Raw genomic sequence first — 268,967 nt, 5'->3', positions numbered from 1 at the left:
ACGCGCATGCACACGCGCACACATGCACATGCACATTGCACAGACACAGCTGGAAGGTAAATTATAGAATGGGTATGTACATGTCTGGATTGTCTGCTAGACTGCAGTCTACCTGAGACTCAACTAATCTAGCTGACACTAATAGTGTAACAGATATGGGACCTTTTAAAACATCCGTTTTTAAAGTGTATTCTGGGGCATATTGTAGCTATTGTAGCCTACAAATAAAATGCTCTATAAAATTGGCCCAAAAGCGAAAACAAAAACGCAACTCAGGTGACATACATTTTCCCACAAATGATGCGCACAGAATACGAGCTATTGCAGCCCTAGTTCAGCCCGAGTTCAGTGCCCACATAACCCACAACACATGCACGCGCGAGTGCATGTGTTGTGGGTTATGCAACCCTGACGGTGTCAAACAGCTGACCAGACTTGGCGGGTTATTTAAGCTTGTCTCTTTCTCCCCACTTCATGTTGTTTCCGTTCCTCTTGCACATGCCGCTGCACGTCGGTATGCACTTCCTCACACCCCAGCCAGCCCACACACCCACATGTACTCTCTCTGCTTCCCCTGTGGGGTTTGTTTCCCCTTGGGGGTTAGTATTGTTTGGATTTTCTTTATTCTTTTTTTCGTTTTCTTTTTTTCACTTTTTTGTTTTTCGATTTCAGTTAGTTAGTTAATTTATTTATAAGGCGGGTTTACTAGTTTTTTTTTTTATGGCTTCATTTTTGTTTTTATTGGTTTTCGTTTTTAATTGTGATATGGGCTAGTCTGGCGAGGGGTGAAAACCTCAGAAACCTCAGAAAAATAGCGTTTTTACATTTAGTTTTGTTTCAGTTAACGATATTAAATGTCTGTCTTTGAATGGTGCCGAGCATGGGGTGTGATATATAGTAGCTGATGATGAGTTGGTGAAATGGGAAAGGTTGCTGTTTCCACCCTCCTCTCGCCCAGTCTGTGGGTCAAAGTGTCCCTGAGCAATATACACTGATTGCAGTGATTGCCAACAGCCAAGTATTTGTTGGTCTACAATTTAAAATGGGTGAAAGATCACACCCGTGTGAAGTGAGGGGCGCCCACTGTATCGGCCACATGACGTTCTTACGTCATTATTTAGTGCCCCTAAACAAACATCAAAGTCCATAGACTTTACGCCATAAGTGCTCTAAACAAACCCCATAGACCTTGGCTGCCATATGATGTAATCTTCAAAAGCCTGCATGCAAATGTATAAATATACAAAACAAAAGGACATAATATGCATAATATACAGTAGGCCTATATAAAGGTCTATTGAGTTTGAGAAGCTATATGGTGTGAGTTTTGTCCACACACGCATGAACAGTGCACGAGCCAACCATGAGTTTTTGGTAGCCATGATTCATGACTCTCGTATTCATACGAGAGTCATGACGCAACTTCACCCTGGTTTTTGCGAACGCTACATTTACAAAGAATTAAAAAATATAAACATTCGCATTTCAAATATAAAGTACTCACAAAGTGTCCCACGGGTGTTAGTTAGTAGCAGCGCCAGCGATTAGAATTTCTGCATCCCGCGTTGTTTAATAAAAAGCATTTTTATCCGAGGTGTTATTTTGCCATTGGCTTTCAACTACGCGCCCCTATCGGTCGGGAGGAGGGTGGCACTCGGTGTGTTCGATATAGGTTCGCTGACCGCCCTGCCAATACAGACTAATAGGCAAGTGCGCTCCCGGTGTGCAACTGTGGATTTCCCAAACGAACCACGTTTGAAAAAAGTAGCCGGGGAGCTCGGACAAAAATGCTTTTTATTAAACAACGCGGGACGCAGCAATTCTAATCGCTGGCGCTGCTACTAACTAACACCCGTGGGACACTTTGTGAGTACTTTATATTTGAAATCTGAATGTTTATATATACGGAAATCTTGTAAATGCAGCGAGCGCAAAAAACAGGGCAAAGTTACTGCATGACTGTCATGATAATCATCATGGCAGTCATGTTCCAGGGCTAAGTTTTTGGATGCCCCGGCCTCATCCGAACATTTGGGGAATGAGAATAATGCAATGACTTTGTGGCTCTTATAGATGGTGGGTTGTTTGTCCCATATAGCATGAGAGGAGAGGATTAAAAAAAAGGAAGAAGAAAAAAAAGGCAGTGTTCTTCGCGCAGTCATAAAAATGCAGCTGTGTGGTTTCCATATGTCTCTGAGCGTGGCAGGGAAAGAAACGGAGAACGGCATGTACTCGTATACTGTACAGGACACACACGCACGCGCACGCACGCGCACACACTCACGCACACACACACACGGTCCTATCTATTGCTGCATGCCTCTGAGACGTAGATGGGGAAACCGAGAGGAAGGGAGGTCGAGAGAGAGAGAGAAAGGGAGGCAGTGGGAGGGGAAAAGACAGATTATCATTATGTGTTGGCTTGGAGTGGACCCAACCCAACACATTACGTCCTCCTCCTCCATTTCATTCATAATGCACAGTGTGCACTGCATGGCCCAATGTTCTCTCCGCAAAGCACGATGAAGAACAGGCCTAGGCAAGCCCCTTGTTCCCATAGCCCTCCTCCCATACACACAAATAAGGCGCGCACACACACACACACACACACACACACACATGCTGCTGCACCACACTGCTTTCTCACGCAAGAGCCTCGGGATTCCCCCCCCCCCCCCCCACTGGCCGCAGCCAGCGCCCCCCCAAGCTGTCACTCCCGGGAATTTCTGTCCTATTTTTTTCTCTCTCTGGGTCTGCGGAGGAAGGAATAAGGAATGAGTCAGGGTCACCTTGCAGGAGGGAGGACTATAGGCACAGGAGGAGGATGGAGAAGGAACAGCATTCATATTGGGTTTCAGTGCCCGACATTGAATAGCTTCTCGAGTCCTATATGCATGTTACAGCCGCACCTATACGTTTACATTGCAAACCCACTCACCCCCCATTTAGGAGTGATTTATGGTCACGCTTTTACTGACAGGGAGTTTTGGAGGTGTGTTGGTTTTAAATAGATGCTACTATAGCAGGCGTCGAGGTCCCAAGGGGTTGTGATGGTGGTGGCGGTGGGGTACTTAACCTTGTTATAGATGCATGCCAGGATTGGACCAACTTTTAAATTGCATGCTTATTCTTCTACTCATTTATGATACGCACAATAAAGTGAGAAGCGCGTCCTCGCGCTTCTCACTTCACACCGCGGACCGCCGCACACAATGTCCCTCATGTCCCTCACGCGAGGATATCATGCTCCACGTCCTGCCGACTACGCCAGATTGTAGCATTACTGGTGGCGGGGATTGAACCCGGGCCTCCCACTCGCCAGACCTGTCGTGCCAATAGGGCTGAGCCCGATTGGCAGGGCTGTTGCGGGCTGGGTCTTGGCTACAAGTGCATGCACGTGGTGAGAGGAGGGAGGCATACTATCATCCGACAGAGCATTGCTCCTTCGGAGCAATGCTCCGAGGTGCGCTGTGGGTCGGGAGAGGGTTGCGGTTAGGTTTAGGTGTCTGCCCCGGGGGAGGTTAGGGTTAGGGTGAGGGAGGAGGTAGGTTGTCGTTCGGACCAATGCTCCGTCGGATGAAAGTACTGCACTCGTGAGAGGATATAGAAATGTGAAATAAAAAAGTCTTGTTTATGCTACATGTCAACCGAAGCACTGCTAGAACACCCACTAATGGCTTTGTTTACATATAGCATGTATATGTAGTAATTTATGGGATAAAATAGCATTTTTGTCTCCCACTCTGACATGTAGGCTGTTGTCTGTAGTGTGCGACAGTTAAACATGAGCTTTGCGTGTGTTTTTTAAAAGGTTTAGCTTAGATTTGTAACTCCTGTAAACATTGTGACTAAGAAGACCTGTACGCAGGTGATATATTTGCATATGAGCAAAGGACACCCTAGGGAGAATGATGTAGCCACTTATCTAATCAGGTCAAAGTCTTCAAGAGCGTTATGTGACCATGTTTGAGAATGTAATCGTCCTGGGAAACATCCTGGCGCTGCATGTATAGCTTGTACTCTTCGGAGCACAATGGTAAATATTCTCTGGAATATGTCAGTGATCTACAGGGATTTCTGGAACACTGCATGGCCATCTAGAGTAGACCTCGTAATGGGAGTCCATGGATCATTCGCACAAACGCGCATCACTCCATGAATGCTCTCTGGCTGTATACGGTACTGTATATAGAGCCCTCGTTAGCTTACATAAAGCCCATCACATGCACAGTGGATATAGTCTAACCCCTAATTGGTTGCGTGCCAACCTTAAAGTGGTATTTCACTTTATAGAACACTTCTGGGGTGATTTTCACATGCCTTTTGAGTGCATCCCAGACAGTTTTTTAAGTTGCTTGATTAAATATTTAAGTATATTTTAATATTTATATATTTTTCACCCCCCAAGGTTTGCACGATCTTTCACGATTTTTCAAAAGATAGCTGATCTACCAGCTCATAGAGCTGAGCATAAAAGGACACAGATGTGTTCCTGGTTGTCATGGGTTAAGTGTTGGAGAGCGTATTATTGTTCTATACGTGAACAGGAATTTGAGAACCGGACTGTGGGTTTCCCTCCATTATGTGACTGTGTGGCTGACTCGATACAAAAACCGTGCGTGGCTGTACACATACATACAGTACATACACACACGCATACACACGCGCGCGCGCGCGCGCGCGTGTGTATGCACAGCCCGCCTTTTAACAGCCACAGAGAACAGGACAGGACGTTCAGTCCAGCATCGGACCAGGAACAGCTGCAATACATATTTAATACGCAAAAAGACAACACTAAGCTCACTCAACCAGCTGTCTGTGCACACTCACACACACACACACACACACACACACACACACACACAACGTACACACAACCAGGGCCGGGCAGGCTGCCCCCATACTGCAGTGCATGATGGGATATTAAGCTGGCAAACCTGGCACACTCCGCGGAACAGCCGGGCCAGGCAGAAATGGCACCTGCACACTGTGAGATAATTGCCGTCAGCATCGGCGTCAGCATCATCACCATCATCCTCTGCTGTTCCCTGCTGCCTGTCACCCTAGGTCTATCTCCTCCCCTTTCTGAGGTCATTCAGGCACATTTTAGCGCAGAGGGAGAGAGAGAGAGAGAGAGAGAAAAAGAGGGATAGAGAGAGATAGAGCCGCAATTTCACCGGGGCTCCTCACAATTGCAGTTTTTAAATCGGCCAGAGCTTGCAGTTTTCCCCCCTCCTCTCAGAGTTAAAGTTGTTAGAGAAAGCTTCCTAAGCAATGTTCTCTGGCTGAATCTCCGCGACAAATTGAGTTTTGGAGACACAGCGGAGTCGAGTGTGCCAACAATAGGGTAGCATTGATCAATTGTAAAAGCCTTCGGGCGGCCGCTCGTCATTATATCCCCCCATGGCTATAAACTCCTGCGATTATCGATGAATCGACGCTGCAGGACAATACAGCTGACAAAGTGTTAATCAGATGTGGATAAATCCTATTAACAAATGATGGAGGTGGATAGGTCTATTGCTGTGTGTGTGTGTGTGTGTGTTCAATATAAAGATAAAGGGAACAGTAGGCACACGCCTACTAATGGGCTTCTACATAATTAGATCGCTATAGCGTCTGTGGGCGGGTGTGAGTGTGTGTGTGTGTGGGCGGGTGTGAGTGCACGCGCGTATTCGTGATTCAGATGTGCCAACAAAGTGGTGGGCAGCTTTGGCGGATAGATTGAATCCACGACCTCCATCATCCGTCATATCTGCGTGACCTACATCATTTATATAACCATCGCGCCGCACGCTAAACTGGCCACATTATCTATGATTTGTGTTAATGTGTTCTTGAGTGTGCAAATCTGTCTCCGTGTCCGTGTGTTTGTTTTAGTTGCACACAGCTAGGGCGGGGCTCGGAGGTTTAGGGTGCATGGTTGGGAGTTTCGCTTTAAACTGGATCTATTTTGGGTTTGTCTGTGTTTCTCTCCTGCAGGGGTAAGTGGGTTTGGATGACCTTGCCAAAAGCTTTACTCCACGTCTCCTCCTTTCAGTTTGACTGTCACGCACTCCATGCAGCGTGGCATTCACTTCTAGTCATTTCTACTAGTTGACTAGTTTACTAGTCGACTAGTTGTTTAACCAGGTATAGTCTGGTGACCACCAGAGAGACGGGTGACAGCCGGAATGTAGACGGCACCCGGGTGAGCAGTATGGGTTAGCGCCCCAGCCTGTGTCCTCCGTGAGGAGGAAGCCCAACAACCCTCGGTGAGGCCTTTGGGAGGGCCATGCAAGCAGCAAGCGGAACCGCAGCACCATGACCCTGCGGAACCATTGCCCACCACTCCTGAATGAACGGTCTGGTGCTGGGACTCTGGTGCAACGCACAGGTCCTCACTCTACTCCTGGTGAGAGCAGGAGTGGACCTGGTGAGACGTAGGAGGGGCCCGGAGAGGAGACAACCCACAGAGCCTAGTCCCTCCATGTGCCAGAAGTGTACCTCCCACCTCTGGCAGAGTAGTTCTGGAGTAGTTCCAACGGATTGTGTGCCCCTAGTTTTTCCCTAGTGGGACTGATTGAGGGTAGCTACTGGGACGTAAGTCGGGACTTGATCACTCCCGGCTGGGTCGCCTGAGTGAGGGGTATGATGTTGAGAGACCCAAAACCCCGTTGACCTCAGGATACATCACTGAGGATACGTCCCAGGTGCATCCATGCGATGTTTTTTAGTTATTTAACTACCTATTATCTAAATAAATATTTATACATTTAAAAACTGTGTACATTGGTGACTATAATATAACTATAATCTACCTGATCTTGAGCAAAATCGAAAAAACTAGTTAACTAGTACCAACAAGGTCGACTAGTGGATTTACTAGTCGACTAGTTGAATAATCGACTAGTAGTTGCTTAATGCCCTACTATATGCACAGTAAAATATATCTTGAGTGTTCATTTCAACTCAGAGAGTGTGTACAAATCATGTATTTCATTTGTAAACTTTCATAAGCGTGTAACCAGAAATCGACCCGTCCATTGCAGAGCCATTTGGTTATTTGGTAGTTTGTGGGGGCCTTTCAAATGTCAGCAGAGTGGACCCTTTTTGTTGGTAAAGTGGGACTACTGTAAGCATGGCGCTTTATTGTTTGGTCTAACAAGAGCAATTAAGGCCGGCAGAGTCACGGTGGTTTCCCCTGTGTGTGTGTGTGTGTGTGTGTGTGTGTGTGTGGCCCGAACCCTATGCTCTCCTCTGACACCACAAGCCACCCAAAGCACAGCCCCATGATGTTGTCTAAACAGTTTACGCTGTCACAGTCGATCCTGTGAGTGCTATACTGTACGGAGACTAGAGCTCCCTTCTACTCATGCAATAGTTGCTTCCCCTTTTGTGTGTTCTGAAACATTGTTTACACTGCACTGCAGTCTCAGACAGTACAGCCCACAGGCATGGCTGGTGGTCGACACAATCTACACACACACACACACACACACACACACACACACACACACACACACACACACACACACACACGCGCTCAAGCACACACGCACTCCAGTGCTCATTACAATCAAACCATCCATATTCTCTACTGTTTACTCTACTCTGCTTACTCAAATGTTCAATGGATTTGTCAGACAAATATCTAAATATTGTTATTTTTAAAATAAAAACATTTGATAACAAAAAAAATATATATATCTAAATATTGGTGATCATCAAGCCACAGTTGCTTTAAACCAAGATGGATGCTAAATAGCCTTTTGGCATCGCATAACCTTGTAATTAAACTCCCTCTGTGGTCTCTTGAGATGAATCCTCAAACTGACAGTAGTAGGCGGAAGGAAGGCAAGAAATACTAATCCTTCAAGTAGGATAAATAATTAATTTTCCTTTCTGCGATGAAGGGCAACCAAATCATCTGCTACTGCCCAACAACCCTGGTGTTCGTGTGTGTGTGTGTGTGTGTGTTCAGGGTCTTGCCGTAGGGCCCTAAATCAGAGGAGGGGGGGATTTCAGGTAATGGGGTGAAGTGTCCTGTTTCTCTGAAATCTACTGTGTGTTTTTATGGTCACGGGAACTTCTGACGTCACTGTGGGGGTTGAAAAGACCAAAAAAAAAGGCGGAGCAGCAGAGAAGCTGTGTGTTTATTTACATCACTGCTCAGCTGGCTATTATTATGCTAAGGCCCATGGCAGCTGTGGGATAGGTGCCATGCAGGGCCTGGGGCCGCGAGGGAGGGTCCGGAACCGGAGAAGAGGTGTCGGTGTCCTGAGATGAGGGTCAGAGGGGAGCGAGGGAATGCTGGGACGAGGCTGGGGAAGAGGTGGTGAGGTGGTTAACGGTTTTATCTGTAGAGTGGTGCTTGGGAACGAGGAAAGGTTTCGGCCCGGGTCCCGATTCCATCCCAGACTCACTGGGTTAGCCGTCAAAGTGTCCTTGAGCAACACACCTACCCAAAGTATTCCCAACGAGCAGGTTATAGGTGCCTTGCATGTTTTTTGTTTTGTATACGTTTTTGGTTTCAAATGAAGAAGATTCTTAATTACAAATGCATGGCCTCTAGAGGGGAAAGGGGCTCAAATCAATAAACGCAATAAGTGCGTGTATTTGTGTGTGAATGGGTGACTGTAAAGTGATCTGGATAAAGGAGCTATTTAAAATGCACCGTTTAGCATTGATCCTTCTGTCCATCTGTCCAGCTACTGTATCTATACCTCCACACCGGGCTGCCCCCGACACTCAACCCCCCCACCCACCAGTGACGGAGCAGTGGACCAATTAAGGTGCTGTAAAAACAAAAAAAACAACAACTAAACTATGTCTTCCCCTTTGAATGGAACACATTTCTAATCGCCTTGTTGTTCAGACATATGGGACATTCCTCTATAAGTCACAGACAGCGTTCAATATTCCTGTGATAGGCGGACACTGCGATGGTACACAGTGTTTCTCGAGAAGGCGTGTCGCGTGTCAGTGTGGAATGCCGATTTCATCCACTCTCTTCGGATGACAGACGCCACTTGGAAGGGGTCGTAATGTCTTTTCACGGTTGTCAAATGCGTAAGTGGATGTACTTGGAACGCTATAATATAATGGACTGCACTGTGAAGTAAAAATGCATGTCTGCGAGCATGTGCACAAACACAAGTGCATGTGCAATATGCACGCACAGAGGTGCATTCCACACCGACATAACACATAATCACGTCGCACCCTCATAGCAGTGAGAGCAAACAGGACTTTCAACTACTTTCAACAGCACGACAGTAAATGCTTCTGAAAAACATTTGAGAACAGCAGATGACTATTTTGTCCGGACGTGTCGCCGGACAAAATAGTCATTGTGCAGAATGTCTCATTTCAAGTTTTTCAAAATATATATATATTTGGAAAATAGCAGATCTACAAGCTCACAATGCGTCGCACATAATTCAAGCTTTCCGTACAGCTGCAATGTTGGTGAGTTTGACGTTGTTTAATACAATCAGATTCAGATAGGAGTCATATGACTTTTCTGTTTGGATGAATGGGCTGCCAATGGAAGTTGCACCTATAGCACCTTGCCATTATGGTAAGATGGTTGCGGACTGCATATGGAGAATAGGCTGAGTTGGCCTAGCCTGCCAAAAGGCTAGAGGCGCGGTTGGAACTCCCTTCTAGTAACTAAAGTTTTCAAATAATTGTAGTGGGGTAAAAGTACAATATTTGCCTCTGAGATGTAGTGGAGTAGAAGTGAAAGTATTGGTAATTGGAACTACTCAAGTAAAGTACAAATACCTCAACATTTTACTTTTGAAAGAAAGAAAAAAGCACATGTAAATGTACTTAGATACTTTCCACCACTGAAATACACCTGCATCACATACAGTGAGAGAGGATATGGCAGAAATGCATGATGCCACAGTAGCCAAAAGATGGATGATGCAACTCTGACAGGCAGGAGGGACATACTGTAACAATAACAGCCTTCTATCACTGCAGGCCCTGGGTCTCTGTGTGTACGCAACATGCAAACGCTCCTGCGTTCACACTTACAGCTGTCTGTGCCGGCAGACGACATGATATACAGTACACTGGCAGGCAGCCAGCGGTAACAAAAGGGAGGAGACAAATAACCATCAATGTGTCTATCAAAGGTTTCCGACAGTAGTCACAGCAGGCTTTTCTTGGAGCATGTGCTGAGACATGAGGCGCAGTCTAAAACAAACAACTCTGCTATATTGCAACGTCAAATTATAGGTTGTCATGTTCTGTTTTGCTCTAGCTGTTTGCACATTCGCTACCAGAAGTGTTTTATGTGCAACTGAGCAACTCAATGTTTTATCAAAAGCTTGTGCTGGTGTGTGTGTGTGTGTGTGTGTGCATGTGGCGCAAACAGGAGTGAATAGGTATATTCTAGGGATGTGCCAATGAGACATTTTGGCCGATATGGATATCCGATATAATGAATTGCTGTTATGGCCGATAACCGATATTACCGATGTCGATATGAGATTTTATAGTTTGATAATTATTGGGGTTCATGTGTTCACAGGGCTGCAGACAACAGGGCTAGCACATATGAACTGTGTACTATTATGACGTGTAGGTGTTCTAACATGATGAGTCAGAATGCTTACGGCACTTTTTGGAAACAAAACCAAACAAGAGAAACAAAACAAGATTTATGAGAGCTATTGTTCTGGACTTCTAAAGCATTTTAAATGCACGGTGATCATGCTTGCCAGAGAAGAGTTTACACAGGGTGACAGGTTTGGCAACAGCTCGCTTTTCTTCTTCCAGCAAGAGTTTACAAGAAGATCTTGTGAACTTTTACCTTAAATAATCAATGAGATTCCCAGGAGCAAGAAATAGAAGGCATGTTAACCTCAATCTCACAATTTGTCGTGATGTGATACATGTTGTGAGCTACAATTTATTTTATTTTTCTACACCTCAATGACATGCCCAAAATACAATAGGGATAGATGACTAATTCCCCCCTGCTCACTTGGCCCAAGACAGAGTGTAACATCTCTCAATGTGTCTGGTCTCAAACTACTTCTCTAGAGTGAGTGATGCCCATGGGCACAACACCAGAAAGCGATCATCTGACCTCGTTCCTCCCAAATTCGCCTCAAACATCCTACTATAAATGCGCCACGTCTCTGTCTGTCTGCGTGCGTGTGTGTGTGTACGGTTGTAATGCACGTAACTCGAGAACCGTTTGCCCCACCGACTTCACATTCGACACACACGTTCCACACCCCCCCCGCAGAGGGAGTGCAGTGCCCGGTATCGAGTCGGTCAGACCCACCCCAAAAGGCTCTGGTCAGCTCTGCCAGTGGGCCTAATCAGCTTAAATCCCCTCACCTGTGCAATTTCCAGCCTCTGCCTCAGCCAAATGATTGCCATGGCAACCCCACACCTGCACATTGATTACTTAACCACTCCACATTCAGTTTGCACTCTTCACACACAGGCAGACAGACAAATACAGAGATCTCCATGTGGGACACAGACAGATAGTTAAAACGGGTGCTATGACAAGTTGACAGCAGGTATTAATAGGTTCCCAAGTTGCATCGCTCTCAAGGGTAAAATGCATTCCACTATGCTGTAACCAAACCGTGGAATGACCTACCAAAGAACATGAAGGTTCTCGACTCCCTGCCTACCCAAACCCAGAACTAACGTAAAAGTACTATACTTAAATTATAGGTAAATGGTGCAATTAGTGCCTTTCTCCAAAGCTTCGTCATTTTGTCATCCCATTCCCACACAGATGGCAGCTAGGGAAATCATGCAAGTCACCAAGCTGCTCATCAGGAACAGGTAGGAGTTCAGTGTCTTTCTCAAGGACACTCTGGGTGACATGTAGCCAGAGGAGCCGGGGTTTGAACAGGATCCTTCCGATAACCGCTCTACCTTTAACCTCTTGAACCACTGGCCCCACTGTGTACTGTACTGTACTGTACCAATGTGTTTGGCTCTCCTGTCTAGCAAGAAGCTATGTGTTGTATATTTGCACAGAATGTCTGAACGTGTGGACAAATACTATACTATCTTTTGTTTTTATTTTATATATTTTTATGGAGGGACAGACAGTAGCCTGACAGGAAATGGGGAGAGAGATGGGGGGGAAGACATGCAGTAAAGGCCGTCGGGATCGGGAGTCGAACCCGCATCACACTGCCAGACTGGATTACCAGCCAAGGTGCCTGGACCACTGAGCCATGGCCCAGGCCGACAAATACTATACTTAACTGTGTTTATTGAGAATCTTTGTCCTGAAGGGTTTGTGCAGGGTTACAATTGAATGTGTGTGTGTGTGTGTGTGTGTGGTGGCCACACACGTGTTGTGTACACGTGCATTTTGCATGATGCATGGCTTGGATGCATGTACCGTCCACTACATGTGTGTGTTGTGGTGGACAGGTTGAACAGAAGAGGCCTGGGGCTAGTTATGAGAACAGCATTGAAGAGGCAGCTGGGAGGTTAAACTGGGAGCATGCTAATGAGGCTAGCAATGCAGCACATGCAGCACATTGTGGAACTGACTGACTGACTGACTGACTGACTGAGAATGGCTAGCCTGGTAACTCTCCTGGATAATTAACACATTAATACCGGGAAAGTGTCATTCTACATTTTTATCACTTTAACCATTATTTTATACTTTGGCTATTCCAAAATAGCCGATATCACTTCTTGCCGCACTATGAGGTTGTAGACCTGCTTTTTGATTGAAAAATCTTGAAAATGTGTGCAAATCTTTCAATATGTATATATTTTTATAGCGAACATTTTTAACTCATATCTTTGCTTCTGGGGGTCCCTGGAATGAAATATGCTGAGACAGGGATCCGTGACCAAATACATATAATTTTGGGCGTCCTTATACTGAGAACCACTGATAATAGCAACATAGGTTTTTCAGAAAACTGTATTTACTGTGGATTTAGAAGACATTTGTAGGCTAATCACAATACTTCAGGCCATAGGCTCTGACTGAAATATAACAAATATAACATTACGTTATACTTTAGCTATTGAAAAATAGCAGATCTACAAGCTCATAGTGCATTGTAGGTCTGCTATTTTTGAAAAATCATGAAAATGTGGCGCAAATTTGGAATATATATATTTTGTCAGAACGAACGTTTTTAACTCAAATCTTTGCTTCTGGGTGGTCCCTGGAACAACATATTTTCAGATGGGGGTCGGAGGCCAATTACACAGAATTTTTGGGGTCGTTGACATGAAATATTGAGCACCACTGATACAGAAACATAGGAATTTCAGCAAACTGTTAATTGAAGAATTCCCCATGGCACACTTCCAGGTGAACTCCCCTGGTGAACTTGATACTAGTGTACAGTATGTCTATGGGTTTCCTGCATGTGTTTCCCAATGAAACTCCCTGACCTTTTCATTATCATCATTATCAGTAAACCTTTTGCACACAAGTGTTCTGTAGGAAAGCAGGTGCGTGGGAGAAAGAAATGGGTTGACGAACTTGACGACAAACTTGCAATAAACCCTTTTCAATTAAACACCAACTAAAATGATTTTCTTATCTTACAAAATCTTATAGTAAATCTTTAAAGTGCTTTTTTAACATAACCTGAATGTCCTTGTGTGGGCGGGGGCATTATTGTTTTGTGATACATTGTGACGTGCTGTGAGATTACATATCGGCTACTTTCAAGATTTGTAGTTCTCTCACTTTTTCGTGCCAAGGACCCCAAATTGATATATTTGGCTGCACAGACTCATATCTGAAAATATTTTTGTCAGGAAACCCCAGAAGAGAAGGTTTGTGTTAAAAAATAATAAGAAATATATAAAATAAAACGCTATTTCTGTGCTTGTGCTTGGATACCAGCCAGGTATGCAGGATTTTTTAGGATTTTTCAATATTTATATCACTAAAATTACACAGATGGGATGTTACCCACACATACTTCGTTGACAGGCGTCCCCCACGGCTTGGCCCACTCCTTTCTTCCCTCTTATCAAATCTCTATGCGGAACACAGCTTAGGTGCTTAAGAAAGCCAAGTCCATTTGTACGGACAACTCTCTTCCCCTCAGCTCTGAGTTCAGGCTGCTTCCTTCTGGCCTTCGGGGGCCACAAGCAATAGGTGTAAGTTCTCCTTCGTGCCTGTTCTCTATCCAGGCTTTAAATGCCAATAGGAGGAGGTAACCTGTCGTCTTGACTCGCTTGTTGTATGAATTATTATACAACTGAAAATGTTATGAATTTCAATGCTACATTGATACCCTGAGTCCTGAACTGCCATCCTGTTTTATTGTTTCTATGTGTACCATGTTCTTTTTTTACTGTGTTTTATGTGATTCATGTTATCTGCCTTATGCCTTTGCTGTACACCAAATCGCACCTTTGGGGACAAAGACAAACAAACAAATAAATTAACCTGAGATCAGAATGGTTGCCTATTATGACATGCCCAGAATAGGGACTTTAGGGTTTAAGCAGTGGTGGAAAGTAATTAAGTACTTTTACTTAAGTAATGCACTTAAGTACAATTTTGAGTTATTTGTACTTTACTTGAGTATTTCCAATTTCCAGTACTTTTACTTCTACATCCACTACATCTCAGAACCAACATTTGTACTTTTACTCCACTACAATTATTTGAAAACTAAATACTTTGGTGATTTTTTGATTAGAAAACATACATTAACCACTTCAACCAATGCGTCGCAACGCGACTCATTGAGAGCTTGTACAGGTACATTTTGAACTTGTGATATGGGATATTCTGCAACATAAATACTTTAACATTTAGTACTTTAAGTACATTTTGATGGCGATACTTTTGTACATTTCCAATTCCATACTTTTACTTGTAACGAAGTAGTTCTAAATGGCAGTATTGGTACTTTTACCTAAGTAAAACAATTGAGTACCAAAATCCACTTAAGACCATGTCTTGAACTATTGACCCATAGGAGAAAACACAATTCCCTGTCTTCCATGTCTCTCTGTAGAGATTACATTCGTAAATTATTTTTATCCTCGAGTATATAAGGAAGCAAGAAACCGCCAGGCACTGCCGAAGACAAGAGACTGCCTCTACGCATTATCAGAGATGACCACTTTCTGGCTCAAGCAGTCGAGAAAGTGCGGTTGATGAGAAAGCGCCGCCCTTTCCGTTAGTTACGGGTGGAGGGGCATACAGTCGTGCCCTTGTGTAACCGACAGAGGGACTGTCGCCTCGGATCCACTCAGCTGAAGCCAGTGGAGCTGAAGCCTGGAACAGCATGTACCAAACGGCATCAACTGCTGCGACTGCAGCTACTGTCACAGGGACACACTTGGGCTTTGTTCAGGATGGGGGCGGTTATTTGTTGCAGTGTTTGATTTTGACAGCACATTTTGATTTCAGTTTTAGTCGGTCTCTTGAATGGTTTTCATTCAGTTTTAGTCACCTGGAATGTTTTTGTGTCAGTCTAGTTTTTGTCCAGTCGACTAAATATCATAAGACTTTAGTCGACAACATCTAGTTGATTTAATCGACTTAATTTTATTTTGGAGGGCCTTGATGCCGTCGCAATGACTGATTTTACACTTGCTGAAAATTGCCGATCTACAAGCTCATTGTAGATCTGCCATTTTCAGCATGCAACCAAGTGTTAAATGACTGAATCAACTAGTCCCTTCCTAACAATTTAGTCTAGTTTGTATTTATTGACGGAAAATATGTCAAAACAGATTTAGTCTTAGTTTCAGTGGTCATAGGCTATGATAGCTTAGTTTTCATTTAGTTTTCCTCAGTGAAAAAAGGTAGTCAACGAACATTTCTTGTCATAGTATTAGTCGACGAAATCAACACGGGGTTAAGGGGACACCAGAGGGATGAAAGCCCTGTCCCTCAACCATTTACCAAAGATGTCCCTGGTGCTGTTTTAAAGTGTGACCACTGAGTAAAGCAGGACTCAATCACACCATGGATAGTTTAATGATACCACTTGTTGAATAAAGATACACTTTACAGTACAGTAGAAAAATACAGTGGTGAACAATATGTTTATGTCTAACTAAAGGCAAATACATTGAAGAGAATTGTTTAAAGCAGGCTGAAGCTCTAAGAACAGCAGTCCGAGATGCTGAACAAAATGTGAGCTCAACTGCTCATCATGTCTTAAACCTACATTTAGTTGACACTACTGCCCCCAACTGCTTGATTGCAGTAACTTCTGCCAGAACCCTCGGAATGGAACTTGTAATTCAGCAGACAAAATTGAACCCAAATATGCAAGGGCAAAACCACTGTCCAAACAACACTTTACAGTACAGTAGAAAAATACAGTGGTGAACAATATGTTTAATTGTTTATGTCTAACTAAAGGCAAATACATTGAAGAGAATTGTTTACAGCAGGCTGAAGCTCTAAGAACAGCAGTCCGAGATGCAGAACAAAATGTGAGCTCAACTGCTCATCATGTCTTAAACCTACATTTAGTTGACACTACTGCCCCCAACTGCTTGATTGCAGTAACTGCTGCCAGAACCCTCGGAATGGAACTTGTAATTCAGCAGACAAAATTTTACCCAAATATGCAAGGGCAAAACCACTGTCCAAACAACACTGATATAAATAAAGTCATTGCCGACGACAGCAAAACAAGGTTGATGACTGGCTCTGACTTACAATGGCTTCAGCAGGCTGTGGAGCTCTGCGATCTGTCTCTTCATGTGGTGGATGTCCTCAGACGTCTGCCTGAGGGAAGGACACAAAATGGGAAATCATCAACAGCAGTCCCTAGGGATGGAGCTCGATAACTGATACCCGAAAACATCCTATAACAAGCGTATTGAGTACCCGTTATCAATAAGCTTTAATCAATCGAGACAAGAGGCGATCAAGAAATAAATCTAATCATCCATGCTGGTAAAAACATGTCGGCCCGAAAGTGTATTGATACCTGCCAACCAGCGCTGTCCGGGTAAACAAAATTACGCTTCTAAAGTGGTTTCTTTAATATTATTTTATTGGTAAAACAAAAAAGGTAAATTGCCTTCTGTCTATTAGAACAGTTCTGTATTTGAAGGCCCTAGTAAAAGATACTGGTTTCGTTCAGAATTTAATGTCTCCCGTCTTTCCACAAAATAATAGAAAATGCTCGATAGTGGGCTCGATAAGAAACCGGCTCGATAAGCCTGATCGATAAGGTGCTTGTTATCAATAAAAATGTACGAGCTCCATCCCTAGCAGTCCCACATCTATGGCAGCGGCACGAACATAAAGGGCTCCATTTTCGTCACCGCTAAACCCCTTGGCCTGTATTTTGTGTGTCTTAAGTACCAGGTCTTATTCCCTAACTTGAGTAAACTAAAGACCTGGAGGCGTGATCAATACCATTTGGCTATTCTGAGTGGCCAAAGAGCATTGATCACGCCTCCAGGTCTTTAGGGAATAGTTAGGGAATAAGACCTGGTACTTAAGACACGCAAAATACAGCCCAAGCTTATCCCTAAACTTCTTTGCCTTTTTTTTTTTTTTTTTTTTTACTATTTTGCAAAACATTGTTGAATAGTTAAAATGACCAGTCTACAAGCTCACAACGTATCAATGTAGATTGGCAAAAAAGTGGCAAACCTGAAAATATATATTTGTTTCCGGTCGCTTCGATCGCTTCACTTTAGTCGCGCAGGTGGTAAAAATAAAAGTCCCTTCGCTAGCGTCATGCCATCAAGCCGATTGGCTGTAGTGTAGACACAATAATTTAACTTTGGGAGAGTAACCTTCTTCACCCAAGAGACGTTCAATATATTTAACCTAAAATTCCTGCTACTATATCATTTATGAGCAGCAAAATGTCTTAACATGATGTTTTCTTTCCACCGTTGCCGAGTCCCGGCGGTCAGTTCAGTTCAATTTCTGGGGTACGTACCGGACAACATCAACGCTGATTCTGTCTAAATGTCATACGATTTTAGTCGACTAAATCTACAGTTGATTTAGGCGACTAAAATGTGTTTTGGTGGGCCTTGATGCCGTCGTAATGACTGTTTTTACACTTGCTGAAAATAGCAGATCTACAAGCACACAACGCGTCGCAGCGCGACGTGTTGTAGATTGGCTATTTTCAGCATGCAACCAAGTGTAAAATGACTTATACTGGATCTCTTGTCCACTAGTCCCTTCTTAACATTTTAGTCTAGTTTTTATTTGTTGATGAAATTGTCAGTATATTTAGTTTTAGTCATCATAGCTTAGTTTTCATTTAGTTTCCATTTAGTATTAGTCTGTGAAAAAAGGTAGTCGACAAACATTTTTCATATTAGTTTTAGTTGATGAAAACAACACTGGAACGCACCTTTAGAAGTGTCTTTGGCATGTTAGCCAACCTTTTTTGTTTTGTAGGACTTTCTGTTCTATAAAATGTGAAGGATATGGCAGCCATTTTAACCATGCAGCAAACAAGATATTTTTTTGCCCAGTAAACATAAAATGGAGCATTAAACGTATGGATGCGTAATGCATATCAACCAACATATACAGTATGTAACATTAATAATACCTGTCGATGGCCTGGGCTCTGTTCACCTGACAGTGGAGGCGCTTTACAATGGCCTCGTGACGTCTGTTCTGGATCTTACCGAGAGGAAAGAGGAAGAAAGAAAAAACATTTTATTTGAAAGGTTTAAACCAGTGGTTCCCAAACTTTTTCATGTCAAGGACCCCCAAATTGACACTCATTAGCCCGCGCCCCGCGGACCCCCATTTGAAAAGATATGCCAGGGACCCCCATAAGAGAAGATTTTTACGGCTCTAGCAGTGATTCTCAACCCGTTTAATTTCAAGGACCCCCAGTTTGACATGCATTAGTCTACGGACCCCCATTTAATAGCATTTCTGTCTCTGGGACCCCCAATTAATATTGTAAAATCAATGTTATTTTAACTCTGAGAGTGTACAAATGGAACCAAATGGAACCATTTGTACACTCTGAGTTACAGACCCATAAGGGTCCATTTGGTTCCAAACGATCATTTAGCTGGGGACCCCCTGGAACTTCCTCAGGTACTCCTGGGAGTCCCCGGACCCGACTTTGGGAACCACTGGTTTAAACTACAAAAACGTTAGGATGTTAATATGCTATATATATATATATATATATATATCTACTTTAGTCACTGTTTGGGGAACAACATAAAAATACATCTAAAGCAGGAGAATCACAGCATGCTTTGAAGTCGGGATGAAAATAAATTGTTAACTCATTGCAACACATACTATGTCAAACTCTTCTAATCTGATAGTGGTAGGCTAAGTCTAAATCTTGAATTCTGTGCAGCATGTCCAGATTCCTTCTGGACAGTAATCAGTGCTGGATTAGCTGTCTAGAATGAAAACCAGGGCTTCGTTGACATTAAGGAAGTTTTAGACAAGATACCCATTACCCATGTACCTGTCTAAATACTTCCTTAATGTCAACAAAGTCCACACCCACAACACCAGAGGGAGTTCAACAAACCATGTGCAACCCAGATTCGGAACTAACAAGGGACTAAATGAATTTCGCTCCTATGCCACCAAAATGTGGAACGCCCTACCAACAGTCATTAAGACATGCAAATCCCTTGACTCCTTCAAAACTGCTCTCAAAGGGCACCTACGGACGGCCCCCGTAAAATCTGAATCCCCCACCCACCCCTTTCCCCCCTCACTGTATATGTATTTTTTCTCCCTTTTTACCTCCTATGATGATTTCCTTTTTTTTGGCTATAAGTGTATATTCGTACGTCTCTAAATGTTTTGATGAATTCAAAATGGTGGGCCCTATTGTAAACAAGTGTAATGCTTTATGGTGTCATCCACTCAGTTAACAGTTTTTGTATTGAGTTGTGCTTGAAATGTACTGTAATTCTGCAAACTGTTAATCAATCAATCAATCAATCACCTTCGATATCCCAGGAGCACAGCACAGAACCAGTGTCACAAAGGATGCTGGTGGTCAGTATTAAGGTTATTTTCTCCAGGATCAACATATAAAGCATTTATTAAGTTTAACAAAGCTCTCTCGTTTTTACATACCTCAATGTCTTTCTTGATCGGGTTCTGAGTCTCAAACTCTTTGAGCAGAAGGTCTCGCATCTCGGCCACAGTATTCCTCAGGACTGAGATCTCCCTCTTTCGATCATTCACCTCTTTCTGTCAAAGTATGCACGCACGCACGCACGCACACGTGCATACATACAGTATATAGTATAACATATATGTGTACACAGTATATACCCTGACTGAGTAAATGCCAAAACTATCTTTGTGTTGATAGTCCTAGTTCCTAAATAAATAAAATGAATTAAGCGTAATTGAACACAGGAAATGACCAAGGACCCGATCAAACAGAACTAATAAATCAAGTGTTAATGAGCCAGGCCATTGGTCACACACCTTCGCCTGCGCCTGCTGTGTAGCGCTTCCATTTTCCAAATCCGCTCTCAGCTCCTCCTTTCTCCTCGCGAGCGTCCGCACCAGGTCTCTCTTCTCCTCCAGCACCTTCTGGGCCACCGTCTGGCCCTCTGCGTGTGCGACCGCCGCCCTGTGGCCCTCCATCTTGTTGCGGTAGGTGTTGTACCCAGCCAGCGTGATGGAGGCCTCCTCCTCCTCTTCCCGGTTGCGGAGGAGCATCTTGGCGTTGCGGTCGTGGATGTCGGTGATGCGCTGCCCGAGGGCCTTCAGGCGGCACTGCCGGTCCTCCATCTCCCCTTCCAGCAAGAGGAACTGCCTCGTCTTTGACCTGAGGTCCCGCTGCGCCTCCTCGCCCGTCCTCTCAATGTCTGACAGGACGGCCTGGAAGTGAAACAAGGAAAGGGTAGTGGCCACTAAACCCACTGGATTTAACCCATTTTGACCTGAGGACGATTTGTAGCGTCTTCTAAATCCTGAGTTTCCTGAAAAACCCATGTAATTGGCCGCCGACCCCCATCTGAAAATATGTTGTTCCAGGCACCCCCCCCCCAGAAGCAAAGATTTGAGTTAAAAACTTTGGCTCTGAAAGAATATATATTCAAAGATTGATTTTTTTTTAGCAGAACTACAAGCTCGTAGCGCGACACTCTGTACCACGCTATGAGCTGCGTGTTTGTTCGACAGCTACAATAAATTGTTCTCTAATCAAAATGAGATGTTTGTTTTGTTTCGTGTTTGTTTTTAATACGATATGCTACTACTATTGTATTACTAATGTTGTAGGTCTGTTTGTTCGACAGCTAAAAAATGTGTTCTATAATCAAAGATTCAAAATGAAATGTTTTGTTTTGTGTTTGTTTTTAAGATGGAGGAGGTGGTCATGCATTGTGAAGATAGTGTTATAGTGCTGTATAGCTGAACCTGCAGAGAGCCGAGTTCCTGTTGACTCTCATGCAGGGCCTGGTCCTGGAAACGGCCTTTATCACTGGCATCTTTCAGGGCCTTAGTCAGTGGGTACACTGTATGGTCACCTGCCTCTGGAATGACAACAAGGAGTTGTCACTGCACGTTAATGATAATAACGTGAAGACACAGCTGTCACCTGCTTCTCTGATGATAATAATGTGAAGACATGATAACGTGAAAACACAGTTAATCACAGGTCTCAAGCATGAAAACGTTAACACAACACAGAGTTAATAATTTAATTGGGCTATAATTTGGGACCCAGACTAGAGGGGGATGAATACTTGAAAGGAGTCCGCTGTGGCCTCTTATCGTGAATAACAACGTGGAACAATCTTTTCTCGATCTTAAGAGATGAGTCGACAATGTGAGAGGTTTTCCTTTTTTTTTTAAGTTTGACAACTAAAAATCTTTTTAGCTAACGCTAACTTTAACTTAAGCTAGCACCGTGAAGACAGCAACTAGCAAGACAATTTAGCAATTAGCGTCAGTTTACTGTCATGAATAAAACGATGTTACTGTCAAATTCAATTGTGTGCTATAATATGATCTTACCATTTCCCAAAGGATTGGCGTCTGCCATAGCCCTTTATTTGCTTTGGCTAAACAGCTATCACTTTCCAACACAAAAATAACAATATAATAAGAACACTAAACCAAATGGTCTTTACTCTTTAACAACAATAAAACAGCTCTTCTCTTTTTGTGAGTTTTTGACAAATCTAAACTAGCAAATATAAGACTTCCGGTAGACGATCTCTTCAAATAAAAGTACCCTCTTAGAGTATTGAAAAAAAGATTAATTTGCACATTAAAACTATAAATTAAGCATTTAAAAGACGGAGCCCTACACCGATCATGATCATCTACCGACTACCGATGAGTACTGTGTAGTGCGAAATGCGACCAGGAGAGGGCGCTGCTTTCTGTTTTTGGCAAACCCTAAGCCTATAGTCTAGTATCCAGAATGGACATGTTGAGTACACCAACGTTTAATGTTAGAAATGTTTAGTATGTGTCCCCACTGCATGTAGAAACTGAAGGATGCTAACTTGCATAATGTTGAGCAATTTTCATAATTGGCATATGTGACCATACCATTAACAACATATAGAAAGCAAAATAAGTCAAAATGTCATCATGCTTTATAAAGAATGTGAATGTCAATCTAGGGTGTTTTCATGATGCTGAATCCATTCCAAGCATTCGTTTTGCACAAATAACACTCCTTTGGCTAAAACGGCCATAGCCGTCATCACAAATGTGATGATGTCAGCACATTTGGTGTCTATGGCCGTTTTAGCCCAATGAGTGTTTTTTTTTGTGTCATCTGTATGATTATTATCATAATGTGACTTATTGGACCCCATCCTTTATTTGTCTGTGTTGGATGGTGGTCGTCATGGCTGCCAGTTCCCACCTGATGTTGTGTTAGTCGTCATGGCTGCCATTTCCCACCTGATGTTGTGTTAAGGCCTATTCATAGTCTGGATTTTCGGTCCAATAACGTTGAGCGGTGGTGAGTAAAAATAGAGAGAAGGGCTGGAGCGGTGGCGGTGGTTTGCTCTTCACCGTGGCTCGTGACGTCATGTTGTAGTTCGGTGGTCACCTAACCACCGGAAATCCAGACTATGTATGAGCCTTTAGTCGTCATGGCTGCCAGTTCCCACCTGATGTTGTGTTGGTCGTCATGGCTGCCAGTTCCCACCTGATGTTGTGTTGGTTGTCTGGCTGCCAGTTCCCACCTGAGTCCAGACTGCTCCAGACCGTACTGAATAACTGTTGTGTTGGTTGTCATGGCTGCCAGTTCCCACCTGAGTCCAGACTGCTCCAGACCGTACTGAATAACTGCTAGCTTACATAAAGTCTTCAGGCTAGGACTTAAGTCTAAGATGTACAGGTCATCAGGTTTGTTTTCTTCTCCAAAGAGAATGATACGATCTCCCACCATGCAACAGCACATCCTAGACGTCTCACTGGGGCCTTCCCCCTTGGGCTCAAGCTTCTTCCAGGAAGGGGTCTCTGGGTTGAATTTCCACAGATCATTTAAGTACTGACCCATTTTGTAGCCGCCAAATATGTACAGCTCTCCATTGTAGGCAAAGGCTGTGTGATGGTAACGTCTTTCTGGAAGAAACTGTGCTGAAGAGATGTTTGTGCAGGCAGCTGTGAAATCATCTGGTGGTGTTTGGCTGGAAACTGAAATGTACTTGTGTGCCATGGTTTATGGTCGTACGGCTGACACAGGACCAGAGAATCACAGACAGAACTGGCAGACATCTATCATTCATACATTTATCTACAGCAAACATCTACATCATTGTAAAACAAAACAAACATAAAAGTTTTACTGCTGGAAGGACAAACTTGCAATAAAGTAGACTTCTGTGTTGTAACTTGTCAGACTAGTAACCCTCTGGTGTTTGTACTGTTACTACTGTATGTAAACCTGCGCTTTGGGAAGTTTCACATCGCAAAAGTGACGACACAAAAGTGTTGTCACCTCCATTTACCTCCATTTGTGTTTCTGTCTACTTCTCTCCCTTGACTTTTCTCCATCGCCCCGACTCCTCGTCCCCTTCCCTCCTTTCCCTCTGTCTCCTACATGTATGAACACTCAGACCCAGTTCCACCTGTGCCACTACGTGGCCAGTCACGATGTGGAAGAGTTCCCCAACGCAGGGAGCTTCATCCCAGAGCGCTGGCTACGTGACGGGGGGCCCGGTGGCTTCCAGCACCACCCCTACAGCTTCATTCCCTTCGGGGTCAGATCGTCAGTGTGCATGCCTGTGTGGGAAAGAGGGTGGCCGAGATGGAGATGTTGGCCTACTTTGCTCTCTCCAGGGTGAGTCGGTGACCGGACTGGAGGGGAAACACACACACACACACACACACACACACACACACACACACACACACACACACACACACACACACACACACACACACACACACACACACACACAGTGTTGGCAAAAACGGTAACTGCGGTCACACCATGAGAAACAGAGGGAGGTTGAGAGAGAGTGATGGACGAAGAAAGTGATCAGATGAAAGGGAAGATAAATAAAGAGGAGAGGGGAAAGGAAAATTAGTTAACAGTATGGCCCAAGTTCATATAATTGTGAGTCTCAATTCAGCGAAACATCTCAAGGCAGTTTATTTATCTAGACTTCAGGTGCTCCACATAAGTAGCAATCACTTATAAGTGCTATAGCGTTCTGATCATTCTTCTTCTTCTTCTTCTTCAGCTGATGCAGCTACTATGAGGTTCATCCAGAGGAGGGCGCTCCTAGTGTAGAGGCCAAGACCAGGACCCTGCTCATCCCAGCACAACCCATCAACCTGCGTTTCATACCCAGAGGATGAACCAGTCAACCTACACACATGGTAACTACTATAGGCCACGTCATAGTATAGATTAGTATAGATTACAATGTTTTTGTTCTTGCTTACTGTAAATTGCTCTGGATTAAATGCTTAAATTGTAATTAAAGTTCTCGGTCGCGATGACTGAGAACTGAGAAGCCATGGCAGCATGTCTTATGAAAGCATGTTGTGCAGCGAAAATAGCCGATGTACAAGCTCTCAGCGTTCAAACTAGCAAAATGTGCTTTCATAAAATCTTAATAGTCTCACATATGTCATATAAAAACAAAGGTTAAAGCCTCAAACTGTGTTTTCTGCACCTTGTAGAACAGCAGGTACAATATTAGGCTAAAAAAAACATAAATAAATGTAAATTGTTTAGGAATCAGCACTAGTGTGAGCCTGTGAGGGGCTCCTTTCACACTGTGTCACAAATCACACATTAGGACTTGGTCATACAAACATTTTCAGTCGGGATATTTAATTTAGCTTTAATCCACGCCGTTATCTATTTCTAACCGGATCACAATCAAGAGTCACTTCCATTAAGCAGCATTAATGCTGCAATCTGTAACTTATTTTAGTGAATAAAAGGATCTGTATTGTAGAGCATGTTAATACAACATACTGTAACTCAGGCCAAGTGGGTATTCTATCCTGGCTGAACAATAGATGTTTGGGCTCTCACGTTTGGGTTTGAATCTTGTGTAGGACATACAATGTACAGATTTCAGTTTAAATCATTTTACACATATCTTAGTGATGCAAACAACACACATAGGACATTAATTATATAAAAAGGCCAAATGATTGAACATTTTATTCTCTTTTATGTAAAAGGATAATCAAAAGTGTTATGTGTACCAGGAAAGATCTTTGGCCAAGATTTTCTATCTGTGAAGTTTCTGAAAACTTGTCTTGTCATGAGAGTAATCAATTTCATTTTTACATTCTATACTTTTTGCAGGCTCTGCCTCATCAGCTGTCAAAACCTGTAGAACAAGAAGACACGAAGGGTATTTGTTTTAGAAATCAAATGAAATCAACTTGTTGTCGCCGACACCACGGAAGTTCACTTTATACTTTAAGTGGAGTGGTGCACACAAGAAACTACCCCTGCACTGTAAATGTGTAAAATTTGTGTTTTTTTGCTAGCCAGCTGCACAACACAGTAAAATCATCAGTGTTAATTTTTTCTGTTCATAAGTTAATGAACACTCTGGTTGAGCTTTACGTATACGTATACGTTCCACCTGATATCAACATCAAACAACCATCATGAAACCATAGGCTGATTTCGTAGTTGGGTTAAAAACTTCAGAAGGCTGAAAACACAACAGGCTGCATGAGACTGACCTTATAGTACACTGTGATGGAAGCAACACACAGCTGCAGCTAATAAAATGAACAATGGGTATTTTAGATTTAGGCTGACTACTGTCAACCTACTATGTACTATGCTTGCACATTGGCACACCCGTGGCACTGGGCACACAGGTCAAACATCTGCGCCAGAAAGCATTGTAGACAATTAACGCATGCCGACGAGGCGTCGGATGCATGGCAGTGCCGTTTTTTTTCTGGTGTGTAGTTTGTTGGACTGACATTGGCGCGTTTGCTTCAATGTCAGAAAACAACAAGCTAAATGTCTACCAACCATGGTGCTGTGCTCCTGACACATAATGGTTAACACCTGGTCAAATGTTATCGATGTTGAAATCCACACTTCAGACCCGTTGAAAGCATCGCAGCCGGATGCTCTACCCCAGGTCCTAAAAGTATTTTTTTACTCATGGCACCCTGTAAATAACTTTTTCATCCACGGCACCCCTGAATGACATAATCTTTAGAATCTTATGTCATATTACGGTACGTAAATATGCAAATCTTTCCCCCCAAGATACAGTATATCACGGAGGAAAAAACTTGAGAGAATATCAGTTTCCATTTATAGGGACAGATTGAAAATAATTTATATTTGACCACTTGAACCCCAGCATCCCTATTCTGGGATGCTGGGGTTAACTTCACAATTGGACTTTGTGTGTGTGTGTGTGTGTGTGTGTGTGTGTGTGTGTGTGTGTGTGTGTGTGTGTGTGTGTGTGTGTGTGTGTGTGTGTGTGTGTGTTGCTCTCTATTTGCGTGTCTTAAGTACCAGGTCTTATTCCCTAACTTGAGTAAACTAAAGACCTGGAGGCGTGAGCAATGCCATTTGGCTATTCTGAGTGGCCAAAGAGCATTGATCACGCCTCCAGGTCTTTAGTTTACTCAAGTTAGGGAATAAGACCTGGTACTTAAGACACGCAAAATACAGCCCTAAGTCTCAATGCAATAGTAAATTGCACTTTGTCTTTGTGGTGTTTGTGTAAAGTTAGCCCTTTCTGTATGTTTGTTTGAGTGAAATCAAGTGCACTTTGACATATCAAGGTATTAATTAACTCACGTCTCTGTATTAATGTGTGATGACTGTTGTATGGCACATTGTGTTGAATAAAGTTGTCAGAAGTTTTGTTTTTGTATGTGAAAACAAACTGAGTTAACGTTCTTTCAGCGCCACCTGGTGGTCACCAGTTTAGGCTTTGAGTGCCAATTCTCCCATTATAAAAGAAATAATTTGTAATTCTATTATGTATGTAATGTGCATGTCATCAACTGTACACCAGATTAGAGGAATTTTCAAAATATGGATAAAAAAGAAATTAGGAAAAGAAAGAAAAAGACGTCTTGTCGTCCGTGGCATCTGGTACATAATTGGCAATTGGACGTCTTGACGTTTATGGCTCTTAGAGAAGGGCAGAGACCATTCTGTGGGTACTGAAATAACATACACACTGGTATAGAAAGTCAGGTACAGTTTTAATCCTAAATTAATCTCAAATTGGTGTATACTGCCACCTACTGACGTTTTGGTGAAACATCCTATGCTAACCATTCTAAATTAAGCCCTTTGCAGGCCTGATTCAGTTACAATAATTGACAATCTTAAATCCTTAATTATAAGTTTAACTAAAGGTTAACCTAAGATCATAGGTTCAAACCTCAAACAAAACTAAAATGCCAACTAAAAACAAAAACCCTCAAACCTAAAAAAGAAAAAATCGCCAACACTCAAATAATAATAATGATAATTATAATAGGGAGAATTTTAATGTAAGGTAGCCTATAAAAGGTATGCCTATAAAAATATTTGACAATGTGGTCTAATATTTCTGCAATTGCTTAAAAATTTAATGGAATCCCTGTGAAACCCTGTACTCACTGAAAGCAATACAGACAACATGATCAGTATGAATACAATTTGTGCTCAAATGTAAAGAGTGTGGGGAAAAAGAGATCAGAGTAAATTCTCTGTTATACTAAAAGTAGTTTAGCAAAAATCTGATTGGGTGCCATAAGGCGGTTGCTATGATTTAACTGGTAATGATAATGAATTTATAGCACATTTCAAGACACATTTCACAAAGTGCTTTACATAACAGGGTAAAAAAACAACAACGTGGTTGTTAACAACAGCTACAACAAGATACCAATAAATGACAGCAAGGTCAACATAAAAGCATACACACAAAAATAGAATACGGTATGCAAAAGGAAATTAAGAGAAAGCCTTAAAGGAGAATTCCATACTAAAAGGCTTTCTTACCTTTCTTTGTAGTTGTTACGTCCCCACCAAAGAGGTCCAGGTGTTATTTCGTGCAAAAGCTCCTTATTGGCTATTTCCCCTACCATAAGCCCTAAATTAATTGCATTGAATTGAATGGGAATTGAATGGGGCTATGGGGTGTTGTGCTAATTTGCTTATTTCCATCGCTCAAAATTATAATTTCTTTGTATATATCCTCTCTTCATAATGTAAATAATATCCCAAGTGTCACACTTTACTACTTCTTTAGATGGAAATAAGCAAACTAGCATAACACCCCATAGCCCCATTCAATTCCCATTCAATGCAATGCAATTCATTGAGGGCTTATGGTAGGGAAAATAGCCAATAAGGAGTTTTTGCACAAAAAAACACCTGGACCTCTTTGGTGGGGACGTAACGACTACAAAGAAAGGTAAGAAAGATAAGAAAGCATTCTAGCATGGAATTCTCCTTTAACGTAAAGGTGCATGGTTTTTAGAAGGGATTTAAAACATGACAACAGATTTTGCAAGTCTTAAGGTAGGGCGTTCCATAGGTTGGGAGCCCGGATTGCAAATGCCCTGCCACCTTTTGTGATAAGATGGGTTGTGGCCGGAGGTCTCAGGGCTTTGTCTGAGGACCTGAGATGTGTAGATGTGTTCTATTCAATAGAGGGGGCAAGGAGAGGGAGAGCAAGACAGACTTTGTTGTAATTATATACGTAATTAAAAAAAAAAAACAGTATCAAGCATAGCCATGGGTCTTATAGGAACTGACTTCAAGCATAGCCATGGGTCTTATAGGAACTGACTGCAATTTGTCTGAGCGCAACTGAATCAACTTTGTGTCTGTGTTGTTCCCAGAATGCACAGCTGTGACAGAACCCCTGTATGGCATCGAGATGCACAGGACTGGGATTCATCGTGCCGTCTGCCAAGTGCAAATGGAGCTGGAAGAGGACAAAGTGAAGAAGGAGCAGGTAGAGAATATCATTGACTTACTTTAAAACAATAAAATACATTGCATTCTTGTGTCTCAAAAGGGGGGGGTAACTAGCTGTCAGTGGGGGGTGTTGGCTGGGAGGAGTAGGACTGAGGCTTCCAAACTCCAACACTTAGACTTAGGACAGGGTGGTCCCAAGTTCAAATATGTCAATCACTGAAAAAGATAAATACTCCCACCACACACAGACACAGTACTTTTGCGTTAAATGGGAAACAAGGTTTCGGTCTGTAGACCTTCATCAGGTTATCTTAGAGAAGAGTAGCCTACAGTACATTGATTGAAGTGGTTAACCTGGAGTGATGTTGATGAATTCCAAATATCAAAGTATTCTGTGGCACCCTGGCCCTGTGTGAAGTTGAACCCACTTTGAGAAACCCTGCCCTAGAAGGTAATTCATTAATCAGTTAATTAAACACACCTTAGGAAGCGGGGCGAGCTATATAGAGTCACACTGTTTTGTGTTTACATTAAGCTCTGCTTAGTAAAATGAGTGTAAAACAACCTGGAGCAGAGCTGACCAAAGTTCACAAACACAACACAACGCAACACTGACACCTGTTGGACACAACGGAAAACAACATGTATTACGCATAGTGCAGATGGTTCCCAAACAAAGCAATGTCATTGGGCAATGGCCACACAGGACAGCTGTCAATCAACTCTAGTCAACATTTTGCAGGTTTGACAGGGGGTGGGACTAAAAAAAGATAACAGGAAGGAAAACAGTCTGAGAGAGTGAGAGATCTGTGGAACTGGAAACAGCTCTGTTTATAAATTAAATTATCTGGTAAATGTTGTCACCAAATGAAGAGCCAGCGATTAATATCAGTGCGTTTGAAGCTGGGTTTTCACTGAGTATTTCTACCAAAACCAGCTGGCATTAACAAGATGGACTGTGGCTGGTGAACTTGTGAGAGACATTTCAACAAGTTTCTGAGTGAGTATGGATGCTATCTGAGAAGTGTAATAGGACATTTAGTTAATGTACTGTCTGTCTAGGACCTTTATAGCCCTAGAATGCTGTCATATTGCATACACTTCACCAACTTCACCAACACAGGATCGAGGGCATGTGTTAGTATGTAATATCTGAGCCATTCTAGGGCTAGAACCTTTAATAGTGTTCCATGTGCAGGATAGGATCCAGGTGCACACTAGCCCCTTTCGGGACCCTCAGTTACTGTATCTTTGTGTCCAAAATTCAGAAAAGGTAACCGAGGGTGCCGAAAGGGGCACACAGACAATGATTTAGAAACAAAAGCAGAGGGATTCACTGTTTTCTTCTCTTTTTCATCTGTGACGCAGGCACGCAGCTTTAATCTTAAATTAATCTTAAAATTAGACCACTCTTTCAGGCCGTGACCACACACTCTGACAAGCAAATGTAGGCGTTAACTAGTAGGCTACGCCTATTACATTTTGTTTGACTCAGTTCCATAGATAGAAAATAGCTGCTGATCTACAAGATCACAACGCCTCGTGTTGCGAGCTGTTGGGAGCTTGTAGATCAGCTATTTTCTACATGTTTGACCTCTTTCTTCTATTTAATTATTTGACCATTTACAAATAATTAAACCGTTTTTTTTAATACTACCGGTATATTGTTTGTTGATTACTTCTGATGCAATAATAAGTTATTAAAAGTCCTTAAATTGTCACTTTACTGTCATCTGGGGACCCCCTAAAAGCATGTGGGGACCCCTCTGGGGGTCCCGAACCACATGTTGAGAACCTCTGAGTTAGATGTTAGTTTTGTTACTATTGATTGATTGACATGTCACTGATAGGCCTGTCTGTCACAATTATGACATACTGTAATCGCCATCATAATCGTTTCCATGTCGCAAAAATGTTTCCAAAAATAGTGGAAATGGTTGATCTCCAGCAGAGCCTAGGTGACCAGACTTTTTTGACTTGAGAGCTACTTTCAAAATGACCAAAAAAACATGATCTCATTGCTGAAAATAGTTAGAGGGGCTTTGGAATAGCGGCTCTGGCGTTACACAACATGAGAAACATACTTGGAATGGGAAATAAAAGGGGGATAGTTTGTGTAACTTTGTAATGCTACTGATGTTTGTGCAAAACAATATTTTAAACAAAGTATTCCATTGTGGCTTAACAGGCCATTTTTTATGTCAATCAATCAAGTCACCTTAATTCAAGTGTCAGATGCCAAATGAATAAATTATATATATTTCTTATTTAAATTATATATGTTTTAGAGACATCATATGTCATGCGATCCACCTGCACAGACTTTGTGATCTACTGTACTGGTAGATCGCAATCTACCTTTTGGGCACCCCTGATACAGGCTCACAATTCATCGCAATGTGACACATTGTAAGCTTGTTGATCAGCTATTTCCTCTACTTTGTTATTTTTTTTAAATTTTAGATATATTTCTCCATGATTTTTTTAATAAAAGCTAGACAGATATTCAATTTATGTATTCCAATGTTCAAAGGAAGAATGCAATTAAATTGTTAATCGCAATAATTATTAATCACTATGAATTGACAATTAATTGTCAAGTGAAATGTCATGATGGTGATCTAGGATCTGATCCTTATATACTCCTACCTATTGGTTGATTGTAACAATTAAACATTCAACTGCGCATCGACATATTCTAGCTGTTGCCAGACTTGAGCGTGTAGGTGTGGCCGTTTTCCGCTCAGAGCCTCTCTCAGTCTTTTCCGGGTTTTTAGACAGCTGGTGGATGGAAATTAAGCTCCACCCATGCGGCTGAATGCCGCAATGACCAGAACCACAACCCGTGTTGGATTTAGTATGTCGCAGCAGAGCAAGAGGTCTTCTTCCCATGTAAGTCCTGCCTCCACGCAGGATTTCACTGTTGGCAAACGATGTACGTCATAACTCAAAACAAGCATTACAAAGTCCATAGACTTGACTGACACATGAAGTAATCTCCAAAAGCCATGCATTGGGGGGCTAGCCAAATAATTAATGGATTACCGGTATGTTAAAAATGTAATTTAGATATCATGCTACTTATGTTATTTCAATATACAGATAATACTTCGACATGATCATTGGTGTTTAGTTTAACTGGTATTTCAATGTACAATTGTGTCGCACTCGCAGATCAAACTTCTGCATAGATTTCATAGATGCTCCACAGACTTTTTTGACAGTTGTGTTGGATTCATGTTAATGTGTATTTTCTAAATGTTACCACGGACAAATGTGTCCATGGCAAGACTTGGTCTTGTCCGTGGCAAATGTTAGATTTTCTCTTTTACACACCATTATAATGTTCTTATTTTGATTTTAAGACCCAATTACTGAATGTCAGTATCCAGCATTTCTTCAGAACAAGTTTGAGTGTGTACAAATGGAACCCTTAATTATGGGTCCATTTGGTTCCATTGTCCGCTCATTTGTATGTCTGTGGCAAAAATGGAATTTTGACAAAAATGTCCACCACAAGCCTGACATGGCGATGACCCCTGAATGTTACAACATGTTAACTCGAGGACTTATTTAACTTCTTTTCTTTTGATCTCCCAGACTGCCAACAACGCCATTAACGCCTTTTTAACACGTGTTTAACGTTGGACAAAAACAAACAAACAATCTAATCTAAACCAAATCGTTGCACCGCATTGTGAGCTTGTAGATCGGCTATTTTCAGCGAATGTTCCAACCAGAATAAGGATGGTTAGTTGGTCCTTAACCCCCTGTTGAAGACCTGTGGTTTAGACTAGAGAACTTTAGACTGATGTTATGTTATTGGTTTACCTTTGATCCTAGCTAGTTAACTGAGACAATACACTGTCTCTATGTGATCCTAGTTAACGGAGGCACTACAGTACTGTGTCTCTATGTGATCCCCCTCCCCCCATACAACAAAAATGTTGTGTCAAACCATGTGACTCCCATTGGAAATGAATTGCGAGCTTGCATCAGTCAATAACACCAGACATACAACAATCTGTTGTGCAGTCAGGTCTAATACCCCTTCCTATTGGTTGATTGTTAAAACAGTTTTGCTCTCTCCACTTCTCTGCCACTCAGGTTGAACAGCCCATCACTGCACATCTGGCTGACATCTCACACTGGAGAAGAGTCACTGCACATCTGGCTGACATCTCACACTGGAGAAGAGTCACTGCACATCTGGCTGACATCTCACACTGGAGAAGAGTCACTGCACATCTGGCTGACATCTCACACTGGAGAAGACTGTCTTGTCTTCTCACCACCTCAAGCTGAACCCAGACCAAGACTGAGCTTCTCTTCTTCATGGTAAGTCGTGGATCACACTGTTGGCAAACGATGTACGTTTGCCAACATTAAAGTTCATAGAGTTGGCTGGCAAATGATTTACGTTATAAACTAACATTAAAAGGTCCATAGACTTGGCTGCCACTTGTGACATGACTAATCTTCAAAAGCCATGCATTAATTGGGGGGGCTAGCCACATAATGAATGGATTATGTTAAAAATTGAATTTAGATATCTTGCCAAGTTGCTACTTAAGGTTCATTGATTACCTGGTATATCAATGTACAGATACAATTGTGTCGCAGATCAAACTTCTGCCAAGATTTCATAGATGGCTCCACAGAAAGTTGTTGGATTTATTTTAATGTGTATTTTCTAAATGTTACCAGAGGTCATCATCAATATGTCCATACACGGACAAATTGTATGGCAAAATGTTAGATTTTCTGTTTTACACACCATTATAATGTTCTTATTTTGATCTAAGACCCAATTACTGAATGTCAGTCTCCAGGATTTCTTCATAATATGTTTTGACGCTGATTTACTACGACACTACGGCACATTATGAGTCCACTAGGACAGTGGTTGTCTAACTTTTTTATTTTCAAGGACCCCCATACATCTGAGTGTGTACAAATGGTACCAAATGGACTCGTAAGGGTACATTTGTTTCCATTCGTGCATGATGAACCATAATCTTTTCCAGAGCTTTCATGATAACAGATGGTAACAGATGGCAGCAAAACACTGATTATAATTGAATGTGAGTTGTTAGCTTCTTTGAACACAGGCATACTTTAGAGGTGCAATCTGAATCACCCACAAAGGGCGCTCTTGACCCAACAGACCCAACATGGGCGCTAAATTATAATAATAACAACGTTGCCCACCATCCCCAGGCCCCAGTGTGAGCGCTCTGGCTGCTCTGTCTATATCTATAGGATGTGGTCATTCTTCTACTGTTGAACTGAATGGATTATAAATATAACTGTGTGCTTCGCTTTGTGACCTATGACCTTTGTGTTTGACCTCAGTGGATCCATTGATGAGGGAGTGGATCAGGATCCTGATGCAGAGGATCCACCTTCTATAGTGTTACCAGAGGGTAAGAATGTAACCTTAAGAAAAACACCACACCCTGCCTGAGGGTAATAATTTAACCATAACACCACAATCTGTGTGTCTGAGTGCAAAGGACAAGACACTAACACCACAAAATGACACTATTCAGGATTAAAAACTGGTTCTATACACGCAATTGTTATTTTAGTTGTATGGTTAATTGGAAATTGTATTAGGCCTAATAAATGTATTTTTTATTTAGTTTTTCTGTAATAATTATATCTGCTCTCCTCCCAACGGACGCACGCACGCACGCACAATGGAAATCGTTATGCATTTGTGTCAATAAAGATGTTTTTAAATCAAAACCCATCTTTTCATGGTTTTTGACAACATAAGTGTTTTTTACAGTATTATATTACAGGATGTTTTCATGGGATACTGAGGGCCCTATCTTGTGCCACACCTTACCCGTTATCCCTAAACGTATTTGTTTTTGTTTTACTATTTTGAAAAACCTTTTCAAATAATTTAACTTTAGCCGATAAACAGCGACACGTTGTGAGCTTGTAGATCGGCTAGTTGAACTATTTTAAAAGTTTTTTTTTTTTTATGGTAAAAACTGGAAAATATGTTTCGAGATAAGGGGTATGGGCAAGATATAGCCCCTAGTGTCCTATTACATGAAACGGAAGTGGTTGGAATCAATTCAATGTACATTTCAGATCAAACAGGCAGAGTGCTGTCTAAAATCTGTTAAAAAACAGAATGCAGTTGATGTGGCTCAGCTTATTTTAATGTAAAGACTTAAATGTAAAAGGAAATAAATACAAATAAACAGCTAATGTGTTAGATGGTCTAAAACTAATAATGTAATTTCTTAAATATGATGAAAAACATCACATTTAACACCACAAATATGCTATAATACTTAAATATTGAATATTTGTATATTTTGACTTGAGCTTTTCCTTCAACCTCAAATATGACCGAAAATGTGGATTTAATGTGAAAGGCCTGGTGGCATTAAGGTAAAGCACAGGATTCATGTGCAGAAGTTTGGGGGTTTGAATCCTGGCTGTAGCAATTTTAGTTTTTTGGTTCATAAGGGTGTTTTTTAGCCCGCATTCCTCAAGTTTTACATTTTTATTTAAAAAAAATATTTAAAATGCTTTTTACCCGTTTTCTTATTGAACTCTGTGCCTCCTCTCATCTCGGACCCTCTGCCTCCTCTCATCTCATCTCGGACCCTCTGCCTCCTCGCATTGCTCCAGGCTGTCCCTTCCACCATCTTCCAACTCTCTCTTTCATTTCTGCCACTGCCTTCGTTCCGAGCAGTCTATGTTTCCATATTTTGGAATGTTCCCTTTTATCATCTTTCGCTGTCATCATCTCTCGCTTTTATTTGTTCCCTTTTACCGTCTTTTGCTTTTATTTATTCCCTTTTATCATCTTTCGCTTTTATTTATTCCCTTTTATCATCTTTCGCTTTTATTTGTTCCTTTTTGCCATCTTTCGCTTTGCCACTGCCTCCGTGCCAAGGAGTTTTCTTTTCCATCTGTGAGGTTTGAACTCACAGTCTTTGCGTAACGGTCTGCTTACCTTAACCACTGTACCACAGTGGTTCATACTTAACCTGTTCTTTTGCGCACTGTAAGGTTAGAGATACAGGTACAAGAGTACAAACTTGGAAAAAGGTCATCACTGTATTTGAACCAGGAACCTTCTGGTTGCAAGGCCAGTGTCTTAACCAGTGCACCACCATGACTCATGCAGAGTTGATGCTATTGCACACTCTACAGTGAAAGATTGGATAAAGATGCAAAGAGAAAAATGCCCGTGCTGGACTTGAACCCAGAACCTTCTGTTTGCAAGGTCTGAATTTTAACCATTGCACCACCATAGCTCATGCAGAAATGATGCTATTGCATGCTCTACAGTGAAATATTGGACAAAGATGCAAGACAAGATAATAATTGGAAAAATGCCCATGCTGTATTTGAACCAGGAACCTTCTGGTTGAAGGGCCAGTGTCTTAACCAGTGCACCACCATGACTGATGCAAAGTTGATGCTATTGCACACTCTACAGTGAAAGATTGGATAAAGATGCAAATAGGAAAATGCGTCAACTTGAACCCAGAACCTTCTGTTTGCATGGCCTGCATTTTAACCATTGCACCACCATAGCTCATGCAGAGTTGATGCTATTGCATGCTCTACAGTGAAAGATTGGACAAAGATGCAAGACAAGATAATAATTGGAAAAATGTCATCACTGTATTTGAAGCAGGAACCTTCTGGTTGCAGGGCCAGTGTCCTAACCAGTTCACCACCATGACTCATACAGAATTGATGCTATTGCACACTCTACAGTGAAAGATTGGATAAAGAGGCAAAGAGGAAAATTCCCGTGCTGGACTTGAACCCAGAACCTTCTATTTGCAAGGCCTGAATTGTAACCATTGCACCACCATAGCTCATGCAGATTTGATGCTATTGCATGCTCTGCAGTGATAGATTGGATGAAGATGCAAAGAAAAATGCTCATGTTGGGTTTGAACCTCAGTGTCTTGCTCAAGGACACTTTGACACCAACTCTGGGGAAGCCAGGGTTTGAACTGGCAACCTTGCGGTTTCCATCCAGCCACTCTACCCCTGAGCCACCGCTACCCGGTTATTTATGCTGTACATTGAATTGTATTTCTGTGGTTGGTTTAGGTTCAAATAAAGTCCAAAATCACAGCCGGTCACATGACAACTCCAGAAAGAGCAGGATGTAATTAGGTTGATTGAGAACATGCAGGCTCAGAAATGTTTGTTTCAAGCACAGATGCATTTTAGTGACATTATGAAGGTCACTAAACACTGCTCATTGAAATATTAAATGTGAGTACAGAATAAAGTAGTTCCAAGCTAAATCTCATTTGTTGTCATAATGAACCCTAATGATTAGAGGTTGTATGATATAAGTTTGCTTTGTGTTTTGGTTAGGTATTTTGATTGTTTTGGTTGATGATGTTTTCTGCATATTTCTTTTGTTTTGTTATTTGACATGTTTAGTTTGATTTGTTGTTTCAGTTTTTATATTGACTCATTTTTTAAAACTACAACGTTCGGTTTATAAATCCTTGTCTTTATTTTTATGGCATTATTTTTATGGCATGTGAGATGCATGGTGCAGAGTTCTGTCTCCATGCCCCCAATTACCCAGGTGTAAGTAGTCACTGATTAGCCCCTCCCCTATAAAGCCTGGTGGACATGCTAGCTTTCCTGTTTGGTCTTTGTTTGCACTGACTGAGCAAAGTAGGAAACTGCTTGTAATTGCTTTAGCACTTTTTGAGTTTAGGCCATTGATTTTTTTGGACTTGGTGGTCCTAATGTATGTTTCGCAGGCATCCCTTCTCTACACATCAGTGTTGATGACCAAATGTGCAGAAATGTTGCCTGTGGTTCTAACAGAGTTCTACTTATAGACTTGTCTACTCTCGCCATTGTGGTTCTAACAGAGTTCTACTTATAGGCTTGTCTACTCTTGCCATTGTGGAACACATCAACAGTGTGGTCACCTTAGCACTTTTAATGGATTCCCAAGATGGAATACCATCAAGTTGAATTTACTGAGCTGTTCTTACTCTGCCATGGTCACATGTATACAATTTCCATAGTCCTGTTCTTACCCCAAATTGTTGTTTGTTTTTGTATTTAATTGTTTGGTGTTTGTTGCAATAAATACATGAAATGGAATTTGTTGGATTCAATTAAAAAAAGGTATCCTTGAGTCACTAGCTCAAAACAGAATGCAGTTCACAAGTATGGAGCTCAGCCTATAATTGATTTGATTGACATGCTGCATGCCATGAGTGTATAAAGTGGTATTTCTTTTAAAATGAAATAAGCTATTCTAAGATGAGCTGTGGTCATAACAGCACTGTTTGAGTTGAAAACTTTAAAGACGTTTAACAGTCTAAAGTGAGAACAGCAAATGTTCTTTAACAAAAATGTGTACTAAGTGTAAAAAAATATATACTAATCACAAAACACTTTAGGTTTTGATAAACAGGCTATAGTGCATTTGTTCTCACTTTAAAGTAGTTTTTTTTTTTTTTTTCAGCTTATCAAAGGTCACAGCACTGTTTGAGAAACTAGTTGAAAACTTTATATCCAACTTAATTGTTTAAATAAAGTCTGGAGTGAGAACAGCAAAAGTAATGTATTAAACAAAACAATTATATTTCTGGTTGATTAAAAGTGCAAAAGTTTTTGTCATCTAAAACTAAGACTAAGAGTAAGAGATGACAATAACTGGTATGCAATGTAATTACATTATGGCAAACTAAACATCTTGTTTGCTCAATGAAAGAGTAAATGTGGGAAACAGAGTAAAAATGTTCCCACAGATGGTTTTAAACAATAACCTAAATCTCAGTTGAGTCGTCATGAACCCTGATCATCACCTTTAGATTAAATCATTCTGGCAAGGGGTAGAGGTGTCTGAAAAGGATTTTCATCCCTTGACCTGTCACCTCTGCCTTCAACCTTAAATACAACCTCCAAATTCTTATTAGTGTGAAATGCCTAGTGGCGCAAGAGGAAAGCATAGGTCTCCCAAGCTGAAGGTGGTGGGTTTGAATCTTGCTCAGAGCAAACCTTCATTTTCTGGCTTTTTAAGGCCAAAGTGCCGAGGCAGGCCGCCTCCCTCCTCACGCCCTCTTTTGGCTCCGGTGGGAGGGGGAGGATCTTTTTTGGGAACCCGCCTCTGGGGCGGGATTTTCTTTATGAGACTGCCTCCTGGGGGCGGAGCTTAAGAAATGTACATATTAAGCAAAGTGATTTTTGTACTTTTCACATTAATTTGATTGAACCAGTTTATTTTTAGTTTTTATTGAGATATTTGAGTTTTTTTATGACACTTTATTTCAGCTGGTTTTTTTTTTGGTTTTTTTGTTTGGTTTTTTTTTTTTTGACCTTTTGGTTGAGTATTGGTTTTCTTTGAGGTTTGAACCTATGACGTTTGGTTTGTGAAGCCTAGTTTTTATCTATTGAGCCACTCTGGCATGTAAGGTATAATCGGGAACTTATATTTAACCAGCCTTTCAGAATAAAGAATGGACAGTGAAAATGGTCTTCAGGGGACTTGAACCCAGAATGTTCTTTTTATAAACCCCAGGCTTATCACATGCGCCACACTGGCATGTAAGGTACAATCGGGAACTTATATTTAACCAGCCTGTCAGAATAAAGAATGGACAGTGAAAATGTCCTGTGGCAGGTTCGAACTCGCAACCTTTGGTGTACAAACACTGGATTTTACTCATGAGCCACACAGGCATAAGTGTTGCAGTTGAGAATGTCTGACTTAACCCACCTTTCAGAATATAGAGGTTCTTTAGGAGTTTCATTAGGAGGTTAAAAAACAATGCACACTTTAGGAGGTTCAAACACTGCACCTTTCAGAAGGACAGTGAAAATTATTCAAGAGGCTTGAACCTCTAATTGTTTGATTTGTTGTTTCAGGTTTTATATTGAATATTTTTTGAGTTTTTTGTTGATTGTTAGTTTTGTTTGAGTATTAGTTTTGATTGAGTTTCTTTTAGTTTTGTTTGAGTTTTTGAATGAGTTTATTTTTAGTTTTTTATTGAGATATTTGAGTTTTTTTATGACACTTTATTTCAGCTGTTTTGTTTCAGTTGATTTCTTCTTTTTTTGGTTTTTGTTTTTGTTTGACTTTTTGGTTGAGTATTAGTTTTCTTTGAGGTTTGAACCTATGACGTTTGGTTTATGAAGCCTAGTTTTTATCTATTGAGCCACTCTGGCATGTAAGGTATAATCGGGAACTTATATTTAACCAGCCTTTCAGAATAAAGAATGGACAGTGAAAATGTTCTTCAGGGGACTTGAACCCAGAATGTTCTGTTTATAAACCCCAGGCTTATCACATGCGCCACACTGGCATGTAAGGTACAATCGGGAACTTATATTTAACCAGCCTGTCAGAATAAAGAATGGACAGTGAAAATGTCCTGTGGCAGGTTCGAACTCGCAACCTTTGGTGTACAAACACTGGATTTTACTCATGAGCCACACAGGCATAAGTGTTGCAGTTGAGAATGTCTGACTTAACCCACCTTTCAGAATATAGAGGTTCTTTAGGAGTTTCATTAGGAGGTTAAAAAACAATGCACACTTTAGGAGGTTCAAACACTGCACCTTTCAGAAGGACAGTGAAAATTATTCAAGAGGCTTGAACCTCTCATTGTTTGATTTGTTGTTTCAGTTTTTATATTGAATATTTTTTGAGTTTTTTGTTGATTGTTAGTTTTGTTTGAGTATTAGTTTTGATTGAGTTTCTTTTAGTTTTGTTTGAGTTTTTGAACGAGTTTATTTTTAGTTTTTTATTGAGATATTTGAGTTTTTTTAGGACACTTTATTTCAGCTGTTTTGTTTCAGTTGATTTCTTCTTTTTTTTGGTTTTTGTTTTTGTTTGACTTTTTGGTTGAGTATTAGTTATCTTTGAGGTTTGAACCTATGACGTTTGGTTTATGAAGCCTAGTTTTTATCTATTGAGCCACTCTGGCATGTAAGGTATAATCGGGAACTTATATTTAACCAGCCTTTCAGAATAAAGAATGGACAGTGAAAATGTTCTTCAGGGGACTTGAACCCAGAATGTTCTGTTTATAAACCCCAGGCTTATCACATGCGCCACACTGGCATGTAAGGTACAATCGGGAACTTATATTTAACCAGCCTGTCAGAATAAAGAATGGACAGTGAAAATGTCCTGTGGCAGGTTCGAACTCGCAACCTTTGGTGTACAAACACTGGATTTTACTCATGAGCCACACAGGCATAAGTGTTGCAGTTGAGAATGTCTGACTTAACCCACCTTTCAGAATATAGAGGTTCTTTAGGAGTTTCATTAGGAGGTTAAAAAACAATGCACACTTTAGGAGGTTCAAACACTGCACCTTTCAGAAGGACAGTGAAAATTATTCAAGAGGCTTGAACCTCTAATTGTTTGATTTGTTGTTTCAGTTTTTATATTGAATATTTTTTGAGTTTTTTGTTGATTGTTAGTTTTGTTTGAGTTTCTTTTAGTTTTGTTTGAGTATTAGTTTTGATTGAGTTTCTTTTAGTTTTGTTTGAGTTTTTTGTTGATTATTAGTTTTGTTTGAGTTTCTTTTTGTTTTGTTTGAGTTTTTTGTTGATTATTAGTTTTGTTTGAGTTTCTTTTAGTGTAGTTTGAGTTTTTTGTTGATTATTAGTTTTGTTTGAGTTTTGTTTGAGTTTTTTGTTGATTATTAGTTTTGTTTGAGTTTTGAACCAGCAACCTTTGGGTTGTAAACCTCAGATTTATCTTTTGAGCCATGCTTGGCTGTAAGGTACAATCTGGGACTTATATTTAACCCACCTTTTAGAATTTAGATGGACAGTGAAAATGTTCTGTTGCAGGATTGAACTCTGGATTTTACTCTTGAGCCACATATGCATGAGTAATGCAGTTGAGAACATATTACATAACTGACCTTTCAGAATTAAGAATGGACAGTGAAAATGTCTTGAACCCGGAATGTTCTGTTTAAGACAAGGATTTATAAACCAAACGTCGTAGGTTCAAAAATGAGTCAATATACAAACTGAAACAACAAATCAAACTAAACATGTCAAATAACAAAACAAAAGCAACATGCAGAAAACAAAAATCATCAACCAAAACAATCCAAATGCCTAACCAAAAAGCCTAAATGCTTTTCAAAGCAAACTTATATCATACAACCTCTAATCATTAGGGTTCATTATGACAACAAATGAGATTTAGGTTGGAACTACTTTATTCTGCACTCACATTTAATATTTCAATGAGCAGTGTTTAGTGGTAAATGGTAAATGGTAAATGGTGCATTTATATAGCGCCTTTATCCAAGGCGCTTTACAGAGATTGTGCATTACATTCACCCATTCACACACACATTCATACACCGATGGCAGCGGAAACCATGCAAGGCACCAACTAGCACATCAGGAGCAATTAGGGGTTCAGTGTCTTGCTCAAGGACACTTCGACAGTAACTCTGGGGGAGCCCGGGTTCGAACTGGCAACCTTACGGTTACCATCCAGGCACTCTACCCCTGAGCCACCGCCGCCTTCATAATGTCACTAAAATGCATCCCGATTACAAAACTGTAAATCTAAAAGGTCATCTAAACTCAGAGTAAAGATCCAGGAAGACTTGAACCCACAACCTTCTGAACATGTAGACAGTGTGCTATCACACTGAGCCACCATGCTGGCTGTTCAGTCACAGTTCTTCTAGCAACTAGGCACAAAATACACATCAAGATAGTTTTAATGTTTTGAGAACAAAAAAAACAAAAAACAAAAATAAATGTCTGTGGTTTGTTGTGGTGTTGCTTGTCTTAAATGAATGTTTATGAACGAAGGATTTGGCTTTTAATAAATATTAAACAAAAGCTCAATGGCTCACTGAGATAATAGCCTACCTATGAAACAAGAGGTTGCAGGTTCAATCCTTGCTCCTCTGACTTCCAATTTGGGGGTCCTTCACATGAAAATGTTTGAGAACCTCAGTGTATAAGTAAACTACTGCAGGTGAATGGATAGAGTGGCTGCCTGGTGAGCAGAAGGTCACAGGTTCAAGACCCTGCATTGTGTCTGGGTGTAAGCTGAGGGATACATTTAACTCACTGTTTTACAGACATAAACCTGTCCAAACCATCTCACTATCCCTCCTCTGTACATGCACTCGTTTCTTCACCTCTTTTCCACACTCTCCATTGCTCTGAAATGTTGACCCTAAAGGCCTATACAGATAGTCCAGTTTTCGTTGAAGAAGTGACCACCGAATCGGTGGTTAAAACAGAGTAAAAACAGAGAGAACTGTTGTGTGAGCACAGTGACCACCATGGCGTGACGTGACTCATGTTGTAGTTTTCGGTGGTCACCTCTTCACCGAAAACTGGACTAGGCCTTTAGTACTTAAAAGTCCTCCACCATCTTTACGTCTTACTCCCTGTAACCTCACTGTTCCACTCTCATTCACACACATATATTCTGTATTGCTGTGGCTAACCTTCATGGTTTACATTGTGATTACAGTATATCATAATTGTGACAGACAGGCCTATCAGTGAGATGTCAATCAACCAAAACAAGACTAACATCTAACTCAGTGGTTCTCAGCCTGTGGGTCGGGGACCCCCAGAGGGGTCACCACATGCTTTTAAGGGGGTCCCCAGATTAAAGTAAAGCGACAATTTAAGGACTTTTAATAACTTTTTAATAACTTTAAAAGAAAATAAATTTAATTAAAACTTACCATTGTTGCACGAAAGCTTGTCAAACATTGGCCAAATTGTCAAATATTATAAGAAAGAGGCAAATTATTTGAAAATAGCTGATCTACAAGCTCAAACCGGCTCACAACACAAGGCGTTGTAAACTTGTAGATCAGCAGCAGGGGGGAGTTCAAATATGATTGTTTTGGGAGGGTTTACAGCCTGTTGAGAACCACTGGTCTAACCGACTGATTTAAGATGATTAAAGCAGCGCCAGTCATTTTCGGTGTGCACCTGGATCCTATCCTGCACCTGGAATAGATCCTAGTCCTGGAATGGCTGTGATATTACATACAGTGCATGTATTTCATATACAGTACACTGCACACTACAATTACATTCTTCAACCATCTGCATGCAATAAATGTTGTGTCCCATTGTGTCCAGCAGGTGTCAGTGTTGTGCTGAGTTCAGTACCCGTTTGTGAATTTGGGTCAGCTCTGCACCAGGGGCCTGTTTCACAAAACTTGGATTAACTAATCCAGCATTTAAACCAAAAACAGGCTTGTTAAATCCTGGTCTGTACAGCCTGGTTTATTCTGTTCCACTAAAGCCAAGTGAGGCTGATTTGGGGCGGATTTGGTGAGCCAAGATCATCAGCTTGTGAGCTTGTAAATCTGCTACTTTCAAATGGCCAAAATGTATATCGTTGAAGTGGTTAATGTATGTTTTCTAATCAATAAAAAGCAAGGCTTTTGCACACCTACAGGCGACAGGTGCGTAGGAGGGTACGGTGGCCCAAAAATGAAAAAGGAACAAACACCCGCACACTGTCTTCAAATGCAGTGACCAACTTTTCGTTTTCGGCCTATGCAGCCTTCATCAGGCCATCTTTGATAAAGATAGCCTGATGAGTGATGAAGGCTGCATAGGCTGTTGCTGTTTCCCTGAATAAAAGTTGGTCACTGCATTTGAAGACAGCGGATGTTTGTTCCTTTTGAATGTTTTCTAATCAAAATGAAAATCTCCAAAGTAACTAAAGTTTTCAAATAATTGTAGTGGAGTAAAAGTAAAAATTCTGGCTCTGAGATGTAGTGGAGAGAAGTAAAAGTATTAGAAATTGGAAATACCGGAACCTCAAAACTGTACAGTATAAGTAAATGTACTTAGTTACTTTACACCACTGCGTATGACGCATATATGTCATACATAAGTCAAGTATTTTGGGTGTATATATCTACTGTATCTTGCATTTTTACCCTCCTATGCACAGCTTTGTGTGCATTTGTGTTTGTAGCACGGAATGTCATTATTTGAATGGCTGATGTCTGATGATAAGAGCGCCCCTCAATTCACACAAGTGTGATTTTCTTTTCTCTTTTTTCTTAAAATCTCGCCCCTTTGTTTATGTATTATCCTGACATCTTTATCTGGTGTGGAATTCCCTTTAACCCATTCTGGGCGGGAACCCCTTTTGGTGTTTTAAGCATTATGTTATGCTTTAGCTGTTGAAAAATAGCAGATCTACAAGCTCATAGGGTGGCACCGAGTGCCGCGCTATGAACTTGTAGGTCTGCTATTTTAGAAAAATCGTGAAAATGTGGCGCAAATGTGGCCAATTATCATTTTTGGGGTCCTTGACATGAAATATGGAGCACCACTGATACAGAAACATGAGGTATTTCAGAAAACTGTCAGAAACGGACAGACAATTTTTTAATTTTGACTCTCAATGTGTGGTGAGGTCCAACTCCACCTCTTTGCTGACCAGCACTACTGACCATTGTACAGGAGGAGCTCCTCTGTTTCAAAGCTTTACACTCGGCTGAGTATTTCCACTCGTTTGGAATGGCGCTAGCTAGGGCTGGGTGCAATAACCGCAATATCGCCATACCGCCGGTATGTAACGCATACCGCGGTATCGGGTTCATTACCGCGGTTAATTTTTTTTAAATGAAAAGTGTATCATAATAAACAGTGACGCTCAGTCAGTCTAATCATGCCAGCAACACAACAACACCAGAGGGAGTTCAAAAACTTGACTCCACCCACCCCCATCCACCTCTTTCCCCCCTCACTGTATACGTTTTTCCCCCTTTTTACTTCCTTTATGATCATTTCCTGTTTTTGGCTTTATAGAAGTGCATAGTGTACAAAATAATATGATGAATTAATTGAAAATGGTGGACCTTCTTGTAAACAAGTCTAATGCTTTATGGCAGGGGTATTCAATTAGATTAGGCCGAGGGCCACAACTGTAGAATGATTGTGTGTGTGGGGGGCCGCACAGTGTGCGCGCAAAGCACGGAAATTTGTGGGTTCTCAAAATGCTTTTTGTGCTCAAACACGAAGATTTATGTATATTTCCGCACAGTAATGAGCAGGATAATATGTCTATACAGGTATATGCTACCTTAGAATAGATGTAGGCCTAGACCTATTTGACAGTGCATAAACGGCATTGCTTTGACATTAACGACCATCAGCTGGACACACACACACACACACACACACACACACACACACACACACACACACACACACACACACACACACACACACACACACACACACACACACACACACACACACACACACACACACACACACACACACACAGAGCTGTGGGCAGTTCAGAAACCCGTCCACGACCACCAGTGACATCGTTAGGCAGATTGTTTTTTAAACAAGATTTATTTACGTGAGAATAGTTTATCAGACTATAAAGATCAGATTACATAGAGCAGTGATTCCCAAAGTGGGGTTCGGGGTCCCCCAGGGTCCTTGAGGCAGTTCCAGGGGTCCCCAGGGAAATGATGGTTTGGAACCAAATGGACCCTTATGGGTTTGTAACTCTGAGAGTGTACAAATGGAACCAAATGGACCCTAACAGGGTTTATTATCGTGAGAATGATGGCTTCCATTTTCGCATTGCAACTTTTCAGGACTAGAAAGCCTGCAGTTTCTATTAGCTTGGATTCTCCATTGATGTCACTGTTGGGTGGGTTTCTGAACTGCCCACAGCCCTCCTATGTGACACAGACCGAGTAGGAAAAAAAACGTGCCATTTTATCATGATTATTAGTGAGGACCTATTATATGAAGATAGGTTGAAAAGTGGTCCTTTAATGATTACCGTCATTATAGCCTGAGCTAACGTGTTAGGTTTCTGGTCTAGAGGGGCGGGTCGCGGCTGAGATTTGCGCACGCCCTGATTGGATCTCATCGATCTGTCCGTCACCCCCGGCCCCTCCTCTCCCCCTAGTGCAGCGCTACGTCACATCATTTGGAGCGACGCCCACCCGGAAGGGTTGACTCCCACTTTTAGACCAGAGCGGCCAATGCGTTCCTCCAGGCTTTCAATTTTTGCACCAACAAAAATGAAAGCCTGGTACCGAGGCTACCGTCATTATGGTTGTAACTGTCCCAGCAAATGGAATTTTGTAATTTTCTATTTCTATTTTCTATTCTATTTTTTTGCTAATGTGAACATTAGAGGTACATTTCTTGGGTACATTGTATTTACATGCCGTGGGTGGTGCCTGGTTAATTATGACGTGTTGAGGGCGTGCAGGAAGAGCCTGTGAGTAGCATTAATGGCACCGGTCTGAGCTGGCTCAGGCAGTTCAAGCTGAGTTGCAGGGGGAGAGGATCTCTGCTCACGCCAAGAAAGAGCGTCCTCAAATATAAATATAAGAGAATTGAAGAGTAGCTCCTAAAAGAATCGGCAGAAGGCGCACACGGTACGTTACATGTTGTTGGTTTCTGTGTTTGTAAATAGTGTTGTAGTTCCGTCGATTGTTTGTTTGTTTGTTTACGTTTCATTGTGTTTGTTTACCCATAATCCGGAAGTCATGATTGACCAACAAGTTACAACAAGGACATTCACATTGCATACTTCATGGTGGTTTAAAAGAATATTTGTATGTTTTGTGTTACAGTTTTCACGGTGTCTAATGGGAAGAAATAAAACGACCTTAAAGACATCTGTTGGAGCGTTGTCATATTTCTGCTGGCTAGGAGCCGCTACAATGGTAATCTCACAATGGGGGGGGGGGGGCAATAACCGCAGTAATAAAAATCCCATACCGCCCGTCGTCATACGTCATACGGCAGCCAAGTCTATGGGATTTTTAATGTTTATTTAGAGCACTTACGTCAATCTTTTGCCAGCCAAGTCTATGGACTGTTTGTTTAGGGCAGTAATATACGATATAAATACACTTCACACGAGTGATTTTTTTTAAATGTTTGAAAGTATATAAAAACGCGATTATCTGAAATAATTGCGACTAGGCGACTACTTAATTGTGAATCAAATTTTAGTCTTGAATTAATTTAGCTTTGTTGGGAACGTGTGAATGGGCCCTTACACCTCAGCCATCCCAAACAATTTGAAGTATAAAAAACGACATTAAATCAACACTGAAACGATAATGACATGCAAATCAACAACAACTTTATTCTTCTGAATATACTTTTTTTTTTCTTTCCCAGAACGAAACAAGACTCCTTCAGAGTTAACAGTAAAGAGCAATTAACAAAAAGTTATTAACAAGAGCTTATAAACACTACATTGGTTCCATTGGAAAATATTTCCTGAAATGTTACGGTTTTGGAGTTGAACATACAAGGACTTCCACAAGACAGCAACGAGATTATAAACAGTCCAACAAGACACATTCCAGCCCTTTCTATCTTTTTTTACACAAAGTCATTACAGTCACTAAATAAAACCTATCAAAGTGAACATTGTGCTTTAACCTTTATTTACATAAACACTGGCACGGTGACACCACACCATGGCCTAATTCTTGTCTCTAAATCAACTTGTACAAATTAGGAATTGGAACCCATCTCCGACCCAGCGGCTCTTTCCACATGCAGGAACCAAGCGAACCGTGGCGGTGAAACGCGGTTATTCCCCAGTTTCCGGGTCCTATTAACAGAATGTAATGCCCTGCGTATTCACATTCACTTATTCTAGGCTGGTAATGAGGTTAGTCCAGTCGATGTGTTTAAAAGGGTAGTTACCCCAAAACATGTCCTATGTACTATTATATACACACCCCAATAAGGATGTTTTTTGTTTTATCATTTTGATGACCGAGACCGAATTGAGTCTCCTATTGAGTTTTTCCTTTTCTTAATGGAGATGAAGGCAGGTCAGTGGTCAACAGCTACAACATAGTGACAAATATTGTCATAATTGAGGGTGAAAACCTGCTCTTCATAGCTGTCTAGTTGTACCATGGCTTTGCATCGGTCTCTGTCACGCTGCAGAATAGTGTACCTAGTGACCTGGTCATCAAAATATTGTCTCAGGCATGTACAAAAACAAATAAATCCCCATTAATTCAAGGCTTCATTGGGGCATGTTCATCAATAGAAAATAAGTCATTTGTTGGGTGAAGAATTTCTTAAAATATTTGGAATGTTACCCGAGATACAATCTGCTTACGTTAGCAGGTAGGTCTGTTTGGAATAAGAGCTTTCTCTTACGAAAAGACGTTGGGTGCGAGACACAACCAAGTGCAACTCAGGCGGTAGTGTGTGGCTGTAAACAGTAGGGAATGTGTCGAAGGAGTAATATCATTGGTTAAATCACTGGTTATCAACATGGGGTTGGGGGAGAACCACAGGGTCCAAATGGACCGTTATGGGCCTGTAACTCTCTAAGAGTGTACAAATGGAACCGAATGGACACTTATGGGCATGCAAGTCTGAGAGTGTATGAATGAAACCAAATTGACCCTTACGGGTATGCAAGTCTGAGAATGAAATGAACACTGAGAATGTTACACTGTAAGATTGTGGTCCTATTGATTAAAACATAGTCCCATTTGTACACTCAAGAGTAAAGGTGGCTGCATGCAAAAAGGTGATTTTGATTCTTGGCGCTCAAAATCACAATTTAGGCGACCACCCTTTCACCTAAAAGGTGAGTACCGGTAGGTTATGACCTAAATTGGTAGCATGCAGCCACCCTAAGGGTCCATTTCGGGCCCCTGAGAGAGGCTTAAATGATAATAACCAATGACTAGGCTGGCTGGAAACCCAATTAGCGTTCCCTGGCCTGCAGGCAGGAGGGCAGACAGGCTGAGAGACGGTACCTCCTAGCGGTCGACCGCTCCGGACCAGACCGGAATGGACTGGTCACACCAGACACACAGACAGCCTCATTGGCACCAGAAGTGGGCGTGGCCTGTACAGGGACGATGTGCCTACCATTGGCTCGCTGGAGGCCGGCTACCACTTCCTGGTCCTGGGCCAGGCGCGACATGCGACCGCCACTCACTGGTTGGCTGCTTTCGGCGGTGTGACGATCGGATTGGTGGGGAGTCCAGTGGCTGCCGGCACTAGAGAGGGAAGTTCAGTGAATGTGCTTAATCACAGCGATGGAAATGCAACACACAGTAGAGCTGAGCAATTCACCCAAAATGTATTGAGACCAACATTTAGAACCAGTGGTTCTCAAAGAATAAATAAAAAGAAATTTGCGAAACTCTGCAACATGGTAGAGGGCCATGCCAAACGGTGATAATGCGAAGCCCATGACCATTGGCCAAAGGGTGGCCAATTGAAAATGCATAGCTCATGAACCGTTTGACTGTCGGCAATGAAACTTCGATACACATATGTGTCTCCTCATGCCGAAGAACTTGGCATTCAGTAATTGGGTATTATGATCAAAATAAGAACATTATAATGTTGTGTAAAACAGAAAATCAAACATTTGCAAGACCCAGTCTTTGCCACAGACACATTTTGATGAGCCCTGCAGGGGCGACCCGAGGCTAAGAGTTCTAAGACCTACTTGGAAAAGAGCGCCATGGGGGAAGAGTGAGGCGTCAGCGGGCTTTTCATGGGGACGTAGGCGTCATCGGAGGACTGCGAGAGGCGACGGCCATCTTGTAGCCGCATCATCACGTACACCTCCCCCCCGCCGGCGGCAGCAGCAGCTCGAGCGGAGAAAGGGTGGCGTTGTTCTTTGGCCGAGACGAACTCGCGTAGCTTTCCCGGTGACATCACCATGTAGCCACCGCCTCCTCCAGCCTGACCGTAGATGTACAGATGTGAATTAGCTTATAGCTAACTCTGGCGCATTTACATGGATGTGAAAACTGACGTGTTGATTAATGAGCATTGTCCCTGTCAAATATATATATATATATATATATATATATAATTATATATTTTTTTTTTAAGAAAGCAGCTTAATGTTTTTTTGTAGTATAATAAAAGATAAGTAACAATCTGTTTGTATTATGGATCATATAATAGAAAGCACTTTGTTTATTACTCACACAGTGTATTGGAATCGAGATGCATCGGTAATCAATTTATAATCGAATCGTAGCCCTCTGAATCAGAATCGAATCATTAGGTACCTAGAGATTTCCGCCCCTACCGTAGGGCTGTCAAAACATTTTTAAGTTGACAATAAATTGTCACACTAATACCGTAATTGCGATTAATTGATTTCTGTTTGCCTCGTAATGAAAAAAATTCACAGGACAGATAAGACAAATACCTGAAATATAAACTGACATAAGATATTATTATTATTATTATTATTATTATACTACTATAAAAAAGGGTCACACAAAGTGATGAAGTGAGCTTGTAGATCTTCTTTTTTATGTGTGAACATTTCTTTGGAACATCATTTCCAAAAATACAATTAATGGTAAATTAATTTACATTTTATAGCACTTTTATCCACACACACACAGTGCAAATAAATAAATAAATAAATTGAGCTACGCAATGCATGGGTAGTGCAGAAATCTCAGAACTGGTAGGAATCTGACCAAAAATGTCACGGGTCCACCCGGGTTTGTTTTCGGAACGGGGCGGTACCGGATCATATTTCACAGATCCATTTCGAGCTCTAGTTCAGAGTCTTGCTCAAGGACACTTGGACACTAACTCTGGGAGAGCCCGGGGCCGAACTGGGAACCTTCCGGCCGCTCTACAGGCCACTCTACCCCTGAGCCACTGCCGCCCCATTAGATTAGACGATCATGTCATGATTGTGTGACACAGCCTACCTGTCCGGGTCTATCGTGCGGGCTGAAACCGTCCGGCGTCGTGCACGGGCTGCTGCCACAGGCCGGGCTCCCCGGTGGGCAGCGGAACGGCGGGGACACAGGAGAGGACAGCATCGTCATATAACCAGACTCGTCTCTGCTCCAGTTGGGGCCCGGCTGGTAATAATAAACAATACTACATTTTATTTTATTTAATGCAGCGCAAAGGCGCTTTACAGGGCGAAAAAAGAGACAAACTGAAAAGTAAAATAGCATTTAAAACAATAGTAAAGAACATAAAATGGCAGAAAATCAGGCAGAGTACACGAGTGAAGAGGTGGGTCCTGAGCTGTACTTTAAAAATGTCTACAGAGGGGTGCCTGTCTAAACTGTAGTGGGAGTATTATTCCAGGCCCCGTCTTTTTTATTTGCCATTATTTTAGGCACTTTGAGCAGGCCAGCAGTGGAAGTGGAACCTTCCGGCCAGTAGCCGGACCATTGGCTGTCACGATTACAAATTTAGGTTGACGCTAAATTTTCACACAAATAATTGCAATTAACAATTTAATTGTGTTTTTTTGTTTGGCATCGAACTTTGGAACATCATGAATGGAATTTGAATTTGAACAAAGAAATGACTGACAAATGTAATAATTGTATGCTTGTGTAAACGTGTTGTAAGCTTGTTGATCAACTATTCCGGCAATTTGGGGAAAATGCCTGAAAATGTGTATGGACATCTTTCAACATGGAAACGATTGACGATAATGCAAGAATAATTGCGATTACCACAAATAACTGCGATTAGACTAGACGATTATGTAATTATTGCGAGCGGCCTACCGGCTGGCCCCTCGTCTGGCCCAGTGGCTGCTGGCTTCTCGGCCGGCTCAGTTGTTGGCCGTGGCCGGAGGAGGTGGTGGGGGGCGACAGGCTGAAGTCTGGAAGGAGTCGCAACGCACGCATTGTCTCTCGGACGGCCTCGTGCATGTGCTGGGCCTGCACCGGATCGCCTGCCAGGGGGGAAAACAGAACAGTCGGAGTTGGAGATAATATCACAGAGATATGGCTAGTAGAGCCCGACTGGTGCCAGATATTTTGTAAATATAAACATGTAGGGGCAAAATCTCTAAATGAATTTGAACGACTTAGATTTGAATAATGTTTCTAATTTGAGAATAATTTAACTTTAAACTTTAACTCTTTTTCCCCACAGGTCCGTATATATACAGTACGTACCCCAATGTATACTCCGTCTAGATAATGGTTGAGGTCTACGGAAGCCTTTAACATTGGTCCGGTTCCTATAGCAACGCCCCACTGTTCCAACTATGGGATTGCAAATATAATCTCAGTGAAAACCAGTTGAAAGGAGGATTTTCAAACCTCTATAAATCGGACTCCAGAATCACTGTCCTTGGTGGATTTTCTGCCATCCACATTTCGGATTTAATTTGTGCCTTTGTACCGCGACGCTGCCGCGATGTAAAAGCTTCTGACGAAAGGTGTGTGCTTGTTCCAATGATACTAGAGTGTGTGTGGGGGGAGTGTGTGTGGTGAGTGTGTGAACTTTTGTATATTGAAGTTATATATGTATACACACACACACACACACACACACACACACACACACTGCAATGCATTATGAGCTTGGAGATCACACAAAAAAGTGAGGGATTCAGCAGAATTCAAATAAGTATAATAATGGCCTCATCTCATATGGCTTCTATTAGCTTTGCTGTAAATATGTTAATTGGGAGCAAGGGAGCAATATCCCCCTTTCCAGAGCAGAGGGAGGCGGAAACTGGGGACAGAGTGGCATTCCGACGCACCGCCATTCCGACTACGTGGCTTCCGTGTGCGGTTAGGGTTAGTGACGGGGTTAGTAATGCGGCGAGCCGGAAAGGAAACCGTCTCGTCTTTTGATTGATTGATTGAATACTTAATTAGACAGAAATGCAAACAGCAACAGAGTACAGTCAAACACTTTGTCTAAAAGCATAGCACAAAAAAGGGTTAGGTTAGGTATTATGCATTCAAGTCATAAACATGACATGAAAAGATAACTCTCGCCACGTTACCTCGCTCTCTGGCTTCCAGCCAGATCTTGCCGGGTCCGACCGGCGCCAAGCTGCCCACCTCCAGGAAGAAGAAGCTGCCGTTGTGTCCCAAGTTCCGCACGCTTCTCAGAGGGAAGGTCAGCGATGGCAAGCCACCGCCACCGCCGCCGCCGCCCGCAGTGTCGGCCGCCAACAGGACGAGGGAGGTGGCAGAGAGGCAGAGGCAGGCGTCACTCGCCATGGACATGGACAGACCCAGACTGCACGGCTTCACACTGACTGACCACACCTTCAAAGAGAGACCCAGACTGCACCTTTTCTTGATGTAGCATTGAATAACCCATTCTGACCTGCCGGACACACACTGGTCTGATGAACCCATTCTGACCTGAGATCAGATTCTAAAAATGTCAGTCGCTCTTCGATTAAAAAAAAATAGCAGACCTACAAGCTAAAGCATAACATGATGCTGACACCAAAATGGGTGCCCGGTCAGAATGGGATAAACATACATGTACATTTAGCTGTATCCGGCATGTAAATATGTACATCGAGTACATATTGGATCTCATATTGAATGAGAATAAAAACTGTAAACGTGCAGCAATGGGAATCCATCAATCCAACAATTTAAAGAGAGACCCAGACCGCACGTCTTCACACCTCTTAAACAGAGAAACGGCAATTTTTTGGATTTAAATATTCCTTTCAGATGAAGCAAAATATATATATTTTTGGATTGAAATATCCCTTTAAGATGAAGAGAAACAATTATTCCCGTGATGCCACCAAAATTGTGGCTCTTTCATGGAGAATTGTGTCTTTCCACATGAGAACTCAACTTGAAAACAATTTCACTTTTCTTTGTGAAGATGTCTGCAACAACTCTGGGTGAGTGGATGAGGTTCAACGTACTGTACACACCACCAACTGCAGACGGAGAGAGACGAGACCCATACCTCTTTGAAGAAGGTGTTGGAGGTGAGGGTGCAATACCCATCATCCTCTCTGTCAAAGGACTCGCCCTGACCACTGGGCGCGTCCTCGCCATCTCCGCTGTCCTGACGCCCGCCTCTAGGTCTGTCACAATTATTATAAAATAAAAAGAACAGAAATAGTTTATCGACAAGCTTGCAGATGAACTATCTCCGCTATTTTTTATTTTTTACACAAATAATGTGTATATTCAAGTCATCTGCCCTGTGCCATTTGTGATGAACGAAGCCTTAAAGCCAAACAGAATTAAAATTTGTATTCATAATGTTCCAATGGTCGATGCCAACAATCACAATTAAATCACAAATCGCAATTATTTGTGTGTCCGGTTACATCTGTAACAGTGACAGCCCTACCCGCCCCTCCTCTCCTCATCCACCAGTCTCTTGACGTCCAGGTACCACTTGCACTGGTCGTCTTGGTCGTCGGCCACCAGCACCACCGTCTGACCCCTGGCGTATAGCGCCACCGTGTGGCCATTCAGGCAACTGTCGCTCTTGGTCACTCCGAGACAACAGCACAAGTAAACGACCACCCTGTGTGGAACATGAAAGATAGCTCCTTAAAGGGACACTTCACCCTTTTTGCAAAAAAATATATGTTAATGACGTTTAGAAGCTTTAGAACACTTTCCTGGAGATCTTTATGTGTGTAATATGTGGTTTTAGATATTTTAGATTGTAGCAGTGAGCCTGTTGTCTCTGATGTCATGGACACTGGGCTCACTTCCTTCCTGGACTACATGTTGTCTCAGTAAGACAGCTCTCCCCCTATCCACAAGGAGGAGCAGTGCACCAAAGAATTATGGGAATTGTAGTCCAGGAAGGTAGTGAGACCAGTGTCCATGACATCAGAGACAACAGGCTCACTGCTACAATCTAAAATAACTAAAACCACATATTACACACATAAATACCCCCAGGAAAGTGATCTAAAGCTTCTAAACGTCATTAACATATATTCTTTAGCAAAAAGGGTGAAGTGTCCCTTTAAGTCAGTGGTTCTCAACCAGTGGTCCGCTTGGCCACCAGTGGGCCTTTGGGGGGGTGCCAGGTGGTCTCTAGCTAAATGACGGAGAGTTGGAAACCAAATGGACCCTTATAAATCGTTAACTTAATGAAACCAAATTTACCCTTACGGTTTATTTGGTTTTTAATTACGGCCTCAGGACTGAGAATTACCCTCAGGGGTAGAGTGCCTGGATGGTAACCGTAAGGTTGCCAGTTCAAACCCGGGCTCCCCCAGAGTTACTGTCGAAGTGTCCTTGAGCAAGACACTGAACCCCTAATTGCTCCTGATGTGCTAGTTGGTGCCTTGCATGGTTTCCGCTGCCATCGGTGTATGAATGGGTGAATGTAATGCACAATCTCTGTAAAGCGCCTTGGATAAAGGCGCTATATAAATGCACCATTTACCATTTACCATTTTTGCTAAATCCGGTGAGTTTACATTGCATTTATATAATGTCCATTTTAATATGCATTGTCCGCATGTCAATTGAATTCCCATTCATTAAGGTTCTAGACCCACCTTTTGCTACCGCATCCACACGGCAGAGTCCGCTCCACCACAAACTCCTCTTCGCTGGCGTAACTCTCCAGCCTGCCGGGACCGCTCTGACTCCCCTCTCGCAGCACAAAATAGGCCCTGGCGGGCTGTTCCCACCTCCTCAGATAGCCTCGTCTCACCACATCCCTCTCCACCTCCGCTGGGAGCGCCGAGGACACCAGGTTTGCCGTGGCCGGAGCAGGGGGTGCCTCGCCGGCGGCGAGGGTGGGCAGGGTGAAGTAAAGCCCCCCGTATGAGGTGCTGAAAGAGGGGCAGAGGCTGGCTCGCATGCCATGGCCGTGGTTCCCACCAGTAGTAGGGCTGTCACACAAATGTTTTTGGCATTGAACTTTTAATATGAATCAAAATGCAAATTCAGATTGCCTTTGAGGCTTCGTAATAAAAAATTGCAAAGGGCTGATATGACGAGTAACTTAAATATACAAAGAAAGTAATGACATGTAATCATTGTATATGTCCACCACTATACAAGCTTGTAGATCTGCTATTTCTGCTTTAAAAAAAATGATGATTATGACGATTATGAAAAACTTAATTGCGATTATCTCAAATAATTAATAATAATAATAATAATAATACATTTTATTTATAAGGCGCCTTTCAGGGCACTCAAGGTCGCCGTACAGATTAAAAGCAGTACAAGAACACAGTTAAAAGCAGGAAAAAATAAAACTAGGGCACAGCTTGCAGCAGAAGACACACAGAGTCATAGGCCTGCCTAAACAGGTGGGTTTTGAGGTGAGTTTGAAATATGGTGATAGAGTCCATGTTTCTGATGTCAGGGGGGAGGGAGTTCCAGAGGCGAGGGGCAGAGCGGCTGAAGGCTCTTGAGCCCATGGTGGAGAGACGGGCTGGGAGGACTTTCAGGGTGAGGGAGGAGGCAGACCTGAGAGACCGGGTGGGGATGTTGACATGGACAAGGTCAGACAGGTATGGGGGGGCGAGGTTATGGATGGCCTTGAATGTGTGGAGAAGGATTTTGAAGTCGATACGGTATTTTATGGGGAGCCAGTGGAGTTCGTGTAAAACAGGGGTGATGTGACTGATGACAGGGGTTCTGGTGACAATACGGGCAGCAACATTCTGGACTAGTTGGAGTTTATGGAGGAGTTTGTGGGGGAGACCAAAGAGAAGGGAATTACAGTAGTCCAGGCGGGAAGTGAACCAGGATAGCGGCACTGTGGGGAGTTAGGGAGGGGCGGAGGCCTTGCGATTAGACGATTATTATGAAATAATTGTGAAAGGCCTACCCGCCAGTTGCGTCCGACTCTGGGCGATCGCTTGCCACCGCTCGATCCATCTTCCACCGCTGTAGATTGCTGCTGGAGAGCAGAGAAAACATTAGATTAGGGCACCAGTTAAGGGACTAAATTAATTTAGCTCCCACAATGTGGAACGCCCTACCAACAGCCATTAAGACATGTGAATGCCTTGACTCCTTCAAAACCGCTCTCAAAGGGCACCTATGGACGGCTGCAATTTGAAACTGGCTCCCGTAAACTCTTTTTCCCTTTTTACCTCCTTATGATGATTTCCTATCTTAGCTATAGTATATATTTTCGTCTTACACAAACATTAAATTCCCATTGACAATGGAGGGAGAATTGACATCATATGTAGACGAGCAAATCTGCTATTTTTGTCCAACATAAATATTAAATTCCCATTGACAATGAATGGATGATGTACATAAGATAAGATAAGAGTTTCTAAGATAAGATATTATTTTTATATATAAGTATATATTTGTACGTCTCTAAATGTTCTGATGAATTGAAAATGGTGGACCCTGTTCCACAGTAACAGTTTGTGTATTGAGTTGTGTTTTCGTTTGAAATGTACCCATTCCGCATACTGTATATATTTCAATCATATCAAATTGTATGTAAATATTTCAATCAATCAATATTTCAATATGTATGTAAATATTTAAATCAATCAAACAATTTCAAGGGTTATCATCAACTAAATAAATTCTTAATCAACTAATAGTTGCAATAATCAGGTTGATTAATTGTTTAGTTGATTTAATCAACAATTCTGCAAACAGGTAAGATGTTTTCTACAACATATGCAGAGTCTAAAAGCCTTTTCAGGGTGGCTATTAGGTTTAGAACTGAACATGTTGATTTCACAATGGCTACTGGCCTGTAGACTGGTAGAATTAAAGAGATCAAGAACTAATTAAGTCAACAATAGGCCTGGGAGGAAAGGCAAAACAAAGGACTAAGCAACTAAGGTCTTTCAAGTATTTACTCCAGTCATAAAGATGTCCACCTGAACACTGGCATCCATATTAGTTGATACAAATCCTCTCAAATGTGCATCATGTGGTCTAATGCATGTTGTATATTTTGGAAGTCATTTTGTGTACACAAACATCTTGAGGACAAAACGACCTGCAATTGATCACCTGTTGCAGCTCTCCAGCAGACAGTAGTGGGTGTGTGACGTCTACAAATGATTATGAACACAATCGGTGTATAAACTTGTTGTTTTGCCGTTTGTTTTTACTAGACAATATGTGCGGACAGACAAACGGACACGCAGGTGATTCTCTCTCCTCCTCTTCAAAACTTCAGCCACGTGACCACAAACGTCACATCAACCCATCAACACGATCAACACTCTGCATCCTATAGCCGGGAGAAGAAGAATAACCTATAGCCGGAAGAGACGCTCGCGCTGTGATTGGCTCATCGGTTGTCAGGGGCAACATGACCTAAACTATAAAATAAAAAAAAGATAGACAGTCAATGTAAGATATTTGAATGCATTCCACCAACACTTAGGCCTATATAGTAAATAAACAGTATGAATGAATATAATATAATAAATAATATTACAGTATGAATGAATATATTACATTATATACATTGTCATTCGTCACTGACACACAACTGATGAAGACAGTATGAGACTCAGGGTAGAACCTGGTTTATCTTTGTTGCTGCTTGTGTTGTATTGTTGTCCTATTGTGTTGTATTGTTCGTTGTCATATTGTTGTCATATATTGTTTGTAGGCCTATACTTTACAGTATTTCCAATTTCCAAAACATTTACTTCTACTCCACAGTCTCCAGTACATCTCGTATCAAAATATTGCAGGCCTACTTCAGCCAACATTTGCACAAGCTCATGCGACTTGAAATGGGACATGCTGCATAATGAATTGTTTTACTTTGTGGTAGCCTACTTCAAGTACATTTTGATGCCAATACTTTTGTACTTTTTCTCAAGTACATTTAGAATTTGTCACGATCCGAGTTGGCTTTATTCGAGGCTTACAGATCTTCAAATGAATACTTTTTTAAATGTCTATGGGAAAAATGCATGGGGAATTATTTCCTGGGCCTGTCGTCGTCATGAAAGGTCATAGACCAGTTTCACCTGAAGTTGGATAGATTCCATCTCCATGACAATGCTTCATATCGACAGACTACTGGCTGACCCATGCACCCATACTTGCTCAAGTGGTCTCATTTCGTGCATAGCACGGCCTCTCCCCCCCCCCCTCATCCCTCCCTCCCTCCATTCATTTCTGTTTTCTTTTTGTTGCCCCACTTTGTTTATTGTGTTGTAGTGCTGCCAGAATTGGCCAAAAATGACATGCGAATATTCCTTTTAAAACACCACATGTTGAATGTATATGATTTTAATATGAATATGATATGAATATTGCAGCCTAATATGCTGTAAAACGTTCTCTTTCTTCATCTATATATGGTCCGGTCCTGTATGGGCCTGAGAAATGTGCTCTCTTGAGTCTTAATAGCCTAATTTTTGTATGTTTTAGTTTACGTGGCACAGTCTCGCCAGAACTCACAGCAATTGTAGTTTTTATTTATTTATCTTAATTTAATAAATTTGATTATTCTTTTCTTTTTACATTCGAATATTCATTCGAATATGGAATATTCGTTGGCAGCAGTATTGTGTTGCTGTATCTGTGCTTCCTTATTGTTATTTGTGTCGTTTGTGTCAGAAAACCCAATACAAATATTAACCGCAAAAAAGATACATAGGCTACATACTGTATGATGATAGTTATAGAGTTTTTAATTACATTTTGATACATGCATTTGGGAGGCCCATTGAATTGATCTGAGACAGAGAGAACTATCAGAGAACCCTTTGATCAAGCCAATTGTCAGAAAACTGTAAATGATCGACTGAATCAGCTGAAAAGGTAATTGATCAGGCTGTATATCACAGCACTGTAAATGATTGAATCAGAGAGAGAGAAAGACAGAGAGAGCAGCACATCGTTCACACATTTTGAGGCTTGAGGTTTTGACGAATGGATGAGCTGTTGTAATGACCTCAAACTTACATTTGAGAAGATGTCTTTCTTTCTTCTATACCCAGCCAGCCATTGTCGGATATCATACTGAATATAAGTCAAGTAAGTAAGAATAATTATATTGGGTTTATATATTTGCATTGTGTGTTACAATCATAGACTGTAAAAGGTTACAATGTAGTGAATGAATGGCAACATTGTATGCTCAGTGAACTTTTTAAAATTGAACGTATAAAGTAAATGTAGAGCTTCCCCGCAGTTTTGTTTTTTAAATACAAACTACACATTGTCGCCAGTGTCTATAGGATAATACAGCTCACACAGTCGACATGTCTCTTGTGTGTGTCTCATATGCTACAGAATACATATTTAAAAGTGACTTTGTAGATTTAGATTCATTGTTACAGATCTTCAAGCTCACAAGACCCCACGATGTCACACATTGTGAGCTTGCTACATTGGGAAGATTTCCGCCAACTGTTAAAACTTTTGAAAAAAAGTATATATTGATGGCAATGCGTACAATTTGGACTACAAGACTTTGACTTGTAACAGCGTATTTCAACTACTTGTGGTTTTGCTACTTTTACTCAAGTAAACATCAGAGTATCCTACTTCCATTGAAACCAACAAACGTATCTGTCCACATTAGCCACATTGCTTTCTGCCTCCAATGTTCGGTTTATATACTCGGGGCTATATTTTCGTCCATGCTAAACCCTATCCCTAAACTTCTTAGCCTTTTTTATACTATTTTGAAAAACATTTTGAATAGTTCAACTTGCCAATCTACATCGACACACTGTGATCTTGTAGATTGGCTATTTTAACTATTCAAAAAGGCAAAAAAGTTTAGGGATAAGGGGTTTAGCATGGACGAAAATAGAGCCCTTAATTCCCATTGTTCTATGTTTGTGGGGGTGAATTCTAGCAAGATATTACAGAGTGCTTATTGCTGAATAATTGTGGTATGTATTTAAAAGCTATTATTTAAGTAATAACCATAACAACCATTCAGGACTGCAATGGAAATAAGCCATCAGGCTTTTCATCCTCGGTGATGCATTGACCGTATGTCGGAATGTGCTCCGTGTTCTTATTATTGATTTTTAAATAAATAAATACCAACAACTGCAATATTATCTAGAGTTGGGTTTTGCCTCAACCTACATCAGAATTGTATAAAAGTGGTCCGGGCGGCACTGTCGATCCAGATTGACAGCATGTTGCTGACCTTTGCTGCGTGTCACGCCCCCATCTCTCTCCCCATTTCCTGTCAGTCTACTGAAAAATAATTGTATAAAAGTGACTCTTCCTATTAAGCTTTTTAAACGTGGCGTCCCTATTTGTAGAGGGAAACATTCAATCACTTTCAACTGACCAAAATGTTCGAAAATATTTAGATTGACGTGGTCTTCGTGGTGTGAAACGTTGTGAGCATTAAGCTTGGCTATATTCGCTATTCACTGTACACTGAGAATGAAACGTCACATGTGCGATTCTTGTGATGTGTGCAGGTTGGGGCATAAAGGACAGCAACAACGACTAGACTTTGAAGCAGGCGACAGAGGAGTATTTCGCTACCGCAGAGCCCTGCCTGCACCGCCCTCCCTCTGAAGGAAGCACCAATGGCACAGTACCAATTAGATAACTCCTCCTCGCCGCCGGCCTCCATCGAAGGCCCAGTCAGATACGGGGAGCTCACAGTCCTGGGGTATGAAACATAACATTATTAATATTCATTAAATAGGCTCTAGGCTACAGTATATGGTCAGCAGACACATTGGAAAGAAATTGGGCCTCCTCCTTACTTCCTTCATAGGTCTTATCAATTATACTAATTCAAGTTCTGTTCTGGCCAAACAGGGTGCTGATATTGTGCATGTTGGCTTATTGGAAACACTGCTACACCAATGGGTCTCAACGTTGTCGTACAAAAGAGTCACACAGAAGAAGAGAAAATATCCAATCGGCTTGTGATGAACTTGTTGATAGTCTGTTTTCGCAAATGTTTGAAAGTTTGTTATTGGCAAGAGCTTAAACAAAAAGCCTAATTTTATAATTTATGTACATCATATAATCTGACCAGGTTGATCATACAGTATGACTCTCCGCCATGAAGCTCCATATTACCATATTACTTGCTGTTCCAAAGATCTGAACCGAAACTAAACGTGTCACAAGCTTGCTTTATTAATCACAGCTCTCCCACCACCGTTTCATCTTCTCTTCACAGATGCAATGGCTTCCTTCCCAACGGAGACGAGGCCAGGACAGAAAGCCACTTCACGTTGTGCCAGAGAGCCACGGCCAACGGTTTGAAACCAAGCACTGTACACAAGGACTGCAATCCACAGGAAGCTAGGGTAAAATCACTGGTGGAAGAAGTACTCAGATTTAGGACTTTAGTAAAAGTAACAATACAAATAGTGTAAAAAAAAAAGTTCAAATGTATTACCATCAAAACAATACTTTTTAAGTGTCAAAATGCAGAATGGCCACTTCAGACTCATAGGACCATAATTGTCATTATGGTAATTAAACACTAAACTAAAAAAATCATTTTCATTGTCTATTCAGTCTTATGTGAACACCCCAGACAGTTTTTAAGTTGCTTCATTCAGTATTTAGATATTTGATACCCCCTTCCTATAAACCCATTGTAACTTCAAACTCCATTTTAACCATGTTAGATTCATCATAAACCTTAGTTCTGGTGACTGATAGTCTTTGTAATACGTGAGGAGACTGGGATTGATGGGGCGACAGTGGCTCAGGGGTAGAGTGACCGGATGGGAACCGCAAGGTTCGAACCCGGGCTCCCCCAGAGTTAGTGTCAAAGTGTCCTTGAGCAAGACACTGAACCCCTAATTGCTCCTGGTGAGCAGGTTGGTGCCTTGCGTGGTTTCCTCCGGCATCGGTGTGTGAATGTGTAATGCACAATCTCTGTAAAGCGCCTTAGATAAAGACGCTATATAAATGCACCATTTACCATATGGGCTTGTTTAACTACTATTGACTTTTTAAGTTCTGGAAAACATTCCAATTGTTGCTGCAATACAGCAATGTCCTGAAAATGTGATTATTTTCTTTATACATATATTTTGTGTCCCAGGCCATTACTCTAACTGGAGTTGAGTAATGATTGAGGAGGAGAGGAGAATCCATTCCATGCTTTGACTCGGATACTGAGGTTGAGTCCTTTGTTTCTAACAGTGAACTTCTGTGTTTCATAGGCCATCAGCAAGAGCAACCAGCACAGCGTATCCTACACTCATTCCGTCGTCTCCACGACCGTGGTGAAATACGACCCTGACAACGATACAGACATGTTTCAGGTCTGTATCATCCGTTTAGCAAAATTGCACAATGGGCTCTATTTTCATCCAAGCCTTCGAAAGCCACTATTTGGGGATTTAGCATTGGGGAAGGGGCGAAATAAGAATTATTTTTAATAACTGTAATGACATATGACACAAGGGTGAAAGTTGTTAATAGTGTATGTAAACAAGCTGTGAGTAATTTACAACCCCTTGTATGTTTGTCTATGACAGATCGGTCGGTCCACAAAGACCCCCAATGACTTTATGGTGACGCAGACAGTGGCCGAAGGCCAGACGTCACCCATCTCGCGCTTCGCCTGCCGTATCGTCTGCCAGAGGATCCCGCCCTACACCGCGCGCATCTACGCCGCCGGCTTCGACTGCTCCAAGAACATCATCCTGGGTGTAGGTTATGAAATGTCGCCTACATAATTGTGTCACTAAATGAGAAAAAGAGGTTGCGCATCAGCAATGGCTTTCAGTGGAGTGCCAGACCCAAATCAAGTATACATCAAAACGCGTTTCGGCTATGCAGCCTTCATCAGAGCATGCTCTGATGAAGGCTGCATAGCCGAAACGCGTCAGCGTAACTTATTTGGTGTTTGCCAATAAATAAATGGAAATGTGAGTACCTTGTCCCCCGCTTGTTTAATTTTTGGATGTGCTACCTTTTTGGAATTTTTTATTCCTATTTTTTGATGTATAATTGTGTCACTGTCTGTGTCACTGCTGTGCAGGTATTCATTAGAATAACTAGGATTCTTGGACCCCACAGGTGAGCGCACTTAAATGGGCGACGCGTGATGGACAGATGGACGGACTGAGCACCAACGGCGTGCTGGTGCTGCACCCGCCCCATACCTCCACTGGCCTGTGGAGGGAGATCTCGGTGTGCGGCAGCGTCTTCTCCTTCCGGAACACCTGGTCGGAGCGGGGGGAGATGGTGCGTACTACACAGTCAGTATACTGTACATGTTCACCTGGTCGGAATGGGGGGAGATGGTGCGTACTACACAGTCAGTATACATGTTCACCTGGTCGGAACGGGGGGAGATGGTGCGTACTACACAGTCAGTATACATGTTCACCTGGTCGGAACGGGGGGAGATGGTGCGTACTACACAGTCAGTATACATGTTCACCTGGTCGGAACGGGGGGAGATGGTGCGTACTACACAGTCAGTATACATGTTCACCTGGTCGGAACGGGGGGAGATGGAGCTTACTACACAGTCAGTATACATGTTCACCAGAAACGTACACGTGCACGGACAAATGATCCAAACTAAATCAACCCTAGACTATAGTTGTCAGTGCACATCATTGTGCAAAATCAAACTGTGAAATACGCTATCATGATGGAAATCAGAGGGTCACGCAAACCACAGTGCACCACATTTCTCCTTTTGTTTCATATAAACAAAGAATAAAGCACGCACATCCACTCACTAATAATAACCAGGTGCCGGTCTGAGTTCAGAATTCGAAGCAATAAAGTCTTATTTGGAGCATGACCCAATGTGCAGACTTTATTCTCATACATAAATACACATGATCCTGGTAGAAGATCACATAATAATAAGTGTTGATATTCTTTGACTGCAGCACTGATGTAAATACAATACAACTAGGATTGTTGATTCATTAAATTGACATCAATGACATGAAACACTTGATGTTGTCTGAACGTAGCCTGTACTGCAGATTATAGCCGTTTACAAATGCGCAAATTATCAAAATTATATTTATTATTATTATTAGATTATTATCATATGAATCGTGTGACTTGTAAAATGAAAAGACGCCAAGCGTGTTTGGTCGAATCACTGTTTCATTGAAAATTATTAATAGCAGCTAGTTAACAGCTATAGGCCTCAGCATCAATTTGTTGAGTTGTAACCCATGTACCCATGTTTGGGTTTGACATTTAGCTGTATGTTTTATAAATGTATATTGTTGATTTATTTATTTATACTTTTTCATGAACATCTTTGACCTCCACAAACACATACCACAAAATGGTATAAGCTCCCAAGCTTTAGTATTTTCCTTTTGACAAATGATGTACGAATCTATGTTCACATCGCATTCTTGTCTTATGTGTTCTCATGTATTCCGTCCAGGTGGACAGTGAGTCTCAGGAGCTGGTGGACGGCTCACTGATTGACCTGTGTGGTGTAACCCTCCAGTGGCGCACGGCCGAGGGCCTGGCGCACACGGCCATCGCGGCCACCATGCAACAACTGGAGGTCCAGCGAGGTCTGGAGCTTTACCCTGGGCGGCCCTGTTTTGTTTTCAAAGTCCTAATAGGTAAGCATGTAGTGAACCGGTCCGTGGTCCCCTATTGCTTTTGTTGGTTTTATTCATTTCATATGAAAGCAGGGAATCATAGCTTCAAAGTGACATATTGGTTGTTCAGTTTGACCCACCAGTTTTGAAGATATGGCTTATAGAGTAATGTCTTGCAAAAAACAGCGAGTTGAGAAAACATGCTTGAAAGGTTCACTTCTGTGGAGTCTAACAACGTGGACAGAGGCACGATGGCCTGGTCATCGCTGCGTGCAGCTTTAACTGAATTTGAATCCTGAAAAGTAACAGTTCCCGACGGAGACGAAATTGTAAGGTCTTTGCTGAAAACGTAACAAAGTGTGTCTTTCTCTTAGACCGTATTTACGCTGGTCTCCTTGGCGACCTGACATCGGATGCAAAGGTTCCGGATTCCTGGTCTCGGGCGGTGGAACCCGGGTTCAGTAAGAAACTGGACACACGAGAGGTCGAACGACAGAACGTCATCTATGGTGAGACATGATACTGTGATGGAAATGAACCACAGCCAGGATCCTTTACCCACAATGTTGTGTAGAGATGTGCTTCTCAAACTTCTTTTGGCTCAGGTCACCCCTGAAAATAACTTTATCATCCACGGGACCCTGAATGACAATAAGGACTTTAAGCAACGGCGGCTATGGCAGGCAACCGGAAGTGGATCAGGGCTCGATAGATAAACCTGCTTGCCGTCGCGGCCCTTCCTACCACGGCAGAAACTACCCTTCCATGTAGTGACGTCAGTGATTTTAGTATTTCGGACGTGTTGTTTGTATAGCTCTGCTAATTACACTTCAGTCTAAACTAATTCACTGAACAGTTCACAAACTATCCAAATTACCAGATCATGTTGAATGCAAGCTCTGCCGCAAGCTCTTCAGAGAAGCGACAACTGATAGACGTGTCACCATGGGAACCAAAAAGGGGTTCCTTTTTTGACTGCTAGGGCGATTGCATCATCGCAGCTGTACTTCCGCCTAGCGGAGCCGTCCTGAAAACCCTCATTGCTTAAAGTCCCTATTGTTCCCTACTTGGAATTATAAAAGGCAAACAGAAATTAACCTCTTATTCATGATTATGTATTATTATTATCAGGATAGAGAGCCAAAAACGAAACCTAAGGTTTTTTGACCCCCAGGGGTTAACTGGGGACAGGGAGGAACTCCTTATATGGTCAGCACACTCTATAGTAGAGAGGATTATCACAACAAAACAAAAAAATAAGTGATATTTGAATTAAGTGAAATCACTGAATATACCTTTAAGACTCATTTGTAGCCTAATCGTGACAGCCTTAGGGCCGATTCATACTCCTATTTTAGAGCTGAATAAAAGTCGGTTCGGCTCTGTTAAGCCTACAATGTGACGTCATTTGACGTCTTCGGTGCTACTGAAAATGTCTGACGAGCCGAAATCATTTCGGCACTACAGCGCCGAAACAGCGGTAAAATAGGAGTATGAATCGGCCCCTTACTATTGTTGTGCTTACAGAGCTGATGCAGACAGAGCGGAATCACCTGGAGAGGTTGCTTGTGATGGCCACCGTGTTCCGCGGCGGCCTGAGGGACGAGGTGCAGCTGGACGCCGAGGCTCTGGAGCGGCTGTTCCCCTGTCTGGACCAGCTGGTCCTCCTCCACCACGCCTTCTTCAGGGCCATGACGGAACGATGCCACAGCTCCACCCAGACTCCAGGACACTCCTCCGCCCAACCTCCAGGACACTCAAACTACCTCGTCCAACAGATAGGAGACGTCCTGCTGAAACAGGTGGGCTTTTCTTTTCTTTTGCTTGTTGATCTGCTATTATTATTATTTTTTAATCCTGAAAAGTTAGTTTTTGACATAATGATGCGCATGCATAAAGTGAGTGGCAAATCGAGCGCTAAAGTGAGTGGCAAAGTGAGTTTAACATTGTTTAATGCAATCAGACAGGACTTTTCTGTTTGGATGTATGGGCTGTCAAGGCCAGAAAGTAGTTTTTTGCCACTCAGTGTTCGGTGTTCCTGTGTAACTTCCGGGTATGACGATGATATGTCACACTGCATGCCCTCTATACTCGGTGCCCGTCGGGAACGATGCAAGTTTGAAATGAATGCCACACACCCGTTGTCAGAGCACCCGTTGGACCCGCTCACGGCATGCAATGGACTAATGTACGTACGTTACATACTGTAGATACTATGTTTTTGTTTTTGTTTGTGCAGTTTTCAGACGAGAAAGCACAGAGAATGAAGCAGGCATATGGAGAGTTCTGCAGTCATCACAAGGAAGCGCTCAACTTCTTCAGAGAACTCAAGCTCAATAACAAGGACTTCCAGGACTTCATCAAGGTACTAACTTAAAGCTGCTCTATGGAACTTTCCTCTTCTACCCTGGATTTGAACCCGGTTTCCCTACATAATGAGGCTTTGACTCAAGATGGTTCATTTAGATGAAAGTGCATCGGTTATACCTAGGGGTCATCAATATGTCCGTACATAGACCAATGTGTCTGTGACATTTCTTTACACACCATCATGATATTCTTATTTTGATCATAAGACCCAATTAACTGAGTCTTCAGAATATGTTTGACAGTTACTTACTTTCAGTGGTTCTCAAATGTTTTATTTGCAAGGACCCCCATAACTGTACTGAGAGTACACAGTGGAACCAAATGGATCCGTAACAGTATGTTTTAACAGTGGCCGACACATCGCGCAATTGCCCGTCATCGCCCGAAAAGATGAATTATTTTTATCTTTTCGGGTGACGTTGCCCCGCCCACTTTTCGACCATCGCCCGTTCGTCCTGCTATCGCCAGGTCCCATAGACAAATAATGCACTTCCGAAAAATTAATCTGGCTGTTAAAACGTACTGTAAGAGTCCATTTGCTTCCATTTGTACCGGTTATGGTCATTCATGGCTATGTGTTTCTGGTACCCTAATATTACGGGGACTGCCCATAAGTCAGACCTGCGTGGCCGGTTAAGACACACCCGTGCTGCAGGTTAAAAATCACCTGTGGCTCCGGAAAATGCGTGGTTTGGGCTTTAGACCACTCATTTGTCCCAATGGCGTATCCAGGAATTACGTTTTGGGCAGGCTGTGTTCATTGTCGTCTCCCTGCGCAATCGTAGCACTAAAGGTTTTCAAAGAGATATACCTGCCAGACGAGTAGGATACAAAGGCTGAAAGGCATGCGTTTACATTCCAATGGGTGATTGAGGGTCGCACTCTACCGCAACGGCCAATCAGCTGTCCATTAATAGTTCTCAGGTCTTGTTTTTGTCCTCTTTTTTTCTCATTTCTGGCCAGGCCAGGATTTGGACACCTTATTGTAGATAAGCCTCTGCTTTGTCCATGGCAAAAATGTAGTTTTGACAAGAATGTCCACCACAAGCCAACATGGTGATGACCCCGGTCAAACCTGTCAACCAGATTTTTTGTTTTATGTCACCATTTCAGAAAACAGAAAAGAAACAAAGAGACTCAGACAACTCCTTGGTCCAACGGCTGGAGATCCCAGCCTTCCTCTTGCTGGTGACCCAAAGGATCACCAAGTATCCAGTGCTGTTGGAGAGGATTCTACAGCAAACCCAGGGTGAGTCCTTTGCTACCCTCTGATGGCTAAATAGAGGAATAACAATTTTAACATGGAAGTTGATGAGAAACCACATGGCTTCAGCAACAGTTCTTAAACGTTTATGTCTCAGTGTCGGGACACCCCTGTAGATAATTATTTTCCATCCACGGTGTCCCACATACATTTAGCAGAAGCTCTTAATCCAGAGCGATTTACATGTACACTATTACTCAGCATGAACAACACAAGGTAGCAGATTAGTGTACCTTTAACAGAGCACTCAGAGTTACACACCGGTACAGGGCCATTTGGAGCCCACTCAAGTACACATTGAGACCCACTGGTGTAGCAGAGTGTTTCCAGTGAACCAACATGCACAATAGCAGCACCATGACTCCGTTTGACCAGAATGGAACAGAGCCTTCATTAGTAACTTCATCAGTAACACCTGTGAAGGAAGTAGGGAAGTGGCCCGAGTTCTTTCCAAAATGGTGTGTGTGCCTATTGATACTTTCACATAAGTAAAACATGGGAGTACTTCATCCACCACTGTCATCTCCCGTGCAGAGGACACAGAGGAGCATGTAGACACGGTGAGTGCGCTGGTCCACATGCGGGAGGCGATTGCGGCCGTGGACCTGAGGGTCAGCGAGTACGAACAGGACCAGCCGCTACGGGACGTGTTGAACCGCATGGAGAAATCCAGCTCAGCCAAGCTGAAGAACGGACTGGCCTTCCGGAAGCAGGACCTCGCGGGTCAGAGACACAAGCACCAAGGCCGGCTTCAGTTGAAGACTGCCAACGGAAGACTTAAAGGTTGGCTAAAGAAAAGCATGTTATAATGTTTGTGAATAATGTGAATTCCTTCGTCCCTTCTGCCATTATGTGGTGGGCACAAGCACGGGAGCGGCGCATGTTCGCCAACCTGCAGCGCATGTTCGGCACCCCGCAGCGCATGTTCGACAACCTTAGCGCATGTTCGAACTAACGGGACTTCGGATCTATGGGCAGTCCGAATTCAGGTCAAACCAGGGCCCTTGAAATTAAATGAAAATCACTGCCAGAGCCGCGAAAATCTAATCTTATGAGGGTCCTTGGCATATATTTTCAAATGGGGGTCCGCAGGCTAAAGACTATCATTTTGGGGGTCCTTGACATGAAACAATTTGGGAACCAATGTAATAAACTATTCAATCAATTGCTTGGCGATCTGCTGATATTTTCTTGCTTCCCTTTTCAAAACACAGATATCTTGGTGCTCCTGCTCTCTGACACGCTCATATTCCTCCAGCAGGAGAAGAACCAGAAGTATACATTTGCTATTGTGGTGAGTAGCAGCTTTCCTCTTCAGTAAGTCATGATGTCGTCATGTGGCTTGCTGGGTGAAGTCAGAATAACTACATGTTTCTACGCTCTCTCTCCTTGAAGGACGAGAAGCCTCCGGTGATCTCTCTGCAGGAGCTGAGGGTTACAAAAGTGGCCAATGAGGAGAGAGGGATGAATCTGATCAGCGAATCGAGCGCCGGAGCCCAGGTGTACGAGGTTCTCACCTCTGCCCGGGACGAACGGAACACCTGGATGAGGCTCATTACAGAGGCAATGTAGGTGTGTGTGTGTGTGTGTGTGTGTGTTTTTGATTGATTGATTGATTGACTGACTTAACAGATTGGAGAATTACAGTACATTTCAAGCACAACTCAATACAAAACTGTTAACTGTGGACGACACCATAAAGCATTACACTTGTTTACAATAGGGTCCACCATGTTAAATTCATCATAACATTTAGAGACGTACAAATATACACTTTTATATAGCCAAAAACAGGAAATCATCATAGAGGAGGAGGTGTGTGTGTGCGTGTGCGTGCGTGTGTGTGGGGGGGAGGAGGTGCGAGAGTGTGCATGGCTGGTGTTTTATAGTCGGACAGAATCTGACCTCTCCCTTGCGTATACTGTAATATGAACATACTAATTTATGGACTAGTTTATGGATGCGAAGAGTGTCTTACAAAAAGACAGGTTAAACCTACTGACACAAGTACATGTACTTGTTTGCATTGCAGTATACTCTCCCATGGGGACGGACTTCGAGAACATAATACAATAAATGTTGGCATACTAGTAAATACAGATCCACAACAGTTAGGCAATGTCTTCAAAGATACCCCAAAGGTGGCACGTGAACGTCCTTCTAATTTAAGAAATGTATTGGTGATATCAGATTTACCTACTTTTCTAGATGTCCCAGATGGGAATTATATGTGACTCTTTTTGATACAGAGTCATGGCGGTAAGACTAAAACTGTTCAGGAGAGAAGAAAAGCATATTTTCTTTTAGATTTCTTTTGTTTTTAAATCCAAAATGAGTTAATAGCACAGGCAGACTCTTCACATAACATGTCTGAAATAAATGTCAAAGCTGAAATCGAAATAAATGCTTAAACATAATTATGTAGCAAGGTCTAATGATAGAGTCAACAGAAGTGAACCTTTCAAGCTTGTTTTCTCAACTCGCTGTTTGCTGCAAGACATTACTCATAAGTCATACTGTATCTCCAAAACATTTGGTTCAAAACGAACAACCAATGTCAATTTGAAGTTATGATTCCCTGCTTACATATGACATGACAAAAAACTAAAATAAAATGTCAATGACTTAACCTCAGTCAGAAACGGTCACATATTATGCCTTTATAGTGATGTAGCGGGGATTGAACCCCAGTCTCTCACTCGCTAGACCGACGCACATAACCTGTCGTGCCATATAGGGCTGAGTCCTGAGGGCTGTTGTGGGCCGGGTCTTGGTTGCATGCACACAGTGCAATTTCACTACAAAGTGCAACACTCTACAACCATCAACATACAGGGAAGCAAATACAAATAAGAGGGTTTCTTACCTGTATTAAAAATAATGTTGTGTATCCAATTTTCTGTCCCCTGTGGTCTTGCTCATGTAGGAAAGACCACCAGAGCTCTCAAGACCAGGAATCGGATTGCTGAGCACCGGAGCAACATACGCACCATATGCATCTCCATGGCCATACACTTGGTAAATGGTAAATGGTGCATTTATATAGCGCCTTTATCCAAGGCGCTTTACATAGATTGTGCATTACATTCACCCATTCATACACCGATTGCGGCGGAAGCCATGCAAGGTACCAACCAGCACATCGGGAGCAATTGGGGGTTCAGTGTCTTGCCCAAGGACACTTCGACATGTAGACAGGAGGAGCCGGGATTCGAACCGCCGACCCATGGATCATTGGACGACCTGCTCTACCTCTTGAGCCACAGTCGCTTTACAGAAGCACAACGTACTGTAGTCGTAGTGTCTCCTATATCTGAAACCCTTCACTGTACTTTTTTGTAGTAAAAGTGGGTAGAACATGTTAAAACTCAGAGAAGGTAACATTGACAATCTTGTATTGAGAAGAGAAAGGTAGCTACTACATACATACTGTACTATGACACAGAGGGGCTTGAACCAGGGAGATGAAATCAGGCACTTTCTGAAGAAGCATCCTCGGGTCATGTTTTGGAGTGAAGTACTGCTTTTCCCACGCTGGGAAAGACCTACGCTGTAGACGGTATCATTTTTGGACAGAAGATGCGGGATTTCGGCGGAAGTACCCCTCAAGGAAATGACATTGACGCTTTACAAATCAGTTTACATTCTCCGTGTATGAAACAAGTGTTGCGATTGGTCGAAGGAATATCGTATCCGTGGGAAATGCATCTGACGGATGTTCCGGCCGACACTTCTGCCGATAGCGTCTCTGCCTTAGGTTGTGACCAGGCTTTTCTCTTCGCAGATCAGTAAGCCTAGGACCGATGCTAGCTTTTCCTGTTTTTTCATTTTTGCTCTTTAAAGTAGGCCTACTTTGTGCTGCATTTGTCATGCAATGTGCTATATAAATAAAGTTTATTATTATTATTATTATTATTATTATTACATTTTTAAATGTTTTAACTGGTTTGTACTAGAATATTTAATGTAATCTTGGTGAATAGAGTCAACAGGTTCCCATTTAAATTAGGGGTGATGTGTCACACCTGCAGTGACTGTGGGTGTGGCACCAAGTGTGGATGACAGACCCAATTGGGCACTTAAAAAAGAAAAAAAAACTGGTGTGCATTTTCACATGGCCTAAATGGTCATGTGAAAGGAATATCGTATCCGTGGGAAATACATCGGACGGATGTTCTGGCCGACACTTCCGCCGATAGTCTCTACCTTAGGTTATGACCAGGCTTTTCTCTTCGCAGATGAGCAAGCCTGGAACCGAGGCTAGCTTTTCCTATGTTTAAATTTTTTTAGTTTCCGAACTTTTGTTGCCGAGTTTGCATACATACATACATACATACATACATACATACTTACTTCCTTAACTGCCAGCATTTTTCGATGTGTGTTGTGACAGACACTTGTCTGTTCTTCCGTCCGGAGAAGACATTTTGTGGCTGCGATCGTCGGTTCATTGGAGTCCGAGCACCACTGTCATAGAAACATAGGTTTGTCAGAAAACGTAGGATTTAGAAGACTTTAAAAAAATAATAATTAGAAGTTCTAAATGGGATCATGTAAACAACTACATGTGGACAGGCGTGGCCATCTTTAATTTCCTGTTTACTCGATTGCCTAGCAAACCAGAGCTAATGTGTGTATAGACTGCGATGTATCATAAACCACTATAAAGAGCATTTGACATAGATCTACATCAATGGTGTTAACCGCTGGATGACATTTACATTATGGCGGTGAACGTGTAAATTGTTTAAAAAATAGCCCCGAAAAAAGAAAAAGGGAAAAAAAGGCTGAAATATATTCAGTAGATAGAAATATTATTTTGGAATCTCTCCTTAATAATATTTGCACAAGTTGAGAAATGCCTCTCTGTGGAATCTGCGTAGACTTCTCATATTCCAATGTAAGCGTTTTCTGTTCGTGGCTTAATGTTGGGAGTCTAAACGTTTGGGGTCGCAGGGCAGGGTCATCGCCTCTGCAGAATCAAGCAGTGCATTCGTACATTGCAGAAGCACTTCAGGCATGTTTTCCACAGTGAGCAGAAAACCACCCACTCACCCCAACCTGTCAGCAATGGGAACCGAAATGATTGCTTGCAGAGTTAGTTCAGTCAGATATAGCCTAGCCATGGTTCATGACTCTCGTATTCATACGAGAGTCATGAAGAAACTTCACCCTGTTTTTTGCGCTCGCTGCATTTACAAGATTTCCGTATATATAAACATTCAGATTTCAAATATAAAGTACTCACAATTTGTCCCACGGGTGTTAGTTAGTTGCAGCTCCAGCGATTAGAATTTCTGCATCCCGCGTTGTTTAATAAAAAGCATTTTTATCCGAGGTGTTATTTTGCCATTGGCTTTCAACTACGCGCCCCTATCGGTCGGGAGGAGGGTGGCACTCGGGTGTGTTCGATATAGGTACGCTGACCGCCCTGCCAATACAGACTAATAGGCGAGTGCGCTCCCGGTGTGCAACTGTGGATTTCCCAAACGAACCCTGTTTGAAAAAAGTAGCCGGGGAGCTCGGACAAAAATGCTTTTTATTAAACAACGCGGGACGCAGCAATTCTAATCGCTGGCGCTGCTACTAACTAACACCCGTGGGTCACTTTGTGAGTACTTTATATTTGAAATCTGAATGTTTATATATATGGAAATCTTGTAAATGCAGCGAGCGCAAAAAACAGGGCAAAGTTTCTGCATGACTGTCATGATAATCATCATGGCAGTCATGTTCCAGGGCTAGATATAGCCTATATACTTGAGCGGCTTCATGCTATGCTCATGGGCGCATACATGCATCGTATTACAATGGTACACGCAGTCTTTCTTTTATATTTCTTTGACCAAGACTATGACAAAAATAATGTTCGTCCACTACCTTTTTTCACTGAAAAAAAACGAAATAAAAACAAACCTATGACTAATCTATGACTAAATATATTGACAATTTCGTCAACAAATATAAACTAGACTAAAATGTTATCGAGGGACTAGCACAGAAGAGAACTAAAAGACAAGTTTGGTCGCTCTTAAAACAGCAGCAGAAAAAAATATATTTTCAGCATTCAACATCAACAAAGGGTAAAATCAACCATTATGACGCCCGCCAACATACATTTTAGTCGACAAAATCAACTCTAGACCTAGTCGACTAAACTCTTATGATATTTAGTCAAGTATACAACTAGACCAAAACACTAACACATTTCAGATGACTAAAATATAATTACAGCTCAATTAAAATGTACTCAAAAGACTATAAAACTAAATTTGCGGTCAAAATCAACACTAAACTGAATTCACTCCTTAAATCCTGATTATAACATTTGACGGTGGGTTCTTTTTCAAAATGGCTTAAGTTGTCCTTTAATAATTTATTCATAGCTTTTATACAACTATGGCACAGAACACACACACACACACACACACACACACACACACACACACACACACACACACACACACACAGTGTAATTTGTTTTAACCTAATTTTGGGAAGTTAATCTAGGAGAAACCCGAATGCCAGAGGATATTCAAACATTGCATTACCAAAGAGCCAAAAGCCAAGGAGGACGACACAGAATAACAATGAATGAATGAATCAGCTGTCTCCCATATATTGTCTGTGGGGTGGAACCCTCATAATCTCCAAAACCGCTTCAAAAGTTATCAAAAATTGCAGATCTACAACCTCAAAACTCGTTACTTTAGCCTTCTGAGCTTGTGGATCTCCTACTTTTGATGCTTTTGTGTGACTCTGTAGTATGATCAAGTCGGACGTTAATTTACGAAAATGTTAGAACATGTCAGTATAAAAGGTACAGTAGGCGTGATGAATATATAAAATACATTACATCATTTAGGGGTGCATGATTATGAAGTTATGACCGATATCCGATCTCCGATTATTTGCAGGGTCATATCTGCCGATACCGATTCTGACCAATTCCGATATTATGCGGATTATGCTGCTTTCAAAACATTAGAAATACACAAAACAAAAGCGACATTGACGGTCACATTTGTATTGCATCATCAATATCTCCGAAAATAATCTGGATTATTTTGAGACTGATCCGATACAGATATGGCGTTTTTTGGCCGATATCGATATGCTACCGATTATATCGTGCATCAACAGAAAGCATGCGGGGGGTCCTACCTGTGACAAGTGCAAGAGCGGAGATGCAACTCTGTTCCATCAGTATTGGATGTGTCCAAAATTACAACCATTTTGGGGGAATGTGTTCAAGACTCTGTCCAACATTTTACACCAAAATCTAGACCCAGATCCCTTAATGGCTCTCCTTGGCACTGCTGGAAGGGATGACCTTCCTCTAACACGCATAGAGTGTCGTATGGTTGACTTTGCCTTATTGCTCGCTAGGCGTGCCATTCTGTTCAAATGGAAGGATGCTGCCCCGCCCGTGCTCTGTCAGTGGCTTCGTGATATAATGTCCTGTCTCGAGATGTTAAGGTTTTCAATTGCCGGCTCTGAAAAAAAGTTCTACAAAACCTGGGGTCCGTTTATGACATTTTACCACAACACACAAACGGTATAGTGTGCCGTGCCTATGCCTCGGCCACGCCAACCACAACTGAAACAAATTCTGCTCTGCTAGTAAAATCTGCTTTATTATTTTTATTTACATTACATTAATTATGTATGCATGTATTTCGTATATAGATATATGTATTTTCCAACTATCCTTGGGATTGTGGGTGGGGGGTGGGTGGGATAGGGGATGGAGCTTTATTTTTATTTTATTTATTTTTCATATTTGATATGTCTCTGTCTAATGCTTGCCCCTGGGTTTGTTTGTAAAAAAGAAAAAACTTCAATAAAAAGATTTTGAAAAGAAAGAAAGCATGCGGGGGGAAAAAATAAACATAACTCCGACGTTAACAAGGAAGTGGAATGTGACGATCGTGCTTCCTCCCAACCAACCAGGGTACGAGACCTTTCATTTAATGGGGTGAAACGACCACATGAGGCGTTTAAATTAAATGAAACGGCCCGATCACCATGCAGCATGATGCTTCCACCTGCACGTTGGCGCCGGGATCCGTGCACTCGTCACTCGTTACCATGGTGTCCTGCTGCCATAGATGGACCGACCGCATGCGTCCCTCAATACCGGAATGTTTGACGGAGATATTGTTCTGTACAGATGATTCACCCATGAGTCTGCCTGTTTGTACAGTGTGTGTGTGTGTGTATGTGTGTGTGTATGTGTGCGTGCGTGTTTGTATTACTATACTTGTGGGGACCAAATGTCTAGTAGAATTTAGTATAGTAGAATTTCAGAAATAGACGTTGTGAGAAACCGTTTTCCTGTCCTCACAAGATTATTATTATATTTGTTTTAAGGTTAAAGATTATATGTTTTTAGAGATAGCTTTACACATGGAAAACGTTTCAGGTTGAGGTCAAGATTAGACACTTAGAGGTTGGGGTTAGGGGTTGGAAATGGATTTAAACTTTTCTTTTTTTTTAATGATTAATGTAGTTGGGTGCCAGTGGCATGCTCTGAACAAAAAAGATGACCTATAAGCTCACAGCGGTTGTCTGCTATTTTCATGGCTCTAGGCTTACACTTAAAAATGCCCCAAAATTGAAAGAATGGCATTGTGTGTGAGTGCGCGCATGTGTGCGTGCGCGCGGGTGCGTGTGGAATGTGTATGTGCGTGCGTAGTTGCGTACGTGTGCATGCGCATGACTTGCTCGCTCCATCAAGGGAAAGTAGAAATATTACATGTTGACTGTCAGTCAGGCTTCAATAAAACAGGATTAGGAGAGGTGTATGTGTTCTGTACCGAGCCTCAATATCTTCCCATTGCACTGCGCTTAAATAACCATCATACTAATGTAATACTTAAAGTAGCACTAGTACTGTGGTCAGTACTACTTTATAAACTCTTGTATATTGTATAAACAATATAAAAATCAATTTGCACATTAACTGTTATGGCCTTGTTGAACTAGAAAGAGTTACACAGTACTGCTAGCATGCAGAAACTATTTTGATACTAAATACAAATACTGGGTCAAAAATGGATCACAATAGAAAATATACATACATAAACGCAATGCTTTAAAAGTATTAGCATCATTATAATATAGAAACATGCAAAAGATTCACTTTATCTTTGGGTCATATGGAATATAGGTAAACATCTCCCACTATAGCCTAATTACAACTATATCACACAAATAAGTTATCTTTAGCTTCATCTGAAGCTACAACCAATTAATTGGCCAAATATCACAATATCACCCAAACTAGCCAACTTTTATTTTGCAGGTCCAGTTGATTGGTTCCATTGGCTATGAATGTGAATGAAAGTGGACTATGAAAGAAGCCGTCTGTTACACTTGACTTTCAGTGCAGATGGATAATGGAACAACGGAACACAGCTTCAGTGTTCTGATGATTTGAAAATGGTGGACCCTGTTGTAAACAAGTGTATTATGGCGTCGTCGACAGTAACAGTTTTTATATTGAGTTGTGCTTTCGATTGAAATGTATACCATTCTGCATACTGTTAATAAATCAATCTGTTTTCTTGATTTGGTTTTTGAGGGAGAAAATATAAAAATGACACCAAACAGGTGCCGTTTTTCGACTTTGTTCTACTTGATTTTCAATGTTTACAGACAATTAGAAAATTGGACCCTTTTAAAAAAAAAAAACACTTTTAATTTGAAGAGAAAAACAAAGGATCGCTTTCTTCCATTTTATAATTGTTTTGATTATCTCTTTTAGGGATCTATACAGCCTTTAGAACAACTTCTCTACTTGGGTTGAGGGGCACATAATGGGACTGAGCTGAGCGAGGAATATTGGGCTGATGTGCTGTCTAGGATTAACAATTCATGACGTGCCTGCGCTCATATGTGCCTTATTCAAAAGTGGTTCATAGGATTCATTACACTAAAGCTAAGCTTAGCAGACTATTCCCAGAAACAAATGACTCATGTAACAGGTGCCTTCAATCCCCTGCAAACCCCAAACACTGTTCAAAGCTCACCTCTTTTTGGAAATTATTTTTTGATACACTCAGTTTGGTTCTGGGATTCTTTGTATCACCCTGTCCTTTTATAGCTATCTTTGGTGTGTCCCCTGTAGGAGGCAGATTTAATAGATTCCAGGCCGATGCGGTTGCTTTTTCCTCCCTGATACTAGCCAGGCTATAATGGAGCTATATTTCTCCACTGGAAGAGCCCTAATCCTCCTGATGTGTCATTATTGCTAAAAGATTTGTCATCTTTTCTCCATTTGGAAAAAAACAAATACGCGGTTAGAGGTTCGTCAAATAACTTCTACAGAACCTGGGACCCATTCCTCACATACATCAATTCGTTAAACACAATTTAAGTCCAATATTCCCCCTCTACTGTGAGTATACTATGAGTATGCGTATGTGTGTACATGCATGTATGTATATGTGTGTACGGGCATGCGAATGTGTGTGCATATGTATGAATGTGCATGTACACACACACACACACACACACACACACACACACACACACACACACACACACACACACACACACACACACACACAATATATATATATATATATATATATATATATATATATATATATATATAAATAAATAGTTCAATTTGTTTATTTTATTTTCTCTACATTGCTTCCACTATTGCTAGCATTAACTTATTAACTTAATTACTTTAATGCATCAAACTCAAACTCAGTAACTTTTTCTGTTTCCCCCGGGGCATGGGTGGGTGAGGGTGGGTGGATACTTGTGAGGGTCTGTTTTGTTGTCTGTTCTGTTTTGTTTCCGCTTGTTCTGTTTACTGTTTTGTTTTGTCTCTTGTTTTATTTCCTATGTTTTGTTTGTGGTCATGTATGTCTTGTATTTTAAAATGGAAAAAACCTAATAAAACAATATAAAAAACATTAGAAAGAACAATGCATTATCAAATTTTTTTGCCTTTTTTGCCAAGTTGATTTTGAAAAACAACTGAACGAAAAAGGTACACGGATTGAGGAGGCTATTGAAAACCCTTTAATTGCATTTGATTTCTCCTCTTTCCATGTTTATGCTGTCCACATGCACTCCCACACGTGTAAACTGTATTACTCTATGCATCATTTTTTTTTACAAAACAGCCGGCATCCTGTCCTATCATTGTTGCCATGGTGAATATACTGAATATACTGAATCCAGGAATTATCCTGAACTGCATGACCTTCATCCCCTATAAAGAAACAGAGATTGAGAAATAATCCTCTTTATAGGAAGCTCTGTGCTACACAGTAACAATAGCAGTGTTAATGTATTCACGTGCCACTCAGAGAGTGCACAAACGTAACAAATAGAACCAGTTGCGTTACTATTATTCCAGAATTGGATTAAAGGACCACTTCACCAGTTTTGAAAAGTCCTCATTAAAAAAAAAAGTTCATTATAAAATGACACCATTTCCGTGGACAGTTCTCCGAAACCTGTCCACAATGGCATCATCGGTCAACTTTTTTATTAATGCAAGAACAATGGCTTCCATTTCAGCATGCTAACTTTCCAGCAAGGTTGAGGCTTAGCGTGGAATCTCCCATACATAATATCGATGATGGAAATTTTGCCATGTTATAATAAGTATTAGTGAGGACCAATTATATGAAGGTAATGTTGAAAATGAGTTTTATGGTGCTGCTACTATTACCGTCCATGGCCGGAATGAATGGAATCTTCTGGAATATTTTGATGAGTGCATCTTCTTCTGGAGCTTTGACGACCTCATTGACCTGACACACTCACACACACACACACGCACGCACGGAATCAGAGGTCAGAGGTGGTATACAAACATCTGACTGTTTCTGTAGCTCATATTAATTTGGTCTGTCTATTTATTGCACATACTGTACTGTACAGTACACTTTCAGGCTAAACAAAATAAGATGCATGTCTAGAACAATAAGTCTACGGTAATGTAACTAATGGTCTTCCCCCGCCCCCAGTTAAAAAGTGCGATAGAAACGATAGAAAGCGATACATGAAAATGTTTAACACTCATCATTTATCATTACACACCAATTAAAATAACCCTTGTTGTAATGTTCAAACCACAACATCATTATTGCATTTCTTCAATAAACTGGGCTTGAGCAGTCAAAGCTTTGATCAAAGCAACAACATTCATGAATTTGATGACTATGAATACTTGAGTACATACCCCAGGACAATGAGCTCCCCATATCTGACTGGGCCTGCGATGGAGATATTTTCTTGGTACTGTGCCATTGGTGCTTCCTTCAGAGGGAGGGGCTGTGTAGGGCTCTGTCGCATGCTTCAAAGTCTAGTGGTTATTGCTGTCCTTAACCTGCACACATCACAAGAACAACACATTATTGTTAAAACATGAGGCATTATCCCTTTAAGCACTCTGTATGTTATTCAGTGTACCACAAAAATAGACAATTCTTCACGGTTACAACTCTTTGAAGCTTGTGAGCTTTTCAATGTAAACATTTTTGAACATTTTTTGAAAATGTTTGAACATTTTCCTCCATGACATGTCCGAAATAGAGACCATTCAGGACGGGAACCCCGGGTTTTGGGGTTCTTGTTGCCATCTACAGTACACAGCAGTCGGCCTCAGTCCTAGGTTAAAGTAACACAAGTATCACGTTTATCAAAGTATGGTGTAGCGCCTCGAGGGACACCCAACTGTAATTAACCCATTCTGACCTGAGATCAGATTCATACGAGGTTTCCGCCGGACACACACTGGTCTGATGAACCCATTCTGACCTGAGATCAGATTCTAAAAATGTCAGTCGTTCTTCGATTTTTCAAAAAATAGCAGACCTACAAGCTCGTATCGCGCCACTCGGTGGCGCGATATGAGCTTGTAGATCTGCTATTTTTCAATAGCTAAAGCATAACATGATGCTGACACCAAAATGGGTGCCCGTTCAGAATGGGTTAATAATGGTTGTTACTTGCATCATTTCAAATGACATACCATAATTCTACAATAAGCACTCTGCAACTTCATGTATGCCGCGCACGCACGCACGCACGCACGCACGCGCACACACACACACACACACACACACACACACACACACACACACACACACACACACACACACACACACACACACACAGTGTTTGAATAAATAACAAAATCTAAATCCAAAAAGTTACTTTTAATTTAAGCTTCCAAATGATTAGTAAATAGTACAATATTGCCAAAGGCATGACACAAGAGACCCATCGAGCAACTAATGTCTGGTTCTTATCAGACAATAAATAAATAAATAATAATAATCTGATATGAAGCTTTGCATTTTTTAAGGTATCATTCACTAAAGTGTGTGTGTGTGTACAGTGAGTACATACAGTATTTAAGAAAACAGTTCAGTTAAATGGAAAGGCAAAAGCTTCAATGACCTGAGGTTCATGGCGTGCTGTTTATGTGTTGCTGTTCAATAATTTTTCTACTTCTTTTGATATACAGCCTGTCAGGCTATATTGATCAATAACCTTTTCAGATTATTCAATCATTTACATTTCCCTGACAAACAGCTTGATGAATGAGTGTTCTCTCTCTCTCTCATCGCCCTGTTAGCTTGGGATAAACTTTTGAAACAATTGCCATCAATATTTCAATGTTTTGCATTCACTTCATATAGAAGCCTGAACAAATATAGCACATCACTCAGTGTGGGGTGTGGATATGATGAAATAGACACCGGCTGCGCTTACATACACAAACTTTATTCAGAATGAATGTTGTGCATGTAAAAGCAGCCATTGTATACATCACACAGCTTTTGGATTAAATCGGAGAGCAGACCCGTGCAAACATGGGGATGTAATAAAGATATCCGTAGTGTACAAAATTGCGAAAACATGGGTCATGTCCTCTCTCCCCGGTAGAAAACCCCACTGGAAAAGCATTGGATGCTCTAAAAAGACAAATTATTTATTATTTTATATTAACAATAAAACTATGTCTGTCCGTCTGTCTGTCTGTCGATCCATTTAATCAGTTTTGTAGAGGTCCTATGGATGCACGTGGACCCCTCCTACGGCCTTATACTATATTATTTATCTGGCCTCTATTTTTGTTTTTAAAGTTATTTTGTACGGCAATATATGCATACAGAGAGAGACAGGAGCGCTCGTTTCCCTCACCCTCGGAAAAGGTGACCAGCGTTGCCAGATTTTGCAAGAGAAACAAGCGGCCAAACAATCCCAAAAGGAAGCAGCTATAGGCTAGTTAGCAAAAAAGTATGTGGCGTACAACCTGGATTTCTACACGAATTCTTTCAATGCAAAATTCTGCGTTCAAGTTCATAAGAAAAGGCAATTCTCCTGAGTGCTGATATGGAATGGCACCATAGAAAATACTGCATTCAAGGTCTGGCTGGAGAGGGCAGTTTTTTTTACAGGATGGGTTAAAGCCAAGGGCAGGGGTTGAAGCCCCCTTTGATGTCTATGTGTGCACGTGCCTGGCCATGTTAACAGTAACGTAACGTTAATGTTACAGTAAATTGGGCATACATAAATAATTACTGCCAAATTGTATGAATACCGCCGCATGATGATTATGTAACTGCAGAATGTGGCTGACTGTAAGAGGTCATTTCGTCATGTCTCAGATAGAAAATGTTACATTTCTCGCCTTTGTTAGAAGATGGAAATGCTCTCTGCCAGAATATACTCCCACACACCCCCTGTGCTGTGTTCTCTTTTCTGACACCAATGATTCTCTCTCTCTCTCTCTCAAACACACACAAGCATGCATGTGCGCACACACACCATGTGCAGTGTTCTCTGCTCTCATGCACGCTTGTGCCACACACACACACACACACACACACACACACACACACACACACACACACACACACACACACACACACACACACACACACACACACACACACACACACACAGAGTAATTGACCTTCAGCACAAATCTTTGAATATATATTCTTTCAGAGCGTTTTTTTTACGTTTAACTCAAATCGTTGCTTCTGGGGAGTGCCATGAACAACATATTTTCAGATCGGCGGCCAATTACATATAGTTTTTGACATGAAAACGTTTGAGCACCACAGTTATAGAAACATAGGGTTTTTCTGAAAACTGTCATGATTTAGAAGACATTTGTAGAATCTGGTCTCAGGTCTAAATGGGTTAAATAGGTCATGAACTTGACAGTTTGTTGTCATTACACCGAGGCCCCATCTTGGATTCTTGGAACCTTGGCGCTTTCACAGAACTGGCAGCCATTTTTTTTTATTCCAGTTCCGAACCAACTTTTAGTTTACTGAACCAATACATTTTCAGTGGAAACACTCAATATTAGGCCTCAGAAAAAATAACCGAACCGATTCAACCCCCGGTGGAAAAAAGGGGCCACAGACGTTCGCTTTCCACGACCTGTCCGCCGCCCGCCGCTGCGGGCATCGCAAACCCTGCGTGCTGCCCTGGCAAACGTTGTAGGTCATGCATGGGCAACTGGCGGCCCAGAAGCCAAATGCGGCCCCGACCTTCACTTAACGTGGCCCTCGGGTTCATATCAGAATACTGATATATTGATTTCGGCTGTTACAATTCCAAACATGCAAACATGACCTGCATTACTTACTTCGGTCGCAATTAGTAGCGTTAATGTTATTGTCTTTTTTTTCTTTTTTGTAAGTTAACAAGAACGTCTTCATTCTACACACACAGTGTGTAGAATGAAGACGTCTCTGTCGTCTCTGTCTCTCTCTCTCTGCACATTCTGCTGGAGAATTGCGTTTCCTCCCCCGCACCGTAATTTTTGGAGTGCTTATATCTCCACCATTACCTACTGTATGTAAATTGGCAGCGATAGGCACTCTCCGGGGCAGATTACAAAGCGACGTCTTTTTACAACCGTGTCGGAATTACTGGCTCCACACTGCTCAGTACACCATGCCCCAGTTAAAGTCTCCTTTCGACAGGTTGCATTAAAATGGTTGGTGGAAAATAACTGAGGCGGTGCACACGCTTATCCGACACACCAACGGTCCGACATGCGGAAATCATGACCGTCGCTCCCGACATGTGTCCGACATGCGTTGGTCCGATATGCGTTGGTCCGACATGCGTCCGACATGCGTTGGTCCGATATGCGTTGCGTCGTACTTGCAGTTAGGTTTCTGGTTGAAGGACTTCAGGGTTTTGTACCATACATGTATGTATAAGCACAGAACAAAGAATGTTTGCTTTCACCGCATCTTTGTTGAAGAAGAGTCTGGGTAATTATGTTTTAGTTCCTTTTATGCCCGTTTATTTTTGGTTGGCTAAAACTAGACTAAAGCTAAATAGCTCAAGGTTCCTCAGGCTCAGACAGAGTTTGGCAAGACAGCTTTTTCTGTCAATGGCCCAACCTCGTGGAATGAACTTCAAAACTCCTTAAAACTGAGCTCCCTGCCATCCTTCGGTCAGTTCAAAGAAATGCTCCAGAAGAAATGTCAACGTGATTGCTCCTGCTTCAATTGATTTATTTTACTGGTTGTTCTGCATTTAAGTTCCTTTGTAATTTATCCTGATTTATAATGTTGTTTTGAAGTATTGTTTTGACTGTATTTGTGAATTGTAACCTCGGCTACATTGAAAATGAGGGCTTGCCCTCAATTGTATTTCCGAGTATAAATAAAGGTGATAATGATGATGATTAAGCAAATTGCTATTTGAGAAAAGCCCCAGACCACAGAAAAGAGAAAACCCACAGAATGTTCAAAGAAAAACGGAAAACAGAAGAAAATAAATATATAGTGAAAATTAATGCATGAAAGCTTTATCTGCAAAAAAAGAAAAATCACACCCGTGTGAAGTGAGGGGTGCTCTAATCATCATCAAGCATGGTAGTCCCTTATTGGCTTCGCACCGACATATGCCAATTTGCACAGACACATGACGTAAATTCTCCGTCCATCGTCAATTGTTGTTGTTTGTTTGTTGACAACACAAACATTAAAGCTGTATATAGGAGCCGGCAGCGCATGTTAGCCAACCTTAATGCATGTTCGCCAACCTTAATGCATGTTTGGACTAACGATACTTAGGATCTATGGCCAGACACCGGGGCTAGCGCCCCTCAAAAAATGTGACGCTACTGTAGACATTTTGTCTTACAAGGGTTATCCAAAATGGGGACAACATTTTATTTTGGCGGTGCCAAATTATGTCGTAATGGCCGATTCCACGCTAGGTCGCGTGCTGAAAATAGCAGATCTACAAGCTCACAATGTGTCGCAGCGCAACACCCGGGCGCAACCAAACACAAAATGGCTTGTCTTTTCTAGTTTTTTATTTGACTAAATTGTCAACATCATTCAATTATTAATCTTAGTCATCAAAAAGGTAGTCGAGAATTTTTTTCAAATAAAGAAAAAAAGAGATCCTTAAGTTTACCTCGTACAGCTTGAATCAATTCCTAGTAGGCCTAACGCCTATTCTTTATGAAACCATAATTAAACCATAATATATCTGCTGTCGGGGAGAGACAACTTAACTCCAAAATAGCAGATCTACAAGCTTAGATCTGCTTGTAGATCTTCTATTTTGTTATTAAATGTGGCGCAAATCTTTGAATATATTCTATTTCTTTCAGAGCAAACGTTTTTAACTCAAATCTTTGCTTGGGGGCATCCCTGGAACAACATATTTTCAGATGGGGGTCGGTGGCCAATTACATATATTTTTGAGTGTCCTTGACATGAAAATGTTTGAGAACCACCGACACAGAAACATGGGGTTTTTCAGAAAACTGTCAGGATTTAGAAGACATTTGTAGAATCGTCCTCAGGTCTAAATGGGAAGGAAGAAAATGTAGTACTTTTTCCACCACTATTTCTCAAACTAATATACTTGCAGGGACATTTGAACATTCACAAATGTAGTCAATGCACGCACGAGGAGGTGGAGGCTGCTAGTCCATCGATCAGTGCGGAGGTTTGTCAGACTTCAGGGATGAGAATAACTACATCCCCCTCCTCCCCCCCACACCCATCCTGTAGGAGTGAAAAACAGCCAATAACAGAAGAGGAAAGAAGAGATGGACAGAGGGAGAGAGAAAGAGAGAGGGAGAGAGATACAGACTCAACGGTGATGTGTGCTGCAGTTGCTTTGCAGAGAGAAGTTGAGGTAGGCAGAGAGTGGAGAGAGAGAGAGAGAGAGAGAGAGAGAGAGAGAGAGAGAGAGAGAGAGAGAGAGAGAGAATGCACATAGCTGAAGGTTGAGGGAACAGGTAGGAGTGAGAGATAGACTCAGTTGTTGGAGGGAGAGAGTGACAGACAGACAGAAGAGAGGGAGACAGATCACGCAACCTGGGCTGCCCTAGGCTAAAAGTGCCTATACCTGGACCAAGCCAACTGGTAAGCACTTGACGTGTGTGTGTGTGTGTGTGCATGATTGTGTGTAGCCCATGCATGTGTGTATGTGCTCATGTGTGCGATCTGTTGGCGAGTGTGTGTATATATATATATGTGCGCATGTGTGTGCATGCGCATGTGGTTGTGCCCATGCTTTTTGGTTTGCAGCCACTGCAGAGCGAGCATGCCAGGCAAGCAGGCAGCTGTGTACACGTTGCCGCATGCACGGCGATGTGCATATAGTGCACGTTGCAGCAGGCAGGATGGCAGAAACATGGGGCTTCCACTGCAGATGACACACGCGCACGCACATGCACTCTTATCTCCCCCAAGACAGCAAGGATGCTGCGCTTCAAAGCACACACACACACACACGCGCACTCTTATCTCCCCCAAGACAGCAAGCCTGCTCCGCTTCAAAGCGCGCACGCACACACGCACACGCACACATGCACACACACGCAGTTTCCAGCCTGATTCGCTTCGTTCCGTGATTTGTTTTTGTCGCGTCGCTACTCAGTCTGGCCAGCCTCCTGTTTGACTGGCATTTCAGAACGTTGCGTAGCATGAACACAGAAAGGTAGACTCCTCTTCCGGCTCGGGGAGCGGATATGCTCTCAACACAGCGGGGTGAAATCGGCCCTCAGCAGCTTCTCACAGAAATACCAGGGGCGAGGCTCCCCTGACTCGGAGTGGCACCGAACGAACGTGGAAGCAACGGGTGTCTTTCTGACAGAATGACCAAACTGCCTTTCTGACAGAATTATGATCTGATGAATGCATTTCTGATAGAAATACATTGCGATACATGCATTTCTGACAGAATTACTTTCTGGTTAGGTCTAAAACTTTACTTTATCGCCAAAAATAAGTCGTTTGCGGTTGGCACAAAAATAGTGGCGCAAGTAGGATTGGAACACAGGAGGTGTGGATTGAAAGTCGAGTCACTAGGCTATTGAGAAATTATGAACTGAAATTAAGAGACCTTTTGTAAGATTTGTGTATCATTGTTGTCTCTATAGTGGCTCCAGTTGGGATGGCGGATCTTCATAAATTAACCATCTTTGCTAAAGTGTTTTCCTCCAGGTTTGCGTTGCCAGGTATAAAATGACAGAAATCCTAGAATCCAGGAGATTAGAAAGAGAAATCACTCCAGGAGAACAGCAGCATAAAAGGGTTGAAAAGCGGGACACTCCTGCTAAATCCATAGCGCTGGCAGATACTGTATACCCAAAGGGACAACAGGTTGGAAGAGCTGCTACATCATAGTAAGTTGTGATTTTGTGCAACATGTGGACAACCTCCAAACAGATGCTGTGATCTTTGGGACCCCAAGTTTGGAAACATGGGGGTCGGTTGGTCTGTCTGTATGTCTGTCTGTCAATGTTAGTATGTATGTAAGTACAGAGCTCATGATTATAGGCCCACAGCCATCTATCTCTCTCTCTCTCTCTCTCTACTATATGCCAAACGATATGCTGCGTTTCCATGGCAATGCTACAGCACCTTGACTTTTTCTACTACGTAGAAAAGTCTAAGCGAAAAACTTAACGGGGAATTATTTCCTGGTGCCCTCGTCGTTCTGAAAGGGGGCTGGACTGCGACGCTCCCTAGACAGCAGTTTAGGTATGTATATAGGTAGGTAGGTAGGTACTGTAGGTAGTGTGTGTGAGAGAGAGAGAGAGCAAGCGTGCCTGCGTGCGTGCCATTTGTGTGTGTGTGAGCAAGCATGCATGCGTTTGTGCATGTGTGTGTTAGCAAGTGTGTGTGTGTGTGTGTGTGTGTGTGTGTGTGTGTGTGTGTGAACAGCATGCACACTCACTGACCCCAGCTTTTATGAATGGGCAGCAGGATGCTCTGTCATTTGCTCAGAGCACGAGCCAATTAGGTAAAAGGTCAGTTAAAGGACCACTTCACCACTTTTCAACCCATCTTCATATAATTGGTTGGTCCTCACTAATAATTACGGTGAATAGAACAATTGTTTCCTACTCAGTCGGTGTCTCATAGGAGGGCTGTGGGCAGTTCAGAAACCCGTCCACATGTCGGTCCGTTGGTGTGTCTAATCTGCCAATCATCCCAAAAGTCATAGCAAGAGGCACATGCAGTGGACTCATGGTGTAACTAATCCAATTGTTGATATTGCTTAAAAGTGGATGGTCCGAAAGATTCGGAATCTGCCCATGAAACATTATTCTATACACTTATATTTTAAATATTTATAGAGGTTAAATAAAATCTTGTGTTATTTCATTTTAATGGTCTTTTAATGGTTAACCACTTAAAAGTCCTGTCTCTAATCAGCATGCAAGAGTAAAAATGAAATGCAGCTTCATCCATATTCTGATGTTCCGATTCCCTTTTTTCTACCAGGTTCACCTAGGATGTGGTATCCGAGCAAATGACCAGTCAGAGAGAGAGAGAGAGACAGACACACATGTATCCATCTCCCCTCCCAAATGGATGCTGGACGAGACTCACGTCAAAAGAGAAGCACCACATTTGTCTTTTCAGCTGGGCCCATTAGCTGAATCAAAGCGGGCGTGTTTAATTAACCCATTAAGAGGCCGCCTCTTCTAAACTCTAATCATACCCGTCCATACCCGGTATGTCCCGCGGAACTCGTACTCGGATCCGTACTACTGTGTGACCGTGTGTACGGCGCGATCGCAATTAATTGCTGTTTAACTTGTGCAACATTTTAGGCTGGGTTAGGATAAAATTACTGCAGCGCAACAACAACAAAAGCTGAGCTACACAATGCATGCTTAGCGCAGGCTACAATCTAGGCATTTAGCAGACGCTCTTAATCCAGAGCGATTTACATTTACCATACTGCAAGGCTGCCACTGCCTGCCAGGCTGATTTGAATTGAATCCAATCCAATCCAATCCACTTTATTTATATAGCACATTTCACAACTCAAGGTTTACAAAGTGTTGCACAGAAAGTTAAAAGCTAAATACACTGTAAAGCTAAAACATAAAACCACACAGTAGAAAAGAACAGCGGGCCTGGGTCGTGGCTCAGCGGTCCAGGCACCTTGGCTGGTAATCCAGTCTGGCAGTGTGCCGCGCGGGCTCCACTCCCAATCCCGACGGCCTTGTGGCGAGAGCCACAAAAAAAAAAAAAACACCATCGTACAATCACTGCCTCCTCGTCAGGTCTCTTATAATCTCGGCAATAATCGGACCTCGAACCAAATTGTCACAGGTCCACTCGGGCAGAAATGTCAGAATGGGGTCGGAAATCGGACCAAATTGTCATGGGTGCATCTGGGTTGTTTTTTTCTTATATGAAAATGGTTTCGGAACGGGTCGGAATCCATTTTTCACAAATCCATTTTGGGTTCGGGACCATTCTTTTGGACCCACTGAGGAGCCATTGTGTGCCTAGCAGTTGCTCAGTAGTCAGTGTAGATCCTATGAAGCAGAAAGCAGCTACATCTGGCTACTGGGTCTCTGCAGGCAGCCATCTTGTTCACATGACATGAGTTGGAATGATGTGCGCAACATGCTGCACAGTAACATTTTTAGAGATAGATATGCCATTAAATGGGGGTCCGTAGACTAACGCATGTCAAACTGGGGGTCCTTGAAATTAAATCCCTGTCATATCTTTTCAAATAGGAACGACTTTGTAGCATGCTTCACACCAACAAACAAATGAAAGTCTATTCTACAGGCTGGGAATCCTCTCAGGACTCTGTATAATGTACTTTTGGGCCTTAAAATGAAATAAAATGGTCAATGGGTAATTTATATTGGCCAGATCTGTAGAGAGAGCTCTACATAAAAGTAGGCTATTTTACAGAAAAAGGTGGGGTTTCAACAACACAAAACAGTCTTTGTTTCGGTGAGTAGAAAAGCAGTTGTTTATCAAAATAAACAAACGCGTTGTGAGCTTGTAGATCTGCCATTTTCAGCATGCAACCAAGTGTAAAATCACTTATACTGGACCTCTTGTCCACTAGTCCCTTCCTAACATTTTAGTCTAGTCTTTTATCTGTTGACCGAATTGTCAATATATTTAGTCTTAGTCATCATATAGCTTAGTTCTCATTTAGTTTGTCAGTGAAAAAAGGTAGTCGACAAACATTTTTTTGCGTTAGTCGACGAAAACAACACTGGTGGGTTGTGGACCTGGCATACAGTGTAGGTTCTGTGTGGCTTGTGGTTCTACAGCTACATTGTCTGCTGGGTTCCTGGACCCACTGTAACGCATCAACATCAGTCTGTGGCTCTTATGCCTGACGACATTTTAAAAATGTCTTCTAAATTATGACAGTTTTCTGAAATACATATGTATCTGAATCAGTGGTGCTGTCAATACTTCATGTCAAGGACCCCAAAAATTTAATGTAATAGCCCCCCCCCCCCCCCCCCCATCTAAAAATATGTTGTTCCACAAACAATACGACTGTCATGTTTCATCGCAATGAACACGTCATAGGGGATGTCACAATAGGCGAGGAAAAATAGGAAATGCATGATTCTCACATCCATCTCACATCACAGAATAGTTTCACATGGCTATGCACACGCCACGCATTATCCAGTTTCTCTGTAGCGGTCCACAATTAACGTATTATTATTATTATTATTCAAGCTTCGCCCTCTGCACCAATAAAACATCTGGTGGTCAACGTGGACTGGACTAGTAGGCTGATATTATTTATTATTGGAAGCAGCATGCAGAGCCTTTACTTGCTGGTGACATGGTGCGGTTGATGCAACAACGCTAAGTTATTAACACAGCGATATAAAAATATGATCAATCGGACAGATATCTGTGTAGTTTCCAGGCACAAGCTACATTTCTCACTTATATTATATATATAAAAATGCTATGCGCTTAATGAGCGGTGACGTCATCGTTTCTCATGACTACACAGATCCACTGCTCTGGATATTTTGGAAAATCCTCACTTATTTATCAGTTTCCAAAAACCTCCGTTTGAGTGGCCGAAAACGCCGTCTGCGTGTGGCTGAACGCACAAAATGTGTGTTTTGAAAAAGATCCCTATAGGTGTAGCCCAGGCCTAAGACATGCAAATCCCTTGACTCCTTCAAAACCTCTCTCAAAGGGCACCTACAGACGGCTGAAATTCAATACTGGTAAAATCTCAACCTCCCCCCCACCCCTTTTCAATGTATTTGTCTCTCTTTTTACCTCCTTTATGATGATTTCCTGTTTTTGGCTATGTAGTGTATATGTCTCTAAATGTTATGAATTGAAAATGATGGACCCTATTGTAAACAAGTGTAATGCTTTATGGTGTCGTCCACAGTTAAGTTTTTGTATTGAGTTGTGCTTGAAATGTACTGTAATTCTGCAAACTGTTAATAAATACTTCAATCAAAACAGTGACATAACAGTCCTATGTGGAGTCACGCTGCCCCCTACTGGTAATATTGGTGTATTGCAGTGGTTTTCAACCAGTGGTCTGGTCGAGGCTAGTGGTCCGGCCGGGGACCACCAGTGGTCCTTGGGGGGGTTCCACCTCCAGCTCAGGTGGTCCCCAACTAAATGATAGTGAGTTGGTAACTAATTGGACCCTTATAGATCTATATGGTTTCATTTTACGCTCTCAAGAGTTAAATTATTGTTAAAACATCTCTATTACTTAATTTACAAGAAGTCTACATGATCAGTGAATGTAGAAGAATTGTTATTTTGATCGTTTGCCTGTTATCTCTCCTAATGGTAGCCTACCAACATCAATGGAATTGCTAGGACAGATTCAACAACAATAACGACAGTGAGTGACACAGAGGTAATGCCAAGTGTGGACACACATGCACACCGCACAGGTAACCCTGTGTCCACACACACACACACACACACACACACACACACACACACACACACACACACACACACACACACACACACCTATTTTTTGTTTTGAGAGGAAGTTCTGTTTATATGTCGATATCGCTGAAATCTAAAATAAAAGGCTTGAGTGAGAATTCTGTCAAACAATAATTCAATCAGTGGTTTTGACCATCAACAAAAATATAAAAACTATAACTATTAAAGAAATGATTCAAGGCACATGCAGTGCGCAGTTGCACTGTGCAACACTTGCACACGGTCAAAATGTCAAGTTCAAGTGTCGCAGAGGGGATACTTACTTGAAAAGAGGGGCTAGTTGAAACTTGGCACTCCCCTGCCGAGTTTGTTTGGCTTCCCCTTCTTTCACCGTCTGCCCACCTCGGTGGAGAAACGTGCACGTCGTCGCCCGGACCGCCGATCCACTCCACAACCATGGCCGTCCAAACTGGCTGCTTGACTACTCCTTTGGGACGTGCTAGTGTTGTTCGGCTGTCCGCTTCTCCGACGTTGTAGCTGCTTAAGCTCTGGTGGCACCTGTATGCTTCACCGGCGCACAGCCGCCGCTGGTACCAATTCATTTCCTCGTTGATTGATCCGCCCGTGTTGCCATGGGAACTGATCTCGGGGCAGTAGGAGAGCATGGTGCACGGAAAACACTGTCACACCAAACACATGCACTTAACTGACGCGGGGACAAAAACTGACCCCATCACACATACCGGTCACCTGTGTGGCTGTGGGCGATGCCATTCACCCACGTGTAGCTACATACAGTAGCCTACATACCTGTGTACCTACCTGAGAGTGATGCCATTCACCCACGTCACTATAGACACAGGATCTGATAAAAAAATTGACCTGATGGTTAAGATTCAATTTATCCCAGGCTAAGCAGGCAAAACAAAACAATCTGACTTTAGGCCCCATCATTCAACACATAACTGCCCACGTCAAGGGTAATTTGACAACTTTTGTGTTTATTGACTCATAAAACATTCTTCAAACAATAAAACAAGTTTTAAATGTCCGTTTCTGTACAATGCTCGCTAAGCAGTTTTTATTCATATATAGAAAATGTAAGAGGAGTCGTGTTAAAATTACAAAACTCCTTCAAATTTTAATGGCAGGTACTCTGGAAAAAATAACAGCATTCCATTCAACAAATATTTTCAAGCAATAAATATGTATTTATAAATAGTGTAAATTTACATCAAGATTAGAAACATAACAAAACAAAATCACAAATTAAACTTTTATTCCATAAGTCCGTGTGCAACCCATTTTTCTTTGTGACTTGGCTAGTACATAATGTTTTCTAAAAAAAATCCTTTTTTTACCTAAGAAACAAAAACCAAAAACTCAACATCGTAGTTGCAAAAAGAACGAGACAAGGATAAAACAAACCTGTAAAAAAAGAAAAAATAAAGAAAATAAAGAAAAAGAAAATAATGACCTAAACTCTTCACATTACGTTTAAATAAAATGTTACTGTCCAAAGAGTCTTTAAAGTTCTATCTACCATAGAAGACTAGTGCTCCTTATCTACCATAGAAGACGACCAGGGCCCTTAAAGCCTAATTTATAGTGACAATAGGTGACCTATAAGCTCACAACACGTCACGGATGCGAGCGGATGTGAGCTTGTAGGTTGCCTATTTTCGACGTGCGACACCGCTGTGCGATGAAGTACAAATCGGGCTTCAGGAGGACAAAAATAAAAGGAAACTAGGGAGAAAATCTTGGTAGAATCCAATGAAAGAAAACAAAAAAATGTGGAAGTTGATATTTTATCCCTTTTAACCACTTAAAGCCCTGTTTTAACCCATTTAGACCTGAGGACGATTCTACAAATGTCTTTAATTCAAGAGTTTTCTGGAAAAAACCTGTTTCTATGTCAGTGGTTCTCAAAATATTTCATGTCAAGGAAAATGATATGCATTTGGCCGCCGACCCCCATCTGAAAACATGTTTTAGGGACCCCCCCCCCCCCCAAGAAGCAAAGATTCGAGTTAAAAACGTTCGCTCTGAAAGAATATATATTCAAGATTCGCGCCACATTTTCACGATTAAAAAGAAATAGCAGATCTACAAGCTCATGATGTTTTAAGCATTATGTAGTATAATGCTTAAAAACATCAAAAGGGGTTCGGTTCCCGTCCTGAATGGGTTAAATGTTTGGATCATCTTTGAAACGCCTTCGCCTATAAAAAAAGGCATGCACAAAATAGGGGCTGGAAGTGGTCAAAAGATATAGAATACTAGAGAGAGACAGAGAGATGGAGTGAGAAAGAGAGAGTGAAAGAGTGAGAAAATGAGACAGACGGACGCAAGCTGAATTCCAATACTCCAAATCTTGGTCACTCCAGCATGGCAGTGTTACAGTGAAATTGGTGAAGTCCACAAATTTCACCATAACACCACCACGCCATGAGTGACCGAGATTTGGGGAATTGGAATTTGACTATAGAGACAGACAGAGAGACAGAGATAGAGAGAGACAGAGAGGATGTCAAGTCAGTAGTATTTTCCAGGGTTGTTGTTGCCAGTTGCCAGTTCATTATCTACAAAAAACATTTTATTTAAGCATCAACAATCCAGCCCTCCCCTTCCCACACCAGACCGTTTGTGATCAAATCGTCCATCATTCAATCAGAGGGTGGGGGGGGGGGGGCAGAAACCTTGTAGTCGTTTCAGGAGGAGAGGAAGAGAGCTCAGCCCAGTACATACTTCCAGTCGCACGATGGCGTCGCACACCGAAAATACGCAAGACAGTCTTGCGTATTTTCAGGGCCGCTCTCGCCGCAATGTGCCGGTGCGCACCGGAGCATAACTAGGCTCTATGCACTGCCATATTGGAAGGACCTTGGGCCTCTTCCTTACTTCCCTCACAACAATCATACTAATGAAGGCTCTGTTCGATTTAGTGTAGCGCAATGGTTCATAAACTGACCCCCCCCCCCCCCCCCCAGAGTTATGGAACTCAGAGCATACAACATGAACCAAATGGACACGTACGGGTTCATTTGGTTACATGTGTACACCCTGAGTTACACACCCCATATAAGGGGACATTTTCCCCTTCTCGGAACCATGAGGGTACCTGGACAATCCCAGAGCCATGGATGTACCAGTGCATTTCCAGTGAGCAAACATGCACAATATATGCATGCACCCTTTGACAAGAAATGAAACGGGGCCTTCATTAGAATCATTGGTAACACCTGTGACGGAAGTAAGGAAAAAAGGACAAATTTCTTTACAATATGTGCAATATGTGCACAGAGCCTATTGGGCTTTTTAAGAGTCCGGTATTGGGCCAAGAGTGCTCGGTGGCGCACCCCTGTGGTGGTTGGGGGTACCCACACAGCACTTGGAAACAGGGTTTGCATAGACACACAGACGCTTCTGGCCGCTGCTGCCTCCATGCCGTTGCTATGGAGACCAGCCATGTGGAGGGGGTGGTGAGAGGGGGGTGGGGGGGTAGTAAAGACGGCCTTGGCTTTCCTGAATATCAGAAATGGTCCGTTGCTGTTTGTTTCTGGGTGTTCCATTTTTTTTCTTCTTCGTATTTGTTGGTCCTGTCCGTTTTCTTAAAAAATACAACTTCCTGTAAATTGGGTTTTCGATGGCTCCACAGAAGAAGAAGATGGGGGTGTGGTCTAATGTCAAGATGATGATGTATGAAGAGGAGGGGCCTGGAGGAGACAGACAAACATTAATCACCACGTGCAGTGAAACAGAAGTTAAACAGCAGTGTCAGTACACGTCTGCCCAGAATCAGTGCACTTAACACTCTTAGCGCCAAAGGGGCTATAATTTGTACCCCGTAGGATGCAAAAGCAGCAATATCGCGGGTAAAATATATATGATACAAAGTCCGTAGTTTTGGTGCAAAGTCCGTAGTTTTGTCCAATCCATCAGACGTTTGAATGTCAGCAAAAATGTTACATTTTAGTCTACTAAACTAACAAACATTTCAGATGACAAAAATATGACAAACTGAATGAAATTTTATTCAAAGGAATATGACAAAAAAAAGGCTTTCAAAATCAACACTACTAATAACTTACTAATGTGAACTGGTGGTAGATCAGTTAGTGAACTTACTAATGTGAACTGGTGGTAGATCAGTTAGGGAACTTACTAATGTGAACTGGTCATAGACCTGCATGAGGTCCTCCATCCTGTGTTGTTGCAGTACCACGAAGGTGTCCAGGGTGGCGCTGGCCTTGCGGGCACAGTCCTGACAGTGCACGACGTACTGCTTCTTGGACAGCAGCTCGCTGCGCACAAACAGCAGGTTGAACACCTCCACCTGCACGGAAAGAACACACGTCTGCGTTATCGCGCGGCGATTATAGGAATGCCATCATTGATAGATTTTCGCCCGTTTCAACCGTCGAGGCTGAAGCCGGGAAATGGCAGATCAACAAGCTTCAGAACGTGCCTGTTATTTTAAACTTTAGCTGTTGAAAAATAGCAGATATACAAGCTCATAGCGTGGCACCCAGTGCTTTTTTCTTTCACAGCAAACGTTTAATATTTGAGTTTTTAACTCAAATATTTGCTTCTGGGGTGGGTCCCTGCCAGGAACAATGTATTTTCAGGTCCGCGGCCAAATTCAGATAATTCCGGGGTTCCTTGACATGAAATAGTCATGATTTAGAAGATTTCTTTTAGAATGTGTCATACTGACCTCACAGATGGTGCAGTAGTGGGCTGGCTCGTCTCTGCTCCTGGGCCTCAGCACAGTGTCTTTCCCAGCTGTTGTTAAGGCTTCTTTCACCCACTGACACTGTTTCAGTGTCCGCAGCAAGCAATACCTACCGATGGAAGAGACCAGGGACGTGCAGAGAGTGTTAGAGGGGCAGGGCCTGAAATCCTGTGCGAGGGAACTTTAGGACCAAAAATTGCGAAAATTGCAGATCTACAAGCTCACAACGTGTCGTGCTGCGACGTGTTGAGAGCTTGTAGATCAGCTATTTTCTGGGCGCAACCCAGCACTCTAGTGGAGATGCGGTGTATACGACATGGATTTCAAAACTAATTTGTTCAACGCAAAATTCTGTGTTAAAGTTCAGGATACTTAGGGAAAAAAGCAATTCTCCTGAACGCTGCCTTTCCGGCATGGCATGGGAAGGGGTGGCATTTGCATTTCTTTCACTGTAGTATTCATGGTCTGGAGAGGGCAGTTGTTTTACAGACAGGTAAAAGGGCAGGGGCTGAAGCCCCCTTTGATGTCTATGTGTGCACGTACGTCCCTGGAAGAGACAGGGCGACAACATTTGGTTTGGAGGATTGTATCAACACATCCACTGCCATGTAATCATTCGTTCATTCCATTCATTTGCACGTGCTGAGACCTTTAAACCGTGTCTTATTCAAGGCGGAATAAAATGACCCCAGGCTTGTGAACCGGACGTTAAAACTGCAGATTTTAAAATAGGGTGCATTTTGCATCCCAAAACGCAGTTCATAGTTAAGGGACGCAATAAAACAATGACATCTGCATTCACGGGATGCACTACTGTAATGTTTTTTATTCTAGTTTTTTTGCTAGCTTTAGTTATAATAATCATTTCTTCTTCCGTTTTCTACATGAATATAACCACATTAACCTATATAAGGTTGTTGTAAAGTCACCCAAAAACATAACCGCGATGATCAGCAACGGGCATTGGCTCATTCCTTCCTCCGCGTATATGCGGGGAGGTAGCGTAAATCCACAAGTCTGGCCCCGCCAGGCCAGCTTATCATCACTACCAACCTTAAAAGACGGAGATCTCAGTCCATCGCAGTGAACTGATGGATTTTAAACGTCCATGGAAGTCCATTCATTGTGCATGTCGCCAAGTAGACCAACGTAGTAGCTCCACACGTTTCATGAGCTCGCTGCCCGGTCCAAATATGGACGAGCCTTTGTCATCATTACAGCATGGCTGTGCGTAGCTCTCAGTTAGGGCTGACTTACTTGATCATCTCAAACAGCTTGTGGTCGGACACTTTGATGTTGCGTGCCATGTTCCAGGAGAGGTGCACCATGGGAACCATGGACTTGACGCTCTGCAGCTTGTTCCACTCGTAGCGCTCCACAGCCAGCTTGTATTGGTGGGCTGCCACACACACACACACACACACACACACACACACACACACACACACACACACACACACACACACACACACACACACACACACACACACACACACACACACACACACACACACACACACACACACACACACACACACACACACACACACACACACACACACACACACACACACACACACACACACACACACACACACACTTACTTTAGTAGACTAAAACTAGACCAGCACAAAAGCATAGTCTTCAGATGACTGAAATGTGACAAAAAAAATGAAATTATATTCAAAGGACTAAAACTAAATAAAAACAAGAAATATGACATATATATTACTGGATGTGCTACCTTTTTGGAATAATTCCTATTTTTTGATGTATACTGGATTTGGGTTTGGCACTCCACTGATAACCATTGCTGATGCACAACCTCTTTTTCTCATTTAATTAATTAAGGTGAAACAAACGCTGGCTCCGTTGTGCATCTTTCCTGCTCTCCAGTTTCCACAGGTTCGTGTACTTTTTATTTGCATTATAATCCCCATAGAGGGATTTTAGATCGCCTCATAAGAACTGTGTTTGAAAAACCCGACTGTTTCACTCATATGGATATGAAGAATCAACTGACTGAGAGAAAACGCTAATGTTACTGCTACTGAATTAGTTACATTTTCGCTAGAAACAGATTGTATCATAATTATATGAGTGACTGACTGTTGCAAACGATATACAGAGACACCTCCATGACAATAACGCAGAGACAGCTTGTTTATTTTTGGACCACAACACTTATATGAAACGATTTTAAGATGAGCCCATGTTATTCTCCATAGAGAAATTACTTCCGCGAACCAGGGGAACAGAAGGGATGAGCGAGTTACGTCAGGACTTCGGTGCTCCATTAAAAAAAACGGGCCTGTCGTATGTCAGGTTTGACCTGACAAAAGTGTGCGGTCCAAATCAACACTAGTGTACATACCGGTGAGGGGTCCGACGTTCCAGGCGATGTTGTTGCACCAGCCGATGGCCTGCACCCAGTGGACGGTGCCCGTGTTGAGCCACACCAGGTCGCCGGGCCTCTGGATGAAGCGGTACACCGGCACGTCCGCCTCATACAGGTCCTCCAGGTTGGGCCACCACGAACCCATCAGGAAGTTGATGTTGTTCCTGAACCGCAGAGGAGCGCCACACGGGGGATGGGGAGTTAATCCATGTTAACCATGAATTTAAACTTTTAAGCTGTTGAATAATGGCAGATCTACGAGCTAGTAGATCTGCTACTTTTGAAAAATCTTGAAAATGCGGCACAAATCTTTGAATATATATCGTTTTGCTGTGTGTGTTTCTCTCACTTTTCACAGAAGTTGCTCATCACCCCCCAGTAGGGCTCCGGTACGGCGAACCATTCACAGTCTCCTGGGCCGATGTTGATGTTGACCGAACAGAAGTTGTTGTGCTCCTGATGACCTGTGGGGGGACCCAGAGGACAGCCGTCATCCACGCTGACCACTGACAAGCCAGTCAACAAGTTACAGTTTTGGCTGTTAATCCTGAAAAGTACTAGAGCGGTGCCCGTGTTCTGATGTCAGAACAGACGCCGGACAGAAACAGATTTGTGCATGTGTGTGTGCGCGTGCACAGACCTGGTATCCTGCTGCCAGGGACCTTCATGTAAAGCGTCACGGTGTTCATGCCCAGGACGGTGTGGCCCACGTGGCTCAGCAGGTTGCCGGCGGAGACCACCCTGGCAAACGCCGGCAGCTTACTGAGCTCCTGCAGCTGCTGCTTCCACCTGCAGGACGGGGGAGGACACACACACACACGCCAAGCTCAGCTCGTTCATTTCTTATTGATAATGAGAATCTTTAGTGATCGGGCTTATCGAGCCGGGTTCCCCTATCGAGCATTTTCCCAACAACTCAAAAGGTACATTAATGAGTTCAATGTTGAAAATGAGTGTGACTCACTTCCTCTCGTCCGACACGTCGATGTTGGTTCCAAACTTTATGTGCTTTAATGGACCCCTCCTCTTCCTCGACACACTGCACAAAGTAATGCGGACACACGTGTTACTTTCTGGAAGAAATGTTGCCATTATCTCGGAATCTACGGCGCTCTCCACGGTTTTGATTCAGAACGCTGATGTTCTGTCCTAATATCGGACTTAACCAAGCATCTCGTTTGGAATATTAACACTTCTACAGAGAGATCAGACTTCAAGCATAGATGTTGGTACCTCTCTGCTGTCGCAGGCTCCGTGTCCGACGGCTCTTTCAACGCTTTCTTCTCATTCTCCTCCTGAACACACACACACGCACACACACACACACACACACACACACACACTTAGTCCAATGGTTGTCAAAGTGTCAGGCGGTCCCCAGCTATTTGTTTTAGTAAATAGCATCACAATCATTTTAACCACTATCCATCATACCTCGGCTCTTCAACAATAGTAGATGTACAAGCTCACAGCGTGTCACAAAGTGTATCTATTTTAGAAAAATCTTGAAAAATCACGCAAATGTTATCAAATTTGTTTGGTACGAGTCTGGCACAAACTGTGTCTGAGGCAAAATAGGTACATATCAATTAGGGGGTCCTTTAAAAAAAAGTTAGAGAAAATGCATATATTAAATATTAAATTACTAATATGTATTAATAATTAATTGAAAATATACTGCTTGTCATGCTATCAACCGTGAGACTGCTTGTGTACGCAGTAAGACTGCTTGTGTTGCTGACCCGTAGCGACTCCTGGAAGGAGGCGGCCTGGTACTGTGCGTATTTGGCGATGGTGGTGTGAGCGCGCGCGCTCTCGCAGCGCCACATCTTCTTGGTGCCGCTCAGGTCCCAGTTCTCGTCGGCGGGCTGCGACAGCTGCGTCCGGACCTCCACCAGGTGGTCCGGGTTGGCCTCCACCAGGGTCTTGGTGGAGAACAGACCCAGGTCTGAGCCAGAGGAGAGAGAGAGAGAGAGAGAGAGGAGGGACATCAAACATGCTTCATTACCACTGGGTCCTCAAACATGTTTTGGATCAGGTCACCCCATAGAGTAATAAAAGGATAGACCCCGAACCGGAGCGTTATCTTCCCAGACCTCTGCTGACCTCGGTTGGAGGTTAGGGTCAAGGTCATGGCTGTGTGTGTGTGTGTGTGTCGTAGGGTTATTGGGTCATGTGCAGGGCTGCACACAACTTTTTTGGTCTAGTACTCAGAGGAGCACCTGGAGAAGTTACTTGGTGCCCCCAAAACGCGGCAACCCGTCTCGCCGGATGGATAAAAGAGGGATGCATGAATAACTTATAGCAAAACGATATTTATTGGATAAGTGGGGACTGGGGAGTCAATGGAGAGTATTGCAACTCTAGATTCATCCCATTATTTAAAAAAATCTAGGTCCATGTGTGGTCAAGCCCTATATGCATATTCTAATACAAATGTCTTAATACTTCGCTGCATAAGGAGAAGAGACTGGAGCAGCACGGACATTTAGAGCCTTTTATTTAGGTGCTCAGTATACAAAAACGACTAACGTTTCGACCTTGCGGTCTTCATCAGAGTCATGATACTAGAGTCTTAATACTTCCTAAGGATAATATGAGCATCAAAGCAGTATTTAGATACTTTTTTTATAGCCGATTTACTATATCACAACGTGTTGCGGAGGCGACACATTGTGAGCTTGCAGATCAGCTATTTGTTTAACATACGGCACGTCGTACGGCGAAGCATACGTCAGGCTTCCCTTTTGTTTTTAGCCGAGGTGACGTACACAGTCAACACAGAGTCAGACACACATGGCTCCTCGGTGCAAAATAAACAGTCTACACTACCTGACTTTACGATAATAAGGGACAGTATGTCGGGACACGCTGTTGTCATGTTGATAAGCTTCATGTTGTGCAGCAGCAGTGCCAGTCCACAATGCTTTGTACTCTTCCCACTCCACTATGTCGGAACTAAAACCTGTACCCGTAAAAAGTCGGTGGCCGGTGCCTAGACTGTGAGAGACGGCATCGCACACGAGCAACTTGCTCCAGCACCCAGAAAACAAACACAAGCACAGCGGCGAATGGGAAGAGTGCAAAGCATCCAAAGCATGCCCTTTTACAACTTTAACTTTTTAGTTCGCTCCACATCTGAAACGGAGAAGCCGAACCATTTGTGTCAGGTTTTCTCAGTAGTAAACTCCTGTCCTCCTGTCAACCGCCCTCCTCCCAGCAGCGAACAGGATGGAATCCTCCCTCGTTTGAGTAAGGACGCGCTGTGATTAGCCACAATGGCCAGTGCACTTGTGCAAGACGTGCTGTGATTGGCCAGTAGCTACTTTGAGTGGCAGTCAGTGGGAAATGCTCTCGCCACAGAATTTACTAGTATTCTGGCCATAATCATCATTCTGGGCGGCCCCAGCTGTTAGTACGCAGAAGTGCTTCCCGGCGCTTGATTGACAGCACTGAATGAATTTTGACGACGCATGCGCACTGGTGCACCGCCTGTGTGCAGGTCTGTATGTGTGTCTTACCCAGCTTGAGCGCCCCGGCCAGGCCTCTGATGACGGGGTTGGAGGTTAGGGTCAAGGTCATGGCTGTGTGTGTGTGTGTCGTAGGGTTATTGGGTCATGTGTGTCTTACCCAGCTTGAGCGCCCCGGCCAAGCCTCTGATGACGGTGACGGGGTTGGAGGGGTTTGTGCAGAACTGGTGCAGCGGCGGGAAGAACGCGTCTCTCTTGTTCTCCAGCTGACAGAAAAACACACACACATTTCTTTGACTTTGACATTTTTCAGTTGCTTCCGATATCCCACACACTCGGAACGTCATGTGTCTCGGTGCTCGAGTCCAAACAAGCCCTAAATGTAGCGAATATAGGCAACACACGACACACCTTCTCCTCCAAATAGACCGACTGCCTATAATGGAGGAGATTGAACAGTATGTTGCATGCTGCTTTGCTTTACGCTTGGACAACCCCATAATTCTCAAGCCTCTGACCACTAGCCTGTGGACACAATCACACACACACACAAACAATAAAGGGGCCTGCCACACTGCAAGCATCACTGATGCCAGTGTCCCCAACAAGCGTCAACCCTACAGCAGGCCATGGCATGGCGATCTCATCATCATACATCACATTCCATTCTGTGCTCATACAGAGAGAATAAAAAATAAAATCTGCGCTGCTGGAACCGTGGTACTCTCTCGAACCTTTGGAGATACGGTGCTTTGAAAATGGGGTTATATTGGAGGCTCAACCGAGCTGGATTTAAAAATCGCATCGCTGGTGGTGTCGGTGAACTTACATAGATGCTGGGCGTGGGTGGGTTGAGCTTGTCCTTGGGCAGGACGGGCGAGGGTGGCGGCGGTAGGCGGGGCGGAGGACACTTGTCCAGGAGGATGCTGCTGTTGGAGAGACCGTTCTTTCCCAGGTTCCTGACACAGGATGCAAAGAAACAGAAACTGTTAGTAATAGAAGGTAGTCGTAGCTGTAGTATTGCTCGCTAGGATTAGTAGCAGTAGAGTATAATTAATATTGGTTATTAACCCATTCAGGACGGGAACCCCTTTGTGTTTTAAGCATTATGTTATACTTTAGCTATTGAAAAATAACAGATCTACAAGCTCAGTGCTATGAGCTTGTAGATCTTTTTTTTGTATCATCGTGAAATGTGTGCAAATCTTTGAATATATAGTCTTTCCCAGTGAATGTTTTAACTCATATCTTTGCTTCTGGGGGGGGGGTCCCTGGAACCACATATTTTCAGATGGGGGTTAGCTGCCAATTACATATAGTTTTTGGGGTACTTGACATGAAATAGTTTGAGCACCACTGACATAGAAACATATGGAATTAAGTCTGTACTTATTGCATGCATCCTCAACATGTGTGTCATGTGGGTTTGTTTTAGAATTGTCACAAAAATCTACATTTTGTTTCATTTTAAATTCCAACGTTTTAAGTTTATTAAGACATCCCATTGCCACAGAGTGTGATGGGCGGAAAAAAAAAAAAATGTGTCTGCATAGCAACTGCCCAGTAGCCTTTGATTTTTATTTACAGTTATGTAAGCAATTCTCTCTTGGATGTTGTAGTGACTCCCTCACACCACTGGGTGGAGACATTGTCAAAAGCAAGCCTGAGCGTTTAAATATTGCCAATAAAGTATTCAATCAATAAACAGAGTCCAGTTCTGAAGACCCTGAAGACTGATGGGTAGTTTCCCCATCATTTTGCTATTTTTGTAAAGAATAATACATAAAAAGAGCCAATCAGGAGAGAGTGTGTTCTAATTTCAATGTCTGATCATTTCTTTGTGCCATCACTTCCAATTGCACAGTTTAATCTGTATCCTGTGTGAGTTCCCTCTCCTGGTCGGATACAATTGGTATCCAAACCTGAAAATGCATTTCCTGTTTAATAAAGAGCTGGACAGACACAGGGAGACTCCAGTTACAGAACGAACACTCACATCGTTCGCCCCACTGACTTTAAATTCCACACGCACGTTCCACCCCACCAGGGAGTGCAGAACCGCCACAAAAAAGGCCTCTGCCCGGGCTCTGGACAGGGCCCAGTGTCCATATATAGAGCTGGACTGTTCCCACATCATTCTGACGTCTGCATAGACTCCATATTTGGGCATGCCTGTTGCCTGACAAATAACTCCATAAATGGGCATAAAAGGGACACAGACATACTAGGTGGGGCATCCATTTCCAACTTGCATCGTTCCAAGTAGGCCAGTGTCCAACGGGCACCGCTCTAGTAGGTTACAATGAATAAACACCGACTAGTGTTTGGTGGCACAGTGTGTGTGTCGTTACCTGCAGGCTTTCAGCACGTCAGTGGAGCTGGGGTAGATGGAAATGGACGACGAAGACGACGACGAGGAGCCGGGAGCATGCTGCTGGGGCGTGGCGGCCTTGAGATGGGGAGGGGCCGCAGCGGGCGGCTCCGCCTTCAGCGGGCTCCGAGAGTCCTCCGAGAGGGCGGCGGCTGCCGCTTTGCCCCCGTTGACGGCGGGCGGCGACGAGGGCTTTCTGGCGGCGTTGGCGCCGCCCGGGGGGACAGAGGAGGGGCTGTGGTGGGGCGCGGCGCCGTGCTCCGTGGACTTGGGCGAGGGCGTGGCGGTGGATATGGCGGAGACGGGCGAGGAGGCGGCCGATGAGCCGCCGCCCGGGGCGTGGTGGTGGGGGGTGGAGGAGGAGGAGGGGGGCAGGGCGGCCGGGTGGATGTTGTTCACTTTCTTGCGAGGGGTGGCGGCGGCCGACAGCGCCCCTTCCGAGCGTCCGTCCCCGCTCCCCTCCTCCTCCTCCTTCCCCCCTGCCGGGCCCCTCCCACCCGCCAGCAGGGCAGAGAGCCGGGGATTGTCCGCACTGAGGCTCGGCATGTCGCCGCCGGCCTGGGCGCCGTGATTATTGGCCACGGCGTCCTCCGCCGCGCCCGGCGGCGTCTGGTGACCGTTGTTGCCGCTGCCGCCGTCTTTGGTAGGGGGCGCTCCCGCCGCTGCTCCTCCTCCTCCTGAGGTATGGGAGTGGGGGAGGGAGGGAGGGGACGGGAGGTGGTGGTGGTTGAGGGCCTGCTGCTGTTGGCGCCGCGGCGGCGACGACGACGACGCGGCACCAGTGGAATGTCCGACCTGATTGTGAGAGTGCGGGTGGGGGGGGAGGAGGAGGGCCGAGGGCGACCGGGGGCGAGCGCCGTCCCCGTTGGAGCCGGCCGCATGCGTCACCGAAGAAGAACCCTTCTGAAGCCCCTGGGGGGAGAGAGTTGGTCAGTTAGTTCAGAGGTTCTCAATAGGGGTGCAGACTGCACCATTATGAAATTATGACATTATTTGCAGGGTCGTATCTGACCAATATCCGATTATTTGCAGGGTCATATAGATATTTTAGCAGTGAGCTCAGTGTCTCCGATGTCATGGACACTGGGCTCACTTCCTTCCCGGACTATAATTCCCATAATGCTTTGGTGCACTGCTCCTCCTTGTGGATAGGGGGAGGGCTGTCTTACTGAGACAACATGTAGTCCAGGAAGGAAGTGAGACCAGTGTCCATGACATAAAAGACACTGGGCTCACTGCTAAAATCTAAAATATCTGAAACCACATATTACACACATAAAGACCACCAGGAAAGTGTTCTAAACGTGGTAAATGGTAAATGGTGCATTTATATAGCGCCTTTATCCAAGGCGCTTTACAGAGATTGTGCATTACATTCACCCATTCACACACACATTCATACACCGATGGCAGCGGAAACCATGCAAGGCGCGAGCAATTAGGGGTTCAGTGTCTTGCTCAAGGACACTTCGACAGTAACTCTGGGGGAGCCCGGGTTCGAACTGGCAACCTTACGGTTACCATCCAGGCACTCTACCCCTGAGCCACCGCCGCCCCCAGGCCCAGGAAATGTGCCCAGCGATTTATAGCAGCGAAGCACTATTACCGACGGACCGGATGTTATCCCGGATGTGGGTGTAGCAGCTAAATGTAGCCAACACACTCTAACGGCGATCGACAACAACGGGAGGTAAGATTAAATCTATTGCTACTAGCGACTGGACAGCGGGGGGCACATGATCTTTTCTTAGAATTAGACGGGATGATTTAGATCACGAGTTTTAAGATTTTCGTTCTCGTCGGCTAAACAGGGGGGGGGGGGAACATTTTCGATGACGTCCCACTGTTACACTATCATCGAATGTTGTGCAACAAGCCCTCCTAGCCTGTGGAGCGATGCGATCGGTTTTGATATCAATAATCTCCGTCCTGGGCATCAGAGATCAGACTGTACTAATTAACAGGAGACCTCCATCTGGGGCCCATATATTTCTTTTTTTACAAAAAGGGTGAAACTTCCCTTTAAGATTTGGCTTTTGTTTCTAGACTAGAGGTACTAGAAACCTTTCATTTATATTGAACTCATTGATGAATTTTTACATTTTTCATTTTTATAATTTTTTGCTGGTGAAAACCGATTAATAATCTGGATTATTTTGAGACCGTTCCAATATGGCCTTTGTATGGCCTATTCCGATTACGCTACAGATTATATTGTGCATCACCTAGTTCTCAACCTTTTCAGGACGCAAACTGGGGACTGTGAATTATAGCTCACAATTGTGAGCTTGCAGATGTTAGCCTCCTCCTCTTCCTTATATAATTTGACAATTTGCCGCCCGGGGATGCCCGGGTGGCAAGATCGGATAATGTCCCTCACATTATTTTGGGGCCGTCCCCAGGTTGAGAAGAACCACACGTTAGTTAATGGTTTGTGTGTTGGTTGAACGCAAAGTCATACCTTTCACTCGTCCTGTCACCATTATGACATTTTACTTTCTAGTCACACACAGTTGTTGGATAGGCGCTCTGTATCGACCGATGGCAAAGTGAAGAGCATCGGAGAAAAGAAAATGATACTGGTTGTATACAGCTCACCTGAGAGGAGTTTAGGTGCAGGGTGCGGGGTGTCATGGCGTCCTGTTGGGTCTGTTGGGGGTTTGTGCAGGTGTGAGGTAGCAGTGCTGCGTCGGCGCCAACGCTGCTGCTGGCAGGCTGCAAGTAAGGCACGTCTCCGTTGGGCCCGAGCGTCCGATGATTACTACCACCTCCACCACCAATACTACTACTACTAGTGATGGTACCACTGCCGCCCAGGGACAGAGGGTCCGAGTGTCTGTGCGGGGGCCCGTTGGCCAGTGGTTGAGGCGGGCAAGGGGTCCGGTGGTGGTGGTGGTGTGGGGGGCCCAGGTGGGGACGGGAGGGGTGCAGGCTGGGGTGGGGAGAAGGGAGGGAGTTGGAGGTGGGGCCGTTGGGGATAGAAGGTCTTGGCTGGCCTCCCGCCGAGGGGCTCTGTCTCATCTGTGGGCGGGCGGGCGATGGATGGATGGATGGGTGGACGGATGGATGGATGGGTGGGTGGACGGACGGACGGAGAAAAGACACAATCACGTTACCTGAAGTTAACGCTAACGGCATAGCAACATGAAAAAAGCATTTAAGCATTTGTTATACTTTCCGAGCTCGTTATCTTGAAAATGTGGCGCAAATCATTGAATATATTTTTCTTTCAGAGCTAAAGTTTTAACTCTTGCTTCTGGAGGGTCCCTGGAACAACATATTTTCAGATGGGGGTCGAAATATATAACATTTCCGAGGTCCTTGACATGAAACAGTTTGAGAAAAAAAAGGGCTTCTCAATGGAACCGTTGCAAAGATGATAATCAATACCATTTTAACAGCGTTTCCCTGGGGACCTGACAGAGGTCAAGTGCATATAGTCTATACTGTACATGCATACATCCGTTTGAATTATGTATGTCCCCTCCATAAAAGACACATCATTCTGCAGCCATACATTATTTAAGTGTGTGTGGGAACCAGCGTGCATGCACAAGTAGTTGTGTGTGTGTGTGTGTGTGTGTGTGTGTGTGTGTGTGTGTTCCTGAGCCTTTGCATCATGTAGGAGCCATCTATGTGTGTATTTGAGCATACATGTATAAACACGTGTACAGACTAGCACCGTCAACTGAGCTGGAAATTATATTCCACTGTCAATACTAGTAACACCAGTAAGACGCCTGAGGGCGAGAAGCGACCTCACGTGCACGCACCCGTCTGGGTGACGGCAGACTGCTGGGCGAGCACTGGCGCTTTGGCATGGGGGAGTCAGATCAACATATCCGCCTGGGTGATGGCAGACTGAAGGTTATTTATAAGGTAAGGTGCAGAGAATATAAGGTCATGAGAAGCATTCCATGCTAGGAAATATCTATACTTCAATTCAAGGGTCAATTCAAGATGGCAAAACACAAACAATTACAAAGCTTAGGAGTCAAACTGTCAGCAGTGACACATTGCTATATGTATTGTTCATTGCCCTCGTATCAACCCTATGGGTCGACTGCATACAGAGATGCAGAGGGACATACAGTATATCTGTGGGGAAAAAAACATTTTTGAGCGGATTTAATAGGCGATAAATCGATTCACCTACTGCTCCCGTTCTAAGCTGTGGGGGGAGCTCGGGTGAGTGGACAACAATGACCAGTCAGTAGAGGATATAACAAAATGGTGAAAAAGAGTACTTTTCCCATCACCGGTAGTTTGTGATGGAAACAAGTCCCCAGGACTTGTTGTGTTATCCCTTTGGCCTTAACCCATTTAGGACTGAGGCCTATTTAAAAAATAAAAAAAAGATTCTAAATCCTAACAGTTTTGTTAACAGGTGCTCAACCTTTTTCATGTCAAGGACATGGCCGCCGACCCCCATCTGAAAATATGTTGTTCCAGGGACCCCCCCCCAGAAGCAAAGATTTTAGTTAAAAACATTCACTCTGAAAGAAATTTATATTCAAGGATTTGCGTCACATTTTCACGATTTAAAATAAATAGCAGATCTACAAGCTCGTAGCGTGGCAGTGGCACTCAGTGCCGTCCTGAATAGCCTAAATGTCTTACTGGACCTCCTTGCTGTTTGCATTTCTGACCGATAATGTATGGAAGCAATCAATACCTGCTGCTGGTGTTGTTGCATCATGGTGAGCTGGGCCTCCAGCTGTTCCAACATCTGGAGCTGGAGCGGCTTCAGACTGGCCCGGTTACTCCTCAACTGTTCCAGTAGCTACACACACGCACACACACACACACACAAACACACGCACACGGTTACAGGCTTTAGTTCCGACACCATTATTGGTCCGACGGTCATTAGACCGCCAACCTACCTCAAACCCTAACCATAACTGCAAGCACGGGAGCAGCGCATGTTCGAGCGCTAGTCCGGCCGTTGTCGGGAACGGATGGGAACTGCAAGGTTCCCAGTTCGATCCCTGTGGGATCCCCAGAGTTCTTGCTCAAGTGTCTTGCTCAAGTGTCCTTGAGCAAGACACTGAACCCCCAATTGCTCCCGATGTGCTGGTTGGTGCCTTACATGGTTTCCTTCGCCATCAGTGTATGAATGTGTGTGTGTGTGTGTGTGTGTGTGTAATAGGTGAATGTACTGTAATGCACAATCTTTGTAAAGCGCATTGGATAAAACACCTTGTCGACGGCAGAGTGCACAATTTGAGGTTGATTTAACAAAATAAATAAAAGCAGCACATAGTTCCGTTCATGGAGCGTGCCATACTGAACGCCTCGCTCCGAATGGTTGTATAACTATAACCATTGCTAACTATTTGCACTAATAGTGTACCTGTAGTTTCTGCGGGGAGAGGTACCAGTTGGGAGCTGGTTGCTGTGCTGGGTTGATGGTCCATGCTTCACCCTACAGAGAAACAATCAGGTGTTTACATTAGGGCTGGGCAATTAACCCACAATATATCAAAAGTGATACAACCTATAACCAATTACTCTTGTGCATGTAGGTTAAGCATGGGCGGGCTTTTTTTATTATTTTTTTTGTCAGGTGAAACCTGACCTAACATCGCTCATGAAATGTACCCGACCAATTCATCTCGCCAAATTGGCTCCTCTGGCCAATGGGACACCAACCAACGGCAAAGCTGCCTTCTGGCCAATGAGAAGGGGAGGGTCAAATATCCATGGCAATACAGTGCAGAGCAACGCAGCAGAGAAGCCAAACTCACGGGGTGACGGGGATGGAACATTATCGATATAACTTCAAACCAAACGCGGCTGAAACAGCGCAGAGCAGCCAATGCAAAGCGCGCACAGAACGTCGGAAACGAACGCAGACAACGGCCGCGAGGTTGTGATACACAAACATACACTTTACTAAAATAATAATCAGACTAATATGGGGGGAGAACACAACGGAGACAGCGCACGCAAACAACTGCCGCGAGGCGTGAGGTTGTGACACAAACATACACGCAATAATGTGATAATTTCTTGTTTTCCATCATGATTTCATATAATTTCTTATCATCAACATGAAAATACTTTAATTTGCAGAATTATGATGGTCCTTGAAAATAAAATAAAACTTTGAGAACCACTGGTCTACAAACGGGTTGACTAATTAGCATATATTTTAGGACCGGCCCGAAAACGTTAGGGACGGGTTCAGGCACAGAGCAAAAGTGAAACGCCAGGCAGCACCATCGTCATAATAGATAAATACACAGAATTATAATTTATATTATTTTGTACAAAAAAAATAAGAACATTTTAGGCCTGGCCCGAAAACTTCCCGTCAGGTAGGGTTCAGGCAGAATGATAGGGGATTCACACTGAGACGGACTGAATCCGTTTCATTGGAACCGTTTCCGAATACGGTTGCCTGGTTCCCGATGGCCATGATTCACATTACCCGAGATTCAACAGCGCACCCGGGTACACTTGCATAATACACTTTCATCCTCCTGATGACGGTGTGCTTGATGGCTGGCGCGCACGGACACTGACCATCAACTGTGCGACATTGTCTCAAAACACACTGAACTGCATTGCCTCTTTGCCGTTATACTACTATACTGTCAGCCTGCCTGCTATTCACTGTGTCAGTCAGCCCGCCCCCCATGCGGTCCCGGGGACGGTTGGGCAATCCGCTCCTGGGAACGGTACACATCATTCACACTACCACAACATCTGCCAAGTGGTCCCGAGTGCGCACCCGGGACCATAGTGTGAATCCCCTATGAGAGAACTTTAAAACGTCCCGTCGGGTAGGGTTCAGGCAGAATGAGAGAACTTTAAAACGTCCCGTCGGGTAGGGTTCAGGCAGAATGAGAGAACTTTAAAACGTCCCGTCTGGTAGGGTTCAGTTCAGGGAGAATGAGAGAACTTTAAAACGTCCCGTCGGGTAGGGTTCAGGGTGAATGAGAGAACTTTAAAACGTCCCGTCGGGTAGGGTTCAGGCAGAATGAGAGAACTTTAAAACGTCCCGTCGGGTAGGGTTCAGGGAGAATGAGAGAACTTTAAAACGTCCCGTCGGGTAGGGTTCAGGGAGAATGAGAGAACTTTAAAACGTCCCGTCGGGTAGGGTTCAGTTCAGGGAGAATGAGAGAACTTTAAAACGTCCTGTCGGGTAGGGTTCAGGGAGAATGAGAGAACTTTAAAACGTCCCGTCGGGTAGGGTTCAGGGTGAATGAGAGAACTTTAAAACGTCCCGTCGGGTAGGGTTCAGGGAGAATGAGAGAACTTTAAAACGTCCCGTCGGGTAGGGTTCAGGGAGAATGAGAGAACTTTAAAACGTCCCGTCGGGTAGGGTTCAGGCAGAATGAGAGAACTTTAAAACGTCCCGTCTGGTAGGGTTCAGTTCAGGGAGAATGAGAGAACTTTAAAACGTCCCGTCGGGTAGGGTTCAGGGTGAATGAGAGAACTTTAAAACGTCCCGTCGGGTAGGGTTCAGGCAGAATGAGAGAACTTTAAAACGTCCCGTCGGGTAGGGTTCAGGGAGAATGAGAGAACTTTAAAACGTCCCGTCGGGTAGGGTTCAGGGAGAATGAGAGAACTTTAAAACGTCCCGTCGGGTAGGGTTCAGTTCAGGGAGAATGAGAGAACTTTAAAACGTCCTGTCGGGTAGGGTTCAGGGAGAATGAGAGAACTTTAAAACGTCCCGTCGGGTAGGGTTCAGTTCAGGGAGAATGAGAGAACTTTAAAACGTCCCGTCGGGTAGGGTTCAGGGAGAATGAGAGAACTTTAAAACGTCCCGTCGGGTAGGGTTCAGGGAGAATGAGAGAACTTTTAACGTGTAGTCGACATTCCAGCTCTGACAGTGTGATAAACCGGTTCCAAATGTGATGGAACCAGTTGGGAGATTCCAACCCTATGCTGCACTAGTTACCTTGGCTGGACTGGACGCCCTCCTCCTCTTGGCTGGACTGGACTGGTCGTCCGCCTGGCCCAGAGTGCCGACGTGGGGGGGCAGGGTCTGACCCGACCCGCCTCCTTCTGCACTATGGTGGGGCTTACACGCCTGCAGACAGACAGGCAGGCAGACCAGACAAATAGGGGCAGACAGGAGTGGACAAAGTGAGGAAAAGCAAGGAGTACAGGATATGAGGGACGGGATGTTAAGGTCCGATGGAAGGAAGGAAGGAGGAAGGAAGGAAGGAAGGAAAGAAAGATAGATTCAGTGTTTTGTGTTTGTAGAAAGGACACAGGACAGGAGTATAGGAATGTGCAGAAGAGGAATGGGGGGGTGCACGGAAACGACAAGAAGGGCAAAGCACATGATGGAGGAAGAGGAAGAGAGAGAAAGGAGAAGACTTCTGTGACATCATATTAGCAGCTAAAAACAACACATAACGTAACAAAGAAAAACAAAATACAAACAAGATCTGCCATTTACGGCGTCATTTCCCGAGGTGTAATCGGAGAGCGACGTGCCGCATGGAAATTCACCACCCACTTTGTTGCACAAGCCTCGCTGTGTAATCTATACATAATATACAAACAAACATTCTTCATCAACTGGCGATGGCCGCTGCACTCAACCTATGCAAAAGGATGAAAGGTTGAACTGGACTGCACACGCTGATGACTTTGAGCTTACCTTTGAGGGAAGGGATGTGGGGACAGGTATGCAATCATGTGACAACTAAATGGCAGTCCAAAGCAAGGAGTGTGCAGCCAGTCCCAGCGACAACCTACCGGGACTTCTAGATAACCAGCTAGGTCATTTCTAGAACCTGCCAATATCTGTTCATCATTATTTCGGAGGAACGATGCTTCACAGACATCTTACCATGTCATTTCAGCATGTAACCTACCACATACAAAATAAAATACATACAAAACATGTTCCAACATTGTGTCACTTAGCACAGCAATAAACACACAAGCACACACCTACATGGAAGTCTTGATGGGGGGGGGGGGGGGGGGCTACAGGCCTCTACTATGAGTGAATGAATGAGTGAGTGAGTGAATGAGGGGGTGGTGTTGATACTAGCGGGCGGTGTTGGAGGGGGGTTTGCCTGCGCCTGCAGGACTTCTAACGTCAATTACTACAAAACAATAAATAAGAAAACAAGTGGAGGAGGGAGGCCGACGGGAGCCAATGGGAGACCTGGAATCTACTCTACGGCAGCGCAACCTCACCAATCACTGTGGACCTGAAGGGACGGGACTGGCCTGGCCAATGGGAATGAAGATGACAAACCCAGAGACCGTTTCAAAACCACCTTGAAGCATGGCGTCCAGACTTTAAGCTCACAATATTTTCCGTTGGGAACTTGTAGATCTGCCACTGACGCTGTGCATCTTACGACAAAGTATAGGCTTAGTCACTTAAAACCTGTATTCCCACCTGTATTCCCATTGGCCCTATACATTATTTGACCAGTTCACAGCATGTGACGCTGCAACGTTTTGTGAGCTTATAGATCGGCAATTACTTGACGCAATGACCGGCCCAGTATTTCAGAGTGGTCCCAATCCTCTCAGTTCACGTCCAATCACACTGAGGGGGGTGGGAGGAGCGTGCAACAAACATTCACGTCGCGTCATATAAAAAAATAATAAACTACGTTTTGCAGATGAACTACTTAAAAGTTCATTCACTCAGAATTCCATTTCAGATTTTCTAAACAAACGACGAAAACGGGAAGAAATGTCTCTTCCACACTGGTGTGTTTTGATGGATTGTCCGTGATGGGTGAGGCTGGCCTTTGCTACTTAGCTGTGGAAAAGACAGGGGGGGTAGAGAGGAGAGGAGAGGGGGTGGGAGGGGAGTGGAGGGTACTTAGGGGCTGGGGTGACACTTGTCTGCACACCTTTTCGTGGTCACAGCAGACATGGCAGACAAGCAGCCTCAAATTACAGCCGTTAGCCGGAACTTGTGACTGTCACTTTTTGGCGATTGCGTTTCAGCGACTAGTAAACCAGTGGTTCTCAATGTTGTCCCCAGCGTGACAGATTGATAGTTATAGTCCGGCAGCCAGGGTTGTGGAGTGGGGAATACTGTCTATATACATACATTCATCCACTTGCTGGCTGTCAGCATTGAGCAATTTTTAATAGGGGTTTATATGTGACCATACCATTAACATACTATATAAAACAAGATTTTCACATTATCATTATGCTTTACAGTATGTAGCATGTGACATGTCAAACTAGGGGGTTTCCATGATGGGCGGAAGTGACCCGTCTTGTAAGCTTATAATGCTGATTTCTCTGGCACTAGTGCCACACTGTGGCCTGGAGGGCTGGGAGATGTAGACAATATTGTAGGCCAATAAAAAAAAGACAAACAAATTTCGCACTTCAAACAAAAGAAGCCTGTTGACTGCCAGACTATTATGAACCCAAATGGAGGCTTGCAGGTGTCTCACTCCGACAGAACGATTGAGAACCACGGCAATAATGAACGGTGACACCGCTGGTTAAATTATTAGCCAAATCACACCAAAGTGAAACTAAGTGACACAGTCAGCCACAGTTGGTCGAATAATGGCGTCAGACTGTTTTACATGTCTGCTTTCACACACACCGGCTGTACAGTTCAAGTGCTACCCATTGCCTCTGTGTGTGTGTGTGTGTGTGTGTGTGTGTGCGCGCACACACACACGTGTGTGCATACACAGGGTTTAAATTATGTCTTAACACTTTTTTTAGCAGGGGAATTTTTCAGAATAAATGGCGCTAGAGTGCCAAGCAGATGAGGCAGATTTTACTCTGCCTCCGCCTTCCATCTCCCCCCAGTGGATGGAGCTGGCTGGACCGGCTCATGAACAAACACTATTCATTAAACATTGAGACCTTTGTCATATAATGGGGTCAGGGATATAAAAGAAGACATTCTATGTGCACAGTACACCATTTTATTGAGGCATCTAAACAGTGGCAGGTAGCGTTTCTGTCTCATTTCGCAAGATTTGGTGGCCAGACAGAAAAAGGTGGACAGTCTTGCGATACTTGGCACTCTCAGAATCATACTTTGTGCTCTTTAGATACCTCTATAAAATGATAGTGTACACATCGAAAAGCAACACAACAGACAATGTGATATATGCCTTCTTTTATATTCCTGAACGATTATATGACGGTCTTAACGTTTCATAAATGGCGTTTGTTAATGAGCTGGTCCAACCAGCTCCATTCACTGCCATGTATTTCATCGAATTTCCGGTGCGAGATCTGCCACAGAGATAGTCATGGCGCAGCCCAGTCACGTTACCATGCACTTCCTTGCCGTAAACCAGGAAGTGCGTGGCTGCGTGCGCAGCAAAACAGATCCGGGACGGACGCGTTTTATATCATTAAAAAAGGACCTAAAGACGTGTCCATACCTCCGAGTCACCCCACGGTTTTGAAAGGACGTGTGGACACGTCTTTAGCTAAGAAAAAAAAAAAGTTAAAGCTCTATATTGTGAGAATAATCATTGCTATAGAGCGTCTGTTCAGTAACAGGGGTCTCTCCAGTTCTATAATAAACAGAATATACCTTTGCTGGTCAGGATGCCATTTGTATCGGGAGACAAACACAAAAATGTATCAGCTTAAATTTCATAGTGTTCCCGTTTAAAAATTTGTCTCCTCATTTAGTAATTTCCAATTATATTAAGTTTGTCGTCATGTATCCTGTAGTTCTCTCTCCTGATTTTCTTTCCCTGTTCACCACACAGAGGTTACTGAGCAAACTCTCTACTTATCAAAATATAGAGCTATCAACTCTTATATAAAGAATACAAATATATCACTTACCCCACCTTAACAAATAAAGTGAATGTGCGCGTTTAAATCAGAATGTGTCAGCACTTAAAATAGATCAATGCGTTTCTGAAATCGAGCCAGACCCAATGCCAGACTATTGGCTCCGATAGTGATCCCAACGTTGAAAGCTGTGCCGGCCCTAGACCAATGTTTTGAACCAGATTTTGTATTCACGAAAAAACTCAAATTGTCTAAATCAATTCAAATAACTTTAAATTTGCTTAACGTTTCTATTGGAGAACATTTAATGCAGTTAAGCAGGCAACTGAAATGAGTACATTGATATATACAAAATATATTCATCTTCATTAGTAACCACTTAAACCCTCTATACTTCGTAAACTTGACCTTTGGGTCCGTCTTCTCTTTTTGCCTCTCTATACCTTGGAACTTAAACATGAATCAAGCAAAAATGTGTTTCTTTGGACATACTATTGGTTTAAAACATTGCTCGTCTGGGAACCTCTGAAATCCGGATCGGACACAACAACCTGGTATGGGTCAGGCTCCAGCGAGGAAGAGGAGCAGGAGAGAAGAGGGGAGGGGAGGAAGGTTTGGGTCGGGTTTGGGTCGGTGCTGGTGGCTCTATCTGGTGTTTGTCTCACCTGCTGTGGTGCCTGTCTGGAGGTAAGCTCTGCGGGGATTGGTAGACTCCATGCCTCCTCAATAAGTGGGAGCATTTTATTTTTACTCTGTAGGCTATTGAGCTGGGGGTTACTCAACTGAGCCTATGGGAATGGAAAACGGCGTGAAGTCAAAAACAAACCAAAAAAATAAAAGAAACACCATTCTGTTTCGTCCCCGTCGAGCGTGAGGGGCAGTGCTTTAAAGTACAATGACACTTTGACAGAGGTTTGGTTGGAGTTATTTTGTCCAGATAGAGATATCTTGCTCCATCGTTTAGAAAAATCCTTCCGAAAGTAGCCTCATCGACTTACTTTGCAAAGTGAAACAGCTCTCAAAGTCACACTTGTAGTATATAAACAGATGCTGATCCTGACAATATATCAACAAAACCACTTTGTTGGATTTTGCATCAGTGGATCCTGATCCTCACTCTTAAAGCCCACCAAGCCGCAAACAATAAGGTGCAGTGTCTTTAAAAAATATAAATTATATGATGCATTGTCAAAAGCTGCTTTGTGTCCGTTTATGTACTAAAAGGGTGGCTTTGAGACCCAATTCACTGTGCAATGTTGTATGTCAACGAGGAGACTATTTGGACTATCAATGTCTAACCTCAATGTCTAACCTTCACCAGACTTTCCACCTCGGAGGAAAGCCTGGTCTGCGTTCCTAAATTGCCCGTGTGATCCGGTCTAGACTGCTGATAAAAACTAAATGAATAAAAGATAAACTCTTATTCTGGTTTGAGGTTTCCGTTTTTCCCGGCGTCACTTTGTTTTTTTTATCTCCGTCATTTGTTTTTAGTCTCGCCAGAGTTGGAACAAAAGATGGATATACCAAACATACAAGAAGTACTTGAAGAAACGTGTTGGATTCATACTCCTCATCAAGGCTTTCATTGGGTAGGCCCTAAAACTTTATAGCAGGGAATAATTTGGGGTGATTCCGGTTTGGGGTTTCCGGCCTGATGACTACAAACCTGACTACAACATGATGTAAATTATCATCCGCTCCCGGCCGGATCACAAGCGGTAAAACGGTATGCCTCCGAGGCTAAATCAAGGTCTAATCAACAGAATAATGGAACAAGAACAAGATATCTCAGAAATGTTTGCTGTTGCATCACAGCAAGTAAATACAACATGTCATTGCACTTTGAACAATAGTCCCCTCAGTGCATGTACAGTGACATACTCTGATGCTGCGTTCACACTGGCAGATACAAAAGATGCAACGCTACATAGCGCATTTGTAGCTGGAGTTGAAAGCAGCTCACCTGTTTGTAACTTTTGTAACCGTTGTAGCTTTTGTAGCAGCTACAAAATGTCAGATGTAGCTTTGCATCTTCATGGCGCTGTCTTCCATTGACAAAAAATAAAATAAATGGTAGCCTATCTCTTTGTAGGTGCCAGTGTGAAACGCAACAAGAGCTTAAACCACCGCCGCACTGGCGGTCATTCGGGAGTCACAGAACCGCTGTTACATAACGTCCGTTTTAAACGAAGACCTCAAAATCAAAACCAAAAGGACATGATCAGTAATGGCAGATAGGGTAGATACCAGAGGTTATACAGGCTGGGGTTTCAAAGCTGCTAGCTCCGTCAAAATGTTTACGCATCAGAGAGGATGTCTAGAAAACCGACATCAACCTCAGTTAAAGACACAACGGACCATTCAAAACCATCTGCTGAGTTTGCCTTAATGCCATGAAGTTCTGCTCAAAAAAACGAATGGTTGATAATGTAATAATGCTGGGTCATATGTAAGTTATCGTCTCTGTCGGGTGAAAACCTCATATTCAAAACTGTTACTTTTCAGCATTCAAATTTAAAAGCAGCGGACCTACAAAACGTTCAAAACATTTCGAGCTTGCAGAACTGCTACGTTTGCTGGTGCAGTGTAGTATGTTTCAGGAAGGGCATAGATAGAACAAAAAAACAACAAAGAAAACCACAAAAAGGTAGAATATGGGGATAAGAGGTTTCTGCCCGATAGCGACGATAGCCTGTACAGAGAATGGCAGTGTTGGTTTTAAACTAAACACTCGAGCAAAACGAAGTGTAAAGGGGGAGGAGTGTGGATTCAACATGTGTTCATCCTGAGATCCTGCTTGCTGAACATTCTCAAGAGAATTGTGACCGATTTATATTTGGTTGTGTGCCATGTTGCACACCGATAACAGATCTTCAAACTCACAGAGTCGCAACGTGACACGTCGCGAGTTTGAAGTTCTGCTAGTTTTGGGGCTCGACACCAGTGCATAGGCATAGCCAAGCATAAATGAGGGGGAATCCCTGGTGTAGGCTCATGATGCACAGGCAACATAACTGTTCTGCAATGACATGAGGTGCAGTGCGTTTATTTGGACTGTCCTTTGGTGTGTGTACAGGCCGCGTCGAAAGAGAGTTACAACAGACTTTGATCTCACCGCGATGCGACCACATGGTTGATGTGAGCATGCTTCATAGACACCCCTCCAGAGTAGTGTTTGGAACTGACATGGCAACAATGCCTCTAAACGACACACAGCCAAAAGCCATTTCACTTCCATCCATAGGGGCGCTACAAATGTCAGTTCGTGCACCAGCTTTAGTACAAATTAATCGTTTGAGTCAAGTGACACCGACTGTCCAAAAGGGTTTTGATAATGCATACCGTTTACTTGTAATTAGGTTAGAAACAGTTTGTGGCCGGGACTGACACAGCCCTGGGTAGGCCACCCAGCCTGGTGAGGAGCACCGTTTTCTAGTCATCTCTGACACCCAAAACAAATTCAATATTAATACCAAATAATAAATGATATGCATGTGCCTTGTTTACAATGGAAGTCTGTTGGTCGTAACTCTCTCTCAATGGCTCTGCGTGTTAACCAAAGGGAATAAAAGATGTGGAATGATAAACAACCTGCTGCTGTACGACTAGGTACAGAGGAGCAACACCCACGTCTACGTCAGAATAAAAGCTGCATGAAGTGGTTTCCGTTTCAGTTAACAATTTATCCTCGACATTCTTCAAGTGTTAATGGATGTAGACCGTGTGGTTCTCAAAGTGGGGTGTGGGGAGGACCCCCAATGGTCCTTCAAGCAAGGGGGTTCCAGGAGTCCCTAGATACATTATGGATATTTAGGAACTGGAGAACCCTTGTGTGGCTGTAACCATGAGGAGTGTTCAAATGGAACCAAATGGACCCATTAAGGGACCATTGGGGCGAGAACCACCGAGTGTACACACAACCAAAGACCCTGTGACGACGTCGTCGTCATCATAACAACTAGAGATACTACGATAATCGGTGATCGGCCGATATTCACTCCGATCGGTGATCGGCAATTTACCCCATCTGTGATCGGCAATTTACTCTATCTGGAGAAACTGATCTTTTACACCATTTAAGTGGTATAAATGTCAATCAGATATACAGTATGAAATAATTTTGCATCTTTGTGACAGGCCTAAACACTTACTCCGCCTCTTGATATAATCATTTTGGAAATATTCAAATTTGCCCCCAACGCACAAGATCGGTATTCGGTATCGGCCGAACATGAGAAAAACAACCGGTGATCGGGATCGGTCTAAAAAATAAAAAATAAAACCTGGTCAACAACAACAACAACCCCTGCAAAGATAAACGAGCCTCGCCGCCTGGCCGGCACACCCACCTGTAGACACTTGATGCGGTGGGTGAGCGCCGCCGTGTTGGTGCATGCCTTGCTGCGCGTGGCGTTGATGTAGCACTTGATGGCGTCGTGCGGCTGGTTGCACGACTCGTACAGCGTTCCCAGGTCCATCCAGGCGGCGGCGTGGCTGTGGTCCAGCTGCACGGCACAGATGTAGGCCTGCAGCGCGTCCATGGGCTGGTTCTGCTGCTGGTACAAAACCCTGCGCCCGTCGAGCAGGACGTGAACAGTGTTCATTTTGTATGACTGAAGTCAGAAGTCCAGTTTTAGGTGATTAGGTGAACACTGAAAGGGTGGTCACTAGTGATAGGAGATTAATCGGCAAACGTATGGGCCGATTATAGGTGTTTTTAGATTAATCAACATCGGTTTGATTAATCGGTCTGTCTTTACAGATAAACAAGCCCAAAGTAACAGCTTGAACAGATCTACAAGCTCACAATATTAAATATCTGACTCTGACTTGCCTAAGCCTGCAGTGCAGACACCCTGTTGCATGTATTTTTCAGAATGATTATAATTTTTCAATACAGAATGAGATCATATCGACATCGGTAATATCGGTTATCGGCCATAACAGCAATTAACACCCTGAGCGACATAAACGGAGGTCTCCGTCCTACCAAATAGTAAGGCTCGACGCTCAGGACGGAGATTAATCACAGGACGGAACTTTATTGATATCATAATAAAGCACATCACTGCACAGGCTGGGAGCACCTGTTGTGCAACATTCAATGTCATTTCCGGTTGGGACGTCATCCAAAATGCCCCCCCCCCCCCATTTTTGTGCACCGAAAATCTTAAAACGTGAATAACTCTTCTATCTAAATCAATCCGTCCAATTCTAACCAAAGATTATGTTTTTGACGGCCCATCGCGGTACCGTCGCTAGTCGCACTAGAATTAATCATACCTCCCGTTGTTGTCGATCACCTCGGGGGTGTTTTGGCTACATCTAGCTACTTCAGCTACATCCAAGACGGCGCAAGGTGCACCTTGAAATGTGCTCCGTAGCTGCAAATCACTGGGCGCTCTGATTTAATGGGCCTAAATACCCCGGGCGTTCGGGGTGTTAATTATATCGGATATCGATATCAGCCAAAATGTCTCATCGGCACATCCATAGTGGTCACCTTCCATCACAGAAAACTGGACTATGAATAGGCCTTGAAACTATATGCAGGGAAAACCTACTTTTTACTTAGTTCCGTAAAAGTTTCAATACTCATTTCAAGTTTTCAAATGTATACAAATCTTTTGAAAATAGCCAAAATGTATATAGGGCTGAAGTGGTTACTCTAGGTTTCGTAATAATAATCAAAATCTAGAAAGTAACTATAAATGTAGTGTAAAAGTTTAAAAAAAAATACCTCTGAGATGTACTGGCGTAGAAGTAAAAGTACTGGAAATACTCAAGTACAGTATAAATACAGCATTGACCTTTACATTTGAGTACTTTTTCCACCACTGCCAGTGTACAAGCTCACAACAACAGCAGTGGGGTCATTCATTAGCAGGCAACACTGTCGTAGGGGTGGGTGTGAATCAGGCCTTACCCTATAGAGCACCAGGTGTCTGCACTAGCCTCCGATTTGTCGATGGACTGCCGGTAGGAGATGAATGCATCCTGGACCTTCCCAATACTCGAGTAGCACCTGGTGGAAAATCAAGAAGCAGTCCTCTCAAAACCAACTAGTTTATAAAAGCAACTACTACCTGGCACTGGGTAGAGGACAGAGTATAGCAACTTGCAATGAGCCTGGTGTTCAAGCTACTCAAGCGACCAGTGCCCATGTCAAACCACTTCACTACAGAGGGTAACACCCACAGGCACAACACCAGAGGGAGCTCCACTGATAGTGGCTAGTCCAGGGGGTTCAGACTCATTTCAGGACATGGGCCAGTAAAAATCTACTCCAGTTGTGCAAGTTCAAACTTGCACAATCATGCATTCTTTCTTCCTCCAACCTGCTGCCATGGCGCACACGTACACACAAGCAAGTTGCAGAGAGCAGTTGCTCAGCTTATGCTGCCATTTTTCAGCATGCTCAAGTAGTAGTATATGCTACACTCAGTCGCTGTCAATGGACCGCACCCCAAATGTAATTCACCTTTAGCTAATATCATGGATTTTACACATTTTTTTTTTACACTGGTTTATTTTTGGCACCAGACCTTCAAAATCTCTTCCAAATCCGTCAACAAGGCCTGCCGTATGCACTGGAAAAATATGTGCGTGACATTTTTTTAAAACAATGTTTTATGATATAGGAAAACTATTGGTGGAGATGTTTGTCTAACCCCGAGTGGAATAGTAAGAGTGGCGACACGTTTTGATCTCGCCGCAAAGCGGGTGCCTATGGGCTATAGTTCCAAACATTGGAACTATCCCATTGAGATAAAATGAGCACTTCCGCATTCCATTGATACAATGGGAGTCAACGCTAGTGTCTCTTACTAGATTACTCTGGTCTAACCCATGTTATGCTTAGCTGTGATTGGACCATAGCAGTTTGAGGAGGGGCTTAGCTATTGGTCAATTGTCCAATGCCAATCCAAATAGTTTAGCAACCGATGCTAAGCTGGGCTCACCCGCCCAGGTGATAGCAATAATACCAATCACTTTAGTCTTACCGTGCATTACATGGCATATAAAAGTTATAAAACTTTCACTCTCTGCCTTTCTTTCCATCACACAAGGACACAGTCACACACACAACTTTATGTGACAATGACAGCCGTTATAAATCTACACACCAAATTAACTGACAACGCAGCAGGTTCCAGATTAATAATAACAACAACAACAACAACTAGGACTGGGCCTTTAACTGATTAATTTCGATTAATTAATTACAGAAACACGATAAAAAAAAAAAGTCACCCTTATTTTTTGCACCACGGAATGGTTTTGAACATGCAAGGTTTATGCCAAGCTGTGTGGATATGTCCGTTACCCACCTGTGTGGATATGTCCGTTATCCACCTGCCAAGGAAGTACCAAGCTGTGTGGATATGTCCGTTACCCACCTGCCAAGGAAGTACCAAGATTGTCCAGAGTTGGGGTCGGCCTCCAGGGATTTCTGCAGACATTGGATGGCATAGCTGTCCTTGTTGGCTCTGTCCCCCAGCTGTTCCACCGTGTGGTGCATCCAGCCTGCACACAGCAGTCAACAGCCATTTACTCTTAAACCACTTCAATATAGTAGTCTTAGTAAAATGGACTGAGTTGCAATTGTGTTTTAAAGAAATAATAATTCAACTAGAATGATGCTAGCTTGTAATACATTATGCAATGTCTAGATCTAAACTTTGCCTGCCCTTGCCGTAACTGACATCACATTGTCTATTTGTACCGTTTACCGCCATTGATTCAGACACTTACGGCACTGCCGTAAAGCAGCGTTCCCCATCGCTAGGCAACGACTCGGATTGGTGCATATTTCCCTCCTTAAGATGGCCGCTCTCTGTTATGCGCAATTTTTTGCGTTTTTCTAATTGAGCCGCGGATTGCGTTGATTGATCAAAACCGGAGTTGTTTAGCGCTCAATACTAAATTGTCTGTACCTCGCTATAGCCCTTACACCCTTAGCTATAGCCGATTTTGGCTATAGCTAAGGGGGAAGTGAACCGGAAGGGTTTTCAAGGGTTCAAGGGTTTTGAAGGTAAAGGTATCGTGTAAGCAGCGGCAGTATCAAACAGCACCAGAGTTTAATGGCCGCAGTCAAAGAGTTGATATTCACTCTTTGTCACAAGGGTATATATAAGTGTAGATGCTGACGTCATATGGCATGTCATACATTCATACATCATATTAACACATTGAGTACGCCGACTGCCTTCAAAATATAGGCTATAGAATACCGGAGGTGTCTGATCGCTTTTACTTTGAAAGCCATGAACCGGAAACACTTTCCTAAAAAAAGTTGACTTTACAAAGTGACCTCAACATCCCCGATCATCTTAATATATTGTTTTACGCTCCAAAAAGCGTTCATATTTTGCGGGAGAGACGGATGAGGAGCAGAAAATAAGCGCCAGCATATCGCTCTATTCATCACCACGGAGAGCGCCCTGGATTAGGAGCTACGAGTCATTCTTTCCGTCTCGCTAACGTGGGAGTCAATAATAAGCTAATAGTTGCACTGAGCGTTAGCATACGGCAAGCGAAAAGCGAAATGCCAAAAAAATAAATAGGAAAAATTCTGAATATTAATATCTCGCCCCGCATCGCTGGGATGTCGCTAGGACGTCCTCAGACGTCCTTAGAACTCTACGTTCGGTATCCTATGACGTTCTCAGGCGTCCTACGTGCTGTAAGTGTTAATGGAACAATGGAAAACCTCATAAACGTCAGAAGTTGCTTTAAAACGTACAATAATTAAACTACCAACATTCTGGTTGCCCTGTGGCCAACCACAATAATTAGTATCATTGGTGAGACCTGTGAAGGAAGTAAGGAAGAGCCCCAATTTCTTGCTAGTGATGCAGTCTGCCTTTGATGCACAAATGCAAAACATAAATGGACAAATAGTTATGAAAATATTGAAAAAAATATCTTCTGACTATTATAATTGTCATAAGAGAGATCACAACAACAGTATAGAAAAACACACAGTTCCCCCTCAGTAGTAATTATCTTGCTCGTTGCAGCAAGCTCCCCTCTGATTTCCCAATTTACAATCACATGCCCGCGCCAAGGCAGTAGCGCTGTTATTCAGCATTCAGCACCACGGACAGAGTAGTTTAGTGATTTGAATTCTGGCCCTAGATACACCTTGTCCTGAGTCTAGGCTACACACACTGGGAAGTGGAAAAGCGCGCGAAACAAATCAAAACTAATTTAACTGTGGAGCCTACCTAGTGACTGCAGAGCAATGGACATCAGAAAGTGGTTTGGTAGTAGGGCTGACCTTCGATTACGTTTTTGATGATCGACGCTTCGATATAAATTTGTTTAGATCGTCGACGCTTCGAAACCCAACGGGGGGGGGCGTGGGGGTGCGAGGTGCGCGATGCGAGGTGCGAGGTGCGCGATGCGAGGCGCGCACCTTAAACAATAGCGGAGAGAAAGGCATGCTTGGATTGGTCTCATCTATTTAAAACGATAAGCATTGAAGCAACAACTGTTGCAGCCTTCATGAAAGCAGTGACGCACAAATAATTAGGCTTAATAAAACATCCGACCGTAACAAGTCAACTGCCTGACACAGGCATTACCTCTCAAAAAAAAATAGTTAGCCTATAATCCAGAAAATGTAGGGATTTAGCTTCTCTTCCGATTGAAACTCAGATGTGAAAACACCAAAAAAAAGCACCAGTCCTGGAGCTCCAGGCGCGCTAATTTGCGCCGCGGTCTACGCCGCTCTCAGACCCTTCCGACGAGGCTCTTTCTTGGGGTAGAAAAGTGTGGATGACCGCGGCTCAAATTAGCGCGCCTGGAAGTCCCTCGGAGCCCAGGAGGTCAGGGGCTTTTTCCCCTGTCCCATGCCATTTGGAAACGGATCCCAGCAGCACCACGTTCCAAAAGGCGCATAGAGCGCACAAGACGCACAGCCACAGCAAACCACATACAGCACCTGCACCTCCACTCCCAAAGAGTGTGTGTCAAGAGTCAAGACCCTGCACAGTAGGCCAAGAGCCTACTTCTTCAGCACACTAGACAGTGTTACTGAAGAAATGAAAACACGATTCAGTGAACGGAACAGCCAGCTTGTTGAGGCGATGTGTGCCCTTGACCCAGCCAGTAAACACTTTTTGGATGTACAAAAGTTAAAACCACTGTTGGAGCTCACCAACACAGCTTTGGTGGAGTCTCAATTTAATGTAGCTTGAGAGTTTTTTACAGTCTCAAATGGCTGCTGCAGACGTGTCCTCTACTAGTACTACTAACGAGAAATGGACCCCCGCTGTGATCCTACAGTGCTATTCTGAGCCTCTCCAAGCCATGCCAAGCGTGCTTATCACTCTGAAATACAGAATTACATTTTAATCCTCAGCTACATGTGAAAACACCTTCTCAACTTTGACCAACGTCTTCAGTCCACACACACGAAGCATGCATCACAAAAGAAGAAAAGCTAACTTGATTCAATTCAAGTTAGCACTTGAAGCGGACCTTACCAAAAAAAAGAATGGACGCATGGAAGGAGCGCTTACTCAGGAAGTTCAACAAGGGAGACAAGGAGGCTGCAACTCTACTGACTCATGGCTGGGTAAGTGACCCACCAGAGACAATATAAGATCTCCGATCTCATCTTTTTTGTTTTTCATGGCCAAATTAAAAGATGTAGCCTAATGTTGAATTTGTTCTTTTAGAAAATGTTGGCTGGGCTGCGGCTGCAGTTCAGACACTCACAGTTTGATTGATTGATTGATTCATGATTGAATACTTTATATAACATTTTGCAGATTCTACACTACCAGGCTACTGGCATTAACAGTTTTTACCACACTTCAGTTAAATAAATAGGCCTATTTAACAGCTGCGCCAGTAAATGTCATTTTATTTCAGCATACAGCTGTTGCATTGTTAAATCAAGCAACATATGGCAACAGGATAATAACCTAGTACTGTTCAGTTTCACTATGTAAAAACGTGTGAGGGGCTGCGCCCAGGCTCAATGTTGAAGCTGCGAGACGTAGTGGTGAAAGTTTGAACTGCAGGCGGGCCCCTGCATTTAGCATGAGGAAACCTCGCGCCGCTGGGGTTCAACATTGAGCGCTCGGTTGCACTTCCGCATTTGGAGCCAAATGTGGAAGTAGACGGTTCTTCCGGGTGCTTCAAAACGCCACAGAGCAACTTCCATTGAAATGAACAACAGTGAGCGGGGCAGTCCGCCCTCTATCCTTTATAACTCTATGGGCGGCTGGAGAGAGTGTGTGAGAGAGAGTGTGAGTGTGTGTGTGTGTGCTTACCTAGCTGCTGTAAGGTAGTGGCCTTCACCTGTGCAGGGAGATCTTGGGTCTGCAGGAGGCTCTCGTATGCCTCCTTGGCAGCTCGATATCTCTTCTGTGAAAGACACGTTATAATCATCCCCATGGTGACAGAGAGCTGAGATTTGGTGTACAGCAGCCATATTGGAGATAAATTGAGTCACCGTGTGGTGATCTGAATGACAGCTAAGATACTACTGTTGTTATCAAAGAAGTAAAATGCAAAAAAGAAAAGAAATATTCCTCGCAAAACACTCCTCCTCCCCTACCCCCCCAAACAGCAAAAAATTATGTTTCCGTATGAAGGCAGCTAAGTGGTGTGTGTGTATTCCACTGCAGCCCTGGTTTCTGACACAGCACAAACACACATTAGTCCTGAGGCACACACACACACAGCGGGCGAGAGGGAGAGAAGAGACGTTCTTGTTTCCGTGGCAACCTCAGCGAACAGACAAGAGGAAACCCACCCCATCGATTTGTCAGGCAGCAGCACCTGGTTCAAAACATCTTTGTACAAGGCTATAACCTCACCGCCCACACCAACCCTCTGATGTGAACTACACCCAATCCAGTGCTTCTCAAACTTTTTCTCATGTCAAGGACACCCCGAAAATAATTTGCCCGATTTTGAGATTTTCCAAAAGAAAGATTCTAAAATAACAAGCTCGCAGCGTGCCACAAATTGACACGCTGTGAACTTGCACATCTGCTATTATATAAAAAACGGATTAGGCGTTTAAAACGACCGTGATCGCTGTATCTACATATTTTGCAGAGGACCCCCTGGTGCCTCCCCCCCCCCCCCCCTCCTCCCCCAAAGACCCCTGGGGGTCCTCACTTTGAGATCCACCTTTATAACCTACGCTAGTAGTAGCTAACCACGTCCACATAGAAAACAACCAGTCCTCAGGCCGAAAAATAAATAAATCCCAAAGCTACGAAAGGACAAGCAGGTTCTTACCTGAATCTCATACAGATGAGCGATGTGGAACTGGACTGTGGAGGAGAGCACACGGAAAGAAGCAGCGACATTAGACGCAGAACAAAATCTAATAAACCTTCTGTTGCCGTCAGGCAGAAACCTTGCATCTCTTTTTTTTATATTTTACAGTGTCGCACAAAAGTAGCTAAAATAGCGGATCTGCAAGCTCGCGACACGACGTGAGATTGGATCAAAACGTTTCCCTTAAAAGAGATAGTTTTGAAAACGGACATTGACAATTTGATGAGACGATAAAGGTGACGGACGGCCTCCTGCGGAGAGTTGTAGGTCCTTTAAAGAGAAGCGGGTAGAAATAGGTCTCTGTGTGTGTGTGTGTGTGTGCGCGCCTGCATTAAAGGGAGCAGGTAGGACACAAGCTTCCTTTGTCTGCCTCCAACGCTGCAGTGTCTGTGATCTGAGCTGCCTGACTGACTTTCACCAGATGGAGAGGAAGAAAGAGAGAGAGAGGGCTCACTGTGTGTGTGTGTGTGTGTATGTGTGTGTCACAGCCAACAGGAGCTGGAATGCAGTGTGTTTGGAAGGCGCGCGCGCGCGAGAGAGAGAGAGAGAGGCTGGATACTGGCGTCTCCGTGGTAACAGGTGCTGAGGCTGGTGAGATGAGATGATGACAGCAGCATATCAAATAATATGAGCGTTCCACATGGGCCGATCACAGACACTGCAACAACACCGCACCTGCTACATCAATGACAATGCCAATGACAATTGTCACGCCGATTGCCCGACCCACCAAAGAAATAGCAGATCTACAAGCTTACTTGTGGCACGTTGTAAATGTGTAGATCGGATGCACAGTAACCTTATCGGCTATACCAGGGGTTCTCAACGTTTTTGGCTGGGGACCCCCGAAAATGCTTTGGCCATGTCTCGCGATAAAATAAAAAATAATAGCAGATATACACGCTCGCAGCACGCCACTTGGTGCCGTGCTTGCCTTGTACATCTGCTATATTCTTTTTAATCTTGAAAGTGTGAGGACTATAGGCATTTGTAGAATCGATTCATGTCTTAATGCAGTGGTTCTCAAAGTGGCTAAGCCAGTTTCCCTTGTTTTTTACAGATATTTGCTGGGCAATTCAACAGACGTCAAAAGCTGTATTAGAACTGCATTTTCTTTTTTGTGCCAGTGGTTTGATTTCATTTACATGTTTCTCCAGACATAAAGTCATGCCAATTCTCAATAACTCACAGGAACCAATCATGTGATAGAATCGATTCTCGATGCCTATCCCTGCAGCTAAGATACAGAGCCTGCCATGGCGGCAAGACTGTTCAGGACCATGTCTGAAATAAATGTCAGAGCTGTCAGAGATTCTACTCAATGGCTCTGAGACATGGACACTTTCAAAGAAATTAGAGAGGGTTGCCTTCTAATGAGAAGGCAAAATCTCTCTTGGAAGAGCCACCTATCGACAAATCTAATATACGGCAACCCTCCCCGTGTTTCTTCACTAGTCCGATCGAGAAGAACACAGTTTGCCGGCCACTGCTACAGAGCTGACAATGAGGTTATATCTTCCCTTCTTCTCTGGAGTCCTGCCTCAAAGCAGACCGGAGGAAGAAATCTGTCGTTCCCTGATGTCATCACTAGGGACACATGCATCAGTAAGCAGGAACTGGGGATGGCAATGAAGGTCCGGACAATCTGGCGTAGCATTGTGAAATCTATGATCTCGACCACGGTCGAAAATGATGATGATTCAAGCCCGTTTTCTCAACTCGTTTTCTCTAAGACATTATTTTATCAGCCATATCTCTAAAACGGGTGGGTCAAACTGAACAACCAATGTCAATTTGAAGCTATGATTCCCTGCTTTCATATGATGTGAAAAAAGGAAAACGACAAAAACTTCCAATGGCACGCCCTCAGTCAAGGTGTGTCACATCATCTGTGAATCTCAAGTTCTTGAAATTACACACTGTTGTGGAGTTCAATCGTTTTGACTTAACCAAAGTGATGGTTTGGGCCAACGGGCCTACATCCGGGCAAACATTCCAGTGGTCAGACTATTACTTGGCCTCACACCTATACCACTCATCTAACCAGCGGCTCATTTTGCTAGGGTGGGAGTACAGCAACTTGCAATGGGCCTGGTCTTCAAGATACACTACGACACAAAGACAACCATGTACCTGTCAAACTACGTCAAAGACATTAAAGACGCCCACAAACAACACAGCGGAGGGAGGTCCACAAATCAGATTTGGCTCAAACAAGGGGATACATTTGTTCGTCATGCCACCAAAATGTGGAATGCCCTACCAACAAAATGTGAAATCCTACTCTCCTTTAAAACCGCCATAAAAGAGCACTTATAGGTGGCTTCAATTCGGAACTGGCCTCTGTAAAACATTCCACTTTTTGATTAGTACTTGTTTATATGATGTTTTCATGGGTTTATTTTTTGAACTGCATTTGTATTAACTACTCTTCTGTGCTTTATTTGTAAACTGTTAATAAAGTAGTAAATCAGCCAACCCAGCAGCTTTTAAAGTTGTGCATGTGACTAACACTTACTTTTCATAGCAAACAAACAGCTTAGTTCATGCATGTCATCCCTGTCAGACACAAACCTTGTATGATTTTTTCATGAATGATTTGGGCTATATATATTGTATGAGTGTCGGGCAAAAGCAGTGAAAATATTAACCCATTTTGGGCGGGAACCCCTTTTGGCGGTTTAAACATTATGTTGTAATTTAGCTATTGAAAAATAGCAGATCTACAAACTCATAGCTACGAGCTTGTAGGTCTGCTATTTTCTTTCTTTAAATCGTGAAAATATTTATTTCAGAAAACTGGATTTAGAAGATTTTTTTTAAAATTTTGAGGTCAGGCCTAAATGAGTTGCATTGAATCCATGGGAGTACAGGTTATATTTATTTTTCTTTAATTTAAAAGTAACGGCAGTGGAAATGTGTTTGAGAGAAGACAAGTGAAGTTGCTTACTTTCAGCTTTGGACAAAGTGCAGGGGTTGGAGTCAATCAAAGCCAACTGGAAATGCTGCAGAGAGGTGGAAAAACAGCAGAGTCAAATCAGCAGCTAGCAATACAGGACACAGAAACACAACTAAACCACAGCCATACAGGACTAGGGTTGGGATTCGTTAGGATTTTAACGGTTCCGGATCCTTCCCGGATCCCTCTTAACGGTTCCGGTTCCTAACGGTTCCCTTAACGGATCCTAATATTATTTTTTTCCCCGTTTTTCTGACATAGATTATGCTTATATTATAACTAACCTAACCAAGTACATAATAAACACAAATTAATTAATTAAATTATTGAAAATGCACTTTACAATTATGAGGTGGCACTATTATTTAAACTTCACCACCACCACCAGCAGCAGCTATAGGCACCACAACAATATCATTGTTGCAATTTGTACTGTATATTGCAATTTGTACTGTATATTAAATATACAGTACACAATAATGATATTGTTGTAGTGACAAATGTTGTCTTTAATGTTCAAATTAATTTAATATGAAGGACCCCTTACCCTAATGGAAACAAGCCATAGTGCTTTCTTGGATTATAGCAGACCTTGTATTGAACTGTAGGCTACGTTCCTGTGCTTTTGTTCTGCAAATTGTTTATAAAGTAATCAATCTATGGCGGTATATGCACCTAAACGCTGGGCTCTCAACAGCCACGCAATTAATTTAGAGCCAAATTAAAAGCACGTTAGTAGTTTTTATTTTCCATTACGTTACTAGCCTGGGGAAAGTAAACCAGCCTTGCATCAGATCGTCCCCCGCTGGCTGTGGTGGAGCTGCGGGGAGAGCAGGCACGGCTTTCCGCATGGCTCTCAAACGCGATGTGTAGGCATATTGATTTTGAGATGTTTCCTCTATGTTCACGTGGTACAAGTTGCAACAACCTTTGCTAGCAACTCTCGCATTTATTGCACTTTGCATGCTCACTGCTCAGCCGCAGTCATTTCCCTCTCTGTTAACCACACTTTGGCGACATACTGTCCCACTCGCTCCACAGCGGTCGCTGAATGCACAGAACAGTGGGCGTATCCTCCCCGACCCCACTCACTCATGTAGGTGGGGTGACGTCACCCCAGGCTCTGCTTGCATGCAGGCACAGACACAGCGGAGCTAAATGACAACTGATGAGATCCGTTTGGGGAACCGTTAATAAAAAAACGATGGAACCGGATCCGGATCCGCAATGTCGGAACCGGGTCTGAAATGGACCCGGTTCCGAATCCCAACCCTATACAGGACACAGCAACACAACTAAACCACAGCCATACAAACCAATCCTGAAAAGTAGTGGTCCGTGGCTCAAGTGCCTAATAAATAACTTGACATCCTTCAACCCTTTTGACATGAAAAGGGTTGAAGGATAAAATAGACTAAAAAGGCAGTTCTTGAACAGTGTACCATGTACAGTATGTGTAGTGTATATATATATATAAAACAACACGCACCTTTAGGCTTGACTCATAGTCTGTGTTGACCTTGAACATGAGGCCCAGGCGCAGGTGGATCTCCTTGGCCCGGGAGAACCCTGGGTCAATGTACAGCACCTCCTGGAACGCTTTGATCGCCCTGGAGGAGAGAGAGAGAGGAGTACTTTTACTTTAATACTGTACACAAGTACATTTGAGTTTGAGCATTTACAGTTCAATACTGTACTTCTGCTCCACTACATCTCAGAGGAAAATGTACTCAACTACAATTATATGAAACAATTACATAAAAACTTTAGTTACTTGTTCGATTAGGATTACAAAACACACTAAACACAGTATATATTTAAATGTATTTACCTTTATTTGAAAAGAGCAGATCTACAGGCTTAAAATGTGTATTGATGCAACACATGAGCTTGTAGATAAGCTTTATAGAGTTTGAACTTGTGAAATTGGACATTTTACACAATGAGTGGTTATAATTATGGTACTTTAATTATATTTTGATGCAGATACTTTTGTACTTTTACTCAAATGCATTTTGAAAGCCAGACTTATTATTTAGGTATTTCTACATTGTGGTATGGTACCATTACCTTGAAAAACAGATAGTACTTGAGTAAACCAACTTAGTTACTTTGCACCACTGTCTTCAACATGTTTTTTAGGTGTGGAATGTGGTTGCAGGGACTCACCATTGAAAGGCATTATAGTGGAAGTACACCATCCCTAGACCATAGAGAAAGGCAGCATTCTGCACAAGAGAACGAGACAAATAGTTACACAATAATACATTTCACATAATGAAAATACATGTATTTAACATTAACTGCCAGGTATTCATTAATTATTCTGCCACTGCCAGTGTTTTTCAGTAAAGAAGGCCCACGGGACTCTAGATGTGAACCAGATGTGTGTAGTGACGGACACCATTTCTTTACATGTGTAATCCAACAGGCTGTCGATGCCTAATGACGCATAATACACAGGCTGATAGTAGTAATAATCCCTTTCGTCTTCCACCATTTCTTCCACCAGCCTAGGACAGTGGTTCCAACATTTCCAGTCCACAACCCCCTGATATGAACTCAGAAATAATCATTTGAACTGGGGACCGCCCCAAATAATCATATTTGACCTGGATACTCTCGAACGACAAGCACTTGGAATTGGAGTTTTAAGTTTGACTTTGAGTTGGATCCACAGATAAACATTGTGAAAAGGTCTACGGTCTACGAAAAGGCCTACAAGGAGGCGTTGTAGGCTTACATCTGCCATTTTCAAAAATGTTCCTCTTTCTGAAATTATTTGACAATTTGGCCAATGCTTGACCAGTTTTTTATAGTATAGTTTGTTACTGAACCAACTTAAAAACTAGGGTGCTCACAAAAGCCTGAGTATTACCACAAACATGTTTGAAAGTGAAATATCCCTTTAACCGCTCTCAAACCTTTTTGGGTGAATGGCTGGTCTACAAGCTTGTCACAAGGCGATGCGTTCTGAGCCTGTAGAGTGGCTATTTTATTTAAGTACTGAAAGTAGGGCATCAATTTGCCAAAACGTTGAAATATGGAGATACAAGGTTTCTGCCCGACAGCAACAATAGTTTCCATTCATTGTGGCAAAGATAACCTCTAGATCAGTGGTTCTCTTACCAGTGGCCCGGGGACCACCAATGGTCCTTGAAGGGATTTCAAGTGGTACCCAGCTAAATGGAGAGTTTGTAACCAAATGGACCATTATAGATCTTGTCTAGAGAATGTAAAATAATGGTTAATTTGGTCAATGTTTGCCTGCTACCTCTCCTATGGTACCAACATCAATACAGCATGGCATTGTGGACACAAATCTTATCCAACGACAACAAAATATTAAACGTTTTGGTTCTTAGTGGCAGAATCTCGTCAAATAGTGGTCCTTGGCTCAAATGCCGAATAAAGAATGGTCGTTGACATGAAAAGGGTTGAAAACCACTGCTCTAGATTTGTTTGCTTCACACAGCTGTGTGTGTAAACACCAGACTTCTATTAGAACTCATAGCTGGGCCACAGTGTGTCATGTCAATATGACTGGAGGAAAGCTACATGTAAGAATGACTCCTATAATAGGAGTCCTATTATGAAAGAGGAAACCATACTCCCAAACCCAATCTGGGCTGTGTGTGTGTGTGTGTGTGTGTGTGTGTGTGTGTGTGTGTGTGTGTGTATGTGTGTGTGTACATGTATATATATATATATATATCTCACCTTCCAGTAGTCAGACTGTAAACTATAGTACCTCTGGTATGCTGATAATGCTGTAACGACAGGAGACAAGACAAACGGTGTTAGACGTTTCAACTGGCCTCATGCCGATCAATGATTACAACACACACTCAATCAATCAATCAGCCATGAAAACTAACGCTAGTTGGGGTATCAAGATACACTCAACTCACAAATCGTTAACGACATATTACACATTTATTTTACAAAATGAGACTCCAGACTAGTTATGACTTTTTTTAACATACATTTCTCCTATCTTTTATATAACAAATAAAAAAATGTTTCAGGTTATGGTTAACGTATACACCTTCCTAAGATGGGATCTACAAACTCACAATAAGCTTGTAGATCTGCTATTTTTCGAAGTTCAGTTTTCTGTGTAACGTTTATTTGTTGGGTTTGTTTTTGCTCACACCAGTCCATCCACAATGAGCTCCCTCATCTGGCTGGCACTCTAGCGCCATTATTCTGAAGGATTCAGTGGCACCAGAAGTGTTCATCTGTACCACTAAAGCCTAATGTTCAATCTGTACCATGGTGGTGTTGCAAAAAAGGCCTGCCATTTACCTAGGTGCCCACATTCTAACTATAAATGCACCAAGTCTGTGTGTTTGTACGTCTGTAATCCACAAAACTCGACAACCGTTCGCCGCACCTGTACTTCATATTCTACACACGCGTTCCACCCCACCACAGGGGGTGCAGTGCCCAGTGACAAGTCGGTCGGACCCACGGTTGTCCAGAACCGCCCCAAAAAGGCCTCTGCCCTTGTTCTGGACAGGGCCCGTGCCCAGTGTCCATATATGGAGTTGGCCTGTTCTGACATCATTCCGACGTCTTGGTCTGCATATCTCACAGATATGTGAGCAACTGGGCATGCCAGACAAAGAACTCCATATATGGGCATGAAAGGGAAACAAGACATAATATCTGGGTGGGGCATCCATTTACAACTTGCATCATTCCGAGTCCGCTCTAGTATACATCTATTATCTATGAATGCACTGTTCGTCCCACCGACTTCAACCAACTCGAGTGCAGTACCCTGCCTCGAGCCGGTTGGACCCCCAGAACCGTCACAAAAGGCCTCTGCCCACGCTCTGGACAGAGACCCTAGATCTCCATATATGGAGCTGGCCTGTTCAGACATCACAATATGTTCTGACATCTGGAAAGACTCCATATTTGGGCATGCCTGACAAAGAACTACATATATGGGCATAAAAGGGACACAAACATAACTGGGTGGGGCATTAATTTTCAACTTGCATCGTTCCAAGTAGGCCAGTGCCCAACATGGACCACTCTAGTCATGATTCATTTCTCATTGCATCAGTTTGAATAATAATTTGTATTGATAACTATTGCATCAATCATTACATCCCTATTACTAGTGGTCACAGGGAAACAGCAGCAGTATCTAGTCAATAAAAGCAGTTAAATCACTTTTAATCACATTTAAGGACGCAACCATTGATTATCTTATCATTTACTCATGACTCGACCCATACCAATTGGTCTGCAACCCAAACCCAGACAGTGAAGCCATGCTGTTTGCCTTCTTTTTCAATACTACAAACTACTACTGCAGGTGTAGTTTGTGTGTGATTGATTAAATCGATTAGGTCAATTACATGTTTCACCTCTAAAGAACAATTTGAACAAAAAAAAGTTTTTCAGGGATTTTTTTATCATCACTGTAGGAAATACAAAATGGAGCTTAGGTTGATCAGACTGATTACCAAATTTATAACGTAAGAACTTTTTACACTTTTTTTTTTTTTTGCTTTACAGAACAGTTTGGGCATGCGTGTGCGTGGCTGCGTGCATGCGTACGTGCTTTCGTGTGGACTTGAGTGTGAAACCAAAATGTATGAATGAGTGAAAATAAGTGTGAGGGCGTGAGGGGAGGACATTTAATTATGCATACAGAGAAAGCGAGTGAGAGAGGAGGAAGTACAATTTATTGAGAAAGAGGGAGGAATAAAAGGCATGCAGAAAGAAAGAGAATAGCAGAACATGAGCAAAAAAAGCAGCGACTCACTGAAAAAGAAAGCATTCAAGAGAGTGCCTGGATTGAGAGTGCAATTGAGAGAGAAAGCAAGCAAGCGAGAGGGACAGAGAGAAGAGAAAGGGGGACAGAGAAAGCGGGTGAGAAGGCTAAACTAAATGGGGACAGAGAGATAAAACGAGATAGAGAGATGAGAGAATATATAGTCTCGGACTCACCTTTAGGATAATCCTCCAGGAGAAGGTTGAAGTGTCCTAGATGGCAGAATACCTCAGGCTCCACTTTACCCTCAGCTTTCAGGATGAGGGAATCGTAGCAGCGAACAGCCTGCGGACCACACAAAACACACACAAGTCAGGAACTACACTTTCGGACCGGGGATGTTTCGATGTGCATGTGTGAAAGCAAGGCAGGGAGAGAGGAAGCAGGCTGACGATTAACTGTCACACAAATAGGATTTCATTGACTTCTTCCGTGAGGAAGAACCCAAAAGCTACCGACTGCAGAAAAACCTGCAAAGAGGGTTCCTCGACCCCCGGCCGAGGCTGAGATGTTTGCCGCTCGGCGGCAACGACGACACAACGCACAGAAGGGAATTCCACACTTCTGGTCAGACGAAGGAGGAGCAGGCCTGGAGGCAACCCGCAGTGTCACCAACACCTGCTACTTGCATTGCATCAGCCATCTTCCCCAGTGACTGTCCCAAACAGACAATTCTGTTTTTGCCGTTCTCTGCTCCCCTCTGCCTGTGAGTGAGCTCTGAACCTGGTGTCTGAGAAAAGCGCCCAGCAGCTCATTGGCTCATGATGATGACATGACTAATGGGAAAGCAGCACTTTTAGTGTTGCTAGGATACGACCCCCACATAGGCTGGGATGTATTCAAACCGCAACAAATCTGAATGCATGGCAATGTGACGACAGTACGGCTACTACGGCTCAGAAGTCACAACACGAGTTGGCATAAACATTTTAAATCACCCCATCCTTGTTGATATAATGCAATTATGTAGTGCTATTTTGACATTGATGCTTTGACAACATTTTATCAGATAACATTAGGGCCGGGGAGGGGGGAGAGTGAGAGTGAGAGAGAGAGAGAGAACTCAAACCACTGAAAATATTTAGAATCTAACGAGATAAAAATGCCAGGTGTGAGCATGCAGCATAGAATAGATGATTATCGTAATGCCAGGTGTGAGCATGCAGCATAGAGTAGATGCTTATCGTAATGCCAGGTGTGAGCATGCAGCATAGAATAGATGCTTATCGTAATGCCAGGTGTGAGCATGCAGCATATAATAGATGCTTATCGTAAATTTGCCGCACTCCCATTTCACCCATTTAGACGTGAGGCAGATTCTACAAAATGTCTTCTAAATTATGACTGACAAATTCAGAAAAACCCTAAATTATGTCTATGTCAGTGGTGCTCAACCTTTTCCATGTCCAGGACCCCCAGAATGATCTGTATTTGGCTGCGGAACCCCATCTGAAAATGTGTTGTTCCAGGGACCACCCAGAAGCAAAGATTTGAGTTAAAAACGTTCGCTCTAAAATAATATATTTAAATATTTGCGCCACATTTTCACGATTTTTCAAAAATAGCAGATCTACAAGCTCTGCTATTTTTCAATAGCTAAAGTATAACATAATGCTTAAAACTCCAAGAGGTTCCCGTCCTGAATGGGTTAAACCATACGCTGTGCACATGGGGGGAAACAATGCCATGTGGCATACACAGCCCCTAAGAGTGTCAGCTGGTACTACTACCACTGGTGGTACTTGATCCCCGCTCTGGTGGTACACAGAGGAGTTGCCCCCCAAACAAAGAGGGAAAAAAAGACAAAAGTGGAATGAAATATTTATATTACTACAGGTAGTTCTTCTGACCAAGCAATTGGTTGAAATAAGCTATCCAGTCGTGCTGAAATGAGCATGACCTAGACGTTAATAAAATATTTGAGAACGGATTAATCACATTAGAAATATCATCAGTTGTGCCGATTAGTGATTAGACAGTGTTGTCAGAGCAGCAACAATATTGGCTTAGGAATGGAACAAAATGGGCAGGTAAGCTCCTTTTAACATCAGTTATTATGGTGGTACTTGGAGAGCCAAATATTTTCTGTATTAAAAAAAAGTATAAAAAGGTTGGGAACCAATGAGCTATATTACCCAAGCGCTTCAATATTATCCAGACACTGGAACCTACTAAGAAAACACTCTTAAAAAGTATATAGCGGTATATATATTTAACATAACAGTTGGCACAGCCGTCAATAAACAGATGCAACTAATGATCTCTTTTCGACGAGAATCAGTAGTATAGAGCAGTAATAGAACCGACAGGCGTCCCAAGTACTGGACAGTCACACTAACACTAAACACTAAGTCAGCTGTTCCTTCAAATGCCAATCTAAGCTGTGGCCACTTCATGGTCTACTCTACGGCTTCTAATAAGACACTGAAAGTCCACATATAGAGTAGACAACACACAGCAGCACATGTGGTAACACATGTTGACCGGCCCAGACAAAGTGGGACTTTCTCTTTCAACAGCTGAGCGAGTTGGGTGGTGACAGACCAAGTGTCTTAGGACACATGTGGCTGTGTTTTCACTGGATGGAAAAATGTAACTTGGGATAGGGATGTCACAATTACAAATTTAAGTTGACAATAATTGCCAGATTGCGATTGTGATTAACGATTACAATTTAATTGTGTTTTTGGCATTGGATCATTATGAATACAAAGCCCATTTCTGTTTGTATGATGGAATGCCAAGGGTGAGACAGAAAATAGCAGCCAGGAGAACTAGCAGGACACTGCCAAAGACCCCAAGAGCTGCGAGCCAGCAAACAAACCAAGAGAGGATATGCGTGTGACCGTCCGTGACATCATCATACCCTGAATAATACGTTATGCGGGAACGCCTACTGAGTGGCAAAAAAAAACTACTATCTGGCCTTGATAGCCCATACATCCAAACAGAAAAGCCCTATCAGATTGCATTAACACATTTAGTACAGGAAGTGCCTTCAAAAGGCTATAGAGTGCCAGAGTTGTCTGATCGCTTTTACTTTGAAAGCCATGAAACAGGAAACACTTGCCTAAAAAAGTTGACTTTACAAAGGGACCTCACATCCCCGATCATCTTAATATATTGTTTTACGCTCCAAAAAGCGTTCATATTTTGCGGGAGAGACGGATGATGAGCAGAAATGAAGCGCCAGCATATCGATCCATTAATCACCACGGAGAGCGCCCTGGATTAGGAGATACGAGTCATTCTTTCCGCCGCGCTAACATGGGAGTCAATGACAAGCTAATAGTTGCACTGAGCGTTAGCATACGGCAAGCGAAAAGCGAAATGCCAAAAAAAAAAAAATAGGAAAAATTCTGAATATTCTTATCTCGCCCCGCGTCGCTGGGACGTCGCTAGGACGTCCTCACACGTCAATAGTACTAATATTTCGGGATCCTTATGACGTTCTCAGACGTCCCATGTATAGAATCTGTTAAACTACGTTAAACTGGGATGCACACGCAGATCCGACACACCAAAGGTCCGACATGTGGAAATCACCCGTCGCTCCCGACAATGCGTTGGTCCGACATGCGTTGCACCATGCTTGCGGTTAGGGTTTTGGTTTGGGTGTCGGTCTAATGACAGTCAGACCAATAGTATGTCGGAACTAAAGCCTGTACCCCGTTAATCTATGTTAAACTCACTTTGCCACTGACTTTATGCATACCCTCTATACACGGGCACCGGTCACGAGGACATCCCACAACTAACATACATTGATGTACTCAAGACACAGGAGCGCAAAGCACCGAGCTGGCCCGATGTATGGAGAACCGGGATGACTGGAAGTGATCGGCGACGGGCGGACCCGTGTGTTTGTGCGACTGTGCGTGTGAGAGAGAGAACCAGACATTTACTTGTAACAGTGTTTCTAGATGGCAGTATTGATATCATTACTTAATTAAAACATCATATACTATAATTCACTCAATCATCATCATCATCATATCATGCATACTATAATTCACTCAATGTCTGTCTGTCTGTCTGTCTGTCTGTCTGTCTGTCTGTCTGTCTGTCGTAGCTCCTCACTGGCTGCACCAATCACTCCAACATTTCACACAGGCATTGACCAGCATATTATGGAGGTCTTAACGAAGCCCTTTTTTCAATTTAACAACGTATTAATTATTAACCCATTTTGACCTGAGATCAGATTCTAAAAATGTCTTTTCTGAAAAAGCTATGTTTCTATGTCAGTCGTTCTTCGATTTTTCAAAAATAGCAGACCTACAAGCTCGTAGTGCCACTCAACTCGGTGCTATGAGCTTGTAGATCTGCTATTTTTCAATAGCTAAAGCATAACATAATGCTAACACCTAAAGGGGTTCCCACCCAAAATGGGTAAATAAATAAGTAATTTATTAGTGAATAAAAATTTCCCATCGACTTAGATGGGAAAATGCAAAGACTCACATCAAGTCTTTTTCTCTCAGAAACGGTCAGAGCTACAGTTACAGCCCACTTTACATATAACTCTTGAACCTTAGGTCGTAAAATCAAAATGCACTTTCCCATGATTCACATTTGCGTCAGGATAGATTTTCCGCCATTTTGACTTTTCTTCAAAACACACTTTATGCTCTTCCACCTAAAACTTTTGTGCAAATCTCACAAAAATTGGTACACACGATCTCTGGACCCATCCGATTAAAACACCACAGGCAGAAATGTCATAGTCCGCATCGTTCGGCTGTAATCGGCTTCCAAAGTTAGTGGGAGGGGCCTGTTTCACACAAAACGGAATGTCCAATCCACCCCAAATTGTATTCACATGTCGAGTGTGGTTTAATCAACGGAGAGCCCAAAGCAATTCCATTTGCATCCATAGGGTGCGCCGTAAATGCGGAATTTTACAAAGTTTATTGCAAAAACATGCTTCTTGGGGGATAAATCCTTTATGTTAGCGTAGCCTACATGCACTATAGCGAGACAGGACAATTGCCTCCCAATCAGTAATGTGATCTATTACATCGCATCACCTACACTGTACATAATTTGGTGTTCATATATTCAGAACGGGTAAGGGCTAGTTGTAATTTGAGTAATTGTTCTACTATTGATTAGAAGTGAGAAGGCATAGCTATAGTGGTGCAGTCAACTACTCGAGTATCGACATGGCACAATATCCATCCAACATCCGGACGATAGGTGAATTGATAGAGGCTGCGGTATCGATGCGGCAATAAGCGGCATGAATTATCTGGGTGACGCAGTGTTGACAAACTCGCCTCTGTTTGACGTCATCACAAGCACCCTTGCAATGCACTCCCTTCCCAGACCCCTTGTTAGGATGTTTAGACCAGGGGTTCTCAACGTTTTTGCCTGGGGAACCCCAGAAATGCTTTGGCCATGCCTCGCAGTAGCCATGCCTCGCAGGTCAGATCAACATGGAATATCAGAAAAGGTCAGCTCCATATATGGAGATTTAAGAGTGGCAGCAGGGGCAGTGTCCCGAGTGTACATGGTTTGATGAGGTCTGGCCATATATGGAGCGTGTCTTGAGTGTACAGGGTTTGATGAGCCGGGCGTGGTTGCACTAATAACTTCCCCGAAGTCTTCGGGGCTGCCTGTCTAGAGTTTGAATGGACAGGTATCAGTCAAAAGGGAGACATCAAAGAGAAAGGAGGAAGGGGTAGGATCAACATATGGATTGTCAGAACAGGTCAGCTCCATATATGGAGATCTAAGGGTTTGAGGTCAGATGTAGAGTTGATGGCCAGCTCCATATATGCAGATCTAGGTGATGATCCAGCCTTCTCCATGTAGGGTTTGATGAGGTCAGTGTCATGATCTTTATTTATGGAGACAGCCATATATGGTGGCGTGATGCCCCCCCTTCTAAACACTAGCTAGTGTGTGAAAAGCATGCACAACTCTTTAACAGAAACGACTGCGTGAAATGACACGTGGAGACTGGAGAAGTGACTTCATTCTACTTGCTCCAAGTCTAGGCTGTATCAATGACACCAAACCATTGGTGGTGATACAATGACCCAGTTCTGTCAGAAATGGTGAACCTCCAGCGACTGTGCATATATGGCGGGCTCAGAGCTGTGCATGCAACGCAGAACGCACAGTGTCGGCCAGTCCAGTCACTCACAACTAATAAGTCGTTAAGACGGAGAGTGACTTTGAGTCATGACCCATCGCACCTCAAACATTACCAGCAACATGGTCGAGCAACAAACACCGGCAGTGGATGCTGATAAACAGAATGCATGCAATTGTTTAGGGCAGGGGTCTTCAACAGGGGGTCTGGGACCCTTATACTAGGGGGATTTACTACACAAATCTTTGTGGGATAGGAACTTTTTTGAACCCTAGCATCCCTATTCTGAGAACTTCAGCCTAAAATAGCCAATCTACAAGCTCACAACGCCTCACACTAGGGAAGGTGGTTTGGGGTGCTGCAGTGTAGAGGGAATAAAGAGTGGACTAAGTATAGAGTCAAAGGTCAAGTTAAGTGGTTAAATGTCACATCAAAATACACATCAACGTGAATCTAACATGATAGTGTTTATTGTGTCTATGAATCTATGAAAACGTCTGTGACACAATTGTAAACAATATGCAGTACCATAATTTCCCGACTATAAGGCGCACCTGAATATAAGCCGCACCAGCCAAATTTAGGGAAAATCCCAAATATGTACGTATACAAGCCGCACCGAACTATAAGCCGCAGGTGTTTTAATGTCTAATTGTCTCCACCAGGCCGAAGGCATGGGGAGAGAGTATGTTTTGCACTCCGTCCGTCCGTCCGTCCGTGTGTGTGTGTGTGTGTGTGTGTCCGTTAGCAGCTAATCTCGGCCACCGTTAACCCGGTCCATGCCAAATTTTGCACACACACTCCCTGGATGCCAACGATGAACCTCTGCCCCAAACCTTCCAGAACGGCCTGTTATAGCGCCACCAGGAGGCCGCTTTGTGCAAAACAAGTTTTTGCACAGCACACCTACAGATTTTGTCCAAACATCACGCAAATTGGTACACAGTCTCTCTACAGCCATTCAACCAAACCGGTCTTTCAGATTTCTCACACTCCATCCTGATTGGTTAAGATTGGCTTCCAAAGTTCACAGGAGTGCTCAGTTTCAAACAAAATGCTGCAAATCATGAACACATCGCGTGATTTCCGTGAAATTGTGCACCCACATTCCCACTAGGCCGAGGACAAAATGCCACATGAACAATTTCAACTCAACCTCAAGGTGGCGCTATAACTGGCCAAAAAGTGTTTTTACCTCTAACTGCACGGATCTGTGGATAACCTGGTGGAGACCTGTGCCCAGAAGGGCACTTTTTCTAGTTACCATATGTAAAGGTTTCTGCACGGTCGCCCCTTTTCCATCCTGCCCCACTATTATACTGATTATATAAAAAGAGAGATCGACTACTTCTCCAACCTACTAATCCATCCAGGCTGATTGTTTTCATATCATATACAAGCCTAACCTGACGCTGCCAGATCCAAGAAGCTTGCTACACAAATTTGTTTGACAGCTTATTGGGATCTGGGATCGCGGAAGCAAATTCAATGACGGGGCTGTTCCTTTTTTTCAAGATACTTGGTAGATGATTGGATGGGACCGTCTGTCTATCACCGTGTGGGCGTGCAAACACAACCAATCATATTGACGTGTCTATATAGCTTCACATCCGGTTTCGCACATATCCCGCCCTTAGCTCACGCTGATTGGTTCGGTACGGAACAGATTTTTGTCAGCTCAACTCCCTGAGAGATCCCAGATGAGTGCTGTGTTGGGGAACATGGTTACCCAATACCGCCCTCATCTGGCAGCGTCAGGTTAATACAAGCCTACTGTACGTGGATTTTGCCGTCACCGCCACTCGTGTGGGCTGCAGTGGCAGCATTCAAGACACAGTCCCTCCTCACTCTGCCCAAATGTAGCCTGCTAGCTTAGCTAGCAAGCCTAGCATGTAATATTAAATAACCTAGCCATTATAAAGACCAAAGGAACTGTGGTTGTAACTTGATGTGAACATTTAGGCTTGTATGAATTGAATGAATAACATCCCATCGTTTTTCAAACAGCGCTTGCCTCTCCTCTGTGCCTATAATATATAAATCCATTCCAAAGTAAAGTAACATGCTAATGCTATGCTGCTCCTAGAAACGTCTTGCACAACGAAAATAGCAGATCTACAAGCTCACAAGGCGTCCATCCATGAGGCAGTGTAGACTTGTAACTTTGACAACAGCTGTTGTGAATTTGGGCCAATCAGAACAGCAGCTGCAAAGCGCCATAGATAGATTTAGAATGCCCCCTAGTGGCCGTTACGTTAGCTCAGAGCCTTAGATGGCTCTGCTTTAGCTGTAAAAATCCATAGATTAGCCGCACCGTTGTATAAGCCGCAGGGTTCAAATCATGGGTAAAAAGGCTTATAGTCTGGAAATTACGGTATATAACATATCTCTGCTGTCGGGAAGAAACCACCTAACTCCAAAATGTTCCCTTTTCAGGAAATTAAAATTTAAAAAAAGAAATGGAAATTAGAAAAGTTCAACAAAGCAACCAACCTATCAAAGTTGGTTTTGTGACTTTATATATTGTCAATTACTTGCATAAGAGGGGGAGAGGTGGTGGAGTTAGTTGCTTTAGCAGACAGTTTGAGGATCCAATGGAGATAAGGTTTTTCCAAAGCGTTTACTATTTTCCATTGGTTAAATATTTTCAAAACACACAGACGTAAAGGGTGTTCAATAGCACTGATGTATGCAAAGAAAATCTAAAACCTAAAAAATTGAGTTAGGAGGTTTCCTCCCGACAGCAACGATACATATCGATGTCTAACAAATCAACACAAAACATGAATTTGAATTGATGGTTATGGCACTGGCTATGCGTGACATATCCGCCACATGAAAAGTCCTAGCCAAAACACGATGAGGTTACAAACACATCCGCGACACATTCCCCCATTTGGGGACATGTAATGATGCCAATTATATAGAAGTTGAACCAGCGATACAATTGTATTAAACTAGAAGGTCTAGCACCTAGAGCCAGCACATCTGAGAGACACACAAACACACACAGTTGTAACTTGTAGGGGGGGAAATAATAGAGAAATATTGCGGTGAAAGAACAGTTATGACTGGCTGCCTTCAAGCCAGGGCATGCAAAGCAGCGTCCATGTAGGGCAGTGCAGTTACGCGTCATGTTGACTTGTGTGTCTGATGCTCACTTACTTCCTGGACTACATGTTGTCTCAGTAAGACAGCCATCCCCCTATCCACCTAGAATGAATAAAGAGGATGGTGCACGGAGGCGCGGCCTAGGCTCCTTGGGAGATTTGCACATGTGCAGTGTACACAGGAACTGCGATGATGGAGTGTTCCAGCAGAGGTGCTAGCATAGAGTATTAAGGTGCATGAGAGTTGCTGACCCGGAACTGAAATAATAAAAATGATATCACAAAAAGAGTACAAAGTAGATTTTGTTTTTATTTTAAAAAGTATATAATTTGGAACTGTGGAAAAAATGTTGTGTATATAAGGACAAGTACATTCACTAAATGTTAATGTTTTTGCATATTTTCTTTTGTGGATTTTCCATGTTCTTTAGTATGTGTCAAACTTTTATTTTTGTGAAATGACAAAGGAACATGGATACTGTTCATTCAAGTGCTGTGGATGATACAAAACATTTGAAAAGGGAAGGGTGGCTGCTGTTTAATTGTCTCCACCAGGCCGAAGGCATGGGGGGAGAGTATGTTTTGCACTCCGTCCGTCCGTGTGTCCGTGTGTGTGTCCGTGTCCGTGAGCAGCTAATCTCCGGCACTGTTAACCCGGTCGATGCCAAATTTTGCACACACACTCCCTGGATGCCAACGATGAACCTCTGCCCCAAAATTTCCAGAACGGCCTGTTACAGCGCCACCAGGAGGCCGCTTTGTGCAAAACAAGTTTTTGCACAGTACACCTACAGATTTTGTCCAAACATCGCGCAAATTGGTACACAGTCTCTCTAGAGCCATTCAACGAAACAGGTCTTTCAGATTTCTCAGACTCCATCCTGATTGGTTAAGATTGCCTTCCAAAGTTCACAGGAGTGCTCAGTTTCAAACAAAATGCTGCAAATCATGAACACATCGCGTGATTTCCGTGAAATTGTGCACGCACATTCCCACTAGGCCGAGGAAGAAATGCCACATGAACAATTTCAACTCAGCCTCAAGGTGGCGCTATAACTGGCCAAAAAGTGTTTTTACCTCTAATTTACTTTTGTTGCCCTTTTATCCAACCACCAGATGAAGGCAAGCTGCAATGTCCTACATTCCTATCCTGGTGGAGACCTGTGCCCAGAAGGGCACTTTTTCTAGTTCTCAACTGTTCTGGATCTCAGTATTTACATCACAAGTTTAATCTAGCACCTCTGCTGGAACATTTCATCATCGCAGTTCCTGTTTACACTGCACATGTGCAAACCTCCCAAGGAGCCTAGGCCGCGCCTCCGTGCACCATCCTCTTTATTCATTCTAGCTATCCACAAGGAGGATCAGTGCACCAAAGCATTATGGGAATTGTAGTTCAGGAAGTAAGTGAGGCCAGTGTCCATGACATCAGACACACTGGGCTCACCATAGACATATAAAGGTAGATAGACTCCCTTTCCGGCTCGCGGAAGCATGAGAGTGCATCACAGAGCACATGTTCGGGTCTGATAAGTCCCGGAAAAGATGCGCTGTGATTGGCCAGTAATCACTTGAGTGACAGTGTGACGTAACATGCCTTCCACACTTCTGGCGTACTTCCTCCCCCAGTGTAAATTGTTCCGCCACTCCTTCAACACACATGGCTCCAGCCTCCAACGAACAGCAGCGGCCAATGAGGCATCTATTTGTTTTTATATCTATGGGGCTAAAATCTAATATATCTAATATCCAACACAATCAGCGCCAGGATTTTTCAAAATAGCAGCTCAGGGTGCTGCGTAGATATGGCAGCTTTTACTCTGAAAGCCCCCCCTTCCGTTCCGTACAAAAACGGGGAGAAATAATGCTGCTTGCTTACCTTGCTATGATTACGATAAAGTTGCCCGATAATCCCTCGCGTTCATATTTTAAACGAGAGGCATGTTGAAGTCAGAAATGAAGAGCTTAGTATATGCATCTTGTCAAAACCACGGAAAGCTCCCTAGATTAGGAGATACGAGCCTTTCTTTCTGAGCGGTAAACAGGTTAGTGAACGACAGCACGCATGCGCAAACAGCAAGAAGTATGGTGCAGGAGAGGCCAACCTCAACAAAAAAAAATAAACAAAATCTGAATATTTTTCTTTCGTTTGATATCAATGAAAATGCGCTAGGAATAGGACGTGTGTACACGTTCTCGCAATCCATCGGTTGGATTAGCTATACGGCTCCACAAGTCCTACGGTCTAAATGGGTTAAGACCTGGAACGCATCCGTGTCACTTTAGCTTTTAACCACTTTTAACCATTATTTTAAACTTCAGCTGTTGAAAAATAGCAGATGTACAAGCTGATAGTGAAGAATCATGAAAATGTGGTGCAACTCTTAACGAAATAAACTATTCTTTCACAGCAAACGTTTTAACTCAAATCTTGGCTTCTGGGGGGTACCTGAAACCTTTATATATATTATTTTTTTTCCAAAAAGAAAAAGACAGTATGAGTATGACAGACCAGGTTAAGGTTTCCGCCCGACAGCAAAGATATGTTGCATTATAATTGTGTTTTGTTGCGATGTAATTTTTATATGGCTGCTACCTTGGCAAGGTCTCTCTTTTTTGATCAGACAAAAAAACTGCACTGTCCCATTGCAACAAAAAATATATACCAGAACAAAGCGTGCAAACTCAGATGCAAATAAGGTGGTTTTGTGGTCTAGAGTATACCTGTGCTGCCTGGCCCGCAGAAACCGTTTCTGCAACAGTGTTTATATCAACACCAGGTCTGGGGACCACCATGCGTCCAAATGGACCTTTATGGGTGTGTAACTACTCTGTGCAAATGGTACCAAATGGACTATTATGAGTCTGTAACTCTGCATGTATAAATGGAGCCAAATGGACCCTTATGAAAATTTACCTTGAAGATTCCATAGTGTAGATCGGGGTCCCAGAGATAAATAATTGTATCAAATGGGGGTCTGTGACCTAATGCATGTCAAACTGGGTGGCATTGCAATTCAAAAGGTTGAGAATCACTGTTACACTACAGCACTGCTTCATGCAGCTATCCCACACCACCTAGCGAGCACATTCAGAGTGCTGGACTAGCCCGTCAAGCGATGCGCTGTCAAACACCAGCCGGGCTGCAGGACACATGCATAGACATTTTGCTCTGCCCTGTTAAGCTTGCAGCTTGTGTCGTTAGAGTTACAGGTCCAATAAATGCATTTCAAACTCAGCTTGCAATCTGCATATGACAAACAGAGACACGCGCAGAGAAGCAATGCAAGACTGTAAGCAAGAGACTGACTGTGGCTGCTATAACGAGAATGACACACAGACACACCAACGGTCTAAAGCTTGAAGGAAACACTCGGGAGAGCTTCAGGGTCGATCTTGTTCATATCAAACCGGGTATGATCATAGCTGCCGGTGTCACTCCTCCATGTCCCGCCATCTTGGACTGACCCAGGCAGCGATCCAGCCTTTAACGTTACATGTAAATGTCAAGTCGTTTGCAGACTTTCTCCTTAAAAAAAACCGGGTCAGATCCTGAACATGGGCATTCACTGACTCAATGCAAAGCAAAATGCACAGACAACTAAAGCAACCTGCCCCTCCTCCACTACAGTTTAACAACTGGCGTCCTCTCCACCCTGCAGGATTATAACTTAAACGTTTACTACTTTTGATCATCATCATCACACACTGATGCGTTCATGGAAAACAGCATGAGATGGACACAATCTGCAGAGCAACATCAAAGTTTCCTCATTAATATAATAGTGCAACAACAATCACACACAAACACACACACACACACACACACACACACAGTTACACAAAAACAAAAGCCACGGTGACGTCGGTTACGTGTATGCAAGGCTATATTGTGCATTTGCGCTTTACAAAGCAGCATAATAAATAACGCGCTGGTGCTGCTGCTTGGGTCGACGGCCGACCGGGGTGACCCAGCATGAACTGACCGGAGAGGAGCGTCCTTTCCCCGGCTGCGCCCGCAGGTGCAGCCTCCTTCAGTTAGCAACATTAGCTCCCCTTCCAGGCTAATAGAGGAGGCTGTGTGCTCTGTGGTGGGCTACGTTAATGCACTTCCCCACCTCTCCGTACGAATAGAAAACAAGTGCGTTTCCAACCGGAGAAACGCACGTCGACACCATCCCCCGTTGAAAGGCGTTCATTCGAGCAAGGAGTCGAACCGGGAGTCCGCCCCACTCCTCAGTGAACCAACGGGGGCCTTGCTTTTTTTTTTTCTTGCTTGTTGTGTATGAATCGCTCCTCTCCGTGCTAGCTATAAGCTAAGCCAGTGGTGGGAAAACTAAAAGTACATTTTTCAATACGGCAATGTAGAAATGACAAAATCCGGACTCCGGAATTCAAAATTTACTTTAGTAAAAGTACAAAAGTATTGGTATCAAAATGTACTGTAAATACTCGAGTACACTAGGCCTACTTGTCCCATTCACAAGTTCAATGTATAAACATATTTTGAAAAATGGAAGATCTACTAGTACAAGCTCAGATCGGCTATTTCCAAATCTAGTAATAAAGTTAACAAATAATTGTACTGGAGTAAAAAAGTACAATATATATTTGCCTCTGAGATGTAGTGGAGTCGAAGTAAAGTACTGAAATTTGGAAATACTCCAGTATTAAGTAAAAAAAATATATATATATACTTAAGTACAGTACTTGAGTAAATGTACGTAGTTACTTTACACCACTGAGCTAAGCTAAAGGTGGCTACAGCCCCAAAACAAGCCGCCCCGCGCCGCCAGCGCGAGCTGCTCCTTCTCTCTCCGTAACCGCTCGAGCGGTGGCCGTTACCGGCCGTTATAGTTTACCTTGACGAGCAGGGCCTTCGTCCTGCTGGCGCCATCTTCGCGAAGCCTCTGAAACCCGAACAGCGAGCTGCGAAAAAGAAAAGGGAAAAAACAACACAAGAAAGAAGAAGAACAAACTGTCAGTTAGCCGTTAAAACTAGGTTTTTCCCCCCCTTCCTTGAGACAACGCTTCGACAACGTCGACGTGCAGAGCAAAAAGAGAGGGGAGAAACCCTAGTTTTGACCGTTGAAAAATGTTGCGTCAGGAGCGTTGTTAAAAAAACGCCGTGCCGACCTGTCCACGCCGACCAGAGCGTCCCTCTCCTGGGCTGTCAGCGTCGGGAAGTCCTCCTGCTCGGGTGGCTCGCTGCTCGCTTTTCCCCCCGACGCCATTTTCTTTTCCTCATCACCAGCAGCCGCAACAGCGGCGGCGGCGGCGGCAGCGCGAGCCGAGCGCGAGACACTCCGAGCGGCGGCGATGATGGAGGAGGAGGCGACACCAGCAGCAGTACCACCACCAACACCGCGAGATTGCATGGAAATCAACCTGGCTTCGAGGAGCGGAGAACTCCGAGGGAAATAATAACAAAATAAATAATAATAAAAAAAAACTGTTAAAATATCGTGATTATAAACTGATGAGAAAGTTTAAAAGGGGGGAAAAAACCGATGCGGTTCTTCGGTGTTGAAGTACAACAATCCCCCCGTTTTCTCTACAGACAGGAGCGCGAGCGCAGCGGCTCTCCTCAAAACGTCACATTTTTTCAACGCGCGTGTTTTGTCGTTGATGGTGTCTCTGTCTCTGGTTACAAAAAAATTAAAAAAGGTAATAATCCGGGATGGAAATTCTGTTTGATTTTCTGCACCATGTAAATCCTTTGCAGCCACGGAGGGGCTAAAGTTGTTATAATTGTGTCACCCGAGCGAACCCACGCGCCGCTGTAGCCACGCCCTCCCGTGTCTCATCGGCCAATGACAGCGGCCCCGTGCCACCATATGACTTTAGTCCCATACATTGCATTCACATAATATTCAACTCTGTGTATTCTACAGTAGCCACATCATTTCATATTGTAATCAACTTTGTTTATTCCCATATAGGCTATTAGCCATATGATTACATACATACATACATATACATACATATGTTGTTATTCGTCATGTTTATGCATTGATTATAGGGCCTAATGGGCTATCTGCACACGCGCAACACATACACTCGGTGAGTCGGTGTGCGTGCATGATACAGTACTTTTGGAAACATTTTCGTATTATTCAGTAGAGACTAGTATTGAATACATGATTTTGGGTTTTATTGTTTTTCTCTAAATATACATTTGTATTCTCTTCAAGTTTTTTTGACGAGAAATATGATACAGACAATTCAGGTAATTATTCAGCACAAACAACAAAAACAAGACACAATACAAAATACAAATAAACAATACAACAATTTGTACATGAAGATCAGAGCGTTTAGTGACGTGGCCGAGCATCACGCAAAGTGGGCGGAGTCCAGTATTGTCAACATACTGGTGACATAAGAGGCAGTTGATCCAAAATGGCGTCGGTGGACCACAGAGAAGGTGAGTGACAACAAACTATCCCCGCCGATCTTTATCAAACATTCTCGTGTCAAGGACCCCCAAATTGATATTAATTTTGTCGACAGACCACCCATTTGGACAGATTTGGTACCAGGGACAACCATAAGTGAAGAAATTACAGATGTCTTCGAAAATAGCCGATCGACAAGCTCACAACGCGTTTCGATGCGACGCGTTGTGAGCTTGTAGATCGGCTATTTTCGAATAGACGAAACATAAAATTGGACTTAAGTGTGTTTAAATTGTTCCTCGTTTGGTGTGTGTGCTTTGCTTTGGCAATGTAAACGTATGTTTTCTCAATGCCAATAAAGCCATTTGAATTGTGTGTGTGTGTGTGTGTGTGTGTGTGTGTGTGTGTGTGTGTGTGTGTGTGTGTGTGTGTGTGTTTGACCAGTTAATAATGACAATGGAATGGTATCATACTGTAGTTATTCAGCCCACTAACTACACCTGAATAATTTGTCTGTGAAATAGAAGTAATAAAATTGTGTCCTCTTCCACACAGAAACGGGTCAGGAGGACGACCCAGAGAGTGACGATGAGGTTTACGAGGTGGTGGATTTGACAGAATACGCTCGCACACACCAGTGGTGGAGCAGAGTGTTTGGGAACAACTCGGGCCCCATCGCAGCGAAGTACTCCGTGGCCACACAGATCATGATGGGAGGGGTCACTGGATGGTAGGGTCCACAGAACACACACATGTGTGTGTATATATATATATATATATATATATATATATCTTTCAAAAGTGGCAGATCTTGGCCCGGGACGGGCGGCTAGTGCTTCGGTCCGGGCACCTAGGCTGCTAATACCGCCCGACAGTGTGTCGTGGATTCGACTCCCGATCCAGACGACCTTTGCTGTGTGTCACTCCCCATCTCTCTCTCCTCATTTCCTGTCAGACTACCGTTTACTATCAATAATGGCAGAAAAATCTTAAAAAATGGCAGATCAAGCTCATATAGTGCAGCACAAAGTGACACACTGTAAGCTTGCATATATCTCTTCTATTTAAAAAAAATATATATATAGTATAGCTCAAATCTAAAATGACCAGGTTTCAATGGGTTAATAAAATGGCATTGAATTGTTTCCGTTGTCATGGATAAAACAGTGGAACCTATGTCTCTGTCCCCTGCCAGGTGTGCAGGTTACGTCTTCCAGAGAGTCGGGAAGATAGCTGCCACGGCCGCGGGAGGAGGATTCCTCTTGTTACAGGTGGGGAAAAAAACGAAGACGCCTAAGGGCGAGAAGCGATGAATACATGTATCCACCTGGGCGCTTTGGCACGGGGGCTCAGATCAACATATCCGCCTGGGTGACAGGAAACTGCTGGGCGTGCCCTGGCGCTTTTGCATGGGGGGTCAGATCAACATATGGAATGAATTCTGTCCTGGCCACATATGGAGCGTGTCTTGAGTGTACAGGGTTTGATGAGGTCAGATCAACATGGAATGTCAGAACAGGTCAGCTCCATATATGGAGATCTAAGCGTGATAGTGGGGGCAGTGTCTTGAGTGTACAGGGTTTGATGAGGACCCAGGTAGGACCGGGCCTTAATTTTCGGGCCTGTTGAGAACGTAAATATTGATGACATCAGGGACCTTCATATATGGGCTTAAATGCGACAGCAGGTCACATTTACTATGACATCAGGGATCTTCATCACTGATGATGTCACAAGACCTGGGCACCATGGGCTTTCCCATGTGTGGGGATTTTGAGTGATACACTGACGGACAGGAAATGCACGATTCCATGACATCATCGATGGGGAATACAAGCTAATAGAAACTGCAGGCTTTCTAGTCCTGAAAAGTTGCAATGTGAAAATGGAAGCCATCGTTCTCACGATAATGAAAATCTAAACATTGTTGTAAACAAAATCTTGTTTAAAAATAAATCTGCCTGGAAAAATCGTCACTGGAAGACGGTTTCTAAACTGCCCACAGCCCTCCTATGAGACACAGACTGAGTAGAAACAAATCGTGCCATTTTATCATGATTATTAGTAATAGTGAGGACCTAATATATGAAGATAGGTTGAAAAGTGGTCCTTTAACTGCGACTTTCGGTCACAATTATACTAAATACCCATTCATACTTCATCACACGACAGTGTTGCTTGCGTGAAGAAAATAGCAGACAGGGCTTGTAGGTCTGCTATTGTAGGTCGGTAACGACGACGTGTTAATCATCACACTTTGTTTGGCCACATATTGAAGTGATTATGTCGTCCTCATCGTCCCGCGGTTTTGTTGCCCCACAGATGGCCAATCACAGCGGGTATGTGCAGGTGGACTGGAAGAAGGTGGAGAAAGACGTGAACAAAGCCAAGAAGCACCTGAAGAAGAAGGCCAACAAAGCAGCTCCTGAAATCAACTCGTTCATTGAGGAGGTAAAGGTACCTGGAGAAGAGCGTTTTCTTTGTCTATTCCTTATGAATCAGTTGCTATGGTTAAAGTAGTAACGGGCTCTATGCACACAGAATAACTGCTCCTACTGCCGGCCCCCTTCCCTACTTCTTTCACAGGTGTTACTGCTGATGAAGGCCCTGTTCCATTTAGTGTACAGTGGTTCTCCAACTTTAAATTTCAAGGACCCTCATAACTCTGAGAGTGTATACTGCAAATGGACACCAAAATGATTTGTTTTCTATCAATTACACACTCCATGAAGCCTGTCAAATAATATAAGAGAGCAAAATTTCAAAAAATAGCTGAGCTATTTTCACAATATTTATTTGTGGAACAGAGTCAAACTTAACAATGCCTCAACTCCTACACTTCCAAGTACTTGTCAGTGTGCAGGGGTCTCCAGATAAAATATGGTTATTTTGTTTGATTCTTATTTTGTGGTTGAGCACCACTAGCCTAGTTAACGTGGTCTCCTTTCAACATATCTTTGCTGTCAGCCAGAAACCTCATGTTTTTTGTGTTTGTAAATGTATGCCCTATTACTTGATCATAGTAACTAGTAACTACAGCATCACACAAAAGCTCTCAAAAGTAGCTGATGGTGCTGCATTTTGAGCTTGTATATCTGCTATGTTTGCTGTTTTTTAGTTTATATCCTCAATAGTAACAGTTGTTTGGACATGAGGTTTCCACCCGAGGACAATATACAGTGTTCTACTCTCCACTTGGAAACAAGCTGCACAATGCATCAGCACTGCCCTCTAGAGTATAATTTGAAATAATACACCCAATAGTAGTTGAGTCATCTCCATTTACATTGCAGGACTTTAGCAGGCTCTCTAATGTAACTTAAGCTGATTCCAAAAATAGCAGATCTGCAAGCCCACATGTCACATGGGTTTGTACTTTGTAGATCTGCTATTTTTGTTGAGACACATACGACAGAATGTACAGTAGACATGGCTTCTCATGCATTTTTAGACCAGCACCACTTTTTGTGGTGGACATTCTTTGACAAACTCACACTTGATTTATAGTGCAATGTCATAGTTTCAATAAAGCATGCACTGGTAGCATTGATTAGGAATATTTATTAGAAAATGCAAATGTGATTCCTGCTGATTATCTTATCAACGTAGTTTGGAAGCTACAAAAAAGTATTTCTGCGTATCTAGCCCATATTTCAGGGTTCCCCAATATTCCCCATGGCCCGAAATTCACTTTAGTTTGAAAATATATACACATTTCAAATGTACATTAGCCAGGCTGAGCTTGTAGAACGGCTATAATGCCTCAAATCCTACAATTCCAAGTGATTGTCAGGTTGGGGTTTTGGGTCTAAGGGGCTAAATCTCATCACTTCCTCTCCTCTTCTCTCCAGGCGACAGACTTCATAAAGAGGAACATCGTGGTCTCCAGTGGCTTTGTCGGCGGCTTCCTACTCGGCATGGCCTCATGAGGGCGCCGTCCGTCCCCATCAAACTCCCGATAAGACCACAATAAGTTATCGTTCATACTGTGAATCCGCTCACCACACTCAATAGTACACACTGTCACTGACTCACTGCTGTTCCATTGTTTACCTCACTACCCTAACAACAATGTGTGTGGAACCCGTTTGAATACTGCGTTTTTGGAGTTAAAACGTTTTCTTCTTTTTTAGCATGGTTTGCTGTAACAGTGCTATGATGATGTGACTTTGTTGTCTCCATTGACAATTCTGTTATTTTGTGATTCTGGTCCCAAGCCAAGGCTTGTGTTTAAAGCCAGGGAGGACTTTTGGAATTGGATATAGTTCCTAAAACATATTTTGGAATTGGTGCTGAAGGACTGGAGTGCTTGGAATGTATTAGGGAACACTCTTCTCTTCCACCTCTCCATGGAGCGATGAGATGTTATAACGTAGAAATGTGCCAGACTGGTGAAAGTGTCACTATGATGTCACCAAGCCATGTTCCTCTCTGTACGTTAAGCTTTCCCTAGCTTGGTCTCCACTAATCTGACTCCCCCTGGTCCTGACTAATATCATTATGTCAATGTAGACGGGTCTCTTCGAGACACAGGGTGAGTAGACAGAAATGGTGCCATTTTCTGACGAGCATTTGTGAGGACCTAATGTATGAACATACCGTTGACCGAAAATGGGTGAAGTGATCCTTTAAATGAGTAACTACTGTAAATAAATAGGCCAAAAGTTACACTAAATAATAGCATCAGACGTGACAACTACAAACTACAAAAAGTGACAACTACAAATGGCATCAGAATGGAATTTGGAATTGGTACTTGAACTGAGGTTTATGAATGTGAGTGTGTTCTACCAGCCAAATAAGGAGTTTAGCAAACGACTCGGACAGTTTTTGAATCTTCTAACTGCTGTGGCTGAACGAACGTTTGTCTGCAGAATGACCGTAAAATACACTGCATGTCATCTTCTCTCTGGTGGAAACCGAAACCATTACATTTCAGTAAAAGAAAACCGTTGTACAAGTAAGTACGGCATAAATTAATTAATAAATGAATTGCCCACGAGCAAAGATGTGCAAACTGCGACAAACGCACACACAGCAGCCCTCAACTCGGTGTTGCATGTACCTTTAAATGTTAAACTGAGGATTAATTTGTTCTTCTGGCCATCAAAATCCTCACACGGTCTTTATTTACCGGACGAGAATCTTTCACACCCCAACATCGCCCCGCCCTCTCACAGGTAAGGTGATGCCTAGCGTCGGTACCAGGCTTTCATTTTTGTTGGTGCAAAAATTGAAAGCCTGGAGGAACGCATTGGCCGCTCTGGTCTAAAAGTGGGAGTCAACCCTTCCGGGTGGGCGTCGCTCCAAATGATGTGACGTAGCGCTGCACTAGGGGGAGAGGAGGGGCCAGGGTGACGGACAGATCGATGAGATCCAATCAGGGCGTGCGCAAATCTGAGCCGCGACCCACCCCTCTAGACCAGAAACCTAACACGTTAGCTCAGGCTAAGTGATGCCTTACCTGTGCCAAAGGTGATGCCAGTCCTGTCGCCAAGGGCAGTGATTCCCAAAATCCTTCAACGACCACCCCCTGCTATCTATTAGGTCACGAACCCAGTATAACTGACGGTAAAAAATCAGTTACACGCCTGTATGGGTCATTTTCGTTCCTAATTACCAATCATTTAGCGGGGGACCCTCGAAGAACCCTCTCAAGGACCCCTGGAGCCCGCTTTGAGAACCACTGGTCAAGGGGAATGCCAGGCCACCAGCCGTGGTTCTTGTTATTGTACAGTCTGCAACGTTGCTGTAGCAACAAGACATTGATGCTGAATTTGTGTATTACATTGGATATATCTATAGATTATACCAGATCAATAAGTTGAGTTGCTTATCGGTTAGATGGTTTTGCCTTTCTCTTAACGGTGCAATATGTCTCAGATATACGCTGGTTTTTTTTTAACCTCTGTACTGCAAAGGGTTTTTATTTTGGTTTCTTGTAGTGCTTTTGTTTAACTTTTTTTCATTTTTATGATGTCTTCATTTGCTTTGTTCATTCTATTTTGAAATAAAGTTGCCTGATTTGGCCAACTTCGATTGCATTAGTTTGAGTCAATTTGTTGTTCCTAGGAATTCACTGTGCACAATTCAGACTTGGTCATATTTAGTGTTATGGATAAATTGGTTTGGTGTTATGATATTGAATTAATATTGTCTGAATGGAGAAGCTGTAAAGGACGGTATAGGGTGATTTTCTTTGCTTAAAATAAAATCACGGTACACCCCGGCACTCCTAAACACCGCTATTCCGAAGATCGACGGTGGGTGGAGGTGGGTGAAAGTGGGTTTGGGAATAATGGTGTTTCTTAAGCACCACCATTCCGAAAAATACATTTCGGAATGGAGAGGTTTCGGAATGGTGGGGTTTCGGAATGGAGGCCTGGTAGGTATCTGGTAATCATTGCTATATAGTATATAGAGTGTGGACTGGAGTCTCCAAAATGCATTCTCAGGTCGGGATACCAATTTGTAGAGAACTCAGACAGTAGCAAATAAACATGTTTTGTTTTAATTACCCTACCTTTAGTTGTGAACACAAGTCATATCTGTGATCAGCAAGCATCCTACTGTAGATTGAAGCCTCTGTATCAATGGGTGTAAATTCTTCCAGGATAAAACCTTTGCCAAAGCACAAGAGTTTGGTGAAAGCTGTTAGGAGACAATGCTATCTACTGTATTATGGGTTATGAGAAAGTCTGCACAGACTGTATCATAGTCTTAGTGCTGGTCTTCTGTTTTGTCCTGCACCTGATCATCAAGACTGTTCTCTTTATTATATAAAGAGAAGTCAAAATTCCTGTCGGATCTTGTGTCTTGGTGAGACATGATCTTTGACACAAATCTAAATGCCTCAATAGAAGAGCAGGGAGACATGCAACCGCATCCCAATTTAATAAATGTTTGTATTAACATAACAAAAATGTGTTTTTTTATTTATTATTATTGTGTGTGTGTGTGTGTGTGTGTGTGTGTGTGTGTGTGTGTGTGCGCGCGCGTGTGCGTGTGTGGCGTGCGCATGCGTATTTCAAGTGCATGCGATGACCACATCATCAGCCAATCGGTTCCATCGATAGCGCCTCCAATGGGAAGGCTGTGAACAAACTGCATGCAAGGCTCTGCCACAGGAGAAGCAGCACCGTCTAGTGGCACCTGTGTGTGTGTGTGTGTGTGTGTGTGTGTGTGTGTGTGTGTGTGTGTGTGTGTGTGTGTGTGTGTGTGTGTGTGTGTGTGTGTGTGTGTGTGTGTGTGTGTGTGTGTGTGTGTGTGTGTGTGTGTGTGTGTGTGTGTGTGTGTGTGTGTGTGTGTGTGTGTGTGTGTGTGTGTGTGTGTGTGTGTGCGTGCGTGCGTGCGTGCGTGCGTGTGTGTGTGGGACATTCTAACAATTTTTTGCTTTTGGTACTTTATTGTAGTCTTGATGCTAATATTTTAGTTATTTTACTCAAACTCATTTAGAATTTAACTTGTTTTACCTTTATGTAAAAAACAAAACATGGGAGTAGCCTACTTTTTCCACCACTGCATCTATGTAACAGTAACGCTTCCAAATGATTTTAGTAGAGTACAAAAAATTTACAATATTTGCTTCAGAGATGAGTAGAACATGGGGGAAAGTATGGTGCATCAAAATTATACTTCCATTATGTCCATCAGTGGTAATTGGGTTCCATTTGTAGCCTACACTCTCAGAGTTATTGGGGGTCCTCGAAATAAAAATAAACAAAAGGTTTTGACTTTTGAGAACCACTTACTTAAAGGGTCAGTTCAGATTTTTTGAACTTAAGTTGTATGAAATACTTGCCATTAATATAGTGGTTGCAATTGTATTGATTGATTGCCTGAGTCCCGTGGTGGGAGTTCTGCTCTGGTTTTGGTCAATATTAAGTAGTTCCGGTCATTTTGTGGGGGGCACTGGGGGCCACGCAGTAAAAGTAAATTAATCCACAAAACTAACGTAATTTGTATTGTTGACCTATTTCTAAAATATTAGCGCGACTTTCGTTCAACTTTGACCCCTCTATCAAATGGAACTATCTTTTGGGGCGTAGTGATATGGACACAAAAAACATAGTTCCGTGTGATAGAGGGGTAAAAAAATATATTAGAAAATATTTTAGAAATAGGTCAACAATACAAATGACGTTCGTTTTGTGGATACATTTACCTTTACTGCGTGGCCCCCAGTGCCCCCCACAAAATGACCGGAACTACTTGATATTTCACCAAAACTAGAGCAGAACTCCCACCACGGGACTCTGGCAATCAATGAATACAGTTGCAACCACTATATTAATGGCAAGTATTTCATACAACTTAAGTTAAAAAAATCTGAACTATCCCTTTAACTATATTAGAATGCATGTTGTGGAAGGTTTTGTTGTGGAGCATTCACCACCTCTAGGGGGCGTCAATAACACATAATTAAAAGCTACTACTCCGTCCTGCCCCCACCATCTGTGAGAAGAGCGCACCTGTCATTGCACCTGGCTGCACAGGCACATGTTATGTTACAGAGCCTTTTTAATCAAAGGCAAAGCTGATAGAATTGTATCCTAATTTATTACAGGCTGATTTAAATTGTTTCCGGCATATCATCGAATACTGTATATATAGCCTAATATAAGACAGACTTGATACTAAATTATGATGAGCACGAATGCTTGGACTGAACTGTTTTTTTGCAGGAATATGACACATTTTATTTTTATTATTATTATATTTATTTTTATTATTATTATTATTATGTAATCATTCCTTTTCTAATCGTTGTTTTTATTTATTTGCAGGGATGAAGTTTTTATTTATTTATTTTTTAAACATTTCTAATCTATTCATTGGATGGATGGACGATGAGAAGAGGGAAAAGGCTGACGTAAGGTGATGAAGGGTTCGATGGTCGAGGGCGCATGCGCAGGACGGGACACTGGATGATGATGGTGATGATGATGATGATGCGAGGCGGATTAAGAAGGAAACTGCAGCCACAAGCAGCCGCCGAGGACGCCATGTTGGATCAAGAGCCGCGTTGAAAAGCACCGCGGCGGCGGGACGCAGCGGCCGCCATTGCGGCTCCGAGCCAGGTTCACTCCAGAGGGAGGAGCCTGGAGGAGCGCGAGCAGAGGCAGGAGGAGCAGCCAGGCAGGCAGCATCGGAGGAGAAAACGAAGCCGAGACCGAACCGGAGCTGCCGCCGTGTGGAAACTGGAAATACATGCGATATGATGGAATAATAAGCATAAACACATGACTTATCTTCAACATGGAGGCCAAAAGCCATATAGGCGCGTCGGGAAGCTGAGGCGGGAAGCACGAGCGGCTCGCGGGGGGATTTATAAGCCATATTTTATGTGATACACTGGGCGTGCAAGCACGCACGCGCGCGCTCTCTCTCTCACACACACACGCACGCACGACACGCACACACGCGCGAAATAACGGTGCAAGGAGAAGCCCACAGCCCCGGCTACAAAACACCGACCATTTTGCAGCTTTTGACGGCGGCGAGCATCGGAGGGCAGAGCGGCTTCAGTGTCCTCCACGCCCTGTGGGCTCCTATGCTGCTAGCCGCTCCTCTGCCCCGTGTAATAATGGGCGTTTAGCCGCTAGCCAGAGCAGGGCTAGCAACTTACCCACACCGAAGAGGAGACGGGAGGGAGGAGAAGGTGGGGCCGAGGAGGAGGAGGAGAGGAGCGTGTCTAGCCCCCGCTGTTTGAAGCTCGCTCCTGGGGTCGGACGGATTGCCGGGTCCTCCTTAGATGAGGAGGAGACTGGGATTTAAATACCGTTGGAGCATTATTTAGTCAATTCTTGAGGGTCCCATTGTATATCTGAGCAACAAGGAGGGTGGGGGGGGCACAGATTAGGCCCCTCGGCCAGAAGGGATTAATCTCCCCCGGTCCCCCTGTGTGGGTGTTTGTGTAGTTGAGCAGCAGCAGCAGCATCATCATCAGTGTCGTCTGGCTCCATCATCAGCACCATGGCGGATGACGACGTGCTGTTTGAGGATGTGTACGAGCTGTGTGAGGTGATCGGCAAGTAAGTAGTGTCACGGTCGGTCACTGTCACTGGCCCCTCTGCAGGAGTGTGTGTGTGTGTGTGTGTGTGTGTGTGTGTGTGTGTGTGTGTGTGTGTGTGTGTGTGTGTGTGTGATTTGTCACCATATATCTATAACAATATAAGGCAAGGAGCTTTGCATTTGCTTGGATGGATGCTGACTGTAACATTTTTAAGGCCTAAGGGGAAAATTGAGTCTTAATAAAGGTGTTAATAAAAGTGTTAATTTAACTCTTGACTTGAGAGGGTACCAATGGATCCATAACATTTGGTTATGGATCCATTTGGTTCCATCTCTTCTCTTCAGAACTAAACAAACTAAACAAAGATTTCACAGGTGTATAGGCATTGTGAGGTCTTGCTGATGCCTGGTGTCCGTCAGTGCATGGGAATTTTTAAACTATTGTTCATAAGACTTAGTTGGTACTTGGTAGAACCTATAAAAGCTATTTTGATGAATGTTGACTGACTGCACATGGCCACTTTCATTAGTGCTTAGCACACCTACCTGTCACTTCCCCTTTCAACAGCACATGGCAAACGGGTCTCTGTGTAAGTCCTGAAAACAAGCCTGATTATTTTACTCCTAGAGAATTTCGGGAAGTTTTTAGTGTTTTACGGATATTTATGGGGACTCGGGTATAGGGTTTGGATCCTTTAGGATTGTAATGATCGATGTCGCCTCACAGCAGGGTGTGATTCCTGATGTGGGTGCTGGGGGGCGTGTCCTCTCTTCCGCTTCATCAGTGCCCATGCCGTAGGTGGGGTTGGCAAAAGGATCTTTCTGTGTGTAGTTTGTATGTTCTCCCATCTCCCATAATTTACTTAGGTTACTGTAGGAATACCAGGCCGCGCAGTTCCGCCGACTGTACGGCCGGGACGAGTTGGTAAAGGGGCGACTCATTTGGTATTCAGGGAAACTCCCCCCTGTCAGGTGACAAGAAGCGGCTTGTGTGCATTGAAGGAACCCATGAGGTCAGTCTGTTGCTCTCCCTAGGTTGGCAAAGGGAGTGTAGCGTCCAGGGTTACACTACTAGAGTAGACAATATATTATTGACTATTGATGTATTATTGATATAACAGATAAGTACACAGTAATTTTACTTTGGGAGTGTAACCAAATGGACCCGCTCGTTCCATTTTGTACCTCAAAACACCTACAGCCGAGCTAGAAAACACCAAAGACTGCTCTGTTCAATATATTTAACCCAATTCCTGCTACTATATAACGTATGAGCAGCAAAATTAGTTCCTATGTCTTTGCAAAGAGCTTGTGTATTGTTTTTTGGATGAATAAAACCACCCGGGCTCCGAACAACATCAACGCTGATTGGCTGTCGGGACGTCTCGCCTTCGCATTGACTTTGAATGTAATCTGTTGTCTACACAGTAGCGCTGCTACTTCCTTACTAAAGTCATGTGACGCAAGGGACGCAAGCAGCTCGCCTCCCACTGGCCGGAGGAGACAAAAAGGGGGGAGCGGGGGTGATTGACCGTCAATCGCTGTGTCCACTAGGGAAATAATGGAACCGTCATTTCACTGTCGGAGCCCAGAGAACCGAGACATATGGTACGGTAGCGGTTCCGACCTGGCCCCAGAGTCACTTTTCGTGGATGGAACCGTGACCGTGTCCAGGTCGGATCCCGGGTATTTTCGGGTCTCTGGTTTACCCATGGATAATAGACTAGATTAACCCATGAAAACCTGAGGCCAATTCTACAAATGTCTTCTAATTCCAAAATAATAGGAATGAACAAAACACTTGTTTACCTATAACGGTGGTGGGGGGCATGCGTTAGTCCGATGTACCAACAGTCCGAGTCCGACATACGTGGCCGGTTAAGACTCACCCGTGGCTTCGACATGCGTGGCCGGCATACAGTATATATATATAATACTAGACGTCACCGGATTTCTCTCTGGTAGAACACTTTGTGCTTCAGTATGTTGACAGGCTTTATGGAGATGCTGATTTTCCTTTCCTGCTCGACTTGGCACCTGCCCACAGTGCCAAAACTACTAGTAACTGGTGTACTGACCATGGTATCACTGTGCTTAAACTGACCAGCCAACTGGCTTGACCTGAACCCTGCAAGGAATCTATGTTGTATTGTCAAGAGGAAGGTGTGAGACACTAGATTCAACAATACAAATGAGTTTAAAGCTGCTATTAAAGCAAACCTGGGCTTCCATAACACCACAACGTTGCCACAGGCTGATCACCTCGATGCCACGCCACATTGATTAAATAATTTGTTCAAAAGTAGCCCAGACCAAGTATTGACTGCATACATTAAAATACATTTCAGATGGTTGACATTTCTGGATTAAAAAAAACATTTTTATATATATTATATATATATTTTGAGATAGGATTTTTTTATTTTCATGAGATGTATGCCATAATCATCAAGATTAAAACTTTTTTTTTAAATACTTCACTTTATGCACAATATACTTGGGAAAAAAGTTAACATAGCAGCTCATAGAACTACTGTTTCTGCTATTTTTCCAGCATGGAAAACGATTATGATGGTTATGCTGATTATGCAAAGAAATAATTCCTATTAAGCGATTATGTAATTACTGTGACAGGCTCGTTTGCGGTGCCACCCCTGTTCTTTGATTGATTTGATTGATTGAATGAATACTTTATTAGTCAGAAGTGTAAACAGCATGAGGTACAGTCAGACATGAAAAAGTCCTGCGGACTCCTTTCCATTGTGGTCCAATTGAATAGACAATAGAGTGTATGCACACATGCATAAAGTGGCAAATCGGGTGGCAAAGTGTGTTTAACGTCATTTAAAGCCTAAACCACACCAATGGGTCACCATGCAACTCCTTGCAACCAAACGGTTGCGAGTAGATGCATGGTGACCCATTGGTGTGGTTTGGGAACCAGTTGAATCACTTGGGTCGACTTGGGTCGACATGAAACAGGACATATCACACTGCTGGGACGGACGCGAAAACCGTCTCGTCCCGTCTCAACTCTTTGGTGAGGTTTGGGCTCAATGCAATCAGATAGGACTTTTCTTTTTGGATGACTGGGCTGTCAAGGCCAGAAAGTAGTTTTTTGACACTCAGTAGTTGTCGCATAACTTCCGGGCATAGCGCATACCCAGTCTGTATACCTATCTTATGAGACATCTCCATCTGTAATGCTCAGTGCAAATGGCCACTCTGCATGCCATTACTGTGTCCCAGTCTGTGGTGGAGAATATACATACAGTGATGATGGAAGAAGTACTCTACAAAGTAACTATAGTAACTAAAGTTCTATGTATGTCTAAGTAATAGACTAGTATGAGTGCAGTTTGTGAGGTCACTCTCTCCAATCCTCCGAGCACGTTTCTCTTTCTCACTGTCTACATCACTGTGTCTGCCCCCCCCACACACACACACAAGCCCAAACACATAGCTCTCACTGGACTGGAGGTAGACGACCAAGGGTCCATTAAGAACCCCCCCACACACACACACACACACTCCCGGTCATGTTCCTCTCGTCTCTTCTGGTTGACCCAGGTTTACTAATGGGCTGATGTGATGAGCAGGGTTGCCATGTATTTTTTTTCTTTTTACTGTAGTCGTAACTCGTAAAACCATATTGGTAGTTGCGGGTTGCGTTTTTTTTGTTTTGTTTTGGGCTTGTTTCTAAAGTGTAGTTATTTGAGCTTTATTTCTAATGTTGTTTAAACCACTGGTTCTCAAACATCTTCATGGCAAGGACCCCCGTATTAATATGTACACCCATCTGACAACATTGTGTGCGAGGGGACCCCCGTACCAGATTTTGTTTCAAAAATATTTCAAATTTTTTACTTTTTACTTTCAAAAAGTGCACTTTTAATAATTCAGCTAACATGGCAGTGGACGAGGGGGAACCTTTTTCCTGACGGACTATAGCTAGCCTAGCTGAGCGCAGAGTGTAGAGTAGGAGAGTATAGCGACACGCTTTGATCTCGCCGCAAAGCGGGTGCACGTGCTATATTTCCAAACATTGCTCCTATGGCTGGAACTATCCCATTGAGATAAAATGCATTGCATTGTTACAATGGGAGTCAACGCTAGTGTCGCCACTCTCTTATCTATTACTCTGGCTGAGCGTTGCCTAGCAACGGAGAGCTAAACAAGCTCGCTTTGTAAGCTTGTAGGCTTTTTTCAAAATACTTTTCATACAGTTTGAACTTTTGGTACTTTAAGTATATTTTATTATTTTGATGTCTGTACTTCTGTCTTTTGTACTTTTACTCGAGTACATTCTCCATACATACATCTCTTCGCGGTGATTAGTGTTTTGAAATCTGTTCTGTGTTTGACTGGGAGCCAGTGAAGGTCGTGGAGGACTGGGGGGATGATGTGGCCTCCAGCTTAACTCTATCTCTATCGCTAGTTGTTAGCATAAGACCCATTTCCCAGTGCCAGCATACGCGTTCACTTTAAAAGACGTTGTTTGCCCACCCCCCACAAACTCATTACACACACTCTAGTATTATTGGAACAAGCACACACTCTTTACCTTTCGTCAGAAGCTTTTACATGGCGGCAGTGTCGCGGTACAAAGGCACAAATTAATTCCGAAATGTGGATGGCAGAAAATCCACCAAGGACAGCGATTCTGGAGTCGGACTTATGGAGGTTTGAAAATCCTCCTTTCAACTGGTTTGCACTGAGAATATATTTGCAATCCCATAGTTGGAATTGTGGGGCGTTGCTATAGGAACCAGACCAATATACATACGTACAGTTAGTATATACGGACCTGGGATATGACGCCACCTAGCATCGACGTCCGTATATATACAGATTTGGGATTTTTTTTTAATGAGCATCAGTGAAAACAAATGGTATGAAGACAGCGTCGGGAATGGGTGAAAGTACGAAGCACCCGTCTTTCTGGGCACGCCTCAGCACAGATGACAGATATCTGTACGTCTTTCTGGGCACGCCTCAGCACAGATGACAGATATCTGTACGTGAGTGGGCGGTAAAGCGTAGACTGCCCCGCCAGCTGCTTCTAACAAACATGCCGAAGGAGGACAGAGGGTATTGCGTGCCGGCTATCGGGGGGAACAGTGCTGCAGGAAAATAGCCAATCTATAAGCTCACAAGGCGACACATCGTGGCACATTGTGAGCTTGTAGATCTGCTATTTTCGAAAGTATAAAGATCAATGGATGGAAAAGGAGTGAATCAATTGGAGACGAGGGGAGGAGGGGTGGGGGATGGGGGTGTGGTGGGGGGTTGTGGCCCTGGGGCGTAGGACATAAATAACGCCAGCAGCAGACATTGACTGCAGCACTCTGTCACTGCCAAGCTGTTAACACCACCGTTTAAAAAAAGGGGCTATTTCACTTTCACAACACGTCTGTGGTCAAAACATCATTTATTTATGCATTTATTTATTTGTCTGTCTGTCTGTCTGTCTGTCTATTTATTTTTCGACTTTCGGTTTGACTTTTTGGGTACGGTAATTTACTTTTTGGTAATTTTGGTAAATACTTTTGGAAATTGAGGCCGATCGCGATATTTTTCAAATAATCGGAATAGAATCGCACCGCTAGTTTCAATATTAATATATCCATATCATGATATTATACTGGGTATTGTCTGTGATTTTGGATATTGTGCTATTGTGATAAACATGTTCTATTCAATTTAAAATGTTTTCATGTCAAGAACCCCCAAATCGGTTTGGCGACCCACGTCCGAGTCCGATTCTAAAAAAACGCTTTCTAAATTCTGACCTAAGTTTTCTGAAAGACGAATATTTATTTAAACAATAAATGTTGATAGATGCTGTACACAGCAACAACAACCCAAAAAGGGGTTCCCGTCCTTAATGGGTTAACCACTTTAATTTTAAAAAATATTCCAAAACAAGACAATCTACAAGCTCACGGTGCTACTTATGTGACACTCTTGTATGACGAAGTAGGCCTAGGGCAGGGGTGTCCAAAGGGCGGCTCGCGGGCCAAATGTGGCCTGGGGAAGAATTGTATGCAGCCTGCGGCTTCATACCTGAATTGTATTTATATGAACAGCTCGGCCAGCAGTATGGGACAAATTTAAAAATTAGTTTTTTATTCACCTGGGCATCTCCAAGAGTATAATTTGTCAGGATTCCTTGTTCCTTTATTGTCTCATTCTGAAGGGGTCAACGAAAGGCTATTTAATTTTTTACCTTGCACGTCTGTCTGGTTATGTTTGGCAATGTAGTTGGCTCTTGGGTGTTTTAATATTTTATTTTTGTTTTATATATTGTTTTTATCCCGCGATTTTGCAACCCATTTCTTCGCCCAGTGTCAATTGTCTAATGCAATCCTGGGTGCTACACTTCCTCTGCCAACCTGGGGGCAGCAGACTGACCTCATGCTTCCTTCTATGCATGAGGAGTCCATGAGCTGCTTCTTTTCACCTGACAGTGGGGAATTTCCCCGGTTGGACGTAGCGCGTGGAAGGAACTCGTTATTCCAACCAGTTCCTTTCCCCTCCATCAGGTGCCCCGGCTGGCCAGGCGGAGGTAGTTTAGAGACCAGGATTACTGCATGTTTTTTGTGAGGGTACACCGAGAGAACATGCAAACTCCACACAGAGAGGCCCTTTCGCCAACCCTGCCTCAGGTATGGGCACTGATAACGTGGAGGGAGAGAACACACCCCCAGCGTCCCCAGGGCCTTCTAGCTGTGAGGCGACAGCACTACTGACTGTGCCACCGTGCCCCCGTGTTTTAATATTTTCTAATTTGGCCCCCTTTGAAAAAAGTTGAATTGTGGCACTGGAGATAGAAGGTTCCTGACTGAGCGAGCGTAACGTTATACCCTTGGATAAGCCATTAGCGAAGGGAGACGACCGCAAACTGCTCAAGATAGGATGTCGTACCCGCCTCTGCACTGACTCCTATCATCACTACTGGTTGACCCTGGCAGTTATGTGTTAGATGCTAACCTTTGACCTTAGCTCCTTGTCAACACCAGAACCAATTAACCTTTCTTGCTCGCAACCAACGCTGCCGCATTGTTGTTCCTGCACAGTGTCATCGTCCCTGACAGGATGGTGTGGGAAAGTAACGAAGTACGTTTAATAAAGTACTGCACTTCCTTATGTATGCATGTGTTGTACAACGTACTTTGCACATTTACACATCAATGGTATTGTCGAATGGATTTTATAGTCACTTGAATTGATTTGTTTGAATTTGAAATGAATACTCGGGCAAGGTGTATTTCTAAAGAAGCGCTATGTAACTTCCCTATTATTATTATTATTATTATTATTATTATTATTATTATTATTATTATTATTATTATTATTATTATTATTATTATTATTATTATTATTATTATTATTATTATTACTAGACCGGTGCCCGGCTGTATAGCATCGGGTCTGTAACGATGGAAGTTGGAAATCCATGACCTCCCCTGGCTAATACCTGTTGTACTCGTGTCAGAGTAACCGTTCATCTGTCTGTGTCCCTTTTATGCCCATATATGGAGATTTCTGTATCTCTGTCCCTTTATTCCTAAATCTGTTTTTCATTAACCTCTGGGAACCAATGATGTAAATAATCCACATCAGACGTGTCTAGCACAAAGGCTTTAGGGGCAAATCTTCACAGCATCCTGAGGGGAACTCCACTGCAATGGGAATGCTAATTATGCTCTGAATATTCACACACTTCTTTCCCTAATTTGCATGAGGAAACACTTCACTTTGGATTAGAGAGAGAGAGAGAATTCCATCCATCCACAATTATATAACCTTGCCAGTTGAGGATTTGGGGAATTGTGCCTATTTTAATCGATTCTCACAAATTCAGCGCTCATAATGTGGGGATTTCCACACACATGGAGCGAAAGTTAAAGACTTAGTGAAATGAAATATATGTTTTTCACACTGTTAGACCATATCCGTGGTCATCGAGCATACCTAACAATGCATGCCAAAACAATGGGAAAATTTCCATTTTTGTGTATGTTTATATGAAAAGTCTTCCTTTGAACGAAAACGTGCTGGGTGATGTCATGTCCTGCAAGAATACAAATGAAGCTTGATTTCTTTCACCCGTTTTATTCCCATCTCTGCTCGTCTGTACAAACACATCAGCTTCTGATTACAGAAATACTCCGTTTTTAATCCCATTCAAGGTGACATCCAGACGGTGTATTACTCGTTTTAAACTTCAGCAGCACTCTAAAATAAAAATATCTATCTGAAAACATTGTAGGTTAGAAATAAGCCATGAGCTTTGCTGCCTGTCTCTATGTGACGTTGTAAACAATCTGCATTAACTTTCGCTCCATGTGTCTGCAAGTGTCTCTCTTGTGGGAAAAACCCAAGAGTAACTCAAATTAATTGGACAGCCTATAGTGCTGCACGATTCTGGCTCATCTTTAGAAATAGGATCGCATGGGTGTCTGAATCTAGATGGTGATATTTTTACCAGCTGCTATGCAATAGCAAGCTGAGTCTATCATCCATGTGCAAGCTAGTCCTCTAGTCCAGCTGGTTCTCTCATTGGCTGACGCACCGCAAATATGTCCGGGCAGAAACGAACAACTCAGAACACGATAGTTCCGCCTTAGAATTTTGGTTTTGAATCAGTAGTTCTCAAAAAGAAATTGCATCCCTGTGTCCCCTATGGTAGGTAGTACAGGTATACCCTCACAAAAAACACGCAGTAATCCTTGTCTTTAAACTGCCTCCTCCTGGCCAGCCTGATGGAGGGGAAAGGAACTGGTTGGAATAACGTGTTCCTTCCACGCGTTATGTCCAACCGCGGAAACTCTCCCCTGTCAGGTGAAAATAGGCGGCTTAGACTCCTCATGCATTGAAGGAAGGAAGCATGAGGTCAGTCCGTTGCTCTACCCAGGTTGGCAGAGGGAGTGTAGGGCCCAGGATTACATTAGCTATAATTGACACTGGGTGAAAAAATGGGTTACAAATTCGGGATATTAAAATAAAACATAAAAAAATTTAATAAGACAAATAAACAGAACGTAAATATCTATTCTATATTGGATGGCAAGAAACCCAAAGCCACAACAGCTACGTCGCTATTGCAACACCCACAACACCATCTTACACACTACACCCACACACACTCACACGGCAGTGACATCACACACTTACCTTTGCAGTGTTGCAACGCTATCTCCTCCTATCGCTCCGAACGCCAAAACTCGACACCACCCGCCAAACACTGGCACTGGCACTGCCACCAAAAATGCTTCCCTTCCACACTCACGCCGCCAATGCATTTGTTTACTACAAACATTATCGCCCGAAGCACCCACACCCCCGGAACACTGTTGCCCTTTCACCACGCTAAATTCGCCAGGTCTATGCAAGTGAGCACAAATTACATGTGAGAAAATTCATTCACAAGCCCACAAATGCCATTCAAATGCCATTCAACACACACTACGACTCGCTTACAATTCGCAAACCTGGCAACTACTACCCCGTCTTTTAAGTCACTCCCCTGTGCTGCTCTGATCTCCGAGTCTCCCTGACAGTCCTGTCCGCAGGAGAAAAACACAAGGAAGGAGTGGAATCTTCGCCTCACGATTTTGCTTATTCCTTCTAAATCACTGTATATAAAATATCGCGTACTCAGCGAATCTCTTGGTTACGTCAACATTGTTCTTCCACACTACTTGGTTTGTTCCAAACTATTACAATTACACCGTTCGAATTTGCCATTTCGCCTGCCGAGTACTTTTCATTGCGCACACACACACACACACACACACACACACACACACAGGAATAGCTGTGCAGCCTATACACGGCGCCAGCGAGACAGGACGTTATAATCTTGAGTTTCATTAAATAACTGTCTTTCTCCGCACGCGCACGTGCACACACAACATTATTCAACTGAAATGCGTAACGCCAATATTGGGCTAATATAGGTAATATGCTACCAATATGTGGGTAGCCTACAGGGATTTACCCACGGAATGAATATATATATAATCATCTATACCAGGGCTGCCCACACTTTTTTTACTTCACAGCTACTTTCAAAACGACCAGCAAAATAAAACTATCATCCCATTGGTTTTTATTTTTGGTATTTGACTTTGCTACTGATGATTGTACGCAACAACAAGTATTGCATTGTGTGTTTGAGCTGACAGGCCCTTTTTGATGTCAATCAATCAAGTCATCTCAGGTCATCTCAAGCGGCAGATGCAAAAATCGTTTTTTATATTAAAATTATATATATTTTTAGGGCCATGTCATGTGGTCTACCTGCAAAGCCTTTGTGATCTATACTGGTAGATCCTGATCTACCTTTTGGGCACCGCTTAACGTCAGATCCGTCGTTTTCTCGGTCAGCGCCAAAAATGCTCCCCGACAGCATAATCGGAGCAAATACCGGGCAGTGTGTATGAGCCATAAAGTGTTGACTACAATACACTAATAAGGACACATAATAATAACTAATAACCCATCCGTTACTACATGTGGAGTCAACTCCCGCAATTTCCTTCTTCCCATAGTGCGCGGCAAGGTAACTCTGGGATGAGCGGCCGCAAAGCGGCCGCGAAATTCTAGTATATATATATATATATGTATTTGTGTGAAGATTGACACTATTGACACTGTGTGTGTGTGTGTGTGTGTGTGTGCGTGCGCGCGTGGAAACTGCTAGACCACCACTCCACCAGTGCCGGTTGGGAAAAATAAATAAATAAATAGACATCCCCCGATAGTGCAGGGACATTGTGATGTCATCGCATTATGGCGCCTCCCCTCCCCCTCTCAAACACAAAGTAGACTCGAGAAAATCGTCTCTGTAGCGTGGAAAAGTTTGGAAACCTGAGTGTACAAATGGACCCGTTGCTATTCGTACACGCTCAAAGTTACACACCCGTAAGGGGCCATTTGGGTTTTGGAACCCACCTCAAGGAACCACGAGAGTCCCTGGAGCACACTTTGAGACCCACTGATGTAGCAGAGTGTTTTCAGTGAGACCAGAATGGAACATAGCCTAGTAGCATTGTTTAAGACCTTTGACGGAAGTAAGGAAGAGGCCCAATTTCCTAATATGGCTGCTGTGCATACATTATGTAGTGGGGGGGGTCCCTGGCCGCTCTAAGGGGTCCTTGGCCTGAAGAATGTTGAAGACCCCTGATCTATTGTGAACCCACACACCCAGAGTGCCGTTCCCCAACTCTGTTATTGTGAATTGCAGCTGCTGCAGCCAATCACCTTTTTTGACAGGTCATCAGGCAGAGGGCAGAGGTCTCTTTTCAGGCAGGGGCCTCTGTAGGATCCCTGCGGAGTCCCCTGAGAGGTGGGGTAGGGTAGGGGGTGTTTATGGTCTCTGTTTATGGTTTCTGGCACCGTTAAACTATACGGGATTCCTTTTGGAGATGCACGGTGCCGGTGGTTGGTTCTGGTCCTAGAGTGTTATAAGCCGATCACAATGCTTTTATACTTGATCTTATAAGTCATTATAGAATGCTTTATATTGTGAAGCATTAAGAGTGTTTATGATTCTTATACAATTTAGGCATTTAGCAGACGCTCTTAATCCAGAGCGATTTACATTAAAGGACAACTTAATTTCGTTAATTTGGTTCGTAGGTTGTTAAAAGATGAGTGTTAATTTATTTTCATTTGCTTTCTTTCGATTGAGCAATTTTAGCTATTTTTGACAGGGGGGGCGGGGGCATTCGAACATGGGGCTAAATATCAAAATCAATATAGTATTTTACCAAATTTTATAGCAATGAATTTTTGTATTATTTACTATAGTCCATATAGACCCCAGACTCCACAAAAGATCACAGGATCTACTGAATGTGAAGGGGGAGGTGACAAACTGACATACTGAGCCTACAATACAGTATATGGCAGCCCCCTATAGTACCCCCCTTCACATTCAGTAGATCCTGTGAGCTTTTGTGGCCAGTTGTAACATCTGTGGTGGTGAGCCCCAGCCCCCCAGAATCCTGGACCTTTGCTTAAAAAAGCCTACAAGTTCACAACGCATAGCGGATGCGACCCGTGTGTGAGCTTGCAGATTGGCTCTTTGTGGGGGAATAATAATAAATTAGGCTTCAGGCTGGGTTTCCTCAACTCAGATTTTTGCCTAATTTATGCGAAAATAGCAGGCCTACAAGCTCGTAGGCCTGCTATTTTCGGAGTGTGACGCCGTCATACGACGAGGTACAAACCAGGGCGTAACGGATCCTTTATTTGAGCTTTTACAGCTGTGGGGCCACGCAGTGCCAGGGTGCGTCCACACACCCTGTAATTCACACTGGTGCTACTTCAGTGGAGGCCCTAGAGCTAACCGCTAGGAGGCTATGCAAGCTAAACCCTCCCTCTCTGCATGTGTGTGTGTGTCAGTGTGTTATTATATTTGTGAGGACCAAATGTCCCTACAAGTATAGGAGGGTATGCGCATAGCAAAGTGAGTAGCAAAGTGAGTTTAACGTTGTTCAATGGTAATCAGATAGGACTTGTTTGGATGTATGGACTGTCAAGGCCAGAAAGTAGTTTTTTGCCACTCAGGCTTTCCCGCATAACTTCCCGATTTGATGACGATGTCACGTGCATAGAAGGCCCCCCCCCCCCAAAAAAAAAGTTTTTTGGAGATAAATTGTCGATTTTGAAAATACCGGTAATCAGGTTGGGGCTATGTCTAGGATTAGCATTAGGGATTAGAGATGGAGTAGCATTTAGTAATAGTGGTGTGCTGGTGTTGTGCTGCGACACGCTGTGGGCTTGTAGATCAGCTGCGTTAGGCTTATGGCAAAAAAAAGAAGAAATAATAATGCGAATTGTGTGTGTGTGTGTGTGTGTGTGTGTGTGTGTGTGCGTGTGTCCGTGTGTGTGCAGGGGGCCGTTCAGCGTGGTGCGGCGATGTATCAACAGAGACACAGGCCAGCAGTTTGCAGTGAAGATCGTAGACGTGGCCAGCTTCACCTCCAGCCCTGGCCTCAGCACAGAGGGTAAGATATGACAAACAACTGAAATATACAGACATTACTGACATATTCATTCATGAGAATCCACTTTAAAATGGTGTAAGGATGAACGCACCCGCTGCGCGCCACCGCCGCCATTGGAACGCATTGGGCCTCAATTTCCCAGAACCCTTTGCATGCCAGTGCGACGGATGTTTTTCCGATGAAGTCATCAAAATGTGTCACCTATCCCACTGAAATTACGATGTATGAGAACAAATTAAACATGAACAGTTATATTACTGGAATAAATCAAATAACATTTTATTTATAGAGCATATTTAAAACAATCAAGATCAAAGTGCTTTTTGCTGTAATACCAAGTCTTCGTAGTCTGAAATCCCACCTCTTCAAACTCCATTTTATCCCGTAGTAGCACTTGCCGTAGCACTTGCTGTAGACTCGACGACCTTACAGTCGTATGGAAAGGCTCAATTTATATAGCATTTTATGTAGACATAGAACTCTATACTAGAGTGTATACGCATAGTTTCTTTATATAGATATTTCACTGTTAGGCTCCGGATTCGTGATGACTATTTGATGTATTACCATGTTTTGTTCTTGCTTACTGTAAATCGCTCTGGATTAAGAGCGCCTGCTAAATGCCTAAATTGTAAATTGTAAGGCATCAACAAAAACATTTATGCATGTGCAACCACATGGCAATTGGCATCAAAGGCATGTAGTGGTTCAGAGAAAATAACAAAACAATATGTATATGCATGCAACCACATGTCATCAGACCACAATTTTAATACAATTAGTAAAAGCCCCCGGAGTGATCAAAGGCCGTTGAAAAGAGATGAGTCTTGAGAAGAGACTTGAACGCCTAAATGGACGGGGCACATTTGCTGTTAAAAGGCAGCCTGTTCGGGGGCATGGTGGCACAGTCGCTAGTGCTGTCGCCTCACAGCTAGAACGTCCTGGGTTTGATTCCCGCTGGGGACACTGTGGGTGCTGGCGGCGTGTTCTCTCTCATCAGTGCCCATACCGGAGGCGGGATTGGCGAAAGTGTCTTTCTGTGTGGAGTTTGCATCTTCTTCCCGTGTCCCCTAGGGTACCCTCACAAGAAACATGCAGTAATCCTGGTCTCTAATCTTCCTCCCCCTGATGGAGGGGAAAGGAACTGGTCGGAATAGCGTGTTCCTTCCGCGCGCTACGTCCGGCCGGGGATACGGCCCCCCCTGTCAGGTGAAAAGAAGCAACTTGGACTCCTCATGCATAGAAGGGAGCATGAGGTCAGTCCGCTGCCCCCCAGGTTGGCAGAGGAAGTGTAGCGCCCAGGATTACATTAGATAATTAGCACTTGCTTCAACAGCAAACGCACAATCTCCTCTGGACCTTAGGTTAGTTGGGGGAACGGTAACAAGCAGCTGTTTGGCAGACCTCAATGGTCGGATTGGAGTATAATCATCCAAAATGTCAGATAGATATGAGCGGGTCAGCTCGTGTAGAGATTTATAAACATATAAAAGCAGCTTAAAATCTATTCTAAACTTGACAGGGAGCCAAGAGTCAAGAGTCCAGCTAAAATAGGGCCCGAAATAATTTGGCGTTTTCTCTGTTTGTGAACGTGTGTGGTGCATGGCATGACTTGCCATGTGGTTTTGAGCTGTGCCATGCTGGGTTCTGTGTGTGCGTGTGAATGCTTGCATGAATGCTCGTGACCATGTTGGCGAGTGCATGTGTGTGTGCGTGTGTGCGTGCTCACGCTTGTGCCTGCGTGCGTGAGTTCATGTACGAGTGTGTTTGTGTGCGTGCATCTGTGTGGGTGTGCGGGTGCCTGTGTGCATGCCTGCATGCATGCTTGTGTGTGTGTGTGTGTGTGTGTGTGTGTGTGTGTGTGTGTGTGTGTGTGTGTGTGTGTGTGTGTGTGTGTGTGTGTGTGTCTGTGTGTGCGTTTGCATGCGTGCGCGTGTTTGTGCGTGTGTGTGGCATCGGTGACAGTGCTGGCAGTCTGCGGGACCATCTGTGAGTGTGGCTCAGAGATGACTCCATGGCAGGTGACAACAGGAAGACCTCTGTCAACATGGAGATTAAATTATAGTCCATGAATGTTCAATGTTCCAAAAACAAAAAAAAGTCTTTTGGTTAAAAAGAAAATGGAGGATATGAGTAAGAGGTGTGAAGGTGGAGGTTTTGGCCCCGGGCCAACAGCAGAGTGTTGGTGACTTCATGTATTATATAGTCCCGTGAGCCAGACCGCTGCCTCCCACCAAATGCTTCCGTCATCATACATGATACAAGGCTGGAGCAGTAGTTCTTCTTTTCGTGCCAAGGACCACCAAAGTTATATGTATCTGGCTGCGGACCAGCCATCTGAATCATGTTTGTGCTAGGGATGAAGAGAAAAACGTTAAAAAAAAAAAAAAAAAATAGATATACAAACCAGCGAGGCACTGTATATATATACTATGTAGCGGCCCTCGATATGGAAATGATGATGACGATCGATGTGGTCTCAACGGGTGTTTATTTGTTATGACACCGTGAAAACTATAAAAGAAAGACGCACTGTTATGATCAAATCAAACAATGTCATAGCTTTCACTCCACAATAAAAGCTGTGCATTAAGTTCATCACTTCAATTCAATTACAACCAACAATAAAATGGTTAATTCATAGCAATTATAATACAGTGAAAATAAATCAGTCCGCTTCAATACATGACCAATAAAATACCAGAAAGGGAAAATGCACAGTAACCAAATATCATACACCAAAACATACCAGAAACAAATACAATTAATTAACTCCCAAACAAATCATAAATGAGACTCCAAACCAAAACAAACAATGTACCTCACTCCGCTTTAGTCTGATTATCAAGGGCGCTAAAGGCTGCACGGACCAGTTGAACCTCAGGTTACCTCGTCAAACAGTCACGGGTACACAAACATGGTGTGACAGGCGCTGCAGAACAATATAAACAATTCAGTCATTCAGTCAACTGTTCACTACCTTACTTTGTGTACAAAAGTGCATGATGCATATAAATACCTTGCTGCGCCGTGTAACACGCACAAAACAAACAAATGCTGGGGTGACAGGGTGTGTCTCCTTCCCTCCGTCACTGACTCAGTGTGTGAATGGAGTGTGTGAAGCTAGCGGTTATTAGGTGCGTGCCCGTGCGGTGACAGAGCACTTCAAAATAAAAGGTAAACCAAACGTGCAAGACGTGTCAAAATAAATGTATCCCAAAGCAATGAAAATAAACAAATAAACTTCAAACAAAATAAATAAATAATTGAAATTAAACCAGCAAGTGTCCCCGACACTTACACTCCCACCAAGTCATGTTATAAACATTCTGAAATAAACATAACATGACTCCCAAGGTCGAAGAGGTTTTGAAAGGACGAATTGTCAATCATTCACTCTCCAAGAGAAGAACCAATTTCTGGATTGGCCTTTCAATGACTGACGGTTTGGTGGAAAAATCTTGCTTCCCCATCGTCAGCTTGACACGACGCACCAAGCCGTCGTTTTCTGCTGTGGCGTCAACCACTCGTCCTAGGTGCCACTGGTTTCTAGGAAGAACTTCTTCCTTAACGATGACCAAGTCGTTCACTTTAAGGTTGCGCCTGGGAGTATGCCACTTCTGCCTCGTAGAGATGTTGGAGAGATACTCCCTTTTCCAGCGGCTCCAGAACTGTTCAGTGAGATATTGGACTCGTCGCCACCTTTTCCTGGCGTATACATCTTCTTTCACAAACTCACCAGGAGGTGGGAGAGCAGCCTTGGGCTTCATCAGAATGAGGTGGTTTGGTGTTAAGGGTTCTAATGCCAGGGGGTCATTTATTCCATCTACGGTTAAAGGGCGGCTGTTCACGATAGCCATAGCTTCGTAGAACAGGGTTCTGAGGGAGGAGTCGTCAAGTCTGCCTGGGTACGGAGATAGTACAGCGTTCAATACGTTTCGAACAGTGCGGATTTGGCGTTCCCAGACGCCCCCAGCGTGGCTCGCAGAGGGTGCGTTGAAGACAAATTCACATTGTTTTTCCGCCAGGAAAGCTTCTAGTCTCTCAGTGTCACATTGCTTCAGTGCTTCTCTGAGTTCATTCCTAGCTCCCACAAAGTTAGTGCCCTGGTCACAACGAAGTTGGCGCACAACTCCACGGAGACTGATGAAGCATCTCAGGGCATTGATGAACGCATCTGTAGACAGATCTTCAAGCATTTCTACATGTATCGCCCGGGAGGAGAGGCAGGTGATTATGAGGCCATATCTCTTTTGTTCCTTGCGGGCGTTTTTAGTGAGAAATGGGCCAAAACAGTCCATGCCGCAATACATGAAGGGGGCAGAGACTTCAACACGTTCCTTTGGTAATTCTGCCATGCGTTGTTCTTCTACTGGGCGTCTGAGCTTTCTACAGGTCACACAGTTGTGAATCAGTTTGGCAACTGCTCTGCTCCCGCTGATGAGCCAAAATCCATTTGCTCTAAGTTCCATCAGAGTTTGATGTCGACCCTGATGGTGGATCTGGGCATGGTAGTGAATAAGGATCAGCTGTGCGACATGGCTTTCTTTAGGGAGGATGATGGGATGTTTAAACTCAAGACTGAGGGAGGAGTTCTTGAGTCTTCCCCCTACACGTAAGATGCCATGGTCCAGGATAGGATCAAGACAATACAGATGGTTTGTGCTTGGAAGGGCGTTTCCTTCTTGGAGTAGCTTGATCTCTTCAGAGAAGGCCTCTTGTTGTACAAGCTGTATTATGGTCTCAGTAGCTCGCTCACGTTCTTCTACTGTCAGAAGCTTACTGGACAGTTCTTGCTTCGATCCCAGCCTCTTGATTCTTGCAACCACCTTTACCATTCCTATCCAGGACGAGAAGCGACTCAGACGGCTGAGGATGCTCGGCTGGGAGACTTCATGTTTGGTTACGAACACCTGGACGGTTTTAACCTCTGGATCACCAACCAGTAGCTCAGTTGATCGATTGATCTTTGGGTGGATTTCCTTTTCCCACAGGAACTTAGGTCCAGTTAGCCAGTTTGTTGCAGAGATGTCTGAAGCGGAAAGACCTCTGGAAGCATGGTCGGCTGGGTTCTGTGCTGTATCCACGTAGTACCACTGACTGGGATCTGTATTTTCTCTTATCAGTTGTACACGGTTTGCAACAAAAACATGGAATCTTCGTGCTTCGTTATTAATGTACGCCAAGACGACCTGCGAGTCTGTCCAGAAGTACTCGTTGTTGATCTTCATTTCAAGTTCGTTCCTCAGCATAACACTTAAATTTGCAGAGACCACAGCTGCTGAAAGTTCCAGTCTTGGTATGCTGGTAAGTTTTGTCGGTGCAACTCTGGCTTTGGCCATTACTAGACAGCAATGGACATCGCCCTTTTCGTTTTTGTATCTGAGGTAGGAACAAGTACCATACCCATCATTGCTCGCATCTGAAAAGTGATGTAGTTCTACGGTAACATGTTTGCCAAACTTTGGAGGGTGGTAGCATCTCGGTTGTGAGACCCCCTTCAACTTCTGCAAACCGTCCTTCCATTCCTCCCACCGTGGGCTCAAGTCCTCGGGGAGTGGGTCATCCCATCCGATGCCTCGCCGACAGAGCTCCTGAAGAATGCACTTTCCGCTAAGGGTGAATGGAGCAACCAGTCCAAGTGGGTCGTACAGGGAAGCGATGACCGATAGGACACCACGCCGTGTTGCTGGCCTGTCTGGTAAGTCGACATTGAAGCTAAGGCTGTCTTGTTCCAGTGACCATTGGATACCCAGTGCACGCTCTGCTGGTGCGGCATTAGGACCAAGTTTGAGAGGTTCAATTACTTTTGATCTTTCCGTTTCTCCCACAGAGTTCAAGACTTCTCTTTCGTTCGAATTGAATTTGTGAAGATGTAGACCTCCTCTTCTGCACAACTCTTGTGCATCTACGACCAGCTTCTTAGCCTCTTCTACTGAGGGGACACTAGTTAGGCCATCATCCACATAAAAGTTCTTCTCAATGAAGTTTGATGCCTCAGGGTAGTCTTCCTTGTTTTGTCGAGCTAGGTACTTTAAGCCGAAGTTGGCACACCCAGGGGATGAGGCGGCACCAAAAAGATGAACAGCCATCCGGTACTCCTTTGGTTCCGATTCCAGATCTCCGGCTTCCCACCAGAGGAACCGTAGGTAATTCCGCAGTTCAGGGCAGACGGAAAATTGATGGAACATTTTCTCGATGTCGCAGATCACAGCTACAGCTTCCTTTCTGAAGCGACAGAACACTCCCACCAAGGAGTTGGTCAGGTCAGGCCCGGTCAGTAGCTTGTCGTTTAAAGAGATGCCCCGGTACTTGGCTGAACAATCAAACACGACCCTTAGTTTCCCTGGTTTCTTTTGGTTGTACACCCCGTGATGTGGTATGTACCATACAGTCTGCTCTTCAGGCGTTTGGGCGACTGGCTCTGCATCGCCCCTTTCCAGCATCTCTTCCATGAAAGCAGTATACTGATCATGATAGTCTTTATTGACGTGTAACTTTTTCTTTAGGTACTGTAGGCGGATCATAGCCAACCTCTTGTTGTTGGGTAACATAGGCGGACTGCTTGTCTTGAAGGGGAGAGGCATCTCGTAGTGAAGGTCTTCCTTCTGCCTGATGTTGTCACTGAGGAGCTGCACAAAGTGCACATCATCTTGAGATACGTATTTGTCCTTGTTTTCTTGCCTCCTTTCGTTGAAGTCTGCTTCCAGGACTGCCAGCACGTCTGTCGAAGATGGCATTATTGGCATCTCTCTTACCGTGATGCGATTCACATAACTCTGGCTCCCCTGCCGATCAAGATGTGGATTTGAAGAGCCCACTATGCTCCACCCCAACACGGTTCTTTGGGCGAAGGGATCGTTGTCTTCTCCAGTGACGACCTTGAGGGGTGCCAGCGCAATTGGGCAGTCATTTCCAATCAGGAGGCCGACTTCACAATCCTGAAGGGGAGGCAGCTCGTTTGCAAGGTGTTTTAGATGAGGCCATTGTAAGGCGGTGTTCTTGGTGGGTATATAGGACTTGTCTACGGGAATAAAGTTGCGGGTGTAGGCGTGTCGTATTTGGACCCGTTTCTCGGAGTACAGACCTCTAACTTGTAGTCCTCGAACGTTCTTACTGGCAGTGACCGTGTTAATGGCTGTCATGGTGCTTAGTTTCAACTGTACGGGCTGGGCATTCACTTTCATCCCTTCAATGAGGTCTTCTAACACAAAGGTGGAATCACTCTGTGTGTCGAGTAGGGCGTATGTTAATATTTCTTTCTGTGGCTCCTCGGTAGATGACATGAGCACGGGGACGATACTTGAAGTAGCAGAGGCTCTTTGGAATACTGTGTGTGTTGTAGCCGTATGGACCTCCTGCTCCGAACGATTATCTGTGGGAGTGGACTCCATCGCCATTTCTCCCACAGGTTTCTTGTTTCTATCGTCGTGTAGACAGGTCGGATGTTGTCGGTTACATACTCTACAGGTATGTCTCCTCTGGCATTGTTTGCTACCGTGTCCTGTCCTTAGGCACCCGAAGCAGAGGTGATTTTCAAAGATATACGCTTTCCTGTCTTCGATCGTTTTGTTTGCGAATATGGGGCAGGTAGCGATACCGTGTGCTTTCTGGAAGCAGATGGGGCAGGTGAATGAAGGTTTGGAGTCATTGTTCTGAGTACTGGTGTGGAATGTCCTGGCTTTTCTTAATGTTTTATCGGCTGTAGACCTGTGGTGTAGTAGAAGAGGAGAGGCAATAGGGTTGCAAACTATGTTGGCTTCTGTCTGTATGTATTTTGCAAAGCATGGGAAGTTTGGGTAATCCCCAGAGTTGTCCAGTTCCTTCGCCACTACCCTGCTCCACCCACGCACGATCCACTCTGGTAGTTTGTGGAGTATTCTATGGTTCTCCTCACAGTCATTTAGGATAGATAGGCCTTTAATGTGTGGCATTGCTTCGACACAACTTTGCAAAAAGTCTGAAAAGTCTCTGAGGGCAAAAGGATCCTTCGAATCAATGTTGGGCCACTTCATTAATTTGTCACGGAAGGCCTTTTGCAGAATGAACGAGTTTCCGTATCTTTCTTGTAAAACTCTCCAGGCTCCCTGGTACGCATCCTCAGAATTTCTATAAAAGAAGCCTTCCACAGCCCTGAGGGCTTCCCCGGCTAAATAGTGTTTTAGATAAAACATTTTCTCGCTAGCGGGTACTGGCTTTCGATCTATTAATGCCATAAAGGCCATTCTCCAGTCCACAAACTGTAATGGCTCACCGGAAAATGTTGTTGGCTCTGGAGTGGGGAGGCGATTTATGCTTAGTGAGCTCAGGAGTGATTGCGTGAAACTGTTTGTATCTAAAGTGACTGCTGTATTAATGGGCGTTTGGGATATTGTTGGCTTTGAGTTTGAATTAGGGTGGGGACGTAATGTGGTGTTAGTAGGAGCAGAGGGTGGGTTGTTGCCGCGATCGGAAGCACCTTCGAAATGTTGGTAAACTCGAACCCGTGCTGCTGCCATTTTGATGTCCTTTTGCGCTTTAAGTTGCTGTAATTTTGTCTCTAACTCTTGGATCTCCTGTAATGCCATGGCCGCTTCCTGTGTGGCGGCGAGATCCGCTTCTGCATCCGCTCTTTTGGATGAAGTGTTGGATTGATGGCTGGAGATGGATTTAGAGTTGTCGCTGTTTAATATGGAAGGGGTCTTGGGAGGGTGTAAGGGATCGGTTCCACGGGACTGCACACGGTTTTTGTCTGATGCGCCAGAGACAACAGTTTCTGTGTTAGTGTCTCCAAAAATTGATCCATGGTCCTCTTTATTCAAGGTCATCCTGACTCTGAATTTTGCGACCGGTTCGTTGAAGGGTTGATCAATAGTTTGTAAATATTTCTCAGCAATTTCAGATATGTCTGAGGTAATAGTACCGCAGACGTCCATTTTCGTCACAATATCAGAAGTGGGGGTGCTGATGCGTTGAATTGATTTATAGCATTCATAAATTGCAGTGTGTTGGGCTTGAATAGTCTTTTTTATATCCCAGAGATCCTCCCCTGAACAGAATGTTTTCAGCTCTGTTCGAATGTTTTTGGCAGATTGCGCCCAGGTTTTATATGCTTTGGTAAATGCCTGTTCGTGTTTCCTTATATTTTCATCCTGCATTATTTGACCCTTTTCTGTAAATGTTTTTTGTCGAGTGCTTGGTTTTGCCAGTGGTGCACTTTCCTCTCCAGGTTCATTAACGTCCGGTGTGTCACCTGTTGGCATTTCTGGATTCATAGGCTGCTGCATGTTAGCAGTCTCAGAGGTTGACATTTTATGAATTGAGTTTGATCACTTGACACTTCAGAGGGTATTGACATTCAGAGTATACACATAAACCATAAACCATGTCATGAGGCAACTCTGTAAACACAAACTTTGAACCCCAAAAAGAATGATTGCAAAACAATTTCAGCACAATGCAAAATGTCCCCTTTAATATTTCATTGATGCACGCAGCGATTCTCGGTTTGAGATTAAATACCTTGGGACCAGTATAGAACCTTTAACTCATTACCTTAGAAAACACATTTGGTTTTCCCATCTTTTTTTTGTTGTTTTTTCTTGTTTTTATAATTTTTTAAATTTTCTTTGTCCTTTTTAGAGCTTTCAGTCCAGCAGTGATAAGGGTAGGTCAAAGGTACCTCTTAATATGTAGTGTGACTGTGTATGTGACAAACTTGTGAAATGGGCCGGTGACTTGAAGCACAGGGTGGCTGTAGTTGAGATGAAGGTGTCGACGTTGAGTTGCATTCAGCGCTGAGTTTTCACTGTAGCGGCCCTCGATATGGAAATGATGATGACGATCGATGTGGTCTCAACGGGTGTTTATTTGTTATGACACCGTGAAAACTATAAAAGAAAGACGCACTGTTATGATCAAATCAAACAATGTCATAGCTTTCACTCCACAATAAAAGCTGTGCATTAAGTTCATCACTTCAATTCAATTACAACCAACAATAAAATGGTTAATTCATAGCAATTATAATACAGTGAAAATAAATCAGTCCGCTTCAATACATGACCAATAAAATACCAGAAAGGGAAAATGCACAGTAACCAAATATCATACACCAAAACATACCAGAAACAAATACAATTAATTAACTCCCAAACAAATCATAAATGAGACTCCAAACCAAAACAAACAATGTACCTCACTCCGCTTTAGTCTGATTATCAAGGGCGCTAAAGGCTGCACGGACCAGTTGAACCTCAGGTTACCTCGTCAAACAGTCACGGGTACACAAACATGGTGTGACAGGCGCTGCAGAACAATATAAACAATTCAGTCATTCAGTCAACTGTTCACTACCTTACTTTGTGTACAAAAGTGCATGATGCATATAAATACCTTGCTGCGCCGTGTAACACGCACAAAACAAACAAATGCTGGGGTGACAGGGTGTGTCTCCTTCCCTCCGTCACTGACTCAGTGTGTGAATGGAGTGTGTGAAGCTAGCGGTTATTAGGTGCGTGCCCGTGCGGTGACAGGGCACTTCAAAATAAAAGGTAAACCAAACGTGCAAGACGTGTCAAAATAAATGTATCCCAAAGCAATGAAAATAAACAAATAAACTTCAAACAAAATAAATAAATAATTGAAATTAAACCAGCAAGTGTCCCCGACACTTACATACTATGATATACTTTGATTTATTAGCCAATGTATAATATGGATAAAGGGGTTAAAAGTATGTTAACCCCTATACAGGATACAGGATGCTGTGTTAAAAAAATACTGGGGACCCCCTGGAACCACTTTACGAGGCACTGGTTCAAAAGACCATCAAAGCCTACAGTATATAGCTTGCTCCTTAGCAGAAACGGCAATTCAAATAATAATAAAATAAAACGTGATAGCGTGATGACGAACAGATGACAGCTTCCTGCCTTGGCTTTCAGGGAGGTGTAGTTCCAGACTCTATGGAGTTGTTTTTGCCTCCTCAGGAGATCAGATCTGATTTGGCGTTATAGGAACCCGTTTAGTTTAGTTCCAAACTCTATATGGCATTCGGGGAGGTGTAGTTCCAGAATCCAGACTCTATTCAGGAGGTTTAGTTCCAGACTCTATGGCAGGGGTCGGCAACTTTGACGATGGAGAGGGCCACTATATTTCCACATTCACTCCAGAGAAAAATAGCCGATCTACAAGCTCAAAACGCGTCTCAGTGCGTTTTGAGCTTGTAGATCGGCTATTTTTGCTATATTTGAATTGAAATCCTGAATGATGTTTTGCTATTTTTGAATTGGAATCCGGAAGAGTAACCTTTTTATTTAATTTCAAATGCAGTTAGTTATAGTTATGTTAACTTTACAAACCAAATACAAATACATTGGACATAAAAAAGACAATAACATTGTAATACTAGTAATTTGCTGAAATCAATAATCAACAATATCAGTATTGTAACATAAACCTGCAGGCCGCATTGAGTGAAGGTGGGGGCCGCATGTGGCCCCTGGGCGGCCAGTTGCCCATGTATGCTCTATGGCATTTGGAGATTGTGGAATAGTTAAGGCCTATCTAATATCTATACTCCACTTTTAGGTGATAAGCAACTCACCTTTTAGGTGGTAACCTTATCACCTAAACACCGGTGATAACGAGTGGAGGCCATCACACTCGCAGTGATTCATCCCTCTGGTTCAGATGTGCAACCCCCGTGCCTGCCAAAACCAAGGGGACCGCCCACCCGACTTGTAGACCAATCAGTGAACGGGGTGATAGCCCAGAGTGAGAGGGGAGATGTGGGTCAGTAAAAACAGAGAGATGTGTCAGGGCGATGAGAGAGAGATGTGTCACCACCGCGGTGAGTGACGTAATGTTGTAGTTTGAATGAATGAATGCCTGGCGCTGATCTGTCCAGTGGAAGTAAGATTGAAGTATAATTTTAAAAAAGCATTGGAGAAATTGAGCTGGCAGGATACTTAATGGAAATGTCACCAGCATGAGAGAGAGACATAGAGACAGACAGGCAGAGAGAGAGAGAGAGAGAGAGAGAGAGGTAATGAAAGAGAAGGAAGTTGAGTAGAATGGAGGCTCTATAGTCCCAGCACACTGTCTGTCTGTGTGCTGTTGTGTAACGCACGCACGCACGCACGCACGCACACACACACGCACGCACGCACGCACACACACACACACACACACACACACACACAAACACACACAAACCCTTTTAGCAATTTGATGAACGGCATTTAAAAAAGGCCATTTATCCCTAAATGTTGAGCTGCAAATAGCCGATCTACAAGCACAACGCGTTGTGATCTTGTCGATCGACTATTTCCAGCTAAACCCCTAAACGCCTAACCCCCAACCCCAAATATGCTCTTAATTGCAAACCTAACTCAAATAATCAAGTTATGTTACCATAAAAGAACCATTTCTCTTGTTGAGGACCAGGAAAATTGTCCTCACACAATGTCTTATCTAACAAATTCTACTATAGAAGGGGGGGATTTGGTCCTCACAAGTGTAGTAACACATGCACGCAGGGACACACACACAAACATGCATGCACGCACAGAGAGAGAGAGAAGGGGAGTGATGTGTGTAAATGAGGTTTTTATGTAGTTGGACAACAGATCATTGTGTGTGTGTTAATGGTCTGCTTCTGCTGTTCAAAGTGGACCCTCTCATCTTCAACCCGCTATTTCATAGCAGTGCAGACACTCAAAGCCCGGTGTGACCGACTAGTCACTACCCAGGGCAAGGAAGGACACACACACACGACACAGGGCAGCTTCCTTAAAGGGGGGATGTCACGCCCCTCGGGAGGTATTAAGGCTATTAAAATTAGCATCTTGAGTCTTTAAGTAGACTGGTTTATTCCTCTCAGTTCTGGGAATCATTCACAATAATATTACTTTACAAACACAGGAAAGCAGATAGCTCTCCACTGTCCGGACAGAGGCTCTCTCTTGAGTGTTTGTGGAGATGACTGATTTATCCTGTCTTGATCAAGTCCATGCACAACAGGTGCGCAGCCACACCCAGCTCTGAGTCCAGTTAATTCTAGTTTGACTCAGGCCAGGTGTGACTGCTTAAATCAGTCATCCTCCATCTCACACCTGGATGCTTTGGGTGCTGCAGCAACGCATCTTCATCTCAGGAATGACATTACCATTTGTGCCTACTCGGTTTATTATTATTATTATTATTACCCTTATTATTATATGTTTTATTTTATTTAAAGCTTAGTTGTGACTTTCTCGTTACTTTCTCACTTTCGCCTAATAGGCCAGTCAATGATGGGCCGCCAATGGCACAGCAACAGTTCCAGCGTTTGTGGGTGTCAATTGGTGCTCTGTGCGAGCGGACGTAGACATGATTTCCGAAGCACTTCCAAGACAGTTCATGATAAACTGTCTTCTTTCTGTCGGCATGCATGGCCCCTAAATCTCTCTCTCTCTCTCTCTCTCTCTCTCTCTCTCTCTCTCTCTCTGTCTCTCTCTCTCTGTCTCTCTCTGTCTCAATCTCTCTCCACAGACCTGAAGAGAGAGGCCAGTATCTGTCACATGCTGAAGCACCCTCACATTGTGGAGCTCTTGGAGACGTACAGCTCAGATGGAATGCTCTACATGGTGTTTGAGTAGTAAGTGCACACCGCTAGCTTCTGTCACCATTACGCATTTAAGTTGACGATTATTTATTTGTCGCGCAAATAATTGAGAGTAACAATTTGATTATGTCTTTGGCATCGGAAATTAGATCATTAGATTTCCGTTTGGCTTTTAGGCTTAATGAAAAAGTCCACAAGGACAAATAACTGAAACGGACCAAGAAATTACTGGCAAAAAAGGTAGAAATAGCAGAAATAGCTGATGGCTTACGACATGTCACTTTGTGATCTTCTAGATCTGCCATTTCTGCTTTTTTATGTACTGTATGAACATCTTTAAACTTGGAAAACGATTATGATGATTATGAAATAAATAATTGTGATTATCTCCAATAATTGTGATTAGACCAGTGGTTTTCAACCTTTTTCATATCAAGGCCCATTATTTATTCAGCATTTGAGCCACGGACCACCATTTATGATTATTTTTGATACAGAAACAGTCATGGCGGCAAGACTAATTGTTCAGGAGAGGAGAAAAACTATTTTTTTTATTTCTTAATCCAAAATGAGTTAATAGCACAGGCATATTCACATATTAGAGCATGTCTGAAATAAATGTCAGAGCTGAAATCGACATGTAAATATGAAATAAATGCTTTAACATGTAGCTAGGCGTAATTGTTGAACCTTGCAAGTCTGTTTTCTCAACTCGCTGTTTCTCTGCAAGGCATTACTCTATAGCCATATCTCCAAAACTGGTTGGTCAAACTGAACAACCAATATGTCAATTTGAAGCTATGTTTCCCTCGCAGACCCGAAGCTAAAGGATATTTTGTTGTTTTACGTTTTTGATGTGGTACCATAGTACAGTGTTGAACAGGTCAAAAATATATAAAAATCTACATTATCAAATAGTGTAGACATGTTTAAGTAATGCAGATGTTTAACAATAATCTAACTCTTTAGAGCATACAATGATATAAAGGTCCATTTTGGTTACCAACTCTCCATCATTTAGCTGGGTTATACACAAGGTTACATCTTTATAGCTTTCTGAGTCTCACTGCTGCTGTCTTCTGTCTGTCTGTTTGTCTGTCTGTCTGTCAGTATGGACGGTGCCGACCTCTGCTTTGAAATCGTGAAGAGAGCAGACGCCGGATTTGTCTACAGTGAAGCAGTGGCTAGGTACACACACACACACACACACACACACACACACAACCCTGAAGTGAGAGGGATCGTATGAAATATTAATTAGACTCGAAATAAACTCTCCTTTGAGGATGCAAGATTGACTTCCCCTCTGTCTCGTTTCCGTTGTCTGTCTGTCTGTCTGTCTGTCTGTCTGTCTGTCTGTCTTGTCTTGTCTCTCTCTCAGCCACTACATGAGACAGATTTTGGAGGCTCTTCGATATTGCCATGACAACAATGTGATTCATCGCGACGTGAAGGTGAGATTTGTCGTCTAGACAAGATGAGACACACACACACACACACACACACACACACACACACACACACACACACACACGCACCTGCACACGCACATACACAATTACGCTCACACAAACAAAAGCGTGTTTGTTTTCTTCCCAAGGTCACGTACCTGTTCAGTGCATGTATTTGACTCTTGGAAGTATTCATCATACAACAGTGTTGTACGGAAGTTGTAGCCGATCTATAAGCTCACAACGCATTGCGATGGCATCTGTTGTGAGCTTGTAGATCGGCTATTTTCACCTTTTTTTATGTTTTTTTTTTTTTTTTTTTTGGACGGGAACCCATTTTGGTGTTTTAAGCGTTATTTAATACTTTAGCTATTGAAAAATAGCAGATGTACAAGCTCATAGCACTGAGTGTCTTTTATGTGATCAAAAAGTGCACAGGGGGCCCAGGCCGTAGCGTAACGGTCTGGGCACCGGACTGGTGATCCAGTCGCAGTGTGCCGCGGGTTCGACTCCCGGACCCGACACGGCCTTTACTGCATGTCATCCCCCCATCTCTCTCCCGTTTCCTGTCAGCCTACTGTCTGTCCCTTCAAAAATCAATAAAAGGCGTAAGCCGCAAAAAAAATATCTTAAAAAAAATAAATAAAAAAAGTGCACAGGGCAGACATCACATGGCAAATGACTTAATTTATAGCCATGGACTCTAGCAGTGTGAGCAGGAGGTGCTTTAGTTCAAGGCAGATCACAGCAGAGCATTGCAGGTGGATTAGTGTCCTGCTGATTACTGTGGCTTTAACCACTTAAACCCCAGGATCCATAATCTTAGGGAAACCTTTTGCAACGCAGCATTTGTAAGCTTGCAGAACGGCCATTTTCAGCGAAGATGTTTATTGCATTAGTGAAAAAAACACTGTAGCACAGAGCCCTGATTGACTCCGCTCGACCACATGGGGTTTTCAGTGGGTTTTCACCATGTTAACACCAGCAGACCAGATGGAGCGATCCTGATCCAGATGGAGCCATCCTGATCCGCATCTCTGATCCCCTCAACATCCATCCATTGTGCATCAATTAGTCCAAACCATTGACAGGCCAGTTAGAATTATGTTGATATCATCAAAACAAAAAGGGTTTTAACTATTGACTATTAAATTTGTATTATTGTCATTTTATTATCAATCAAATCGAGTAGTTTGGATAACTGTTGCAGATCTGTGGAAGATAAAAGATCATCACAATATATTGAGGAAACATGTTGGGAAAGCGTGTGTGTGTGTGTGTGTGTGTGTGTGTGTGTGTGTGTGTGTGTGTGTGTGTGTGTGTGTGTGTGTGTGTGTGTGTGTGTGTGTGTGTGTGTGTGTGTGTGTGTGTGTGTGTGTGTGTGTGTGTGTGTGTGTGTGTGTGTGTGTGTGTGTGTGTGTGTGTCGTGCGTGCATGTGGTCAGTATTGCCAGTTGGTCAGACTGTAGTTGCAACATGCGTTGTAATGACCCATTCTACCAACAGAGGGCGTAACATCATCACATACAGCGTTTATTTTTCTGATACATGTTAGTTTTGCAATGCATGTTTTATTTACATGCTTATCTAAAAGCAGTTTTTAATTTACTGGAGACAGTATTTCCAATTTTAAATGTTTACTTCCACTCTGCAACATATCAGATCCAAATATTCCTCTTTTACTCCACTACATTTATTTGAAAACTTTAGTTGATAAGTTATTTGAAGATTTTGATAATTGTTATAAAACATACACGAACCACTTCAGCCAAATGTACTTCAAAAGATTTCTATACATATTGAAAGCTTGTGAAATGGCATATTCGGCGTAGTGAGCTATTTCTTGTTTTTTTACACTCTAGCATGACAAAGTAGGGCATTAATGTATAAATATAAAGTTGGAATATGGATCGATATGAGGCCTTTTCCAATATACTTATACATACCTGACCAATATAGAGATAATGTTTCTGATTAGGATATTAGCCCATTTTGGGCGGGAACCCCTTTTGGTGTTAGCATTACGTTATGCTTTAGCTATTGAAAAATATCAGATCTACAAGCTCATAGCGCACCACCGAGTGGCGCGCTACGAGCTTGTAGGTCTGCTATTTTTGAAAAATCAAAGAACGACTGACATAGAAACATAGCTTTTTCAGGAAACTGTCAGGATGTAGAATTTTTTTTTCATCAGTTGATTTCATACTGATTTCATACCTGACATATTTACAGGTATATATACAAGACTGTCAAGACATATTCTTTAGGCAAAAACAAAAAAAATCAACACTTCGAGCCGTGATGCAAGCGCAAATCTGCTATTTTTGAACATTATTTAATAATAATAATAATAATGTATTATTATTATTATTATTATTATTATTCTGGGTGGCATAAAACACTTTCAGATGGGGGCCAAATATGACCTATATATTAACCCATTCAGGACGAACCCCTTTTGGTGTTTTAAGCATTATATTATACTAAGCTCATGGCGGGTTTAGGGTCCTCGGCACAACAATGTTGAAGAACCTCTGATTTGTATAGAACCGGCCTCAGGTCTTAATGGGTTTAAGAAGAATTCCAGAGTAACCATTTTCCTACCATAACCGGATGTTATTATATCCAAAAAATCTTTTTATATATCTCCACTGCAGCACGCTGCAGGGTCTTGCGCTAGTTCGCCTTTTTTTTTTACGGCAGCCCATTTGGGACAAAACACTGTGCAGTGTATCTGGTCATTATGAAAGACAGGTGCAGAAAATTATAATAAAATAAATTAAAGTAAGCGATTTAGCGTATAAGACCTAGCGTGCATGGTCGGAGCTGCCGTGCGCTCTGGATGACATCTTTTCAACTGTACCACTCGTTATTGGATATTATAACATCAGCTTAAATTAACACAAGTTTTGCCGGGGAATTCTTCAAAATAAAGGAACTATAGAGTGCCAGCAGATAAAAAGCCCCTCCTTCCCTCCCCCCCCCCCCAAAACCGGTAGGCATAATCTACCGTTCTTACCTCACGCTGGTCACACTCTAGTCTCTCTAGAAGCGTTTATATTCCAAACAGATGCATGCAGCTGACGTCAGAAATGAAGACAGCTAGAATATTGTCCTTCTGGTCAAAACCATGGAGAGCCATTCTTTTGGAGCCGTAAACAAGGAAGTGAGCGGCAGCGCAAAACACCACTGAGGTTTTATTAAAAGGACGTCTATACACGTCCTTAGCATAATTAGTGTTAGAAAATGGTGCTCAACCACTCGTTTTTGGACAAATCAGATTAAGGTAAAACAATGGTTAGTCCTGGATTCTCCTTTATTTGGCATAATGGCTAAATTGGGGAGGGGAAAAAAAAGCAACAACACAACATTTAAACGTCCGCCCCAAATTGTCCTCCTGTCACCACTCCTGGTCAGCAGTGGGCCTTTTTAAAGTCAGTCTATGCCCCTCTTTGCGTGCGAACGTGTCCCCGTCCTGTCATTGGCGGGCGGCGGAAAGAGGCAGCCTCAGCGCCGCGCGGTCGTCGGCGTCGGCGCTCATGAGGGAGGCGGGGCTTAGGTTGTGCGTGGGCGGAGTCACGCACCGCGAGGGCCGCCTGAACTCGGCGGTGGAGCTGTTGGACGTGGCCTCGGCCAGGAAGGGCAGCGGTCCGCCCAGACGCCTGCCCAGTGCGCGCACCACCGCCTTGCGCACCGAGCCTGACAAACACATCAAAGTTCCAGGGTTTATCGCCATGTTGACTTTTTGTCGACATACATTTATTTGCCACGGACATACAAAATGAGTGGACAATAATAATACCAGAAACACATAAATAGATAGCCCTGAATAACAGGTCTGTAACTCTGAGAGTGTTCAAGTGGAACCAATGCAAATCAAACATTTGAGAACCTCTAGTGCTCTCCTAATGTAGCCATTGTGTCATACTAAATAATCACCATGCTTATTCTGGAGAACACCTGGAGACTTGACATTCAGTAAGTGGGTGTTATGATCAAAATAAGAACATTATAAGTGTGTGTATAACAGAAAATCTAAACGGACAAGACCAAGTCTTTGCCTCATCAAACGGATTGATTTAAACAGTGTTGGAGAAGAACGTACTCACATGTTTTAAGTGTCAATTACTCTGAAATTACTCAGTTACAATGAAATTAATTCATAATGTCCATTATGGACTAGTAAATAAAATATATTTGGTAATTCAATCAGAATTACAAAAAAAAAAAGAGAACAAAAATAGCATATGCGATTTTGCTATTTTGGTGAGACACCATTGGATAAGTGTGTGTGTGTGTGTGTGTGTGTGTGTGTGTGTGTGTGTGTGTGTGTGTGTGTGTGTGTACAGTATGTATACTGTATATGGCAGTGATGTGTGACGTAATCGCTAAGACAATAATGAATAGTTGCAGCCTTACCTGACAACAGGAAGTACATGACGGGGTCCAGGCAGCTGTTGAAGGCAGAGAAAAGCAGCATCACCTAGACAGACAGACAGACAGGCAGACAGACAGACAGACAGGCAGGCAGGCAGACAGACAGACAGACAGACAGACAGACAGACAGACAGACAGACAGACAGACAGACAGACAGACAGACAGACAGACAGACAGACAGACAGACAATATCAACACAGTGTCAACAATGTTCAGCAATAATATTTGGTTGCAAAGAAATTTAGTCTCTGTGACACATCTAGAGGCCACAATCTGCATTCAAAGATGTTCCTAGAAGCTTTTGGCGGGCCTTGATGTCGTCGTAATGAAGTTCTGCTTGAAATGTACTGTAATTCTCAAATCTGTCAATAAATTCATCAATCAATCAATCACTTTTACACTTACTGAAAATAGTAGATCTACAAGCTCACAACCAAGCGTAAAATGAGTTGTGTCTTTTACTAGTCCCTTCCTAACATTTTAGTCTAGTTTTTACTTGTTGTCAACATATTTAGTCTTAGTTTTAGTCATCATACTGTAGCTTAGTTTTCATTTAGTTTCCATGTAGTTCAGTGAAAAAGGGTGGTCGACCAACATTTTTCGGCATAGTTTTAGTCGACGCCAATCAACAGTGAGCGTGCGTGGCGTGCGTTATAGTGACCTCGTTGGTGCGGTCCACGGCGCGCAGGTAGCCGCAGGGCTGCGGCGCCGGGCTGAGCTGCGTCAGGATGTAGACGGGACGGAAGGCGTGGTACGGCGCGAAGCACACGGTGAACAGGAAGAGGACGAAGAAGGACTTCCTGGCCGTGCGTCCGTAGCGCCGGGCGTTGGGCAGCTTGCTGCAATTTACAATCTAGGCATTAGTAGAGTGTAGAAGGAACAATGTAGCGCTGCAAAGAAACTGTACGATAGCTGAGAGCAGCTTAAACCCATTTAGACCTGAGGCCCATTAAAACACTTAAAGGACCATTTCACCACTTTTCAACCTATCTTCATATAATTGGTCCTCACTATTTGTTCATGATAAGATAACACTCGGTCTGTGTCACATACTGTAGGAGGGCTGTGTGCAGTTCAGAAAACTGTCCACCAGTGACATCATCGATGGGGAATCCAAGCTAATAGAAGCGGCAGGCTTTCTATTCCTGAAAAGTTGCAATGCGAAAATGGAATTCAAAATCTAAATATTCTTTGAAAGAAAATCTGCCTATCGATGATGTCACTGGTGGTGGACGGGTTTCTGAACTGCCCACAGCACTCCTATGAGACACAGACCGAGTATAGGACAAATATTGTGCTATTTTAATCATGAACATTAGTGAGGACCAATTACTTTAACATGGACAAAAGTGGTGAAGTGGTCCATTAATATTTGCTGTCTAAGAAACGAAAAAAAACACATGTCACGAGAACATGAGTGTCACCTTCGCGCGGCCCTCAGCAGGCGGGCGGCCACCTTGCCGTACGAGACGGCCAGCACGGCGAACACGGCCCAGAAGAGCGCCACCAGCGCCGCGTTGACGTAGGCCTTGGCCCGGGCTCCGTGCCGCCGCCGCTTGAACTGGAAGCACTTGCCCGGGACCTCGTCGCCCTCCTTGGCGGCGATCATGGGCACCAGCAGGGCCAGCGAGAGCCCCCACAGCAGGCCGCACGCCACCCAGGCCCACCGCGCTCTGGGCACGGCGGCGGCGGCGTTTCCCCGGGCAGCAGCGCCGCTGCGGTGGCCACTCAGCCGGGCGTAGCGGTCCAGGCTGATCAGACCCAGCAGCGTGATGCTCACGTACATGTTCATGTAGAACACGTTGCCCACCAGGCGGCACGCAGCGGCGCCCAGCGCCCACTGGTTCCCCCGGGCGTGGTACAGCACCCTGTAGTGGAGACAAAGAGCACTGCTCTGTGACAACAACACGTGGAATCCATTTCCGTCAGGACAAATGACTCCGTCATGAATGGATAAAAAGATGTATAAAATATAACATAATACGTGTGAACCCATAGTCATTATATATTCGTAGGTATTTGGCATAGAAATTGAGGTAATGATAATAATCTTTATTGCCCCGAAGGATATTCGTCTTCACAGTCTGTTCCAACACCCACATCAAAAACGACACAGAGCACCTAACACCAAGACAATACAAAACCATGAGGTCCCCACAGTATGCAGAACCATCCTATCATAAATGTACACTTGTATACAGAACCATCCTATCATAATGTACACTGTATACAGAACCATCCTATCATAAATGTACACTGTATACAGAACCATCCTATCGGCGGGGCAGTTTCTTTAATGTCGCGACGGCTGAGGGAACAAAACAGACTACTAAAACAGACCTTTTTCCATGGCAAGGTTCTGTTTCTTTGTTCAGATGGCATGAGGTTAAAGAAGCGATACACAGGGTGATCAGTGTCATTTAATGTTGAAAGCGCTAGCCGTGTGACGGCCTTATTGTTTATTTCAGAAAGTGTGGATGTAGGAACACCGATGATCATAGAAGCAATCACATTTTTTATCGTACAGCACCAGAAAGTAAAAAAATATAATATTATAATGGACGATTTACTTTGCGCAAGTAGAACATGGCCAGTACCTGCCCGACGGACGGCCAGGTGCCTCTGAGACCCCAGGGTCGACCCCCTGTCCTGTGCATATAGCAAACACCGTGACTCCTTGAAATTAAATCATTTGACAACAACAGGCAGACAGAACGGAAGGGTCTTTCACCTGAACGGCAGACAGGCCAACAGCACCAGGTCGGCCACGGCGCAGTTGATGAGCAGCACGTGCACGGAGTTGCGCCGGCGCTGGAGGCAGAGGAACACCCACAGGGCGAGGAGGTTACCCGCCAGCCCGCACAGGAAGAACAGCGAGTAGAGGACGGCCAGCGGCGCGCGCAGGGCCTCGTCGTCGAAGGAGCACTCGCCATGACTGCCCGGCGTTCCGCTGGGGCCGGGAGGGGAAGAGGAGGGCGACGAGAGGTTGGACGGAGCGGTGGAGAGGAGAGACACGGACGAGGTGGTGATGGAGGAAGGAGAGAGAGTCGGGAAGGGAGATCGGGAGAACGGGGCGCTCATGGTTGGCTTCGGAGCGATGAGTCTTCGATGAGAGAGAGAGAGAGAGAGAGATTTGACGCGTTTGTGGTTTTCGGGCTCAGAATGGGATAAAGTACGATGTTGGGTAGTTCACCCAAAAAATACTTATTTCTTTTGTCTTATTGCACACCCCATGAAGCCTTGCATTCATGGAGATTGAATTTGTTTTGTTAATCTTTTTGCATTCCTAAGGCATGAGCGGCAGAGTCTCCCAGTAGGAGACTCAACATGAGCGGCAGAGTCTCCCAGTAGGAGACTCAAAGAGACTCAGAGTCTCCTACTGGGAGACTCAAAGAGACTCAGAGTCTCCCAGTAGGAGACTCAAAGAGACTCAGAGTCTCCTACTGGGAGACTCAAAGAGACTCAGAGTCTCCCAGTAGGAGACTCAAAGGCGTCTACAGCTCTGTAGGGCCTGACGGAGGGGAAAGGAACTGGTTGGAATAACGTGTTCCTTCCACACCATATCTACATATATAAAAAGAAAACGCGTTCTCCCTTCTGATTGGAGATAAGCCAACCTGAATGTGTAATTACAGAGCTGTTCAGTAACCCATGTTACTGATCAAACGCTCTATAGCAATGATCTGCATATAGAGCTATTTAACACTTATTTTTTAACAAAATAATATCCCACCACCTTTAGTTTACATTTTTTGCAGTAGAAAGAGAGGAATCTAGGGAGGATGTGATTGTGCGGAGGTCAACACATTGCCCAGCCATCTGCTGTCTCTCTGCAGCGCTCACTAACATCATTCTAACCCATCCCACGCCAGAACAAAACGCAGGGCTTTGCTCTCATTCTGGCCAGAAATGGCTCATGTTGCGTCTCAAATTTGAAAGTGAATCCTCATTTATTACTTAGCCACACTGCAAATACTAGATCTGCAAGCTCACAAGTATGAGGCCAGGAAGTAAGAAATCAAACATTAAATCAGCCGGTCAAAGAGAACACGAAACAAATCAAGATATCTACATATACAGTATATTATACTGCATGCAAGTAGTTGTCAAACGTACTCATTTCAAGGACCCCCATAACTTTAAGAGTGTACAAATGGAACCATCCACTTTCAGAGATACACACCCTTAAGGGGCCATTTGGAACCCCCCTCAAAGAACCATGGTTGGATGAACGGATGGATGGATTGATGAATGAATACATGAATTGATGGATGGATGGATGAACAAACGAGCTAACTATTGAACAAACAAATGAATGAATCCACATGATGGCAGGCCCACAGCAGGTAAAGTAAAGTCGGCAAACTCACCAGCAAAACGCCATGAGCAGATTGGTTGCAGTTGCGGTTTGCCGACTGTGCAGAATCGTATGTGAGGGATTGCCAGTCAATACTAGGCAGAGTCAACCTATGCCATTTAAGGAGAAAACAAAAACAAATGTTAGTAAAACAAATATGAATCTCTGCGGCGTGGAATGAGATACTGACCAAGACCTTTCATGCCTAAAAAGGCATCTCGATGTGTTTTTACACACACAACAATATGGAAGCATCCAACATCAGAGAAGCAGATACAAAAGAACACAAGACTAAGAAAACCAGAGTAAAAGCAAGGGGGACACATTAGTAGTAGTATAGTTTTAGTTAGCAAATACATCACAGACGGCCAGTCGAGACGGAATGAATACAGAATGTGTTAAGATCTCATTTACGTCAAGAGATGATGACCAGTCCCTTTCTGCTTCTCAGCCACCAGAAATAGTTCGCATGGCGGCGCGGGCTTACAGATCGGCTATTTTCGGCGCTCGACTCAATGGTGCGACGACGCTGTGCTCACCTATGGTGTTTGTGTGCTGGCTGCGTCCCTGCTCCTGTCAGCTGTCCTCTCATCAGGGTGTGTGTGTGTGTGTGTGTGTTGCAACGTCTACTTCCTGTAAAGCCCACTATCCCCCCCTTTACTACCTCCGCGGTCAACTGTGTGTCACTGCCGGATCTGACAACCGGTCTGTCTGTCTGTCTTTCTCAGCTATCCCCCCCATCCATCACGGCTGTAAACTGCCCACCCCCTGACCCCACCCACACACACACACACACACACCCCCACACACACACACACACACACACGCGCGCCATCATGACTAAACTTCCACCTTCCAGAGGAAGTCAAGAGAGACTGATGAGAGGATACCGAACAATTATGGCCGCACGCACGCACAAATTCACACACACACGCACGCACAAATTCACACACGCACGCACGCAGTGTTGATTTTGGCAGTACATTTCGATTTCAGTTTAGTCATAGTCTTTGGAATAAAACTTAATACATTTTTAGTCCTATTTTAGTCATCTGAAATGTTTTAGTGTTAGCCGACTAAATATCATAAGATTTCAGTCGACTAAATCTACAGTTGATTTAGTTGACTGAAATATATTTTGGCGGTCCTTGATGCCGTCATAATGGCTGATTTTACACTTCAAAATTGCAGAACTCCAAGATCAAAACGCGTCACAGCTTGTAGATCTGCTATTTTCAGCATGCAACCACGTTTAAAATGACTTGTGTCTTTTACTTATACTGGATCTCTTGTACACTAGTCCCTTCCTAACATTTTAGTCTAGTTTGTATTGGTTGACGAAATTGTCAATAATAGTTAGTCTCAGTTTTTTGTCATCATAGACTTGGAACGATGCATGTTGAAAATGCATGCCCCACCCAGATCTTATGTCTGTGTCCCTTTTTATGCCCATATATGGAGTTCTTTGTCAGGCATGCCCAAATATGGAGTCTATGCAGACGTCAGAACAGGCCAGCTCCATGTATGGACCATGGGCAGCAGGGCCCTGTCCAGAGCCCGGGCAGAGGCCCTTTTGGGGCTTGGTGCGTTCATAGATCGATGGTCTAATCATTCTGATCAATCATTATTGTATTTGTGTCTGTGTCCACAGCCTCACTGTGTGCTGCTCGCCTCCAAGGAGAACTCAGCCCCGGTCAAGCTGGGAGGCTTCGGAGTGGCCATCCAACTGGGAGAGTCGGGACTGGTGGCTGGAGGTACGCTGGGTGGTGGTCCCTGGTTCACAATCAGTTGAAAACCCCTGTGTTACACCATTAAATGTTAATGTTATTTTAACCCATTCTGACCTGAGATCAGATTCATACGAGGTTTCCACTGGACACACATTGGTCTGATTAACCCATTCTGACCTGAGATCAGATTAAAAAAAATGTCAGTCATTCTTTGATTTTTCAAAAATAGCAGACCTGCGCTATGAGCTTGTAGATCTGCTATTTTTCAATAGCTAAAGCATAACATGATGCCAACACCAAAATGGGTGCCCGGTCAGAATGGGTTAAAGTATCTGTTTAGTTCGCTTTCTTAAATTTGATGAACTTATGATTTACGGTAATCATCTTGATATATATATTTTTTTAAAGGCACAAGATATGCATATTTATATATATATTTATTCATTTATTGTATATATAAAACACATTTAAGAGTTGTTTTCTTTCATGGACCACCTGTACATCCATGACCAATTACATATCATTTTTGGGGTCCTTGACATGAAATAGTAGAAACATTTTCAGAAAACTGTCATGATTTAGAAGAGATTGTGTAGAATCTGGTCTCAGTGCTATAGGGGTTAACCCATTTTGGGCGGGAACCCCTTTTGGTTATGCTTTAGCTATTGAAAAATAGCAGATCTACAAGCTCATAGCGCTACGAGCATAGAAACATAGCTTTTTCAGAAAACTGTCAGGATGTAGAAGACATTTATAGAATCTGATCTCAGGTCAAAATGGGTTTTAAATATGTCTGTATGTATGTTTGTTTTTGTATGTCTGTACTAAATTATTAATGTTATTTTTATATTGTTTTGATGATGACGATAACTGGGGGGAGGGATGGGGTGAGGGAGAAAAAAAAAAAAAAAAGGTATGTTCAAACTCTACTAAATTGTTGAAACCTATTACCAATAAACATATATTTAAAAAAAAAGGGGTTTTAAGCCGGTCAGTTCTCGCTAACCATTGTCACCCCCTGTACACCGACGCCACCAGGCCGCGTGGGCACGCCTCACTTCATGGCGCCGGAGGTGGTGAAGAGGGAGCCCTACGGCAAGCCGGTGGACGTGTGGGGCTGCGGAGTCATCCTGTTCATCCTGCTCTCGGGATGCCTGCCCTTCTACGGCACCAAGGAGCGGCTGTTTGAAGCCATCATTAAAGGGAAATACAAGGTAGTAGTTGATTTTCCAAAATCCTTTTTTCTTTCCACGGCCACTTAACACACTTCTGTAGCCGCCGGCATCTTTCAAAACATAGGCGCTGGAGTGCCAGCAGACATGGTAGATTTTACTCTGAAAAGCCCCTCCCTTCCGTTTTTTGGCTAATCCTAGAATGTGGGATACAAGTAGTAGTAGTAGCAGTGGTTTTACAAAAAGCCACCTTAACGACCGCGGAGAGATGGGCCGCCATTGGAGCTCCGTGTGAACCTTTCCCTACACCCATCTGAGAGCGTGGTGCATTTTTCCCTTCTCTCTCTCTGTGTGTGTGTGTGTGTGTGTGTGTGTGTGTGTGTGTGTGTGTGTGTGTGTGTGTGCGTGTGTGCCTGCGCGTGTGTGTACGCATGTGTGTCAAGATGAACCCGCGCCAGTGGAGTCACATCTCAGAGAGTGCTAAGGACCTGGTGCGACGCATGCTGATGTTGGACCCGGCCGAGAGGATCACCGTCTACGAAGCCCTCAACCATCCCTGGCTCAAGGTACACACACACACACACACACACACATAGCCGGGTGGGGCATGGATCTCCAACTTCCATCGTTACTGACTCAGTGCTCTACAGCCGGGCACCGGTAGTAGCCTAAATCTAATCTAATACACACAGATGCCTAATAGGCAGATGCCTGGATAGTCAAGGCAATAGAGACCAGTTTTAATAAATATAATAACTAGAAAAAAAAGCTTGCTTCGAGGGGTTTGGCAGGTTGTATTACTGTATACTTGTGAGGACATCAACATTTTCGGTAGAAAAGCCTGAAAGCCGAAAAATACTCAGTTGTGGGCTTGGAGCGCTGCTTGATCTTTGACGCGGCCAACACGACAGCCATGTAAACAAACACAACACAATCTCATTCACGGCAAATGGGGATCTACAGTAGTCATCCTGTCTGTGTTTTATTATCAACAACGCCGTCAATTATCCCTCGCATAATGACCCGCTCCCCGTCGATTATCCCCGGCTACTTCATGACGAAATTAACGCATTGACACAAAAGGAACAGCGAAACAATTTGAATGTTTTTTATTTTATTTTATTCATTAGAGAGAGCTCCGTTATTGAGTTCAGCGGGCCATTATTCACAAATGATGGACAGATGACTTCTGTGACTGACTGACTGACTGACCGATCAGAACCAAGCGTTCAAACAAGCCATGTAATAATGATAACATACACACCACTTCCTCATGAGAAACCAATGTGTTTCTTTCATATCTTTCATATTGCGTGCGTGCGTCTAGGAGAGGGACAGGTACGCGTATAAAATCCATCTCCCAGAGACGGTGGAGCAGCTCCGAAAGTTCAATGCCAGGAGGAAGCTGAAGGTACGTCTATCTAGTGAACATTTCATCGTTCTGTGCTTTATTAACACTGTTACTGAGCAAACACTCTATAGCAGTGATCACGATCATAACATCATATTTAACACAGTTTATATGAAGGAATAACATCAGCAGCACCTGTAATCCATTCTCGGGGGGGTGGGGGGGGGAACCCCTTTTGGGGGTTTAAGCATTATGTTATGCTTTAGCTATTGAGAAATAGCAGATCTACAAGCTCATAGTGCGGCACCGAGTGCCGCACTATGAACTTGTAGGTCAAATCAAATCTTTTGGGGGGGGGCCCTGGAACTACATATTTTCACATGGGGGTCAGCGGCCAATTACATATATTTTTGGGGGTCCTTTTAGTTGATATGAAAATATTTGAGCACCACTGACACGTTCCCAGGGTGCAGTAATGGGTTAATGCAGTGTGAGGTCACTGGTGCGTTCCCAGGGTGCAGTAATGGGTTAATGCAGTGTGAGGTCACTGGTGCGTTCCCAGGGTGCAGTAATGGGTTAATGCAGTGTGAGGTCACTGGTGCGTTCCCAGGGTGCAGTAATGGGTTAATGCAGTGTGAGGTCACTGGTGCGTTCCCAGGGTGCAGTAATGGGTTAATGAAGTGTGAGGTCACTGGTGCGTTCCCAGGGTGCAGTGCTGGCGGCGGTCTCCAGCCACAAGTTCAACTCCTACTACGGAGACCCGCCCGAGGAGCTGCCGGACTTCTCCGACGACCCAACCTCCTCAGGTAAGCCCCGCCCCTCATGCCCCGCCCTCGTGACGGCCAGGCCTAGCCTGGGAGTCATAAACATTAATGGGTTTATGATCCGGTCAGGAGCGGGATGGTAACTTAAGTCATGTCGTAGCCAGTCACTGGTTTGTGGTCATCAGGCCTGACCAACCATAGGACATTTTTTGGGGGGGTGTACAGGGGTCACGTGCCCCCCTGATGGCAAAACATTTATATATATATATATATATATATATATATATATATATACATATTTATTTATTTATTTATTGTCAATTGTAACTTTCATTTCATTCATGCTTTGTAATGAACAGTTTTGCAACATTCCATGATTGACATTGACATGACTCTCTATGTCAAACACATACATATTTTGTCGAGCCTATTTAGTTGTCTCCACCAGGCCGAAGGCATGGGGAGAGCGTATGTTTTGCACTCAGTCCGTGTGTGTGTGTGTGTCCTTGTGTGTGTCCGTCCGGCGTCTGTCCGTCTGTGTACAGCTAATCTCTGGCACCGTTAACCCGGCCGACATGTTTTTATATTACTCCTCCAGATTTGCTACACACTGCATATATCAATCACTTTGTAACTTTGTTTGGAAAGGTGCTATATGAATGGATTCAGTATCATTATCATTATATTCATATTTTTATTCCAACTCGGGGAGTCTAAAACCAAACAGGGGGGACCAAAACAAAACGGAAAAAGAAAAGTACTACCTAACCGGAGTAAGAGGTTTTTTTTATAATCCATCCATTTCGGTTCGACTGACCGGGACCTGTGGCAATAGAAAACCAATCCGACCCATGCCAGAGTGACAAGTCAACATTTGGGACTCTGCTTGATTCTCGGTTCGGGGCTCGGGGTCATTGTTTTCCGGCCAGACCGGTGCTAACCTCTAGTTTAAAAAAGAAAATAAGTGAGGCCTATAGTGTAGATCCTTGGGGGACTCCCTTTTCAACTAAGTACAGTAATACAGTAGTTTTGTAATGCAAAACAGAACGCAAACAGAACATTGAGGAAGTGTGGCGATCGGCAAACAAGCGGTCTGTTTATAGACGCCACTGATTGGCTAAAACAGAACGCTGATATTGCACCAATAGGACCACTTCCCCCGTCTCCAGCCACAGACTTTCACTTCCCATGCGGCGCCACAAACCACACTGGCTGCATGTCGTTGCTGTCCGACAGAAGCCTCCTATGTTGATTTAAGAAGAATTACGTAACTCAGTGGGTTTCAACCCTTTTCACATCAAAGCGCATTATGTGTTCCGCATTTAAGCCATATCTTTATGGCATATCTTTTCTAATGGGGGGTCCGCGGGCTAATTGGGGTCAATTTGGGGGTCCTTGACATGTAATAGTTTGGGAACCCCTGCTTTAAGGGTTCATTTGGTTACCAACTCTCCGTAATTTACAGTAGCTGGGGACCACCTGGAACCCCCCCAAGGACCACTGATTGAAAACCACTGACGTATATGAATGAAAGAGACGATATGACGGATATCAACGCTATCATGGTGGAACAGCTAAAAAATAACTCCTCCACCACAGACATGTGGCGTGTGGCGGGGTCAATGACCTGTATGTAGGCCATGTTAGCAAGTCGCTATAGACACTTCCTCCACACAACACGTTCGGTCACCTCACCTTATATTAATCCATTTTGGAGGCTTCTAAATCCTAACATTTTTCTGAAAAACCCATGTTTCTATGTCAGTGGTGCTTCAACCTTTTTCATGTCAAGGACCCCCAGAATTATCTATTGGGCCACGGACCCCCATCTCAAAATATGTAGTTCCAGGGACCCCCCAGAAGCCAATATTTTAGTAAAAAATAAAATATATATTCAAAGATTTGCGCCACATTTTCACGACTTTAAAAATATAGAAGACCTACAGACCTTGCTTAAAACACCAAAAGAAACAAAACAACATGCCTGGTAATGCAATATCCCTAGTATGATATTACTAGGGATGTCCTGATACACGTTTTTCCTTTTCCGATCCGTCCCCGATACCACAATTTCTGTTTTAGCCGATACCGAATACCGATACCAGTGTTGTGATCTCGTGTTTATAGCTGTCTAGCTATACTGTATATCTCGTGTTGTGTTTATAACAGACGAGACTCCTCACTCAAATGTGCACTTGCAGTTTGGGCAACTCCACAGCAAACTCCACATGCCCCAACATTTTATTTACCTGCCATAGTGTCATTATCCCTGTGTCGGATCGGTGGTTAGACTGGCATATTCACCGATACCGATATGACCCGATATGACAAATAAGGGCCGATACCGATACAGTATCGGGACATCTCTAGTTATTGCAATACAACAAAATTAGCACGCAGGTTTCTGAACTGTCCACACAGCCCACCCATGAGACACAGAGCGATGGTGAACTGTCCACACAGCCCACCCATGAGACACAGAGCGATGGTGAACTGTCCACACAGCCCACCCATGAGACACAGAGCGATGGTGAACTGTCCACACAGCCCACCCATGAGACACAGAGCGATGGTGAACTGTCCACACAGCCCACCCATGAGACACAGAGCGATGGTGAACTGTCCACACAGCCCACCCATGAGACACAGAGCGATGGTGAACTGTCCACACAGCCCACCCATGAGACACAGAGCGATGGTGAACTGTCCACACAGCCCACCCATGAGACACAGAGCGATGGTGAACTGTCCACACAGCCCACCCATGAGACACAGAGCGATGGTGAACTGTCCACACAGCCCACCCATGAGACACAGAGCGATGGTGAACTGTCCACACAGCCCACCCATGAGACACAGAGCGATGGTGAACTGTCCACACAGCCCACCCATGAGACACAGAGCGATGGTGAACTGTCCACACAGCCCACCCATGAGACACAGAGCGATGGTGAACTGTCCACACAGCCCACCCATGGCCATGAGACACAGAGCCATCCGAAACAACGACAGAGAACAGAGCAAGATGGATGCGGCCATTATGCACCATTGTGCCTCGATTTCCCAGAAGCCCTGAGAATCGAGCGTCAGCTGGCTTTTTTTTATGGTTAGGGACTGATCGTTATTTATCAAAGGTTGGTATGGTGCAAAAAAGGGGGGGGTCATTAAACTATTTTTTGAGCCTGAGGGGGGGATATGTTTTCTTTTATTTTGGCTTGGGGGAGGTTGTACAACTTTATTTTGCTGAATTTTGTATTTAAAAAAATGTTTAGATTATTTTGTTTTTCATAGTGTTTTACTCCTATCTATATAAAGTTTACCCTGTGTGGCGAGTGTACTTGGTATCTTCCATGTGTGCGCAACTGCACATGCAAATAGAACAGATCTACAAGCTAACAACGCGTTGCTTGGTGGCGCGTTGTTAGCTTGTAGATCTGTTCTACCAGCAAAGGTCTGACTCAGTAACTGACGTAACCACTTCAGTTCAAAACAAGGTGGCGCGAGATAGATTGATTCTGCGCCGTTCATGTCTCATGACATTTCCAGTAGAATAATGCAAGCGGAAAAAAATTGAAGTTATGAACCACGGTGTTTGCACTGAAAAGAGCGAGTGTTGTCGGTGTCAGAGAGGAGGAAGATGTGGAAAGCAGACTGGCAGCACCAGCGCTGCTGCTGGTGTTTCGGTTTCACCCAGCGCCGCTTCACCGAGTCAGGAGAATGTCAGACTGAGATGATAATAATAATAATGTCGCGGCTGAGGTCGTGGATGACGTAACGATATAACCTTAGAAGGCTTCTTACAAGTTACTGTTGGTGACTCAAGTTGCTTGTGAACGTCAAGTTCATCCAAATAGAAAGTAGAAAAACATCACAGAAACACCTTGCCTTTATGTTGATGGTATATGGAATATTTTGATGGAAGAGACGCAACCGTCTTTGGACAACGCATCGTCGACATGGTGGCGGAGAAAAGCACAGACGAGACAGACGCTCATTGATTTAAAAGGTAGGGCTGGCTGGTCGTGATGTGCATCTTTGCGCACTGTGCCCCTTGCAATGTTGGTGTGAGTCAGAGAATAGTACTTGGCCGGTGCCAATGATGTAGCCTACTCTTGTCTGCGTACTGGTTATATAGACTATAAAGAGTTAAACTATTCGGTGGTGCCTGGCTGGCTAAATGAGCCGAGCAGGCAGTTGATGCCACGCATGGTGTTGCGCAAATTGTGCTTTTCTCTGTGGAGTATGACGCTGTAGTATTATGGTATGCGACTGCGTGACATACATGTATTTATTTAGCATTCATTCATTTTCATCATCCTGGGCTTGGGCACAGAGGCGAGGGGTGCCCACTGCCTTGGCAGCTTAGCTAGAATTACTTTACGCACGAGGCTCACCTCAAAAATAGCCAATCTAAGATCACAAATTTGCGTCGCGTCATCAGCGTGTTGTTGTGAGCTTATAGGTCTGCATATGCTATTTTGGAGCATATTTAAATATTTAGTTGGAAGAATGCAATGGTATATCAGTGTTGAGTGTTGACCATAATGTAATGACAGATATGGAACCAAATGAACCCCAGACGGCCGCCGCCTAATAAACGATCAGCGTTTACTTTATGCTGCTATACTGTTGGTGTGAATATAAAATGAATATAGTCTATGGTGTTTGGGGGGGGGGGTCATATATATTCTTCCAGTCCCTGAGGGGGGGTCCCGAAAAAATATTTGGAGGCTGGGGGGGGGATGAGGAAAAATAAAAAAATTAAATCACATCTGCACCACCCCCCCCTGGTGGATAAATAACGATCAGTCCCTTACCTGATCCAAATGGGTGACGTCACGGGTTGTCCGACTGAAACCATGTATGTCTTAAAGTTAGTATAAAAATGGCGAATTAGGCCCGGGCTGTTAACTCAAACGTCTGGTGAGCCAACCAAGACCCAAGACTATGAATAGTCATGTGAGTGTATGAAAATATGTTTTCTGTTTGATCAGCATCAGAGATGCTTCTCCTAAAGCGTAATTAGGAGCACCTACAGTATGTTTCTTGAAATGGACTGGATAAGGATCCGGAACTTCAAAGTAGCAAAACACTACCAGGTTTGCTGAGAGAATCAGCTTTTTTGCCTTCGTTTTACAGGCTAAAACTGGACAATGTAAGCCAATGAGGAGCATATCTTTTAATTATCTATTTTTTAGCAATTATTCTTGATTTCTTACACCATGGCAAGGTAACTACACAACTGGAGAGAGCCCCCACACCAGAATAGGTACAAAAACGTACAACATATTTTCAGATGGGGGGTCGGCGGCCAATTACATATAATATTTGGGGTCCTTGACATGAAAGAGTTTGAAAACCACAGATTGAAACATTTTTCAGAAACAGATTTTCAGAAAACTGTCAAAGTACACATTTTACAGAGCTACATTTTAGAGTACTATACTCTACTATACTGGGGTTGAGTGCTTTTTAATGACCACCGGATGGCGCTGAAGTGCAGTTGTATTGCCGACATGTTTCTATGTAATGCAGTACGTTGATGTATTATTGTGCTGCTGTCTTCTCTGACTCCACTGCATGCTGCACATGTATCTTTCTGTGTGTATGCTTTATTTCGTATGAATTTAGGTATAACCAGAGTATGTGTGTGTGTGTGTGTGTGTGTGTGTGTGTGTGTGTGTGTGTGTGTGTGTGTGTGTGTGTGTGTGTGTGTGTGTGTGTGTGTGTGTGTGTGTGTGTGTGTGTGTGTGTGCGTAGGGGCAGTGTCTCAGGTGCTGGACAGCCTTGAGGAGATCCACGCGCTGACAGACTGCAGTGAGAAGGACATGGACTTCCTGCACAGTGTGTTCCAGGACCAGCACCTGCACACACTGCTGGACGTGAGTACACACCTGGTACACACCTGGTACACACCTGGTACCCACCTGGTACGCAACTGGGACACACCTGGTATGCTCACCTGGTACTAACCTGATACTCACCTGGTACGCTCACCTGGTACTAACCTGGTACGCTCACATTGTACCCACATGGTGCTCACCTGGTACACAGTTTGTACACACTTGCTACTCACCTGCTACTCACCTGGTACTCACTGTGTAATGTTGTGTTGTCTGTGTATGGTCGCAGCTCTACGACAAGATCAACACGCGCTCGTCACCGCAGATCAGGAACCCTCCGAGTGACGGCGTGCAGAGAGCCAAAGAGGTGACACACCATCACACTTTATAGTCTATACGCAGCGCAAATACACCACGTTTACTCATACAGGGGCAGTCATGGTTTCCAGCCAGGGGTCCTTGAGGGCGTTCCAGGTGGTCCCCATGAGGGTAAAGGCCCATTCACATTTTTAGGTGATACGCATCTCGCCTTAAACCGGTGGTTTTCAACCAGTGGTCCGGGGACCACCAGGGGTCCTTGTTGAGGGGGTTCCAGGACCCTTATTAGATCTTTACCTCTTGAGAGCATGAAATTAAACCAAATGGACCCGGTTTAAGCTCTCAAGAGTTCCCTTCCACGCGCTACGTCCGGCCGGGGAAATTCCCCTCTGTCAGGTGAAAAGAAGCAGCTTGGACTCCTCATGCATAGAAGGAGGCATGAGGTCAGTCCGCTGCCCCCCCAGGTTGGCAGAGGAAGTGTAGCACCCAGGATTACATTAGATAATTGGCACTGGGTGAAAAGAAAACTGGGTTACAAAATCGTGGGATAAAAATGTAAGATTAAAAAAAAAAAGCTCTCAAGAGTTAAGATTATTGTTAAAGTCTACACATTTAGAGAGATTGTAGAATTATTTTTACTAGTCCTTACCCGTTGTGAGATATTTGCCCCCCCTTGTGGCCGTGAAGGGTACTGCTCCTGGGTGCGTTTGTAATTGACTAATAAATTAATGAATAATCATTAATCGAAAAAAGGGCTCCGTTACGCCCTCCATATTCATATGGTCAATGCCTGTGTGAAAAGTGGGAGTGATTGGTGCAGGCAGTAAGGAGTTACGGCACTGTTTCTGACAGACAGACACACACACACACACACGGACACACAGACATTCGGTTAATTATAGTATGATTTTGATTGACGTTTGCCTGTTGTCTCCTATTAAACATCAATACAGCATGGAATTGTGGATCAAATCTTTTCCAACGACAACTAAATATTCGTACCTTTAGGGTCTGTGATGCTAAATGTCATCAAATGGTGGTCCGTGGCTCAAATGAAGAATAAATAATGGGCCTTGATATGAAAACCACTGATAACGAGTCGAGGTCATCATACCGTTTCAAACTAAATGAAACATTTTATGCTCCCAGGAGTTAAATTATTGTTAAACATCTGCATTACTTAATTTACAAGAAGTCTACACAATTAGAGAATGTAGAATTGTTATTTTTGATCTCACTTATGGTACGTTCAGCAAGTGTAAAATCAGCCATTACGGCGGCATCAAGGCCCACCAAAATACATTTTAGTCGACTAAATCAACTGTAGATTTAGTCGACTAAAATCTTATGATATTTGGGTCGACTAAAACCAGACTAACACTAAAACATTCCAGGTGACTAAAATGTGACTAAAACTAAATGAAAACTATTATAAGAGCCTATGACTATGAAAGTAAAATCAAGACTTGCTGTCAAAATCAACACTGCTTCCGTGTAGGTGCTGGAGACCATCTCGTGCTACCCTGAAAACATGGAAGCCAAGGAACTGCGAAGGATCCTCACACAGCCACACTTCATGGTGGGTTTCAACGCACACGATGCACACATAAGCACTCACTGTTTGGGAGCGCGTCAGCGTTTTAAGGCAGATGTACATACATACATTTTTTTACTCGTAAACGACACAAATCTATTACGTCCCCTTTAATGAAGGGAAGAACCATGCCGAAGGGCAGGGACCAGCGTGTGGGCAGATGTCCCACCTTGGTGGCGTGGTGACCATAGCGCTATAAAGGATAGAGGGCGGACTGCCCCCGGCCCCTTCTATTAATTTCAATGGAAGTTGCTCAGTGGCGCTTTGAAGCACCCGGAAGAACCGTCTACTTCCGCATTTTGTGAGCTCTCAATGTTAAACCCGAGCTGCACGGGGGGTTTCCTCGTCATAAATGCATTGTCAGCTCTGACCAATAGGGCTCAGCGTTTCAGCCGGCCGTGGGACTAGAATAGAAACATAGGGGGTTTTTTTTCAGAAAACCGTCGTGATTTTAAAGACATTTCGTAGAATCAGTTCCAAAATGGCCCCACTGGTCTTCATGGATCGCGCGTTGGTCCTCACGTCTCCTTTCCCCCTCCTCCTTCCCTTCCTCCTCCCCCTCCCCCTCCCCCTCCTTCTCCCCCTCCCCCTCCTCCTCCCCCTCCCCCTCCTCCTCCCCTCCAGGCGCTGCTGCAGACCCACGACGTGGTGGCCCACGAGGTGTACAGCGACGAGGCCCTGCGGGTCACCCCGCCGCCCACCTCGCCCTACCTGAACGGAGACTCCCCGGAGAGCACCGGTGCCGACATGGACCTGGAGAACGTCACGCGCGTGCGCCTGGTCCAGTTCCAGAAGAACACGGACGAGCCCATGGTCAGACACGCGGCCACGCACCATTTTGTCACAATGTTTTTTATTTAGTCTTAGTCTTTTGAATAACTCACCATTTAGCCTTATTAATCTTCTGAAAAACCTTAGTTTTTAGTCTTTAGTCTTAGTCTTAGTGGTCGTGCACGCACGCACGCACATACACACACACACACACACACACACACAGCTTGTAGATCTGCCATGTTTAGAAAAATCTTTCAAATGTGGTTCAGAGTGAATGTTTTAACTCAAATCTTTGCTTCTGGGTGGGTCCCTTCCCTGGAACAACATATTTTGAGATTGGGGTCCACGGTCAATTTCATATAATGCTGTGACTGTGAGCACCACTAATATAGAAACATAGGTTTTCGAGAAAACTGTTTCATGATTCAGAAGACATTTTGTAGAATCTGCTCTCGGGTCTAAATGGGTTCAATCTTTTGAACATAGCAGCTCTACAAGCACACAGATGGGTCGCATCGCGGTCACAGCGACCATGTCAACATGGCGAGTCTTTGGTATAGACTCCCTTGCACTCGTCAGTCATTGTGTCTCCCTCCATGTCTCCTGGCAGGGAATCACCCTGAAAATGAACGAGCTCAACCACTGCATTGTGGCCCGAATCATGCACGGTGGAATGATCCATCGGCAAGGTACACACGCACGCACACACACACGCACACGCACACGCACATGCACATGCACACACACAAACACCCACAATCAGGTTATACTCTACTGTGCATACAGTTAACAGGTATAGAGTTACCTTTGAACAGCCACTGCACCATGCCACTGAGTTGCTTGTCATGAAATTCCACTTTAAAACGGTGTAATCGCTTGTTAAAAATGTTCCATAGCGGCGATCACAACAACAGCCCGCTCAGCGCATGGCTTGTTCCACCTGTCCGGTGGATGACTTAAAACTGATTTAAAAATGTGTTCTACAATGAATTAACTCGGGCAACTCATTAATAGAGGTCAAAGTGTTAAAAGGATCCCTGGCTAATAAGACAAATATGCCTTAAAACAGTATACTAAAATAAAAATATATAAAAACACCTTCAATATTTAATTTATCTCATAAATACATTAAATAGAGAACTGCTCCCGTCGCAAGTTGATGATGTCATATGTCCATGTGTGGTCCAGCCCTATTGAATATATATGGAATGCACGTGCTAATAAAAAGTATTTAAAATATTGCTTTGATGCTTATATTATCTTTAGGAAGTATTAAGTTGTTTTTATTAGCATATGCATTCCAAACATTCCATAGGGCTAGACCATATGGAGATATGACATCATTAACTTGCGACTAGGGATGGAGCAAGTTGCGACAGGAGCAGTCCCTATTTACTGATTCTTTATGTTTTGAATGAAATATTTAAGGTTTAAATTTTTTTATTTTAGTTATAGAAGGCAATATTATAATGCGACCTGTGTCCTCAAACACGTCTCATATTTACCATTGACAATGAAAGGAGAAATTAAGTCATATAATATATGACCTGTCGACATATTATGTCCCTCAAATATGACGTACATTTGTCGCAACACAAACATTAAATGCCATTTAATGACTGGCTTATGGCGTAATGAAATCAATAATAATAACAATGAGGGGAAAATCTACGTCATAATGTAGGTGAGCAAATCGGCCGACCAAACACATGAATTCAGGTGTTCACGAGATGATGCATAATGATAAGAGCGCCCCTCACTTCACACGGGTGTGATTTTTAAATCATTTTTAGACATTTTATACATGTGTAAATGTGGGACATCCTGCATAATGAGTCCTTTTGAAACCAATAATTTTGTACTTTTGTTGAAGTGTATGTTTCATTAGGGTTAGGGTTAGGGTCCTCAGATGGCATCAGGACGTTAGCGGTACCGAAGTCGCGGCGCGGGGGAGGTGTTGATCCGTGTCCACTGCCTATACGTCCGTTAAAAATGGACCTATACGCCCGCAGACCGTATCGCAACGTGCAGAGCACCCACCCACCCCAGGCACCCTAAGACCCACCCACCTTAGACCCCCACCGCACCGTACCGGCCGCCCCCCGGGCTAACGGCCGCCCGCCGGGCTAACGGCCGCCCGCCGGGCTAACGGCCGCGGCTAACTCAAGACGCTGCTGCGATGGTGACGTCCTCGGAGCGGCCGCTGGTCTGATCAACGCAGGAGACGTGCAGCGAGCCGTCGCTGCTCATGGTCAGCACGGCGTCGATGCGGTGGTCGTCCTCCTCGGGCTCCAGGTCACGCAGGACCATCTTGGCCAGCCTCTCCGGCCGCTCCTCCGCTCCCATTCGCTGGTACAGCTCCAGGCAGAGGGAGGGCAGCTGGCCCCGCCCCCTCAGGACGTGATGGCGGCGGGCGGGGAGGGGCGTGCCCGAGGGGAGGAGCACGCTGAACACCTCGGCCCCCGATTGGTGCAGCTCCTTCACCAGGATGTCCGAGGCGCTCACGTCCACGGCGACGGACTCCTCCTCCAGGGAGGAGGAGCCGTCCCTGCCGACCAATAGGCCCGCCTCGACGGCGGCGCCCAGCGCCACGACCTCGTCGGGAGGGGCAGAGCTAAGCAGCTCGACCTCGGGCGAGAAGAGGTCGCGGATCATCCGCTGGAGGCGAGGGATCCTGGCCGAGCCGCCGCAGAGCACCACACGGCTGATGTCGCCGGCCGAGAGGCCCGCCTCCTCCAGCACGGCCCCGATTGGCCGGACGCTCCGGTGGAACAGCGGCGAGCAGAGCAGCTCGAAGCGGGCTCGGGAGACGCTGACCTCCAAGTCCACGCCGTCGTGCAGAGAGTCCACCAGGCAGTGGGCGGAGCCCAGCGTGGACAGCGAGTGCTTGGCGGCATCGGCTCCGCCCATCAGCTTCATCATGGCCCGGGCGCTGCCGCTCACGTCCGTCTTGAAGGACCTCTTGAACTCGGCGGCGAGGTGCCCGGCCAGCGCCCGTGTGAAGCTCTCCCCGCCCACGCCGCGGTCCGTGTGCGCGGCGAGCACCCGGAGCATCCCGCCGGTGGCCCGCAGCACCGTCACGCTCAGAGACGTCCCTCCCAGCTTGTAGACCAGCGCGTTGTGGTCCTCCCGTCCCACGCCGTACGCCAGGAGAGCGGCGGCCGGCTCGTGGACCAGCCTCAGCACGCGGAGGCCGGCGGCCTCCGCCGCCTCCCTCACGGCGTTCTTCTGAGCGAGCGAGAACTCCACGGGAACGGCCACGACGGCCTCGGTGACGGCCGAGCCCACGGCGGACTGGGCCGTCTCCCTCATCTTGCGGAAGATGAGCTCGGCGACCTCCTCCGGCGCCACGTGTTTGGTTTTCCCCCCCGCTGTGATCACGTAACGAGGCGTCTCCCCTTTGTTCACCAGCGGGCATTCACTCTCCGCTCGGTGCTTCTGCGTCTCGGAGTCCTGGAAGCTTCGCCCCAGCACCCGTTTGACGTTGACCACCGTGTTGGCGGCGTTGTGCACGCGGCCCTGCTTGGCCGCCGTGCCCACGGTCCGCTCCGCCTCCCGGTAGCCCACCACGGCCGAGGTGACCCTGTCGCCCGCGTCGTTGGCGACCACGGCGGCCCGGCCGTCCTTAACCACCGCCACGCACGCACACGTGTGGCCAAAGTGCACTCCGATCGCAGCCATGACTGAAGAGCTCCTGCTGCTGTGTTCTGTATAGTAGGAACTAATGGGGCTTAAATAAATACTTTAGGACCACCTGTTGCCATGGTTTCCATGCATGGGACTCCATATTTGGGCAAGACCCCGAACTCTGATTTGGGCATGGCTGACATTGGTACTGTAGGTACATCTTCATACTAGTACTGAGTATTTCTACAATTTACAATGTAGGCGTTTATCAGACGCTCTTAATCCAGAGCGATTTACATTAAGCAATTATACATATTATAGCCTAAGTGATTTTGTTTTGTTTGTCAAATTTTGTTTTCTTCTAAAGAAATAACAACTGAGCTATTTTCGAATAGACACAGTATCCAATATGGCTATTTTCAGCCAAAGCTTTCCCCACTATTACAGAAAACATTTATGTCTCTCTCTCTCTCTCTCTCTCTCTCTCTCTCTCTCTCTCTCCAGGCACGCTGCACGTCGGAGACGAGATCAGGGAAATCAATGGCATCAGCGTAGCCAATCAGACGGTAGAACAGCTCCAGAAGATGCTGGTAGGTCCACCAATCACGTCTTGCATCCGGTTAGACCGAATTAACCCGTTAAACCCTGAGGCCGTTTCTACACACTGCCATCTAAAGCAGTGGTTTCTCACACTTTTAAAGTGTCAAAAATGCCTTATGGACTCCTCATGCATAGAAGGAAGCATGAGGTCAGTCTGTTGCCCCTTTAGGTTGGCAGAGGAAGTAAAAAAATGTGTTGCAAAATCGTGGGATAAAATGACTCATGAGCTTGTACATCTGCAATTTTTTAACCCATTCTGACCGGGCACCCATTTTGGTGTCAGCATCATGTTATGCTTTAGCTATTGAAAAATAGCAGATCTACAAGCTCATATCGCACCACCGAGTGGCGCGATACGAGCTTGTAGGTCTGCTATTTTTGAAAAATCGAAGAGCGACTGACATTTCTAGAATCTGATCTCAGGTCAGAATGGGTCAATCAGACCCGTGTGTGTCCAGTGGAAACCTCGTATGAATCTGATCTCAGGTCAGAATGGGTTAATAGCCAACGCAAAAATCTAAAATGACACATGCTTCCCATTTTTTATTGGGGTTGTCCCGATCCGATCACGTGATCAGAAATCGGGGCCGATCACGTCATTTTCAAATGATCGGAATCGGATCGAGAGCAAAAAGACGTGATCGGGACAACCCTAGTATCAATATTATATCCATATCATGATATTGGACTGGATATCGTCTGTGATCTTTGATATTGTACTATTGTGATATGGCATAACACAACAAGTATTCTATCAAAATCTGATCGGGAGAAATCGGTATCGGCAGATACTCAAAATCAAAGAAAAATGTGAAACAAGCCTACTTGCGTTCCCGTTTGATATGTTTTTATTTTATTTTATTAATTTTATTGTATTTTTAATGTACTGTAACCCTGCTCCCTGTACTGTAACCCTGCTCCCATACATTTATTTCCAACTTATTTCATCATGATGGCATTTAAATTACCATTTATTGTCATTGTGTGTCAAATACTACACACAAAATGTGTGTAGTATTTGTTCTGCAATGATAGTACACTAGAACAGGGGCTGGGGACCCCCGAAAATGCTTTGGCCATGACCCGCGACCCCCTCCCCGCCCCCCCGCCACACCACCAATACAAATTGACCGCTACAATAACTAAGATAGAACTAAGATATAATCATAATCAAGGAAAGTTTATGCCTGCACTATGTGTACTATGTATACTCTAAATTTCCATTTTCCAGCCATTCAGTTGAAAATAAACCCCCATTTCTTTCCTTTTTTTTTTAATAATTTGGGGCCCCCCAGGTTGAGAACCCTTGCACTAAAATGCCAGTATAGCGCTGTACCTAATGTACACATGCTTGTTTTTCTGTCCCCACAGAGAGAAATGAGAGGTAGCATCACCTTTAAGATTGTACCCAGCTACCGCTCCCAGTCTATGTCATGTGAGGTACGTTATCACACACACACACACACACACACACACACACACTGGTGAGACATAATACGCAACTCATGTTCTTCACTGTGTGTGTGTGTGTGTGTGTGTGTGTGTGTGTGTGTGTGTGTGTGTGTGTGTGTGTGTGTGTGTGTGCGTGTGTGTGTGTGCGTGTGCCTGCAGAAAGAGTCACCAGACTTGAACCAACAGTCGCCTGCCAATGGACACACCAGCGTAACAAGCTCCATCCTGGTAGGAATCACAAGCACAAGCACAGACTCATTATTATGTATACATGTGGCCTGTTTTGGCAATAGCACGTCATGTATATACATATATACTGATCACTGGCACTGGTTGTTGTCAGTCGTCTCCTTGTAGTTTCAGGCTTCACTCACACTGTCGAAGCAGTGACAGAGCGTGTGCCATTTTCAATGGGAGTCACACATGGTTCTGACGAAACAGCCTTGCTTGATGGCTCTGTTCCAGCTCTGTTTTGCCCTCCTTCACCCCCCCCCCCCCCATCAAGCAAGGCTGTTTCGCCAAAACCATGTGAAGCCCATTGAAAATGAATTGCGAGCTGCTCTGCCCCCCCTCTCCCCCAGAACAGAGACGGAACACATGTTCTATCTCTGTTTTGAATGTGTGACTGAGGCCGTTAGGAAGCCTGTGTCTGTGAACTAAATGCTTGCACTTGTGTTTGTGTTCAGGACTTGCCGTCAACCATCCAGCCCAAAGGTCGACAGGTGGGCTTGTCTTCCTCCTCCTCACAATCACTCTCAATCCTCCTCCACCTCATATTCCATATATTCTCTGCTTGCCTAAACACACGCATGCACACACACCTCCTTTGTCTCTTCACCACCTGACACTTCTGAGTCCAGGGATAGGCTGAGATTAGACACAGTACAATCCTCAACACAATATAGAGTCTGTCATCACCGCCGCTAGGAGGCGCTATCGCCCACAGCGATTATTTTTGTATTAGATTTCCCATAGGCTATAGGGGAATCTTAGACAGCATCATAAACTGTGTGCCAGAAATAAACACAGAGCAATGTTTCTCATATGTGACCGTTTCTGACCGAGGCTTTTTCTCTTCATTTTTTACTATTGTGAGCTTGTAGATCGGCTATTTGAACTATTTTAAAAGGTTTTTTTTAAATAGTAAAAAATTGCAAATTAGTTTAGGGATAAGGGTTAAGGGGTGGCGCAAGATATAGCCCCATAGCTTCAAATTGACATATTGGTTGTTCAGTTTGAGCCACCAGTGTTGGAGATATGGCTTATAGAGTAATGTCTTGCAGAAAACAGCGAGTTGGGAAACCAGGCTTGAAAGGTTCGCTTCTGTGGACTTCAGCAACATTTATTTCAGACATGCTCTAGTATGTGAAGAGTCTGACTGTGTTGCCTAGCAACGGCCGTTTCCCCCCCCAAAAAAGGATTTTAGCGATCGTGAACGATATCGTTATTGTTATAGTTCCAGTGCTTGGGATGAGCGGCCGACACGCAGACAGACACACACTCCCCCACACATTATGCGTAAAACATAGATCTCATCTCTAGAGGGTCATAGATCTCATATTATCCACCAACGTTATCTACCGCATGATCATGTGTGTAAGAGTGTGTGTGTGATGCTCTTAACCCCCATAGATCGCCAGATCTGCTGTCAAGGACAAATTGTCCATCAAGGTAAGATAAGATGTCTGTGAGTGGACCCTCCTAGAAGTAGACCCCAGCTCCTCCCTGCTGCCAGCTAGCAAAGCGCGGCGTCCATTTCTGGTTCTACTGGATGGACGCAAAACACAACCAAACGGACCCTCCATGGTGCTGTAACTCAGGGTACACATGGAACTGAACTGGGACCCTTACGCGTCCGTAACTCTGAAGGCCCATTTTTATGCTTTGAGTGAGCAAGTGTCGACAGATGCGTCTTGCGACGAAAGTGACAAAAAATATTACCAGCGGTGGACTGTAGCCTAGGCTGGGTTTTGTACACTCTCAGAGTTCAATTAACTTTGATTTTACAATATACATTGGGGTCACAGAGATAGAAATGGGGGACCGTAGCCAAATTCTGGTCAAACCGGGGGTCCTTGAAATGAAAATGGTTGAAAACCACTGCTAGAACCATGGCAATCTTCTCTTATGGGTCACACCGGGGGTCCTTGACGTGAAACGGTTTGGGAACCACTGCTATATACTTATAGCATTCGGAGATTTTGGAATAGTTGTCTGGCTATGCGAGACTACGAGAGGTTAGACGAACTGTATATGAGACTACATCCACTTCCTTGTTTACGTTTTGTCTCAACCCTGTTGTGTAGGCGAGTTGCAGATGATGCTTAAAGGGCCTTGCAAATGGGGAGCGATAAAACGCGCCTATAGTTAATTTACAATGAGACCTGCGTTTTTGCGCGGAGAAGTCGCGGTGCGACAACGCAAGCGTATTTACGTGAGTGCGGTCCCGTGAATTTGTTGCGTGTGTGCTCGTTACGTGCACACGCCCACCAGACCTGGATTCTGTTTAGCTTTTTTTTACGCTTGCGTTGTTGCGCCCCTCTTCAACAGACCTGGAGGAGACCTGTGTTGATCCAGGCAACAACGCCTGCGTTCCTCGCTCCCCGTTTGCAAGGCCCTTAAAACTGAGAATGTCATGAGTCATCATGTCTCACAACATATGACACGTATTGTCGCTCCAAGCATAAATTGGCCTCTAGACTGTACAAATGGGGCCCTGGGTCCATTTGGTTACATTTGTGCACTCTCAGAGTTACATTTACACAGATGAGTGTAGATTGGGGTCCCATAGATTTTTTGCAATCAAATCTGAGTCCGTAGCCTAATGCATTTCAAACTGGGGGTCCTTGAAATGAACCGGGCAAATCCGTACGTTTGTTTGTAAAGCCACCAGCAAAATGGATGCCACCGCCGCAACCAGTGAAGTACGTGGTGCAACGCTTTCTCAGATTCTGTCTGGTCTCTCTTTGTCCGTCGCTGTTATCCTGCCTTTCGATTGGTCCCCGGCAAACACCCCCTTCTCTTTTTGCTCCGCCTCTGTTAGTTTGCTTCTGACCCCCCCCTTCCCCCCCCGCTGCTATACTCGTCCACTCAGAGGTCCTGGAGGAGCAGCTGTGTCCAGGCAGGGTCATCAAGCAGCTGCTCACAGCTGTGTCCAGGCAGGGTCATTCCTGCTATTCGGTGCCATTTGTGCTAAAACACTAAGCTTATCTTATACTTTTCTACCATAGAAAAATAATATTTGTAATGTAAATAATCCCTTTGATTTGATTAGAGGTATGAAGAGAGGTATTCTTTTGAAAAAGTTACTAGGCTGAAATGGCACCGGAATAGTAGGAATGACCCTCCACGCCCACAGCTCGACCAATCAGCGGGTGTCCTCACATGCACAGCTTGACCAATCAGCGGTGTCCTCACGTGCACAGCTTGACCAATCAGCGGTGTCCTCACGTGCACAGCTTGACCAATCACATCCTCTCACACTGTCCCTGTGTCTTCGTAATCCCCCGACTTGTCTGTCTGTCTGTCTGTCGATCTCTCTCTCTCTCTCAGTGCGTGTGTCTATTCAATGTCTCTCTCTCTCACTCACCGTCTTTGTCTCTTTCTCTCCACATGCTAACCTTACTTGTTGTTGTTTTGTCAGATCTACGTGCGTGCTCAGTTCGAGTACGACCCGGTGAAGGACGACCTCATCCCGTGTAAGGAGGCGGGCATCGGCTTCCGGGTGGGCGACATCATCCAGATCATCTCCAAGGACGACCACAACTGGTGGCAGGGCAAGCTGGAGAACACCAAGAACGGCACGGCGGGACTCATCCCGTCGCCGGAGCTGCAAGAGTGGTGCGCTTTCCTCTAGTAGTTTGTGTGGTCGTCAGAGTGGTGCGCTTTCCTCTAGTAGTTTGTGTGGTCGTCAGAGTGGTGCGCTTTCCTCTAGTAGTTTGTGTGGTCGTCAGTGTCGATCTGCGTCGACTGAAACTAGGATCTGTTCCATTCTGGTCAAACGGAGTCAGAGGGCTGCACTGTTGATTTCGTTGACTAAAACTAAGACGAAAGTTTTTCGCCGACTACCTTTTTTCACAGACTAAATGGAAACTAAATGAAAACTAAGCTATAATGACTAAAACTAAGACTAAATATATTGACAATTTCGTCAACAGATAAAAACTAGACTTGTGTTAGGAAGGGACTATAGTGGACAAGAGATCCAGTATAAGTCATTTTACACACGAGTACAGTAGATCGGCTATTTTCAGCAAGTGTAAAATCAGTCATTAGGACGGCATCAAGGCCCGCCAAAATACATTTTAGTCGACTAAATCAACTGTAGATTTAGTGGACTAAAAACGTATGACATTTAACTAAAACTAAAACATTCCGGGTGACTAAAATGTGACTAAAACTAAGTGAAAACTATTCAAGAGACTATATGACTAAAACTAAAATCTAAATTTGCTGCCAAAAACAACACTGGAGTGCCGCTATTGTGCGTGTTGGCTCACTGGAAACACTCTGCTAACACCAGTGGGTTCCAAATGGCCCTGGCCTGTAGGGATGGAAATCTGAGAGTGTACAAATGTGTACACTCTCAGAGTTATGGGGGTCCTTGAAATTTAAATGTTTTTAAGAACCACTGTACACTAAATGGAACAGAGCCTTCAGTAGCATCATCGGTAACACCGGTGTTGGGAAGGGGCTCGGAATTGGGTTGTTTCCAAAATGGCTGCTGTGCCCTATTTGTACAGTATATGTTGATGAATTGAATGCATAGCACCACTTGGAAACAAGTCCCACCCAGGACTTTCCCTTTAGCCTTATAGTCCAGTGATAATGACATTTGACCTCAAACTAATTGTAAAAAAAAAAAATGAAACTCACCATACAGTAGACAACCTATATAAGGCAACATGTTCTAGATTTCATTATGACGGGTCAAACTAGGGGTTGTTCATGATTCTGAATCCATTCCAAGCATTAGTTTTGCACAGGGAAAAAAAGAACCGTTAATAAAGTAATCAATCAATCAATTAGCTGTGCATGTGTCACGGTACAGACGGCAGCATCATGGTTTGTCATTGGCTGTCTCTCTCAGGCGCGTGGCGTGCATCGCCATGGAGAAGACCAAACAGGAGCAGCAGGCCAGCTGCACGTGGTTTGGCAAGAAGAAGAAGCAATACAAAGACAAGTACCTCGCCAAGCACAACGCAGGTACACACGCACACACACACGCACGCGTCACGCTCTTACGTTGCTGACCAAATACCAACAGCTAAAACTAACGTTTGTGTTAACTAACCCAGTGGTTCCCAAACGTTGTCACGTCAAGGACCCCCAAATTGACAATAATTACGCCGCGGACCCCCATTTGAAAAGATATGCCAGGGACCCCCATAACAGAAGTTTTTTACGGCTCTAGCAGTGATTCTCAACCCGTAATTTCAAGGACCCCCGGTTTGATCTGCATTAGTCTACGGACCCCCTTTTTATGGCTTTTCATGGCCCACTTTGGGAACCACTGAAGTAGCCATCTGGATAGGCGTGGGGGAGTGCTACATGGTCATCATGTCCTACATAATAACCCACATCACTAATGGAGTTCTCTGCTCTGCTAGTGACGCACAATCTTTTGGCAATTTCACATTCTGTTGAAAAATATCAGATCTGGCATAACGAGTACATTGGGGAGAAAAAGGGTCAAAAGGAGAAAGAAAAATCGGCTTTGACTTATAAATGAATGAATGACAGACAGGCAGGCAGATAATTCAATTCAGACAGGCAGGCAGACAGACATTGAACTGGCAGGCAGACAGACAGACATTGAACTGGCAGGCAGACAGACATTGAACTGGCAGGCAGACAGACATTGAACTGGTAGGCAGACAGACATTGAACTGGCAGGCAGACAGTCATTGAACTGGCAGGCAGACAGACATTGAACTGGCAGGCAGACAGTCATTGAACTGGCAGGCAGACAGTCATTGAACTGGCAGGCAGACAGACATTGAACTGGCAGGCAGGCAGACATTGAACTGGCAGGCAGACAGACACTGAACCAAGACAACACACACCAACAAACACTACTGACTTCATAAAAGCCAAGCTGTGATGCTTGCATTTCATTCCTACATAATGTGTTCATGGTAACAATCTGTGTCTTCCCTCCTTAAAGCTGCTATAAGCAATATTTTTTCAGTATTTCTCAAGTTTTGAATGACTTTTTGTTTTGTTTGTGGTGCAACCCCTCCTATATACAGCTATGTGTGTCCCTGGGTCTGTCCCTGGGTCCCTGGGTCTGTCCCTGGGTCCGAGCACGGAAATAGCATTATAGCATTTGTTCACCACCAAGTGTCACTGTTGCACTAGTCTGGGGTCCACCTATGCTTTCTATGGCATAGGCAGCTCCCGGCAGGATCAGAGAGAGAGAGAGGAGTGTGTGTGTGTACGTGTGTGCGTGTTTGCGTCAATTTAACAAAGGTGCAGACGATCAGAAATCAGCAAAGAGTGATCGACGTTTGCGCTACTCTATGCCGAATTGAAGTGGTCTCAGACCCAGACTTTTTTTTCTCTCCCTGGAAATAAAAACGTCTGGGTTTCTGAGGCTACTGTTGCACAGCCTAACACACAGACACACACAGGCCAGGGAGGAGGGCTTGTACAGTACAGTACAGTACAGTACCACTCACTTCAGACGGGTCTGATTTTTCTCATTCAGACAGCCAGTAATGGGTGAAACGCTCCCACAAAAAATTTAGTCTCTGTGACACATCTAGGGCTTAGAGTATATATGAATAGAGACGGCACCCGAGTTCTCCTCCCATCCACTTGCATTAAGTTGCTCTAAAGCACATGAGGCGATTTCACTCCTCCTTCCGAGTAGGAACAGAGTGCATTCTGGGATGGATTGGGCCCAAACACATGAACACGCTGCCGTTGACTATCATTGCACGCGTTCGCGTGCGTTCACGTATGAAACAGCGTTCACGTGTCATCATGAACGTGCACAATGACAGTCAACGGACCAGCGCGTTCATGTGTTTGGTCCCACGCTGCAATACCAAATTCGGACACTATGTCCATTTCGCCTCCGGGTTTCCTCCGGGTGCCGTCTCTATTCATATATACTCTAAGAACTAGGGGCCTAGAAGCTTTGTCATTGGTCGAGTTGCCTGTCTACTTCCTGATTGGTTTCTGCAGGATTCTTTTAATACTTATTTTACCAATGACAAAGCTTCTAGGAAAATCTTTGAATGCAGATTTTGGCGCTTAGGTGTGTCACAGAGACTACATTTTTTGGGGGAGCGTTTTACACGTTGCTGGCTGTCTGAAATACAAAAGGAAAGAAAAGGTCATTCAAATGTTGCCATATTATTGCTTATAGCTACTTTAAGGCCTGCCGTCTCGGTGTTTGCTCAACGTCCAGATTAACAAGATTAACAACCTTATAAACATTTGCCAGTTGATGGACTTAACGTATGTGTGTTTCTTTTATTCTTTTCTTTCTTTTCTTTTTCTGTCTCTGAATTTGTCCTTTTCTTTCATGGTTGTTTTTTTCCATTAACCCCTCCCTCCCCTCTATGTGTTCCATGCCGTCTCTTCCCCAATGACTTGGCTGCATGTAAGTAACTCCGGACATCGATGTCACGTTGGTGACGTTACCCATCTGCTCTCTCTGTCTCATCCTCTGCTTCCTCTCCTTCCCTCTGCCTCTCTCTCTCTCTCTCTGTCCTCCATCCCTTGCTTCCTTCCAGATAGCCAGGATCCCAATACTCATACACTTACGTCGTTTCCTCTCTCCTTGCCCCCGCCTCCGAGTGAGCAGGCGAGGGCGGAGGAAACGATCGTCTTTGCTATGTCCGATGTAAATACGGTTAAAAACTGATGTTGATGCAATATTGACACATTTTGCTGGGAGTGGGACCCCCTGGAACCCCGTCAAAGACCCCCGGGGATCCCCGGACCCCACTTTTAGTAGCCTGGAATGTTTTATTGTTTAGTTTTAGTGAAGTGGACTAAAAAGGTAGTCGACAACCATTTGGTTGTCATACTATTAGTCGACGCAATCAACACTGCCTCCTAAAGCAAATTCATATTTGGGACGCGAGTGGTTTCGGGGTCATGGAGGACGCAGCAGGAATTTGAGTATTGGGATGTTGGTGATTCTGTAAGCGCTTGTGTCAGCTCCCACCGCGGTTGTGTTCGTCAGGGTGAATAAAACTTGATTCATACATAGATCACAGTACCTACACATAGCTACAAGCTCCACTGTGAGCTTGTATAGGTCTGCCAACCCTCCCTCACTCTGCTCAGTGCTTGTTTGGAGCAGCACTGGCTCCGCGTTTCGTTTGGTTTTCGGGCAGAAACCTTGTGATTAGGGTTGTCCCGATCCGATCGCGTGATCGGAAATCGGGGGCCGATCACGTCATTTTCAAATGATCGGAATCGGATTGGGAGCTAAAAAACGTGGTCGGGACATCCCTAGTATCAATATTATATCCATATTAGACTGGATATTGTCTGTGATTTGGGATATTGTACTATTGTGATATGGCATAAACGTGTTCTATAAGGTATAAATATCGGATCGGGAAACATCGCTATCGGCAGATACTCAAAAATCAAATGATCTGAATCAGATCGGGAGCAAAAAAAACTTGATTGGGACATCCCTACTGTGTGTTGTCCAAAACTGTAAAAGAAAATAGAAAAGCAATGAACGTGTGTTCTAGTGTATCCAATGTACAGTAGTTGTTGTTTTAGTCACAAGCTCTTGTTATTACGTTTCACTGGTTCAATATTTTATACAACTAACAGACCCACCTAACCACTATAATTTTCTCTTTGACAATTGTATAACGCAGTGAGAATAGACGATAATATAATGTCAGCTTGTAGATCGTCTATTTTCACCGCTTTAATGCGACACGCTTGTTAAAGTAAATTATGAATAAAAATAAAAAATAATATGAAATATGGAGATAAAAGGTTTCTGCCCACCAGCAAAGTTTTGCTCCATGTGACTGCGACCGGACGCTGTTTGAAAACCCGGGGACATTGTCCGCGTTAATTGTCTTCACCTGGTGTTTGTCTTGTTTGTTCTCTCCAGTGTTTGACCAACTAGACCTGGTGACGTACGAGGAGGTGGTGAGGCTGCCCGCCTTCAAGAGGAAAACACTGGTTCTGCTCGGTAGGCACACACACACCTGCTACAAAACACTGGTTCTGCTCGGTAGGCACACACACACCTGCTACAAAACACTGGTTCTGCTCGGTAGGCACACACACACCTGCTACAAAACACTGGTTCTGCTCGGTAGGCACACACACACACACATCGGCTCCAAAAACACGACTCGGGGCCTATTTGTGGGTCACGGGGCACATTTGTATTGGTCCCTTTGTTTTTTGCTTTCTGCATTTTTACCGGCTCTTGGCGTCATCGTCGCCAGGCAACGCTTCGCATCCACGTTGGCGACGCCATCGATTATTTTCCATCATCGGGTCCTGCTAGCGGCGATCCAAAAAACTCTTTGTATTGGAATTGAGCTCAGATTGAGGTGATCATACAAAACATCCATGTTTTTGGAGGTCAATGAAAAATCATCACGACTTCGCGGGACCGTTTCCAGCGCTTAGGATGAAAACGAAAGTATTTGTATGTAATCGTGTGTTTTCACTTCCTCTCCTCACCTGGGTTCAGGAGCCCACGGCGTCGGCAGGAGACACATCAAGAACACGCTCATCACCAAGCACCCCGACCGATTCGCCTATCCCATCCCTCGTAAGTACAGCCCATCCCTCATAAGTACGTCCCATCCCTCGTAATTTCACCCCGTCTCTCGGGTGGCAAACTGGCGCCGGAGATTTAGTGTAAAGTATGAGATGAGGCAGTTCATTTTTAAATTAACAGTCAAATAATTTTTTTAATTATTCAATCGGCTTTGTCAAATAATCGGTACAGGGAAAAAAAACTGTTATCTGATTTCACATATGCATAATACTATATAATTTAGAGGTATGTAGACCATAGTGTTTCTGAATGGACTGCAGTCTGGGTTGTCACTCAGCACGAGTGCACAAATGTAACCAAATGGACCCGTAAGGGTCTGATGGTTAACTAGTGACATCCTGTCAATGTCGCAGAGGAGGAAAATGATTTTGGAACACTATTAAACCATCAGGTAATCTAAATGGGCATCTGCATTCAGTTAGCTGTTATTGTGCCTCTGTCCATGGTGCTGAAATGGTGCCTCTGTCCATGGGGCTGAAATGGTGCCTCTGTCCATGGGACTGAAATGGTGCCTCTGTCCATGGTGCTGAAATGGTCAAATCCTGCTCTCTCTCTCTCTCTCTCTCTCTCTCTCATGCTCGTTCCAATAAAATATTGCATGAGCAGGCATGATTACTTAACCCATTTTGACCTGAGATCAGATTCTAAAAATGTCTTCTACATCCTGACAGTTCTCTACTAACTCCACATGTCGTGCTCCTCCTCCTACTCCTCCGCCTCCTCCTCCTCCACCTCCTCCACCTCCTCCTCCTCCTCCTCCAGACACGACTCGGCCTCCCAAGAAGGACGAGGAGAACGGGAAGAACTACTACTTTGTGTCCCACGAGCAGATGATGCAGGACATCAGCAACAACGACTACCTGGAGTACGGCAGCCACGAGGACGCCATGTACGGCACGCGGCTGGAGACCATCCGGCAGATCCACGGCCAGGGCATGATCTCCATCCTGGACGTGGAGCCCCAGGTCAGAGGGCTCGTTTGGTTGACCTAACCCATATAGACCTGGGAACCATTCTACGTAATGTCTTCTAAATCCTGACCGTTTTCTGAAAAACCCTATGTTTCTATGTCAGTCGTTCTCAAACATTTTCATGTCAAGGACCACCAAGATTATATGTAATTGTTGTTCCATGGACACCCCCCCCCCCCCCCCCCCAGAAGCAAAGATTTGAGCTAAAAACGAACGCTCTGAAAGAATATATTCAAACATTTGGGCCACATTTTCAAAAAAATAGCAGACCTACAAGCTCGTAGCGCGGCACTCGGTGCCGCATTATGAGCTTGTAGATCTAGCTAAAGTATAACATAATGCTTAAAACACCAAAAGGGGTTCCCGCCCCAAAAAGGGGTTAAGCCAAATTCCAATACCCAAAGTCTCGGCCACTCGCTCACTCACACTGTTATGGTGAAATTGGTGACCTGCTGAAATGATGTGACAGTCATGTAGACGTCACATAATGTCGGCGTCCGAACGTAAATCATTGTGGTCTGTTAATTAGCAGAGTAATAATCTAGCGGTATTTAGGCAACGTATTTAAAGACCTCCATGTACTGTAAGTTGTGTGTAGTCCACGAGATGGTCACATATTTTGGCAGGTCACCAATTTCACCACCATGCTGGAGTGACCAAGTGTAAGTGGCCGAGATTTGGGGTGTTGGAATTGTAGTGTTTGGGGTAGGGTGTAAGGGCCAGGCTACACTGGGTACAGAATGGGCTCTATGCACACAGAATAACTCATTTGCATATTTAAAAATGTAAAATTTGTAATAAAATAAATCATTGTCTTCGTGTAAGTACTCAATTGGGGAAGTGTAATGGTGATAACAATCTAATATAGGTATAGTTTTGCCCACTCAATTCATAATTAACGTTCCAATTTTGGAGCATTGGCTCATGGATTAAGAAGTTCAAAGAACTGAACCGGTTCCCATTGAGAACCAACTGGTGGAAAAGGGGCCTCAGAGTTACGCACCCATTCAAGGACACTTTGAGACCCACTGGTGTAGCAGAGTCTTTCCAGTGAGCCAACATGCACAATAGCAGCACCCTGACTCTGTTTGACCAGAATGGAACAGAGCCTTCATTAGTAGCAGCGGCAACACCTGTGAAGGAAGTAGGGAAGGAGCCCAGCCGCCTAAGTTCTTTGTAGTGTAGTCCCCCCATAAGACCAAGACCAAAGACTAAAAGAAGGTTTTTCATATTTAGTCAACTAAGACTAGACTACATAACACTAAAATGAAATGGTGTGTTCAAAAGACTGAATTTGCTGTCAAAGTTAACACTAAGTCTAAAAGACTAAGGTTTTTGACATTGAGTTGACTAAGACTAAACAATTTGGGCCCAGGCCGTAGCGTAACGGTCTGGGCACCGGACTGGTGATCCAGTCGCGGTGTGCCGCGGGTTCGACTCCCGGACCCGACACGGCCTTTACCGCATGTCATCCCCCCATCTCTCTCCCGTTTCCTGTCAGCCTACTTTCTATCCCTTAAAAAATCAATAAAGGCGTAAGCCGCAAAAAAAAAAAAAAAAAAAAAAAAAAAAAAGACTAAACAATTTGAGACGACTAGATAAGTTTAAAACTAAATGGTGTGTTATTCAAAAGACTAAGACTAAATCAGAATTTCCTCTCAAAATGTGTGGAGGGGTCTCGTCTCTGGGGTCCAGTGTCTTGTTTTGAACAAGGGTCACATCCGGCTGTTGAGGCTGTTGTATGAACGTTCTACATGATCGTACTACAGGGTCACACAAAAGTAGCAGATCGGTGAGCTCGGAACGCAGCACGAAGCAACGCGTTTCCAATTTCATTTTTTTTATCCAGAAAAGTAACAGTTAAAGTCATAAGCATATCAGCGGTGTCAGAGCACCGCCCTGTGGCCTCTTTGAGAACTGCAACCCATCAGCTACAGTACCAACTCTCAGATCACACTAAAGTCCAAACCGCACCAATGCGGCGAGTCGCAACTCCTCGCAACAAAACAGTTTTACCCATTTAGACCTGAGAACTGATCCTACAAATGTCTTCTAAATCATGACAGTTTTTTGAAAAACCTATGTTTCTATGTCAGTGGTTCTCAAACTATTTCATGTCAAGGACCCCCAGAATTATCTGTAATTGGAGTTTCATGGCGAATCGTTGGTGTGGTTTGGCCTTTAACCCATTTAGACCTGAGGACGATTCTTAAAAAATGTCTTCTAAATCCCAAAAGTTTTTTTTTATGTTTCTATGTCAGTGGTACTCAACCTTTTTCATGTCAACAACCCCCAGAATTATCTGTATTTGACCCCATCTGAATACCGTATTTGTTCTTCCAGGGACCTTCCCCCAGAAGCAAAGATTTGAGTTAAAAACTTTCACTCTGAAAGAATATATATTCAAAGATTTGCACGACATTTTCACGATTTTTCAAAAATAGCAGACCTACAAGCTCGTAGCGAGCTATGAGCTTGTAGATCTGCTATTTTCCAATAGCTAAATTATAACATAATGGTTAAAACACCAAAAGGGGTTCCCGCCCAAAATGGATTAAAGGCTGAGCTTCCACAGAAGACAGTCTCGCGTTGCTGCAGTGTCCGATATGAACAGCGGCCAACACAGCGTCCCCTTTGAGTAGACGCTTGGGCCATGTGTCCCGTTTTAGGCTGAGGGTTGTCTTAGCATCTCTCTCTCTCTCTCTCCCCCCCCCCCCCCCCCTCCCCCCACCAGGCATTGAAGATCCTCAGGACGGCAGAGTTTGCCCCCTACGTGGTGTTCATCGCAGCTCCCACCATCACCCCGGGGATGACCGAAGTGGAGGTACGTATCGTAGCGTAGCGTATAGCGTAGCGCACACATCACGTCTCCATCCACCTCTCCACGGCTGTATCCGCTGTTTGCCTGCTTCCTCGTTGTTGCTTTTCTCTCTCACTCACTCACTCTCTCTCTCTCTCTCTCTCTCTCTCTCTCTCTCTCTCTCTCTCGTGCTGTTGAGTTCTCTCCGGTCTCTGCCACATTGTTGCGTCCAGTCCTCTTTGTGTTGACCAGTGGTGGAAAGTATCCGAGTACATTTCTTTAAGTACCGTACCGTAATGGGTGTCATTTTGAGGTGTCTTTACACTTTACTTGAGTATTTTCCAATTTTTCCAAATCCTTTTACTTCTACTGTCCACTGACTACATCTCGGATCTAAATATTGTACTTTTACTCCACTACATTTAATTTGAAAACCATAGTTACTAGTTTCTTTGTAGATTTGTATTAGTATTATATTGAAAATAGCTGATCTACAAGCTCACAATGCGACAGATTGTGAGCTTGTTTCAAGTATATATATATATATATATATATATATATACACACACACACACACACACACACACACACACACACACACACACACACACACACACAGTACATTTTTATGCCAATACACTTATATTGCAGTATTGGTACTTTTACTTGAGTGCAGAAAATGTGCGTACCTTTTCCACCACTGGTGTGGACCACTCTCCACGTGTCCTGGCTGTGCTACAGTGTGTGTGTGTGTGTGTGTGTGTGTGTGCACGTTCTGTTTCGCTTCATGTGTGTCGTTTTGCTTCTTCTCTCTTTTTTCGTTTGCCTCGATTTGCCCTGGAGGTTCCAAGGTGGTTACAGAAACTGCCTGTAAGTACAGAAGAACTGGTAGTTGTAGATCAGCTCGTGCTGGCCTTCAGTAGAGTTAGATGTGCGTCCTCTATGTTCAGTAATGTGTGTGTGCCTCCAATAGCAGTCCTGTTCTCCTTGTCCCGTTTAAAGGTGTCAGGCCACGTTTGCACGACAACGGTCTCTAGAGAACATGGCAAAACATTCTGTGTTTCAATGTGTCAGATCGCGTCAGATAATCCCCACATAGCCTACAAGTAAACTTCCGTGAACCGAATTCACTGTAGTGGCCTTTTCATGAATTAAATTTGTACTGTAGGCTGCCGTGAACGTTTATAATTGTTAGAGAAAGTTTCATCAACCCCAAAGTAGTAGTAGTAGTAGTATGGGGTTCCGTGGCCAAATTCAGATAATTCTGGGGGTCCTTGACATGAAAAAGGTTGAGCACCACTGATATAGATTGTTCAGAAAACTTAACCCATTCTGACCGGGCACCCATTTTGGTGTTGGCATCATGTTATGCTTTAGCTATTTAAAAATAGCAGATCTACAAGCTCATATCGCGCCACCGAGTGGCGCGATACGAGCTTGTAGGTCTGCTATTTTTGAAAAATCGAAGAACGACTGACATTTTTTAGAATCTGATCTCAGGTCAGAATGGGTTCATCAGACCAGTGTGTGTCCGGCGGAAACCTCGTATGAATCTGATCTCAGGTCAGAATGGGTTAAACGTACAGTACAGTATATCTCTGTGTTGGTGTATGCAGGATGCAACTAAGCTTCTGTCCGTGTGTTGGTGGTGTGTTCAGGACGACTCTCTAAACTTCTGTCCATGTGTTGGTGGTGTGTTCAGGACGACTCTCTAAACTTCTGTCCATGTGTTGGTGGTGTGTTCAGGACGACTCTCTCCAGAGGCTGCAGAAGGAGTCTGAGACCCTGCAGACGACCTACACCCACTACTTTGACCAGACCGTCATCAACAACGAGATCGACGACACCATCCGCCTGTTGGAGGAGGCGGTGGACCTGGTGTGTACGACCGCGCAGTGGGTCCCCGTGTCCTGGGTCTACTGAAATGCACGCACACACACACACACACACACACACACACACGGTGTGTGTAAGTGTACGACGTGGGTACGTGTGTATGTGTGAATACAATCACCTGAAACATTGGTTATCGGTCCAATAAGTGGATGTCAAACTCCGTTCAGAGTTCGCCCCAAAAAGGCTCTCCTCTGGACTGGAACACAAACTATATCGCGGAGAAAAAAGAAGAATTGAGACTGTGAGACGTGGAATTCACACCCGCCCTCCTCCCATCAACAGCCTCAAAAGGCACATTGTAGTGTGTGTGTGTGTGTGTGTGTGTGTGTGTGTATATAGATATAAAGTATATATCTATATATATCTCTCTCTATATATACATGTATAAATGATAAAGAAAAACTAATAATCCATATGGCCCTGTCCTTATAGTTGCAGGGTGGGGTGTGGAGGGGCAGGACGGTAGACATTTTATACTTTTATTTTGTAATGGACAGTCGGTGCTGTGGTACTTTTAAGGGCAATAGCAAAGCATGAACCCAATGCAGTCCTGTATGTGTGGGTGTGTGTGTGTGTGTGCGTGTGCGCGTGTGAGTGTGTGTGTGCGTGTGTGTGTCTGTGTGTTGACCCCCGCCAATGCGGTAACCCACGTATAGCTTCGCTTATTCCGGAGAGAGCCAAACACCGCGGCCCCCGGAATGTGCGGATCTACAAGCAAACACAGTAAGCTCGTACAGTACGTGGGCTTGGCGAAGACATTTTGTGGACTACTCCGGTCAGTGAAGTTACAGTATGTCGGGTTGAAGTGGTTATTATAATAAGGCAATTTCTTGTGGTCATTTTAATGTGTCCTCCAGAAATCCCCCAAGCACACTGGATGCTATCCCCTAACTAGACTTGTCCCGATACCATTTCTTTCAGACCGAGTATGAATAAAAGTACTTCATTTTGAATACTTGCCGATAACGAGTACCGATACGAATATTTTTATTTTTATTTTTGTTGAGTAACCACTTGTTTTACCCCCTTTTTTCTCAATGATGCAGATGGACCTCCGATCTACACTTGTCAGTTGTCATTTATGCTTGTAGATCGGCAGTAGATGGGCGATTTTGCTGCAGTGTTGGGTCAGGCTGAGTGAAACGCATTCGTTCAGCCTAGTCGTGTCAATTGGATGTTTTGGCACTCGGGGCCGGTTTCCGGGTACCGAGTACGAGTACTTGAGGGCGGGTATCGGCCCGAGTACCCGATACCAGAATCGGTATCGGAACAAGTCTTCCCCTAACCCTCCCCTCCCCCACTCTGCCTTCCTCAACCCCATATCGAACTTTGAGTCAAGGTAAAAAGCACAGGAGACACGGCAGAGTTATTATTATCATTTTTTTTACTTTACATTTTTATTTTGTGACTCCCTCCTTTATTTATTCCATAGGTCCCCCGTACTTGTCAATCAAATCGTTGAAGGAGCACAATATATGACCCTTCCCCCCCAAAATGGCCACCGTTTCCTTGTGTTGCTGTATGTCTCTTCCTATGCCCCTCCCCCCAAAACGATCTTTGTTTACATTCAGTTTGCACAAAATGAACATTTTTAAAGAAGAGGGTTAGCCCACTGTTCAGCCATCCCTCTCTCTCTCTCTCTCTCTCTCTCCCCCAACATCCTGCCTGTATATGAGATGTGTTTGCTATTCAGAGACCAATGGACCTGGAGTCACAAAATGTTTGGTGCACGATGACACCTCTAAGCATCTTCAACTGGGAGTATATATATATCAAAGTCAAACGATTTGTCACACACGTTACCGCAGTGGAATTTGTTCTCTGCATTTGACCCATCTCTTGGAGCGGTTGCGCCGCAGCCAAGGAGCGGTGAGCTGCCACGCTCGGGAATCATTTGATTTGACCCCCCAATCCAACCCTTTGATGCCCAAATGCCTCCCACGGCAAGTCTTTCGTATGACCCGGCCGGGGATCGAACCCCGACCTCCCAGTTTCAGGGCTGACACTCTAACCACAAGGCCACTGACTGGTATATATATATGAAAAATAGTGTGTGTGACTAAAATAGACACTGCCTTATCCGAGGCTTTTGGGAGGAAGTCGATAACATCTATGCATACCTCCAGTGACTCCCAGGCAAATCTCTGTACTGGACATTTTATTCTGAAAGGTCCTCTCCCACTGCTCCCAGGCAGATCTCTGTACTGGTCTGGACATTTTATTCTGAAAAGTCCTCTTCCCCTTCCCAACGTAAATTCTGAGCTGTGCTTTTACAAAAAATTATAATAATAATAAAAAATAAAAAAATAAAATCCTTGACAATAATATAAAAAAAAGAAAAGAAAATATAATAAAAAAAAAAATAACTTTGGTTGGTGGGATCTCGAAGGGGAGGGGCTTATGGAGTATAAACATCCAATCCTAGAACCACTCGTTTCCGAATTGTTAACTGTCGTCTTAAAGAAGAAGAAGAAAAAAAAGCAAAGGAACAAAAAAAAAGTATTATTGTTTTGAGTTGTAAAAACCAAGGGAGAGTTTTGTGTGTAAATGTTCCAATGGTGCATACATCTGATCATAAGAGTGATACGAAGAGCCTAGTGTACAGTACTCCTTAAAAGAAGCTCCGTATGTGACATCAATTCCTTACCGTACTTTAGCGGAAGTGGCAGAATGCTGCTCCACATTCACTCCTATACGTCATCGATACGGTGTACCTGTTTTTAAACTTTTTACCATAAGTGACAGAATGCTGCCTCACATAAGTCTTAACCACTTGAACCTTAGCACCCCTATTCCTGGGGGAATTTAATACAAGCTTACAATGTGTTGTGTTTGGTGAAGAGATTCGGCGCAGAGGGACAATAGAGCGGACCAAGTCAGAGTGACAATAGAGAGGACCAAGTACAGAGGCGACTCATGTCCTGTTTACTATCATAGAGGGCGTAGTAGAGCATAATTCATCAATCGGGTCTAAGTGTTTTGACCAGTTTCAGAATGCTGTCCAACATACAACACTCATAAGCAGGGGTCATCAATGTGTCCGTATCACGGACCACGTGTCCATGGCCAATTCCGTTTTACACTCCCATTACAATGTTCTTATTTTGAATGCAGTCCCACAGAACTCATGAGTCATGATGGATAGGACAACACAGTAGGTGTTCTCCCGTTCTCCACAGCACCGGTACCAAGTATTTTCTTTACCTCAGCATCGTGCGATGAGAGCGCAGCGCGCCGCCACTTCCACTGAAGTCTTTTCATTTCAAGTCCTATGTGTAGATTCTCTCTGCGAATGACAAAAGCAGCTCTTCTTTGGGATGAAATGTTCTTTATTTTTTATTTTGTTTTGTTTTGTTTTTCATTAAAAGAAAAGAAATATTTCCTTTTTAAGTGTTGACAACGTAAACTGCCTTCTGATTCTGTATTCCGTGTGTGTGTGTGTGTGTGCGTGTGTGTGTGTGTGTGTGTGAATATATAGGCTATCAAAGGTCTTAACTGCATCTGAAAAATCCAAACAACTGCACTATAGACCAGGCATTCTCAAACTGTTTTGGTCCAGGTATACCCCTTGGAGGAGAGATTTTATTCCAAGTACGCCCTCATCCTCGCAACACCGATAAGCACTTACAACCATTTAGAAGCAATACTGTGATTATGGTAAGCTCACATTTCATATCATACACACCAAGAAATAAGTACTGTCGTAGCAGACAACCCGCAGCACTCGGAAGATTAAAACAAAATCCTTCTAGGTGCAAGGCTCGAAGATATAAATTGAGGTGAAGAAAATGCCAGCACTCATTGTATGTCCTTTTGCATGACTTTTATTTACCTCTGACGAGATAGTGAACAAACATACGCGTTTCGGCCTGCCAGCGGTATATAATATACAGTATATAAATCATGCAAAAGGACATACATGCTGGCATTTTCTCCACCTCAACTTATATCATACACACCATAATTCACTAGAAAGAAAAATAAACTTTTTGGGGAAAATAATAATTACACAAACCCCTGCAATAGGCCTATCTCACAGCCATTCCCGCCCCCTTTCCAGACCTAGTGGTGTTGACGTGACGTCACTCCATAGACATTAGGCCTACATGTTAAAATACCTACATTCAGAAGCCATAAACAACGCTTTTTCTGAAGGTAAACTTTATTCTATTTGTTTTATCTGTCTTACCATCTTGTTTTCTTCATAATAACATTGGTCTTTTACATTTTAACATTTGGAAACGGCCTTAAATGGTGCAGAGAATGCAGGTAGGGATGTAGCTCTGGACTGGTCCATGAGTAAGGCTATGGACCAGAGCCTATGGAGTGACGTCACGTCAACAACATTAGCTCAGAAAAGGGGGCGGGGAAGGGCTGTGAGATAGGCCTATTAGGGATAAATGAAGTTATGTTGAACCTTGAGGTATTGAAGTCACCATCAGCATACATCTCACACAATCATGTGAAATGATCACAATTCTTGTTATATATTGAAACAATATAAATAATGGACAGATGTGCTTTTCAAAGAGAATGAAACAAGTTTATTGTCATAACAATGTACAGCATTACAATTGACATAATAATACAAATGTGAGCATAGTGATTGATTACATCAAAACAATATTTAATCAATCATGACATTTTCTACTGTCCTCAACTCTGCAAGAAAGATGTCCAAAATCAAGACTCGCACATGAATGAAGAGAATCATGACCCTTTACTGTGACCTCACTTTGAGTGCGTGCATGCGTGCGTGTGGTTACGGCCCGCGTGTGTTGTGTTCCTGTACAATGTGTGTGTGTGTGTGTGTGTGTGTGTGTGTGTGTGTGCGTGCGTGCTTGCGCGTGCGTGCGTGCGTGCGTGCATGCGTGCCTGTCCATGACACAGGATATGCTACTGTACCGACTCTCTCTGACACACACGCACCGAGGACTCATCCCAAATCACCCAGAACCCAGCATAGAGCGGCTCAGTGAACGTGGACTCCGACTGGAAGGAGTGCAGGTGTGTCGCTGTGTCCGCGGACACTGTGAAGAAGGACACAGTGCCGGCAGCACAGTCCACAGACACCGCTACTCTGCCAGAGCCAGAGGGTGGAGGGACAGGGAGGACGGTGTCCACCTTGTTGTGACACGCAGTGTAACCGATATCCCCGTAACATTTCAGACACCAGGACTTGTCGTTGCGTCCAAACAAACTGTCGTCACCCTGTCTGTCGATTCCTCTGCGTGTCACCGCTATCTCAACCCATCCACTCCACTCTACCTCCCAGTAACAGAGTCCAGTCAGACTCTCTCTACACATCACCTGCCTGTAGTCTTTAAATCTGTCTTGGTGATCGGGATACTTATGATCATTTAACATACACGCCACCATCCTGTTTTTCTCAAACAGCGAGAGCTCTCTGTGTGCTGTGTTTGGATCCAGTGTGAGTTCGCACAAATCTGATGAGAGAACAGGACAGTAAACGTTAAAAACAACATATTTCACTAAATATCCACTGAGTGACACACACACACACACACACACACACGCCGCAGTGTGAATATGGCCTATTCCAGTGACCGGACTGACAGAAATGCTCTATGACTATTACTGTTATTTGGAAGTTGGATTAGGTCTCACACATATTTGGTATGAAAATATTCATTTTACACAGGAAATCAGACTTTTGATTATTTTTATAGTGGAGAGACCATCTGCTTCAACCGACTGCTCTGCTCTGTTGCCTTCCCGAAAATGGCGGCTGCGAATACAGGTCGCTCCAATGAATCTGCAGCGGCCAGTTAGGTATCTATAGACCGATTCCGTACCGGTTTCATGGTCGCAGCCTACGTATTTCCTGTAGGCGGACTCGACGTAGCTGCGGGGGTAAAACCCTCACCAGGCGCACCTCTTCCACTACAGTGAACGGCAGAGTGACTGATGTTAGTTTGCCTCAAACTTTACTCCTTTACCTGCTTTTTTACTAACACTAACATTACAAAGATGCACAGAACATCGAGATGAACCTGTGTAGTTTATGGCTGCTCCAACAGTAGTGGCAACATAACAAATAAAATAAAAACGGAATGTCTAATATCCACCGCGTTGGCGGGGACCAGAGCCATTGAGCAATGGTTGAGACAAAGCAGTGAAAGATACATAACGCCAGTCTTACCCAATACCAAATATTTCTGTTTTATTAACACAAGGCTGCTGTACTTTATACCTCATACTTTAAATGCTTAGTATGAGGTATAAAATACAGCAGCCTTGTGTTCATAAAACAGAAAGATTGGGTATTGGGTAAGACTGAAATTATGTATCTTGCAGGATTCTTCACTGCTTTGTCTCAACCATTACTCAATGGCTCTGGTCTCAGCCATCGCGGTGGATATTAGACATTCCGTTTTATTTTATTTGTTATGTTGCCACTACTGTTGGAGCAGCCATAAACTACACAGGTTCATCTCGATGTTCTGGGCATCTTTGTAATGTTAGTGTTAGTAAAAAAGCAGGTAAAGGAGTAAAGTTTGAGGCAAACTAACATCAGTCACTCTGCCGTTCACTGTAGTGGAAGAGGTGCGTCTGGTGAGGGTTTTACTCCCGCAGCTATGTCGAGTCCGCCTACAGGAAATACGTAGGCTGCGACCATGAAACCGGTACGGAATCGGTCTATAGGTTTCTATATCTATGCTTGGCCTCCTAATTGTAAGGGTTGAGAATGTTCTGTGGTCACAAGAGCGGAAGTGCTGACCAGATGTAACTCCTTGCAGAGTAAAGTCTTGACTAAAGATTTGCAGAGTAGATTAGGTCTCGGATTTAAAGATGGACAAGTTAAAGATAAGCTTAGTTTTAAGGCTTAGGCTAAGGCTCAGGGGACGGTTGGAAGTCCACGGCTGCGGAAATTGGTTGGGAGGAAGTGATGGAAGCAGATGGGAGGGAGGGTACCCATGGTTTAATGTGGGAAACATGGAACACAGGGTGGCAACGGCAACGCATAGATTCCGGTAGTAGCAGGCGCACCGAGGAACGATTGATGATGGAGTCAATAGAGAAGGGGCCGATGAAGCGTGGAGTCAGTTTGCGGCAAGCCAACTTGAGGTTAAGGTTTTTGGTGCTAAGGAGGACAAATTGGCCAGGCGAGTAGGTGGGCGCAAATGATGGTGAATCTGCGAGCTCTTAGATGCACGCAAAACCATTCTCTGTCGGATTCGTTTTATAAGTTTATAATCCGACAGAGAATGGTTCTGGCAAGATGCCTTATAAAAGGAGGGGAAGACCCTCCTGACACTACCCTGACACTAATAACTAATAATAATAATACCGCCTCAAGTTTGAGGACAATAAAAGCTCACTTTTTGGGGGTTTGTAAACAAAACAGGGCCGCCCGGCGTAAATCTCCTGGCGCTGGACCTCCAGGTGTTGCATGGTGGCCGTGCGCGCCAGGCCCTCGGCCGTGCGCCACTGGAGGGTTACACCACACAGGTCAATCAGTGAGCCGTCCACCAGCTCCTGAGACTCACTAGTGTCCACCTGGACGGAATACATGAGAACATAACATTTGGTTGATATTTTTGTACAAGAATGCATATACAGGCCCTGGGCCGTGGCTCAGTGGTCCAGGTACCCTGGCTGGTAATCCAGTCTTGGCAGTGTGCTGCGGGTTTGACTCAGGATCCCGACGGCCTTTAACGCATGCCACCCCCCCATCTCTCTCCCCATTTCCTGTCAGGCTATACTGTCTAATCCCTAATATATAAAATAAATGGGTATTGCAGCTGATATTAACCCCATGAACCCGTGCATTCCTATTCTGGGAATGTCATAATAGGTGAACATTTGATGAAAATAGTCAAAATGATTTGGCGATTTAGCAGGGGAAAAGGGAGAGGACAAAGAATAGACCCCTGAAGGTCATTGAAGAATAGGGTTTAAATTAACAGATAAGGGTACTGGACCCCCTGACCTGACCCCGACACAAACATCTAAAAAAAGAATGCAAAAATGCTTACACTACTCTACACGGAAAAGCTTATATTTCCTCAATATATCTGTTGAGAAATGATGAAGAGGATGAAAATATATCCATGTTACGCAAATCAGCAAGCAGTGCAACACTTATTATTATTATGTGATCTTCTACCAGGATCATGTGTGTATTTATGTATGGGAAACTTTGACAGGAAAAGACTCGCTCACCGTATAGAAGAATAAGTAAAACTCCTTATACTGAGACTTTTATTTTATCATGCTCTTATGGTGCTCTGTGCTCGTGGTGCAATTAAAAAGCAAACGTTTCGGTCCTCAGACCTTCGTCAGTGCCATCATATTTATGTATGAGAATAGTCTGCACACAGTCATGCCCCGAAGCAGACTTTATTGCATACTTCATTCTCTTTGGATTCTGGATGCGTGCATGTCCTTTATTTTTGTTTTGATCATGTCTGTGCACGTGTACTGTTTGTCAACATATTGTATACTAAATTTAGAGCTCACGCTGTTCCCCTGTTCCTGAGCCGGGCACTTCTTCCGGAGGGTGTGGACGTTGCCGCACACCGAGACCTCCCTCCACAGGCTGGGCTGGGCTGGGAAGCCATGGGGCGGGTGCAGCACCAGCACGCCGTTGGTGGTCAACCCGTCCCACTGTCCATCACCCGTCTTCCACTTCACTGCCTTCTCCTGCAGGGGGGGGACGAAGGAGTGATTAAGAATCCTCACAAAATACTAAATGTTACAAATAAAAGTAGCTGTATTCAAAAATGAACTTGAGTAAAAGTACAAAAGTATAGGCATCAATATGCATACTCATATTAAGTAAAAGTATAGGCTACCAAACTTTTTCAAAAGTAACTCTTCTAAAAGCTCACAAAACGTACTGTGTGTCATGGCAGCTTGTCTGTTCTGACTCTTCTATTTCTTTGTCTATTAGGATGGATGGAGCTGCGTTCCACATTTGAAGAAGTGTGTCCTGGCAAATTACCTGGCTGGTCTCCATTTGGCAATCACCTGACTGGCTACAAATAGCTGGCTGTAACTAACTGCACTCAGTGCTAAAACCGCCTTCAGCCAGTGCACACCTCTGGGCTTCATGTACTAGTAATAGGTCAGTTATGTTTTGAGGAGACTTGTGAAGCCGTTCTGTTCCTTTTCTGGCCTGCTTCTAATTATTGGTCTCCTCCCTCTTCCCTGTCTGCCCCATGACACTGTGATTGCCTATATTTGAGGTAGGCTATACTACATTTTGAATACATTTGTTCATAATGGATTAATCAAATTATTCAAACAAGTTGTGAATCCCTGCACAGACGCATAGACACAATTGTTTGTGTATATGAGACATTTCATGACCTACACCCAGGAAGATGTTCTTGGAGCAGTCGAAGCCGGCGGCGTAGATGCGCACGGCGTAGGGCGGGGTCCTCTGGCAGATGATGCGGCAGGCGAAGCGTGATATTTGTGACTGGTTCTCGGGCGTTGCGTCCGACACCACAAAGTCAATGGGACTCTCTGTGAACCGCCCGATCTGTTATAGACAAACACACAGCTTGTTTAAATACACTGTATTAACCACTTTCACCCAATAGTGTCCTTATTTCCGGCATGTCATTATACAGTTACTCATTATAGGATGGTGGCGATAGCGGAAACGGTAGAGAGGCCGCCTGGGAAACAGAATGTCTCCCAGGTTGGATTCCTTATGCTAGCAAGACAATGAACCCGCTTTATCCTCCAATCAGGAGGATAAGGTGCCAAGACCATTCAAAGACCATTCATCACCTTCAAGTGTTCCAGTTCCAATGTTTCTGCTCATTGTTTGGTGAAAATATAATTATGTTGAGCTGGAGAGAGGTTCTTACTGAACAAACACTTTTCTGCCTTTATTGATAGTATCAAGTGAAGATAGACAGGACAGAGGGAGGGAGAGAAGGGGAGAGACATGCAGCAAAGGTTGTGAGTCACTGGTCTATATAGTGCAAAACATAATTGGTGCATAACGGATCTTACTGACCTGAAACATGTCCGTATCGCTGTCATAAGCGTATTCCACCACGACCGTGGATACTGGGGACTCTTCGTAGGATATACTGTGTTGGTTCATGATGCTGATCGTCTATGAAACAGAGACAAGTTCACTGTTAGAAATCACCAGTGATGGACAAAGTACTCTGTACTTGAGCCAAAACATAGTAAGTTGTTCTGTCAGATTTGTACTTGGGTTAAAGTAATGGAGCACTTGCTTAAAAGATAAATATATATATTTTTATTATCAAGGCACATCGTAGCCTACCACCTTGTGAGCTTGTAAATCAGCTATTTTCAATACATTTGAAACAGGGATATAGTTCATTTATAGTAGTAGTGGAGCGGTTGTATACCGGAGTATGGCGGAGTATACAAAAAAATGTAATACAAATACTTGAGTAAAGTACAGATGCACAAAATATTTACTTAAGTACAGTTATCTTGTCAATGTACTTCGTTACTGCTTGGAAACCAAGGTATTTTCAGGGCCCATCATGTGATGCTATAATAATAATTTTGAACTTTGACTCAAGTAAGTCCCAAATCTGAGTAGCCTACTTCTTCCTACCTTAGCTTGCATTGGATTGCAGTGCTTGTGTACAGTGCTTGGTTTCACACCGTTGGCCGTGGCTCTCTGGCACAACGTGAAGTGGCTTTTCGTCCTGGCCTCGTCTCCGTTGGGAAGGAAGCCATACCTGTGACGAGAAGATGAAACAGTGGTGGGAGCACTGTGGTTAATAAAGCAAGCTTGTGACAAGTTCAGTTTCATGTCATGTGAAAGCACGGAATCGTAGCCTCAACACTTGACATATTGGTTGTTCAGTTTGACCCACCAGTTTTGGAGATATGACTTATAGAGTAATGTCTTGCAGAAAACTGAGTTGAGAAAACTGTGTGGACTCTATGTTCTCTGACAACGCTTCTTTGACATTATTTGGGAGAGCGGTTATTTTCTTCTTAATAATTTTTTTTTTCACTATTGAGGGAATTGAAATCCCCTGCCCTGGACTAAGTTGGAATCAGTCACAACAAAGGCCAATCAGTAGTTGAAGGACATGTAAACCAAAGGCAAAAACATTGACCACATTCACACAGTGGCCAATTAGCTGTTATTACGTCACACCTGAGGGTGGCGTAATGAGTGGCATGGTCGCAGTGGGATCGTCATCTATGCACAGAGACTGTATTGGAAAGAAATTCGGTGTCTTCCTTACTTCCTTTATACAGTAGGTGTTACCAATGATTCTAACAAATTATCCGTTCCATTTAGTGTAGCACAGTGGATGTAAACATTTTCATTTCAAAACCCCACATAATGTTCAGAATTTCACACCCTATGGGGCCAATTGGAAACACCTCATGACGGTGGCTGGACCACACTTTGAGACCCATTGCCATTGGCGTATATCAGAGTGTTTCCAGTGAGCCGACATGCACAATACCAGCACCCTGACACTAGGTTTGACCAGAATGGAACAGAACCTTAATTAGTACTGTAGGCTAGTATAGGCCTAATTGATATGACCTGTCATTGAATGAAGTAATGAAGAGTCCCTATTTCTTGTTGAATGTGTTTCATACCCCAGGACAAAGAGCTCCCCATATTTGATGGAGGCCGGCGAGGAGGAGTTATTTTCTTCCTTGGTACTATTTTCCATTGGTGTTTCCTTCAGAGGGTGGGCGGTGCAGGAATCTCCGATAGCGAAACACTGTCCCCTGCTTCAAAGTCTAGTCGTTGTTGCTGTCCTTTATGCCCCAACCTGCACACATCACAAGAACAGCACATGTGAGGTTTCATTCCAAAATGAAATTCTCCCTTTAACCACTTAAGCCCTGTAGCCTATACTTCAGTGTATCACAAAAAAGGCAATCTTCACACCCATGTTTCAAATCCGAAGCTTGTGAGCTTGTTAAAAACTAAATATTTTCTGACATTTTGGACATGAATATTATGAAAATGAAAATGTACCTCTACAAATAGACGTTTACAGCGGTCAATACAAGTGTAACTTTAATACAATTCTGTTGTAGATCGAGGTAAAATCCATGTCTCTATAATGTTAAGGTTGTTACTTAAATAATAACAGTTTAAATATCACAATTATTCAAAAATAAGCATTCTGTAGGGCAGGCTAATCTAGCTGTAATTCATCTCCACAAACAGAATGATTGGATTGAAGTATATAAACCGAAAATTGGAGTTATGCAGACTAAACAAGCTAAGCAATGTTGAAAACTTAAAGGACAACTTTAGTTTTTTTCAACCAAGGTTCATGTTTTAGGTTGTTATTAGAGAAAGTAAAAGATGAGTGTTCTTTTTCTTTCATTTGCTGCTTTCTTTCGTTTTAGGGATTTTAGCTGTTTTTGACAGGGGGGCGGGGGCATTCGAACATGGGGCTAAATATGTATTTTTTTACAACATTTTATAGCGATTTCTTTTTTAATTATTTACTATAGTCCTAATAAACCCCTGGAAATTTCATCTGGCCACAAAACATCACGAGATCTTCTGAAAGTGTCAAACTGACATTGAGCCTATGACACACAGTGTGGCTTCCTCCCAGTAGGCTACCTTCACATTCAGTAGATCCTGTGATTTATTTGTGGCCAGATGTAATTTCCTGGGGTTTATTAGGGCTATAGTAAATAATAAAAAAATAAATCTCCATAATATTTTGTAAAGAAATACATATTTAGCACCATGTTCGAATGCCCCCGCCCCCCTGTACAAAACAGCTAAAATCCCTAAAACGAAAGAAAGCAGCAAATGGAAAAAAAATAACACTCATCTTTTACTTTCTCTAATAACAACCTACAACATGAACCTTGGTTGAAAAAAACTAAAGTTGTCCTTTAAGTAAACATAGCAGCACTACAATTAATGTAGAAGTACTACAATTATAAGTCAAAATGTTACTTAATAACAAAAGTATTGAATCTAAATATACTTTTCTCTGAGGTTTTAACAATTATTGGTCAAAATCTTTCAAAAGTAGCAGATCTACAATCTCACAATGTGTCGCATAGTGAGGTGTTGTGAGCTTGAATATCTAATAATCTTATTCTACAAAGTAACTTTTGAGGGGGGGCTATATAGTCACAATTCTCTGGAACATTCACTGTATATTTCAGATAACAAATCTGAAACAAAGCTCTGCATTTACAAATACAAGTTCTCAGAGCAGTCTTAACGAGTTAAGGAAAAGTTAAAGATCGGTTTAGCTACCATACAATGTCATTGTATACACTTGTAGGCTACTGTACACAATCACTAATGCCAATAATCAAAAACTCGTACTTACTTGACTTATCTTATAGGATATCCAACAATGGCTGCATGGGTAGAAGAAACTAACAGCTTCTCAAAATACAAATTTGTAGTAATTATAACAGCTCATCCGTTCGGTCAAGTCCTCAAGCCTCAATGTGTGAACTGACTGAGGTTCATAATACACTATTATATGTCTATCTTTATCTCTGATTCAATCATTTACTCTCTGATTCAATCATTTACAGATCAAAAACCCTTTCAGCTGTTTCAGTCATTCACAGTTCTCTGACAATCAGCTTGATCAAGGAGTAATCTCTCTCTCTCTCTCTCTCTCTCTCTCTCTCAATTTAATTCAAAGGAGCTTTAAATTGCCAAAGCAAAAGTGGAACAGAACATTAAAAAGGTACAATAACAACGAATAAATACATTTGTAAACATGCAGAGCTGTGTTGCAACCATACAAATTGTGCTGTCAGGAAAAAAGAATGAAATTTGTGTCATCAATAGTTTCATGTTCAATCCTGTCACAGCAGCTCACACATCCTGCTGCTGTGTTTGCACATTGTTGTACTTCGCCCAGCAGATATGAGAGTGTTTTGTCATTGTTAAGCAGTTTAACAGTGGTGGGGAAATACTCACACTCATTATGCAGAATGTCCATTTCACAAGTTAAAAATTAAAAAAGAAAAGTTGTTAAGATCTGCTAAAAATAAATCTTGGTACAGTGGGCAAGAGTCCTTTATGCAGTCCATCGTGCCATTGGTGGCAACTAGACTATAGATTCTCCATTGACAGCCCATACATCCAAACAGAAAATAGTAAATACCTATCTGATTTGTATTAAAGGATGTCAAACTCACCAACATGACTGGAGTCTGGAGATCATTTTCTGCTGCCTGCACGAGTGGTGTGCGCATGCGTGAAATTGGAACGATACAGAGAAGAAATTGGAACGAATAATGCAGCTAGTAATTAATTGATTTCATCAATTTGGGCTTGTTATTTTATTGGTTTGCTGTGCAGTTCTACACAGTCCAGTTGGTGGCGGTAATGCACCTTGACTTGAATGATATGCCTAGGCTCTACCACGCGTCACCAGGCCGGCGCGCAGAGCGCTCGCTCATCAATGGCCCTGGATCTCCATTGCCACGCCAGTCAGCCACTGTTGTCCCAATCTGAGAATCCCATCGGCAACTGTTGGCCTGACTCCTCCATTGTTGAACTGTGTTCATAGTTCAGGTAAAACGTCTCCTCACTCTCCTTTACACTTGTTGTTTTCTTGTGTTACTGTCTGTCATAGCCTACAGCCCTACATGATGCACACAATGGATAAGGAGGATGGTTATTTAACACGACACTAAGACAAGTTAACTATACTATACTTACTTAACAATAACATTGTGTGGTAGGAGCTTAGCTGCTAACGCTAGTATCCTAGCAGAAACAGCAGTGAATCTATGATAACCCGCCACAGCCCACAGAGATGATAATAACTGACTGACGGCAAAACTATGTTAAGGACTGGTGTTTTCAGCTGCGGTAAGTGTGTTTACATTCATGCTGCTGGATGGTTTTTAATGGAAACAAGCCCTGGGGCTTATCTGGTTTATCCTTTAGCGTTCCCCCTTTTTTTTTTTTTTTTTGCAAACTGTTAATAAAGTAATCAATCAATCAATCAAAATTAATATTATGTAAAGGGAATTGTGATGTCTGCATCCACACTTTTGCATCACAACATTGATTCCTCCTATCTATTTGAGAGACCACATCAAACGAGGTGGATGGGATGCTGGCAAATACTGCAGCATGGTCATACTGGGGCTTTTGACACTGAACCACTCCATACTGGTTAACAAGCTAAAAGCAATTGGTTTTGATAGCACAGTGAGCTGGATGCCATCCTACCTGGAGGGGAGAGAACAGATGGTGGAGGTGAACGGAACACTGTCCCCCACACACACCTCCCAGTGAGCTGTGGTGTTCCACAAGGAAGCATACTAGGGACTTTACCGTTCCTAATATATGTAAACGGCTTGTGACTGCAACTTGTTCCAGTTCGCAGATGAGTCGGCACAGCTGGTCTCGGACAGGAACAAACTGGATGTTGAAAAGGCCCTCAGCTCTGAACTCGGTAGTGTCTGCACATGGCTCGCTGATATCAAACTATCTTTACACCTCTTCTCTTTGGATCAAAAAAAATAATCTCAGCAAGGCAGAAGTGCCTTTGAACCTTAATCGTCAAGCCATGTAAAAGTCCTTATTCTATTCCTTCATTCCAGACCATGCAGTCTGTGGAGTCCACCAGCCTGCAGGTGAAGATGAGTTCTCCAGCACCAGCCAGCACCGTTTCTATTAAACAGGAACCTGAATATCACCTTGAACAGGAACCTGAAGACCATATGGACACCAGTAAGTTTCATGTCCTCGCTTTCTTTATTTTCTTCTGCTCCGCATTCCGCAGAAGAAAATGTGTCTTTCTTTAAAAATTGTACATTGAGCCTTTTCCAAAGCATAGACTGCATATAAACAACACTGGAACGATAATGGCCACATAAGTTATGTGTAATAATTTTTCACACTATATGCCTTGTGGAGCCATGAGGGCAAATGGGGCAGGAGCTTGTTTCTGTACCGTGAGGCAGCTTGATATCTCATGGTGCGTTTTAACAGCGGGCGACATCCTGCTGTATTTTCCCCCAGAGTTGGTGTCGAAGTTAAATAACGGGCCAAGGCTATGTAAATGCACCATTTATATGGTAACAGTTATTTATTAAAGCGCAAATAACATGCATTTTAAAACTGCTTTTAATATTTAATAATCATATTGTCTATGTCCCTCAAAGTTATTTCTAATGGTTTGAGCCTCAATCACCACTCTGATATAACCAGGCCTTGTCAATTCTTTCTGGACTTTGAAAGCAGTTTTAGCTGCAGTACCACAATGTCCTGAGGTGGAGAGGGTGCTGATATGCAGATTATTTAATATTTGAGTCATTATAATACTCATGCTAGATAAAACCAGGCTTGTTTCCATTCTATGCCAGCTTGGAAAATCAACAATGGTGGACATTGTAAACAAAGTGGAAATGCAAATTTGCAACTGAAGACTGAAGAAAAGGAGGAATTATACAAAGTAGGGTGACATTGATGACATCACGATGAGGCCAAAATCAGTCGAGCTGTTTCTGAGAGCAATTTCCATTAAAACACCCATATGACATGAAGGCCTGATTGTTCAAAATTGGTTATTTGTGGGGATAGAAAACACACATGGGAGCTCCTAAAACACAAAAGAAATTGAAAAAGTTGAATTTTATGTTATAGGTCCTTTAAAAGAAAAAGGTAAGCTTCATGGTAACATCCAGAGTTCTGAATAATAACAGCAAACTCTTATGGTAAGGGGAGGCTGATCTGGCACTAGTATGTGGTGCAGCAGCTGTTTATTGATAAAGATGTGTTGCTGTGGCTTTATATTATTATAAGCTGTCCTGTTTTCAGCTGTTTACTGGTGTACTGGTGTGTTTATGGTTTGAGATTGTGTGCTGTTGGCTGTTATGTGATTGTGCTACATCGATCCAGACTGAAAATCTGTCTGTTAACGCATGCTACACAGAAAAAAAAGGGATTTGGCTTTCGCAAAAACAAAAAAAAAACATTGATCATGCTGTAACAGTTGCAGCATGTTTTTTTTTTTGCAAAAGCCAAATCTTGAAGAGAGAAATTGGGCCTGAGACACACCTAAATCACTTGAAGCTTGCACATGTACTGTATATTGGTTCACAACAAAGATACTTCAGTTCTTACCACTTCTGGTCCCTTTGTTTTACATTCAACCATCATCTACGACTACAACCCCTGCATGTCAAATCAAAGTTCTATTCCTTCATTCCAGACCAGTCTGTGGAATCCAGTCAGGTGAAGAGGAGTTCTCCAGCCAGCACCGTTTCTATTAAACTGGAACCTGAATATCACCTTAAACAGGAACCTGAAGACCATATGGACAGCAGTAAGTTTCATGTCCTAGCTTTCTTTATTTTCTTCTACTCCGCAGCGATATCACCTTATGAACTGTATATGATTATTATCTCAGTATATGATGATCATGATACAAAAGAAGAACAATGCAACATCATGATACAAAAGAAGAACAATGCAACAGACACTTTGTGTTATAGTGTCATAAAAAATATATATATCTTTCCAATATGATTGTATTTTATTTTGGTCCCTGCTCATCTCCACGTATTTTCACCCTCAGTTTAACACTGAACCTTCGAGTTAAACTATGGTACCTCTGTCTACAACAAAGATTTATTTTTGAGAGTCCCACACCGGAAATAGCAGACCTACAAGCTACAAGAGTCGCGTCCGCGGCACATATGTGAGCTTGTAGATCTTCTATTTTCGGTCCAGAACGCCGTCATTCAATACAATATACATTAGGCTGAGGAAAGCACAAACAATAGCCCTGATGTATCAACGGATCGGGGCATTTATCCGGAGGAGGCATTTAATAAGTTAATGCTGTCAGACCCCTGGCGGGTATTAGCTAGTGTGCGGGTATTTGCGGTAGTGCTACTATTTAGAAATATATGGCAATTGTTGTTATTAAAGTCATTATTCTATTCCAGACCAGTCAGTGGAGTCCAGCCTGCAGGCGAAGATACATTCTCCAGCACCAGCCGTTTGTCCAGAGCGCCCTGCAGGACGGGGGAAGAGACAGAGACGATTACCCCAGCACCTCCAGGACTTTGATTTGGGTGAGTGAGTGGGTTAGTGTGGACATTGGATCCCCTCATGTGGTGGCCGTGCGTGTGTTAGTTTCACCATTTAAACAAGGAAGAGGATGTGTTTTGTTACTCTTAGGCCTCATCCCACGCTGGGCAAGACCTAAGCTGTAGAGAGGCTATCATTTGTTTTGGGTGGAAGTTGCAGGATTTTGGAGTACCGCTCAAGGAAATTACGTTGATGCTTTACAAATCAGTTTACATTCTCCGTGTATGAAACCGACACTTCCGCCGATAGCGTCTCTGCCTTAGGTTGTGACCAGGCTTTTTTTCTTCGCAGATGAGTAAGCCTGGGACCGAGGCTAGCCAGACAGACACATTTTTTTTAATGTTTACCCTACAGACAGAATCGTCACATGAAATGTATGTCTCCACTTGAGAATGCTCAGAACGCACTGAGAACGCTGTAGTGTATATGCCCAGCCTGTAGACGGTGCCACACAAGCACCCAAAAAGAGAGAAGCTGTGGAGCATGCAGATTGACCGTGTACGGCGAAACGGAAACATGCCAGAAACTGCCTAAGGGGAGGAAGAAAAAGGAGCGCCATAACTTGTGCGACATAAACAATAATGGCTTAGTAGAAAACCGACAATTGTGTGGACTGACGGCGAGGCAGAACTTCTGCTTCAGGTCACACTTGACTACAAAGTGACCCATCCCAGTCCTTTTTTCTATTCTTTCATTCCAGACCAGTCTGTGGCGTTCAGCCTGCAGGTGAAGAGGAGTTCTCCAGTGACGGTGATTAAAGATGGAGCTGAATTTGAATATGAAGTTGAAGATGACTTGGATCTCGGTAAGTTTAATGATCATTCTTTCTCTTTGTTCTGTTGTAGGTTCTATATCATCTTATCAACAATAAGGCTTAATAATAATAATGATAACTTGGATTTATATAGCGCCTTTCAAGAAACCCAAGGACGCTTAACAAGACAAAAAACAAAAAACAAAACTAGTTGCCAAAAGCCAAAGTGAACAAATGTCTTTTCAGTGCAGACTTGAAAGAGTTCAATGTGGGAGTCTGGCGGATCTCCAAGGGGAGAGAGTTCCAGAGGGCAGGGGCTGCCACGTAGAAGGCTCTATCGCCGAGAGTCTGCCGTTTTGCGTGACGGATGGTGAGGAGTTCCATGTCTGAAGACCTCAGGTTCCGCTCAGGGGTGTAGTCCTTGAGGAGGTCAGTCAAGTACTGTGGGGCAAGGGCATGGAGGGATTTGTAGGTGAGGAGGAGCAGTTTGTAGTGAATGCGGAACTTAACCGGGAGCCAGTGGAGGTGTTTGAGGGTGGGGGTGATGTGCTGCCAGCGTTTTGTGCGGGTGAGCACTCTGGCAGCGGAGTTTTGCACGTACTGCAATCTGTCAAGGGACTTCTTGGGGAGGCCGAACAGAACACCGTTGCAGTAATCCAGCCGGGAGGAGATGAATACATGGATTAGGGTCTCTGCAACAGAGTCCGGGAGTGAGGGGCGGAGTCTGGAAATGTTTTTGAGGTGGAAGAAGGCAGATTTAGTGACAGATTTGATGTGGGATTGAAAGGAGAGGGTAGAGTCCAGGATGACACCCAGGTTGCGTACTTCAGGGGATGGAGAGATGGAACAGCCATCCACCTGGAGAAGAAAATGTCCAATCTTCTCAAGCTGAGCCTTGGGACCCATCACCATGAGCTCGGTTTTGCAAACCTCACACCGTAGTATGCGAATTCGGGGGCGGGCGCCATTTGAAGGACGGGTATAGCAGATCAACAACAGTGCATCAGCACTCCCAACAATGAATTTCATCAATGTTCAAATCCAGCTTCATAATCTAGCCTACTTGGAAAAGGTGGACGGTGGACAGATTCATAAGGACAAATTGTGTTTAAGTAATGGCGCTGGTTCATATATATTGATCTGCTGCCTCCCAGGCAGAGGAGGCAGCAGATCAATCAGCGGAAGAGAACGATATTATGGCAACTGCTCGGTTGAGCCCACTTTCTGTGCAAGCTGTGAGAAGTGAGCGCACTACACTGTCTCTCTGCATTCTATGATCATATAGTTTACTGAGACACTACACTATGCACATTGTAAAAGCTTGTAAGGAACAAAAAGTCCTGTGTGAACTGTTTTTTTTATTATTTGTCAGTGGTCCCCATCGAGTAGACACGCAGATGCACGCTCAGTTCCGACACATTGTTTATTGATGATTAAGCCCTACAACAATTTTCTTTTATTGCTAAATGTTGCTTTTAGTTTTTAAAGAGCATACACAAATGTCTACCAACGTTAATTCTGTGTACGTGCATATTCCATTTTGGGTCAATTTTCTTTGAAAACTATTCGTTACTGACATCCCTATGTGGAACGGTGGATGGATCTCACTATATATTACATCCATCGAAAAGTAGCTAATACACACCCACACAAGTGCCTCCCGATAAATCACCGCCACTTAAAAAGCGACTGAGGTTCCGAAACACTAAAGCTAAAATACTGTGAACTATAGGTATTTCCTCTCACCAAACATCCATTATTGTGGCTAACTGGTGGATTAAACAGACTAGGCCTCGATCAACTTAAATAATGATGCTTAAGAAATTATAACATTCATGTTTCTTCAAATCATGTTATGTTATAGTTTTCATGAAACATTTCTTTGTTTTACCTCAATCTCTATCACAGATGTCTCAACTGCCCAACTACCAATGAAGAAACCTACCTTCTGTGACCAGTGTGGGAAAACATTCACAACACCCCAGAGTCTCGACGTACACCAGAGGACTCATACAGGAGAGAAACCTTACCCCTGTAACCAGTGTGGGAAAAGGTTCAGCGTAAAGTATTATCTGACAACTCACCAGCGAACTCAGACAGGAGAGAAACCCTACCATTGTGACCAATGTGGGAAAAGTTTCACTATAAGCACAACGCTCAGAAGAGAGAGAATTCATGCAGTAGAGAAACCCCACCAGTGTGACCAGTGTAGTAAAAGGTATCGCAGAAGAGCTGAACTGAAACGTCACTATCAAATTCATACAGGAGAGACAAACTTCCACTGTAAGTGTGGGGATAAGTTCAGGACGAGAAATCTTCTTAAACGTCATGCGAAATTCAGGTGCTATGACCTCCCGGTAGGGCTCCTCACTGACAAGCGTACAACAGCAGTAGCAAAACCGAAATGTGCATGGTTATAAAATTAATGGAAATATTTTCTGGAACGTTATTGGAATTAATATATTTTTCTTTCTGTTTTTCCTTTAGATTTTGTTCATTTTGTATAAATCTGTTCTTTTTTTGTTGCGTGATGCTCTCCTGAGTATAAGTCAATCACGTGATACACATGCAACAGCAGATAATGTTGTCCAGTGCTGTTTCCTGAATTACATTTGAGATTGGTGTCCTACATTAAATCGCTTGTTATTAGAGCGATGTCCAGGCAGGCTGGTCACATGATGATGCTTTCCCTTGACGACAGCCAATTATCACTGAACATAATTTTGCAAATGCCTTCTTGGCATCTTACAGCGGATTTATGGACATTGCAGAGGCTTTCAAATATGAACACAAGCTGTTTACATTTGTGAAAAGTTTAACTTTTCTAAATAAAGTTAAACGGCATAAAGTTCCTGTGGAGAGAGCCAAATCTCCAAGAGATTATACAGTCATCTTGCTTTCTTGAAAGCATGTCACAAATATCTGTGTATACAGTATAACTTTGCTCGAGAACTTGCCACCCAGGCCAATCTGCCAATCGGGCTTGCAAAGGACGGGTGAGGTCAAGGAGAGGTTGACCTTGAAGTTGACCCTCCAGATCCGAGTCTAACGGTCCTCACAGAACTACGTCCTTTATGACAGTGGTACAATTTATATTGTAAAATCAATGTTAATTTAACTCTCAGAGTTACAGACCCATAAGGTCTACCATTTAGCTGGAGACCCCCTGGAACTCCCTCAAGGACCCCACTTTGGGAACCACTGCTTTATGATACTGTCCACGAAGACAACACCAAAGTGAATAACACCTGCGTAGAATAGAGCTAATGGCACTGTTGGTTGGGTGAACTAGGAAGCAGAGCAACTATTCTCAGAGATGAAGAACACCTATTTCCTCAAGATGACAACCGCATCCACCCACTTTTTTAATGCAGGACATTCTCCACCATTAAAATGCATCAGTCAACAAAAGATTTGATACGACTGAATGTGGATGTGACGCCTAATGTGAACTAGAAATGCACTCTGTCGAGCTGCCAACTTGCGCTTTGCACACAAGTTGTCATGGCCTACTTAAGAAGCTCTGTTGTTTCAGGCCTGAAAATATAAATTAAAAAAAAGGTCAGATGTTGCTTCTCGCCCTCAGGGCGTCTTACTGGTGTGTTTTTTGCTTATGCTGTTTGCTTCCATATGTGTGACATTTTCTTATGGCAAAGATATGTGCCCTATGGTTAATGATCGAGGCAAACGAAGAAAGACATAATCTTTCTAGACTGTAAATTCAGGCCACTTCTCTCTGTCCACCTCCAAGGTAATATTTTGTGTAATGTAACGCCTCTAGAGAAGTCTATTAAGGCTCCTATTTGGGGAAGCCAGTTATAATCAAAATCTGTATTTCTTAATAGGAGCTGTGGAGGTAATGACCGGTAGATAGACTAATTGGTAATATTATTGACTGTTGATAGACTGCACTTACCGTAGGCCTATATATTTATTATTAAAAAGTGAGGAGTTTTGGTTGACTGCAACTCTGCAAGTAGTGAAACCATGTTGCAACTTTCTGCCCTTTTAATATTTTGTCATGTAATTTCTCATATTGTCCACTAGAGGTCTGTCTTGCTTTTAAAATTGCTGTAAATAAATTATAAATGTTGAAATTGCAGATATGGTTGGAACTATATGCAGTTATTAAACACCATGTATCATCAGTGTTCATCAGTGCTAGAATAAAATAACTAAGTAAAAGTACATTTACTCAAGTACTTTGCTTAAATACAATTTTAGGTATTTTTTTGTTTTTACTTTACTGGAGTTGTCAATACTTTTTCTTCTACTCTACTATGACTCGTCAGATCATACCACATCTACATCAAGCAGAAAGGTTTCAACATTTTAAAGTGTGAACAGATTGGTAGTATGTCTGGAATTAGATAATCTATCTATAGTTTCTTTGCATTGTGTGGATGCAGTGTTGGATGCAGTCAAGTCTGTTGAGATCTGAGTATAAAATGTACCTAAAAGGACCACATTTTACACTGTAGGCAGATATTGGGGCCAATTGTAAAATGTAGTTGTAACGTTTTCCTATATAACCAACCGACTCCTTTTAATACACCGGCCATTTTAAATTAATATATAAATATTTAAAGATAATTATGAACACTTATCTGACTACCATTCAAATATGTTCACTGAGATGGATAAAAGTAAGACCATAATATTGAATTTAATTGAGGGCGCATTGGTGGAGGCAATTAGTCACATTATTAACATATAGCTGAGAATGAAATATATTTCATACAAAGAATGCAAAGACAGACGTGAATAAAACTCAACAATTTTATTTTATAATTCAAACATCAACAAAGTTAAGACAATTTAATATAACAATATAAAAGTGGTAAAACAGAATATATACATGTAGTATCAGTAGAATCACATCCATAAATCACATTCAAATTTATAAAAGTGGTTAGTGGTGTTAACACCTCTTCCTTATTAATGTATTTTGTGTCATACAACCTGCACATTCAAGTAAGTCACCGCATAGTTCAGTCTTATTGTTATGATTCTCTAATAGTTCATAGTGGCAATGGCAATTCATAGATTGTCGACCTCTCGTGGTAGTGGTAATTGAAGGCCAACTCAATATTCAGACCCACAAACTGTCAAGTGACTGGTGGGTGTTTAGAATCCTCTGCTCAGAACTGGTCCCACACAGACGTTGTCAAGGACAACGCAGCTTCTGAGATTTTCGTGGGGATCTGGATCTCCACAAAGCCCTTGTTGAAAAGCAGGCACACTCCTGATTTCTGGCGGGAGATGGCCTTGGCTTGTTCATGTGAGAATGCAGGATGTTTACCTGCTTTTTGAAGCCTCTTCAAGTCTGCACCGTCACAGATCCCACTTGCCCAGTCCAGGTTGCCCTTTGCTTTGGCAGGAGCCAGATTGTAATTGTGTATGTCGTTTTACAGCCGCTGCTCTTCTCTGTTTCTTCAATGTGTTGTAGAGCTGCTGCATCTGACACATACGGTCTGTTCTGTCTCTCCACCTTTTCCATGATGTCTCTCAGCTGCTCATCTTTACTCTCCAGTGTGGTGCACATCTGCAAATTCTCAGCTTTTAGCCGCTTTATCTCCCGTCTCATTCTGAAGATCACTGTGTCCATGGTCTTCATCTCTTTCTCCATGTTTTTAATGTTGTCTGCTTGGATTTCAAACAGTTTGTCTTCCATCTTCTCCCACAGCTCAGTTGAGGAACTTGAGGTGAACCATTTATCTTCTGCCGCCTGTGGGTCATCCTGACTCTGAACTTGAGGTGATGGAGGTGAGGTGGTGATATGTGAATCAGCTGTAGTCTTTGATTTGCCAAAGAAATGCTTCACCGCCTTAATGAAACAGGCTGCTTTTCCTGTCCTCCCCTTGCTGGAACCAGGAGCAGTGACAGTGCTGTGATCCATTCTGGAGGATTCCATGTCAGTTGTTTCCACCATAATACAGCTGGTAAAACTTGTGTGACTATTCTGCTTGCTAGCGCTAGTAGACAGGATTTCCATTAACACTAAATCACAGGTGTTTGTCTGTGACAGGCTGCAGCCCTTTTTATTCCAGATCAGCTCTGGTTCAGTGTAAACAAATCACGCCGCTACCATGGTTACCGCGCAGCTCCACCAACCAGAAACGGTGATTCTGTCAACAAAGCAACGTCACACCGATGTGACCACGCTGCTACCATGGTTACCGAGCTCCACCAATCAGAAACGGTGATTCTATCTGTCAACACGGCAACGTCACACCGACACGGGGCCGCTCTGGTGATCCCATACCCCGAGCGTTCGTACTTTCAAACTGACATTTAAACCAACCAATCAACGATCAGCGACAGCCCACAGCCGAACCAATCAGCGACCAGAGAGAGGCCACGTCAGCCGAGCCGACAAATCAACGACGAGGGGTGGGCCACAGCTGAGCGCAGAGGCTGCGGTTTAAAACGCCTCGCACCGCTTTTCACTTCAGATGCACTGAGACTTTTACAGAACCAGTCGCATTTTCCACTCAGCAACCTGAACCTACCTGCTCATCTGCTACATCACTAACGGACCACCACTACACACAGAGGCTACATCGACAACCACCAAAGGAACCAGTGTTTATCTTGCACCAGCGTTAATATTGCTTTTTCTCTTCAACAGTGAGTTAAACTTTCGAATTACTCGTGCGTTGGGGTAAGGGCCGGGGAAGGGGGAACGGTCTGTTACCGTTGCCTTCTGTCGGTAGCTGCGTCGATAACGTCTGTAGTTTTTTGATTTTCATAAACTTTTGAAAGCATTTAGGCTGTCGGTAGCCGTTGTAGCCTAGCTTGGCAACAACTACTGTCACAGAGGGCAATTGTTTTTTGCACCGTTAGGTTCCCGTCTTAATTATTACCGTTGTACTGGGTTTAAAACTTAAGTTAGTTAGGCGGCCTACATTTAAAAGTTAACTCAAATTGTGGCTCGGCCATTACATTTTGAATCAAACTATAACAACATAGCTGCAGTCATTCAAGACAGTCACCGCGTCTGTTAAAGACCAGACCTAAACTAACCACTTACAAATAATACTCATTGTTAGATCTGTTATTTTTTGTTGTTGACATTTCTCTTTCACAGGTGTATCAGCCTTGTACAGAGCAGAACCTCTGTCTCTCTCTCTCCCCCCACAGGCACAGCAGCACCTCTGACCTCTATCTTTTTAATATTGTTGCTTTTCTTCTTTAACAGTGACTTTTTTCCCCCCTGAATTACTCGTAATACAGCACTCATAAAAGCCCGCTCGCAGCCACAGTTTAGTCAGTTGATCGATGGCGATGATGGAGGATACACGCATCAGTCAGCTCGTCTGTGAGGACGTTAAACTTACAACGGAGTTTTTCAACCAGGACACATTCTTCACGTTGCACATGGAGGACTTTAAGTCGTCGTTGTTTACAACGTTCGGTTTGGGGAATTCCGAGTTGGACACGGAGAGCTTGTTCCAGCAGCAGCCAGAGGAGGACGCCGTTGCAGTGGCTACCAAGGGACCGTTGCTGCAGCAGCCTCGGACAGACGACCACAACAAGTCTGCCCGTAAGATGCAGTTCATCATGGATGAGCTGCTAAACACAGAGCACGACTACATCCGAGACCTGCGTACATGCCTGGAGACCTACCGGTGGGAGATGACCGGTGGAGTGGACGAGAAGCCTGCGGGCATCCGCAACAAGGAAGCCATCATCTTCGGGAACATCCAGGACATATACCACTTCCACAGCCATGTTTGGCTAAAGGAGTTGGTCAACTGCCGTCTACCATCGGATGTGGGACGTTGCTTTGTGGCGTGGGCGGGTCAGTTCGACGGTTTGTACGTGGACTACTGCAAGAACAAACCTGCTTCCAGTCAGCTTGTAGTGGAACACGGAGCCTACTTTAAACACATCCAGGAGAAATATGGTCTGAGCTTGGCCAGTTCTCTGGACTCCTGTCTCATCAAACCCATACAGAGGATCACCAAGTACCAGCTCCTGCTTAAAGACTTGTTAAAGACCTGCTGTGAGGAGGGAGAGGGAGTTGAGATTAAGGAAGCTTTGGAGGTGATGCAAGGAGTTCCAAAGAAAGCCAACGATGCAATGAACGTCGCCATGTTGTCCAGGCTGCAGCCTCGGGCTTCGAACAGCATGCAGCCGAGGGCATCGTTCAGCTTGCAGCGTTTGAGGTCTTCAACTCTGGCACGTTCTGGAAGCAGGGTCTGGACATGGCTGACCAGCATGCAAACACCCAGCCAGAGACGTCGAGGATGAGGCTTGGTTGGTGTAACCGGTGTAATCTGTCTCTCTCTCTGCGTTGTGTTGAATGGAGTATGGACAGACGGACCCAGAACTGTCTTTGGAAACCACGTTTTATTCTGACAACGAATAACAACAGACACATCTCCACGTTAGTTCTTAGTAGTGCAATGGCTCTCTCGTTCCAAGACGGAAGTAAAGAAGAAAGAGGTGGAGGTGTCGCAGGACATTTATACAGGGGGCAAAAGGGGGAGACTTAAAGGGGCTGTGACCTCTAATGCACTATGTATCCCTGAACCATGGAGAATTAAGTCAGGTAGAAGCACTTATTTGTGTCATATTTTGTGTAATTATATAATACTGTTACATTGGGACAAGTCTGTTAGCTGGAGCACTGCCAGCCCTTGTTGATACTAATTGTATGTAGTCATAGCACGTCATAGTACATAATTATGTATAGTGTATATATGTATAGTTTATATGTATAGTTTAATTATATAGATATTCCACTGTTACTTTCTTAGCTTACGAATGTTTCATGATGAATGCTTTTTATGTGATGTATTCCCATGCTTTTTTGTTCTTGCTTAATGTAAGTCGCTCTGGATTAAGAGCGTCTGCTAAATGCCTAAATTGTGAAATTATAAATTGCATTAATTGATTGATAAAAATAAATTTGTTTTCCTGCTACAGGTTGGTTTGGTGCCTTTTCAGCAGGAAGTGGATCTTGGAGGCATAGATCTTGTTCCTCCACATGTGCTAGGCCTCACAGAGAAACTTGACACTGTATCTCTACTCTATAGGGTTTAACTTTTAACATCAAGTAATAATAGTCGCAAAGAAAACAAACGAAAAAATAAAACCCCCTCTCTCTCCACAGAGCAGCAGAATGGAGCAGTATTCTGACCAGTATTGCATCAACAAAAAAACGTAATGTCTGTCTGTTTTTTTCTGTCTAGTTTGTCCACAGGTTTCTACTGACGGAGTCCTGTGTGCTGATCATCGTCACCAGTCAGTTGGCCTCGCGCCTGGCGGGCTAGCTTGAGGTGCCCTTCAACCCTGTGATGGTCACTGGCCTTGGCGTCTTGCGGGGCCAGGCTCTAGGTTGAGTCTTGCAACGTCTGCCTATGGGGCGTCTGGGTGTGGTAAGAGGTAAAGTACTCGCCCACCACTGCAGCATTAACTGCGGTGCCTCCAACTTGGCCTGGCGCTCCATCAAACACAATTGGCCGTGTTTACGGGTGGGAACTTAATCTGGCATGGATCAAGTGACCGTCCCTTTTGCTGCACTGCAGAAGCTACTTGCAAGTGTGTATGGGAGGATGCACACAGTAGTTTATACTTCCCCAGCTGTGGGGGTGGTGGTGCCAGCCCAGCAACAGGGACTCAAGGACACTTGGGGCAATTGGGAATTGGCGATGACTAAATTGGTCTCCTTCCATGGATTGACGCCTTGACGTGGCGGAGGAGCTTATGTATTTCTTACCCAGAGAGCAGGTCATGGCAGTTACATGCTGGACAGCTCAAACGGTAAGAGATCAACTAAGGACAATCCGTAGATAGAACAAACCTGTGTTACAGAAATCACCACAAGCGTATCCGATATACCACCGTGGAGCATGCTAGGAGGTGTGGTGGCGGTGGGAGACCAGGCACACTGAGCAGGGACCCCAGGTAAATCGCCCCCCGCCCCACACACACACACACACACACACACACACACTGCCTTTCTCAAGTAGTTACATCTCTTTTTCTCTTGTTCACAACTGCGGCACTGTTAACCTATTAACCCATTCTGTCCGGGCACCCATTTTGGTGTTGGCATCATGTTGTGCTTTAGCTATTGAAAAATAGCAGATCTACAAGCTCATATCGCGCCACCGAGTGGCGCGATACGAGCTTGTAGGTCTGCTATTTTTGAAAAAAATCGAAGAACGACTGACATTTTTAGAATCTGATCTCAGGTCAGAATGGGTTCGTCAGACCAGCGTGTGTCCAGCGGAAACCTCGTATGAATCTGATCTCAGGTCAGAATGGGTTAAAACCGTCAAAGTGTAATTTTAGATTATTGCATTGGATATCAGCAGATATACAAGCTCATATCTATTTGAACATTTTTGAAAAATCTTGATTTGTGGTCTGCAGCCAAATGCATATCAATTTGAGAACTACTGATTTAGAAGGGATTTGTAGAATCGGGCTCGGGCGCTATTGGGTTAATGAAAAGAGACGGCCACACTAAATTAGTTCACTTAAAAATGTGAGAACTGATCAATAAAGGTCGTATAAAATGTGGGGTCCGTGGCTGTATGCTCATCAAACTGGAAATTTAATAGGTTGAGAATCAAACTAAATTTGAATGTCAGATCGAACTACTAGTATTATGCACTGAATGATTTGAGGCATGACAATGGTGAAATGTATTGAGCCAGTATATGAACCACAACCTCTGTGCACGTTTTCCAGATTTTCCAAAAATGGCAGATCTACAAGCTCGTAGCGCGGTACTCGGTGCTGCACTATGAGCTTGTAGAATTTGTAGCTTGTAGTATTTTCAACAGCTAAAGTTTAAAATAGTGGTTAAAGGCTATAAGGCGACACAGACGCGGCCTCTGGTCTAAATGGGTTACGCTATGACTATGTTAAGTTTGAACTTCATGTGAGGTGGTGTAACTGGCTCTTAAACTTCTGAGAGAATTAGAGTGTATTTGACGGCTTCTACTGTCTGCAGATCTTTGGTCCAGTAGTGATGCAGATTCTGAAGTTCAAGACATTGGTGAAGGATGTGGAGAGACGGCCTGGCAGCTGCTGTCTTCACCAAAGACATGGACGACTCACTACATCTCTAAAGCTCTTGGTGCTGGAACCATCTGGTAAAACGCACTACTATTACTTCTGTAGGCTGCATTGAACAACAACCGGGATGCAATTAACAACTTTCAACCTGGCATCCCTAGTTTGGACATGTCATTATACTGTAGGTGACAATTTTCCAAAAATGGCAGGTCTACAAGCTCGCAACGGGTTGATGTGATGCCTTAAGTGTGTAGATCTTTGCTAATTGTCGTTGGGACAAAACTATGTAAGGACCAAGTATGTAAGTGGTTTAATAGACAAAATGCAAAAAACCCAATATAACAGATCCCTGTTCATATTTACTGAATAGAGGGTGTAATAAGTGCGGTTTGTTATGGAAGATCTGGTAAACATTCAATAACATATGTTAAATGCCTCATACAGTATGTGAAAATAGTCAAATAGAATTGTAAAAAACGAAATGCAAGGTCATACAATACAAGGAAAAAAACGTATTGGCATTAACCCATTTTGGGCGGGAACCCCTTTAGTTGTTAAGCATTATGTTGTACTTTAGCTATTGAAAAATAGCAGATCTACATACAAGCTCGTAGCGCGGCACCGAGTGACGAGCTTGTAGATCCAGGGATGCAAATGACCTGCCCTGCATACTGCAGGGCATTTAGACTCACTAAATTGCGACGGGATGCAATTGTGCACCCTCCGGGGGTCCTGGGATGCAGTACTGTACTCTGTCATTGAAGTATTGGACTCATAAAATGTCCCTGGGACGCATCTAAAAGACCACCCCTGGGTCCCGGGACCCATTACATTGAAAACCTATTTACATCACTGAGATCTGCTATTTTTTCATCGTGAAATGTGGCACAAATCTTTGAATAAATTCTTTCAGGGCGAACATTCTTTACTCAAATCTTTGCTTCTGGGGGGTCCCTGGAACAACATATTTTCAGATGGGGGGGTCGGCGGCCAATTACATATATTTTTGGATGACCTTGACATGAAACATTTCTGAAAAGCCCATGTTTCTATGTCAGTCGTTTCTGTCAGGATTTAGAAGGTAGGCTTTTTGTGGAATCGTCCTCCGGTCTAAATGGGTTAAAATGCAGTAATAAAAACTAAAGTAGACGGGATTATTTTACTGTATATTGGTTTCTTGTTGGAAAATATAAATTGAACATTCAGATGTTATATGTTGCATAAGGTTATTTCACTGTCTCCTCTATAGCGGTAACAGCCTGCAATCATGTAGTCTGCAACATTGTAAAGTGATGACTACCTTATATTTATGTTTAAGAAGTACCGTACACAATAAGCTCATAGCAGTCAAAATAGCAGATAATCTACCATTAATTACGGTCCTATCAATTGACAGTTCGGTGTCTGATTTTTATATTTTTTTAGGCTTTATTAGAATGGCCCCTCATGTAAAAACAATAGTCCTGTATTTTTGCTATCATGGCTATTGAGAACCAGTTATTCAGCAACAGGTGTACAAAGGCTCTTGTCGTCTTGAATTCATGTACTTGATAGACACAACTATTTGCTTCTAATACTTCTATTGTAACAAAGTTTTGCTTTCGGTATGTATAGAATCTTAGGGTTACTAAAATGTATCATATCGTTATGTTTAATCCAGGCCTTATTGCTGACCTTTCCATATCCTGTTTTGTCCGTCAGGTGACCGTCAAGGTATCTCAGAAGAACGTCTGAACAACATCCTTGAACTGTCCTCAACCCAGGAAGCCGCTGA

General features: G+C 43.7%; 7 protein-coding genes and 1 long non-coding RNA gene across 12 annotated transcripts; 3 read left to right on the top strand and 5 right to left on the bottom strand.

Moving 5' to 3' along the window:
* Positions 1–16,493: 16,493 nt before the first annotated feature.
* ccdc122 (coiled-coil domain containing 122) lies at positions 16,494–23,149 on the bottom strand. Its single transcript, XM_083758631.1, has 8 exons — positions 23,131–23,149; positions 23,056–23,093; positions 22,806–22,843; positions 21,341–21,456; positions 20,402–20,800; positions 20,042–20,158; positions 18,525–18,598; positions 16,494–16,720 (listed from the first exon to the last, which is right to left on the bottom strand). The coding sequence occupies exons 3-8, from the start codon at positions 22,834–22,836 to the stop codon at positions 16,648–16,650; spliced, it is 810 nt and encodes a 269-aa protein (XP_083614757.1). The 5' UTR covers positions 22,837–22,843; positions 23,056–23,093; positions 23,131–23,149; the 3' UTR covers positions 16,494–16,647.
* A 72,391-nt stretch (positions 23,150–95,540) lies between these two features.
* LOC310854150 (lysine-specific demethylase 6A-like) lies at positions 95,541–155,208 on the bottom strand. Of its 2 annotated transcripts, none has more exons than XM_083758670.1 (29): positions 154,538–155,208; positions 154,264–154,330; positions 140,368–140,476; positions 138,118–138,167; positions 136,567–136,625; positions 135,887–136,007; positions 134,389–134,443; positions 131,397–131,431; positions 130,418–130,511; positions 126,530–126,656; positions 125,056–125,154; positions 123,479–123,698; positions 115,315–115,446; positions 112,759–112,830; positions 112,078–112,185; positions 110,001–110,423; positions 107,383–108,305; positions 105,861–105,990; positions 105,192–105,297; positions 103,304–103,509; positions 102,795–102,856; positions 102,526–102,600; positions 102,202–102,350; positions 101,911–102,025; positions 101,538–101,725; positions 100,421–100,562; positions 99,146–99,272; positions 98,594–98,764; positions 95,541–98,144 (listed from the first exon to the last, which is right to left on the bottom strand). In XM_083758670.1, the coding sequence occupies exons 1-29, from the start codon at positions 154,777–154,779 to the stop codon at positions 98,115–98,117; spliced, it is 4,437 nt and encodes a 1,478-aa protein (XP_083614796.1). In that variant the 5' UTR covers positions 154,780–155,208; the 3' UTR covers positions 95,541–98,114. The 2 variants fall into 2 exon arrangements, with proteins under 2 accessions (XP_083614796.1, XP_083614795.1); XM_083758669.1 differs by having other exon boundaries at positions 107,383–108,314; positions 154,538–155,207.
* Positions 155,209–155,721: 513 nt separating this feature from the next.
* LOC310854065 (FUN14 domain-containing protein 1) lies at positions 155,722–161,838 on the top strand. 3 transcript variants are annotated; one of them, XR_014568852.1, is made up of 6 exons: positions 155,722–155,828; positions 156,355–156,529; positions 156,995–157,070; positions 158,122–158,256; positions 159,651–160,984; positions 161,253–161,838. XR_014568852.1 is itself a non-coding variant. In XM_083758548.1 (5 exons), the coding sequence occupies exons 1-5, from the start codon at positions 155,804–155,806 to the stop codon at positions 159,726–159,728; spliced, it is 483 nt and encodes a 160-aa protein (XP_083614674.1). In that variant the 5' UTR covers positions 155,722–155,803; the 3' UTR covers positions 159,729–161,838. The 3 variants fall into 3 exon arrangements, 2 of the variants coding, with proteins under 2 accessions (XP_083614674.1, XP_083614673.1); XM_083758548.1 differs by having other exon boundaries at positions 158,122–158,250; positions 159,651–161,838; XM_083758547.1 differs by having other exon boundaries at positions 159,651–161,838.
* A 3,114-nt stretch (positions 161,839–164,952) lies between these two features.
* Positions 164,953–240,724, top strand: caskb (calcium/calmodulin-dependent serine protein kinase b). Of its 2 annotated transcripts, XM_083758588.1 has the most exons (27): positions 164,953–165,833; positions 178,723–178,835; positions 192,351–192,456; positions 193,534–193,611; positions 193,805–193,877; positions 204,320–204,422; positions 205,437–205,615; positions 206,014–206,136; positions 206,898–206,981; positions 207,628–207,727; positions 213,446–213,567; positions 213,818–213,895; positions 215,345–215,425; positions 216,065–216,253; positions 216,825–216,903; positions 220,346–220,431; positions 221,813–221,881; positions 222,053–222,121; positions 222,580–222,615; positions 223,526–223,564; positions 225,537–225,733; positions 226,983–227,098; positions 230,994–231,074; positions 231,588–231,668; positions 232,440–232,642; positions 235,383–235,472; positions 237,195–240,724. In XM_083758588.1, exons 1-27 carry the CDS (start codon positions 165,775–165,777, stop codon positions 237,369–237,371), a joined length of 2,811 nt encoding a protein of 936 aa, XP_083614714.1. In that variant the 5' UTR covers positions 164,953–165,774; the 3' UTR covers positions 237,372–240,724. The 2 variants fall into 2 exon arrangements, with proteins under 2 accessions (XP_083614714.1, XP_083614715.1); XM_083758589.1 differs by lacking the exon at positions 223,526–223,564.
* On the bottom strand, positions 197,352–201,392 carry gpr34a (G protein-coupled receptor 34a; the record flags this gene model as incomplete). The annotated part of the gene is made up of 5 exons (XM_083758902.1): positions 197,352–197,572; positions 198,293–198,356; positions 198,973–199,150; positions 199,736–200,179; positions 201,043–201,392. 5 exons carry the CDS (start codon positions 201,390–201,392, stop codon positions 197,352–197,354), a joined length of 1,257 nt encoding a protein of 418 aa, XP_083615028.1.
* Positions 218,378–219,895, bottom strand: LOC310854094 (heat shock 70 kDa protein 14-like; the record flags this gene model as incomplete). The annotated part of the gene is made up of 1 exon (XM_083758590.1): positions 218,378–219,895. One exon carries the CDS (start codon positions 219,893–219,895, stop codon positions 218,378–218,380), a length of 1,518 nt encoding a protein of 505 aa, XP_083614716.1.
* Positions 240,725–242,240: 1,516 nt separating the features above from the next.
* Positions 242,241–249,013, bottom strand: LOC310853890 (E3 ubiquitin-protein ligase pellino homolog 1-like; the record flags this gene model as incomplete). The annotated part of the gene is made up of 7 exons (XM_083758362.1): positions 242,241–242,791; positions 244,688–244,865; positions 245,829–246,011; positions 246,685–246,855; positions 247,342–247,443; positions 247,924–248,050; positions 248,937–249,013. The coding sequence occupies 7 exons, from the start codon at positions 249,011–249,013 to the stop codon at positions 242,241–242,243; spliced, it is 1,389 nt and encodes a 462-aa protein (XP_083614488.1).
* A 2,760-nt stretch (positions 249,014–251,773) lies between these two features.
* On the top strand, positions 251,774–259,310 carry LOC310854114. Its single transcript, XR_014568862.1, has 5 exons — positions 251,774–251,865; positions 252,906–253,035; positions 255,258–255,386; positions 256,103–256,207; positions 258,065–259,310. It is a non-coding gene; the product is annotated as an uncharacterized lncRNA (long non-coding RNA).
* Positions 259,311–268,967: the final 9,657 nt, after the last annotated feature.

This window comes from Protomyctophum parallelum, assembly GCF_964188405.1.
Source record: "Protomyctophum parallelum genome assembly, chromosome: 23".
NCBI classification, from domain to species: Eukaryota; Metazoa; Chordata; class Actinopteri; order Myctophiformes; family Myctophidae; genus Protomyctophum; species Protomyctophum parallelum.
The sequence above is the reverse complement of the archived record's forward strand: the minus strand, read 5'-3'. Positions and strand labels throughout refer to the sequence as shown.

What these genes read in the sequence shown, in the direction of transcription:
- ccdc122 (XM_083758631.1), bottom strand. Translation starts at nt 22,836, where the DNA reads ATGGCAGCCATGACGACTAACACAACATCAG. An exon ending in GACGACTAACACAACATCAG is followed by an intron (nt 21,457 to 22,805) that starts GTGGGAACTGGC and finishes TTGTCATTCCAG; the next exon opens with AGGCAGGTGACCATACAGTG. An exon ending in CACAGCAGGCGCAGGCGAAG is followed by an intron (nt 20,159 to 20,401) that starts GTGTGTGACCAA and finishes ATACTTTGACAG; the next exon opens with AAAGAGGTGAATGATCGAAA.
- LOC310854150 (XM_083758669.1), bottom strand. Translation starts at nt 154,779, where the DNA reads ATGCAATCTCGCGGTGTTGGTGGTGGTACTGCTGCTGGTGTCGCCTCC. An exon ending in AAGCTGTTTGAGATGATCAA is followed by an intron (nt 99,273 to 100,420) that starts GTAAGTCAGCCC and finishes TTCCATCGGTAG; the next exon opens with GTATTGCTTGCTGCGGACAC. An exon ending in TCTATGACCAGTTCACATTA is followed by an intron (nt 98,145 to 98,593) that starts GTAAGTTCCCTA and finishes TGTCTCCTCCAG; the next exon opens with GCCCCTCCTCTTCATACATC.
- LOC310854065 (XM_083758547.1), top strand. Translation starts at nt 155,804, where the DNA reads ATGGCGTCGGTGGACCACAGAGAAG. An exon ending in ATGGGAGGGGTCACTGGATG is followed by an intron (nt 156,530 to 156,994) that starts GTAGGGTCCACA and finishes GTCCCCTGCCAG; the next exon opens with GTGTGCAGGTTACGTCTTCC. An exon ending in CGTTCATTGAGGAGGTAAAG is followed by an intron (nt 158,257 to 159,650) that starts GTACCTGGAGAA and finishes TCTTCTCTCCAG; the next exon opens with GCGACAGACTTCATAAAGAG.
- caskb (XM_083758588.1), top strand. Translation starts at nt 165,775, where the DNA reads ATGGCGGATGACGACGTGCTGTTTGAGGATGTGTACGAGCTGTGTGAG. An exon ending in GCGTGCAGAGAGCCAAAGAG is followed by an intron (nt 213,896 to 215,344) that starts GTGACACACCAT and finishes GCTTCCGTGTAG; the next exon opens with GTGCTGGAGACCATCTCGTG. An exon ending in ATTCGCCTATCCCATCCCTC is followed by an intron (nt 231,669 to 232,439) that starts GTAAGTACAGCC and finishes CTCCTCCTCCAG; the next exon opens with ACACGACTCGGCCTCCCAAG.